Raw genomic sequence first — 288358 nt, 5'->3', positions numbered from 1 at the left:
GGCTTGGGTGACTGTGTGGAGTTTGCACTTTCTCCCCATGTCTCTGTGGATTTCCTCCGGGTGCTCCGGTTTCCTGCCACAGTCCAAAAAACATGCTGGTTAGGTGCATTGGCCATGCTAAATTCTCCCTCAGTGTACCCAAACAGGCGCCGGAGTGTGATGACTAGGGCATTTTCACAGTAACTTCACTGCAGTGTTACTGTAAGCCTACTTGTGACACTAATGTGGGCGGCACGGTAGCACAGTGGTTAGCACTGCTGCTTCACAGCTCCAGGGTGCTGGGTTTGATTCCCGGCTTGGGTCACTGTCTGTGTGGAGTTCGCACATTCTCCTCGTGTCTGCGAGGGTTTCCTCCGGGTGCTCCGGTTTCCTCCCACAGTCCAAAGATGTGCGGGTCAGGTTGATTGGCCATGCTAAGAAATTGCCCCTTAGTGTCCAGGGAAGTGTAGGTTAGAGGGATTAGTGGGTATAATTATGTAGGGATATGGGAGTAGGGCCTGGGTGGGATTGTGTTTGGTGCAGACTCGATGTGCCAAAGGGCTTCTTCCTGCATTGTAGGGTTCTATGATTCTAATAAATAAAACTTTAGTTGCCCGAGGGCAGTTGACAGCCAACCACATTGCCTAGGCTCTGGAGTCACATGTAGACCAGACAGGGTAAGGACGGCAGATTTCCTTCCCTAAAGGGCATTAGTGAACCAGATGGGCTTTCCTGACAATCGCCAATGGCTTCATGGTCATCAGTAGATTCTGAATTCAGCATTTTTCTTTTGAATTCAAATTCCACCAAATTCGAGCACCAGAACGTTAGCTGAGTTTCTGGATTAATAGTCTAGCGGTAATACCACGAGGCCATCGCATCCCCTTTCGTGGCACGTTGGACAGGGCACTAATTGAGGCACTGGGGGAAAACCAGCCTCTGTCTCTTTTCTCAGCCATGTGCTGTGGTTCTCAAAATAGTTTCCAGAAATTATAGCCCGGAACATTCAAAGATCAATTCTTTTTTTTCCTGCCGCAAAATGAAAATGATATTTTCATCTGTACGAAATTATATCTTGCCAATGACTAAATTGGCAACAGTCCTCGATGGGTCTGCTGTAAACCTCAGCCCACTGATAGTGAATAATAAGTGCCGTCTTTTCTGATCTCTTGAGATCACTCTGCTTTGATCTCCTGCAGCTGTAAAGCCCCTTATTACAATATTTTTAGTCATCCATTGAATGGTGGCCTACCCAGCTAACCCAATCTGACTACAGAAAGGGTTCATTGACTCAGGGGAACAAAACCACAGGAATAGATCCATGGTTTTATTAAATCTTGCGGGAAACAGCGAACATATATTATTTTAAGGCTTAATGAATTGTAAGAATACTTCTTGTTGCAATATTCATAGCGTCATGGAATGCCTACAGTGCAGAAAGAGGCCATTTGGTCCATCAGATCTGCACTGACACCAATCCCACCCTGGCCCGTAACCCTACATATTTACCCCGCTAGACCCCCTGACACTAAGGGGTTACTTAACACGGCCAATCTGTCTAACCCGCACATTTTTGGACTGTGGGAGGAAACCAGAGCACTCAGAGGAAACCCACACAGGCACAGGGAGAATGTGCAAACTCTGCGCAGACAGCGACCCGAAGCTGGCAATTTAACCTGGATCCTTGGCACTGTGAGGCAGCAGTGCTAACCACTGTGCCACTCTGACGCCAAATGTTAAACCAGGATAAGGATGTTACTGGGATGCAATATATGGTGAGATTATGTAAAGTTTACATAGCACAGAAACAAGCTGTTTGGGTAAACATGTCTACGCTGGTGGGTAGGTTCCTCCTAATTGATTCCATCTCCCTCTGTCCACACATCCTCCTGTTTCTCTCTCCCTCAGGGACGACATCATTTACATTTAACTGTAGATATTTTCCTGTAAACACAACTATTTTGCCTATGTGATTTGCCTCAGAAATGTCGATGTTAATGAGCTCCACCTTCTAACCACACTCTGGGTCATAATTTCACTTGATTTTTGGTGACGATCTCACATTCATAGCCCCTGTTAGAAACATCGGGGACGATTCTCCCAAGGCGCTGAATCGTTGGGAAAACTGTTCTAGATCCTGACTGTTCTGTTCAGTTCAGCGTCTCACCTGAATCTCCGCACTCTGTGCACTGCAGAGGTCCCAGTCGGGAATCTCATTAAAAACCCAGGGGGGAACCTATTTGCGCTGGAGTTTGACAGTTCTGGAATTCTGTGCAGTGGCCCTGATCTGTCAGACTCCCCAGTTGCTGGCAACTTGATCACCGGCCAGCCCGGGACCCCTGCAGCACTGTCCCTCCAGCAACCCCCCAAAGCCCAATCGCGACCCCCACGATTCCTGACCCCTCCTGCCCCAGAGCGCCCCAATGCCCAGACCCCAGAGTGGCAATCCCCTTGCCCCCCCCCCTCACTCTGGTAGACACCACCCCCCCACTGCTGACCACCCCCTTGGATCAGACCCCCCCCCCTCCCCCACCAACCACCGCAGACCACCCCTCCCCCCAATCGCTGTCCTTCCTCCATCCCAGATCAACAGCCATGCAGAGTGGCAACGGGATCTCCCCCCCAACCCCCACCCCCACCACCGTTTGCACCAATGCCCTGTCCACAATAGGCCCCTCCCACTTGGCATTGCCTGATGGGCAGTGCCAAGGTGCCCCCTGGGCATGGACATATGGCAACACCAGGGGAACCACCTCCCACTGCCCAACCCCCTGGGGGCCCCCAGTTGCCCACCCCTTCATTCCGGCGGGATCCCCGATCGTGGGGAGGTAGTGTAAATCCCATCGGAATTAAGTACTCCGAGCAGGGTGGGAGATAATAATTTGCCGGGTGTTAGTGATGGAAAGGTGGTAGGACTGGAGGGTCTTAATGACATTACTGTTACTAGAGAGGCGGTGCTCGACAGACTGGAGGGGCTGATTGTGGACAAGTCCCCAGGACCGGATGGAATGCATCCGAGGGTTCTGAAAGAAATGGTGGAGGTGATAGTGGATGCATTGGTGGTTATTTTCCAGACGTCGCTGGATTCCGGGGAAGTGCCGGAAGATTGGAAAACGGCTAATGTTACGCCGTTGTTTAAGAAGGGTGCCAGGCAAAAGGCGGGGAATTATAGGCCAGTTAGTTTAACGTCTGTGGTAGGTAAAATGCTAGAATCCGTCATTAAGGAGGAAATTGCGAGGCATCTTGAAGGGAATTGCTTGATAGAGCAGACGCAGCACGGTTTCATTAAAGGGAAGTCGTGTCTGACAAATTTACTGGAGTTCTATGAGGATGTGTCTCGGGCGGTGGATAGAGGAGAGCCGGTGGATGTGGTCTTTCTGGATTTTCAGAAGGCGTTTGACAAAGTACCTCATAAGAGGTTATTGCAGAAGGTCAGGGGACATGGAGTTGGGGGTAGGGTGTTAGCGTGGATAGAGGATTGGTTGTCAAATAGGAGGCAGAGAGTGGGGGTCAACGGGTGCTATTCGGATTGGCGGATGGTGACTAGTGGAGTGCCCCAGGGGTCGGTGCTGGGGCCTCAGCTTTTTACCATTTACATAGATGATCTGGAGGAGGGAACCTAGTGTAGGGTGTCGAAATTTGTGGATGACACCAAGATTGGGGGAACGGCAAATTGTGCGGAGGGTGTGGAGAGTCTGCAGAAGGATCTAGATAGGCTGGGCGAATGGGCCAGGAAATGGCAAATGGAATTTAATGTTGGCAAGTGTGAGGTGGTCCACTTTGGTAGGAAGAATGGTAGGAAGGACTATTACTTACGTGGCGAAAAACTGCAGCAGGCGACGGTGCAGAGGGACCTCGGGGTCCTTGTGCATGAGTCGCAAAAATCCAGCTTGCAGGTGCAGCAGGTGGTCAGGAAGGCGAATGGGATGCTGGCCTTCATAGCGAGGGGGATTGAATATAAAAGTAGGGAGGTCTTGCTGCAGCTGTATAGGGCATTGGTGAGGCCGCAGCTGGAGTACTGTGTGCAGTTTTGGGCGCCGCACCTGCGCAAAGATATTTTGGCCTTGGAGGGAGTGCAGAGGAGGTTTACTAGGCTGATACCGGAGTTGAGGGGGTTGAACTATGAGGAGAGGCTGAATAAACTAGGCTTGTACTCGTTAGAGTTTAGAAGAATGAGGGGAGATGTCATTGAGACGTATAAGATGATGAATGGGATGGATGGGATAGAGGTGGAGAGACTCTTCCCACTGAAAAAAGACAGTAGGACTAGGGGGCACAGCCTCAAGATAAAGGGGGGGCGTTTTAGAACGGAGTTGAGGAGGAACTTCTTCACTCAAAGGGTGGTGAATCTCTGGAATTCTCTGCCCGTTGAAGTGGTGGAGGCTGCCTCGCTAAATATTTTCAAGAAGCGGGTTGATGGGTTTTTGATAAGAGAGGGGATTAGGGGTTATGGGGAGAGGGCGGGAAAGTGGAACTGAGCCACGACAGATCAGCCATGATCTTATTGAATGGCGGGGCAGGCTCGAAGGGCCAGATGGCCTACTCCTGCTCCTATTTCTTATGTTCTCATGTTCTTATGTTCTTATGAGATTCAATTGAGACTGGTAAGTTCCTGATAGTGAAATGTAAAACATATTTAAAATACATTTAAAAAAGATTCAAATGACTTACCTTCCTTCCCACCAGTTTCCAGCACGGTCTGACCAGAGACTGTCCGCTGGCCCTGGGAGATGCGCAAGCGTTCCCGGAACGTGCGCAAATCTCGGAACAAGGCCGGTGACGTGCGTCTCCCACCGCGACCCACCAGAAAAGTTGTGGGTCACGCTGGGAGAATCGCCCCCGTCCTCTCTATATCTATCCTATCAAACAGAGCTGTTATGCTAAAGGCCTGCTTTAGTTGCTAAGTTAAAGTTTAATCACAAGTGGGCTTACATTAACACTGTAATGAAGTTACTGTTAAAGTCCCCTAGTCACTACACTCCAGCGCCTGTTCGGGTTACACTGAGGGAGAATTTAGCACAGTCAGTATACTCTAACCAACACGTCTTTCAGACTGTGGGAGGAAACTGGAGCGCCCAGAGGAAACCCACGCAGACACGGGGAAAATGTGCAAACTCCACACAGACAGTGTCATGAACCAGGAATTGAACCCAGGGACTGGCACTGTGAGGCAGCAATGCTAACCACTGTGCCACCATGCCCCCCCCAGCATGATGCAGCCCAGATGAGATTCATAGAATCCCGACAGAAAGAAGAGGCCATTCAGCCCATCAAGTCTGAACAGACTCTCTCATAGGGAATCTTACCCCCGCCCTCTCCCCCACCCCATCCCTATAACCCCACACATGCACCATGGGTAATTCATCTAAGTAAGAAGTCTCCGCATCATAATTCATCTCAACCACACATCTTTGGACACTCACATGACTAATCCACTGAACCTGTACTTCTTTGGAGTGTGGGAGGAAACCAGAGCACCCAGCGGAAACTCACACAGACACGGGGAGTTTGTGCAGACTCCAGACAGATAGACAGTGGCCCAAGCCAGAATTGAACCCGGGTCCCTGGAGCTGTGAGGCAGCAGTGCTAACCACTGTGCCATCATGCCGCACCAAACATTGTTGATCTGGGCGAGGACTCAGTGCCCGGCTGGGATATCCCCTAAATTCTTACAAACCTGGGTGAGGAGGGATGACTGACTTTATTCAACTCATCCTCTGCTGGTAGCAACATGGTTCAATCTAACAAGGTTCCCTTTTCCATGGGTAATTGACCTGATAGTTATGTTTAAAAACGTGCCAGTCTAACCCAGCTTTCTTGAGTTGCAGCCGAATGAGTTTATTAACTACTGAAAAGGAAAGGAGAAATAGTAAAACACAGGCATCTACATTCATACAGGAGTAAAAATTGAGTCCAACAGTAAGTAAATAGGAGGAAAGCATTACACAGAAGGGTCCTTGATTTGCGAGCAGTCGATGATGAAGCCTTGCTGCCGATACAAAATGATTCCAGTCTCGTTGCTTTCCGCTGGTGAGTAGTTGATTCTCTGGATCAGATGTTCTATGTTCTGGCAGAGATACAACAGTTGTTTGTACCAGCTGCAATTCCTTTTTGCTGGTTGATTTGATTTGATTTATTGTCACATGTGTTGGGTGACAGTGAAAAGTATTGTTTCTTGTAGAGACAAAGCATGCCATTCATGGAGAAAGAAGGGAGAGAGAGCAGGATGTAGTGTCACAGCTGTAGCTAGGGTGTAGAGAAAGATCAACTTAATGCAAGGTAAGTCCATTCAAAAGCCTGACAGCAGCAGGGAAGAAGCTGTTCTTGAGTCAGTTGATATGTGACCTCAGATGTTTGTATCTTTTTCCTAACGGAAGAAGGTGGAAGAGAGAATGTCTGGGGCCCTTAATTATGCTGGCTGCTTTGCTGACACAGCAGGAAGTGTAGACAGAGTCAATGAATGTGAGGCTGGTTTGCGTGATGGATTGGGCTACTTTCATGGCTTTTTCTTGCAGTCTTGGGCAGAGCAGGAGCCATACCAAGCTGTGATACAACCAGAAAGAATGCTTTCTGTGGTGCATCTGTAAAAGTTAGTGAGAGTCGTAGCTGACATGCCAAATTTCCTTACTCATCTGAGAAAGTAGAGGCATTGGTGGCTTTCTTAACAATAGTTGTCAGCATGGGGCACACCAGGATAGGTTGTTGGTGATCTGGACACCTAAAAACTTGAAGCTCGCGACCATTTCTACTTCGTCCCCGTTGGTGTAGACAGGGACATGTCCTCCACTACGTTTCCTGAAGCGGATTACTATCTCCTTCGTTTTACTGACATTGCGGGACAGATTATTGTTGTGGCATTATTTCACCAGAAATCTGTTCACCAGGTTCTCCATCTCATCCCTATACTCCATCTCATCATTGTTTGAGATCTGTCCCATTACACTGGTGCCATCAGCAAAGTTAAAAATTGAGTTTTTTGCTGGTTGGTTTACTTTTTAGGTATTCCTGCAGAAGTTGGTTATTTCCTTTTTGCAAGGGCACTGCTTCTAGTACAGTATCATACATATTAGTGTGCAAAGCGACATGCACACACCCACGCACACACGCACACACACACTCAGACACATACATACACAGCAGGTTGTTCACCAACATTTTTTTATATTTCAAGAGATAACCGGAATACACTGGTTAGTTTAGGCAAATACGCCCAAAGTCTTTGAGATGAGATATTTACTATGTTCCTTTGTCTTTATTGGAGGTGGTAATCAGTCTTTGGGTGGTTTTAGAAGTGCCTTGTCTGGAAGCACAGAGGAGGGTCCCATTGTCCCTTAGAGAAACACCTCTGCCCATTCCACTCAGCAGTTAGCTATACATTCTCAGCATCACTGGGGCATGTGTCTGTTTTAAATATAAAACTCAGGGCATTTTAAAGTCCAAGATTTCTGTGTATAATGTCATAGGTTTTTTTTCTCCATCATTGTAACATGGGGCAAATGTTAAGCCCTTTTAGGATTTCCCTTTCTTTTGAGTAACAATCTCAGCCTGTATAGTCTACCCTGATAAGCATACCCTCTCAGTTCTGGCACCATCTTTGAACTCTTTCGCACTGTCTCCAGTGATCGTGTATGCAGTTTGTCCATGTTGCAGCCAGGGTTATTGGGTCAGCATCTTGATGTAGATTAAGCAATTTGCTGCCAATAAGCATTGGACACCTGGTTCAGGCCAGTATCTGAGAAACAATATCGTGGGAGGGGGTAGGTAGGCGATGGGCAGTTTGAATGGAAATAATGTACTCTCCGAGTATTCATTTTATAATATTTCAATTTTTTCCCCTCATTTTCCCCTTTCTCCCAAAGGTTTGCTGCTGGTTTTAAAATGTTTGCCATAGACCCTTCATAAACTAGCTACAGGGTAGGGCAGGTGAATGAGACTGACTGGTGTGATAACCCCCATGATCTGCATGGGGAATCACTGATTGACTTCCCTGTAGGACTCATTGGATATGAGATCCCTGGTGATTGGTCATTAACTAGCCAGGTGGAGCTCATATATTGAGCCCTGTATAAAGCAGGCCCCTGAGTGGGTCCATTATTCCATTGTCCCAGTTGGGACCTGCTTGTATTCACCACAGGCTTGTGGTTTTTGCTTTGCTTTACTCTACTTTATTTTGTTAATAAAGGACTGATCCTTTACAGCCTGGAGTTATTATAACTGGATTGCTCTATGACTTGCCAGGATGGACTTGACAGGCTGAATGGTCTCATTCTGGCCATAAATGACTCTACGAATCTAAGTCTCCAGACAGCCAGTGTGAAATGTGCATCCCAATCAGCATTGTTGACCAATATCTAGAGTCAACACCACCAATGTCAGAAATTTCCCTGATAAGTTTAATCGCTGTCAGGGTTGATCTTTGGTTCCTCTCCAGTTGGAAGGGTAAGGAACATACAGAGAAAGTTACTTTGCATATAGAACAAATTCTGCTGCTGATTTACAAGCTGTGTGCCCTTCATGTACTGCTTTTGTGGTGATAACCTTACTAAGAACAGTTCCATTATGGTTCTCTCCTTATCCTTATCTTTCAAAACACTGCACTTCCTACACGCAACATATAAAGTCTCACAACACCAGGTTAAAGTCCAACAGGTTTATTTGGAATCACAAGCGCTGTTCTACTCGCCTGATGAAGAAGCAGCACTCTGAAAGTTTGTGATTCCAAATAAACCTGTTGGATTTTAACCTGGTGTTGTCAGACTTCTTATTATGCCCACCCCAGTCCAACACTGGCATCTCCATATCATGGCTACCATCAACACCGCAAACCGCCAGCTCAGAGTGGAGAAGATTTCCAAGAAGATCGTGCATATCGACACTTACCTCATGAAGGAGCAGCGCTCCGAAAGCTCATGATTCCAAACAAACCTGTTGGACTTTAACCTGGTGTTGTGAGACTTCAGGTGAGGGGGGAGAGGTATAACACAGATATTAGAGGGAGGTTTTTCACACAGAGGGTAGTGGGGGTATGGAATGCTCTGCCAAGTAAGGTGGTGGAGGCAAACACGCTAGAGTTGTTTAAGAGTAACTTAGACAGGCACATGAGTGGGTTGGGGATGGGTGGATACAGGAGATTGTTTTAAATAAGGGTCATTAGCATTGGGGCGTCCCTGGTAAGGTAAATGGATATGGTACAATAATAATGTTTTTTTTCTCTTTTTCATTCACAGGTTTTAAGTCGGTCCGCCTTGTGTCCAACGAGGGGTATACACGCGATGGGTCGTACTTGGGCTGCTCTTGGTTGTTCGAGATTGGCCTAGTGCTTCATGTCGTTAGTGTGTGCTTAAACTGGACCAGATACTGGGCAAGACGACAGCTCAGTGACTATCACTGATTGCTGTGCAGACACATGGATTTGGGCCGGTGTCTGTGGGAGTTTGCGCATTCTCCCCGTGCTTGCGTGGGTTTTCTCCGGGTGCTCCGGTTTCCTCCCACACCCCAAAGATGTGCTATTAGGCTGATTGGCAGTAATAAATTGTCCCTAAATTAGTTTCCCTCAATGTGGATGGCCATAAAACATTAGACAAGGGTCATGGGTGGAGGGGCGTACTGGTGGTGTTAAGATGGCGGCGTGGGCTCGTTGGGCCGAAGGGCCTGTTTCCCAGGCTGTTTTTGTTCTTTGTTCTTTGTTCTTACTGTGCCACCCCAGTCCAACACCAGCATATCCTTGTCATGACAACACATAAAGCCACACAATAATTATAGATCTATTGTTAATTGGGTTGCCCAGTTGACCCCTGGTGAGGACAGATTCGGGCCTGCTCTGATAACATCTGCCTCCCCATTCCAATTGTTAAATAGTCTGTTAACGCTCAATGGTTTGATTCACATCTTAAAACATAAGCAAAGGACTAGGAGCCCATTAAAGTTTTTTCTTTCAGTATCCTATCCTCTAAGGAAGATCGTTTCTCTAGTATTTTAACTTCCTTGGTCAAATATAATATCTTTTCTACCTCAACTCTACAATTGAGTCAGCAAATCCAGTATTCTAACTCTTCAGTTGAAGTTGGCAATTCTAGAACCCTAACCTCCCATTGAAGCTAATTCCTCTTGTACACCAACTCTTCATTGAAGATAGAAACTCCAGTCCTCCACCTCTTCAATTGGTTCCTACATTACAACAATGACTACACTTCAAAAAGTGGTTGTAGATCACTTAGGGACATCCTAAGGTAGTCCCTAGTACTCAAATCCTTCCTTGGAGCTAATTCAAGTGCCCTAACTCCTCATTCAGCTAACAACTCCGGGACCCTAGCCTTGCATTGAAGCTAGGGGGCTGTAGTACCCTGACTCTTCATCGAAACTAGAAACTCTACTTTAACACTCTAGTATTGCCTAACTGACTTTTAGATATCCCCAAAACCTTCACCTGTCCCTGACAGATTATTCCAAACAATTGGGGTGGGATTCTCTGGCCAGGCTTGTCCCAAGACCAGAAAAACCTGCCCAAGGTCAACAGATCTTTGTATGGTCTGTGTCCCACCCGCTATGATTCCTGTGGCGGGCAAAACAGGAAAATTCCACCCATCCTTTGTGTATCCCATTTAAGGTTATTTTTTAACATGTACATATATCACCCCACCTTCTGCTTTGTCTTCTGGTTTTAAAGTAAAACACATCAACAGTATGCTGTTGGGTAGGTTATTGGGAAACTGTTGCTAATGAAACATACGACAATCAGGACAGGTAGTCTGGTATTCTAAAATATCTGCCCAGTGACGAGGTTAAGGTAGCAATTACATCTTAAGGTTTTGCTGATGTTTATAAACCTCTGAAGCTCCATAACTGTACAATTTAATTACAGCCTGATAGCTCGCTGCACGTATTATTATCCTATGTATGCTTATGATGATTCTCCACCCCAATTTAATTGGTTTTAAAATCCATTGCTACATTCAGAGAGTACATCAAAGCAATAGCAAAGCTTAAACTGTTTAATTAAAGGGGGATGTTGCCATAGAGGAAGTTCTTTAAATAGAAATAGCTGTTTTCCTGCAGCTACAGAGGGAAGGAATGCTGTGAGATTTATTGGTTGATGTTTGTTTTCACCCTCTTGGCGCTGCTCAGAGACCAATCACATTAACCAAAAGAGAACTATTCGACAGAAATAAAGTAAAAACTGGCGTCTATATTGCATCTTTCACAACCTTAGAATGCCCCAAAGTGATTTACAGCCAGTGAAGTGTATCTTCAAGTGGGGCAGCATGGTGGCACAGTGGTCAGCACAGCTGCCTCACAGCACTAGAGACCCAGGTTCAATTCCTGGCCTCGAGTGATATTCTGTGCCGAGTCTGCACGTTCTCTCCGTGTCTGTGTGGGTTTCCTCCGGGTGCTCCGGTTTCCTCCCATAGTCTGAAAGATGTGTGGGTTAGGTGGATTGGCCACGCTAAATTGATCAGGGGGATTAGCAGGGTAAATATGTGGGGTTACAGGCACAGGGCCTGGGGTGGGGTTATTGTTGGAGCAGACTCGATGGCCCGAATGACTCTATTGCACCGTAGGGATGCTATGATTCTAAGTGCAGTTGCGGTATAGTTAGTATTCCAAGCTATAACAGTTTATTTACAAACAGTTAATACACAGAGTACTTTCACAATCTTAATACTTCCAGCATTAGGATATACCCTGACTACAATAGCCCACGCGTTGCATCAGTATCCCCATACTTGGTCCCAAGTGGGCAATCCCTCCATGGCCGATGGAGAAATTTGAAGTTAGCCATATCTGGAAAGAAAAGTCCAACGATGACCACAAAACCATTGTCGTAAAAACCCATCTGGTTCACTAATGTCCTTCAGGGAAGGGAATCTGCCGTCCTTACCCAGTCTGGCCCAAACATGACTCCAGATGCACAGCAATGTGGTTGACTCTCAAATGCCCTCTTTGAAATGGAGGGCAAGCAGGGATGGGCAACAAATGCTGGGTCCAGCCAGCGACACCCAAATCCTGTAAAATGAATAAATGATTCTGGGTATATCTTGGCAGAACAATATCACAAAGACAGCTGTCCTCCCAGGTTTGTTAGCATTTGCCAATCAGAGTTGGTTTTGTTGGTACCTGCAAATCTTTCCAAACGTGCCAATGGTTGGCAGTAAGAGTGGGAGAGACTCCTGGTCAGCCATGATTGATGTGGATGGCGCCCCTCAAGCTACAAGCCCGCTGGTGACGGACTAGTGAGCTATTCCGAGAATTACCAGCTATTGAATGTCTGCCTTAGTGCACCACTTGTTGCGGGAAGACAATTGGAGATTGGAATCCCAGGTGATGGTGACTTCTTTGTCAGCCAGCACAGACATGATGGGCTGAATGGCTTCCATCAGTGCCGGAAATTTTCCATGTTTCTGATTATATTTACAACCCTGGTGAGAGTGCGGTTATGTTAGCAGGTTGCTATTGATCCTGGCCAATTAGGTATCAGTGTTCATTCCATCAGATTATACAGGGCCCTGGTGAGGCCACACCTAGAGTATTGTGTGCAGTTTTGGTCTCCTTTTCTGAAGAAGGATGTTCTTGCTCTCAAGGGAGTGCAGCAAAGGTTTACCAGGCTGATTCTGGTGACAGTGGCTCCGATGAATGAGGAGGAATTGACTAGGAGTGTTTTCAATGGAGTTCAGACAAATGAGGGGGGAACTTATAGAGACTCATAAAGTTCTAACAGGATTAGACAGGGGAGATGTTCCCGATGGTGGGGGAACCAGGGGTCACAGTCTGAGGATTCAGGGTAGACCTTTTAGTACAGAGATAAGGAGACATTTCTTCACCCAAAGAGCCTGTGGAATTCATTACTAGAGAAAGTAGTTGATGCCAAACATTGAATGTATTCAAGAGGCAGCTGGATATCGCACTTGGGGCGAATGGGATCAAAGGTTATGGGGAGAAAGCAGGATTAGGCTATTGAGTTGGACGATCAGCCATGATCATGATGAATGGTGGAGCAGGCTGGAAAGGTCAAATGGTCTCCTCCTCCTATCTTCTTAGTTTTTATTATTTATGGTGCCAGATGAAGGCATTGGAAGGGCAGCATTGGTCCTCTACAGTGGCCAGGCACAGCATGCTGGAAGATCTGCTGGTTCCTGTGTCGATATGGGCTGTGGCAGATGTGCTTGGGGCAAGGAAAGAAATGCAAAAGTTACAAAACAAATGGTAGACGGCAGCTGATGAAACAAAACATGAGTATTGCTCCAGTTCTCTGGATGACGCAGACCGTTGCTCCAGGCCTACTGATTATATGCTAAGTTACCAATTCATCTGCAAACGACCCGCACCAGTTGCAAAGGTTGCTTTTGTCTTGGGTATATCTCCCTACATTTCTCCATGACGAAGTGAGGCCAGGTTAATTACACCTGAGGTGGGCCCTTTGAATGTTGATCACACGTTTGTGGTAGGTGTTTTTTGCTATTGCAGCATATCCCTTCATAGCTCTTTCCAAGTCAATTCATCACTAAGGAATTCAATCTATGCAATCCTCCAATAAACCAACATTAAATCTAAATTGAAGGGCTTGTTCCCATTTGATGTAACATGACCATCGCCTTGTTGTGCTGGAAAAGGGGGTTGAGAGCCACCTCCATGCGCTGTTGCATCAGTTCCAGGATTCATAGTATCATAGAGTCCCTACAGTGCAGAAGGAGGCTACTCTGCCCATTGACAACAATCCTACCCCCAGACCTTAACTCTGTAACCCCACATATTTACCCCGCTAGTCCCCCTGATACTAAGGAGTTTGAAGTTTTGCAGTTTATTTATTAGTATCACAAGTTGGTTTACATTAACACTGCAATGAAGTTACTGTGAAGATCGTCTAGTCACCACACTCCCGCGCCTGTTCGGGTAAACTGAGGGAGAGTTTGGCATGGCCAATGCATCTAATCAGCATGTCTTTCGGACTATGGAAGGAAATTGAAGCACCCGGTGGAAACCCACGCAGACACGGGGAGAACATGCAGACTCCGCACAGACGGTGAGCCAAGCCAGGAGGCAGCAGCGCGAAACACTATGCCACCATGCTGGCCCGAGTTAGCATGGCCAATCCACCTAACCGGCACATCTTTGGACTGTGGGAGGAAACCGGAGCACCCGGAGGAAACCCACATAGGTACGGGGAGAACATGCAAACTCCACACAGACAAATTCCACCCAGGGATGGAATTGAACCTGGGTCCCCAGTGCTGGGCAGCCACTGTGCCACCCAGTTGAACCAACTCTTTTGGGTGACCGTTTTCAAGTTTAATAAATGTTTTATTCTTTTGTTAAAAGACAATTGCAATCACATGACTGTTCACCTATGTCTCTAAATAAAAAAATGAAAGTTATGGTCTATCGAGCTGGGCGGCATGGTGGCATAGTCTTTAGCACTGCTGCCTCACAGTGCCAGGGACCCGGGTTCAATTCTGGCCTCAGGTCACTGTCTGTGTGGAGTCTGCACATTCTCCCCGTGTCTGCATCAGTTTCCTCCGGGTGCTCTGGTTTCTTCCCTCAGTCAAAAAAATATGCGGGTTAGGTGGATTGGCCATGCTAAATTAACCCTAGTGAGAGGGGAATTAGCAGGGTAAATGCATGGGGTTACGGGAATAGGGCCTGTGTGGGATTGTGGTCAGTACAAATCCAACGGGCCAAATGACCTTTTGTATTTTAGGGATTCTAAGATTCTATGGTTCCACAAATGCCACAAGCTTTCAGAGCACTGCTCCTTCATCAGGTGAGAGCGCTCCAAAAGCTAGTGGTGTTTACTACCAAATAAACCTGTTGGACTTTAACCTGGTGTTGTGAGACTTCGACCTGTAAAAGAGCAGGGGAATTCCACCAACCAACATTGCTGAAGCGGATCATCTGGTCACTACTGTTTGTGGAAGTTTGTTTCTTGCAAATGGGCTGTCTACATGACAGTGTTCGATTCCCGGCTTGGGTCACTGTCTGTGCGGAGTTAGCACATTCGCCCCGTGTCTGCGTGGGTTTCCTCCAGGAGCTCGGGTTTCCCCCGACAATCCGAAGGACGTGCTGGTTAGGTACATTGGCCGTACTAAATTCTACCTCAGATTACCCGAATAGGCACCGGACTGTGGCAACAATGAGTTGTTCACAGTAACTTCATTGCAGTGTTAACATGTCACAATAATAAATAAAACTTAAAAAAGAGTAACTACACCGCGATGAAGTCACACACCAAATGACTCAAGAACAGCTTCTTCCCTGCTGCCATCAGACTTTTGAATGGACCTACCCCGCATTAAGCTGATCTTTCTCTGCACCCTAGCTATGACTGTAACACTACATTCTGCATTCTCTCATTTCCTTCTCCCCTATGTACTCTATGAATAGCATGCTTTGTCTGTGTAGCGCAAGAAACAATTCTTTTCACTGTAAATCTATCCATCTGACGATAATAAATCAAATCAAAGAGAGTGCTGAGATCATGATGAGTGCTACATAAATGCAAATTCCTATTTGCTAAAAGACTTCACTCTGCAACCACATCTGTCTGTTCGCACATCCACAGTAAGAGGAGCCGTTTGCAAATGGGCTGTCTACACTGCGGGGTTCGATTCCTGGCTGGGATCACTGCCTGTGTGGAGTTTGCACGTTCTCCCCAGCGACTGCGTGGGTTTCCTCCGGGCGCTCCGGTTTCCTCCCACAGTCCGGAAAGACGTGCTGGTTTAGCGCATTGGCCGTGCAGAAACTCTCCCTCGGCGCACCTGAACGGGTGCTGCAGCAGCACAGCATGGTAGGGAATCTACCTCGCAGAGTGCTGTGCTCCTAAAGGGTTAAGGCGGTGCGTGATCTGTCCTAAACTCTCCGTGACCTTACTAATGGATGCTGACTTGGTGCAAGGCTTTGACGAAAGACCGTACGCAAAGTGTCTTCTTCTGGATGGCAGCCAGCACCATCCCCCCCACAGCATCGCCCCCCCCCCCCCACTCCCCACCACCCCTCACATCCATCAATATGTCTCCCGCTCTCCGTCTCTCGAGCTATTTTTAATCTCCTGATATACTGGAAGTGCCATCCATAAGCAGACAGGCAGACAGTGAGTTTGGAGAGAGGGCGCATTTAAAAAACTAGCAGCGCCTGGGGCCCGACCACAAGAGACACACACGGGGTTCTGTTTTTATTTTGATCCAATCGTAATACCGTGTTCAATTGTGCGGTGGGGGGGTTGGGGGGGTTTGCGGCAGGGGGGTGCCGGGGGCAGGGGAGGGGGGGGTGGTGGTGCACGGATTACATTTTATATTCTTCTCCAAGTCACAGCCTCCGCACGTGGCAGACCCGTGGCCCTTTTATCCGCGAGCAATGGGAGAGGGTATTAGATTTGGCATCAGCGCTCGCATTAATAAGCGCTGTAAACGTTTTCCCAGCAGACTGGAACCATGTGGACTTTTCCTCTTCATCATGCACCAGTAACTGGCCGGTTGCCATAGCAATTCGCTGGCGTATTCAGATTACAGCCACGGCCCGGATCAAAGCACAGCATCATAAAAGGAGCAGTGTTAATGTAGTGCCGCACTCGGCGAGAATCCCTGAAGGCAGTGGGGTGCGGAGAAGGGAGGGAGGAGGAGGGAGTCACGTGGTGCAGAGAGTGCCATATTGTTGCCTGTTCTCTGACCCCAGTCATGTAAACAAGTCCACACTTCTGCAGCGCGCTGAATGGATTCGATTATAAGGAGATCCGGGAGTGCTGCCAAGGGAAAGACCCTGGGCATGCGGCTTCCTCTGGCACGCTGCCAGCCCAGGATTGACACGTGTACACACACATAGGCTCACACACACACATAGACACACGCACAGACACACACATTCACAGGCACACACATACACAGGCACACACACACATACACACACACACATACACACACACACAGGCACATGAGCGCTCACACACATAAGTGCACACATATACGTATAGACACAGGCACACACACACACATAGGCACACACACACATAGGCGCACACATACACACACACACATATGGGTGCATGCATATACACACGCACACATATAGGCAGGCGCACACACACACACACACACACATAGGTGCACATGTACACACACACACACACACACACACACACACAGATGCATGAATATACACACAGACACACACATAGGCACATGCATATACACACACCGATGCACACACACACAAATAGGCACGCAAACACACACATATAAGTGCACATACACACACATGCACACATAGGTGCCCACATTTACATGCGCACAAATACACGATACATAAATATACACCACACACATACATAAAGTGGTGAAAAAATGTAAGTTGTGAATGTAAAACCGTATGTTATGCTTGACTTCCATAAAGCACCCAATCAACTCACGTCTTCCAATTATATTATTAAATGGTTCTTTAATATAATGGTCGCTTACTGCTGTGCTTAATTTGCCTCACTTATATCTCATTATTAAGTCAGGGGCACAGCACCGGTGCTGAAAGTTTGCGTCTGTAGCTTTCCTGTGAAGTTTTCCCAAAGCAGCGTTCCAGACTTCCCCTCTCAGCTAAAATCCCTTCCCTAATTCAGAAAAGATTTGTATTTATGAGTCCCTGGCATGACCTCAAGATGTCCCAAAACCCTTTATGGCCAGCAAAGGATGTTTGAAGTCTGTAATGTGTGAGGGGAAACACAGACCTGAGGAGTACATAAACTGCACCTCACCCTGAGACAGACAGGCTGGGGGAAATCAGCACATCCGCAATCAGAAAGGTCTGTCTGGCCCAGCAGTGTCTGCACGGTTTCAGTTCCAGACAGCCCGAACACCAGCTCCCGAGGGTTACCTCTGCTATAAGCTCAACCGGTAGAATAGCAGCCTCACTATTCAGGAGGAAATGGGTCCATGTCTCTCTGTAGGGAGGGGGGGTGCGGTAGTGGTGAGGCGGCATAGTGACACAGTGTTCACAGCGCAATGGACCTGGGTTTCATTCTGGTCTTGAGTCACTGCCTGTGTGGAGTTTGCACATTCTCCCGGTGTCTGTGTGCGTTTCCTCCAGGTGCTCCAGTTCCCCCCCACAGCCCATAGATATGTGGGTCCATATAATTGGCCAAGTTGGAAAATTGGCCCTTAGTGTCAGGGGGATTAACAGGGTAAAATATGAGGTTACAGAGATAGGGCCAGGGTGGGATTGTTGTCAGTGAACCCTCGATGGCTCCCTTCTGCGCTATCGGGATTCAATGCTTCTATGAGGGGTGCATAGAAAGCTGGGTGGACATTTCTGGTGCAGAACTGCAAGTGAGAGTGCTGACCTGTCAAAAGTGTTAACTTTCAAATTAGACGTCAAAATGAAACCGTTTCTGAGGTGGGTTCAGAAGCTCCCACGGCACTGTTTCGTTGAGCCATTGTCCTGGCCAACATTCATCCCTCAACTAACATCAACAAAACGGATCTCTTGGTTATCATCACATTGCTGTGTGTGGGAGCTTGCTGTGCACAAATTAATTGCTGCCTTTTCCACACCGCAACAGTCACTGCATCCCAAAAGTACAGAATTGGCTGTAAAGTGCTCTGGGAGGTCCTAAGGTTGCGGTCTGCCTTGTTGTCCAACGAGGGGCGTACACGCGATGGGTCATACTAGGGCTGCTCTTGAATGTTCGAGAATAGCCTAGTGCTTCATGTCGTTAGTGTGTGCTTAAACTGGACCAGATACTGGGCAACACAACAGCTCAGTGACTATCACTGTTTGCTGTGCAGACACATGGATTTGGGCCAGTGTCTGTGGGAGTTTGCGCATTCTCCCCGTGCTTGCGTGGGTTTTCTCTGGGTGCTCCGGTTTCCTCCCACACCCCAAAGATGTGCTATTAGGCTGATTGGAGGTAATAAATTGTCCCTAAATTAGTTTCCCTCAATGTGGAATGCCATAAGCAATAGATAAGGGTCATGGGTGGAGGGGGAGACTGGTAATGTTAAAATGGCGGCGCGGGCTCGTTGGGCCGAAGGGCCTGTTTTCCGGGCTGTTTTTGTTCTTTGTTCTTTGAAAGGCGCTAAATAAATGTAGGTTCTCCCTCTGTCTCTCTTCACCATTCACAAAGCTTGGATTGTATTCTGAAGTTCGGACTGTAATGGCCGTAGGAAAGGACATTGACACATTGGCGTCAAACATGTTCCTGTGTTTATTATGGGCAGCTCATTGGCACATCACGGTGAGTGCACACACTTCCACTCAACATCACTCGAGCTGTTATACCTTCAGTCGAGTTTCCCAAGCCATCCTGCTGTGCTAAGATGTGTTTTTCATCCTCATTTAACGCACAGCTAGTTCTCTAGTTAGCTCTTAAGTGGCATCACATAAGAAAACCCTTCCACCCACACACAAAAAAAAAACAAGGGCTTCATCCTGGCTTTTTACAGAAAAAAAAGTGCAGAATGAGTGGCCCACTCACTCTGCTAATAAAAGCTAATAAATTTGAAAACCAGCGCTCAGATAGGCACCATCCCTGCCCTGCCCCCGGAGAAATCACCTACCTCCCATTCCCCTTCTCGTAAAACAAACAATCCGGTCAGGAGAGTGTTGGAATTATACTTCCACTTTGGAATTTATGGGCAGCACGGGGGCACAGTGGTTCGCACTGCTGCCTCACAGCACCAGGGATCTGGGTTCGATTCCCAGCTTGGGGGTCACTGTCTGTGTGGAGTCTGCACGTTCTCCCCATCTCCCCGTGAGTTTCCTCCAGCTGTTCCGGTTTCCTCCCACAGTCCGAAAGGTTGGCCGTTTAGGTGCATTTTATGGAAATCAAATCCTCCGGTGCAGAAGGAGGCCACTTGGCCCATCGAGTCTGAACCGACCACAATCCCGTCCAGCCCATGACCCCATACACTTACCCCAGCTAGTCCCCCCTGACACTAAGGGGCAGTTTAGCATGGCCAATCCACCTAAACCACACATCTTTGGACTGTGAGAGGGAACCGGAGCGCCCGGTGGAAACCTGCGCAGACGTGGAGAGAACGTGTAAACTCCACACAGACCTAAGCCGGGAATTGAACCTGGATCCCAGGCGCTGTGAGGCAGCAGTGCTCACCACCCCCATGGTATTGGCCATGTTAAATTCTCCCTCGGTGCATCCAATCGGGCGCCGGAGTGTGGTAGGGGATTTTCACAGTAACTTCATTGCAGTGTTAATGTAAGCCTACTTGAGACACTAATAAGTAAACTTAAATTGCTGTGTTTTCAACCTAAAAATGTGTTTGATGTCAGTTCTGTTGCTTGCACTAAAACAGATGCAGTGATAGCCCACATGTACTAGCCTCCCTGAAGCTGCCAGTTTCCAGCCCCTTTGTGTTTGTCAATGCAGAATATTAATCATATCTGGGCCACGCAGTTTTATTCATGAGAGGCGAGGTTGATTTGTACAGGGGACGGGGAGAATGGTCATTCACAAGCGTGCAGGGATTACAGACTCCTCTTCTAGTCGCTGGTATTAATACGCTGGTTGCCTTGGAAACCAAGAGCAGGATTTCTAAAGGAAGTGCTCAAGCCTGCAGTTGAGGGTTTAACCCTTCAAAGGACGCAGGAGGAATTGGTCAGGAGCAGAGGTGGACGGTGCCCGGAACGACCGCGCTCTCCGTCTCGAACGGCGTGGTTTACAGGTCTGAACGTGAGGGAAGTTCTAGAAGTTAAAGAAATGTCTTTTTTATGGATGTAATTCTCAGCACTGGAGGTGAGGGTAGGTGCAAAGGAAGGCCTTGTATCTGTACTCACAACCGCAGGAGGCCCCTCGAAGTACTTTCAGCCAATGAGCACCTCTGAAGTGTCGGTCACTGTTGCAATGTGGGGAGTGTGGCAAACAATTTGTGCACAGCAAGCTCCCACAAACTGCAATAAACCAGGCCTAAGTGAATAAACCCATGAATGTTCACACAACCTCACATAATCAAATAAACCCCACTACACATAACCAGACACTACAGAATCAACCCCCCCCATACCCTCCCCCACCACACACAAACACAAACTCAAGCACAATCACACGTTTTTAAAGTTTATTTATTAATGTCACAAATAGGCTTGCATTAACACTGCAATGAAGTTACTGTGAAAATCCCCAAGGTGCCTGTTCGGGTACACTGAGGGAGAATTTAGCATGGTCAATGCACCTAGCCAGCACATCTTTCGGACTGTGGGAGGAAACCGGAGCACTGGGAGAAAACCCACGTAGACACGGGGAGAACATGCAGACTCCGCACAGACAGTGACCCAAGCTCGCTGTATTTTTCCAATTGTATTTGGCAAAGACATCGGCCATTGATTCATTCACACCTTGTAAACCCAGATCCCTGGTGCTGTGATGCAGCAGAGCTAACCACTTGTCACCCTTGCCACCGTGCCGCCAAGCTCTCACACATACACCCACTGACACACACACACACACACCCACAAACTCACACAGACACAAACACACAGATCCACACAGACAGACAGACAGACACACACACACAAACTCACACACACACCCACAAACTCACACAGAGCCACACACGCAAACTCACCCACACACACACACATGCACCCAGGTCTGAGTTTTAATTGAGTTTTTTTACTCCAATGGGGAATCAGTGTGGAGACCAGGCAGTAAAATAAGATCCAGGAGCAGGTCGATGGGCCAAAAGGCTGACTCCAGCTCCTCTTTCATATGCTGTTGTGTACCCCCACATACATGAACCAAGACACACACCCACAACCGTGTACATGAATAAACATAGACGTACGCAAACTTAAATAAATGTGCATTGAAATAAGTGTGCCACACAGACATTCACAGATAAATAAACGTGTACAAATATATCACACACACGGTGCAGAGAACTCCTGAGGAATATATTGTCAGCTGTAACACTCCTTCCCTATCGAGTATTCGCCTGACCCGAACAGCCTGTTCTGTCATCACGTGACATCTGTGTAAAGTCTGTCCCTCGGGGATTCCATGTGTGCTCCATATTGAACACCACTTCCTGGATGTCTGATAGAGATAATGTCCCCATTGACCTACATAGACTGGATTTAAGAAGCATTAGCGGACAGTTAATAAAGGATCGACTGATCGGATTGGGCGGGGAGCGGGCTCAAATCCCGGGTAGACTCTCGCATTCTCAAAGAGGGGCGATTTAAATATTGGGGAGGGGTCGGGGGGGTGGGGGAAATAAAAGAAATAGCCACACGGCTGGGATTAGACCAGTTGTTAGGCTGTAAGTGGACTGATCACCGGGCTGTACTCTAGAAGAGAGTGAATGGAAAGAGCACCCCCCCCCCCCCCCCCCACCTCTCCGACTCCCTCACCAAACCTCCGTCCCTGGACAGCTGGATCAGTTAAGCCCACAGTGTCCATGTTAATCAGGATGGAACATACGCTGCAATCACTTTCATACATTTACAGGCTTCCAGCTCAATTTGCTTCCTCGATGAATTCAGGCAGCCAGCGTGAAAGGCATTTATTATTTAGTTGCAAATTCATCGCTTACCTTTTAAGAGCTGGTTTCTCCGGTGATATTGTATTGATTTTTTTTTATTAGGGTTTGACTGCAAGATAAAATGCCAGCCACCTTTAGGTTTTACAAGGTAGGGGCTATAAATACAGGGTGGCAGGACAGCTGGGGAAGGCGATGGGGATTGGGGGGACAGGGGTGGGGGGGGGGGGTTTGAGGGAAGGGGGGGTGAGGGATTTGGGGGGAAGGGGGGATTTGGGGGGGAAAGGGGGTGTTGGGGATAGAGGGGGTAGGGAGGGCTTGGGAGATGGTTATAATTGATTAATCACTTCACAGCTGGTGTTCAGTTTTTGGTTTTAATTGACTTGTATTTTCTTTTTCTCTCCTGGAAGTGTAAATTTGTGCAGGACCGTGCTGCAGTTCCTTGTGAATTAACTGGCCATCATTTTAATGCCTTAGTTTAGCAAGTGCATGGCAGCTGGATTCGACTATCGCCTCTTTGCATTTCCCCTCCAGAATGACCATCCACTCTCTGCCCAGAGCAGCAATATAGCTCAGTGGGCAGCATCCTCAGCTCAGAGGCAGAAGGTTCTGGGTTCAACTCTTACTCCAGAGAGATGAAGGCACAACCCAGGCTGACAGTCACTTTGGTCCAAGGTAGCCGAAGGAAGAACATAAATGGTGCAATGACGAGAATCAGTGATCCATAGAATCCCTACATGGCAGAAGGCATTTACCCCGACCAATCAAACTAATCTGCACATCTTTGGACACTAAGGAGCAAATTAGCTTAGCCAATCCACCTATCTTACACATCTTGGGACACTAAGGACCAATTTACCACAGCCAACCCACCTACCCTGCACATCTTTGGACATTAAGGGACAATTTACCACGGCCAATCCACTTAACTTGCACATCTTTGGACAGTAAACGACAATTTAGTGTGATCTATCCACCTATCTTGCACACCTTTGGACATTAAGGAGTAATTTAGCATGGCCAATCCCCTAACCTGCAAACACAGGGAGGACGTATGAACTCCACAGGTTCAGTGCCCCGAGGCCGGAATTGAACCTAGGTCCCTGGCCCTGTGAGGCAGCAGCGCTAACCACTTTGCCACCGTGCTGCTGGAAGTGGAGGAACGCAGATACCTCAGAGGGTCTTAGGACTGGAAGCGGTCACGGTGACAGGGAAGGGGTTGAGTCCAGAGGACAGTCACAGTTTAACGGTGATTCCCACCGAGGGGTTTGCGAAAGCTGGATTAAATGCAAGGCAAACACCCATTGAGGTTCACTTTATGTTGATCAAGGATTGGCTCGGGATTAGGAAAACATTCCGAAACTGCTTGGCAACAAGGGTGAGGAAGATAAAACACATCGGCGGGCGAGATATTTGCTTAGTTGCTGTGGGGTCAGCACCCTGCTTGTTCATGACTTGTACTTTTCCCCATTCATTTAAATCACATAAAGGCTGAATTCATTCCTCTGCGCACATGATACAACATTGCCAGATGAGGAATTACTTTCAAAACATAATGACTGACAAGCAGACCACTTAATGGGATTAAAGGGCAATTATACTTCATATGTAAGTGCTTTAAATGTAGTGCGTGCATACCAGAAAGTCAGAGCTGAAACTGATAAACTTGAGGGGTCAAACTGTAATTAGACGGATAGGAAAAAGCTGTGTGACTCGGATACATATAATTTTCAGCAGGGATTTTGCTCACCAAATAAATTCACCGCTTTTGCATCTCTTCCATTTGCCACCCACCATACTGTCTCCGCCCCACCTACCCCACCCCACCCCTCCCTTCACACTGGCGGCATGTTTGCTCAGGGATTGCTACTCCTGCACCTATTTTCTATGTTTCTATGTACGCTCTTTTCATAAATCAAAAATATATATTCTAACAGAGACGCTTGGTGGTTTAAAAATGCCGAGATAGATAGGTTCTTGATTAATAAGGAGATCAGAGGTTGTGGGGACAATTGACCATGCTAAATTGTCCCTTAGTGTCAGGGGGACAAGCTAGGGTAAATGCATGGGGTTATGGGGATAGGGCCTGAGTGGGATTGTTGCCGGTGCTGACTCAATGGGCTGAATGGCCTCCTCCTGTACTCTAGGGATTTTATGGTTCTATGATTGCGTGGGCAAAGCCCACAGCCATTTAGCAGTAAGAACATAAGAAATAGGAGCAGGAGTAGGCCATCCAGCCCTTCGAGCCTGCCCTGCCATTCAATAAGATCATGGCTGATCTGAAGTGGATCAGTTCCACTTTCCTGCTTTCTCCCCATAACCCTTAATTCCCCTGTCTATCAGAAACCTATCTACCCGTGACTTAAATATATTTAGCGAGGTAGCCTCCACCACTTCAATGGGCAGAGAATTCCAGAGATTCACCACCCTTTGAGTGAAGAAGTTCCTCCTCAACTCCAATTTAAACCACCCCCCCTTATCTTGAGGCTATGTCCTCTAGTCCTGCTGTCCTTTCTGAGCAGGAAGAATCTCTCTACCTCTACCCTATCCAACCCCTTCATTATCTTATATGTCTCTATAAGATCCTCCCTCAGCCTTCCAAACTCCAACGAGTACAGATCCAGTCTATTCAGTCTCTCTTCATAGTCCAACCCCCTCATCTCCGGTATCAGCCTAGTGAACCTCTTCTGCACTCCCTCCAAGGCCAATATATCCTTGCGCAAGTGCGGCGACCAAAACTGCACACACTACTCCAGCTGCGGCCTCACCAGTGCCCTGTACAGCAATGGACACATTTGGAACATGGAATTGAGAGTAGCTAATTCAGCCCTTCAATCCTGTTGGCGGAGCAGACTCGATGGGCCAACTGGCCTAATTCTGCTCCTATGTCTTATAGTCTTATGATCTCAGTCTTTAAGAACATAAGAACATAAGAAATAGGAGCAGGAGTAGGCTATCCAGCCCTTCGAGCCTGCCCCGCCATTCAATAAGATCATGGCTGCTTTGTCATGGCTCAGTTCCACATTCCCGCCCTCTCCCCATAACCCTTAATCCCCTCGCTTATCAAAAACCCATCAACCCGCATCTTAAAAATATTTAGCGAGGCAGCTTCCACCACCTCAACAGGCAGAGAATTCCAGAGATTCACCACCCTTTGAGTGAAGAAGTTCCTCCTCAACTCCGTTCTAAACCACCCCCCCTTTATCTTCAGGCTGTGCCCCCTAGTCCTATTATCCTTTCTGAGCGGGAAGAGTCTCTCCACCTCTATCCTATCCATCCCATTCATCATCTTATACGTCTCAATGAGATCTCCCCTCATTCTTCTAAACTCTAACGAGTACAAGCCTAGTTTATTCAGCCTCTCCTCATAGCTCAACCCCCTCAACTCCGGTATCAGCCTAGTAAACCTTCTCTGCACTCCCTCCAAGGCCAAAATATCCTTGCGTAAGTGTGGCGACCAAAACTGTACACAGTACTCCAGCTGCGGCCTCACCAATGCCCTATACAGCTGCAGCAAGACCTCCCTACTTTTATATTCAATCCCCCTCGCTATGAAGGCCAGCATCCCATTCGCCTTCCTGACCACCTGCTGCACCTGCAAGCTGGGTTTTTGCGACTCATGCACAAAGACCCCGAGGTTCCTCTGCACTGTCGACTGCTGCAGTTTTTCGCCCCATAAATAATAGTCTTTCCTACCATTATTCTGAGGCAATTTATGTTAAACAGATTCTTCAAGAAAAACCAGTTGTTAATCCTCTGCCTCTGACCGGTTTTTAAGCACCTGCCCGATATCTTTTACAACATAAGCAGAAAAAGCCGGAAAATCCCAGCAGGTCTGACAGCATCTGCACAGAGAGACTCGAGCCAATGTTTCGAAGTCTGGATGACCCTTTGTCAGAGTTAAGATCTTCGTGGTTCGGCATCTAATTTTGTCTGTACTCATTGGAATTCAGAAGAATGAGGAGAGATCTTATAGAAACATATAAGATGTGAAGCGAATAGGTAAGATAGAAGCAATGGAGGTTGACGTCACTGGCAGGTGAAACTAGAACTAGGGGGCAAGGCCTCAAAATAAGGGGGAGCTGATTTACAACTGAGTTGAGGAGGAACTTCTTCACACAAAGGGTTGTGAATCTGTGGAATTCCCTGCCCAGTGAAGCGGTTGAGGCTACCTCATTGAATGTTTTTGAGGCAAAGATAGATTTTTGAACAGTAAAGGGATTAAGGGTTGTGGTGAGCGGGTGGGTGAGTGGAGCTGAGTCCACGTAGAGATCAGCCGTGATCTTATTGAATGGCGGAGCAGGCTCGAGGGGCCAGAAGGCCTACTCCTGCTCCTAGTTCTTACGTTTGGCCGTACCATGGAACACCTTGGCACATTCTGCTGCACGGATGGTACTATATCAATGCCAGTTGTTGCTGGTGTGGTGCAACTGCGTGCAATCAGCTGGCTTGGCACAGAGTAGAATGAGATGTGGGATTTCCCTGCAGGGTGTGACTCCGTTACTCACTACCTTAATCAGCTGAAGCATCAGGAGTCATTGTGACAGACGCAGATTGCGGTTCGCTGCATTTAAACTTGGATCAATTCATCCGCTCCTTGTTTAGAAATGAATGGACATGATGCCAGAAGAACTTGGCAAAGTCCTTTTCTTGCCTAGTTTTAGATATATATGAAAGCAATGTTGTTCTTTGTTCTTTGTTCAACGTCACTCAACAGATACTGCCGAATTCAGCAAACTCCAGCATTTTCTGCATACAATATTTGCAACCATGTTCCACATCCATCAAGTATTGAATGTGTTTTATCAGAAGTTGATCTGTCCAAGTCCATGAGTAGGTGTTTCAAATTCGCGACCTTCTCCAATCTCATCAACCTGTCAGAATTCTCTGCATTATCAAAATGCATGTTTCTCTTCATTTATAAACCTTATTTGAAGCTTTGGAAAAGGCAAAACAACGTTACTTTGGCAACAGCTGTTAATTCTCCTCACTCCTCCGAGTTCAGCTGAAAGACTATTCACCTGGAAGCTTTGCCTGGATGATTTACGGGGAGGTGGGCAGGTCATACTTGCAGGGTGCGGGGAAATCCCAGGGAGGAGGAGATCACGGCGAATTTAGCCGCAGGAGCATATTGTACAATTCCTTTACCTGCATTACTCCCTTCGCCAGTCGACCGGATTAACATGATGGACTGGGATTGCGTTATGCAATTTTTCATTTTTCACCCCACTCTCCTCCAACTCACCAGCACTCTCCCCCTGTCATAACGGGGATTAATGATCATAGAATCCCTACAGTGCAGAAGGAGGCCACTTGGCCCATCGGGTCTGTACCAATTATCTGACAAAGCGTCATACCCAAGTGCACCATTCCTCACCCAACTCCCATAACCCCGTGCAATTACTCCGCTAATCCACCTAACCTGCACATCTTTGGACACTAAGGGCAATTTAGCATGGCCAATCCACCTAACCTGCACATCTTTGGACACTAAGGGGCAATTTAGCATGGCCAATCCACCTAACCTGCACATCTTTGGACACTAAGGGGCAATTTAGCATGGCCAATCCACCTAACCTGCACATCTTTGGACACTAAGGGCAATTTAGCATGGCCAATCCACCTAACCTGCACATCTTTGGACACTAAGGGGCAATTTAGCATGGCCAATCCACCTAACCTGCACATCTTTGGACACTAAGGGGCAATTTAGCATGGCCAATCCACCTAACCTGCGCATCTTTGGACACTAAGGGCAATTTAGCATGGCCAATCCACCTAACCTGCGCATCTTTGGACACTAAGGGGCAATTTAGCATGGCCAATCCACCTAACCTATACATCTTTGGACACTAAGGGGCAATTTAGCATGGCCAATCCACCTAACCTGCACGTCTTTGGACACTAAGGGGCAATTTACGATGGCCAATCCACCTAACCTGCACACCTTTTGATATTAAGAGGCAATTTAGCATGGCCAATCCACCTAACCTTCACAGCTTTGGACACTAAGCAACAATTTAGCATGGCCATTCCATCTAACCTGCACATCTTTGGATACTAAGGGGCAATTTAGCATGGCTAATCCCCCTAACCTACACATCTTGGGACACTAAGGGGCAGTTTATCATGGCCAATCCACCTAACCTGCACGTCTTTGGATTGTGGAGTGCCCCCTGAAATTAATTCTGCTTTTCACACTTTTCCCACAGATGCTGCCTGACCTGCTGAGCGCTTTCAGCATTTTCCATCTTAATTTCAGATTTCCAGCATCCACGGGAGCTTTTATTCGCGTTTAGATGACTTGACCCTGACATGGGTCCGTATTATGTTAGCCTGCCATTTATTGCGTACATTGGAAAGGTTATAGACCTGTTGCAACTTGAGGGATAGCCTCGTAAATAGTTCTTACAGAGTGAAGTATAGGCTCGATATGGTCCCATTTTTAGGGCAAATCAAAACTACAGACCATAAATATGAGACAGTTAGTAATAAACCCAATGGAAAAATTCAGGAGCAATCCCTTTACTGAAGAGTGTTGAGAATGTGGAACTCACAATGACAGGAGTAGTTTAAACAAATAACATGATTGCATGTAGAGAATTGTGAGATAAGCATGTGAGTGAGGAAGGATTAGAAGGTGATGGCATTTGCTGTTTTGATTGTGGTTGTAGTGGTCTCCCATCAACAGCATCCCCCCCTGCCCCTCCCCCACCCTCCCACTCACCGCCCCATTTTGCTATGGCCATTTCTGGTCAACAAAACACATTCAGACTCCAGAGAGGTTCAGGGAACAGAAGGAACAGGAGGAGGCCCGAGTACAGCATGCACTTGTGGACCCAATCAGATTACCGGCAGCTCATCAGACTCAGTAGTGCCACCGGCTGTGGTGGTCACTGCTGGAATTGCAGGAAGCCCAGGATGAGGCGACGTGGTGGACCAGTGGAGAGTGCCGAGCCAATCGGGTGGGCCCCAGTGAGGTCAAGAGGTGGGGTGAGCACAGTCAGTCAGAGTGGAGGGGAAGAGGTATCTTCCTGTCTGGGGGTGGCACGGTGGCACAGTGGTTAGCACTGCTGCCTCACAGCACTGGGGACCAGGGTTCAATTCCGACCTCGGGTCACTGTCTGTGTGGAGTTTGCACATTCTCCCCGTGTCTGTGTGGGTTTCCTCTGGGTGCTCAGGTTTCCTCCCATAGTCCAAAGGTATGCAGGTTAGGTTGATTGACCATGCTAAATTGACCCTATGTCAGAGGGTTTAGCAGGGTAAATGAGGGTAACGGGAATAGGGCCTAGGTGGGATTCTGGTTGGTGTAGACTTGATGGGCTGAATGGTCTCCTTCTGCACTGGAGGGAGTCTATGATTCAAACATGCCCTCTCTGGGGTATAAGATGCCCAAAAGAAACATCCCCCCCATCTCCCACCACACACACACACACACACACACACACACACACACACACAAAACTCTTCCAGGAAGATAGACACCAGCTTTTACTGGGTGGCCTCCCTGTGTGACACAGGGTTCTGTCTGTCACTGATAGAATATCAATGGTATCTTTAGTGGATTCTAGATGGGAAGCCTGATTTGGACCTTCCACCCTTCACTTCCCAAGCTCTCTACTCAGCACCCTTGCATCGATCAAACCCCCCACCCCTCCCACACCTCAACCAACCTCCCAGGCCAATCCTGGGAGAGGCATTAAACTCTGCCCACATCTCTACACAACTCCCTCGACGTATTTCTAATAACCCTCAGCCCTATTTGTTTACGACAACCTGCTTATTTCCTACTTGAAACCCATTAAAGTTTCCTGTTTCTGCCAATAATCTGTTCCGCACGCTCACCACACTTTGAGTCAAAGAAAGTTCCTCCTCCCCTTCCTACTTTCTTTTGATGGTAAATGTGGCCTCGCTCGTCCTGAAACCATAAAGTCCTGCCTGAGGTCAATGGCCCTTTCCATGGTCCGCCCCTAGCCAATTCCCGTGGCGGGCGGCGTAGTAAAATTCTGGCCATCATCTTTTGTGCTTAAATCTAGGTCATAACATAAAAATTCACTTGGGTTCAATTTACCCAAACATAAATAAACTGTTCTATCGTACCTGCTTCATGTATTAGGACGGCAGTGCTTTCTTAGTACTTTTTGGGGAGAGGTTTTATCGACCTGATCTAAGATGGCAGCCTTCGGTGAGTCACATGATTACAACACGCCATATTGGACATGTAGAACTCTGTGTTTCACACCCCAAACATCCCCTATTCATATCAAACAAAAGATACAAACGATATCCACACTCTTTAAGTTTATTTATTAGTGTCGCAGGTGGGCTTACACTAACACTGTGATGAAATTACTGTGAAAATCCCTGAACAGCCACACTCCGGCACCTGTTCAGCTACACTGAGGGAGGATTGAGCATGCCAACGCACCTAACTAGCGCGTCTTTCGAACTGTGGGAGGAACCGCAGCACCCAGAGGAAACCCACACAGACACTGGGAGAATGTGCAAACTCCGCACTGACAGTGGCCCAAACCAAAAATCGAACACAAGTCCCTAGTGAGGCAGCAGTGCTAACCACTATGCCACAGTGCCACCCTTGATCTGCACTTCAAAAGAAACTAGACACAGGGTAGTCAATATACCCAGGGAAGACATTTCACTAAGTTAAGACATTAAGTTGCAGCCCTCCCTGCAGCAACTGAATAAAAGCATTGTTTATTCATATTATACAGTACCATATAAATGCAAGTACTGTTCTACGTTTGAACATATATCTTTCGATTATCTTTGAGTGGACATCCAGATGGAGCAAATGCACTGAAGTGAATGTTTCCTTGGTTTGATTTTAAATGTTACCAACAAGAAGTTTGTAATAATAATGAGAAATAATGGATGAAAGTAGGGCTGATGATCACTGATCCTCACCTTTGACACCAACATGAAAAATATCCCAATGCAGCCAGCAGAAATAGTGCTTATCACCAGCAGAAAGGATCACGAGGACAATATAATGTCACAATAGTGAGACATGCCTGTGTGATCGACAGTGGAGCTTGCTTTGGTTTGCTAATTGTTGCAAAATTATAAATGCATTTTTTATAAACAGACTTCCTAAATGCACTCTTCATAGCACAGTGACTAGCACTGCTGCCTCACAGCACCAGGGATCTGAGCTTCGATTCCCAGCTTGTCTGCGCTGAGTTTGCACATTCTCCCCGCCCCTGCATGCGTTTCCTCTGGGTGCTCTGGTTTCCTCTCACACTCCGAAAGACGTGCTGGTTAGGGTGCATTGGCCACGCTAAATTATCCCTCAGTGTAACCCGAACAGGCGCAGGAGGGTGACAACTGGGAGATTTTCGCAGTAATTTCATTGCAGTTTAATGTAAGCCTACCTGTGACACTAATGAATAAAGTTAAAAGAAAACATTAAAAGTGCTTCCCATAAATTTGTTTAATATGGAAGCTTAATTTATAAGTGCATTGCTCATAAATGCATTCATTATATGTGTTCTCATTAGAAACACATTGATAGACATAATCTTTATAAACACATTCTTTATCAACACAATTTTTATGTGTGTGCTCTTTCTAAATGCATGCAAAATATTTTTTTACCAACACAATCTTTCTTAAGGCCTCCTTTATAAATGTCTCCTTTGTAAATGCACTGTCTATTAATGTGCTTTTCGGAGCAGCTTTTTATGAACGCACTCATTGAGACATTTTCCTTATAATTTTGAAGGGGTGCCACACTGTTAGAGATGCCAGTTTGATCCCCTTATTGATAAAGAACCTATCTATCTCTGTCGTAAGAACACTCAATGTCCTGGCCTCCACAGCCTTCTGTGGCAAAGAGTTCCACAGCTTCACCATCTGATGAAATTCTTCCGCATCTCAGTTTTAAAGGAGCATCCCTTCACTCTGAGGTTGTGCCCTCGAGTTCTAGTCTCACCCACTAATGGAAACATCCTTTCCACGTCCACTCTATCTAGGCCTTTCAGTTCTCAGATGGGACATTAAACCGAGGTCCACACTCTGCTCTCTCAGGGGGACGTGAACGGTTCCTTGGCACTGTTTCTATGAAGAGGAGTTTCCCCATGGCAGGGCACCAATATTCATCCAAACAATTAACATTCACAGAAACAGCTTATTTGACCATTACCTCAATGTTGTTTGTGTAGGTCCTTGCTATTGGCAAACTGGTTGCGGCATTTCCTATGTTACAATAGTGACCACACTACCTTATTGGTTGTAAAGTAGTTGGGGCACCCTGAAGGTACTAAACAAATGTGAACCTTTCTATTTTTTCTCCAAAGTCAGTGTTTGTGTCTGGAAAGAGATGCAAATTCAGGCACTGATTCTCAGGAACACGGCTGAAAGCATGATATCATATCACACGTCTTCAGCGTGTTAGTTCTCTGACACTGTTTCCATGGCGATGTTGTTCATCACTATGACTACATCATCAGGAAATGTCCTAACGTAACACACAGTACCAAGTCCAAAATCAGTTGCGTTGCCTTTATGTTATTGGTGGAATTCGTTCCGGATCAGATTGGAAATCAATTTGATCTAACTCTGCCTTATTCACGGGGAGATGGGCACAGAACAGGAGTTACAATGGCCACTGAAAAATGATTAATATACATTGGGTGGCACGGTAGCACAGTGGTTAGCACTGCTGCCTCACAGCCCCAGGGATCCGGGTTCAATTCCCAGCTTGGGTCACTGTCTGCATGTTCTCCCCATGTCTGCATGGGTTTCTTCCAGCTTCCTCTCACAGTCTGAAAGAGGCGCTGGTTAGGTGCATTGGCCATGCTAAATTCTCCCTCAGGTTCCCCAAACAGGCACCAGAGCAGGGGATTTGCGCAGTAACTTCATTGCAGTGTTAATGTAAGCGTGCTTGTGACACTAATAAATAAGCATTAAAAACTGTCTTGCGTTGTGCTAAGATGACTGAAGCAAGCTTACGTAAGCAGCCTGGTTTTATTTCCGTGATCCTAACATTTGTCAAAGAGGTGCCCTCGTTGGGTAGGGGTAAGCTCTGAACCAATTGATGTGGCACTTCGGTTCTGAACACCTGCAAATTGAAAACAGAAAGTTGATTTGCATCTATTGTACAAACAGGAAATCTTCCCCTCCCGTGGCCCCAACACACCAGAAGCAAAGCAAACCTTACACCATCGGCTGATGCCTTTTTTCTAGAAAGTTTGCTTCCTGTTGAGTAGCTCAGGGACAATTATGGTTTTGGCATTCGAAGCAGAACCAAACTGGACTCCAGCGAGGGTTTATAGAGGATTCACCTTCGGGTTTCCATTGCCTACGGGCCTATTAGGCCCCCCGAACCACCTACAGATCTGACCACACCCATGATGACTTGCCAATCACGATAAAAAGTGACACTGCTTTGCAAGAGGCACCAGTGTGGTGATATTTGGTTGCAAGCTGGACAGTTTCAGGCTTTCTGCTCAGCCAGTGCCCCTAAGTTGTTTGCAACCTCACAACTGTTGAAAGATGTGCGCTCGCGACGTCAAGGCATACAAGTAAAAAGTCTCACCAGGTTAATGTCCAACAGGTTTATTTGGAATCGCGAGCTTTGGGAGCATCACTCGTTCTTCACCCAATGAAGGAGCAGTGCGCCAAAAGCTCGTAATACCAAATAAACCTGTTGGACTTTAACCTGGTGCTGTGAGATCTCTTACTGTGCTCACCCCAGTCCGACGCCAGCATCTCCACCTCAAGACATACAAGACCAAGTGCTGAAAAATAAGATCTGAGTAGTTCAGTGGTTGTTTTTGACTGACCCAGACACGATGAGCCAAAAGGCCTTCTCTGCGCTGTTGACCTCTATGACTCTAGGGGTGGAATTTTCCTATTCCTTGCAGGCGGGGGCAGACCATAGAAAGGTCTGTTGACCTTAGGCAGGATTTTCTGATCTTGGGGCAAGTGTGGCCAGCAAATCCAGCTGTCTGGTTCCAATCTCTGGACTCACAATAATGTAGCTAACTGTTGACTCTTTTCTGAAGTGTTTTAGTAAGCCTATCAGTTCAAGACAATTAGAGATGGGCAACAAATGCTGGTCCTGTCCACATCCCATGAGAGAATAAAAGGAAACACAGTTAGGAACAGGAGTAGGCCATTCAGCCCCTCAAGCCTGTTCTGCCATCCACTTGTTTCTTGGCTGATCTGTATTTTAACTTCACCTATCTGTCTTGGCTCCATAACCCTTAATTCCCTTGTCCGACACAAATCTTTTCAGTATCACTATTGAAGTTTTGAGTTTTAAACGTCTAAAGTTTATTTATTAGTCACAAGTAGGCATACATTAACACTGCAATGAAGTTACTGCGAAAATCCCCTCGTTGCCACACTCTGGTGCTTGTTCGGGTATACTGTGGGAGAATTTAGCGTGGCCAATGCACCCTAACCAGCACATCTTTCCAGAGCACACAGAGGAGACCCATGCAGACATGGGGAGAATGTGCAAATTCTGCACAGACAGTGACCCAAGCCAGGAACTGAACCCAGATCTCTGACGCTGTGTGATAACCACTGTGCTAGCTGTCCCACCCTATTCTAAAGCGCAATTTTGGCAGCGTTTTATGGAAGAGTTCCAGATTCCCACGACCATGTGTATGAAGAAGTATTTCCTGACATCACCTTTAAAAGTTTGCCCTACACGTTGACACCAAAGTTGTGGTGTGAATATGATGTGACCAGAATCCCCATCACATTTGGAATTGAAAAGCGAATGCACTGGGGTGAAGGGAGGAATGGGGGCAGAGAGGGAAGGAGGCTTGGGTGTTATGGTTGAGGGGGTGGAGAGGGGAGGGGGGGTGGGAAGGGGGATGTACAATTTAAAAGAGGAACCACAGAGCTGGGACTACAGAGTAAACAGAGATCATCAGAAACTGGTGGTCCCAAGATCTGCTCAAGATCTAATGAAGAGTAGCCACCACAGCTTCCAATCTAACTGAATTATTTGTGGGAGAGAGTAGACCAGGGAAATGTAGTAGATATAATATATCTGGCTTTTCTGAAAAAATCTTTGATAAGGTGCCAAGTAGCATATTCAAGTTTAAACTTGAAGCATGATGAGTTTGGGACAAGTGGCAGAGTGAATAAGAAGCTAGGAAAATAGAAAGGGAAGGGTTGATGGTGCGGCCAAATGGACCACCAAAAATGGCAATTATGATGGGATAGGATGGCCAAGCATGTGTAAAGACAGGGACAAGCGGGCTGAAGCCATAGACATCAGGAATAACAGGAAATAGGCCATCCTGAAAACAATGGACGCTCTCTGGTCAAACATACCGGGGTTTATCAGACAAAAGGGAGCCTTAAACCCTTATTTGGGAAGGAGGTTTGTGACCTATGTGCCTCCAGCACCCACAGGCATGGCCACTTGGTACGCACCCCAAAATCGGTGTGGTAGCACCTGATTGGATTCCATCTATCAGAGTGATCGAGCTCTGATTGACTGATTGGTTGTGATTGAGGGTCCGCCCTAAATAATCCAAAGATAAAGGTGCTACGCAACACACTACCAGCAGCGGTGACTCTAGAGACCAACAACCATGAAGGACAACCCTGGACCATCCAGAGGAGAAGAAAGAAGAATAGAGCAGACTCAGAAGAAGAGGATCAGAGCAGACCAAAGACCAGACCAAGGAGACTGCAGAGACTGGCATGTGGATATAGGCCAGTTTGGGTATTTGTCAGTCACTCAAGTCCAGCGTTGACTTTGAATCTTAATTGTTCGGTAAAAGTAACTACCGTAACTGATATTAATTGTGTGGATGAATAAATGTTATTGTATTAATAAGAAGTTGACTCTCAGTTCTTTATCCATCGTATAACAGACTGTGTAGCAAGGCACAACAATGGTATTTACTGAGACCGGTGTAAAGTAGGAGGTGGTGTTAGAATGCAGTGTGTTCCACAGGGTATCGGTGCCGGCATTAATCATCTTCACCATTAACAAAAATCATTTGGACGTGGGAATCAGAAACACAATTGCAAAATTTGCCATCTAATTACGGGGTGGACTTAATAATATCGAGAATAACAAGGTAAGTTTCAGAATGACAGGTAAGTTACAAATAGCTTTCAAGATTGGTAAATGTGAAGTGATATATTTTGAAAAAATGAATAAGGTGAGGCATGCCAGAATCATAGAATCCTTACAGTGTAGATGGAGGCCATTCTGCCCATCAAGCCTGCACCAACTGCCTGACAAAGCATCATACCCAAGCCCTAGCTCCATAACACCACATATTTACCCGACTAATTCCCCTTGATACTAATGTGAATTCTTTTTTATTCATTTGTGGGACACGGGCATCGCTGGCTGGCTAGCATTTATTGCCCACCCCTAGTTGTCCCTTGAAGGCTAGTTGAGAGTCAACCACATCATTGTGCCTCTGAAGTAACATGTAGGCCAGACCAGGAAAGGATGGCAGATTTCCTTCCTTAAAAGACAATAGTGAACCAGCTGGGTTTTTCTGACAACTGGCAATGGTTTCATGGTCACCAGTAGATTCACATTTACCCATGGCCAATCAATCTAACCCGCACATCTTTCAAGTGTGGGAGAAAATCAAAGCATCCAGAGGAAACCCACACAGGCACAGGGAGGATGTGCAAACTCTATACAGACAGCGACCCAAGCCAGGAGTCGAACCCTGTGAGGCAGCTGTGCTAACCACTGTGCCACCGTGCTGCCTAAGTCCCAGGAAGTTGGATCCGTTCTCACTGACGGTTGGCCTGAGGTCCTGGTGTCAGGGCCTGAGAGAGGGAAGATCCTGGGCTGACAACAATCCCACCCTGTAGCCCCACGTATTTAGCCTGCTGATGCCCCTGACTGAGGAGCAATTTAGCATGGCTGATCCACCTAACTCACACATCTCTGAACCGTGGGAGGAAACCGGAGCACCCAGAGGAAACCCACGCATACACGGGGAGAACATGCAAAATCCACACAGGCAGTGACCCAAACAGGGAATCAAACAGGGAACTGGAGGAGGGCAAGGCAAGGGAGACAATGGAGGGTGATAGGCTTTTGAAATTGGAGACATTGAGGGACTGGGAACCAAAATAGATCAATGAGGCTGGGGATGACAAAGACAAACAATCTGGCCAACAGAGTTTTGGATGGCCTGGTTATTACAGGGCAGAGGATGGGAGCGGGGGTAGTTGGAGTGGAGAACCTTGGAATAATCATGGATGGAAGAGCTAAAAGCACAGATTAAGCTTTTGACAAGAAACAGGCCAAGACAGGGCAAAGGTGAAAATATCTTTGTTTGGGAGAGGGATGCAGGCTGGGAAATTCCTCTGGAGGTTGGCAGTCGGGCTGAGTTTGCCGTCTCAGATTGTCTGGCCGTTTTCCGCCTTCCCGAACTCAGTCACGGCGGAGCCACTGTGAAACATCTTTGCTGCTAATCGAGACGACGCTAACAAACTCAACACAGACGTGGCCACAAAATGGTATAGCGGGTTCTCGAATCAATACAGTGCACCACAAAGTGGCAGCATGTGGGTTGCCACCCACATGCCCCACACAGTGAGTTCCTGTTTCCAGTCTCTGCCATCAGGGCCCTCAGCGAGAAGCAGCCACCAATCACTTCCCTCCGGGCGACAGTGACTCTCTTACACCTCCTAGTGGCGAGTAGCCTAAGAGCACAAGAAAATAAAGAAATAGGAGTAGGCCATTCGGCCCTCCACCATTCTATATGATCACAATTGATCTTCTACCTCAAACCCATCTTCCTGCGTTATGCTCATATCCCTTTACTCTCTTAATATCAAGAAAATCTATCAATCTCTGTCTTTAATATGTCCAAAGATTGAGACTGTCAATCATGAATGAAGGAGTGTCACCTCATTTCAGCCCTCAAATGACCACTCACTTATCCTGAGGCAATTATTCTGAGTTCTAAACTCCCAGCCATGTCCTCCCTACGTCTACCCTGTTACTTCCCGACTACCCAAAGCCAGTCCCTCATCTACAAGACACAAGTCAGGAAAGTGAGATGGAATGCTCCCCCCTTGCCTGGATGGGTACCGGCTCCAACAACACTCGGAAAGCTTGACACCGTCCAGGACAAAGCACCCCATCCACAAACATTCACTCCCTCCACCACCAACGCACAGCAACAGCCTTGTGTACCATCTGAATTGCAGCAAATTGCCAAGTCTCCAAAGAACGAAGAAAATTACAGCACAGGAACAGGCCCTTCGGCCCTCCAAACCTGCACCAACCATGCTGCCCAAATGAATCCTATTCATATATTTATCCAGATGCCCCTTACAACTCACTATCGTATCTGCTTCCACTACTTCCCCCGGCAGATAGTTCCAGGCACCCACCCCTCTCTGTGTAAAAACCTTGCCTCATACATCTCCTTTAAACCTTGCCCCTCGCATCTTAAACCCGTGCCCCCCCTAGTAATTGACTCTTCCACCCTGGGAAAAAGCTTCTGATCATCCATTCTGTCCACGCTCCTCATAATCATAATCTCCATTAACAGCACCTTCCAAACTGATGCCTTCTACCATTCAGAAGGACAAGAGCAGCAGATACATGGTAACACCACCACCTGCAAGTTCCTCTCCAAGCTACTCACCATCCTGACTTGGAAATATATCACCATTCCTTCACTGGGTTAAAATCCTGAAACTCCCTCCTTAACAGCGCAGTGCCTACACCACAGTGACTGGAGAGGTTCAAAAAGTGGCCAACTACCACCTTCTCCATTCCCAAAGGGTGGGGGGGGTGTCTAAAACTAGAGGGCATAGGTTTAAGGTGAGAGGAGAGAGTACAAAAGGGTCCAGAGGGGCAATTTTTTTTCATACAGAGGGTGGTGAGTGTCTGGAACGAGCTGCCAGAGGTAGTAGTAGAGGCGGGTACAATTTTCACTTTTAAAAACCCATCTAGACAGTTACATGCGTAGGATGGGTATAGAGGGATAGGGGCCAAATGCGGGCAGTTGGGAACTAGCTTAGTGGTTTACAAAAAAAGGGGGGGCATGGACAAGATGGGCCAAAGGGCCTCTTTCCATGCTGTAAACCTCTATGACCCTCAAGGGCAATTAGGGACGGACAATAAACGTGGGGCCTAGCCTTAAGCCCACATCCTTTGAACACGCAAAAAACACAAGGCACGGCAACAACACTGTGCTACGAGAGGCGAAGAGTTAATTAGTTAACAGGCTGAATCTGGTTTTCTCGCTCTAGTTCAGTTCAGCGTAAATTTTGGGTTCTTTGGTACAGCTAACAGTAAACCAGGGAGGGGGGGGGGCAGTCGATAAAGAGGCGGAAGGAGGTGTGTTTGTTTCTTTTTGTTTTAGTGATTAGCTGTTCATCTACAACAGAGAAAGGAGCTAGCTGTTGATGAGTATCTGGTAAGTGGTTAAGGTCTATTCCAGCCCTGAGGTTTAAAATACTACAGGGACTAACTAGTGATGAAGCTAATAAGCTATTTGAAAAAGGAAAATAAAGAACAAAGAACAACACAGCACGGGAAACAGGCCCTTCGGCCCAACGAGCCCGCGCCGCCATTTCAACATTGTGAGTCCCCTCTTCCACCCATGACCCTTGTCTGCACTTATGGTACTCCACATTGGAAACCAGATTGAGGGGAGACTAATTTAGGGACAATTTGTTGCACCAATCAGCCTAAGAGCACATCTTTGGGGAGGAAACCGGAGCACTCGGAGAAAACCCACGCAACCACGGGGAGAATGCGCAAACTCCCACAGACACTGGCCCAAATCCATGTATCTGCACAGCTAGCAGTGATAGTCACTGAGCTGTCATGTTGCCCATCAGCTGGTCCAGTTTAAGCGTACACTAATGACGTGAAGCACTAGGCTACTCTCGAAACATCCAAGAGCAGCCCTCGCATGACCCACCGCGTGTATGCCCCTCGTTGGACAACAAGGCGGACCGAGTGATAATATAATTAATTAATTGACGAAAACACATCAAGGATGGCAGGTCGATAGAAGTATCAAAGCTGCAGCATGTGTGAGCTCTTGGCTGCCATCCACGGCAAACACATCTGCAGTGAAGCGTTTGCCAATTGAGGAACTTTGGCTCAGAGTCATCGAGCTGGAGGCTGAGTTGCAGACACTGTGACGCATGAGGGAAAGGTTCCCTGGAGGCTAAGTTCCAGGAGGCAGTCACACCACTTAGAATAGGGTCTTGTGATTTGATCAGTGTTCAGGGAAAGGATGGTGTGATGTGAGTGAGGCAGGTCAGGGAACCCTGAGGTCAAGAGTGCAGGAATATCAGCCTTCAAAATTGTCCAAGAGGTTTGAGGTTTTCTCCGCTTGTTTGGATGAGAGTGGGTGCGGCAGGGTGAATGAGCAGACTGACCACGGCACTGTGGTACAGGGAGACATTCTAATGGGAGGAGAGCTAAAAGGGATGTAGTGGTAGCAGGAGGGACAGTACGGTGAGGAGGATTGATACTGTTCTCTGCAGCAAAGAGCAAGAGTTCAGACAGCCATGTTTCCTGCCCGGTGCCAGGGTTCAAGACATCTGTTCCGGAGAGGAACCTGCAGTGGTCAACTTGTCATGGTGTGGTACCAACCACACAGGATGAACTAGGAAAGAGGTCTGTCGAACGTATGTGGAGCTAGACACGAAATTATTCATCCGTTTTATCATCCTTCTTTCTCACCTCCATTTTTCCACTTTCCATTCCAGCCCTCCTTCTTCTCCACTCCCCCCATCCTCAGGACAACTGCCACATTCCTCAGGCAGTCCTTTACAGCCTGCACCTCTGCTCCACTATTCACACTTTCTCATCGTTTTATGGACACTTTTTAGCACCTTCTCAGCTTTCCGTACCCTCATTTTACATTGCCTTTATCCCATTCCACCCATTCCCACTCCCGACCACCTGACCCCTCATCCCCATAGTATAAATTTCCGCAGATTCTCTTTGCTCTCAGATCTGACGATAGGTCATCCAGACTCAAAACTTTTCCGTTCCCTCCCCACAGATGCTGTTAGACCTGCTGAGATTTTCCAGCATTTGCTGTTTAATGCAGACTAGTTTCTGATTGCGTGACAGGTTTATTTACAACCACACTAGGAGTATCAGCTCACGAAGGCAGCTCACCACCAACTTCTCAAGGGGAGTTAAGGATGGGCAGCAAATGCTGGCCTAGCCAGTGATGCTTAAATCCTATGTTTTTTTTTCCAGTAGTGAGAGTTTTAAAATATCTCTGCAATCACAAAGCTGACAGCACCTTCAGTGACGTCTGCTTACTTTGCTCTGAGTCCACAACCAGGCTTAACTAATCAAGCACTGTGAGCATAGATCAGTTACCAGACTCATAATCAAACACAGAAAAATTGAATGGTACAGCGAGCATGGGAAGGAAAAGGAGGATTAAGGATAAGGAGAAAACAAAAGTGGGGAATCAAACCCTTCTTAATACTGCCCTTATCTTGAGTAGTGGTCTTTGCTGATTCAAAAGTCACATGGAAATAGGGCTATTGACAGGAGCAGCACTTACAGAGGTCAAAGAACAAGAGTCTACAAAGTGACCAGCATGACTCTATTGGAACTAGACAGAGTAGATGCAGGGAGGATGTTCCCGATGGCGGAGGGGTGGGGGGGAGTGCAGAACCAGGGGTCACAGTCTGAGGATTCAGGGTAGATCATTTAGGACAGAGGCGAGGGGGCATTTCTTCACCCAGAGAGTGGTGAGGCTGTGGAATTCATTACCACGGGAAGTTGCTGATGCCAAAACATTGAGTGTATTCAAGAGGAAGCTGGATATAGCACTTGGGGCAAATGGGATCAAAGGTTATGGGGAAAAAGCAGGATTAGGCTGTTGAGTTGGACAATCAGCCATGGTTGTAATGAATGGCGGAGCAAGCTTGTGGGGCCGAATGGCCTCCTCCTGCTCCTATCATGCTTTTCTCCTCTCTCTGAATAGCAAGTTGCTGCAGCAGTCACATTCTGTGTGATTATATTTCATTGCAAAGGAATGAGAGTAAAATGGGTGCATGAGCAGCTACAGTGGGTCTGTGACACCCTCAGATCTGCTTCTTGCTTGTTTGACCATTGCTGTCAATCCATCAGCTAAACTAAACCAGATACTAACAGCCATTGAGCAAGACTCATTACCTAAATAGACTTAGATGCAGTCAATTAAAAATGAACGTATTTAATTAAAGTGAATATGTACGAGGCACACATCCTGTCCGCAAAATCTTATTTTCTGTTGTTATAACATTTATAACATTGTAAATTGCTATGTCAACTGTCACAAGTTAGCTTCAGGGTCTGGCCACTAGATGGTACTATGTACTAAGTTCCTGAACCTCTTGCTCAACTTTATGGCCATTTGTTTAACATTTATTTATTAGTCACAAGTAGGCTTACATTAAGACTGCAATGAAGTTACTGTGAAAATCCCCTAGTCGCCATATTCCGGTGCCTGTTCGCCCACACTGAAGGAGAATTTAGCATGGCCATGCACCTAACCAGCACATCTTTCGGACTGTGGGAGGAAACCGGAGCAGCTGGAGGAAACCCACACAGACATGGGGAGAATGTGCAGACTCCACACAGACAGTGACCCAAGTCAGGAATCAAACCCAGGTCCCTGACGCTGTGAGGCCATGATGTGGAGATGCCGGTGTTAGACTGGGGTAAGCACACTAAGAAGTCTCACAACACCAGGTTAAAGTCCAACAGGTTTATTTGGTAGCACGAGCTTTCAGAGTGTTGTTCCTTCATCAGGTCACTCACCTGAAGAAGGAGTGACGCTCCAAAAGCTTGTGCTACCAAATAAACCTGTTGGACTTTAACCTAGTGTTGCGAGACTGCTCATTGTGCTGTGAGGCAGCAGTGCTAACCACCGTGCAGCCCCATCTGGTCAAAGCATTACATTCATCAGGTAAGCAGGGGATAACATCACAGACTGTGCCCTGATATAAAATGTGACACACCCAGGGAACTCTCTGTGACAGACACGGGGTTGTTGTGGAGTTCTGCAGAATTCCTCTAAGCAGGAAATGGTTTGAAATACAGAGTAACTGGGAGTAGAATCATAGAGTCATAGAATCCCTACAGTGCAGAAGAGGCTATTTGGCGTATCAAGTCTGCACTTATACAGTATCTTACCCAGGACATCTTCCCCACCCTATCCCTATAACCCATTTAGCACGGGGCATCACTGATCCATTGAATACAAGCTCCCTGGGGATTGGTAATTAACTAACCAGTTAGAGATTGTATACAGATTGTATAACGCAGGCCCCATTAGGAAAGACGCTTTGTGATTGCAGAGACTACTAAAAAAACATCATAGGATGTGCACATCACTGGCCAGTCAGCATTTATTGTCCATCCTTAACTGTCCTTGAGAAGGTGGTGGCGAGCTGCCTTCATGAGCTGATGCTCTCAGTGTGGTTTTGAATAAACCTGTCGCACAAACAGAAACTAGTCTGCGTTAAAAAGAAAATACTAGAAAATCTCAGAAAGTCTGACAGCATCGGTCGACGGAGAATAGAGCCAATGTTTAGATGACCCTTCATCAGAGCTGAGAGCAAGGAGAACAGGGTCCGTTACCCCATTGTCCTGGTTCCCACAGGGACCCGGGTTCGATTTCCGGCGTGGAGATCTGTCTTTGTGGTGTCTGCACTTTCTCCTCGTGTCTGCGTGGGTTTCCTCCCACAGTCCGAAAGACATACTGGATAGGGTGCATTGACCAGGCTAACTTCTCCCTCAGTGTACCCAAACAGGCCCTGAGCTGTGACGACTAGGGGGTTTTCACAGTAACTTCATTGCAGTGTTAATGTAAGCCTACTTGTGACACCGATAAATAAACTTTAAACAAATGGCCATAAAGTTGGACAAGAGGCTTCAGGAACTCAGTACATAGTACCACCTAGTGGCCAGGCTGTGCAACTAACTTGTGACAGTTGACATAGCAATTCACAATGTTTGTGTTCACCATAGGCTTGTGGTTTAAGAATTATAGAATCCTACAGTCAGAAGGAGGCCCTTCAGCCCATCAAGTCTGCACTGACCATAATCCCACTGAAGCCCTATTCCCACAATCCCACTACTTGCCCTGCTAATCCCCCTGATACTAGGGTCAATTTATCACGGCCAATCAACCTAACTTGCAAATCCTTTGACTGAGGGAGGGAATAGAGGAAACCCATGCAGATACAAGGAGAATGTGCAAACTCCACGCAGACAGTGACCCAAGGCTTGGAATTGAACCCAGGTCCCTGGCACTATGAGGCATCAGTGCTAACCACTGTGCCACCGTGCTGCCCAACTTGTTTTACTTTATTTTGTGTAATAAAGCACTGTTCCTTTTCAGCCTACTCCTGGAGTTATTATAACAGGAATCTTTAAGAAACAGCATTTTTTAGCATTATATCAAACTCCATGGAATTAGCTGACACAACATTAATTCTCTCTCTTTCTCTCTGCAAAAATACATAATTAATTCCACGGAGAAAGAGGCCAAGACAAGGTGGAGATAAAGATCAGAGAGATTGCGCTGTCTGTATTGAGATCTTTCGACTCTACAAATATTCCTGAACCAATGGCAGGAAGCCATCTGGCACACTACATATTCCAAAGACATCAAATGAAGGAGATGGTGGTGTGGTGGTATTATCACTGGGTTAGTAATCCAGCAACCCAGAACAGGGCCCAGGTTCAAATCCCACCACAGCAGATTTGAATCCAATAAAAAAAAATCTGGAATGTTAATTGTCACAAAAACCCATCTGGTTCACACATGTCCCTCAGGGTAGGAAATCTGTCGTTGTGGCCTGGTCTGGCCTACACGTGACTCCAGGTCCACAGCAATGTGGTTGACTGTCAAATGCCCTCTGAAATGGAGGGATGGGCAATCTATACCCACATCCTGTGAGTTAATTTTTGGAGGGGGAGGTGCCCCCCAAACCCCCGACATTTTGGGTACCTGTCCAGTATCAAAAGGATTTGAATAGGTGACTGACGTTGGGTGAACTATCAGCCCCCAATTAACAATTATTGGGAGACGGGGGCAGTTCTTGTTAAGACACTATAGCTCACTGTTCCAGAAATCCTACTTCCATTCCATGTAAAATAGTGAAACTAATCACCCGGAATAAATGCATTAGCAATCCACTAATAATCACCCATCCTGATGGACTCTGGAGACCCCATCTAATAAATGTACTCAATTTCTTTGAGGCAGTGACAACTTGAGTAGACTGTGAAAGGTTATATGATGTGGTGTACCTCAACTTTCAAAAGGCTCCTACATTGCATTTCTCTGCATTAAATTTCACCCGTTGTTATTTTTTTCCTCTTACTCGTGTTGTCCAGCTCAAACTCTAGTTCCTGAGCTAATTTTTTTGCTTTCACCCTCCCTTCTGGATCATCTGTAAACATAAACCACTGCGATAAGCTTTGTCTATTGAGATCAGTCCCAGCGCTGAGCCCCGAGATACCTATCTGAGCTCTTCTCCTCACTGAAGCAACTCCTGAAACAACTGCTCACCATTCCCTAGCCCACATCCAGTTTTTTTTTATCTATTCTGGGGATTACCCCACCCACAGCCTTTCCAATTAACAGCCAAAAGAATCCTACAGTGCAGGAGGAGGCCATTCAGCCCATCAAGTCTGCACTGACCACAATCCTACCCTATCCTCACACATTTACCCCACAGGTGCTCCGGTTTCCTCCCACACCCCAAAGATGTGCTCTTAGGCTGATAGGTGTAACAAATTGTCCCTAAATTAGTCTCCCCTCAATCCAGATTCCAATGTGGAGTGCCATAGGCGTAGACAAGGGTCATGGGTGGGAGAGGGGACTCACAGCGTTGAAATGGCGGCGCAGGCTCGTTGGGCCGAAGGGCCTGTTTCCTGTGCTGTGTTGTTCTTTGTAATCTACGCATCCCGGGACACTAAGGGGCAATTTAGCATGGCCAATCAACCTAACCCGCACATCTTCCCATTGTGAGAGGAAACCGGAGCACCCGGAGGGGGCCCACGTAGACACGGGGAGAACCTGCAAACTCCACACAGACAGTGACCCGAGCCAGGAATCGAACCCAGGTCCCTGGCGCTGTGAGGCACCATGCCGTCCAAGAAGTTCCACATGAAAGGCTCTTAATTGAAGAATTAATGGGCTTTCTTCTTGAAGGAGTTCCACATAAAAGGCTGTTAATTGGAAAGGCTGTAGGCAGGGTAATCCCCAGCATAGATAAAAAAAAAACTGGATGTGGGCTAGGGAATAATGAATAGTTGTTCGAAGAGTTACTTCAGTGAGGAGAGGAGCCCAGATAGGTGTCACGGGGCTCAGCGCTGGGACAGCGGCTGCTCCTGATCTCAATGGACAAAGCTTATCGCAGCGGTTTAAGTTTACAGATGATCCAGGAGGGAGAGCGAAATCAGAAAAATCAGCTCAGAAACTAGAGTTTGAGCTGGACAACACGAGAAAGTGGGAAAAATAACAACCGGTGAAATTTAATGCAAAGAGCAATGCAAAGTTCTATACAGGGGAAGGATCACAGAATTGGCACAGTGAAGAAGGAGGCCATTCAGCCCGTCGTCTCTGCGCCAGCTCTCCGAATGAGCAATTTAGCCAATGCCAATCTTCCCCATGACCGTGCACATTCTTCCTTTTCAGGAAACAGTCTCATTCTCTTTTGGGTGCCATGTTTGAACCTGCCTCCACCACAATCTCAGATAGAACATTCTAGATCTCGCTGCCTGAGAAAGCTTTTTCTCAGGTTGTTGTTGGTTCTTTTACCAGCGACTTTAAACCTGCCCTCTCGTTTTTGCTCCTTTTACATGTAAGAAGTGTTTCTTCCTGTCTGCTCCGTCCAGACACCTCTTCATTTTGAACTCTTCCCAGATCTCCTTTTGGTCTTAACCTTATTCGAGGAGAACAGTCCTTAACCTCTCCAATCTAAAAGTTTATTTATTTATTAGCGTCACAAGTAGGCTTACATTAACACTGCAATGAAGTTACTGTGAAAACCTCCAAGTAGCCATACTCCAGTGCCTGTTCGGGTACACTGAGGGAGAATTTAGAATGGTCAATGCACACCGTCAGCACCTCTTTCAGACTGTAGGAAACCAGAGCACCCAAAGGAAACCCATGTAGACACGGGGAGACTCTGCACAGACAGTGACCCAAGCCAGGAATCGAACCCAGATCCCTGGTGCTATGAGGCAGCTGTGCTAACTACTACGTCAGCGTATTTCCATTTACTAGCACTTGACCCAAGTAACCGAGCGCTGGATAGCCGCATTAGGCCACATTTGGAGTACTGCATGTAGTTCTGGTCACCACACTACCAGAAGGACATGGAAGCTTTGGAGAGAGTGAGAAGAAGGTTCGCCAGGATGTTGCCTGGTCTCGAGGGTGTTGGCTACGAGGAGAGGTTGAGTAACTACGATTGCTTTCACTGGAAAGACGGAGGCTCAGGGGAGACGTAAGCGAGGTCTACAAAATTATGAGAGGTATAGACAGGATGGATGGTCAGGGTCTTTCCCCAAGGGTGGAAGTGTCAATTACAAAGGGGGCGCAGGTTCAGGGCGAGTGGGGGGAAAGTTTAAGGGAGATGTGCAGGGGGAAGTTTCTCACGCAGAGAGTGGTGGGTGCCCGGAATGCACTACCAGAGGAGGTGGTGGTAGCAGGTACATTAGCAACATTTAAGAGACAGCTGGATGGATACATGAATAGGGAGGGAATAGAGGGATACGGACCAAGTTAAGGGCAGAACATTTTTTTGAGTTTAGTTAGGGCATCATGATCAGCAGGGGCTGGAGGGTCAAGGGTTCTGTTCCTGTGCTGTTACTTTTCTTTGTTCTTTGATAATCAATGTTGGTCCCACCATCATGACCATTCCCTGATAATTAATTTTAAAATTGTTGATGAAGACTTATTTAAAAGGCTTATTTTGTGATTGGATTACAAGCACTGTGATGTTAGCCCCCATTTTGAACTAACATCTTGCTTGGATAGTTAATACCATGAATTTGAAAAGGCAGTGGAAATTTTTGGATAGATCGATCAACGGTTGATCTTTTAACATCCGACAGAAGGATTCAAAAACAGAAAATCAGCTTACAAACCATTCAGATACCAATAATATGAAGCTGTTAGGAGTAGTAACACTAGACTCCTCAGTATAGAAGCCCTTATTCCAAAGATAGCCTGTTTCTGTGCACAGGTCAAATTGCCATTGATCTAAAATGGGAGGAAGGTCAGGTGTCAATATCCAAAGACCGCAGGGGTACATTTCATAGAAAGAAATCCACGACAAATCGGCAAGTTACTAAGAATAAACGCTTCCAGATATAGAAGGAACAGTAAATGTAAATTTTGCCATTCTATTTGAAGGTGCCAAAACACTAGACATTGTCACATTGTCACACTGAATTTACATCGCTGTTTACTTTCCCTGATAACAGATTCATAGAGTCATAGATGATTACAGCATGGAAAAAGGCCCTTCGGCCCAACTTGTCCATGCCGTCCAATTTTTACCACTAAGCAAGTCAGAATTCTCTATCTGCCTCTATTACTACTTCTGGCAGCTTGTTCCAGACACTCACCACCCTCTTTGCAAAAAAATTGCCTTTCTGGACACTTTTCTATCTCTCCCCGCTCACCTTAAATCTATGTCTTCTAGTGTTAGACTCCCCTACCTTTAGGAAAAGACCTTGGCCTTATCTATGCCCCTTATTATTTTATGGACCTCTATAAGATCACTCCTGAGCCTCCAACGCTCCAGGGGAAAAAAATCCCAGTCTCTCCAGCCTGTCCTCATAACTCAAACTATTAAGTTCTGGTAGCATTCTAGCAAATCTCTTCTGCACGCTTTCTAGTTTTATAATATTCTTTCTATAATAGGGTGACCAGAACTGTACACAGTATTCCAAGCGTGGCCTTACCAATGTCTTGTACAACTTCAACAAGACATTCCAACTCCTGTATTCAATGTTCTGACCAATGAATCAAAGCATGCCGAATGCCTTCTTCACCACCCTGTCCATCTGTGACTCCACTTTCAAGGAGCTATGAACCTGTACCCCAAGGTCTCTTTGTTCTGTATCTCTCCCCAACATCCTACCATTAACTGAGTAAGTCCTGCCCTGGTTCAATCTACCAAAATGCATACCTTGTGTTTAAATTATACTCCATTGCACATCACAGGGGCAGCATGTTGGCACAGTGCTTAGCACTGCTGCCTCACAGCGACAGGGACCCTGTTTCAATTCTGGTCTCAGGTCACTGTCTGTATGGAGTCTGCACATTCTCCTCGTGTCTGTGCGGGTTTCCTCCGGATGCTCCGGTTTCCTCCCACCGTCCAAAGAATTGCGGGTTGGGTTGATTGGCCATGCTAAATTGATCCTAGTGCTAGGGGAGACGAGCAGGGTAAATACATGAGGTTACGGGATTAGGGCCTGAGTGGGATTGTGTTTGATGTAGACTCGATAGGCCAATTTGCCTTCTTCTGCACAGTAAGGATTCTATGATTCTATGATCTTTGGATTGTGGAAGGAAACCAGAGCACCCGAGGAAACCCGCGCAGACATGGGGAGAACATGCAAACTCCACACAGACAGTGACCCAAGCCTGGAATCAAACTCAGGTCCCTGGAGCTGTGGGGCAGCAGTGCTAACCGCTGTGTTTCTTTGAACACAATACGGTGATGGCATCATCAGGTACAGGGGACATGCTGTAAATACTTGAATGATTCTTTGAATTAACTATTAATTGAACAATGTGTTCAGCATGCAAGGTTATATTTTGCAGAGCTTGTTCCACAACCTTGCCCCCTCCCACCACTCTTCAATCCAAAACCCCCAGCATCCCCCCTACCCCCTGCCCCGCTACCCCCTGCCCCAGCCCCCACACTACACACAATTTCTTGATTTTAAGTGCGTCTTAAATCATTGATGTTGAGGTTGAAGTGATGCATCCTGACTGCTTCTCCACTGCTCAGGTTCCGTCTGCACTGTAATTAAATGTAAAGTAGCGGAGAGGGGGAGCGGGAGGGGGAGAGGACATTCCCTGGGGATCTCACAAGACACCCGAGATGTTTAACGGAGAGCATTCATCCTTCAAAAAGAGAGAAATGGTTTCCTGACTCTGATGGGATGTTAAGTGTGACTGAGTGGGCAGCACAAGCACTCAGTCAGCAGGCTGTGGGTACGAGGCCTAGCTCAGGGGCCTGGTCACAAAATCCAGACTGATATAATTCAGGGGAATGCTGCAATGTCAGAGCCGTCATACCTACAGGATGGGAGGATGTCAAAGATCCCATGGCACTCTTTCAAAGCAGAGCAGGGAAACGTATTCCTGGACCAGTATTTATCCCTCAGCCAATGTCATCAGGAGGTAATGGCCTAGTGGCATTATCGCTAGACTATTAATCCAGAAACTCAGCCAATGTTCTGGGGATCCAGGTTCAAATCCCACCACAGCAGATGGTGGAATTTGAATTCAATAAAAAATATCTGGAATTAAGAATCAATTGATGACTGTGAAATATTGTGGATTGTCGAAAAAATCTATCTGGTTCATTAATGTCCTTTAGGGAAGGAAATCTGCCATCCTTACCTGGCCTGGCCTACAGGTGACTCCAGAACCATAGCAATGTGGTTGACTCTCAACTGCCCTCTGAAAGCCCACCACTGCATTCTCATGGGCAACTAGGGATGGGCGATGAACGTTGGCCAACCAGCGATGCCCATGTCTCACAAATAAATGAAAAAAAATCCAAGTAATAACAGATTAATTTGTCATCATGACCCTATTGTTTGTAGGATTTTGCTGTTTACAATTAGTTGCCGGGTTACCGACATTACAACAGTTCTAAAGATTTAGGCATTCGGAGAGCAGGAAAGGTGCTACATAAACGCAGGTCTTTCTCATTTGTTCACTCAAGTTAAGAAGATGCCCCCATTGTCCATGTGTCCAAGCAGAAAAGAACTAGTGAATCTGGTAGCAATAATGGAGGAACTCACTCTTCCTCAACACCAGCACTATCGGCACTACATGGTCAACATCCTGGCCAGACTCTGGCTGGGGTCACAACAGGGGTTGAGCAACCACTGAGGTGGTGTTCACTATGAGACAGCTCCAGGAGAAATGCCTGGAACAGAAAATGCACCCCACATTTGATTTGATTGGATTTGATTTATTATTGTCGCATGTATTAACATACAATGAAAAGTATTGTTCCTTGCACGCTATACAGACAAAGCATACTGTACATAGAGAAGGAAAGGAGAGAGTGCAGAATGTAATGTTACTGTCATAGCTTGGGTGGAGAGAAAGATCAAGTTAATGCAATGTAAGTCCATTCAAAAGTCTGGTGGCAGCAGGGAAGAAGCTGTTCTTGAGTCGGATGGTACGTGGCTTCAGACTTCTGTATCTTTTTCCCCAATGGAAAAAGGTGGAAGAGAGAGTGTCCGGGGTGCCAGGGATCCTTGATTATGCTGGTGCTTTGCCAAGGCAGCGGGAAGTGTAGACAGAGTCAATGGATGGGAGATCGGTTTGCGTGATGGATTGGGCTACAGTCACAACCTTTTGTAATTTTTTGTGGTCTTGGGCAGAGCAGGAGCCATATCAAGCTGTGATACAACCAGAAAGAATTCTTTCTATCGTGCATCTGTCATGTTGACCTGAATAGGGCCTTTGACACAGTCAGCCGTGAGGACTTTTGGAAGCTAATGGAGAAATGTGACGGCCCTGTGAAGTACTTCCAAATGTTTCCACAGTCCCCTTCTTGCATGTGTCCTGGATGATGTGCACCATCTGGCCCACTCCCAGTTATTAATGGAGTCAAACTGCAAGAACCAACTGCTCTTCAGTATGTGTTTCTCTGCCAGACTCTCTGACGTCTTCAATGACTGTAATCCTGGCGTTGAAATCAGATATCGTATGTCCAATCTGAGACAACTCCTGGCAAAGACCAAGATCCCCAAGGACATACTTCACGAGTTTCTATTTCCAATTTTCACACCAGCTGCCAGTCCAGGGCTGGACAGGGAATGTGGGACAGCCTTGTTCCTAGGATCATAGAATCCCTACAGTGCAGGAGGAGGCCATTTGGCCCATTGCCCCTGACCATATACCAGCATCATGTCTCAACCACTCACACTCCACCTGCCTTCTGAAGTTGAAAGTCAGGACAAAATATTAGACACCAAGATGCCCTGCCAAGTGGGCACTGCCAAGTACCCACACCGTACTGAGGCGGTCAAAACTGAGATGGGCTGATCAGCTATCAGAATGCCTGACATTCACTTCCCAGGATGAGCCTGGGCTGCACTCTCATGGAAGTCAAAGGAAGTACTACAAGAGCACGCGGAAAACTTCACTTCGGAGTTTTGCTCATGGCCAGAATTCTCCGACCTCAGCTGGGATTCTCCTGTCTCGTAGAATCCATCAAATTCCTACAGTGCAGAAGGAGGACATTCAGCCCATCAAGTGTGCACCAACCACAATCCCACCCACGTTCTATCCCCATAACCCCTTATATTTACCCTGCTCATCCCCCAGACACTAGGGCTAATTTAGGATGACCAATCAACCTAACCCACACATCTTTGGACCATGGGAGGAATGATGTGGATGTGCCGGCGTTGGACTGGGGTAAACACAGTAAAAAGTCTGACAACACCAGGTTTTAGTCCAACCGATTTATTTGATAGTAAACGCACAAGCTTTCGAAAGCTTGTGCTTTTACTATCAAATAAATCGGTTGGACTAAAACCTGGTGTTGTCAGACTTTTTACCATGGGAGGAAACCAGAGCACCCGGAAGAAACCCACGCAGACACAGGGAGAACGTGCAAACTTCACACAGACAGTGACCCGAGGCCAGAATTGAACCCGGGTCCCTGGCGCAGTGAGACACCAGTGCTAACCACTGTGTCACCGTGCTGTCCTCGTTGCTGTGAATGAAGATTTGGCCGATCTCACTGGAAGCGGCAGTGGGGCGAGAGTGGCCAGAGAATTCCGACTATTGACTTTCTGCCCTGGATTGCCACATCTGACACAACTGAGTGATAATCGGTACGGCCTCCATCGAAAGCAAATGGGTCTCAGAGGCAGAGAGGAAACACAAGGAGAGGAAAACACAACCCTGTAACTCATCCAAAGTTCAGCTGCCTACAGTGCCCTGTCTTATTTCCAGTAAAACCTTCCAGATGCAGACAACAAAGAACAAAATCAGCCTGGGAAACAGGCCCTTTGGCCCAACAAGCCCATGCTGCCATCTCAACACCACCTCTCTACTCATGACCCCGATCTAATGCTTTATGGCCATCCAGATTGAGGGAAAACTGATTTAGGGGCAATTTATTCCTGCCAATCAGCCTAACAGCACATCTTTGGGGTGTGGGAGGAAACCGGAGCACCCGGAGAAAACCCACGCAAGCACAGGGAGAATGTGCAAACTCCCACAGACACTGGCCCAAATCCATGTGTTTGCACAGCAATCAGCGATAGTCACTGAGCTGTCGTCTTGCCCAGTATCTGGTCCAGTTTAGGCACACACTAACGACATGAAGCACTAGGCGGACTTAACAGTCACCTGCAATTCCATCGCAACCAAACCAAACACCACATTCGGCCAATTTCACCTCGGACAACATTTCCAATCTGCTGGGGGTATGTAAGATCTTCGAACTACAGCCCAACACCTCGGGGCACTGTTCATTTTGCACACATTTGTATCTCAAATTAGCGGCGGCTCTAGTTAAACAAGCACGCATAAAATTCCACTTATTCCTTCCAAACAGTTCTATCCAGTGGACATCATTACCCAGAGACCCAGGGTTCTAGCTCCAGCCTGGAATTTCCTCCCCAAAACTCTCCATCACTCTCTACCTCTCACTGTCTCCTTTAGGATGACCCTTAAAACCAAACACTTTGACCAAGCTTTTGTCCTAATATCTTTCCATGTAACTCAGTGAGATCTGGATTTGTGCAGGACCATGGGACATTATGTGACATGAAAGGTGCTGTTTAAATACAAGTTGTTTCTATTGTTACTAAAAACCTGAGATAAAACATCCAGTTTACAGAAACATCCAAAATATAATTCATTGCCACAGAAAGTAGTGGAGACCAAAACATTGTCTGATTTCAAGAAGAAATTAGTTATAGCTCTTGGGGCTAAAGAGATCAAGGGATATGGGGCAAGTGGGGGGAATCAGGATATTGAATTTGATGATCAGACGTGATCAAAATGAATGGGGGAGCAGGCTCGAAGGGCTGGATAGCCTACTCCTGCTTCTAGTTTCTAAATCCTCTCTTTGGATTTATCTAACTTCTCCCTTTAAAAGTTCTGTACTATTTGTCTCATCTTCTCCCCATGATAGTAAGTTTCATATTCTTATCATTCCCTATCTTGGGAAGTCTCTTCAGAATCATCTATTGGATTTCTTAGTGGCTAAATTTTATTCATGGCTCTAGTAGTGGTCTCACCCACAAGGAGAAATATCTCTTCACCTACACTAACGAACATTATTGTTATTTTAAAGTCATTGACCCCTCGCTTTTCTAGAGGAAAGGGTGCCGACCTGTTCAACCTTTCCTGACAGTATTGCCTCGGGATCATTCATCTTTAGTGTATTTTCTCCAGTGCGCCCATCTCCTCTTCATAGCATGGAGATCAGAGCTGTGCACATCACTCCAAGATAAATAAACAAAACGGGAGAATTGAATAACTGTGTGAAAAATGCAAGAAAGCATGCTAAATAGTTATTTGTGTAGCACCTTTCATAACCTCAGGACATCCCAAAGTGCCTTACAGCCAATGCAAGATCTTTCAACTGCACTCACTTCGTAACGTAGGAACTGCGGTCCTCAGCTTAACATCTCAGCTGTCAGGTGACACATTCAACAGTGCAGCACTCCCTCAGTACTGCAATGGATTGTCATTTCTGGATTTTTCTGCTGAAGTCCTGGAGTGCTGGAATGTGTACGTACAACCTTCTCACTCAGAGGGGAGATTGCTACCTATTGAACAACATTATATCATCGCAGAATGCCACATGTCTTAGTTTTAATTGTTGCATGAACATGATTCTGAACAAAGAACAGCACAGGGACAAATCCCCAAGCCCGTGCTGGCCACGATGCCCTAAATAAACTCAAAAAAACTTTTTGCCCTTACTCGGTCCGTATCTCTCTATTCCCTCCCTATTCATGTACCCATACAGATGCCTCTTAAATGTTACTAATATGCCAGCTTCCACCACCTCCTCTGGCAGCGTGTTCTAAGCACCCACCATTCTCTACGTGAAATACTTCCTCCGCACCTCTCTCTTAAACTTTCCCCCTCTCACCTTGAACCTGTGCCCCTTGTAATTAACACTTTCACCCTGGGGAAAAAACCTCTGACTATCCACCCTGTCTATGCCACTCATAATTTTGTAGACCTCTATCAGATCTCGTCTCAGCCTCCATCTTTCCAGTGAAAACAATCCTCGTTTATTTAATCTTTTCTCATAGCCAACACCCTCGAGACCAGGTAACCACCTGGTGAACCTTCTTATCACTCTCTCCATAGCTTCCACTTCCTTCTAGAAGCGTGGTGACCAGAACCGCACACAATACTCCAAATGTAGCCTAACCAAGGTTTTATATAGCTGTTTTGCTTTGTAAAGGACCACAAAGCTTACTTTAGGTTGGAGTTCCCAACAGTGTTAGTCCATCATGAGTCACAGATGAGGGAATCAACCCTGCAAATAATCCTGACACAAAGCCTTGCTGCTCCGTAAGGAAAGATCCAGTTGTGTTTGACAACCTGTTCACAATCCAATCCACCCCAGTATCTCCAAACTGGCTGGTGTTTATCAGTCTCGGAACACAGGCAGCTGGTGTCGTATCCGGGTCTGTAAAGGATAAAGTGTGGGGCTGTGTAAATAACACCTCCATCGGAATGATGTCCAGTGACTGGGAGAAGGGAGGGAAATCCCTCACGCATTCAGAAGTGTAACACCTCGCCATGGATAGCTGCACAGAGTTCAGTTGTACGGGTGGCACGGGGACAGGTGGTTAGAAACATAGAAGGGAGGGGCAGGAGGAGGCCATTTGGCCCTCCGAGCCTGCTCCGCTAGTCATTACGATCATGACTGATCATCCAAATCAGTAACCTAATCCTGCTTTCTCCCCATAACCTTTGATCCCATTCACCCCACGTTCTATATCCAGCTGCCTCTTGAATACATTCAATATTTTGGCATCAACTACTTCCTGTGGTAATGAATTCCACAGGCTCACCACTCTCTGGGTGAAGAAATGTCTCCTCATCTTGGTCCTTAATGGTTTTCCTGAACCCTCAGATTGTCTCCCAACGCCAGGGACCCCGGTTCAATTCCAGCCTTGGATCACTGTCTGTGCGCAGTCTGCACATTCTCCCCGTGTCTGCATGGGTTTCCTCCAGGTCCTCTGGTTTCATCCCACACTTCAAAGGTGTGCGGTTTAGAACATAAAGAACATAAGAAATAGGAGCAGGAGTAGGCCAACTAGCCCTTCGAGCCTGCCCCGCCATTCAATAAGATCATGGCTGATCTGTCGTGGCTCAGTTCCACATTCCCGCCCTCTCCCCATAACCCTTAATCCCCTCTCTTAACAGAAACCCATCAACCCACGTCTTAAAAATATTTAGCGAGGCAGCCTCCACCACTTCAATGGGCAGAGAATTCCAGAGATTCACCACCCTTTGAGTGAAGAAGTTCCTCCTCAACTCCGTTCTAAACCGCTCCCCCCTTTATCTTGAGGCTGTGCCCCCTAGTCCTACTATCCTTTCTGAGCGGGAAGATTCTCTCCACCTCTATCCTATCCATCCCATTCATCATCTTATACGTCTCAATGAGATCGCCCCTCATTCTTCTAAACTCTAACGAGTACAAGCCTAATTTATTCAGCCTCTCCTCATAGCTCAACCCCCTCAACTCCTGTATCAGCCTAGTAAACCTCCTCTGCACTCCCTCCAAGGCCAAAATATCCTTGCGTAAGTACGGCGCCCAAAACTGCACACAGTACTCCAGCTGTGGCCTCACCAATGCCCTATACAGCCGCAGCAAGACCTCCCTACTTTTATATTCAATCCCCCTCGCTATGAAGGCCAGCATCCCATTTGCCTTCCTGGCCACCTGCTGCACCTGCAAGCTGGGTTTTTGCGACTCATGCACAAGGACCCCGAGGTCCCTCTGCACCATCGCCTGCTGCAGTTTTTCTCCACGTAAGTAATAATCCTTCCTACCATTATTCCTACCAAAGTGGACCACCTCGCACTTGCCAACATTAAATTCCATTTGCCATTTCCTGGCCCATTCGCCCAGCCTATCTAGAACCTTCTGTAGACTCTCACCACCCTCCGCACAATTTGTCTTTCCACCAATTTTGGTGTCATCAGCAAATTTCGACACCCTACACTCGGTTCCCTCCTCCAGATCAGGTGCAGATCAGGCAACGACAACACTCCCACCCAGGCCCTGTTGTCATTGCAGGCTCGATGGGTCAAATGGCCTCCTTCTGCTCTGTAGGGATTCTATGATTCTATAAGATGAACCAATATTTGCACACAGACCCCAGTGCTGTCTGGGAGTCTGTGTTGCTTGTCAGCTGAGTAAGGTAAAGGGTCAATGCCACCCTATTTTTGGGACCTCACCATCTGGTATACGGACTGTGAAGATTTTAAGATATTAAATCAGACATCACAGTGTCAGGCTTGAAATCAATCCACCGCAAACACATGGAAAAAATGTGAGAGAAGGTAAACTTGGTGGGTTCTATCCGAAGGAGATTCATCCTGCTAATCCCTGGGATGAGAGGGTTGTCCTATTGAGAGAGACTAAATAGTCTGGCTCTGTATTCCTTGGAGTTTTGAAGAGAGTTGACCTTATTCAAACAAATGAGATCCTGAGGGGGTAGAGGGTGAGATGTTGTCACTAGAGGGAGAGTCTGGAACAAGGGGACATCGCTACAAGACAAAGAGCCAGTTATTTAAAACTTCTTTAAAACTTCTTCTCGCAGAGGGTGGAGAATCTCTGGAATTCTCTGACCCAAAAGGGTGAGTGTATTTAAAGCGGAGGTGGATAAATATTTGACAGATCGAGGAATAGAGGGGTACGGGGAAATGGCACAGAAAAGGAGCTGAGACTGGCATAGCTCAGCCACAATTCTATTGAAGCAATGATATTAGGGGATGTAGGAGTCACGTTTTTTAAATGGGTGCCTGGAACTCGCTGCAGGGGGAAGCAGATACGATAGTGACTTTCAAGGGACGTGTTGACAAATACATGAACAGGATGGGAATAGATATGGTCCCCGGAAGAGTAGAGGGTTTTAGTTCAGTCGGGCTGCATGGCCGGTGCAAGCTTGGAGGGCCAAAGGGCCTGTTCCTGTGCTGTAATTCTCTTTGCTCTTGTTCTGTGGATGGCGGGGCAGGCTCACAGGGCCTGGTGGCTTCCTATTTCTTGAGTTCAAGGATAAGTTGCAAAAGGAAATTGAATCAATGCTTGAAAAAAGATTACAGGGCAGTGTGGAAAGAGCATTGCAGGGGGCTCGTGGACAGCTCTTCTAAAAAGCTGGCACGGGCCCAATGGGCTGGATGGCCTCCTCTGCTGTCAGGTTCTCTGACTGAGTGAGTCACTGGCAGAATGATTTCCCATGGTAGAACAAGTCCCCACGTGTTGTCTATGTACATAATATTCACTGTGCTGCATTGTGCTAACTGCATTAGACCCTCCCAGCCTCAAGGGGATTGGAGTCAAATTGCCCAGACACAATTATTAATGAGGAACAAACCTAGAACCTTCTGATATACAAGGCTCAGCGCCACACCAGCTAGTCTGTTTACGAATTAAGCCAGTTTTGACTCTCAATAGCTAACCTTGGTCTATTCAATTGGTATTTCTTAATTTACCTCATTAGATGACTACCACAACTTCATGGATGTTTCATGTTTAAGGACGTTAATGTCTTCTCAATCAGAAGCGTTATTAAGATGTCTGCTTATGGAGAGACTGCGTCTTGGCAGAGTCACATGACTATGGAAAGCTAGATGCAATTTCCAACCGATTACATTTCTGAATGCAAACACCCCCCTTTTCAAACTGAACAAAATACACAAACTTTCCCCTTTTCCGAGCGAAATGAAGACACATTTACATTTATGATCCTATGTGACTGTGAGTTACCCAAGTTACCCACTGTTCTCATGCAATAAGACTTGTTTGTTCTATTGGTCAGTCACTACACATGCATTGCACATGGTGGGTGGAATTATCCGGCCACGCTCACCCCAAAACCTGCCCGAGGGCAATGGACTTTTCCGCGGTTTGCCGCTTGCCCGCTACGATTCCCATGGTGGGGGAGGCGGAATGGGAAAATTTGCCTCACAGTCTTCAAACCGAGCGTTGACATTGGCTGATCCTTTGTCTGGAGAGTGTTGTCCCCATGGCCCTTGTTGCCATGGTGATTGTTGTTATCCATTGCAGTTGTTGGGAACTTGTGGATCTCTGAGATTGATGGCATTTCTATACCCAGTACAACTGGTGAGATCCAATCCCCTCGATCCCCTGATTTCTCTGAAGGAACAGCTTTGCTGGTTGTTTGGATGAGTTTGTGGAAGTGCTGGTACATTCGGCCTTCATTTCCATCGTGTACGGTCAAGAGTGTCCCACGTTTACATCTGGGCTGACTCCTGTTCAGAGTGTTTAACCCTGACTGGCTCCTCATCTTTCTTCCATGGCTACATGTTAATTCTTCAAGGAGCCTTTCGAGGTCACAATTTCTTGCTTCTTCCTGCTTTCTTGTTGGGTTTGATCTGATTTGATTTGATTTATTATTGTCACATGTATACAGTGAAAAGTATTGTTTTTTGTGCGCTATAAGGTTAAAAGATTAAGCATCTTTAAGCACCAATAATCGCTGAGCAGAAACTGATAGACAAGTTCTGCACACTTAAGGATGGCCTCAACCAGGACTTTGGGTTCATGTCACACTATCTGTAACCCCCATGACTCGCCTGGGCTTGCAAAATCTCACTAACTGTCCCAACTGGAGACAATACACATCTCTCTACCCTATGCTTAACCCTCTGTCCACTCACATTGCCTGTACCTTTAAGACTTGATTACCTATCAAGATGCGCATTCCAACCATCATTTTGTAAATTGAGTTTGTGTCTTTATATACCCTGTTTGTGAACACAATTCCCACTCACCCGATGAAAGAGCAGTGCTCTGATCCTCAAGATAAAAGGGGGACGGTTTAGAACGGAGTTGAGGAGGAACTTCTTCACTCAAAGAGTGGTGAATCTCTGGAATTCTCTGCCCGTTGAAGTGGTGGAGGCTGCCTCGCTAAATATATTTAAGTCACGGGTAGATAGGTTTTTGATAGACAGGGGAATTAAGGGTTATGGGGAGAGGGCGGGAAAGTGGAACTGATCCACTTCAGATCAGCCATGATCTTATTGAATGGCAGGGCGGGCTCGAAGGGCTGGATGGCCTACTCCTGCTCCTATTTCTTATGTTCTTATGTCCTCTGAAAGCTAGTGGCTTGTGCTACCAAATAAACCTGTTGGACTTTAACCTGGTGTCATGAGACTTCTTGCTGAGGCAGACCAGGCAAACATTTTGTGTGGAACATCCGTGCATGTAACATCGTAAATGGGAAAGGTGGACTATGTGACAAGATGTCTGCCTTATTTCTGGTTGACGTTTCAGCTGCATTGTAGCAGCAGCGCGAAGGTGAGTGTGGGACTTGGATAGAACAAAGAACAAAGAACAAAGAACAACACAGCACGGGAAACAGGCCCTTCGGCCCAACGAGCCCGCGCCGCCGTCCTACTATCTCAGTGACCTATTCATGATTTTAGTCTACGTCTAACGTGCGAGGATCAGGGAGGTCCAATTTAGGGACAATTTTAGTACCCAATCAATCAGCCTAAAAGCACATCTTTGGGGGATGTGGGAGGAAACCGGAGCACCCGGAGGAAACCCACGCAACCACGGGGAGAACGTGCAAACTCCCACAGACACAGGCCCAAATCCATGTGTCCGCACAGCAACAGAGATAGTCTCTGAGCTGTCATGTTGCCCTCGAGATGGTCCAGTTTAAGCACACTAACGACATGAAGCAATAGGCAACTCGCTAAATATATATAAGTCACGGGTGGATAGGTTTTTGGTAGACAGGGGGATTAAACGTTATGGGGAGAAAGCGGGAAAGTGGAACTGATCCACTTCAGATCAGCCATGATCTTATTGAATGGCGGAGCAGGCTCGAAGGGCTAGATGGCCTACTCCTGCTCCTATTTCTTATGTTCTTATAAGAACTAGGAGCAGGAGTAGGTCATCTGGCCCCTCGAGCCTGCTCCGCCATTCAATAAGATCATGGCTGATCCTTTCATCAGCTCCACTTACCTGCCCGCTCACCATAACCCTTAATCCCTTTACTGTTCAAAAATTTATCTATCCTTGCCTGAAAAACATTCAACTTAAACACTCACTCTGCGATTATAAAACAAAAAACCTTTTTTTTCACATTAAAAGCGCACACCTTTAGAAAATTGGTGTTGGAGGGAGTTGCTTATACATCCAGCTAAACGGTTAAACAAATCCTACAATGACAGAATTAGAGATTTCAGGACTTGAGTACAAAATACAAACATAACGGTATCATTGTCTTCACTTCAAAAAAAACATCTAAACCATTGATTGGTTTAGTCAATAAGGAAACAGAATCTTCCAGTGTAATTACCGTTTCAGATCTAATCTACTTGTTTACTGATGAATCATTTAATAATGTCCCGGCCAATGTCTATCCCTCGAACAAAGCCTGGGTTGTTATCAAACTACTCCTAATGGGATCTTGCTGTGCCAAGTATTAAAGTGCTTCAGGACACCCTGAGAATACAAAAGGGTTGCTATAAATGTGTCATTCAAAATTTGCCTTGGTTAATTAAACAGTACTCATCATCCAAAGCACGGTGGCACTGTGGTTAGCGCTACTGCCTCACAGGGACCTGAGTTCAATTCTGACCTGTCTGTGTGGAGTTTGCATGTTCTCCTTGTGTCTGTGTGGGTTTCCTCCTGGTTGCCTTCTGCGACTGGCTGGTTAGCTCAGTTGGTTAGAGCGTGGTGCTAATCATGCTAAGGTCATGGGTTCAATTCCCCATCTGGGTCATTCATGAGCTGGCTAGATGGGTACAGAACTGGCTTGGTTACAGAAGACAGGGAGTAGTGGTGGAAGGGTGTCCATCAGAATGGAGATCTTTAGCTAGTGGTGTCCTACAAGGATCAGTGTCAGGGCCTCTGTTGTTTGTAGTGTATATAATCTGGAGGAAAATGTAGAGGATCTGATTAGTAAGTTTGTGGATGACATGAAGATTGATGGATTTGCTAATAGTGATTGTCAAAGGATACAATGGGATATCGATAGATTGGAAACTTGGGCACAGAAATAGCAGACAGAGTTTAATCCAGATAAATGTGAGCTGCTGCATTTTGAAGGATCAAATTTAGGTGTGAATTACACTGTAAATGGCAGAACCCTTAGGAACATTAATATACAGAGGGATCTGGGCGTGCAGGTTCACAGTTCCCTAAAAGTGGCAAAGGTAGCCAAGGAAATCAAGAAGGCATATGCCATGCTTGCCTTCATCAGTCGAGGCACTGAGTACAGGAGTTGGCAAATCATGTTGCAGCTACATAAAACTTTGGTTAGCCTGCATTTGGAGTATTGCGTGCAGTTCTGGCCACCACACTACCAGAAGGATGTGGAAGCTGTGGAGAGAGTTCAAAGAAGGTTGACCAGGGTGTTGCCTGGCCTCGAGGGTGTTGGCTATGAGGAGAGGTTGAATAAACTGGGATCGTTTTCACTGGAAAGACAGAGGCTGAGGGGAGACCTGATAGAGGTCTACAAAATGAGAGGCATAGGCAGGGTGGAGAGTCAGAGGCTCTTTCCCAGGGTGGAAGTGTCAATTACACGGGGGGACACATGTTCAAGGTCAGAGGGGGAAAGTTTAAGAGAGATGTGCAGAGAGTAGTTGGCGCCTGGAACGTGCTGCCAGAGGAGGAGGTGGAAGCAGGCACATTAGCAATATTTAAGAGGCATTTGGATGGGTACATGAAGAGGGAGGGAATAGAGAGATATGGACCGAATAAGGACAGGAGGCTTTTTTAAGCTTAGTTAGGGCATCATGATGGACTTGGTGAGCCAAAGGGCCTGTTCTGTGCTGTACTTGTCTTTGTTCTTTGGTTTTTGTCCACAGTCTCAAATATGTGCAGGTTGGGTGGATTGGCCAGGATAAATTGCCCTTGGCGTCCCAAGATATATAGGTTAGGGAGATTAGCAAAATAAATACGTGGGGTTACGGGAATAGAGCAGGGGTAAGATTCTCTGTCAGAGGGTTGGTACACACTCAATGGGCCGAATGGCCACCTTCTGCACATTAGGAATCCTATAATATGGATTCTATGAAATGCTCGCTATTGTCACAAAGGAGCAGAGGCTTGCTTTGGCAACTTGGGGTGGGGGGTGCGGGGTGGGTAGCCACCACTCTAACCTCAGAGCAAGTGGCCTCCCCATAAATAACCATAGCTGGCACCGGGATTGAACCTGGCTCCATTACTCTACAGCCAACTGGGCTAACCAGCCATCAACTCCCATCACTCTCCCGCTCCCACCCCAGCTAGTGCTAATGCTTTTAATTATGTAAATATAAAAAGGAAATTATTAAATTCCTGAGTTCATGCTGTGAGTTGAAGTGCCCTGCAGAGCCTGATGCGACTCGCTGAGATTGGTCAGAGACTGCGATAGAACATTGTAAATTCTTCAAGCTTTCTCTGGGTAAACTCTCAAACAGCGCCATCTCCAGGCGTCTTTAATATTGACTGGAGACAGTAGAGTCTGGGCCAGTAAACAGCATCAATGACTAGCAATATAGTTTAAAATGCACAGTCTTTGGTTATATACAACATGCAATTTAATCTGTTTGATCTGTGCATCTTTACATTTATAGAGAATGCTGACGACACGGTGGCACAGTGATTAGCGCTGCTGCCTCCCAGGGACACGGGTTCAATTCCAGCCTCGGGTCACTGTCTGTGTGGAGTCTACACATTCTCCCCGTGTCTGTGTGGGTTTCCTCCGGGTGCTCCAGTTTCCACCCACAGTTCAGAAGGCATGCTGGCAAGGCTGATTGGCCATGGTAAATTGACCCTAGGGGAATAGCAGGGTAAATATGTGGGGAAGAGTGTCTGGGTGGGATTGTGGTCAGTGTAGCCTCAATGGGCTGAATGGCCTCCTTCTGCACTGTAGAGATTGTATGACAAACTCCAACAGGTCTGGGTGCATCTGTTGGGATGTTGGCAAAAATGCTGAACTTTGTAACATTCCCTGTTCTTGTTTTGGATTCCAGCATCCACATTATTTTGCTTATTTTAATATTTAAATTTATGCCTGATTTCCATTGTGTTCTTATCCTATATCAGACCATAGGGTCTTACAGCATCACATGAGGCCATTCAGCCCATTGAGCTTCTGCATGTTTGTTGAGTTTGTAAAAATACCTCAAGTCAAAACCCTTGACTATGATTGAAAGTGTTGGTGAAGATATGGAACGTAATGTGTGAATATGTGAAATTGGAGCAGGAACAGGTTACATAGCCCCTAGAACCAGCTAAACCTTTCAATAAGAACAATCTTGCCCATCAGATTCGCTTTCCCACCCTGTTTCCCTAAACTCATTCCTTTAGAATCCAAAAGTCTCTCAAACTTAATTGCGAAGGAGAGCACTGGCCTCATGGTATTATTGCTATGCTATTAATCCAGAAACTCAGCTCATGTTCTGGGGACTTGGGTTCAAATCCCACCACGGCAGATGGAGGAATCTGAATTCAGTTAAAAAAAATCTGGAATGAACAATCTACTGGTGACCATGAAACCAGAGTTATTGTCGGAAAAACCCGTCTCATTCACTAACGTCCTTTAGAGAAGGCAATCTGCCATCCTTACCAGGTCTGGCCTACATGTGACTCCAGAGCCATAGCGATGTGGTTCACTCTTAATTGCCCTCAGGCAATTAGGGATGGGCAGTAAATGCTGGCCAACCAATGACGTCCATGTCCCACAAGGGCCTTTTGGCTAAGATGAAGCTGAGATCCAGCCCAGGAGGGGGCGCAATGCCTCATTCTGTCAGCTTGGATCTTGTTTGATTGAGCTCAGGATGGGATGTACGTCCTATCTTGTCAAGGTTGGATCTGTTTTGTCTCTCACGTGGACACTGTCTGATTGGACCAAATTGGATTTTTGATTGGGAATAAGTGACCAAAAGGTACAAAAAATATATTAAAAAAAGAACATTAGGCTTCTGGGGGAAGGGATTCCAAACCTTCACAACCCTCTGAGTAAGTATCAAAGAGACTGTGTCCCCGTCTTCCAGTCTCTTCAATGTGGCGGAATGTTCTCTCAGCATCCGTTCTGCCCAGCCCTCTCACACATTTCAATAAGATTATCTTTCATTCTTCTACACATTTACTTTTGCAAAATTATGCTTTATTCGTAAAATATTGGAAAGAACTTTACAAACATTTCAAAATGACCACCACAAAATGTGTAACTGGTTCAAAACAAATTACTGCGGATGCTGGAATCTGAAACCAAAAGAGAAAATGCTGGAAAATCTCGGCAGGTCTGGCAACACCTGTACGGAGAGAAAAAGAGTTGATGTTTCGAGTCCAGAAGACCCTTTGGCAAAGCTAAAAGGCACAGAAAGTGGGAGATATTTATACTGCAGGGGGAGGGAATGAAGGATGAGTCATAGCCACAGAAACCAGGGGAAAAGGCTGCTAATGGCAGCTCATAGAGAGAATAGATGGTGTGAATGGCCAAAGGGCAGAGAAGTTAAAATGAGAGGGTAAACTGTGACAGATGAAGATGTTGGGGGAGGGGAGGGGAAAATGGATGGGATAGAGGTAAAATTTAGAAGGGGAGGCGGCAGAGAGAAAAGGTAAGGGAAGGAAGATAAAGTAGGGGGAAAGAGTGGGGGGGAGAAGAAAAATTAAGAAAGACAATAAATAAAAGATAGAAAACAGTAAAAAAATTAAACAAAATAGGAAGAAAACAAAGGGCTGGAGGTGGAGTGGGGCTAATCATCTGAAGTTGTTGAGACCAGAAGGCTGTAAAGTGCCGAGCTGGAAGATGAGATGCTGTTCCTCCAGTTTGTGTTGAGCTTCACTGGAACATTGCAGCAGGCCAAGGGCAGACATGTGGGCACGGGAGCAGGATGGTGTGTTAAAGTGGCAAGGAACTGGAAGGTCAGGGTCCTGATTGTACAGAGACCAAAGGTACTCAGCAAAGCAATCACCCAATCTACATTTGGTTTCACTGATATAGAGGAGACCACATTGGGAGCAGCATAATGCAATAGACCAAATTGAAAGAGGTACAAGTGAAACACTGCTTAACCTGGAATGAGTGTTTTGGACATTGGACAGTGAGCATGGAAGAGGTAACGGGACAGGCGTTACACCTTCTGCCATTGCATAGGAAGGTGCCATGAGTGATGGGAGAGGTGTTGGGTATAGTAGGGGAGTGGACTAGGTTATCCCAGAGGGAATGGTCTCTGTGGAATGCTGACAGAGGGAGTGAAGAGATATTTGGTGGTGGAATCACGCTGGAGTTGGTGAAAATGGCAGAGGATTATGCTTTGCTGGTGGGGTGAAATGTGAGAACAAGGGGGACTCTATCCTTGTTCTGGGAGGGAAGGGAGGAGGTGAGGGTCATGGCATGGGTGATATACGGCACGCTGTCAGGGCCCTGTCAACAACTGCAGATGGGAATCTATGGTTGAGGAAGAAGGAGAACATATCAGAAGCAACACTTTGGAAAGTGGCATCATTGGAACAAATGCGACAGAGGCAAAGGAGCTGAGACAAAGGGATGGGATCCTTACAGGATGTAGGGTGTGAAGAGCTGCAGTCCAGATAGCTGTGGGTGTCAGTGGGCTTGTAATGAATATTGGTAGATAGTCGATTGCCAGAAATGGAGATGGGAAGGTCAAGGAAGGGAAGGGAAGGGAAGTATGTGAGATGGACCAGGTGAAGATGATGGAGGGGTGGAATGGAAGTGAAGTTTATGAACTTTTCAAGGTCTGGAAAAGAGAATGAAGCAACACCAAAATTGTCATCAATCAACAGGAGTTGTGGGAGGGGACCTGGGTAGGCCTCGAACAAGGAAAGTCCCACATACTCCATAAACAGACAAGCATAGCTCGGACCCATACAGGTAGCCATTGATTTGGAGAAAGTGGGATGAGTTAAAGGAGAAGATGTTGAGCGATAGAATGAGTTCAACCAGGCGGAGAAGAGCAATGGTGGATGGGAATTGTTCAGGCTTCTTTTCAAGAAAGAAGCTCTCAGGCCATCCTGGTGTGGGATGTAGAGAGGTTGCACATTCATGGTGAATAGGAGGAGGTTAGGGCCAATGAACCGGAAGCTGTCAATATGATGCAGGGCATCAGAGGAATCCCGGATGTAGGTGGGGAGGGAATGGACCAGGGCAGTGAGGATGGAGTCAAGGGAAGAGAAAGTAAGTTCAGTGGGGCAGGAGCATGCTATGGGCCTACCAGGATAGTCCTATTTGCGGATTTTGGGAAGTAGGTAGAAGTGGGCTGTCCGGGGTTGGGACATTCTGAGGTTGGAAGCTGTGGGGGGAAGGCATTCGGAGGAATTGAGATTAGTGACGGTGTTGGAGATAATGGCTTGATGTTCAGTGGTGTGGTCATGGTCCATGGGGAGGTAGGAGGGTATCTGAGAGTTGGTGCTCAGCCTCTGTGAGGTAGAGGTCAGTGCACCAGACAACAGCGCCCCCCTTTGTCGGCAGGTTCGGTGACAATGTCAGGGTTGGACCTGAGGCAGCGAAGGAGCGGAAAGCCAGAAGGAGGGAGGTTGGAATGGGTGAGGGGGGGCAGAAAAATTGAGATGGACAATGTCCCGTCGACAGTTTCCAATGAAAAGATCATGTCGATGGGATTTTCAATGGCTGTTTCAAGCTTGGATCTTGCTTGACCGAGCCCAAGATGGGATGTACGTCCTGCCTTGACAGGTTGGATCTCATTTGAGAGTCAGCCACTTTGCTGTGGGTCTGGAATCACATGTAGGCCAGACCGGGTAAGGACGGTAGATTTCCTTCCCTAAAGGACATTAGTGAACCAGATGGGCTTTTCCGACTATCGACAATGGTTTAATGGTCATCAGTAGATTTTTATCTAATTCAAATTTCACCATCTGTCATGATCTGGGTCCCCTTGGGTCTCTGGATTACAAATCCGGTGATAATTCCACTCCTCCCTTTCTGCAGAGATTTCATTTTTCTAAACTACAGGGAGATAGGGCCCCTTTGACACAATCTCACCTCACAGGACCACACAAGGATCAATCTCGTGACCCTTCACTGGATCCCCTCGATAGTAAGTACATCTGATTTATTTTCATGGAAAGTAAGCCTGTCCCAGGCCTGCCTGGGAGGGAGATGGGGAACCCAAACCCCAGGTTCATCTGCAGATGATCTAAAATATAACACAAAACTGATAATACATGAAACGGACAGGGAAGTAGGGTGGTGGAGATATATACACCAACACTCACAATGCACCAGTGAGTGACCCCAAATACAAAAGCAAAATATGCGGATGCTGAAATCTGAAACAAGAACAAAAAATGCTGGAAAATCTCGGCAGGTCTGACAGCAGCTGTGGAAAGAAAAAATAGAACCAACATTTTGAGTCTTGGATGACGCTTCATCAGACCTCTGACTGCAGATTAAAAATGTTGGCCGTGTTCTCTCTCCACAGATGCTATCAGACCTGCTGGGATTTTCCAGCATCTTCCGTTCTTGTTTCCGTGACCTCAAAGAGATTGGTGATAAGGGATTGTGCAGGAGAGAAATGTAATGACTTCAATCAGGCCAATGAGGTTGGTCTATTGGAGTATGAGCTCCCTGATTAAGAATCCAATTGATGGGCCAATCAGGGAGTTTTTGCCTTCTACTTAACGGGGAGTGTCAGTTCCTCTGACACCCCCTGGGGTAGACTGTTAACTGCTGTTAGAGTTTGTAAATAAAGGGATTTTGGTGAAGGGACATCTGCTTCTGTAGACTTAATGCAAGAAATAAGATCCAACAGTCCAAAGATGTGTGGGTTAGGTTGATTGGCCATGCTAGATTGACCCTGGTATCAGGGGATTAGCAGGGTAAATATGTTAAAGTTATGGTAATAGTGAGATTGTGGTTGGTGCAGACTTGATGGGCCAAATGGCCTCCTTCTGCACTGTAGGAATTCCATGATTCTATGATGCTAAGAAATGCATTGAGAATGCAGCAATTTATTGATACAGCACCCCTTATCAAATACCAAATCCCAGATCGGTTTGTTGGTTCCTGTGTAGTTTGAGATCGGGACAAGTGATAACAGTTGACTCCAAGGGAAAAAGACATGGAATTTCCCCCACCTTGTCCCCCAGTGGGATTCCCCACGCATGCGCGTCTCGGGTGAATTAGTGTTTTATTCCGGTTTGTGGCTCGTGTAAACAAACTGTCAAGTTGAGTTTAGGAAAATGCCCAAGTGAAGTTGCCTGCCATTGGCTTAAATCAGAGCTGGCCTGTTGAGGGATTTTAATTAGGAGGGCTGTTAATGAGAAATCAAATTTAATGATCCCCACTTAACTGACTTGTCAGGTAGAATTACTTCTTGTCATTTTATATCTGTTTATACATATATATCTGGTCAGTAGAAGCTTTAAGGAGTTGAATTCTTTAAATTTCTTCATGGAATGTGAGAATCCTGGCAAGAGTAGCATTTATTGCCTTTCCAAAGTGAGCTGCTCCTTCGTAGAATCTCTGCAGTGCAGAAGGAGATCATTCGGCCCATCAAGCCTGCACCAGCAACTATCCCACCCAGGCCCTATTCCCATAACCCCACGTATTTACCCTGCTAGTCCCTCTGACATTGAGGCGTAATTTTAACACGGCCACTCCAACTAACCTGCTCATCCTTGGACACAGAGGTTGATACGTGGGGTCATGTACCAACTGACTCAAGAACAGCTTCTTCCCTGCTGCCATCAGACTTTTGAATGGACCTACCTCGCATTAAGCAGACCTTTCTCTACACCCTAGCTATGACTGTAACACTACATTCTGTGTTCTTTCCTTTCCTTCTCAATGAACAGTATGCTTTGTCTGTATAGAGCGCAAGAAACAATATTTTTCACTGTATACGTGACGATAATAAACCAAATCAAATCAAACAACTCAAACCACTAAAGTCCACATGGTGTAGGTACACCTACTGTGATGTTGGGAAAGGAATTCCATGATTTTAACCCAGCAAGTGAAGGAATGGCGATATTTTTCCAAGTTAGAATGTTGTGTGACATGTGATGACTATCTAGTTCATGTTAAATATCTTCAAGGTAATTTTTAGTTCTGAGAAGATTAAAGTTTAACTGTAGCAAATGGAATAAATGCAACTAAAGCAATTTGGGAGTCTATTACACCTAAAAATGTTGGCACCATTAAAGGGGTTGAGAGCCAGAAAGGTAAGAAGTAAATGGTGCTGAACATTGTGCAATCATCAGCAAAGCCATCCTCACTTCTGACCTTATGAAGCAACAGAGGTTGGCTGGGCCTAGGAGCAACTCTTGCAGTAATGTCCTCCACATTTCCCTCATGTTCCTGTCACTTCTTTGAAATTGTTTTAAATCGCTGTGCATCCTTTGAACACCAACAACCATAACCATGGTTTCTTAACGCTGCGTATTAAATTAATCTGGTCAATACGGTAAAGCTTTAAATGTAACAAAAAAGTAAAGAACAAAGAACAGTACAGCAAGGAACAGGCCCTTTGGCCCACTAACACTGCGTCAACCATGATGCCTGCCTAAGCTAAAACTGTACGCACTTACGGAGTCCATATCCTTCCATTCCCGTCCTATTCATGTATTCATCTAGTTACCCCTTAAATGCTGCTTAAAGTTTATTTATTAGTTATAACTAGGCTTACATTAACACTGCAAATGAAGTTACTGTGAAAATCCCCTAGTCGTCACACTCCGGTGCCTGTTCGGGTACACTGAGGGAGAATTTAGCACAGCCAACGCACCCTAACCAGGACATCTTTCAGACTGTGGGAGCAAACCTGGGCACCCAGAGGAATCCCACGCAGGGATGGGGAGAATGTGCAGCCTCCGCACAGACAGTGACCCAAGCCAGGAAGTGAACCCGGGTCCCTGGCGCTGTGAGGCAGCAGTGCTAATCACTGTGCCACTGTGCCGCACATTGTTTTAGAATCAGATACAAATGCACTAAATGCCATAATATGTCATTAGGCTGCAAATAGCTCCATTTAGGTGTAATATTGGGAGAATTTGAAAGGCTGAACATTACAGAGCAGAATGAGAGAAATCAACAAGCTTTCATGTGCCCTGATTACAATTGTTAATAATCATCTTTAAGATTCCAGCATGCTCCGAGTACAGAAACACTTCGTCAGTACTCAGAGCGAGAAGTGGATTTTGGTCTTTGAACATTCCATGAGATGAACACAGAATGGTTATAACACCAGGCACCATTCAGCCCATCATGTCTGTGCTGGCTCTCTACAGAAACAATTTACCTGGTGCCAATCCCTAGGCTTCTCACTATAGTCCTGCACATTGTCCATGTCCAGATAATTATCCAGTTCCCTTCCAAAAGACTCCATTGAATATTCCTCCAGCACTCTCTCAGACAGAGCATTACAGATCCCAAACACTCGCTGAGTGAAAAGGTTTTCCTCATGTTCCTACTGCTTCTTTTGCCAATTACTTTAAATCTGCGTCCTCTTGTTCTCCATACTTTCACAAGTCATAGAATCCCTACCGTGCAGAAGGAGGCCATTCAGTCTATCGAGGCTGCAGCAACAACAATCCCACCCAGGTCCTATCCCCACAACCCCATATATTCACTCTGCTAATCCCCCTGACACTAAAGGGCAACTTAGCATGGCCAATCCACCCAACCTGCACCTCCACAGTGGCTAGCACTACTGCCTCACAGTGCCAGGGACCCGGGGCCACTTCCCAGTTTGGGTCACTGTCTGTGTGGAGTTTGCACGTTCTCCCTGTGTCTGCATGGGTTTCCTCCCACCATCCAAAGACGTATTGGTTAGGTTGAGTGGCTACATGAAGTTGCGCCTTAATGTCAGAGGGACTAGCTTGGCTTAAATGCATGGGGTTATGAGGATAGTGGCCGGGTGGGATTGTGATCAGTGCAGACTCGATGGGCTGAATGGCCTCCTTCTGCATTGTAGGGATTCTATGATCTTTGGAGTGTGGGAGGAAATCGGAGCACTTGGTGGAAACCCACACAGACACGGGGAGAATGTGCAAGCTCCACACAGACAGTGACCCAAGGCCAGAATCGAACCTGGATCCCTGATGCTACCATGCAGCAGTGCTAAGCACTGTGCCACCCTCTGTGGGAACAGATTCTACCTTTCCAGACTCCTGATGATTTTGAATACCTCCATCAAATCTTCTCTCAGTCTTATTTGAGCACAGTCCCTATTTTTCCAATCTATCGATGTAACTGAGTTTCCTCACACCTGGAGCTATTCACCTGAATCTAAACAGTTTGAATAAATTACCTACTGAGTCATGAACATAGCCAGGTGTACATGGTTCACTGAGGAATACACTCATTTCTGACTCCAGCCTCACCCATAGACTTGAGCATGCAACCTGAGCTGATACATGATAAAACATGAATAAAACTGGATTCCCAAACAAATGTCAACTTTTGCATGTCATCTTTAGCATTGAATCGCTCCTGCTCTCTATTCTATACCATATCTTCCCTTTTGTTCTTCCTCCCTCTCCCCCCACTTCAATAACACAAAACCCATCACAAGTGCCAGGCATTGACCATCTCCAACAAGACAGAACCTCACCATTATCCTTGGCATTACAATTGCTGAATCTCCAACTATCAACATCCTGGGTGTGACCATTGTCCAGAAACTGAACTGGGCCAGACATATAAATACTGTAGCTACGAGAGCAGTCATGATATGGAGATGCTACAAGAGTAGGTCAGAGGCCTGGAATCCTGTGGTGCGTAACTCATCTCCTGATATATCAAATCTTGTCCCACATCTACAGGGCACAAGCCAGGAGCGTGATGGAATACTTCCCACTTGTCTAGATGAGTGCAGCTCCAACATTCAAGAAGCCCAATACCATCCAGGACAAAGCAGCCCACTCGATAGATCCCACCCATATTCACTCCCTTGTACCAGCTGCAAGATGCAAGCAGGAACTTATCAAGGCTCCTTAGCTGAGACCTTCCAAACCCACAAACCCATCTAGAAGGGCAAATGAAGCAGATACCTGGGAACGCTCCAGAAGCACCTAGGGGATCTTATTGAAATTTACAGGGTACTGCAAGGTCTGGATAGAGTGGACGTGGAGAGGGTGTTCCAACAAATAGGAAAGACTAGAACTACAGGGCACAACCTCAGGCTAAGGGGACGATCCTTTAAAACAGAGATGAGGAGGAATTTCTTCAGCCAGAGAGTGGTGAATCTGTGGAACTCTTTGCCACAGAAGGCTGTGGAGGCCAGGTCATTGAGTGTCTTTTAGACAGAGATAGATAGATTTTTGATTAATAAGATCAGGGGTTACGGGGAAAAGGCAGGAGAATGGATATGAGAAAAGTATCAGCCATGATATGGTGGGCTGAGCGGTCAAATTCTGCTCTTATGATTATTGGTCTTATCACCTATCACTCTTTCCCCTCCAAGTCACTCACCATCCTGTTCAGGAAATATATTACTGGGTCAATATCATGGAACTCCCTTTCTAATAGCACTGTGGGTGTACTTACACATTAGGGGTTGTAGCAGTTCAAGAAGCAGCTCACCACTACCTTCTCGAGGGCAATTAGAGATAGACAATAAAAGCTGGCCCAGCCAGTGCATTCCATTAATTAATTTAAAAACATTTTTACCTCCCTTTGATTCTGAAAAAGAGTTTAGAGGTTTACGAAAACAGGCCCTTTGGCCCACTTGTCCATGCCGCCCAGTTTTTGCCACTAAGCTAGTCCCAATTGCCCCCATTTGGCCCATATCCCTTTATACTCATCTTACCCAAAGACAAAATTGTACTTGCCACTACTACTGCCTCTGGCAGCTCATTCCAGACACTCACCACCATGTGCGAAAAAGTTGCCCTCTGGTCCTTTTTCTATCCTCTCACCTGAAACCTATGGCCCTCTAGTTTTTGACTCACCTACCTTTAAGAAAAGATGTTGACTATCTATAGCATATTTGAATGCTAACCCTGTTTCTCTCTTGACTTGCTGTATACATTGTTGAGACAGCTTGAAATACGGCATTCTTGCATTTGTCCTGATGACAGTGAGTCGAAAAGCTTCAGTAAAATGTCTTTCTATTCAGCAATGGAGATTACACAGGTAACTACCTGAGCTTGCCATGTAGCCAAGTCAGTCTTGCCTGTAGTAGCATATATAGGAAATCCAAGTCTCTGCCAGATTCACTGACTATTGGTGGTTAAATTCACAAACAGCAGCCTGTGTTCCTCACCCACAGGACAATGAGAATTCCTCCAGAGCAACCTCTGACCTGCTGTTGCAACCACAGTATTCACATGGCAAGCCCAGGTCAGTTTTTGGTCAATGGTTACTCCCTAACGACATGCAATTGCAATAATGCAAATGTGGTCACATAGGTGTAGCTAAGCTAGCATGGGTTTAGGGTGTGATTATCAGGCACAGTGACTTGTACCATTGCAGAGGGTGCAACCTGTGAATGTCAGAGTTTCATTGAGATCGGTTGACTCACAGTGTGACAAGCGTCTGGGGAACTTGATGAAAGCTCCACAAAAGTTGTTTTGGGTGGCATCTGTCACTTAGTTTCAGACTGCGAGGTGTCTGACCACATTTTTGCCGATTGGTTTACATGGATTGTGTACTTACTGAGAACATTAGAGTGTAAATTTATGGGTGGCAAGTGGTTAGCATTGCTGCCTCACAGCGCCAGGGACCCAGGTCCAATTCCAGCCTCGGGTTACTGTCTGTGTGTAGTTTGCACATTCTCCCTGTGTCTGCATGGGTTTCCTCCAAGTGCTCCAGTTTCCTTCCACATTCCAAAGGTGTGCTGGTTAGGTGGATTAGCTATGCTAAATTCTCTCTTATTTACCAAAGATGTGTTGGTTAGGGGGACTAGCTATGCTAAATTCTCTCTTATTTACCAAAGATGCGTTGGTTAGGGGGATTAGTGGGGTAAATAAAGTTTATTTGTTTATTAGTCACAAGTAGGCTTACATAACACTGCAATGAAGTTACTGTGCAAATCCCCTAGTTGCCACATTCAGGTGCCCGTTTGGCCATACTGAGGGAGAAGTTAGCATTGCCAATGCAATTAAGCAGCACATCGTTCGCACTGTGGGAGGAACCAGAGCACCCGGAGGAAACCCACGCAGGCACAAGGAGAAGGTGCAGATTCGGCAGACAGTGACCCAAGCCAGGAAACGAACCTGGGTCCCTGGCACTGTGAGGCAGCAGTGCTAACCACTGTGCCACCAAGCTGCCCATGACCTGTCCTGTGACTTTGCCCATCCAGTTTGGATCTGTTGAGCTGGGTTCTGCCCTGGGATCGGACTGTCAGTGGTAAGTCCCCATAGCTGGGAGTTAACACGAGTAAATATAGAGACCCCCAGCCTCAAACAAACTTTTAAGGAAAACATTCCAAAATTTTACCTTTTCTATGATTGGAAAGTTATTAAATGTCAGTGTAAATTACATAATTAATTATTTTTAAAGACTAGATAAAAGCAAGTTACTGCGGATGCTGGAATCTGAAACCAAAAGAGAAAATGTTGGAAAATCTCAGCAAGTTTGGCAGCATCTATAAGGAAAGAAAGTGTCGTCTGGACTCGAAACATCAGCTCGTTCCTCTCCGTGCAAATGCTGCCAGACCTGCTGAGATTTTCCAGCATTTTCTCTTTTGGTTTCATAAATAATTATTTGTTGCTTGCTCTGACTCAAATAAATAAATAAATAAACTGACTCAGAGCAAGCAATCAGCTACTTTTGGTAAATATTAGCACATGCAAAGCTCTGATAGCGTCAGGGAAAACCTGTTCTAATAAATATTAAGTTGGCATAAAAGCTTTAATGATTGCGTTTTAAGCTTTAGTTGGCTGATGGGACTCATTATTGACACTTTTTCAGAGAACACAGGTCGATTATGTTATTACAGCAAAGCTCATAATTAGGACAATAGGCGTTGAAGAGCATGACAAAGGGGAAGGTGACTCATTAGAGAACTAGACCATGGTAATTATGTCTCCTGATCGTGTCTGAACAATTATGTGAAACCTCTGCTTCTTCTTCTGGGAGAATCAACACAGTTCTTTACCCTCCAGCTACGATCGACTGCAACTGAACAGTTTTGACAGATACACGCCTCCAGCTCTCTTCGCATCTCTGCCCCATCCCCACTTTGCTTTCTCCCCCCATCCGCACGCAAGTCGGGCTCGAAACCAGGATCTGTCTCCGTACCTGATCAAGGGAGTAAAAAGCAAAAGATCCATTTCAAGATCACTATCTCTTTTTGATGTAGCGTGCCAACAGAATCAAAAATAAAAGCAGTTTAACAAGAAAACTGCAATCCTGGAATGAATGCTTTTCAAACCTGGGTTTAACTCTTCAGGTTCAAACGCAACTAAATTGAGCTCTTGTGATAGGAAGTTGATGGTTCAATTGATTTGTGCTTCTCTGCAATGCAGGTTCCTAGCAAAGGCTGGGATCAGGTAATCACAAAATATTATGGTAGTCTTTTCGAAAGAGATTCATTGAGTAAAGTTTAAGGTTTATTTATTTGTCACAAATAAGGCTTACATTAACGTTGCAATGACGTTACTGTGAAATTTTCCTTGTCGCCTGTTCCAGTCAATGCACCTAACCAGCATGTCTTTCCAACTGTGGGAGGAAACCAGAGCACCCAGAGGAAACCCATGCAGACACAGGGAGAATGTGCAAACATTTCCCCAAAGCCCTGGAGGTTGCTCCTTTCCAGAGATCCAACTCCTTTTTGGAAATTCTAAGCGTTCTGTTTGCGCGCCATGCATTCCACAGCATAACTTGCTGAGTAACTAAAATGATCCTCATACCCCACCCCTTTGGTTTTTTAACCGATTGCTGGTATGTTAAACTGACTCACTGTCCTCTCTGGAAAAGGGCCACAAACTGAAGGCATCACGCAACACCAAACCAATTCAACTACTTTATTCACATTATAGATTTAACATATCTGTATAGCACATTTACATACACTACAGAAAAATAATATCTCCACATACAACTTTAACATTTCAATTTCATCATCCTAACATCACAGACAAAACACAAATAGTGCAATTAATGCTTCAGCTATGATTTGACACATATTCTATGTTCTCTAATCGCAAAGAGTGATTGAATATCCTTTTTGTAACAAGTGATTGTTGTGAGGTCCCCAAAGTACAGTTTAAGATACAGCCGTTAAAGACAGCTAACACAAACTGAGGCTAAAAAGTGCAAGAATTATACAGTAGTGATAACAGCATGGACACACTTTCTTATCTTCAGGAAGCAACAGGGGAGGTTCAAGTTCGTCATCAGTAAGGGATCTGGTTCTGGTAGTACTGAATCATGTCGTATGTCTTACTCCTGAAAAGTAATTGACAACATTTCAGTCAATGCACGTTTTGCCTTCTTTACAGATATCTTGCATCTATTTTTCCTTCATCATAGAATCCTTACAGTGCAAGCGGACACCACATGGCCCATCGGCTCTGCACTGACTTTCCCAAAGAACAGCCCACCCCAGCCCTGTAACCCCATGTATTTGCCCCCGTTAATCCGCCTAACCTACAAATTTTGGGACACTAAGGGGAAATTTAGTACGGCCAATCCACCTAACGGGCACAGCTTTGGACTGTGGGAGGAAACCGGAGCACCCGGATGGAACTCACGCAGACATGGGGAGAATGTGCAGATGCCACACAGACAGTCACTGAAGGCTGGAATCGAACCTGGGTCCCTGGCACTGTGAGGCAGCAGTGCTAACCATTGTGCTACCGTGTTGTCCAGGATTACCGATTCCAATCCAGAAGCCTGCTGAATACAGCTCAAGGCAACTTATTCACTTTCCCTTATCCTGGAGGAAGGGTATGGCATACTCCATGATTAATAGTGAATGTACAGAGCCACGTGCTTCTCCCACTGAAAGATTGTGGGAGGAATCAAGCAAACCAGACCCAGACGTAACCGGCCCAATACTGCACAAGAGAGAAAAGAATCTCAGGAATGGGAAACAAAAATCGCCTACCTGTTGCTCAGGAAGCAGTTCTGAATGACTTTCATGATGAAGTTTGCTGCCTCTCTCTCGCTAACATTCGGGTTGAACCTTTGCCTGAATCACAGGAGGAAAACGCAAATAAAAATCTCAAAACTTCCATTCTGGGCACTGGAACAGCTGGCACCTCGAATTACGACAAAGTGTTAAATGTGTAACTTAAAAATAGTGTGAGCCAAACATAGACTGAATGCACAGATTCAAATGGACTGTTTTCTCACTGAAGTTATACAATAGGATTAATATCTTTTTGACAAAGGTTAAGGGAATTTTAAAGATACTTGCAAGCTCCAAAATCTGATAGGTTTAAATTATATCAAACACGTACAACCAAAATTTGAAGCTCTTACTTCAGAAGCTTGATAGTCTGTCCTCGGAAACAAGGAAGTCCAGTATCCAACATGAGTGTGACAAGTGATACCACTGCATCCATGTAAGGCCTTAAGAATGAGAACATTAATAGTCACCAGAGGCCCAAGTGGTTCACACATTAAACATCAACAAAATAAACCAAGTGGGAACACAAGTCCTGTTTCACAGCTTTCTTCCTAATTAAATGGTTTCCTAAACTAAATCGATTTCAGCATTAACTGGGACTGACAGCAGGTTAATTCCTCCATATATCATTTACCATCTAATTTCCTCTTCCTTTTTCAAATGCTTTGGCTTCTTAAATGTTACATTGAAATTATCAATGCAGAAACAGGCCATTCAACCCATCTGATCCATGTGGATGTTTACACTCCATCTGAGCAGATTGGGCCGAAACACATTGGAGTTTAGAAGGATGAGAGGTGACCTTTTTGAAACACAGGATTTTGGGGAACTGGATATGGTAGAGATGTTGAGATGATGTTTCCCTTGTGGGAAATCTAGAACTAAGGGAGGGCAAAGCTTCAAAATAAGGGGCCTCCCAGTTAAGATGGGAGTGAGGAGGAATGTCTTCTCTCAGAGGGCCATTAGTGTTTGGAATTCTCTTCCCCAGACAGCAGTGAAGGTTGGGTCATTGAATATATGATGTGGAGATGCCGGCGTTGGACTGGGGTAAAACCAGTAAGAAGTCTCACAACACCAGGTTAAAGTCAAACAGGTTTATTTGGTAGCACAAGCCACTAGCTTTTGGAGCGCTGCTCCTTCATCAGATGAGTGGGATTTCAGTTCACAAACGGAGCATATAAAGACACAAACTCAATTTACAAAATAATGGTTGGAATGCGAGTCTTTACAGGTAATCAAGTCTTAAAGGTACAGACAATGTGAGTGGAGAGAGGTTAAGTGCAGGCTAAAGAGATGTGTATTGTCTCCAGCCAAGACAGTTAGTGAGACTTTGCAAGCCCAGGCAAGTCGTGGGGGTTACAGGTAGTGTGACATGAATCCAAGATCCCGGTTGAGACTGCACACGTGCTGAACTTGGCCATCAGTTTCTGTTCAGCAACTTTGCATTGTCGTGTGGCATGGGAGCTGCCTTGGGGAACTCTTACCCAAAGGTCAGAGGCTGAATGCCCATGACCACTGAAGAGTTCTCTAACAGGAAGAAAATATACTTGCCTGGTGACTGTTGAGTGGTGTTCATTCATCCATTCTCGTAGCGTCTGCATGGTCTCCCAATGTACCAAGCTCATCGAATATATTCAAGACTGTGGTGGATTTTTGATCGACAAGGCAGTTGAGGGTTATGGGGAGCAGGCAGGAATGTGGCAGGCGAGTTCTAGAGGCTAATTTGGTTCCTTTTTCTTTTGTTTGAATAAGCCTCCTCATATTCTACTTCACCTAACCCTATCTGCATATCCTATTCCGTTCTCCCTCATGTATTTCACTTTGAAGACACCAATGCTACCTGCTTCAATTGTTGCATGTGGCAGAGAGAATTCTACATTCTAAGCACTCTCTGATTATAGAAACTTCTCCACGTTTCCTAATTGGATTGATCAGTGACCACTGCATGTGAGTTTCCACCCACTGTCCAAAGATGTGCAGGTTAGGTGGATTGACCACGGTAAATGTGCGGGGTTACAAGGATAAGACAGGGTGGTGGGCCTGAGTAAGATGCTCTGTTGGACAGCCAGTGTAGGCTCGAGTGGCCTCCTTCTGCAGTGCAGCGATTCTATTCTACGATTCGATCTTGTATTTCTGGCTCCTAGTTGTAGACTCTCCCCATAAATGGGAACATCTCTGTTTCTACCTGACAATGAAGACACCTCTTGGGCATAATTCCCTGGGCGTCAGGATTAACTCTTCATTCGTGAAGTGGTAACTCAAACAGTTTTGCCCATCAGGCGCCTGAGGCAACGAGTGAATGAGATCACCCTCGCCAGCTCTTCAGCTGAGACTGATTAATCCACAGTGCAAGGAACTGCTTCTAATCCGTAAAGGTTAGCTGTACCTTGTCCAAACATGCTGCGCTATCAGGCAAACACCCAGTAATCCTAGAAGGGTGACACAGTTCAGCTTGAAACCGCAAAGATATATATACACCAAGGCATTCACATGTTAGAACAAGAAAGTTTCCTAACATAGAATAGAGATTTATAATTCACACCCAGTTCATTTATGAATCACAAGCAGTGTGTCACCAGGTGGCAGAACCTTTATCAGTAGAATCAGAATCTTACAGCGCAGAGAGAAGCTCTTCAGCCCACTGTCCCCGTGGCCTCTCATTGAAAGCATTGCTCACTCACTCGCTCAGTCCATTCCACAGACCTATCCCTCTGCCCGTTACATTTACTTATTTTTAAAATTTGGCGATTAGTGCTGCTGCTTCAGTGCCAACCTGGGTTCGATTCCAGCCTTGGGTAGCAATCTGCGTGGAGTTTACACATTTTCCCCGTGTCTGATTGGGCATCCTCTGGGTGCTCCGGTTTCCTCCCACAGACCAAAGATGTGCAGATTAGGTTGATTGGCTATGATAAATTGCCCCTAAGTGTCAGGGGGATTAGCAGCGTAAATACATTGGGTTGCAGGGTTGGCCTTGGGTGGAATTGTTGTTGACGGGCCGAATGGCATCCTTCTGCACTGTAGAGATTTTGTGACTTATGAAAGTGTGGAGATTGAAAGGACACAGATTTAAAGTAATTGGCAAAATAATCAGTGGGGACATGAAACGATATAATCCCTACAGTGCAGAAGGAGGCCATTCAGCCCATTGAGCCTGCACCAACCACAATCCCATCCAGGCCCCATCCCTGAAATCCCACATCTTTACCCCACTAACCTATCTGATTTACACATCCTGGGACACTATGCGGTAATTTGGTATGGCCAATGCACCCAACCCGCACATCTTTGGAGTGTGGGAGGAAACTGGAGCACCCGGAGGAAACCCACACAGGCACAGGGAGAATGTGCAAACTCTACACAGTGACCCAAGCCAAGAATATAATCCAGGCTCCAGCAGCTGCAAGGCAGCACTGCTAACCCCTGTGCCACCATGAGGAAAATCTTTTCATGCAGCGAGTGTTTGGGATCTGTAATGCTCTGCCTGAGAGAGTGCTGGAGGAATATTCATAGAACATAGAATCCCTACAGTGCAGAAACAGGCCCTTTGGCCCATCGAGTCTGCACCCACCACAATCCCACCCAGGCCCTATCTCCTTACCCCTCTAACCTACACATCCCAGGACACGAAGGGACAATTTTAACATGGCCAATCAACCTAACCCGCACATCTTTGGACTGTGAGAGGAAACCACAGCACCCGGAGGAGAATGTGCAAACTCCACACAGACAGTGACCCGAGCCGGGAATTGGACCCAGGTCCCTGGAACTGTGAAGCAGCAGTGCTAACCACGGTGCTACCACGCTGCCTAATGGAGACTTTTGGAATGGAACTGGATTATTATGTGAACATGGACAATGTGTAGGACTATATTGAGAAGCCCAAGGATTACCACCAGGTAAATTGTTCCTGTAGAGAGCCAGTGCAGATATGATGGGCTGAATGGTGTCTGGTGTTACAGTCATTCTGTGATTCTGTGTTCATCTCACGGGACACTCACAGATGGCTTGGCCATGCTAAATGCACAGAGTTACAGGGAAAGGGCAGGGGAGGATGCTCTTTCAAAGATTCGAGGCATATTCGATCAGCCGGATGACCTCTTTCCGCACTTCAGGGATTCTACTAAATATTTATCCGCTTTCTTTTTAAACGCTACTCTGAATTCAACTTCTCCCATTGATTCTGGTGGGACAGGAAAAATAATTCTCCTAACCGCTCCACCGACTCTTCAATTCATTTTTTCTAGTTTCCAACTCTCTAACCAAATTGGCAACTTGCAGACATGTACACGTCTGGATATCTGCATCAGCATCATATTGCAGAGGCCAATCCTGTTAAATTGATCTGGCTTATCTGCAATGCAGTACACAAGAATGGCTAATGTCTTTGTAATGGAGGGGATTTTTCTTTTGAATATTGCCAACTATTTAAATGGAACCATGGTTCTCGAAAATCTAAAAACTCTCCTCACAAAACATGAACTCAAGCAATGTGGGCTTTGCTGTCAAGGCCAGCATTTATTGCCCATCCCTAATTGCCCTTAAGGAGGGGTGGGCCACCTTCTTGAACCGCTGCAGTCCATGTGGTGTAGATGCAACTCAGTATTTGTTAGGGATGGAGTTCCAGGATTTTGACCCAGTGACAGTGAAGGAACGGCCGATATACACAAGTTAGGATGGTCAGGTTTGGAGAGGAACATCCAGGTGGTGGTGTTCCAATGTATCCAGCGTAAACCAGGTAATATTAAGTGTATGTATAGGGTTTCTTACCTGACTGCTAAGTATCCCTTCACACACATCTCCATGAACCATTTAAAGGGCGTGGCCTCCATCTTCCCTCCCATGATCATCACCATCTCATCGGTTAGCTTGATGTCAGGCTCCCAGCCAAGATTGCCACCAGGCGAGCTCTCAAACATAAAACCAAAATCTGCAAAAACCAGCACGGCTCAATTATCTCAACAGTCATCAGGACTCCCTCCAAGATAAATATCAGCTCATTACAGTAAATCAGTTTTAGCTACCCAGGTATCAGAATAATATTGAAATCTGTTATCATTAAGGATGTTCCAGACCAGGCTAAATCCACAAGAGCTCAGCTGTTATTTACCTGACATAGCTGTGTACTCTCAACCCAAGGAAGACATGTATAATGTACCGACCTTCTGAGAGAAACATGTTTTAGTGACGAGCTGAAGGAAATCAGCATTACTAAAGAAATGGTTTTGGGAAAATTGATGGGATTGAAGGTGGATAAATCTCCAGGCCTGATTATTTTCAGCCCAGAGTACTTAAGGAAGTGGCCCTGGAAATCGTAGATCCACTGGTGGTCACTTTTCAAAATTGTTTGTATTCTGGACTGGTTCCTACAGATTGAAGGGTAGCTAATGTAAGCCCACTATTCAAAAAGGAAGCTAAGAGAAAACAGGGAACTATAGACCAATCAGCCTGATGTCAGTACTAGGGTCCATTATCAAGGATTTCATAGTTCAACATTTGGAAAGCAGAGGTATAATCAGACAAAGTCAACGTGGGGAAATCATGCTTGACAAATCTATTGGAGTTCTTTTGAGGATGTAATTAGTAGAGTTGAACCTAAGAACATAAGAACTAGAAGGAGGAGTAGGCCATCTGGTCCCTCAAGCCTGCTCTGTCATTAAATAAGATCATGGCTAATCTTTTTGTGGACTCAGCTCCACTTACCTGCCAGCTCACCATAACCCTTAATTCCTTTATTGTTCAAAAATTTACCTATCCTTGCCCTAAAAACATTCAATGGGGTAGCCTCAACTGCTTCACTGGACAGGGAATTCCACTGATTCACAACCCTTTGTGTGAAGAAGTTTCTCCTCAACTCAGTCCTAAATCTACTCCTCCCTATTTTGAGGCCATGCCTCCTAATTCTAGTTTCACCTGCCAGTGGAAACAACCTCTCTGCTTCACATTTTCTATTCCCTTCATAATTTTATATGTTCCTATAAGATCTCCCCTTATTCTTCTGAATTCCAAAGAGTATAGCCCCAGTCTACTCAGTCTTTCCTCTTGAGCCAACCCGCTCACCTCCAGAATCAACCAAGTGAATCTCCTCTGCACTCCCTCCAGTGCCAGTATATCCTTCCTCAAATAAGGAGACCAAAACTGTACACAGTGCTCCAGGTGTGGCCTCACCAGCACCTTATACACAGCTGCAAAATAACCTCACTGTTTTTAAACTCTATCCCTCTAGCAATGAAGGACAACATTCCGTTTGCCTGCTTAATTACCTGATGCACCTGCAAACCAACTCCTTGAGATTCCTGCACAAGGAGAATTGAGCAAGGCGAACCGGTGGATGTGCTTAATTTAGGCTTTCAGAAGGCTTTTGACAAGGTCTCGCATAGCAGACTACTATGTAAAATTAAAGCGCATGGGATTGTAGATAATGTCTTGAGATGGATAGAAAGCTGGTTAGCAGATAGGGAGCAAGGAGTTGGCATAAATGGCTCTTTTTTTGATTGACAGGCAGTGATTACAGGGGTATGGCAGGGATCTGCCCTGGGATCCCAACTGTTCACATTATATATTAATGTGTCAGGCTCAGATTTATGGCTGTGAGGCAAAGGATGACTCATGACACTGCTCCATAACGTCATTAATTCCCTCACACACACCCCTTCCCCTGGAGAATTATCATTGCTGAGGAATTCAGCACAAATACTGTTCACAACCACTGCTCAACCACTGGCTGGGAGTAGCCAGAAGTGGCTTTTCAATGGACTGATTATACCAGTACGGCAATAGAAAGCAAATAAAGACAACTACCAATGTTACAATTAAAGCATTCCTGCAGCTTTAAAACTATGGATTTAATAATGACTATGATGGTCCTGTGATTTGGCGTCCCAGCATGGACACATCTTCTCACAGCATCAGGGACGTGGGTTCAATTCCTGGCTTGGGTTACCCTCTGTGTGCAGTTTGCACATTCTCCCCATGTCTGCGTGGGTTTCCTCCGGTTGCTCCGGTTTCCTCCCACAGTCCAAAGATTAGGTGAATTGGCCATGTAATTTATGCCCCATTGTGTCAGGCAGATTAGCAGGATAAATAGCTAGATGGGATTGTGGTCGGTGCAGATTCGATGGGCCAAATGGCCTCCTCCTGCACTGTAGGATTCTATTATTCTCCAAGTGTATTATTTTAGTATTTTTAAAGGCCTCTATCAGGTCACTGCTCAGTCTCATCTTTCCTGGGGTAAATACCTCCAAGCCTGATCAATTTTTTTTCTCATTATTATAACTTGTCAGGTGTAATATATAAGAACATAAGAACATTAGAAATAGGAGCAGGAGTAGGCCATCTAGCCCTTCGAGCCTGCCCCGCCATTCAATAAGATCATGGCTGATCTGTCGTGGTTCAGTTCCACTTTCCCGCCCTCTCCCCATAACCCTTAATCCCCTCTCTTATCAAAAACCCATCAACCCGCGTCTTAAAAATATTTAGCGAGGTAGCCTCCACCACTTCTTATTAATCTTCTTCTGAACCTTCCTCTCACAGATTAGTCTCTTTCGCCATTGCAAAAGTGCATAATATGAATCATATAAAATATCAACAGTGTAAGAGTCCATTCAGCCCATCGAATCTGCACTGACCCACCTTTTTATGTTACCTAGGTCCTATCCCCGTAACCCTATGTATTTTCCCTGCTAATCCCACTAGCCTATACATTTTGAGACTAAGAAGTAATTTTTAACATGGCCAATCCACCTAACTGGCACATCTTTGGAGTGTGGGAGGAAACCGGAGCACCCAGAGGAAACTCACGCAGACACGGGGGAGAACGAACAGACTCCACACAGTCACCCAAGGCTGGAATTGAACCAGGTCGTTGGTGCTGAGAGGCAGCAGTGCTAACCATCATCCATAAGCCATCCCCATTCTCAATGGATTTGATTTGCTCCATCTTCGTAGATGTAAGAATACTAAGGACAATCACTGGCCCTATGCAGTAATAAGAACATAAGAACATAAGAAATAGGAGCAGGAGTAGGCCATCTAGCCCTTCGAGCCTGCCCCGCCATTCAATAAGATCATGGCTGATCTGTCGTGGCTCAGTTCCACATTCCCGCCCTCTCCCCATAACCCTTAATCTCCTCTCTTATCAAAAACCCACCAACCCGCGTCTTAAAAATATTTAGCGAGGCAGCCTCCACCACTTCAACGGGCAGAGAATTCCAGAGATTCACCACCCTTTGAGTGAAGAAGTTCTTCCTCAACTCCGTTCTAAACCACCCCCCCTTTATCTTGAGGCTGTGCCCCCTAGTCCTACTGTCCTTTCTGAGCGGGAAGATTCTCTCCACCTCTATCCTATCCATCCCATTCATCATCTTATACGTCTCAATGAGATCTCCCCTCATTCTTCTAAACTCTAACGAGTACAAGCCTAGTTTATTCAGCCTCTCCTCATAGCTCAAACCCCTCAACTCCAGCATCAGCCTAGTAAACCTCCTCTGCACTCCCTCCAAGGCCAAAATATCCTTGCGTAAGTACGGCGCCCAAAACTGCACACAGTACTCCAGCTGCGGCCTCACCAATGCCCTATACAGCTGCAGCAAGACCTCCCTACTTTTATATTCAATCCCCCTCGCTATGAAGGCCAGCATCCCATTCGCCTTCCTGACCACCTGCTGCACCTGCAAGCTGGGTTTTTGCGACTCATGCACAAGGACCCCGAGGTCCCTCTGCACCGTCGCCTGCTGCAGTTTTTCGCCACGTAAGTAATAATCCTTCCTACCATTATTCCTACCAAAGTGGACCACCTCGCACTTGCCAACATTAAATTCCATTTGCCAGTTCCTGGCCCATTCGCCCAGCCTATCTAGATCCTTCTGCAGACTCTCCACACCCTCCGCGCAATTTGCCGTTCCACCAATGTTGGTGTCATCAGCAAATTTCGACACCATACACTCGGTTCCCTCCTCCAGATCATCTATATAAATGGTAAATAGCTGAGGCTCCAGCACCGACCCCTGGGGCACTCCAATAGTCACCAACCGCCAATCCGAATAGCACCCATTGACCCCCCCTCTCTGCCTCCTATTTGACAACCGATCCTCTATCCACGCTAACACCCTACCCCCAACTCCATGTCCCCTAACCTTCTGCAATAACCTCTTGTGAGGTACCTTGTCAAAGTAATCATAGTGGGTGAGACCAGAAAATCCCCACTCTGTAAAATGGGGACAAATACAGTGCAGAGTATTTAAATTGTAGCTTAACCTCAGCTCTGGACATCAAAGGCTGACAATGGTTACTAAGGATAAATGCTCCATTTGTATGTTCTGCATTTGTGTCCCTAAAATGTAACCCCACTCAACCCAGAAACAAACACTAAATTGAATTTAACAAGTGACAAACTTGCTGATCATCAATTTAGTCTTCGTGTGGTAAGATGCAAGTTCTTAAGAAAACCGAGGCGTACGTTTGGTGCTTTTGTATATTACTTGCCTCTTTTCATCCCCAATTATTACAGGGCATTGTTAGGGCACTTGTCTGTGAGTATCAATGACATTTTTTTTTCTCTCCAGGGATTTCCCATTTGCTTTTACATTCAGTTTCAGATTTTGTTAGCAGCAACTGAGTGAAAATTGGCTTAAAAAAATCCAGCACACAGAAAGACTGTAGACTCCAAATGGAAAGTGGCACATCGGCCCAATGGTTAGCACTGCTGTCTCACAGCGCCAGGGATCGTGGGTTTGATTTTCAGCTTGGGTTACCATCTAAGCAGAGTCTGCATGTTCTCCCTGTGTTTGTGTGGGTTTCCCCCAGGTGCTCTGGTTTCCTGCCACAGTCCAAAAGCTTTGCTGATTAGGGTGCATTGGCCATGCTAAATTCCCCCTCGATGTGCCCAAACAGGCGCGGAGTGTGGCGACTAGGGAATTTTCACAGTAACTTTATTGTAGTGTTAATGTAAGCTTTCTTGTAACATTAATAAACTTACGTAGAAATATGTGCAACAGCACCAATGGAATCAGATGGAAATGAAACTGGCTTTGGTGATTTGATAGCGACACAAGAAAAAAAAATCAACCATCTTGTCATTTGATGCTGAAGAGATTTTCTTCATGATGAGCACTGACCTATGTGGATGAGATGACCTTTCTTGTCCAGCATGATGTTCCCGTTGTGTCGGTCTTTGATTTGCAGCAAGAAGAGAAGGAGACTGTATGCAGCCATGCTGCGGATAAAATTATACCGTGCCTTCAAGAAAGACAAAAAACAGGTGATCAATGAACATAGTCCTAGTTTATTAATAAGACTAGCCTTCCTTCCCTATAAAAGATCACCTTGACTACGGTTCTTGGTAAATATAACAACTCTTTCGCTTATAATATTCACTGAGCACCTGGTTAAGCTGGGTGCACCAAGACTGAAATTCTTGAGAGCAGGGATGTGCATTTTTGGCTTTTGCGGGGGGGGGGGGGGGGGGGGGGGGGGGGGGTGTGTGTGTGTGTGTGTGTGTGTGTGTGTGTGTGTGTGAATGTTAGCAGACAGAAAACCTCAGTTGCAGGACTAAGTTTGCCCCCTCCAGCAGTCTATCCAGCAGTCAATTTTCATTGACTTGCAATGCTCCACAGAGTGTAGAGTGAGGTCCAAGAACTAATCACACCAGACTTATTCAACTTTTATTGAATGTACCCCAGGGCTTTCGAAATATAGCTCCATCCATTTTCTGTACCTGACTTATAAATTAATTCTATTGACTTTGAACATTACTGGAACATTTTGCCATATCAGGTTTTCCTTCTGTGTCTAATTATCAAAATATGCATTAAATTAGATATATCTACACCCAAAATTCAATCTTTCTCTTCTTCTCCCCTCCAATTCATTTTTGAATCTCTTATTTTCCCAATGCAGGTGACTCTGTTGATGTTTTATTTGTTGATGGGATGTGGGTGTCACCAGCTTGGTCAGCATTCATTGCCAACTCCCAATCACTCTTGAGAAGGTGGTGGTGAGCTGCCTCATTGAACTGCCGCTGCCCCTGAGGTGTAGATACACTGAGAGGGTCGTTGGGAAAGGAGTTCCAGGATTTTGCTCCAGTGATACTGAAGGAACAGTGATATAGTTCCAAGTTAGACTGGTGAGTGGCTTACAGGAAACGTGCAGGTTATGATGTTCTCAAATATGCATGACCTTTGTCCTTCTAGGTGGTAGAGAGCAGAGGGTTTGGAAGGCATTGCCAAATTGTACAGGGTTTTGGTAAGAACGCATCTGGAGTATTGTGTGCAGTTTGGTCTCCATATTTAAGACAAAATATACTTGCGTTGGGGAGGTCTTGTGGCATACAGGATAGTGTTCCTATCTCTGAGCCACAAGCTTGATTCGAGTCCCACCCCAGGACTTGATGGCCAAGGAAGGTGTGCATCAACCTGCACAATCCTTCCTACATGCCAGCGGCAGGTGGGAAGAACAAGGAGGATTCTAGGTTGTCAATGCTTGATGCAGAATGGCACTCCTCAACCTATAAGGCTCTAGTGACAGTTAGCAGCCTATTCCAGGAAAACTCACTAACAGATGAAAATCTACCTTTGTGCACCACTAGGTGTGGGAAAAGAGGGAGATGATGTAGAGATGCTGGGAGTTGGACTGGGGTGGGCACAGTAAGAAGTCTTGCAACGCCAGGTTAAAATCCAACAAGTTTATTTGGAATCACGAGCTTTCGGAGTGCTGCTCCTTCATCAGGAAAGCATATCAAGTCTGCACTGACTCTCCAAGTAGCTTCTTATCGAGACTCAGTCACCTGAGACTGGAATTGAACCCAGGTCCCTACTGCTGTGAGGCAGCACTGCTAACCATTTTGCTGCCCACACAGATCCTTTACAGAGAGCTATGAACTCTCAGTGTCGTCATATTGAAAGAATTTACAGTAGATACAGGCCATTTGGTTCAACAGGTCCATGTCAGTGTTTATACTCCACTCAAGTCCCCTCTGACCCTACTTCATCAAGCTTCCCATCAAATGCATATTACTCACTACGACTAAATTTTATGGTAGCAAGTTTCACCTTCTCATCATTCTCTGAGTAAAGAAGTTTTTCCCTGAATTCCTTATTGGGTTTGTTAATCAATACCTTATATTTGTGTGTCCCAACATTAGACTCTCCCACAAATGGAAGCATCTCTACATCTATCCTATTGAGCCCGTTCATATGTTTACAGAACTCTATTATGTCACTCCCTTGACCTTCTCCTTAGAGAAAAGAACATATGTTTCTGTGCAACAATCAATCGTAATAGTTTCCTCCTCCCAATTTACAACCAACATATTTACCTTCTGGAATGCTAAAGTTGATTCGTCTCCATACTGGTTCCTGAAGTAATCATACATCCCAAAATCCGTCTGCCGGCCCAGCTGATCACGTGACTTGCAGTCAGGGATGCATTCAATAACTCCACACTGAAAAATTAAACCGCCATCAAACTTAAAATCTGCTTCCAATGAACACCCACCTAAGAACTCCATTCCTGTATGGTCATTTATACAAGTTGATAGTAATCTCAACGGTAAACGCTTCCACTTCCGATTAGGCACATTATAGCTTTCTGAACACAACAATGCGTTCGACTACTTAAGACAGGTAACTTTCCTCTCCCTCTTAATCTCTATGTTTTTTCTCTCCATGCTTTGTCTCAATGTAAACACCCCTCAACGCCGCCCCCTTTCCCCACAGGGTTATCTGCCACTTGTCCTTCAATTTTGTTTGCACACAGCGCTGACCTTTGTTCTTATTAACACATTTTGCTATCTTACCTTTATGCCACTATCAGCACCTTCTTTATTCCACAATGCTACCATTAATACTCCCTTGGTCTTGTGACCATGAAATCTTTGTCAACCGCTCCTCAGCTCCGACCTAAGCCTGACCTTCTATTTTGTTGCCCCATCTCTTCCACCCCACTCTCCAACTCTATAATCTATCACCTTCTTCAATGCTGCGTTGAAACATTCTCTCCCCACAGTTGCTGACAGATCTGCCGAGTTGATCCAGTGTTTTCTGTTTCTATTATAATAAATACTATGGGGTTGGCTTTTACAAATACTTGTTATCAGCAGCCAGTCTCATTCACCTGCCTAATATATCGGGAATCAAACAATGGCTGTGTGACAGACATGACTGTCCATTATTGTTGCACACTCTAGGACCACAGGGATCCTAACTTCCATTGTGAATCACAATACATTGGTGCAAGCAAATTGTTGAAAAGGAAGTATGCTTGCAAAAAAAAGCTAAACTATTTTAAGCACAGGTTCTAATGTTGAAAAGAACTCCCAATTTGGTGAAATTTAGGCTAGATTTAAGAGATAACCTAGGGGTGGCACATTGGTGAGCACTGCTGCTTCACAGCAAAAAGTCTGACAACACCAGGTTTAAGTCCAACCGATTTATTTGATAGTAAACTCACTAGCTTTCGAGGTTTCCCTCTTCCTCAGGTGAATGGGACCTGAGGATTGAGGAAGAGGGAAACCTCAAAAGCTAGTGAGTTTACTATCAAATAAATCGGTTGGACTTAAACCTGGTGTTGTTTTTACTGTGTTTACCCCAGTCCAACGCCGGCATATCCACATCATGACTACTAGCTTCACAGCGCCAGGGACCTGGATTCGATTCCCGGCTTGAATCACTGTCTGTGCAGAGTTTGCACATTCTCCCCATGTCTACCTGGGTTTCCTCCGGGTGCTCCGATTTCCTCCCACAGTCTGAAAGACATGCTGGTTAGGTGTATTAACCTGAACAGGCTCAGGGCTGTGGCAACTAGAGTAATTTCACAGTAGCTGCAGTGCAGTGTTAACATAAACCTTAATTGTGACTAATAAATAAACTTTACTACTGAGGTATGATTGTTTCTTGATTTTATGCTTTATCAAATCCACGATTATGTAACTTTATGATCATAGAATCCTTATGGTGTAGAAAGAGGCCATTCGGCCCATTAGGCCTGCAGAGACAACAATCCTACCCAGGCCCTATCCCCATAACTTCGTGTATTTATCCTGATTATCTCCCTGACATTAAGGAGCAATTCAGCATGGCCAATCCTCCTAACTTGCACATCTTTGGCCTGTGGGAGGAAACCGGAACACCTGAAGGAAACCCATGCAGACACGGAGAGAACATGCAAACTCCACCCAGTTACCAAGGCTGGAATTGAAGCCAGGTCGCTGGCTCTGTGAGGCAGCAGGGCTAACCACCGCGTCACCATGCTGCCCAATGCGCCAATGTTTCAAAGTTAGCTTTTCACACAATAACAGTATAGTTGTCTTCTACTTTGAGCTTTTATTAACGTAACTGGATTATTGAATAACCATATTGAATATGGCTACATAAGTTTATTATCATGGGAATTAAACAGTAACATTTTCAGTATCATTCTATCACGTAGGACATACCCCTGGGGCTGTCGCCACCACTCTATAGGGAAAGACAAAGAGATCCAGACCAACTAGCTGAATAATGTTCTTGAAAAGACCAATAATCTGTAACGCCAGCATATCCTGTGGACACACACACATACACACGTGAGTACATTCTGAAAGCCAGACAACACCAAAAATTAAAACTGTTAGAAACTAACCTAACAAAGCATTTCAGATAAAACAGTATTGAATTGCTACAATTATGCACAATGAAAACTTGATCTACTTTTTTCTAGTGAAAGTTAATACTAAAAGATGCAGGGAGGGTTTAGAAAAATCATACTTCTAAACGTAGCTTCTGTGCAAAAAATAATACTGTTGATACTTGACTCAGTTTGTATGTCTGTATTCTTAGTCACCAAAATGGATTGTGCATTGTTGGTTATTGTGGTCACTGGCCATTATCTCATTCAGTTAGGTTTTATTCTATTTGGACAATATGCTGGCCTTCCCATCAACAGGGTGGTGAAACATGTAGCTGACCCGTGTTTGGCAGTGTTTTGCTTTAACACAGCACCCATGTACACAAAGAGAACAAAATTACTCTCTAATGGTTGATAATTCCAAAATGTTTAAGGCAGATGGAAAAAACTCTTAACTACAAATCGCTGAGTTTAAATGTCACTTTCTAAAGAATATTACGTGACCAGGCTTGGATTTGTGCTATGCCTTATTCTATACTCTGGATGTGCAAAGGTCCTTCATGAGAATTACTTCAGGCAACATCTCGATTTTAAAATTCTCATCTTTGCTTTCAAAACCTTCCATCGCCTCATCCTTCTAATATCTCCTTACTTGGGGTGGTGGGTGGCATAGTGGTTAGCACTGCTGCTTCACAGTGCCAGGGACCTGGGTGCAATTCCCAGCTCGGGTCACTGTATGTGTGGACTCTGAACGTTCTCCCTGTGTCTGTGTGAGTTTCAACTGGGTGCTTCGGTTTCCTTCCACAGTCCGAAAGACATGCTGGTTGGATGGACTGGCCGTGCTAAATTCTCCCTCAGTGTACCCGAACAGGCACTGGAGTGTGGCGACTAGGGAATTTTCTCAGTAACTTCATTGCAGTTTTAATGTAAGCCTGCTTGTGCCAATAATAAATAAACTTTAAATTTTGTTTGTTAAACGTTTGTCTAATAAGCTCTTTGGAACATCTATGTTAAAGGTGCTTTAGTTCTCGATAAGAATTATTTTTACTCCAAAGTCAGCAGATTCTCACCAAATGTTCACTGGTTCTTGTTTGGATGACTTCAGCCTTGTTAAGTTGACATTATAATTTATGTGCTGCAATGTAACTACTGAAATTAAATGAAGTGTGAATAAGTTTACCTGTCTGCAGTCATCACCAACTTTGAAGATGGCAGCCTGCCAACAAATCCTTTCCGAGTCATCTCTCTCCGCACTGTCATCAGTGCAGCCAGGACACGAACGAAGACCTGGAAATCATATTCATTATTCCTCATTGCATTAACATGCTGCTTCAATCTTTAAGTCTGCCTGTTAGGTTTTAGATCACATGGCCAAAGCATAGTAATTATACACAAGGTTGGTATGGTGCAGAATCAATTAACTATTTATTTTGGCATTCAAATTGAGAGATATTTGGAGCACACATGCACAAATGTTTGACTGTTGTTGGAAGATGCTGCCTTTGGATGGGGTGTTGGTCTCACTGTCACTGGCAGCTCAGTTACCTCACCTGCTCGGTCAGCCTTTAGGCTAAGTGTGTGCTGGCCAATCGATTGCAACTGAGGTCACTGGGCCAAAATTCTGGAATTCCCTCCCTAACGGCATTGTGGGTCAACCCACAGCACATGGACTGTAGCGGTTCAAGGAGACAACTCACCACCACTTTCTCAAGGGCAGCTAGGGATGGGCAATAAATGCTTTAAGAAGTCTCACAATACCAAGTTCAAGTCCAACAGGTTTATCTGGTAGCAGAAGCCACTAGCTTTTGGAACGTTGCTCCTTCGTCAGGTAAGTGGACGTCCAACGCCCGCACCTCCACATCAATAAGTGCTGGCCTGCCAGTGACGCCCATATCCGATGAATGAATAAAAAAAGAATGGCTGAGTGGCCACCTTTAGTGTCGTATCTTTGATAGAAAACCATTTCTAAAATATTAATGGTAAAGAAAATACAACAGTCTTTCCCTTCCGTTATCTCATGATCACCTGGACATAGTAAGTAGGGTGCATTAAGAAATTTTTACAGTAAGCAGACGTTATAATGAGTGAAAAGGGAAATGCCCAGAGAACAAATGGTTTTACTGACCTTCCCTTTCCAGCTCAGAGACTCCACATCGTTTCACTTTAAACTTTGCCAAGTAGGGAGCTTTTGCAGCACTGTGTGACAAGAAGCAAATACAGATACGTTTAAATACATACACACACGGTTACACAAAAGATTTAAACATCATGGAATTGGAATTTTAAAAGTAAAGGTTATAGTGCAGCACTCTTAGGGAGAAATGACAAAATTAAAATAAAGTGCATTTTCACAAAGTATCAAATATGCAACACAAAAAAAAGTCAGCCACAGCGTTTAAGTGGGGTAGCTGACTGGTGTCCTAAGGGTCAAATCAAATGTACCTTTGCATGGGTGTTCCTGACTTGTAGTCAATGTCCAAGACAATAGCTTCTGGATTGCTAGGAAGGTAACAACCTGAAACCAAAAGAGAACAGTAAAATGATTCGGTGGTCTCCTTTTAATTACTACAGCTTTATTTTAATAAATGAGGAACACGATTGAGTCCACTACAGTAAAAGACTCCCAAATCTCCAACGACCAATCTTAAAGAGGGGGAAACAGTTACAAAACGAGTCCTGATTCTGCACAGCTCTTTTGAGATGCTTGAACAAACATGAGGAAAGGTTAGTTTCTCTTACCAGGCTGGACTTTAACCTCGGATAAGGCCTTCAGACAAGCCTTCTTCCTCTCGTCACCTTTAGGATATGGCCTAAAGAAATAAGAAACAGTGTTCTCAGTATTTCTGCTGTTTTTTTGGTTAATTCCTCTTTCTGATAAGGACCTGGTGAATATCATTTATCTGTAATCAGATCTCTACTGATCCATGCTTTCTGCAATAGACAGTCCAGTGTATAACATGTTGGGATCTGGGACAACAGGTAATTTTTAAGAGGTCTGTTTGGGCAGGCTCTGCGCTTGTCAATATTTTCTTGGAGAACTCTCCTTTGAAGCTGCACCACTGCTGCTGCTCAAGTTGCAGCGACAGAATATCTCACGCTGCACTCACACAACTAGTTTCAGCATATTTGGCACCGCATTCCTGCACAACTGCAGTGCAAATCAGGCGCCAAGGCTAAAACAAACTGTAAAGCAGAGTGAGACAATTTCTTTTAGGTACACTCATTGCCCTCCCTCTGCCGTCAGTAAAAGTCTACGTCCCAATGTCTCCCCCCATTATTCTGCACTCTGTCCTTTCCTTATCTATGAACAGTAAGTGGTCTTTCAACACCAGGTTATTTATCTATGAAAGGTATGCTTTGTCTGTATAATACTTATCACTGTACAATACTTTTCACTGTATACCAATACATGTGACAATAATAAATCATATCAAGTCAATATGAAGCACAGTGGGCCAGTGGAACTTTAGGCAAATTTTCCCAGTCCTTAACACCAATGAATTCACAAAGAGGGTCAGCTGGAACATGCTGAAAGGTCAAATATGATGCCTGGAATCACAGAATCCCTACAGTGCAGAAGAGGCCATTTGGGCCATCAAGTCCACACAAACTCTCTTGATGGAACCTCTTACCCAGGGCCTCTCCTCCAGCCTATCCCTGTAACTCCACATATTTCCCATGGCTAATCCACCTAACCTAGACATCTTGGACACTAAGCAGCAATTTAGCATGGCCAATCCATCAAACCTAGTAAATGCATTAACTTCCAATTACAGAATTAGACAAGAATGCTTTTGGAAACATCAACACTGCCTCCCATAATGAGGCCACGCTAATCATAATGAGGTAACTGGGAATTATTTTGGAAGTAAACAAGATGAACGGATTACTTTGCTTCAATAAACCCAGCCGCATGAACTCGTAAATATCAGTTTCCTATCACCGTCCCAATTTATCTGCTTTCAGAAAGAGTTCCAAAACATCTTTTAAAGTCTGCAATATGTTTAGCAAGAAATCTATTTTCTAAGTTCAAGTTTCCTTCTTGTGTTGTGGATTTTACTGCAAAAACGTGGTCGTAACCACTTTATTGCAGAGTTTAGTTTCTAATCAAGATCGAATTGTTCCAGCAGGTGATTACAATGAAAGTCGGACAATTAAAAAACTACATTCTAATAGTTTCAAAGTCACAAATATTTATATTTTAAATGTCATAGTTAATTAAATGTAGCATTATTTAATACGCTGTCACATTGAACTAGACTGTATTTATTAAGTGCTAGAAGGAAGAATTTAACTGATAGACCATTTAATATGAGGTATGTCCAATCAAAGGTCTGATTGCAGCAGGGAAGGAGCTGTTCTTGAGTCACTTGATATGTGACCTCAGACTTTTGTATCTTTTTCTGATGGAAGAAAGGGAAGATAGAATGTCCGGGGTGAATGGGATCCTTGATTATGTTGGCTGCTTTTCCGAGGCAATGGGAAGTGTAGACAGAGTCAATGAATGGGAGGCTGGTTTGTATGACGGACCGGGCTTCATTCACGATCCTTTGTAGTTTCTTGCAGTCTTGGACAGAGCAGGAGCCACAACAAGCTGTGATACAACTAGAAAGGATGCTTTCTACGGTGTATTTGTAAAATTTGGTGAGATTTACCTACTAGGCTTTCTACCTGGTAGGCTTTCTTAACTATAGCATTGGCATGGAGAGACCTGGACAGGTTGTTGGTGATCTGAACACTTCGAAACGTGAAGCTCTTGACCATTTCTACTTCATTCCCATTGATATAGACAGAAGCTACTCCTCCACTATACTTCCTGAAGTCAATGACCATCTCCTTCATTTTGTTGACATTGAGGGAGAGATTATTGTTATCGCACCAGTTCACCAGATTCTATCTCTTTCCTGTACTCCGCCTTATCATTGTTTGAGATCCGATCCGTTACGGTGGTGTCGTCAGCAAACTTGAAAATCAAGTTGGAGGAGAATTTGGCCATGTAGTCATCAGCGTATAAGGACTATATTAAGAGGCTGAGGACACAGCCTTATGGGGACCGATGTTGAGCATGATCGTGGAGGAGATGTTGTTGCCTATCCTTACTGATTATGGTCTGTGGGTTAGAAACTAAAGGATCCAGTCATAGAGGGAGGAGCCAGGCCCCAGGCCATAGAATTTGGAGGTGAGTTTTGCAGGAATAATGGTGTTGAAATCTGACCTGTAGTCAATAAACAGGAGTCTGACATAAGTGTCCTCATTATCTAGGTGTTCCAGGGTTGAGTGCAGGGCCAGGGAAATGATGTCTGCTGTGGACCTGTTGTGGCAATAGGCAAACTATAGTGGATCCAGGCAATCTGGGAGGCCGGAATTGATTTGTGTTTTGACCTTTCAAAGCCCTTCATAATGATGGATGTCAGAGCCAGATGATAGTCATTAAGGCACACTGCCTGGCTCTTTTTTGGTACAGGGATGACAGTCATCTTCTTGAAACAGATAGGGACCTCAGATTGGTGTAAAGAAAGGTTAAAGATGTTTGCAAATACCCCCGCCAACTGGTCTGTGCAGAATCTGAGTGCTTGTTCAGGAACCCCATCCAGGCCCGTTGTTTTCCATGGGTTGACTTTCGAGAACACTGATCTGACATGTGCGATGGTAACTTCGGACACCGGTTCAGCCGAAGTTTCTGTGGTGGGAGGCGTGCTCTCGCTGACCTCTTGCTCAAAACGGGCATAGGATGCATTGAACTCATCAGAAAAAGGTGCACTGGTGCCGGCGATTCTACACGCCTTCATCTTGTAGCCTGTTCTGTCTTGTAGACACGAATGTTGGATTAAAATCAGGGATTGGGTAACAGACCAGAACTGGAGGAGCGCGGAGATCTCAGAGGGTTGCAGAAGTTACAGGGATAGTGAGGCGCAAGTCCACGGAGGGATTGTAAAACAAGGATGAGAATTTTAAAATGGAGATAGACCAGGAGCCAATGTAGATCAGCAAGCACAGGGGTGATAGGTGGACAAACTTGTGAGTTAGAGCTCAAGTATTTATGAAAATGGAACAGTTATGAGACATGGGGATGAGTTTCAGTGAAGGTCCTGATTGAAATGGCTCACCTACTCACTGAATAAACCTGCTGAGCTATCGGGTCTTCGTGTTCAGCCTGCAGCTTAGGAAAATGCCTTGCTATGGTTTTATATTATTTGCTGGCTCAAGTGCAAGTTTAAAAAGCTCATTAGGCTCATGGCAAATATTCAGGTCACCAAAAATTACAACCAACAAAAAAAGTAGCAAAACCTGATGGAATGATTGTGGATGTGGACTCAGGGAAACTTACTAATTATTTAAACTGTTAGTGCAGCATCAGTGGCAGGTACCTGGCACTCCATTCAGCAACTGTACCTGATGCTTTCAGTAGCAGCATGGATCATAAGGGCTGAGGTTAGAGGTGTGGAGGACATTGACCTCTCTCTACAGCTTGTCCATGAATCAAACAGAGAATCCTTTTTCAAACTGCATTACATAAAATGCAAAGCACGGATACAGGCCACTCAGCCCATCTGCTCTGTGTTGATCTTAATGCTCCACATGACCTTCCTCTCACTCTACTTCATTAGTAAGAGTTTACAACTGTTGCTTCTTTGTCCATTTTCTTTGCGCAGTTTTAAGTGCACCCTAAAGCAAGTTCCTTCACCCTGCCTGACTAGTGTACACAAAGTGATATGAATAGTTCCACAAAGATGTTTGGAACTGAAATGCTCTCTGTTTACAGGCATTACAACATTCGAGGCATCAATTTCAAGCTCTGAACATGAGGGTTTATGAGAGGATGCCGTCTTACTTGATGATAGCTGAAACATTGGTGATCTTGTTGAAGAAGTCATACTCTCGCTGGTAGAAGTCCTTCGCTGGGCCTGACAGTGAACCCGTAATCTCTTCGATCAGTTGCTCCAGTAATTCACCAATATCAGCTGTCAACAAAACATACAAGAATCATCCAGTTATTTGCAAGTTGAGGGATCTGTCAATTCAACTTTCAAATGGAGCCTGAAGCTAGGACAGATTTACCAGAGTTAAGAGCAAAAGAAAGTGCAGCACAGGAACAGGCCCTTCAGCCCTCCAAGCCTGCACCGATCATGATGCCTGCCTAAACTAAAACCGTACGCACTTAGAGTCCATATCCTTCCATTCCCTTGCCACTTATGTCTAGTTGCCCCTTAAATGCAGCTATTGTACCTGCTCCCACCACCTCCCGGGCAGTGCGTTCCAGACATTCACTACCCCCCCGTGCAAAAAACTTGCCTCGCACATGTCCTCTAAAACATTTCCCCATGTACCTTTAAACCTAAGTCCCCCAGTACTTGACTTTTCTACCCTCGGAAAGAACATCTGACTACCCACTCTGTCCATGCACTCAATTTTGTAGACCTTTACCAGATCACCCCTCAACCTCCGTCATTTCAGTGAGAACAAACTGAGTTGATCCAACCTCTCTGCATAGTTACTAAGGTAGCAGGCAGGTAAAGCATACTGCACCAACATAAAACCATTCCCATTGTTCCTTTATTCTTGATCTCTGCGCTCCCTTGGATCTGCTGACATCATAAACTCATTCGCACATTTCAAAAAAAAACAGCCAACAATTTTTGCTAAACCACTAACAAACACCATTTTTTAACCTGCCTGGAGGCTGAGAGAGCGGTCTGTGTAGAGCACACCCTCTCATTTTCAAATGCTATTAGGAGCAAAGTGTTTTTGTCCTCGTTTTATGACCACAGCCAGACAGTTTAATTGACAACAGAAAGTTAGCATGCAGCTCTTTGTGCATGGAACCCCATATGCTATCATTTTACTCTCAACAAACTGGTCCAGCCAACAGCCTACCCCAGTTGAACTAACTGAATGGTGGAAACAATCTGTATATTTTCCACAGACTGAAATCATTCACATTACTTTGCTTCTTTGTGTCCAAAATAGGCATCAAGTCAATGGTCTAAATCTACAGCACAGAAGGCAGCCATTCGGCCCATCGAGTCTGCACCAACCACAATCCCACTCAGCCCTATCTCTGTAGCCCCATGTATTTACCTTGCTACTCCGCCTGTCACTAAGGGGCAATTTGCCATGGCCAAGCAACCAAGCCCACACATCTTTGGACCATGGGAGGAAACCGGAGCACCCAGAAGAAACCCATGCAGATGCAGGGAGAACGTGCAGACTTCACACAGACAGTGACCTAAGCCGGGAATCAAACCCAGGGCCCTGGCGCCATGAAGCAGCAGTGCTAACCACGGTGCCACCATGACATCAACTAACATTATGTCCTTGAAGAATGGGTGGCAAAGTGGCACAACAGTTAGCACTACTGCCTTACAGGGACCCGGGTTCGATTCCCAGCTTGGGTCACTATCTGGGCAGAATCTGCCTGTTCTCCCCGTGTCTGTGAGCACTTCCTCTGGGTACTCTGGTTTCCTCCCACACTTGGAAGGACATGCTGGTTTAGGTGCATTAGCCATGCTAAATTCTCCCTCAGTGTACCAAACAGACATTGGAGTGTGACGACTAGGGAATTTTCACAGTAACTTCACAGGTGCATTAATGTAAGCCTACTTGTGACACTAATACAACAGCTCTTTATATTCACATTAGACAAGAAGCCGTTTTTTTTTAGTGCTTTTGCGTAATCATTAATCCTGTCTTCTTTGGTCAACAGTCTGTGCAGTGTATTTGAGATATTAAATAAGTGCAAATGCGTCACCATTTTCACACTATTGTGGATTAACAAACCCTTACTGAAAGGGCTTAACATAATAGATACTTTAATTATATAAGATCAGGACCTTTACCATCAAGATGATAAAACAGCAGTTCAACTTTTGACTGATGTGGCAGCGTATCAATGTCTAGGTATTTGAAGCAACACACTACAGGGCATGAAGTATGTTAGTTGCTGCTTCCCCTCTGGCCTTTACTCCAGGGGCCTGTTTTATTAAGCAGCACTAAGGGATTTGAACCCTTTAATGAATAATGACTATAAAAAGGTGTTACAAATATGTTGGGGAACACTTCAGCAGTCAAGGGCATTCAGCCTCTGATCTTCGGGTAAGCATTCTCCAAGGCGGCCTTCAAGACACATGACAATGTAGAATCGCTGAGTAGAAACTGATAGCCAAGTTCCACACACGAGGATGGCCTCAACCAGGATCTTGGGTTCATGTCGCCCCCACGAGCTTGCAAAATCTCACTGGCTGGAGACAATTCACACCTCTTTAGCCTGTGCTTAACCTTCTCTCTACTAGGATTGTCTGCCTTGATTACCTGTTAAGACTTGCATTCCAACCATTATCTTGAAATTGAGTTTGTGTCTGTATCCGCCCTGTTTATGAAGCAAATCCTGCATTCACTTGAAGGAGCAGCGCTGCGAAAGCTCATGCTACCAAATAAACCAATTGGATTTTAACTTACTGTGCCTACCCCAATCCAATGCCAGCATCTCCACATCACTAATATGAAATTTATAACATTGTTATGAGCTGGGGCCTTGTCTTTGATTTGGGGTAAAATGGAGGGATAAAAAGAGTTCATTGAATCATAGAATCCTTACAGTGCAGGAGGAGGCCATTTGGCCCATCTTTCTGCACCAAGAACATTCCCACCTTGGCCCTATTCCTGTAACCCCACATATTTACCCCGCTAATCCCTCTAACCTATGCATCTTTTGGTGTGCGGGAAGAAACCTGAGCACCCGGAGGAAACCCACACAGACACAGGGAGAATGTGCAAAAACCCACATAGACAGTAACCCAAGCCAGAGTCGAATCTAGGTCCCTAGCACTGTGAGGCAGCAGTGCTAACCACTGCGCCATCGTTATGGTTATGTGAACCATTCTGAATTTTGCCTGGCAACAAGCTTGGGTAGTTTGGTTGTTAAAGGGAAGTCCAGGCTGTTTTACTGTCGAGAAGGTGCCAGATTTTCACACCTGTAAGCAACGACCAGGCAGCTGTGTTGACAGTAGATAGACCTTAAGAGGCTTTAAGAATGTCAAGTTTTGCTTATATTTTACTTGTAAGTTAAACTGTCTATTTAATTCTAAGATAGAATGGCGTGGGGGGTCCAGAGGTCAGCAAATTAGCATTTCTACCTAGATACAAGGCTCATGTGATTCATGTTGCCATGACTTTGAGAGTGGAAGAGTCCATAGTTGGACCCGGTTGCCGGTTTTCCTGAAGTGTCACTAAGCCTCTCAGTTGGCAAGTAACTGTGGGAACGGGGCAAACAGAAAGCGAGAGACCAGCGTGCAGCTTGTCGGCTGCACAGCTAGCTTTTCTTGCCAGGTAATACTATGTGCAGAAAGATGTACAGGTGTGGCCCACACTGTCATACTGGCAGGTCAGGTCAGGGCAGGGCTGGAAAAAGCCAGCAGCCAAAAATCCCAAGATCAGGGTGCCCTTTAAAAAGAGGAACCTGTCCCGTCCATAGACATGGAGAATCTTCCATGAGCACAGGGGAAATTTCCACGTGCACAAGGCAAATACCAACCCCCGCTTCCTCCCAAGGAATCATGCCACCCCCGACCCTCCTCCCAGTGGAGCTCCCAAGAGGGCCCCTGCACTCCCCCTGGCACTGCCTCCTAGGACTACAGTGCCAGGGTGCCTGGGTATTACCTGGGCATGTCTCCCCATCCCCACCAGGGGCCATACTTACTGGTGTGCCCCCAGTGGGTTCCCTTCAACTGGTTCCAGTTTTTAAAAGACAGTCGTAAACCTCACTTACATGACGTCACATCAGCGAGGGCGGAAGTCCGAATGTGGCGAATAATATGGCAAGGAATTATATACAACTGTATTGAAATGAGGTGTCCGACGTTCCTGACAAGGGAGAACCGATAACAAGGTTGTTAACGGTTCTCACTTTCCGACCTCGCAATATTCTGCACGCATGTCACCATTTGAGCCCATGGCATATGTGGGAGCAAAATCGCAGCGAGAGAGGGGGAAAAGAGGGCAGAGAAAGATAAAGGTGGCAAGCTCCGCACCTTAAAGAGATAATGCTGGCCTTGTAAGTTACCACGTGAAATGCTGTTGGAAGCTGGTGCACTGGTTGTAAAGAATGTGTTTGTCAGGATTTAAATGAGATTGGGAGATTTACTTAGGTTTAGCAAGAAGGAAGGATCTTCAATTCATCTGATGCATTATAAGTTGGTTCTTAGGAATTAGGAGTTTCCTGGCTGGGAAAACAAAAGAAAGGAAGCAAACTTTTGGGAGCCAAGAATCACCTTGGACTAATTCCTGCAGAACGGGGTATCCAGTTAAGGGACAAAGTATAACTATGGAGGGTGACTTTCAGTTATTTTAGAAGTTAGCAGTTAATTTAGAGTCTGAATTATCTACTGAAAGGCTGGAACAGTGTTTGGTTACATTGTTTTTAGTTCATTTGTTACAGTAGAAGTCTTAAAACTTCAAATCTTGTTGTGTGATCCTTTCAGCCACTAGAAATTTGAATTTCTTTTTAACAAGTTATCGGTCTTTATGAAGTTTACAACAAAGGTCCCTGCCAGTCTCTCATTAAGTCAAACATTTCCACAGAATCACTACAGTGCAGAAGGCGGCCACTTGGCCCATTGAGCCTGCACCAACAACAATCCCACCCAGGGCCTATCCCCGTAACCCCACATATTTACCCTCTAATGTCCCCGGCTGTAAGGGGCAATTTAGCACAGCCAATCAACCTAACCCGCACACCTTTGGAGTGTGGGAGGAAACCGGAGCACCTGGAGGAAACCCACACAGACATTGGGAGGAAGTACAAACTCTGCACAGACAGCATGTCAGCAGTCTTGATTTTAATATGGGCTTCCACATGTGTGTAACAGTTCAATCAAGAAAGTTCATTACCACCTTCTGAAGAGAAATTAGGGAATAAATACTGGCCACAAATCCAGAATATTATTTTCAACAAACAAGCGCAGGGAGAAGCTGTGGCTGTGAAAAGTTTTGTTTAGTCATTTCTGCGAACATTGTATTTTCAAAGAATGCAGCCAATTTCTAAGCTCATCCCAGAATTCCCAGCTGAGTTTTAAAATGTGGCCAAGTTAACTTTACAGCTTTGCATAATTAGTTACACAAGCAGAAATATCTTAAAAATGAAGTTTTTTAACTGAAGCAAACCATACAAAAGATCCCACAGTAGGATAAGGAATGGTGAAATGAGTAGATGATTTCTATCTTTTATAAGATACTGTCAGTCTAAATACTTACGGTCCTTATGACTGCCTTCTTCATCTGTGAATATATTGGTTTTCATATTCCAAATGAATTGGTGACCTAAAAGCTGTGACTTGGCTGCTGCACAAAGGATATACTCTCTCACATATCCCATCTGGAATATATTGAAAAACAAATGGTAGGTTAATAGGGCTAACAAACGGAGAGAAAATATTATAGGGGTGAGTACTATTCATAGTTCTGCAAAGGAGGTTTGTGGCATTCCTACCAATGGACCAGAAGCTCTGGGTTCGAGTCCAATGCCAGGACTTGTTGGCCATGGAAAGAGTGTTCAACGTGGCTCAGCGGGCTGGTAATCAGCTCGTGAATCCTTCCACGATTTCCTCCATTGGGTAAAAATCAGCGTGGATGTGATTTTTACAGAAAAATAGTTCTGCAACTGGCAAATGATGCAAAAAAAAACTTATAGCAGGGAGAATAATTTTTAAAAATATATACATAAAACTGAAGGTCAGTGCTCATTGAAAAGAAATGGTTTAATGGGCCGGTTGTTTGTGGTGATATTTTGAATATGTCTGTGACTTGAAAAGTAGCTGCAGCTGGAATTCCCCAATTCCAACCCTCCCCACCCTGCCCCTCCTGGCAAGGCTCCATGAATTCTACAGTGAGCCCCTGCAGGCCAACTTCCACAGCAAGTACAAACGAGAATGCATCTTCTGTGGTAAGTCTCCCCAGAACTTGGGGGACAGCTCGATTTAATTATTTCTTAGGTGTTGAATAAAAATACTGAATATCTGCAGAAAGAAATATAGGCGTCCGAGGAGAAAAAATAGGTGTCTGAGGGAGTTCACCATGGCAGCCAGAGTTGTCCCAGTAGCAGAAGCCACCTTCCCTAACTATACACCTAGCCAGGTGAGGCAGCTCAGTGCCCCATTAGAAAAGACATAACCAAAAAAAATACAGGGTCAATACATCAAGTTGCAACAAACTGTAGTTATAATGAGAGACATGAGATACTAGAATTATTTTAAGTGGAGCACACAGGACTAAGAGGAAATTGAAAGGAGGTTCTTAAAATTATAAAGGGTTTTGATAGAGCGAATAAAGTTTAGTTATTAGCGTCACAAGTAGGCTTAAATGAAGTTCTGTGAAAGTCCCATAGTTGCTACATTCTGGCGCCTGATGGAGGATTTAGCATGGTCATTGCACCCTAACCAGCATGCCTTTTGGACTGTGGGAGGAAACTGGAAGGAAACCCACGCAGACACGGGGAGAACATGCAGGCTCTGCACAGACAGTGACGCAGGCCAGGGATCGAACATGGGTCCCTGGCGCTGTGAGGCAGCAGTGCTAACCACTGTGTCACCATGTACTTGGGAAGTCAGAGACAAAAGTCATACATTTAAAACAGTAAGAGATTGAAGAGAGTTGCCGAATCATAGATTATTTGCTACATGGAGTGGATGAGGCAGCAGAACCATGGAACCCTAGAAAGCAGCCATTGTATCTTTTAAGGGTAAAGCAGGTAAACATTCAAAGGTTAGATGCAGATCAAATAAAAGACAGCAGGGCAAAATTGTAATAGGTTTCAACTGTTCTGGCAACGTGTTAGACAAACTGGCCTCCGATTGCGCCATAAACCTCGATAACTTTAAGTTGCAGGCAGCCAGTAAAAGGTGCATCAAAACCAAACAATGACATTAAATTTCAACAGGTAACACAAATCTTCCATTTATCACAACACAAATTTTATTCAATTGCTACTTGTGGGATCTTGCTGAACGCAAATGAATACAATGTTTATGTTCTAAACAATGACTGCAATTCAAAGTAACTTACTGCAAGTCAAGTAATTTGGGACATTTCTGAGAGATTGCAGGTTTGTTTCTTTTTGGCGAAGTGTGTGAAAAACAATGTACTAAGGTATTCTTAGGCTGGTATCAAAAGGGATATAATGCATGCTGTACAACCTCACGTGTTTGAGCACGACACACAGACAAAAAAAGTGGATCTATGTTGAAAATGTGTAGCCCATCCTAGTAAGAGGGAAATCACAAAAAGATTGAAATCTGTAGAAGACAATATAATCAATAGTGACATATGGAGATCTTGTATTATCTGAAGGATTCAACACAGCCTGTCCACTGCGACCATGGATTCAATGTTTGACAAGGTTCCCAGATATTTCCGGGATATAGACATAATAAAGCAGTGATGGAAAATCTAGCAGAGGAAACATAAGAACAGGAGTAGACCACTCAGTCCATCAAGTCTGCTCCAACATTGAACCCTATCATGGCTGATCATTTATCTCAAAATCACTTTCTTGTTCTATTTTCAAATCCCTGGATGTCATTAGTACCCAGGAATCTATCAATTTTTGTCTTTACACGCTGAATGGTTAAACTTCCATAGCCATCTAAGAGTGGAGAATTCCATGTGTACATTAGTCTGTGATGTGTTAAGTATGCTTTGTTAGATAAAAGCTCCCTAGTGGGTCTTTTGAATCATACCCGAAGTGAAACATCTCATGCTTATCCTGGCCAAATTCAAAATGCAGGTTTCAGAAAACATTTTGGACATTCTAACCTGAACCATAACACACTTTCAAAAGGAAAATACCAGGCATTTCCATGAATTTTTGACACCTTTAAGCTCAATAAGGAGCAAACCAGACACCATTATGAATGAGCAAAATCCTTCCTTTTTTTTAACCAAATTAAGCGAGTGTATTCCTTACCTTATCATATCTGAGAGCTTGAACAATTTGTGGAATGTAGAATAGAATTGCATCCTGTTTGGGGAAAATATGTGGGCTGTGATTAGCAGGACAGCCAAAGTACACAAAGGTAGGATTTCGTTCAAATTCTCCAAATAAAACTCTCACATCCTCCATAACTCATTTCTAATTTTTAAAAAATTCATTAGTGGGATGTGGGTATCATGGAGAGGCCAACATTAATTGCCCTTCCTTGACTTGAGTGACTAACTAACTAGGCCATTTCAGAGGGAATTTAATAGTGAACGACATTGCTGTGAATCAAGAGATTTTAAAATTAACATTTTTTAATTAAAATTTTAATTTAATTAACATTTGTAATGAATTTATTTATTAGTCACAAGTCAGCTTACATTAACCCTGCAATGAAGTTACTGTGAAAATTCCCGTGTCGCCACACTCTGGTGCCTGTTCGGGTACACTGAGGGAGAATTTAGCACGGCCAATGCATCTAACTAGTGTGCCTTTCGCACTGTGGCAGGAAACTGGAGCGCTCGGAGGAGAACGTGCAAATTCCACACAGACAGTGACCCAAGCCGGGAATCAAACCCAGAACCCTGGAGCTGTGACGCACCAGTGCTGTCCACTGTGCCACCCCATTTGGGCCAGACCAAGTAAGAATGGCAGATTTTCTTCCCCAAAGGGGCACCAGATGGGTTTTTATGTAAATTGACAATGGTTTCATGGTCATTACTGGATCTTTAATCCCAGATCTTTACTGAATTCGAATTTCACTATCTACCAAGGGAAATTTGAACCCAGGTTCCCAGATCATTATGCTGGGTCTCAGGATTCCTAGCCCAGTGGCAATACCACGACACCACTGTCTTCCCATACTGCACATCATTCCAGCTAAGTAAAAAGAAAAGGATTTTAAAATACGCAGCAAGATCAGTCAACATCTATATCAAGAAAAGGTTCAGGAATATGATATAATTGTTGGACTAGCAGCTGGTTTAGGAGAATTGCAGTCTCCTCAAAGACAGTCACTGTTTCAATTTTCTACTCATAGTTTACACTACAAACGAATGTAGAAATTGATAGTCATAGGATGGGACAGCTTTATTATTATATTAGGAAAATAGGTTTGAAACAAAAATTTTAGATGCGGATGGAGAAAGCTAGCACGAGGGGGCATGGCTTTAAATTAAGGGGGGGTAGCTACAGGACGGATGTCAGGGGTAGGTTCTTTACCCAGCGGGTGGTGAGGGATTGGAATGCCCTGCCTGCTGCGGTTGTAAATGCGTCTAGTTTGGGGGCGTTTAAGAGATCTCTGGATAGGTTTATGGACGAAAAGGGATTGGTATAGGCTAGTGGGTCATTGTTTTTGTAACTGGTCGGCGCAACATCGTGGGCCGAAGGGCCTGTTCTGCGCTGTAATGTTCTATGTTCTATGTTCTATATATCTGTATAAGTAAAATAGACTGGTATTTAAAATGCAACTATCATACTTAAATATCACACTTGCTGATTGACTCATTCATAAAAAAAGCAATACATTTCTGTCGCTAGAATGGTGCCAATTGCCTAAAATATTACCAGTTTACCTCCCATGGGAAGGTGCAAGCTGAGCAGAGAACACACACTGTTTTCCAACAATTCGAATGTTATCGATAAAGTGTGACATGGAAACTATGGCAGGAAAAGGTATTACAAGGCACAAGTGTGACACTTCCTGGGAGTATGTGCAACGTGCAAGGCTTTCAATACATTATATAAAAGCAAATTACTGCGGATGCTGGAATCTGAAACCAAGAGAGAAAACGCTGGAAAATCCCAGCAGGTCCAGCAGCATCTGTAAGGAGAGAAAAGAGCTGACATTTCGAGTCCAGATGACCCTTTGTTTTCTCTTTTGCTTTCAATACATTAATTTTTCAACTTAATACTACATTGGCAAAGCAATTAACTTACGAAGTATTTCAACCCCCCACCCCATCGTATTGCTCCTTACCGGTGGAAACGAACGCAGCACTTTGACAGCGTACTGGGCAGTCAGTGGATGTGGCGGATATAAACTTGAAAAGTAAGAGAGGGCAGTTGGTGGATCGGTAGGTGCCCAACACAGAATATGGCTCAGCTCCGGGGCATCGGCATCAATTGTGTGCCATGTAACCAGATGCTACAAATAAAAACAAAGGCAGACAAAACAGTTAGCATACAAACAGGAAACCAAGGGCGGGAATTTTCTGACCCTTCCTAATGGTGGGATCTTCCAGACCTGCCACCCCCTCCCAGCAGAAGATTCCCCCGGTGACAGGGTGGGCAAGTTGTGCAAAACAATATAAACTTTGGCGGGACTGGAAGATCCCACCAGCAGCCAATGACTAGCCCCCTCCACATGACCCGGGGTGGGGGGGGGAATTCCTGGTCCACATCATAGAATCCCTATGGTGCAGAAGGAAGCCATTTGATCCGTCAGGTTTGCACTGACTCTCTAACAGAGCATCTTTACTAGGCACCAATAATCATACAAAAAGATCAGTTAACCCCCTGACAAGTCACAGATATAAAGCTTCTGTTATTTATATACATTCTTCCGTCAAAACAGTTTAAAAGTACGATATCACCTACAGATCTCCACTTGTCTTTCATATTATTTTGATCCTTACGCTGGTTTTCACATCCACCCATGGCCTTGCTGCATTTTATTTCTGCTTTTTTTTTTAAGAAAGAGATGTATGGCCCCATATGCACACTTTGTCGTTCCAACACCACTTACCATCTTATTTCTCACTCCTCCCACTCAACCCTTGCCCTCACAATTTCCTCCATCTGACCACACTTTCTCGCCTGTCAAAGACCTAATGACCTCTGTTTGACCGGGTTTCCCCTCCACTCCAGCAACTTCATGTTTTTCTGTGTTTGCCTCCTTTGATATCGTTGTACGTGAAGAGCTCAATAGAAATGCAATGGGCTTGCTGTAGGTTTTTAAATTCTGACATAGTTAAGTTGCTGTAGGCATCAGCTGATAACGTCACAGCGATGGGACAGGAAAGCAACAGGGCAAGTGACTGTCCTTTAATCCTTTCATCAGTCAGGGTGAAAGAAATTAACATTCTTTTTTTTACTCTTTTCAATGAGTGAATTCAATATCAAATCAGATGCAGCAAGAGAAATAAAGTAAGTGAAAGAATGGTCTGACAGCGAAAACATAACTAAGAAAACAAGCTTTAAAATTCTACATTTATAAAATGATTAAAATCTGTAGAAATGAGATTCCCTATTTGAATTATATATAATTTTCAGTACCAGGAAGGTAGCTGGCAATAATTACAGCATCCCTACGGTACAGGAAGAGGCCATTCGGCCCACTGAGTCTGCACTGACCACAATCCCACCCAACCTCTATCCCTGTATCTCCACTTATTTATCTTGCTAGCCCCCTGATACTAAGGGGCAATTTAGTACAGCCAATCAACCTAACCTGCACATCTTGGACTGTGGGAGGAAGCCATTGCACCCGGAGGAGACCCACTAATTAACACATCACATCGTTAAAAGGATATTTAGATTGAAATAGAAGATACTTACCTGTCTGTGGTGAGTTTAGTTTGCACCTACTGCACAAACACAGTAAATCTGCAACAATCAATGCCTGTCAATGGCAAGGCAGACAGTAAGGTGCTGATTTTGCAAGAATAATGATGAGCCATATTCTGACCAGAAACTTCTCTATATTTGCGCTTAATCATGTATCTGCCCTTGCCTGAAGTTGCTGTGCCATTTACATGTAAAGAAAGTTTGAGCACTGTTTGCTATTAAAAGTAACGGTGAAGCTAATTAGAGACAGCACAGTTGCACAGTGGTTAGCACTGCTGCCTCACAGTGCCAGGGGCCTGGGTTCAATTCCCAGCTTGGGTCACTGTCCATGTCAGCGTGGGTTTCCTTCGGATGCTCTGGTTTCCTCCAACAGTCTGAAATTCATGCTGGTTAGGTGCATTTCCCATGCTAAAGTCCATAAGATACAGAAGCAGAATCCCTCAGAGAACTTAAACAGATGCCAGAGTGTGGCAATTAGTGGATTTTCACAGTAACTTCATTGCAGTGTTAATATAAGCCTACTTGTGGCACTATCATAGAATCCCTACAGTGCAAAAGGCAGCCATTTGGTCCATGAAGCCTGCACCGACAACAATTCCATCCAGGCCCTATCCCCATAACCCCACAACCCCACATATTTACCTACTAATCTCCCTGACATCCCCCTAACACTAAGGATCAATTTAGCACGGTTAATCAACCTAAGCCACATATCTTTGGACTGGAGGAGGAGACCGAAGCATCCAGAGAAAACCCACACAGACATGGGGAGAATGTGCAAACTCCACAGAGACGGTGACCCGGGTCCCTGGCGCTGTGAGGCAGCAGTACTAACCACCGTGCCAGTTAATGAATCAACTTTTTTTTGCCTCTGGGTGCTCCGGTTTCCTCCCACAATCGAAAGATGAGTGGGCCAGATTTACTGGCCATGCTAAATTGCCCCATACTGTCAGGGGGATTAGCAAGGTAAATACATGGGGTTAGGCAAAGGGGTGGGATTGTCGTCAGAACAGGCTTGATGGGCTGAATGGCCTCCTTCTGCACTGTAAGGATTCTATGATTCTAATTAGACCAATGCCAGCAAAGAGGTATTTTGAAAGTTCTTCCACCTAATGGTTGATAGTTTTAAGTTTTACCATAAATATTGTAAATATAGTAAGAAGTCTCACAACACCAGGTTAAAGTCCAACAGGTTTATTTGGTAGCAAACACCACTAGCTTTGCTACCAAGTAAGCCTGTTGAACTTTAACCTGGTGTTGTGAGATTTCTTACTGTGTTTACCCCAGTCCAACGCCAGCATCTCCACATCTCTGTAAATATGCCAGCTGTCTGCCAGAGCAATCCAAAACTAATCCTCTTGACCTGTTCTCTCACCATACCCTGTATCTTTATATGCTTCCAATGCTTCAAATATCTGTCCAATTTTGCCAAAAGGTAGAATAGCCTCTATATTAGTCACCCACTGAGGAAAAACATTCCACGCAAAGTTAAAAAAAATTCTCCTAAAACCTCTACTTCCTCACTTTCTTCAATAACAATTTACAACTGGCTTACTAATATAGAGGTCAGGTTTGAAAGGCCACTGTTTAAGTTTAAAGCTTATTCATTCGCGTCACAAATAGGCTTACATTAACACTGCAATGAAGTTGCTGTGAAAATCCCCTAGTCGTCACACTCATGTGCCTGTTCAGGTACACTGAGGGACAACTTAGCAACCAGCATGACTTTCGGACTGTGGGAAGAAACCAGAGCACCCGGAGGAAACCCACGCTGACATAGGAGAACATGCAGACTCCACACAGACACTGACTGGCAATCAAAGCCTATTCTCTCCCCACAGATATTGTCAGACCTGCCGAGATTTTCCAGCATTTTGTGTTTTTGTTTCAGATTTTAGCATCTGCAGTAATTTGCATTTCTTTAAACTGACAGACCACTTAATGTTCTTCTAACCGTCACTCTAACCTGACAAAACAGCCTTTTCCCATTCATCAAACCTTTTCATAACTAAAAAGAAAGCTGCTAATAAATCTTCTTTTCACTTTCTCTGCTCCAAAGTTACCCAGAATCAGCTTTTGATGTACTTACATTCATTTAAGTGACAGCTTTGAAGGTGAAGGATAACAAGACACCACTGCCCCCCACCCCCTCAGCCCCCAGCAATGGATAATCTTTCTTTATTACATTGCTTTCACACATGCCGACATAAGGGTGGGTTGATCATCCCTGTGGCATCTCAAACTTAGTTTGACAGCCAATCTTTCTAATTGCGTGGATGCTTGTTGGAGATTGCTCATGCTAGGAGTTGCACTTTTTGCCAAAGGCAAAGGTGTCCAAGCTTTTACATCTTTGTGTGTTGATGCGATGCACGTCGCTTTACATAGGTTAGGTTACATAGTACAACGATGGGCCATTCGGCCCAACAGTCTGTGCCAGTGTGTATGCTCTACTTGGGTCTCCTCCTGTCCGTTCTCATCTAAATAGACGAACATAAGCCTCCATTCCCTTCTCTGTTCTTAAACACATCTATTCCATTCACTTTAGCCAGTCCCTGTGTCAACTAGTTCCACATTTGCACTATTCTTTGACAGAATAAGTTTCTTCCAAATCCCTATCTGATTTCTGAATCGCTGTCTTGTGTTGATGGGCTGCAGTTATATTCAAGTGGAGACTCTCTCTTATCTGCTTTACCAAAACCTTTCCAGCGCTCTATTAGGCCTCCCCTTTCCTCCCCGCGATAAAAGATACTCAAGCCTGTTCATCGTTTCCTAATGATGTACATCTTTATAGTTCCGGTATCATCCTTCTAAACATTCTTTGCAACCTCTCCAGCAATTCTGTATCCTTTTTAAAAGCCAGGACTATCCACGCCCAATTGGGGTGGGCATATTCGGTGGTATAATAGGAAATTATCGTGAAAAGGCCCAAGGCATGTTTTTGGGCATCGTAAATGCGGGATGCAATCATCCCTTCCCCCCATCAATGGCACGCCACATGTCTCGCTGTTGAACATAGGAAATGTAATTATAATAAATTTGCATATTACTATAGTGGCCACACATAGGAATCATTCCCTGCACGTCACACTTAAATCTCATATCAGTGTGGTTTCAGAACAGCACAATTTACACCTGGTTTTAAAAGATGTGCAACTGGCGAACGTGACCTTCAAGAGGAACACAGCTTAGTGTAGTGCTGGCAAGGGTCCCAATTCAAGGGAGCAGCTATGTCAGTTCGCGGGGGAGGGGAGGGAAGGGGGGCTTGTGGTGCCATGCAGGAGCCTTGCGATGCTGTGGCATGGGCAACAGTACATGAGAGAAGGAAGAGAACCTCGCATCAGGGCACAGGCAGGGAAAAGGGAACCTGGCCTTGGACATGGGCAATAGCTCACAGGAAGGGGAACTATGCCTTGGCGCATGGGCAACAGCACATGGAAAACCTGTCAAAGTTGAGCATTCTTTTGCAGTTGTGATAGCTTCACTCGAGCTCAATTTAACACGTTTGGAGTCAGGCTAATCAAGCAATTATGCCCACTTAAACAGCATTCACTTGATTTGATTTATTATTGTCATATATATTAGCATTGAGTGCAGAATGTAGTGTTACAGTCATAGCTAAGGTAGAGAGGAAGATTAACTCAATGCAAGGTAGGTCCATTCAAAAGTCTGATGGCAACAGAGAAGAAGTTATTCTTGAATCGTTTGGTTCTTGACTTCAAACTTTTGTATCTTTTTCCTATTGGAAGAAGGTGGAAGAGAGAATGTTCGGAGTGCACGGGGTTCTTAATTATGCTGGCTGCCTTGCTGAGACAGCAGGAAGTGTAGACAGAGTCAATGGATGGGAGGCTGGTTTTGAGAGCGCCAATGATTGCTGTTCTACATTTAACCCTTCGCCTGCAGAAATCCAAATCCAATGATTGCCATGATTTGACAGAACCACTGAGCAAGTTGGAAGCTCCCCTTAGAAGGATGAGCAAGGAGCAGGAATCGGAGGTGATGCCCTTCTAATCCCTTAATTTATGTTAAAGTACACATTGACATGCGCCCCTGATGGTCCAAGCAAAGTGCAAGACCTTGGAGTGCAGGTTAGGACAATGTCTGCACCTGAGATGAGAGGTCAGGATGCAATCCAGTGGTTATTGCTCCGCTGCTCGATCATGTGCTGTGGGGCAGTACTTGGGGGCTGCTACCATTATTCTGATTGAATTGTTGTTCTTGCTTGTTGGTCTTTGCCCAGAGTGGGGGATAGAGGACATCATGACAGGCCTCCATGATGCTTGGTAGGTTCTCAAGGGAGACAACACTGAATTTCGGGCAGCATGCTTCCAGGCTTTGGTAGCCAACAGTTTCCAGCAGCTTCGTTTCCTTTGAAGAGTTCTGTGTAGGGGCAGCCTTTGAAGATAGCGCCCGGATTACTGAAACTCTGAGGCTAAGCTGTGATCCAATGTGAAATCCGTGTTTGCACAATACAGCGAAGAAATTCACCAGTAGCATCGGCGGGTCAAATGCCGCATGCCCTTTCCAAAATCAGTGATGTCTGATTTCTGGGATGATTCCACCCAAAATACACAAACAAAATTGCACACTTTGCTCAAAAAGTGTGTCTTACCAACATTCCATACAAGTTTGGCATAACCTCTTACGACACTTCAACTCCGTCTCTCTAAAGCTAAAACCCTGTGTTTGGCTTCTATTTTTACTAACCTGTGATACAACCTTAAGAGAATGCTGTATTTGTATTCCAAGATCCCTTTGTTCAACCATCCCCACCAAGCCCTCTCCCCCATCACCACCACCTCCGCGCAGTGGGATGGGGGAGCCATGCAAAGCATTATAGACATCGGCAGGGCCGGAAGATCCCACTGGCGGCCAATGGTGTGTCACCTCCAGAAAATATGCCACGAGGGGGGTCTAGAAAATTCCAGCCATTATCTACTCCTAGTGTTGCCTCCTCAAAAAATTCAATAAAGTTGTTCAAGAAAGGTTTTCCTTTTCGAAATCCATGTTGATTATTCATTTTTATATTTCTCATTTCCAGACCTCCTCCTATCCTCTCCTTTAGGACAGATTCCATTATTTTTTGCTACCACCGATATTAAGCTTATCTTCAATTTCCTGTAAATGTCCTTGTTCCCCTGTTGAATGTAGAATCACTAACACTGCACCTTTTTTGAATTAAATATTAAATAAGTCGCTATTTCTTTCCTGGATTCCTTTAAAATGTTTGGATGCAATCCATCCAGACTACAGGCTCTATCGTCTTTTGAGTTTACTTACAGCTTATTCAATGCATCCCCTTTTCACTTTAAATGCACTTCTCTCATTACTCTTCTGATCATCAAATATCATGTCCACCTGGTCTGACAGCAGCTTTGGAGAGATAGTACAGCCAATGTTTCGAGTCTGGATGATCCTTCGTCAGCTGATGAAGGGTCATCCAGACTCAAAACGTTGGCTCTATTCTCTCACCGCAGATGCTGTCAGACCTGCTGAGATTTTCCAGCATTTTCAGTGTTTTGAATTCCAGCATCCGCAGTACTTTGCTTTTAGCTTAGACCGCACGGTGGCACAGTGGTTGGCACTGCTGCCTCACAGCATCAGGGACCCGGGTTCGATCCCTGGCATGGGTCACCGTGCAGAGTCTACTCATCCTCCCCGTGTCTGTGTGGGTTTCCTCCAGATGGTCCGGTTTCTCCCCACTGTCTGAAAGACGTGATAGTTGGATGCATTAGCAATGCTAAATTCTCCCTCAGTGTACCCGAACGGGCACGCGAGCGTGGCAACTAGGAGATTTTCACAGTAACTTCATTGCAATGCCTACCTGTGACAATAATAAATAGGCTGTATTTTACTATGTTAGCTTGTTCTATCCCCTTGGTAAATACTAAGTGAAATCATCATTTAATCTCCATCCTTACCTGTCGTATTACCCTGCCCATCTCAGAGCTTGGGGGGAACCAATTATAAAGACAGTATTTCAGATCCCATTAATTTATTTGTATCGCAAATTGCAGATACTAGTGGATGTTGGTGTTCTGATTTGCATTGATCTGGGGTTCTCAGGACCTTAGGACGCCCCAAAGTGCTTTAGAACCATTGAAGTACCCAGTGTTTTTGAGGCGGGGTCACTGTTGTACTGTAAGGAAATGGGAGCAACCAATTTGCAAACAATCTCTCACCATTAGCAATGTAATGATGGCCAATTGACTTGTTTTAGTTGCGTTGTTGGAGAATAAATACTGGTCAAGACACAGGGGAAAACTAACTTTTAAGGTACACAAATGGTTAGATAACAGAGACGCTGGTTAAATTCTTATTTACCTTATTCCTGCTGTGAATTCTGACCTGTGCAATCAGATTAATGTGGCCTAAATGGAAGAGAAGTTCAGCTATTGCACCGCAGGGATGCTGACATCCCATGGGCTGACAACATCAACAAGATTCCTTGCAGACAAACTCCTTTATTAACAGCAGAAACAGTAGTAAATAACTTGGGAAATTCTAATGATGGTGTTCAATGATCTGGCATTATTGTGGATGACAGGACAGTGGTAATGAACAAGTCTTTGTTCATTACAAAATACTTCCAAGGCTTATCCAGAATCATTAACTCACTGCATGACAGAGCCCAAAAGGAGGCCACTCAGCCCATCACATCTATGCCAGATTAATGGTAGGGTTATCCAATTATTCGCAGTCTCCTACACTTTTTCCACAGCTCTGTAAATTGTTTTACCTTCAAGTGTTTAGCCAATTGGCCTTTTGAAATCCTCTTAGGCAGTGCATTCCAGATCATAACAATGTGCTGTCTAAAAGAATGGGTTCCTCATGCCACCTTCTGTCACTGGAAAGAGTTCTTTTCTTTAATTTTGCTTCGTTAAAACTTTCCATGATTTTGAATACCAAGATTAGGCACTTGATTGGGCCAAGAAGGCGCCAGAGCGAGGAGACTTCTTGCAAGTTATGCCCAGCATACCCTCCAACTCTATCTTTTACTTACGTTCTATGCTTTTAAAACTTTATTCTAACTCTTTTAAGCTCTGTAACAATGCTTTAATTTAATCTCTTGCAGATTTGGTGATCCTTAGCTCATCCTAGCTACGACTGTAACACTATACCTGCACCACCTTCTTTTCTTCTCCATGTCCAGTATGCTTTGTCTATATAACACGCAAGGAACAATACTTTTCATTATATACTAATATATTAAGAAGTCTCAATACCAAGTTAAAGTCCAACAGATTTATTTGGGAGCACGAGCTTTCGGAGCGCGGCCCCTTCATCAGGTGAGACATATTATGAAAAAGATTAAACATTTGCCTGACTAATGCATGTGACAATAATAAATCAAATCAAATCACCTCTTATCAAATCTCTTCTTAACCTTCTCCGCTCTAAGATGAACAAGCCTAGCTTCTCCATTCTCTTCATTTTAATTGAAGCTCATCTTCGCTGGAACCATTCTCATAAATTTCTTTTGCACCTTCTTTAAGGTCTTGACATCTTTCACAAACTATGGTCCTCAAAATCTAACACAACACTCCAGCTGAGGTCTAACCATTTATTTTCAATAACACCATGGGTATAATTTCTATGCTTTTGTATTCAATTCCTTTAACACTCTCCTCAACCTGTCCTGATATCTCCTAAGATTTGTGTATATATACCTAGGTCTGTGCCCCTGCACCCACTCTGAATAAAGAGACACATCATGAAAAAGGTCAAACATTTCCCTGATAAGCCTATTATGGACAATAAACCAAGATGCAAAGTGAAGTACATAAAGCAGAACATTAGCAGGACTGAAAATAATAAAAGAAGCAAAAAAGGAAGTAGCAATTAGATGGTACCAAATTGAATTGCAGAAGTGTGAAGGTTGTAGGAAGGAAAGGAAATGGAAAGAATGAAGGTTAGAGTTCAGAGGTCCTCAGAAAATAAGGGTGGGTGCAATTAACTTCCTCTCAAAACTCTTAAAAGGAATGGTACAAAGCCTGAAATGCTGGCTGTAAATCACTATAATCCGAGCAGCAGCTGAGAAGCAGCAATAGACCCCATCAATGAGGTGATTTATGGCATTAAGTAAGCTTGTTTGATTGACAAGTTCTGAACTGATACAAAGATTTGTCAAAAAGGCAGTTATTTGTTGGAAGTGGCTAACTGGTGATCAAACACATATAAAGATTGGACTAGATGTAGGAAATGAACTTATCAAGGTATTGTTCACCTGGATAGAACAGAATAGAACGGAGTCCCTACACTCCAGAGAGAGGCCATTCAGCCCATCGAGTTTGCACCGACTTTCTGAAAGACCAACCCACCCAGGCCCTTTCCCTTTACTCTATCCCCATAAACTCTGCACATTCTACCATGACTAATCAAACTAACTTTTGGATACTAAGGGTCAATTTAGCATGGCCAGCCTACCTATTCAGCACATCTTTTGACTGTGGGAAGAAGCCAGAGCATCAGGAGGAAACCCACACAGACATGGGGAAAACGTGCAAACTCCACTTAGACAGTCACCCAAGACTGGAATTGAACTGGGGTCCCTGGCAGCGTGAGGTAGCAGTGCTATCCACTGTGACACCATGCAGACAGATTGCTGAATTCTTCAACATATCAGGTAGATGAGAAAATATATTACTAGGTATAATCGAAAATGCTCCAGTTGGGCTTTCTGTCCTTGGCTGAGGAGAGGGGTTCAAAAATAGCTCAGCCAGCCTAGAAAGCGTCTTTCTTCAGAAAATGTGTGCATGTATACCAGGTGGTACAAGGTCTGTTGTAAGCCCACCAAAACACATTTGCATTCATACATGAACAATGACAACCTGGGTTATGTATCAAAGGATTACTAGCGACTGAGGGAGTAAAAAAGTCCTTTAGCAAAAAAAAATCACTGTTGCCTTCATCATCATGCCAATATCTTAAAAAATTCCCAGAACCAAATAAAATGTCAAAAATGAACCGAATTCAAGTCCTAACAGATTGTTCAATGTTTTCTTTCTGGACTATTTGTTAGATATGTAAAAATCATGAATGCATTGCAAAGCAAAAATTATACGCAAGGGAAAATATGTGAACAACTTTGCCAACAGTTGTTTAGCTCAAGGCATTTTACAACAGCCCATACTTGCCAGACATATTATCCCTAATTTACTGTCATTTTTCCCATTGTAAATAAAATGTGTATTTTTAAGTAGCACTTATCAAAATGTTAGAGTTCTTTTCATTGAATTTCAAGCCAGTCAGCAAAAAAAGGAACAAGTTTCCTTTTAACTTTCCAAATGTCAAATTGGGATTGCAGATTTTATTAATTACCTTACCCTCTGATGTCCAGAATTTCACTGAACCCCTACAGTGCAGTCCATCGAGCCTGCAGTGACAACAAATCTCACCAAGGCCCTATCCCCATAACCCCACACATTTACCCTGCTGATCCCCTGGCAATAAAGTTTAAAGTTAAAGTTTTATCCGTCAGTCACAAGTAAGACTTACATTAACACTGCAATGAAGTTACTGTGAAATTCCCTGTGAAAGGTCAATTTAGCATGGCCAATCAACCTAACCCGCACATCTTTGGACTGAAATGAAAGTGTATAATTGAATGTGCTGCTCAGTGCGTTAATTCTCCCGTTTTATCCTTTTCATCACACCTGCACCAAATAGCCATGCACGATCATATTTTGCTTGCTGTATTCCATTAGATATTGAGGGGGGCATTCTAATATTTTCATTTCCAGAAAGGATACTTTAGCTTTAAACATTTGTCACTCTTTGTGGAGAACAGTCTTGCTGCTCATCTTAATTTATTTGGCCTGAAAGACTGGTCAGAATTTGCTGGTTGCTCGTGCTGGTGGCACTTCTGGTCCTGCTGATGGGCACACACCCATCGTGGGTTTCCCAGCAGCATCGGGTGCAGTCAATGGGAAACCCCATTGGCCGTGGTGGGATCAGTGGTGCCACTGCCTAATAACATGTGGCCTCCCCCTGTATCAATGGTGTCTCCATCCATTCTGGGGAATGAATGGAACCTACAAAGAGTTATCAACTTTAGAGCTGAATGAAGAAATACTCGCAATCATTTTACTAATGAGTACACCGGTTTCCATTATTTAGTTGAAAACAATATTCTGGATTTTCTTTTTCTACCTTGACAAGATCATCTTTAAGATCCTTTCTTCCTGGGCTGAATTTCTAAATTATGCCAAATTTTCACAATAGCTCAATCCATCACCAGCCTCTGTCTACACTTCCTGCTGACAGCATAACCAACAACCCCACGCACCCCCAACATTCTCTCTTGCATCTTCTTTCTTCGGGAAAAAGATGCAAAAGTCTGAGGTCACATAACAACTGACTCAAGAACAGCTCCTTCCCTGCTGCTATCTGACTTTTGAATGGACTTACCTTGCATTAAGTTGATTTTTCTCTACACCCTAGCTATGACTGCGACACTACATTCTGCACTCTCTCCTTTCCTTCTCTATGAATGCTATGTTTTGTCTGTATAGCATGAAAGAAACAATACTTTTCACTGTATGTTAATACATGTGACAATAATGAATCAAATCAAATCTGCCTTTTCTCCATACTGTTTTCAGCATATTAATGTTTCTTTTGCTTCTTAACAAGCAGGACTGAACACAGTCCTCAAGGTGTGGTCCAGCCAGAACACGGTCAAATCTGAGGGTTCAAGCTCCACCTCGGTGCATTAGTGAGGGAATGAAGCACAATGGGAAATGCCACCTTTTATTCAAGATATTAAACTAAGAGCTCAGGGTGTTTCCCCTGAGGTAATGTTAAATATCAGTTGGCACTATTTGAAGAGACGCAGAGTCCTCCTGATGTTCTGGTCAACATTTATCCCTTGACCAACATTATTTAAAAAAATCAAGGGGCAGGATTTTATGACCTCGCTCAAGCAAGACCAGAAATTCCTGCCCAAAAACAAAGCACATTGGCATTGCCGCCCCTTGACCGCCCCTATTCCGTGGCGGGCAAGGCAGAAGAATTCTGCAAGGGTTTGAGACTTTTTTGAGTAATGACTGTTGTTCTCTCAGTTACAACAGTGACTGCAGTTCAACAGTTGGCTGTTCAGGTACATTGAGACAATCTTAGAAGATGAAAATCATAATAAAAATGCAAGTAAATGCAAGGAGTGAAGTAAATCTCAACTGTAATTGGTCTGGCCACACTGTACATCTGCAATTCCAGAACTGCCCCCCTTGCAACTCACTGCAATGAAGTTACTGTGAAAATCCCCCAGTCGCCACATCCCGACACACTGAGGGAGAATTTAGCATGACCAATGCAGCTAACCAGCACGTCTCTTGGACTGTGGGAGGAAACTGGAGCACCAGGAGGAAACGCAGACACAGGGAGAAATCCACACAGTGACCCAAGCCGGGAATCGAACCCAGGACCCTGGCGTTGTGAGGCAGCAATGCTAACCACTGTGCCATTGTTAATTTAACTAACTTGCATTGACTTTCTGATTCTAGGTCACTGATGTAAATTAGAGGCATTAGTACGCCCAACACAGCATTGGTATCCTGCTCAGAATTCCCCCCAACCCTATCAGAACTCCTCAAATAAATACTTTGCCAGCAAGAATGAGAGAAGTTCTAATTGAGGTATATAAGATGCTAAAAGGGATTGACAAGGTAGATGTAGAGCAGGCGTTTTCCCTTGTTGGGCATTCTGGAATGAGAAGCCAAAGTTTTAGACTAAGGGCTGGTAGACTTAAAACAGAAATGAAGAGGAATTAGTTCAATAAATGGCTGCAAATGTGTAGAATTCACTACCCCAGAGTGCAGTGGATGCCAGAACATTAAACAAATCTGAGGAGATAGACATGTTTTTAATTAGTATAGAGATGAAGGGTTATGGGGAGTGGGCAGAAATCTGAGAAGATAGACATGTTTTTAATTAGTATAGGGATGAAGGGTTATGGGGAGTGGGCAGGAAGGTGGACATGAAGACAAGATACAATCAGCCACAGAAACATAGAAAATAGGAACAGGAGGAGGCCATTCGGCCCTTCAAGCCTGATCTGCCTGCCATTCATTATGATCATGGCTGATCATCCAACTCAATAGCCTGATTCCCCCATATCTTTTGATCCCCTACACCCCCAGTGCTATATCTAACTACTTCTTGAAAACAGACAATTTTTGTGATAGTGAATTCCATAGGTTGACCATTCTCTAGCCATAAATGTATTTAATAGCACAGCAGACTCAAGTGGCTGAATTGTCTACTCCTACTCCGAGTTCTTATGCAAGGTTCAAGGGATTCCTCCCAATCTCCCTCTGTAACATTCTTGGGATATCAACGGAAAGCCCTCGAGAAACAACTTAGCCACCAGGTTTTCTGTCAGTCTCTAACCTGAATCGAGGTGGGATTCAGGAACCCCAGGAAATTCTATCTCTTGCAATAACAAAACAAAATACTACAAATGGTGGAAACCTGAAATAAAAACACAGAAAACACTGGAAATACTCAGCAGGTCAGGCAGCAAGCAGTAACAGTTAACGTTCAGGGCACTTCACATGACCTGAGCGAGGTGTTTACTCTGTTTCCCTCTCTGCAGACGCTGCCTGGCATTTTCTGATGTTTATTTCAAATTTGACCACCTGTACTTTTCCACCTTTGCTGCCAGTTTCTTACCCATTCCCAAGGTTGAACCTGAATCCTTACAGCTTTGAGGTTAACTAACATAATACAATATATTCTGATTCATCTTCTGAAAGGAATGATCTCCAACTTAATCCTCAAAGATTGTGCTCTTGCCCCCACTATCAAAAAGCGTGTTCAGTCTCGCTATGCAGCTCCCTCAGGGTAATGTGCCTATGGTCCATCACTGAAATCCACGGTTTCTTTATATGGGTTAGCTTCTCGGATAAAACATGACTAGATGACCACATTCAGCCAGCTGCTAAATCCTTCTGAGCATTCTCGCAAGGCTGAATGTAAAGCTTGATCAGAGTTATAAGAAGTGTTGAAACATGCTGGGCAAGCAACTCTACTTCACAAAATATCCTGTTTGACTTGGCATTGTATCTCAAGTGTTGTAACCAGGTTTCGAGATAGTGGATTCTGATCAAGAGATCGTGGTTACGATCAAGAGGTAATGTCAGGATTTTCTGGCTGTTCATGCCTCGCCATGCTGAGGATAGGGAATTTGGCGCGACTGGACCAGAAAATCCCACCGGCGTGAAAGGCTGGAAAATCCCACCCAATAGTTACAACCAAGAGTACAAAAGAATGGAAAGAAACGCTTTGACTTTACAGAAAAATGTCAAAAGGCAAGTAAAATGACACCACGTTTGATACTGAAATATGCCTGGCAATAAACATGTGCAAATTTTGCTGCATCTTTTAATCATGAAACAATCACTAAGAATTTACTAATTTTCAAATGAAACATTGCCTCATTTTCTATTGCTCACATTTTTAAAGTTTGCATACAAAAGGCAAAAAAGTAGTTATCTAGAGGACACTTATTTACTGTCCATAAACTTACCCGGATGGCTTCAGGGACATCACTAACGGCACCGGGATCCAGCCTCACCAAACGAGTTACTTCTGCTCCAATGGCTTCAGTGTTCTTAAATCTGACAGATGCAAAATGTTGAATAAGTGGGCATAAGTTACGAAGAAATCTAAGACACCGTTTAATTCAGTTATCAATGCGATAGTCCTCATCCTTCAAACGTCTCTAGTGACACCGATCACAGGCATCCCAGGATGGCACAGTGGTTAGCACTGCTGCCTCACACCGCCAGGGACCCGGGTTCAATTCTGGCCTCGGATGACTGTCGTGTCTGTGTGAAGTTTGCACCTTCTCCCTGTGTCTGCGTGGGTTTCCTCCTGTTTCCTCCCACAGTCCAAAGATGTGCAGGTTAGGTGCATTGGCCATGCTAAATCGCCCCTTAGTACTCCAAGATATGCAGGTTAAAAGGATTAGTGTGGTAAATATACAGGGTTATGAGGATAGGGCCTGGATAGGATGCTCTGTCAGTGAGTCACTGCTTTGCAAAACACGCTTAGGATTTGTTTGCTTCTTGCCACCCCATCAAACTCTGCACAAGACCTCTTACTTTCCAGTAAATATTTGGCCTTTGGCTCGATGTCCCCTGTCTGGAAATGTTACAATTCTAAAAATAATGATGAAATATATTATTTTCCTTTGTTTCCCACCCCAAATGAATTGATGGTTTTTACATAAGGTGTAGGGGAACTGTAATGCTGCCCAAAACATTATTCTGATGTAGAGCTGCAAACATTAGAAGAAACTGTACGGATAGTGCTGCCAGTTTCAAAATCACTTGATCAAATTACCCTGCATCTCGTGTGACTTCGCCTTCTTTACAAATCTCCCATGTGGTACCACGTCAAAGGCTTTGCTGAAATCCATATAAACTACATCAACTGCACTACCCTTGTCAACACACCTAGCCACCTCCTCACAAAATTCAATCAAATTTGTTAGGCACGACCTCCAGGTCATTCGCCATCCTGACTTCAACATGTGTTGTTATTATTTCTTTCATCATTGGATCAATGTTCTGCAACCCCCTGACTAGCATCTTTTGGCAGCATAAGCACCAGAAGGAATGCAGCATTCCGAGAAGATACAGCACTAGTTCCCGAGAGTAATTTGGAGTGAGCAACCAATGATGACCTTGACTATACCCCCCACACCCTGAGGACAAATAAATTTCTACTAAGCAGATTTCCATCCAGCACATATGATTCCCCAAAGAGTTATTCCCTACATAATCTATAACATGTTGTGTTCAAAACCAAGCATGAAAAGAAGAATATTGTAACAAGAAATAACAAAGTAGAAAGGACTATTTCTAGAATTGGTCCGAAAAATCCATTGAATTTATCACATTGGTTTTAGACTCATGCGGGATTTTACTTCCTTGCTCACATGAGTGTGGAAATTCTCGCCCGAAGTCAATGGAGATTTACTTTGTTGGACCCTCATCCATTTGGTTCAGTGGCGCGAGATGGTCGCGATCCAGCCACTGTCAGTCTTGTAGTAGCGTATTTAATCTCTTCTCCTTCCAATTGCTCTTGCTAAAGGCACCCACTCCGCGCTGAGATATGATCCCGGAAGTTTCCCATCAGTTTCTCACTCAAGTTGCTACACCTCACACACAAGTCTTGGCATCAACAGCGAGCAGCCATTTGATTGTAAGGGGGTAGGGGTGGAAATGTCACAGCTCATTCCAGTTTTGACCTCATACAATACCTTTACAGCAAGAGATTGCTTAACAATGTTAAAAAATGGGAGCGATGGCCAAATTCTCCACTCGTTAACCAGGCAACACTGAGGACAATTCTAACATACCTACTCAAAAGAGATCAGTGAATACTGTGCTAGAAATGGACGTTTCTGCCCTGCAAGGTTTGTCTTCCAGCGGATCAAATTGTCCATTCACTGAGGGAAATTATTTAATTTAATTTCTCTGTTGTTTGCACCAAGTAGATTTAGATCCATGCAAACAAAATACTGCTTCCAATTAACACCCACAATGTAAAAAGTTTTAACCAATGTGACTCCATTACCTGGTAGGTAGCTCTATTGCCAAGTAAGGTGAGATGCTCCAGGCCAGATTTACATTATCCTTCCACTGCTTTTCGTTCAGGCTGATGTACTTTGACCGCCAATTTGCCACACTGAGCTCTCCTGCTTGGTCCATTGCCAACTCAGGGGATGAGAGAGGGTTATACCACGTGGTGAGACGTTCAATTTCGCTTGCCTAAATATTGGAAACAAAAGTATGTATGCTAACCATGGTTCAGTGGCTAGAACACTCGATTCAGAGTCAGAATACTGGGGGTTCAAGTCTTACTGCAGAGTCTAAGCTGACACTCAAGCCCAGTACCAAGGGAATGTTGTATTATCAGATGAAACAATTAAACCAAAGTCCCATCTGCTTTCTCAGGTGGACTGAAGCTATCCCTTACCACTATCTTAAAGAAGAGTTATTTCCAGTTTCTAGGCCAGTTATTGTCCCTGAATTGACATCACAAAACCAGATTATCTGGTTGCTATCACATGGTTATGGGACCTTGCTGGGTTCAATATGGCTGCTACATTATAGCAGTGACTGTACTTCAAAAGAATGTCATTGGCTGTAAAGTGTTTTGAAATGTCCTGAGGTCACGAAAGATGCTCCATAAAGGCATGTCTTTCTTTCAATAATATGATACATTATGCTCAGATGCTTTTTTTAAAAGTTTACTCAGAATGCTACTTTAGCACTGAATAATAGACATAACAGCACATTCAGCCACTTGTACCAATTCTTTGTTAGACCTATTCAATTAATCCCAAACCTCAATTCTTTACTCATATCTTTGGACCTTTTTAACCTTTCGACAATTTATTCAATTCTCTTTGGAATGCTACTATTGAATTTGCTTTTAGCACCCCGTTACAGCAACTTGCTGCATGAAAAATCGTTTCCCATGTTTGCTTTTTGTCAATCACCTCAAATCTGGGTCCTCCCATTATCAACCACTCTACCACTAGAAGGTTTTTGTTCATTTTTTCTTATTTGCTACAAAAAATGTATCACCCCGATAATTTAGCTATGGTTGGCATGGTGGCACAGTGATTAGCACTGCTGCCTCACAATGCCGGGGACCAGGTTCAATTTCAGCCTTAGGTGACTGTGGAGTTTGCACATTTGCTCCATGTCTGCGTGGGTTTCCCCCAAGTGCTCTGGTTTCCACCCACAGTCCAAAGAAATGCGGATTAGGTTGATTGACCATGTTAAAAATTGCCCCCTAGGTTCAGGGGGATTAGCAGGGGATAAATACATGCGGTTATGGGTATAGACCTGGGTGAGCTTATTGTCGCTGCAGACTCGATGGGCTGAATGGCCTCCTTTGGCACTATAGGGATTCTATAATTATTAATCCTAAAATAAATTGAAACATCCAACAACTGGAATGAAGCAGTTAGGAATTGAGAGGAGACTGCATTACATGAAATAGGTTTGCATGCATGTATATGGATGAGTACTGTCAAATTTTATATGTATATTAGACTAATTAGACAATTATCCTCCTCTATAACTCAGTGTAGAAAGTCAGATAGGTTTGATATCACATTGACATTGAAATCACATTGATGTCACACTATATAACTGTGTAGCCTGGACAAATGGCTCACCACACATGTTCAATGAACTGCTCATGACATACTGGTTCTTTCCAGTGATCCGAGGCTGTGGGCAGAGCTGTGTTACACCAGCTACATGTACTGATTCCTCAACAATTCACAACATGGAAGGGCAACTATGTTGGCAGAGCAAAGCAAACTACTTTGTGGAACAATATATGGTGTGTATTATACATTCAACGGTTTTATATACAAGAATAATTATATGTTATATCTTATTAAAATGCAGAAGGTTTTTGATGAGTCTTACAAGTGAGGTTCAAGTCAATGCTCTTCTGAAACGCCTTGGGCCATTCCTACATTAAAGGCACTATACAAATGTAAATGATTGCTTTCATGTCAGCACAGGGATGACTACTTTGCAGCACATTCTTATCCATATGTTACCTTCCCCACACAAACCTATTGACTAATCTTTGAGTTCTGTGAAGAGAGAACTGATAGTTGAAGTTTTATTGGAAATAGAATATTAATGATGAAGCACTCTATGGTACGGTTTGAGGTAATGCTGTCCTGTCATATAAATGAACTGGTGGACTAGTGTGGAGCACACCAATAATTATATCAAGCTCATAAACATAGTATGTGTCATTTCAGTTATTTATGAAAGTGTGTAAGAGTGCTGTCTAATATCACTGCTTCACCAGTCCTATCCTTGGTTTAAGTTATTACTCGGTAAGAATGGCAACGTAAAACCTGAAAAATGAATGTCAGGTGTCAGGGAGGTGATATTATAGAATATTATATGGTAGCACAGTGATTAGCACTGCTGCCTCACAGCACCAGAGACCCGGGTTCAATTCCAGCCACAGGTGAGTGTGTGTGGAGTTTGCACTTTTTCCCCCCCGAGTCTGCGTTTGTTTCCTACGGGTGCTCCTGTTTCCTCCCGCAGTCCAAAGATGTGTGGGTTAGGTGGATTGGCCGTGTTAAATTGACCCTTAGTGTCGGGAGATTATTAGGGTAAATGTGTGAGATTACGGGAATAGAGCCTGGGTGGGATTGTGGGCTGTACAGACTCGATGGGCCAAATGGCCTCCTTCAGTACTGTAGGGATTCTATGATGCCATAGGACAGCGTGGTCGCACAGTCGTTAGTGCTGCTGCCTCACAGCTCCAGGGACTCAGGTTTGATTCCCGGCTTGGGTCACTGTCTGTGTGGAGTTTGCAAATTCTCCCCGTGTCTGCGTGAGTTTCCTCCAATTTCCTCCCGCAGTCCGAAAGATGCGCTGGTTAGGTGCATTGGCCATGCTAAATTCTCTCTCAGCGTACCCGAACAGGCATCGGAATGTGTCAACTTGGGGATTTTCATTGCAGTGTTAATGTAAACCTTCTTGTGACACTAATAAATGAGCTTAAAAAAGTATACTAACTAGATTGTTCACGAGACAGAAAAGTTAAATTTGGAAAAATAGTTAAATTGAATTACAGCAGTGGGACAAAAGCCAAAAGGTTGATACTCGTTAAAAAAAAACAAATTTAGGGCCAATATCAGAGAACTAAAGCGTGATCAAGAAGTGGAGTAGATGGAGAAGATTCCTGAATATAGTAGGGGAGGTAATCATCCAGAAATGCTTTAAGAACCAACAGAAGATTGTGAAGGAAGTTATTTTTGAAAAGCAGGTCATATGGTCGTCCTTATCCATACTTGCCAATGTGAACAGGCAATGTTTTTAGATGTTCTGTCAGTGAAATGTTATTACTCTGCATTATTATTATTTGTAAAACGGCAATTAGCCATTAAAATGGATTTTTTTTTATTCATTGGTGGGTCATGGGCATCGCTGGTTGTCCAGCATTTATTGTCCATCCCTAGTTGCCCTTGTTCAGAGGGCAGTTGAGAGTCAACCACATGGCTGTGGCTCTGGAGTCACATGTAGCCAGACCAGGTAAGCACAGCAGATTTCCTTTCCTAAAGGACATCAGTGAACCAAATGGGTTTTTCCGACAGTTGACAGCGGTTTCATGGTCATCAGTAGATTCTTAGTTCCAGATATTTTTTATTGAATTCAAATACCACCATCTGCGGGATTCAAACCTGGGTCCCCAGAACGTTAGCTGAGTGTCTGAATTAATAGTTTAGCGATAACATCACTAGGCCATCATCTCCCTGCAATGAAGCAGAATGCATGAAGCACAGTTTTCTCTCAACTACTTTGGTAACCAACTCACCATTAAAGATAACAGAAGTGTGCGCCGTTTCATGTAATACTTGTGCAACTGAGTACCGCGGTTAGTCTTCTTTGACATGCCTGATTGGAAGTAATGAAACATTTCAATTAGGTAATGTGAAATAACTCAACAATATGTTGTACAACTCTGGACACCAACAGCATTTCAGATCAGCAAAAGTATGTTAATGCCTATCTGGTGCACACCAAGATTTCCCACATGCATGTTGCTTCTTTTAAGATACCACTGGATACCTTGGCGTGAGCTAAATTTGATACTAAATTAATAGTTCGCTTAATTTTTAAAAATCGTCAAGATGCAGAAGTCCTTTGCATAAATTATATGATCAAAATGCAAAAGGAACAGCGAAAGAATAATCAAATAGCAGGCACTAAGAAACAAAAAAATAACACCACAGCTACAGCACAGGAAGCCTTTTCATGCTCTGAAAGATAATTAGGTGACATGCACTGCCAATGTAGTTTAAAAGGTTTCCATTGCAAACATCACCTGATTTTTTGGAGATAGTTGACATTCCACTGGATAGTGGGTAGGTATTGATCCAGCCTTGTGCGGGTTGCTGCCGTGTCCCAACAGCAACATCAAGATTGTTCCGCGAATCGGCCACAGTTATAACAGACAGGTTATTCACAGAGGGATCCTGGTTGTCTGAAGAATAGTTTTCCATTTATAAGCTTTATGCCCAACAGTTTGCTTTGTACCACAATAAAACCACAATAACGCTTTTCAAACAGAACTGCACACAAGGGAGTACAAACAAAAGGAAAGCTTTATTATACGGCAGCTGAGCTTTAGCTGTTAAATAGAACTTTCTTCAGGTCTTCGCTGCACAATTGTTTTCTGTAAAACCTGATACGCAGCAAGAGGAAATATTGACTCCTGCTCCCTTTCAGTTTAATGGGACTGATTTATTGGGAAAGGAACATAGGAATTAGGACCAGAAATAGATGAATTCAGCCCTTCGAGCCTGCTCTGCCATTCAATCAGAACATGGCTAATCTCTGACAAAGGGTTATCTGGACTTGTAATGTTCAGCTCTTTTCTCACCTTACAGACGCTGCCAGATCTGCTGAGATTTTCCAGCATTTTCTCTTTTGGATCTAGACTCGAAACACTGCCTCTATTCTCTCTCAGTAAGAAGTCTGACAAGACAAGGTTAAAGTCCAACAGGCTTATTTGGGAGCATAAGCCACTAGCTTTTGGAGCATTGCCCCCTTCACCAGGTAAGTGGGAGCTCGTGGGCAGTGGGGAGGCTGTCACAGATTGGCTCATTGGAAGATGGCCGCCAGCGGTGAGTGATTGGGCGCAGATGGAAGCCGGGCCCCCGGTGCAGAAAGAGGCCATTCAGCCCATCACATCGGCAGCAGCTTGGGAAATAAAAACTAGCCACCCATTCTAATCCCATTCTAACCTCGGGTCAGTAGTTTTAGCTGGGGGAAGGGTAATTATGAGGCCATTAGGAGAGAATTAGGAAGCATTGGTTGGACTAGGAGATTACAGGGACTAGGAACGTCTGAAATGTGGAGTTTGTTCAAGGAGCAGCTACTGTGGGTCTGTGATAGGTATGTCCCTGTCAGGCAAGGAGGAATTGGTAGGGCTAGGGAACCGTGGTGCACAAAAAAAGTTGATTTGTTGGTTAGGAAGAAGAAGGAGGCTTATGTTCGGATGAGGCTTGAGGGCTCGGGTAGTGCAGTAGAAAGCTTTAGATTGGCTAGGAGGGAGTTGAAGAGGGAGTTAAGAAGGGCTAGAAGAGGGCATGAGATGACTTTGGCTGATAGGATTAAGGAGAATCCTAAGGCGTTCTATAGGTATGTCAAGAATAGAAGGTTGGTCAGGGCAAGATTAGGGCCAGTTACAGACAGTAGGGGGAAGTTGTGTGTGGAACCGGAAGAGATTGGAGAGGCATTGAACCATTATTTCTCTTCGGTGTTCACGCAGGACGATATGAATGTAGCTGAGGAGGTCACTGGGGTGAAGGGGTGTAAAATAGAAAGTATTGTAGTTGATACAGAGGATGTGTTGGATATTCTAGATGGGTTGAAAATAGATAAGTCCCCTGGTCCAGACGGGATTTACCCTAGGATTCTATGGGAGGCAAGAGAGGTGATTGCAGAGCCACTGGCTCTGATCTTCAGGTTGTCGTTGGTCTCTGGTATAGTACCGGAAGATTGGAGGACAGCGAATGTTGTCCCATTGTTTAAGAAGGGGAGCAGAGACTTCCCTGGGAATTATAGACCAGTGAGTCTTACTTCTGTAGTGGGCAAGGTTTTAGAAAGAATTATTAGGGATAGGATTTATAGTTATTTGGAGAGTAATGAATTGATTAGAGATAGTCAGCATGGTTTTGTAGCGGGAAGGTCGTGCCTTACTAACCTTATTGAGTTCTTTGAGAAGGTGACCAAAGAGGTGGATAGGGGTAAGGCAGTAGATGTGGTATATATGGATTTTAGTAAGGCGTTTGATAAGGTTCACCATGGTATGCTTCTGCAGAAAATGCAGATGTATGGGATTGGTGGTAAGTTAGGTACTTGGATCAGGAATTGGTTAGCAGATAGGAGACAGAGGGTGGTGGTTGATGGTAATTATTCATCATGGAGTTCGGTTACGAGTGGTGTGCCTCAGGGATCTGTTTTGGGGCCACTGCTGTTCGTAATCTTTATTAATGATCTGGATGAGGGTATAGTTGGGTGGATTAGTAAGTTTGCTGATGACACCAAAGTCGGAGATGTGGTAGATTGTGAGGAAGGGTGTCGAAGTTTGCAGGGTGACTTGGACAGGTTGCAGAGCTGGGCCGCGAGGTGGCGGATGGAGTTTAATGCGGAGAAGTGTGAGGTAATCCATTTCGGTAGGAATAACAGATGTGTTGAGTATAGGGCTAACGGGAGGACTTTGAATAGAGTGGAGGAGCAGAGGGATCTAGGTGTATGTGTACATAGATCCCTGAAAGTTGGGAATCAAGTAGATAAGGTTGTTAAGAAGGCGTACGGTGTCTTGGCGTTTATTGGTAGGGGGATTGAATTTAGGAGTCGCAGCGTCATGTTGCAACTGTACACAACTCTGGTGCGGCCGCACTTGGAGTACTGTGTGCAGTTCTGGTCCCCACATTACAGGAAGGATGTGGAGGCTTTGGAGAGGGTGCAGAGGAGGTTTACCAGGATGTTGCCTGGTATGCAGGGGAGGTCCTATGAGGAGAGACTGAGGGATTTGGGGTTGTTTTCACTGGAAAGAAGGCGGCTAAGAGGGGATCTTATAGAAACATATAAGATGATTAGAGGTTTAGATAGGGTGGATGGTGATAGCCTGTTTCCTCGGATGGAGAAATCTAGCACGAGGGGGCATGGCTTTAAATTAAGGGGGGGTAGTTATAGGACGGATGTCAGGGGCAGGTTCTTTACCCAGAGGGTGGTGAGGGACTGGAATGCCCTGCCTGCTGCAGTTGTAAATGCGCCTAGTTTGGGGGCGTTTAAGAGATTGGTGGATAGGTTTATGGACGAAAAGGGATTGGTTTAGATTAGTGGGTCAATGTTTTTTTTTTAAAAATAAGACTGGTCGGCGCAACATTGTGGGCCGAAGGGCCTGTTCCGCGCTGTAATGTTCTATGTTCTATGTTAACTTCCAGTAAGCCAGCCCCCTTTTTACAGCTGACAGCATTTCAGCTCCAGATGGGGGTGCTGATGGAGTGAGCCTAGGGTGTTGTGTCTGAAGCTCCAGTTTAGACAGCGAATTGCAGACAGGCAGCAGTCTCTGAATGAAAAGCTTCTTCCTAATGTCCCCTCTAATCCTCCAATCCCTTCAATCTGTGGCAGCCCCACCACTGTCCCCGAACTCCCACTTATCTGATGAAGGAGCAGTGCTCCAAAAGCTAGTGGCTTGTGTTACCAAATAAACCCGATGGACTTTAACCTGGTGTTGTGAGACTTCTTATTGTGGTTATCCCAATCCAACACCGGCATCTCCACATCTATTCTCTCTGCATAGATGGTGTCAGACTGGCTGAGATTTCCCAGCATTTTTCTGTTTTTGTGTCATTGCTGATCTCTCCCTGATCCCAAATCCATCTCCCCATCTGTCCCCTACATCCCTCTTTCCCTTTATCAAAAAATGAGAGATACATCTATCTCCCTCCTGATTCAGATTCCACCGTGCTATGGGGCAGCAAGTTCCACAAATTCATCACCCTCTGCGAGAAGTAGCTCCTCCTCATCTCAGCTTTAAATCTACCACCTCTCAACCTATACCTGTGATCTCTTGTACGAGATTGCCCCATAAGAGGAAACATTTGGTCCACATTTACTTTATCAATCCCTTTTAAAATTTTATATACCCCAAAGTTCTCAGATACTGAACATATACCACCACTGTGCCCAAGTTGTTGTGCTTTATACATGGGTCCAAACAACAAGTGTCAATAAGCAAATTGTTTATGAATGCAAATAGGAAACATAGTGCCCTGCCCTCCCCTGACTGCCACACATACATGTGTGCTTTCCTGCACTGTAGTGTCAGGAGGGGAAATCCTTTCCGTCCTCCTCTTCACTATGGACATCCAATCTTTCTACACCTCCATCTCCCCGACCAGGATAGTCTGTGGGCTCTCCGTTACTTGGTCGAGTGGAGGCCCAAACATTCCCTGTCCACCAACCACTCTCCTCCGCTCAGCAAACTTGCTTCCTCACTCAACAATTTCTCCTTTAACTCATCTCACCTTCCGCAAATGGGTATGACTATAAGTAACCACATGGGTACTTTTTGTGGGGTATGTAAAACCCTACTTGTTCCAGTCCTACTCAAGCCCATTCCCGCAACTCTTTTTCCATTAAATCAACAGTATTGGTGCTGCTTTATGCCTCTTGTCTGGACTTAGAAAAATTTATTGATTTTGCTTCTAATTTACACTTCTCTGTCACCTTCAAATGGTCCATCTCCAACACTTCCCTTCCCTTCCTTCATGTCTCTGGCTCTATTTCCACCAATCCGACCACCAATAGTCACTACAAGTTTAATGAGTTAGCTCCACAGCTACCTTGACTGCAGCTCCTCATGCCCGACTTCCTGTAAGCATGCCATCCCATTATCCCAGTTTCTCCACTTCTGTTGCATCTGTTCCAATGATGCCACCTCCCAAAATGGCACTTCTGGCATGTCTGTCTTTTTCCTGAATGGAGAGATTACCCCACCCCCAATCTTCCCCTCTCTCCCAGAATCATGATAGGGTCCCCCTTGTCTTCACTTTTCACTCCACTAGCCTCCACATTCAAAGGATCATTCTCTGCCATTTCTGCAGCTCCAGCATGATGCCATCACCAAAAGTATCATCTCCTCACCCCCTGTCAGCATTCTGCAGGGACCACTCCCTCCATGACACCTTAGTCCACCCCTCCATCACCCCCAATTCCCCATCCACTTCCCACGGTACTTTCCCATGCAATTGCAGAAGGTGCAACATCCGTTCCTTTAACCTCCGCAAAGTCCAAGATCCCAAACACTCCTTTCAGGTTAAGCAATGTTTCACTTGCATCTCTTTCAATCTGGTCCATTTTATTTGCTGCTCCAAATGCGGTGTCCTCTATATTGGGAAAAGTATACACAGACTGGGTGACTACTTTGTGGAGCACCTTTGCTCAATCTGGAAGCATGACCCCAACCTTCCTGTTGCTTTCCATTTCAACTCACTATCTTGCTCTCATGCTCACATGTCCATCCTTGTCCTGCTGTCATGTCCTAGTGAAGCCCGGCTCAACAGAAGAAACAGCACCTCACTCTCTGACTGGGCACTCTATAGTCTTCTGGACTCAACATGGGTTCAACAACTTCAGACTGTGAACTCTCTCCTCCATCTTGACCCCTTTTCAAAATCCAAATCTTTTTTACAATTCGCCATCTCCCTCCCCCACAATGTCATTTGTTCCTAAGTTTTGCTTTCACAAAGCGCGAACCTCTGTTTTGCTATCAACGCATTTTGCTATCTTAACTTTATGCCACCATTAGTACTTTCTTTAGTCCTTAACATGACCATTAACACTTAATTTATCTTGCGCCCAAAACATCTCTGTCCAATCTCTTCTGGCTCTCACCTATCCCGGATGTTCCACTTTGCTCTACCTCCTCCACCCCCACTTATATAGCATAAAATCCACCATATTTCTCCACATCGTTAGCTCTGAAAAGTCAAACAGATTTAAAACATTAATTCTCTCCACAGATGCTGCCAGACCTGCTGCTTTTACCAAGCATTTTCTGCTTTTATATTGGATTTTCAGCTTTCTCAGTATTTTGCAATTATTTTGGTGGGACTTGAACGCAACCTCAGGTTGCCGATCTATTACCATGAACACCACATTAAAATTAAAGTTTATTTATTAGTCTCAAGCAGGCTTACATTAACCTGCAACGAAGTTACTGTGAAAATCCCCTACACACCACACTCCAGTGCCTGTTATGGTACACTGAAAGAGTATTTAGCATGGCCAATGCACCTAACTAGTCCATCATTCAGACTGTGGGAGGAAACCGGAGCACGTGGAGGAAACCCACACAGACATGGGAGAATGTGCAGAATCTGCAAAGATAGTGACCCAAGCCAGGAATCGAACCCAGGTCCCTGGCGCTGTGAGGCAGCTGTGCTAACCATTGTGCCAACATGCCACCCCTTACAAACAATTAATGTGAAAGTGGGTGGACAGTAATGCTCGCTGACCCAAATGGAGACTACACTGACAGCAGACTTGGGCTGAGAAAGCAAAATCACTCTGAAACAAAAACATGAAGGGCCTGCTGCAGTTTGAGCAATATTTTGCTTGTGCTGAACCAAATGAGAGCTTACTGGAATTTTCTTCAACCACTTCAATGTACACCAGGATTTGGAGAACACGGTCATCGTACATGCTTCAAATAAAATATTCACCAAACTCCGAGAACTTAACCCAGCAAGGCAATCATGACCAGAATTGAAAGGTCGTACAATCAGAGTTTGTGTTGGAAGGGTGCGGAGAGAGTTTGACATTCACATTTGAATGGGAAGCTGTTGATTCTGACCCTGGGACTGGCATTCGTTCTCTTGCACCACACTGGTTGAATTGCAATCAGTAGGCACCATGGGTACTGTCATAATCGTAGAATCTCTACAGTGCAGAAGGAGGCCATTTGACCCATCAGATCCATACCAACTCTCCGATAGAATCATACCCAGACCCTGTAAACCTATGTATTTACTCCAGTAATCCCCCTAATCTACACATCTTGCCACACTAAGGGGCAATTTAACATGGGCAATCCACCTAACCTGCACATCTTTGGACTGTGGGAGGAAACCCAGGCAAACATGGGGAGAACGTGCAAACTCCATACAGACAACAACCCCCAAGACCAGAATTCAGCCCAGGTCCTGGCGCTGTGAGGAGTAACCACTGTGCCACTGTGCACATAATGATCTGCACTAAGCTGCTTTGGGTTAAAATGGCTATTTAGCTTCTCCTGGTACATCCCCCATTCATCCTCTGCCAACCAGACCTTGCCAAGGGGAGAATTTCATCTTCAAATTGTCATGGAGGAAAGTTTCTAATCTTTCTCCTTCTGTTCACAAGAACAATAGAGAAAACATGTGTCTGTGCTGGCCAAGGAATAATGATCATCACACAGAGCACCGGGTATGGAGCCCACATCAAAATCTCCCTTTGGCTTTACAGAGATACCGTTTTCTTATGTGTATATAAAAGTAGCATCAAAATGGATGAAGAAGTATGAAATATGTGCATTTATTGTTTGATGAAAAATAGACACAAGATATGGGGGGCAGAGAAGAATATCACTGGAATGCGCCTTTTTTCTTTGAAGCCTGTTGTTATGAACTAAATGTAGAAAGTCTGCCAACACCAGGTTTTAGTCCAACCGATTTATTTGATAGTAAACTCACTCAAAAGCTAGTGAGTTTACTATCAAATAAATCAGTTGGACTAAAACCTGGTGTTGTCAGACTTTTTACTGTGTTTACCCCAGTCCAACGTCGGCATATCCACGTTATGAACTAATGGCAGGAAAATGGGGATGAGGAGCATATCAGCCAGGATCGAATGGTGGAATGGAGTTGATGGGCCGAATGGCCTTGATCTGCTCCTATATCTTATAACCTACTAGGTTATTGGAGGAAGAAAGAAAATTAGGATCAAATCTCAACACTCCAGTTAATAAGTTTCTTAATGAAAGGTTTGATATGCTGGTTAAATGCTGAGCTTGTTTAGCTTGAACAGAAGAGGGTAAAGCCAACTGTGGCACAACAGTGCAGACTACACAGTCTAATCTCTCTCACTTCCACTCCTTCCTTCCCTCCTCTTCTGTTTCTTAGCTTTCCTCATACATCTCCTAAATTTCTGTCTTCTCATTTTCTCTGAGCTTTCAGGTTCTATTTACTCATCACTTCTTCTCATCTCTTTGATCCATGCACCAGAAGAAAGCAGCCTACAGATAGTTTAACATGAGAGGGTAACGCAGGAATCTGTACCAAAGGAATTATACCAAGGCCCATTTCCCCATGATGCTGCTTTAACGAAATGAAGCAGAGAAATAATAAATGGTAGAATATAACTAAAAGTAAAATTAGGCATAGATAGGGAGAGTGAACGCAAGTCAGGAGGGGTGGGGGAAAGACAAGAGAGAGAGGTGAGGAAGAGAGAAAGAGGGAGGGAGTGAGAGAGGAGAGTCAGGGAAGAGAAATGAGGAAGGGGGGGGAAGAGAGAACATAGAGAGGGGAGGAAGGGGTAGAGGTGGCTGGGGGGGGAGAGAGGGGCAGGCAAGGGGGACGGGGGTGAGATGAGCGGCCGAGGAGGGGGGGGGGAGGGGCGGCAGACGCGGGGAGAGAGGGGCGAGGGAGGGTGGAAGAGAGGGGCGAGGGAAGGTGGGGGCAAGGGAGAGTGGGAGAGAAGGATGGCCGAAGGAGAAAGGGGTGAGCAAAGGGTAAGGGAGGGGGAGGGATGAGTGAGAGAGACTAGGAGGGACAGCGGAGATGAAGGGAATAAGGCAGAGGAGCCCCAGGGAGGCAGAGGGGTGCCAGTTTTCATCAATCTTTCATCAGTGTTAATAACATTTCCTATATAACCTGCAGGTTAGCCACATTTTCAACTCTTCATTCCTTGGCCCCACTCCAAACTTCGTCTGCAAATTTAGCAACTGTGCCAGATTTGTCCTTTCCAGTTGCCATTTTAACATATTGTAAAATAAACTCACACCATCTCTTTTCATTCATTTAGAACAGATTTTAACAAGGAAGAAGCAACAACTTTACCAGGTGGAACAAGCTGGCTTGCATTGAGGTATTTCTTATCAGAGAACATGGCTGTCCAAAACTTGATCATAATGCTGATATCTTCCCGTAGCCTCTTCTCCTCTTGCGTTGGATACTTAGGGGCAACGCTGAAATAATTGAAGAAATGTAAATTGAGATACTTTGGTATGACTACATAGTAAATAAATATGATAATGCACTGTAACGATATGATAATATTTACCTGAAATAGTCAAAAGCTGTGGAATAGACCTTCTCCCTCAACACATTGCGAATTGTGGCATTGGAAACGACATCAGCGTGCAGCAATGCGAGGCCCAGTGTCAATAGCCTAGAGGGACAAAAACAGAAGGTGTTATTTCAGCCAGAGCGTAGAGTATGCCCACTGCACAAAGTGCATTAATGTCAGAGCAAATTTACAGAACTTCTCATCCACTTATTCTTCCCAGGTACGAACCCCGGATTAAAAAGCTGCTACAGAAAATACCAAGCAGAGACTGGTAGCTCCTCCACAAAGGCAGGGAGGGAAATAAAATATAATGCAGTCACACAATGCTGTAATCATCTGCTACGTAGCAGCAGGGCTCAGCACAATACGAGCAGAATCCTGGGAACAGATCTATCAATTTCAATGAGAAAGTCTTTCCTCCTCGGGCAGGAGGGTGGTTAGCACTGCTGCCTCACAGTGCCAGGAACCTGGGTTCATTTCCAATCTTGGAGTTTGCACGTTCTCCCTGTATCTGTGTAGGTTTCCTCTGGGTGCTCTGGTTTCCTGCGGGTGCTCTGGTTTCCTTGCACAGTCCAAAGATGTGCAGGTTAGGGGGATAGGACCTGGATGAGATTGTTGTAGGCACAGGCTTGATGAGCTGAATGGCCTCCTCCTGCACTGTAGGGATTCTATTCTATGATTCTTACTCAAAAATAAATCTGAAGTGTCTCACATGATGGCATTATGATTAATAAATTATCGTTACTGCAATTTCATACTGCACGTACTTGAACCTTGGTCCAATGGCAGCTACGTGTCTGTTCAAACTTCCTGCTGGGCCTCCAACATTAAGGGAGAGAGAGCGTTGCAAAAGACTACCAAAGATCTCCACCTGGTCAGCGCTGCAGTACTTGGCAATCTCAAATCTTTGCACCAGGAACTGAAAGAAGGAAAAAAAAACTATGTAATAACTATATGTGCAGTAATTATGAGGTAAAGGCTAGATCAATTAACTGGATACAAGGCATGATACACATTTCACTGTAATGGTTTCCCTCTCAGGTGTGAGGTACAAAAGTGGACTTCTTTGGAAAAATATGGATGTGCTGCTCAAAAGGATGCAGTGGGATTGACATTAAAAATATATATAAATTCAACCTGTTCAGCAAATGCTTGGAAGTTACAGCTTCCATAGCACTATGGAAATTTATAGCATCGGCGGAGGCCAGCCAGTTCATCAAGTCTGTTTTGTTTAGTTGAATTTATTTATTAGTGTCACAAGTGGGCTTGTATTAACGCCGCAATGAAGTTACTGTGAAAATCCCCTAGTCGCCACACTCCAGCGCCTGTTCAGGTACACCGAGAAAGATTTTAGCATGGCCAATCCACCGAACTAGCATGTCTTTTACACTGTGGAAGGAAACCAGAGCACCCAGAGGAAACCCACGCACACATGGGGAGAACATGCAGGCTCCACACAGACAGTGACCCAAGCTGGGAATTGGACCCAGGTCCCAGGTGCTGTGAGGCAGCAGTGCTAATCACTGTGCCACCATGTCACCCACACTGGGCTACAAGTCTGGGTTGTAACTTCGATAAGTTTTCAAAGCGGAAATAGATTAAGGTTTTGCAGTGTCTTGTCATCCAAATTGAGAGGAACTATCTTTTGAACAGACCCAGTATTTAATTTTAGTTTGATTATTGCCTTGATTTTTCCTTATAGGGCAAACAAGTAGATTGGATAACTGACTAAGAAGCTCAAGTTAGCCACTGGTCTCTTGCTTATAAGACGTTGCACCTCAAAAGATAATTCATCATAGCAAGTCATACTGAGATGTTTCAGAGTGACAAGTTGTTGTGTAAATGCAGCTTGTCATTTTTAGATATTACAGAATGATATTAATTTATGGAAAAAAAAAGCCTTTACATCATTCTCGAAGTATTTTAAGTTCTCATTGGAACGATGGAGGTTGAGGGGGCGACCTGATAGAGATTTACAAGATGATGAGTAGCATGGACAGAGTGGATAGTCAGATGCACTTGCCTAGAATAGTAAAGTCAAGTACTAGGGGGACATAGATTCAAGATGTGTAGAGAAAAGTTTAGAGGAAATGTGCGAAGCAAATTTTTTTTAACCCAAAGTGTGGTGAACATCTGGAATGCGCTACCTGGGGAGGTAGTGGGAGCTGGTGTGATAGCAGCATTTAAGGGACAACTAGACAAAGACATGAATAGGACAGGAATGGAAGGATACGGACTCTGTAAGTGCATAGGTTTTAGCTGAGGCAGGCATCATGATCGGCGCAGGCTTGGAGAGCCGAAGGGCCTGTTCCTGTGCTGCACTTTTCTGTGTTCTTTGTTCTAAACTTTGACAACTTTGAACATTAGTACTAAATACTGAAGAATCAGAGAGGGCTGTTGCACCAGAGTCACCATATTAGTCAAAATCAATGACAAGTCTCATCACATAGTCATAAAGTCAGAGAATATCATGCACTTGCCTCTATCCAGATGTGGTGGGGTGTAACCTCTGGTGGACAGGGCTCAGGCTGGCTTTCCTCTGAAGCTGCCAGAGGATCAGCTTCTTTCTTCTCTTCGGAGAAAAGGCCAAACTTCTGTTGTACCGTCATCTGCCAGGCTCCAACCATTTCCCGCATAAACTGCGAAAGGTAACAAGCGGAATAGTAAAAGCTTCTCTTGTCACCAATAACTTGGCCATGAGCAGAACGGGATCAAAACGTTATTGCATTTAAGATCAGAGAAAACTTTTCACTTTGCTGCAAAGTGAATTATGGCAGTTATTTGCAATCTATGGAACAGCTGCAGTGAAGAGGATGCCCCCCTGTTGCCAAATCTGACCCCTGAAACAGATGCTTACAAAGCACTGTCAGAGAGATGGATCCTAAGAATTAAAGGAAACAAAGTTTATTCCTTTTTTCGCTTCTTCTCCAAAATTGTTGAGTCACGCTGCTGCGACATCACAGGTGATTCTGATTCTGGCCTCACTACAGTCTGCAGTTACATGATCATAGAATCCCTACAGTGCAGAAGGAGGCCATTCAGCCCATTAAGTCTGCACCGACCACAATCCCACCCAGGCCCTATTCCCATATCCCCACATACTTACCCTGCTAGTCCCCTGACTCTAGGGTCAATTTAGCATGGCCAACCTAACCCACACATCCCTGGATGATTAGCTTTTCCCCTTCCCTAGCCCAGGCTACCAAGTTCAACTGCAACAACCTCAAGTTCAGTCAAACCTTCTGGTTTACAATGGCTATTGACTGTACCTTTATTTTATTTACCAAGTCATGAGAGGGCCAGAACATCAGAAATAGAAGCAGGAGTAGGCCATCTAGCCCTTCAAGCCTGCCCCGCCATTCAATAAGATCATGGCTGATCTGAAGTGGCTCAGTTCCACTTTCCCGCTTTCTCCCCATAACATGTTTTTCAAATAAATTATCAAAAGTATATCAATTCTAAGTCTTCCTGTCGCAAACTTTTTCCTACAACCTATTCTTTGATTCAGTGAACCTAAATGAATTCTACAGTGTAGAAGGAGGCCATTCAATCCATCGAATTAGTACCAACCACAATCCAACCTGGCCCCTATCCCCATAACCCCACGTATTTACCCTAGCTAAACCTCCTGACACTAAGGGGCAATTTAGCATGGACAATCCACTTAATCTGCACATCTTTGGGCTGTGGGAGGAAACCGGAGTACCCGGGGGAAACCCACGCTGACATGGGGAGAACGTGAAAACTCCACATAGACAGTGACGCAAGCCAGGAATCGAACACAGGTCCCTGGCACTGCGAGGCAGCAGTGCTAACCACTGTGCCATCGTGTCGGCCTTAAATAAAAATAATTGGTCGCAAAATATGATTTTTTTTTAAAAAACGGCATTTCAGTATAAATTTTGTAGCAAATAAAATAGCTTTCTGAGTCTTATTGCTGGCATTGAAAACATTCTATACATAGTTATATCTTATATGTATAAAGACAGACAAAGATAAAATGATTTTAAAAGTTAATTTAAACTGAGAATTTTGAAAGATTAAAAAAGAAATATTACAATGACTAAAGGCAACTCACTAAATCCTCCTCTCTACCTTGTGAATTAGCTACACCGTCAGTAACATCAATAGATTATTTTCTGCACACTGTTAAATCATCTCGATTTGTACAGTCTCAAAGATAAATCTTGCCCAATAAACACATGGATATTAAAGTAGTAAGGAGCTACTACTTCTTGCAATTTTTTTTAAAACAAAATTCTTACAGGAAGACAGAGATGCATGTTCACTGTTGAGAAGATGGTAATGATGTGAAGTTGCCGGCATTGGACTGGGGTAGGCACAGTAAGTCATCTCACAACACCAGTTTAAAGTCCAACAGATTTGTTTGGTAGCACTTAGTGTTGTGAGACTACTTACTAGAAGATGGTGAGTAGCACTAACCCAATGAAGGATTAATTTTTGTAACTTGTTATGAGAAAAGACATTAATTGAAGGCCTAATACTTACTGGAACCTCTATGCCATTCTTTGCAGCCAGCAGCCATTCCCAACAAGCTACAGCAGTTTCCATGCCCAATGCTGTGAACATGCGTAAAGGGGCCCAGCATAAATGGTGAAGGAGTTGTGGATCACAAACTGTAGCATGACAGAAAAAAAAACCCTTTAAAATGAACTTGCAACCAAATTATTCATTCCAACATGAGTTAAATGATCAGAAATGTTAGTGACAAATAATAGGGTTTTATAGCCGATGAGGCACATTCAGGCACAATTATTGATCAGATACCTTCATCCAGACTTACTTTCTTAATGAAACAGCTACACAGTAATAACAAGCCCTATTAAGTATCAACATTTGCTTCAGAGTGAACCTCGGAGACTTCAGTAGATCATTATTGCAACATCATCTGTTGTGCTGATACACTATTAAATAATGGAAGTAGTTAGCTCAAAACATCCTGCTGATTTACACAGGGGAAAAGTTAGCATTCCTGTATGGTTCTTTCTCTGTCCCAACACTGCAAGAAACTACAAATGGTCGTGAAAGAAGCCCAGTCAATCACGTAAACCAGTCTCCCATCCATTGACCCTGTCGACATTCCCATTGCCTCAGCAAAGCTGCCAGCATAATCAAGGGCTCCATGCACCCCGGACATTCTCTCTCTTCCACCTTCTTCCATCGGGAAAAAGATACCAAAGTCTAAGGTCACATACCAACTGACTCAAGAACAGTTTCTTCTTTGCTGCCATCAGACTTTTGAATGAACTAATCTGCACTTTCTCTGCACCCTAGCTATAACTGTAACACTACATTCAGCACCTTCTGCCTTTCTTCTTTATGAACAGTATGCCTTGTCTGTATAGCATCCAAGAAACAATAGTCTTCACTGAATACTAATACATGTGACAATAATAAATCAAATCAAAATCTTATTCACTGTGATAAAATATAACCACTGCCAATTCCTCTCGCACACATATAAAAATATCAAATTACCCAAGTTAACCCTTTTTTATTTCATCCCGTATTTCCAAGTTTCAGAGGTTATTGGTTGCGAACAATAGCAGATACTTTCTGTACCCTGTAACAGAACAGTTGAGGCAGAAAGATGAGCACATTTAACTAGTGAAGTTTTATGCTGTTGATTTTGTCTTTCAGGTGCCACAAGACACTCCAAGGAATAGCTTGATTTAAGAATAAATGAGTTGATGTCAGCTACAGAAGTAAAAAACATGAGCATTTTGGTCGAGTGCTTTGAAATATTCAATAAATTCACTCTAATTTCTTCGCTATTCAATTACAAAGCACCCAGTTAGTGTAAAATATAGCACCCATTTCTTATCAGTGTGTAAGTAATATCCAACATCACATATAAAAGCACTAATTAGACATTACACAGTTCTTCGGGAGTTGATCTTATGTAACACAGACTATAATTTTCCTAAGTTAACATTAATTTCAATTTGAGGTTGTAGCACCTGAAGCCCTCACCTTTGCTGCTGATGAGCAGAGCTGTAAGGTTGAACATGGATTGGGTGTAAGCCTCACTCTCAACTGATTCCAGTGCATCATTAAGCTTCTTAATCATGACTTTGCTCAGGTCCGACTGCCGGCCAGTTGCTTCGGAGAAATGAATCATGCCTGCAACCTACAGAGAAAAAATATACTGAAATATCCCAAAGTATTGGGCAGGTGGCAGCTGTATATTCCTTATGACAGGCAAAAGAATCATTGCTCAGCTTCTATGGAATATTCTGAACCATGTGAAGTTTAAAGTGATACAATTTCAGCAAAGCAATACACTAAAACATAATATTTTTCACCTTATCTTTTTTAAAACTAATTATTTTATGTCTTTTATTCAGCACACACCAAATCAGAATGCTTTAGGATTCAACTCTGCACTCCAGGACTTGAGCACATAACCAAGGTTTGAAACAGTGCAGTGCTGACGGCAGCGCCACGCTTTTAGAGATGCCGTCTTTCTAATGGCTTCTTCAGTGGAAAATCCATCTGGCCGCTCAGATGGGTGCAAACATTTCCCTGGCATTTTTAAAGGAATGCAGAAAATTCTACCGGTATCTTGGCCAATACAATCAGAGAATCCCTACAGTGCAGATAGAGGCCATTTGACCCATCGATTCTGCACCAACTCTCTCTGACAGAGTATTTTACCCAAGCCCTTTCCCCTACCCTATCTTCTTAGCCCATCCATTTAACCCACCATTCCCTCTAACCTGCACATCCTGGGACATTAAGGGCAATTTAGCATGGGCAATCCACCTAACCTGCAATGGACTGTGGGAGGAAACCCACACAGACATGGAGAGAACGTGCAAACTTCACACAGTCACCCGAAGCCGGAATTGAACCCGGGTCCCTGGCTCTGTGAGCAGCAATGCTAACCATTGTGCCACTGTGCCGTCCCTATTCAGCACTCAACTAGCCCAAAACAGATTAATCTCCCATTAATCTCATTCCTTGGACGTGAATAGGAGCAATAACAAAATGATTAGCAGGAAAAGATCATCTAGTGATTCAAACCTCCCTATCCATGATCATGATGCAGGATCCTATCCCAAAGCAACATAACCCTTAGCAAAGAACATAAGAAATAGGAGCAGGATTAGGCCATCTAGCCCTTCGAGCCTGCCCCGCCATTCAATAAGATCATGGCTGATCTGAAGTGGCTCAGTTCCACTTTCCCGCCTTCTCCCCATAACCCTTAATCCCCTTGCCTACCGAAAACCTATCTACTCGTGAGGCAGCCTCCACCACCTCAACGGGCAGAGAATTCCAGAGATTCACCACCCTTTGAGTGAAGAAGTTCCTCCTCAACTCTGTTCTAAACTGCCCCCCCCTTATCTTGAGGCTGTGCCCTCTAGTCCTGCTGTCCTTTCTGAGCGGGAAGAACCACTCCACCTCTACCCTATCCATCCCTTTCATCATCTTGTACGTCTCAGTGAGATCTCCCCTCATCCTTCTAAACTCTAACGAGTAGAAGCCCACTTTATTCAGCCTCTCCTCATAGCTCAACCCCCTCAACTCCGGTATCAGCCTAGTGAACCTCCTCTGCACTCCCTCCAAGGCCAAAACATCCTTGCTCAAGTGCGGCGACCAAAACTGCACACACTACTCCAGCTGCGGCCTCACCAGTGCCCTGTACAGTTGCAGCAAGACCTCCCTACTTTTATATTCAATCCCCCTCACTATGAAGGCCAGCATCCCATTCGCCTTCCTGACCACCTGCTGCACCTGCAGGCTGGGTTTTTGCGACTCATGCACAAGGACCCCCAGGTCCCTCTGCACCGTAGCATGCTGCAGCTTTTCGCCATGTAAGTAGCAGTCCTTCCTACCATTATTCCTACCAAAGTGGACAACCTCACACTTGCCAACATTATATTCCATCTGCCAGGTCCTCGCCCATTCGCCCAGCCTATCTAGATCCCTCTGCAGACTTTCCACACCCTCCGCACAATTTGCCGTTCGACCAATCTTTGTGTCATCAGCAAATTTCGACACCTGACACTCGGTTCCCTCCTCTAGATCATCTATATAAATGGTAAATAGCTGAGGCCTCAGCACCGATCCCTGGGGCACTCCACTAGTCACCATCCGCCAATCTGAACAGCACCCATTGACACCCACTCTCTGCCTCCCAGAGAGTGACACAAGCACAAATTTAAACTTCATTGTCAATGAAAAGGGGAAATCTGGAAGATTCCCCTCCTATAAAAGTAGCCCAAGAAGTTACACTGCTCAAGCTTATATTATCTGATCTGCTACCTACTTTTATAAAGATGTGATCTACACCCTAGTCAACAGGGTGCCCTGAGTGTCTTTACATAGCAACATTTTAAAATGCATTTCATTGGATGCAAACCACTTTAGGCTATCCTGAGACCAATGTTAAATCCACACTACTTCTTTCCCACAGGTTTCAGTGCAACATTGGCAGTGGGCAGGAAACATCAATTAGAAACACAGAAACATTGAAGAAAGGAGCAGCAGGAGGCCATTTGGCCCTTTGAGCCTGTTCCACCATTCATCACAATCATGGCTGATCGTCCAATTCAGTAGCCTAATTCTGCTTTCTCCCCATAACCTTTGATCCTATTCGTCCCAAGTGCTATATCCAACCACCTCTTGAATACATTCAATGTTTTGACATCAACTACTTCCTGTGGTAATGAATTCTACAGGCTCACCACTCTATGGGTGAAGAAATGTCTCCTCATCTCCGTCCTACATGGTTCACCCCGAATCCTTAGACTGTAAGGATTCAGGATAAACTATGGTTCTGGACTCCCCCACCACTGGGAACATCCTTCCTGCATCTACTCTGTCTAGTTCTTAATGCACTTTAGCTCTGGATTTTGGAAGGCTCAAAACAAACAAAAACAAAAGGTGAAGAAATACTTTTTTAAAAATCTGCATTTACCTCTCCTGCAGAACGATTGCGTAGATTGAGGGAAGACATAAAGTTGGAATAGTCCTTTTTCACACAAGCAGGCCTTTCAGTTAGCTGAGTAGCCTGCAGAATAACACATGAACATGTAAAACATTCCTTGTGTAAAACACAATTTTCTCAATCGGGAGATGGGAAATATAAGCAATTAGTGACAAAAAAACGAGATAAATTTGAAGTTTTAGCCTTCTGCAACAATTCTACATGACAAACATAATTCTGATTTTTAATCCAATTTTGAGATTGTAGAGAACATATCTACTATTAAAGCTATAAATTACAGTAGGTTTCTTTAAAATCTCTGACTTTCATTCAACATCAGTACTTAGAATGAGATAATACCTGGTGCCATTTCTTAACATGAAATTATTAAAATTTTGTCACCAGATCCTTATCCAATTAGTTCAGCACAGCCAGTCTTGTAAAATGCATCAACCATCACAGAGAAGGAAATTTGTATAGAGAAAATAACTTTTCCTTTAGTTTCAGTCACTGTGACAACTATGCAAAAAAAAAGTTTTGGTATTTAAATCACAGTTCCTGGGGTTGCAACTTCCTTGTCCGCTGTTAATCAGAACCAAAATAAATGTTATTCTGTGATCAGGTAATTGGAACCACAACTTATAGTGGAGAGTACAGGAAAAAGATAGAGAATCTGGTGAACTGATGCAATGACAGTAATCTCTCCTCAATGTCAACAAGACGATGGAGATAGTCATCAACTTCAGAAAGAGTGTAGAGGGCATGCCCCTGTCTACATCACCGGGGACAAAGTGGAAATAGTCGACAGCCTCAAGTCTCTAGATGTTCAGATCACCAACCACCTGTCCTAGACTCTCCATGCCTATGTGATAGTTAAGAAAGTCCACCAACGCTTCTATTTTCTCAGAAGATTAAAGAAATTTGACATGTCAGCTACGACTCTCACCAACTTTTACAGATGCACCAAAGAAAGCATTCTTTCCAGTTGTATCACAGCTTGGTATGGCTCTGGCTCTGTCCAGGACCGCAAGGAACAACAAAGGGTCGTGAACAGGGCCCTGTCCATTACACAAACCAGCCTTCCATCCAGTGACTCTGCCTACACTTCCCGCTGCCTCGGAAAAGCAGCCTGCATAATCAAGGACCACACAGATGCCAGGCATTCTCTCTTCCACCTTCTTCCGTTGGGAAAAACATATAAGAGTCTGAGGTCACATACCAACCGACTCAAGAATAGCTTCTTCCCAGCTGCCATCAGACTTTTGAATGAACCTACCCTGCATTTACTTGATCTTTCTCTACACCCTGGCTATGATTGTAACACTACATTCTGCGCCCTCCTTTCCTTTTCTATATACGGTATGCTTTGTCTGTGTAGCACGCAAGAAACAATAGTTTTCATTGTATAAATGTAACAATAATAAATCAAATCAAAAAGAGGGCTTAGCCAGATGTTAGCTATCTTTGAATACAGTGATCACAATTCCCAGCATGAAAAACCTTCAGCCCTGCCACTAGTGAATGTAAATGACTCAACTAAGCTAAGCAAATTGAAGTAACAAATAAATCTGGGACCCTAGTTAGGAGACAACAGCTCAGACCAAACAATCCAAAGCAACGCTCACTAAGCTTGAATATTTGGAGATCATAGCCATGTATCTTCCACGGATGCATATGCCATTTTGTCTGGATCAATAATAAGCAGACATTTCTAACTATTCACAAACAGGCCGCTTGGCCCAATAGGTCCACCATGCCAGATACCCAACATTATAATCTTGCAAATGAGTGATGCAGTGTGGCACTACCAGGGGACCCAAGGATCAAATGCAGCCCAAGAAGATGACAGTTTCTAATTACTGACTGATTTTAAAAACTGGGACTGTCGTCTATTTAACAGTTTCAATCAAATCCACAGGCAGGAAAGCTGGTACTAAACAGTATCAAAATGCAAACAGCCCATTGTTACAAAATTAAACAGATTAACAGGGTGAACTCATTTAAAATAACTATCAATGCATTTATCTAAAAAAATCTACCTAATGCAGAAACTATTTCACAGAATTAAAAAAGTTACAAAATTTTGCATGTCCTGATTTTAATTAGTTGACAAAGTAAATAGTGACAGTAAATTCAGTTAATATTTTCAAGCTCATCGATAAATAATGAAGTTAAACTATGTTACAAGGTATAAGAGCTAAAATTACCTAATGCAAACCTGTCCAGCCTTGGCACTATAAAGAGCCGCTTTGTTCATTTCATACGGAGAGTATTCCCCTTCCCATTCTAATTTCCTTCATTCCCCAGCTGAAAATATCTGTGCTCAACCGAGAGGCTAGTCTTCACAGGTAAACCTGGAGGTGTATTTAAGCCACAGGATGGGATTTCTTTCCCAAAGGCACCAGCTCACACCAGCCAGAAGTACAAGACACAATGTGCAATGGATCTGCAGAGCTCCAAGCTCACAGGAAATGCTACTCCAGTTTACTCAAATGGCTTGAAACAAACCCAGGCATGAAGGACGCTATGTAAATGCAAGTTCTTTCTGTTGACATTTTACAAATAACCTACAATTACTATATCATTTTAAAAATCTGCAATATTAATATGGTTTATAGTATCAATATTTTATGAATCAGTGACAGTACATTTGCAGCATCAACATTTAATAAAACTAATATAGGCAGTTTATAAGCATTTACAGTATCATTTTATAAGCTTTTACAGACAATATTGGTCTTGTAAACCACCCTATTTATATTTTATAAATGTTTTAGAAATGCCTTAGAATTAATATTTTTAAAATACCTATAATTATTTATACTTCATAATAATCTCCAGTACTGATAGCTTTAAGTTTTTTTAAAGTTTTTATTTATTAGTGTCACAAGCAGGCTTACATAGGTGTATAAGATAATGAAGAGTATAGATAGAGTAAACAGTGGCAGGCTTTTTCCTAGATTGGAGACAAATATCACGAGGGGCCACAGGCTTAAGGTGAGGGGGGAGAGGTATAATTTGGATGCTAGAGGGAGGTTTTTCACACAGAGGGTCGAGGGGCTATGGAATGCTCTGCCAAGTAAGGTGGTGGAGGCAGGCATGCTGGACTTGTTTAAGGTTTACTTAGATAGACACGAGCGAAATAGGGATGGAGGGTTATAGGAGACTGTTTTAAATAAGGATCAGAGCCTCGGGACGTTCCTGGAAATCAACTGTTACATGTGTTGATGTTTTTCTCTTTTACTCCACAGGTGCACCTTGTTGTCTAACAAGGGGCATTCACGCGGTGGGTCGTGCGTGGGCTGCTCTTGGATGTTTTGAGAGTAGCCTAGTACTTCACGTCATTTGTGTACACTTAAACTGGACCAACAGATGGGCAACACGACAGCTCAGTGACTGTCACTGTTTGCTGTGCAGATTTGGGCCAGTGTCTGTGCGAGTTTGTGCATTCTCCCTGTGGTTGCATGGGTTTCCTCCGGGTGCTCCGGTTTCCTCCCACATCCCAAAGATGTGCTCTTAGGCTGATTCGTGTAACAAATTGTCCCTAAATTATTCTCCCCTTAATCTGGTTTCCAATGGGGATACCATAAGCATAGACATGGGTCAAGGGTGGAGGAGAAAAAACACATTGTTAAAATGGCGGCACAGGCTCGTTGGGCTGAAGGGCCTGTTTCCCGTGCTGTGTTGTTCTTTGTTCTTCTTTGCTTATTATCACTACAGTGAAGTTACTGTAAAAATCCCCTAGTCGCCACACTCTGGCGCCTGTTTGGGTACACTGAGGGAGAATTTAGCACGGCCAATGCACCCTAACCAGCACGTCTTCAAGACTTTGGGAGGAAACCGGAGCACTTGGAAGAAACCCACACAGACACAGGGAGAATGTGCAGACTTCTGCAGGAATCAAACCCGGGTTCCTGGCGCTGTGAGGCAGCAGCGCTAACCACTGTGCCACCGTGCCTTAGCTTGTTTAGTTCCTTATAATTAACAAAAGCAAATAATGTAAAATGCAGCTGGACAACTGCCCGGAATCCAGGACCAGATTGTCTTACATGGCACATCCCATCTTTACAGGTAATTCTTTATCATTTCAACAATGCTGGCCTTCAGAACGAAACACTGATGACACAGAAAAGCACATTCAAAGATAAGACTTCAAGCTTATACTTCAAATACTTCAAATCACATTCCATCCCACCACCTGTTAAGTGTCAAGCACTTTAAGAAAACACGATAAGCAATTTATAACACACCTCATTTGGCAAAATGTATTAAAAATGAAACAGCAATCACTTTTAAGGGGCATTTATTATATTCGCTAGCTCCACAATCTATTGAAAAATCAGTTAGGAGAGCTGTGTATAATTCTCCGCCTTGTGATTTAGAGTGTGCCAATTCATTCGCCACACAACATTTCCTGTGCTAATAGTTAAATACGGCCTCCCTAAGCATATCCTTCCATTTGTATTTAAGTTTGTAGAGAAGAAAGCAAACAAAAGCAGCGTGCAATGCATTCTTTTCTCCTCCATCCCCATCAAATGAAGGTGTTAACTCTTGTTCAGAAAGATTTCTTCTGATTCTTCCTCATTCAAGTGGCCATTCCCAGAGGACAGTGTAAACAGGGTATGACAGCAGGATATGTAGCTGTGGGGAGCTTCAGGGTCCCCAATGCCTGATTGTGTACTCGATCCAAATGTTACACAAGCAGTTTGTACACAGCTTTCAGCAGCAATCTCAGGTTAGGGGATTGCTAAAGACAAAAGCTGTGCCCTCACCATCTGCTGGAATCCGCTAACTCAGTACACACCGATGAAGGCGCACGACCATCATCAAACGTTAGGATGTCAAGCAGTGTTCTTTCTGTGCCTTCCCAACATGCAAGCCTGTCCACATATTTTAAGTTCAGAAAGGAGAATTCTACAGGGTACAGTAAGCAGTCTGAACAACGAACAAACTAGTTTTTCTTGTCACTTGTTTAAAGTTTATTTATTAGTGACACAAGTAGGCAATGAAATCACTGTGAAAATCTCCTAGTCGTCACACTCCAGTACTTGTTTGGGTACACTGAGGGAGAATTTAGCACGGCCAATGCCTTAACCAACACATCTTTCTGAATGTGGGAGGAAACCGGAGCACTCGGGGGAAACCCACGCAGACATGGGGAGAATGTACAGACTCCGCACAGTGACTCAATCCGGGAATCAAACCCAGGTCCCTAGCACTGTGAGGCAGCAGTGCTAACCATTGTGCTGCTAGACCTTATTATTCTTTACTTTTGAAGTAAATTAAATTTTGTGAATAGCAATGCTACTACCATTCTTCATAGATCACTCAAAAGATGTGTTATAAAAGGCTTCATTGGAATCTTGATTTAACTCAGAGAATGAGCAGGAATCATCAGGAAGTTATCAAATCCAATCAAGAAATGTTCTCCATGGGTGATTTACACACACCAGCCACGAGATCATGAACAAGCATGGCATTTCACCCCAAGATCACAGTTAAAGATCTACAATCAGAAATCCACTCTGACATACTGAGATTGCACGCACTAACGTTATAACTTCCAAAATCCATGTTTTAGCTTCCATTTGAGTCACGCCATTAGTGGATAAAAATGCCACATAATGTGTTAACTTCATAAAAGAATTTTCCCCTTTCCGAATCAATTAAATTAGGAGTTTGGTTCAGCAGGAGACAGATGTCTATTTTAAACATTATAATCGCTTTAAGGCTACTGCATTAATATTGTAGAATGAGAACCTTTGCTTACAACTGTGTCCAAATCGCTTAGCGTAGTGTTTACTGGTAGATAATTTTGTTTCAGTGAAAGAAATGAGAAGCTAAAACTCCCACAAAACAAGTCTAAGATGCTGGTTATTGCTGTAACAAACCTGGGTATCAAAGGAAGATGGCAGCTGTGGAGGGTACACACAGTGCAGGATTATCAATGAACATAAAAAAACAGGAATAACCACATCACAAGGCTAATTCATGGAGGAAATAAAACATATAATAGAAACCAAAAGAACATATTTCACTGAAAGATTGAAATAAAACTAAAGGGCTCCACTGTGGAGAGTGAGAGTGGCAGGATGGTCCAGTTGTGTAGAGCTTTGATTAGAGAGTCTGTGCAGACATGATGGACTGAATGGCCTCCTTCAGGGCAGTAACCATTCACTGATTCTATTCTAAGTGTTTCACATTAAGTGGAAAGAGCTCAATCTGTGATGGCAACAAGAGAATGGAGGAGGAACAAATACTTTGACACATGCAGTGAGGTGATGTATCTGTAATTAAATTTTTCCACCAACTCTGTTTAATGGTTGCTGGGGTAACAATTCTCACTCACCCAAGTGACGTCCTTCATCTGAGCTCATGACAGCGATATGTTAAGACGCACTTGATCACAAGGGATCACATTGCAGCCCTGCTCAATGTTGGTTTTCATTCATCATTGCTGCCCAACAGAATGTGGACAGGAATGGAAAACAGACAATCTTCCAAAGCCATGTATTTTTAGCTTGGAGAGTTGTTTTCTGTTTATATTTCAAATTTCCAGAATCTGCAGTATTCTGCTTTTGAAGTTAAACCAGCTGTTTTTTTTGACCTATTCTCCAATGCCAAGTGCCACATATTTGATTAATTGAGAGATTAAGACAACAAACTACACCCAGATATTTGTCAGCAGAAAGTACTCAATCGCAGACTGCAGTGCCTGAGTTGTTGGCTTTGCTGTGGCAGATGTTGCTCTTTTGAGTAGAAACAATTTAAGAATTTCCCTGGAATGGCAAGAGCAGAATTCTAATCTGTGCCTCACCTTCATGATATTAAATTTCATAGAATCCCTACAGTGCAGATTTGGCCCATCGAGTCTGCACCAACCACAATCCCACCCTGGCCCTGTCCCCATAACCCCATGTATTTACCCTAGTTAGTCCCCCTGATACTAAGGGGCAATTTGGCATGGCCAATCCACCTAACCAACTCATCTTCGCACTGCGGGTGGAAACCGGGGCACCTGGAGGAAACCCATGCAGACACAGGGAGAATGTGCAAACTCCACACAGACAGTAACCCAAGCCCGGAATTGAACCCGGGTCCCTGGCGCTGTGAGGCAGCAGTGCTAACCACTGTGCCACTGCGCTACCCTCATTAAATTCACGTCGGAGCAGGATGGATGTCCAAAGGAATCCATGTCTCCATTATTCAGCAGTTGGCTTTTTAGTACAGTGGGGTCACCTCATTTAATTAACAGAGAACAGAGAAATCAGGAATAGGAGAGGGGTTAGAACAAGAAAAAAATGTAATACTATTGTACAGCTCATCCACATCAGGAGCAACTCGATATGTTTCAGTACCAGTTCTGCTGTACGTACCCCGAGTGTGGTGTTCTGTCGGTTGTAACAAGCAAAGTTCAAGATGCTTTCAGTTGCCATCGCGAGGCCAGTGTGCTGAGACAAACCAGATACCCAGTTCTGATGTTTATTCAAATATTCCTAGAAAAAAGTACAGAAGGCCACTCTTTACATAACTCTGCATTCAAACTGTTTGCACAATCAAAAAACAGATCAGAAGATTAATTTTAGCTGCATAGCATAATTCCAGAAACACTCATCATACTGATACTAAACAGCCTAAAATTCTAGTCTTTAAACTTAGAAGTGCCCCTAAATTCTCCAATATTTGGATTCGTAATTAGAAAAAAATGCCAACATTTCTCTTTACTCCATGAGATAGCAACATACTCCTGATGAATCATTCAGTCCCTCAAATGACATTCAATTAGATCAAGGTTGAAATATACCTGAATTGCGTTTACTTGCCTTTGATTTATATTCATCAATGCTTTTAACTGAGAAAAATCTATTCATCTCAAACCTTGGAAAGCTTCAACCTACCCTCAGTGTCCAGTTGTTTAGGGAAATGAAGTTTTGGATTGATACTGTCCTTTGTGTGAAGAAGTGCTTCCCAATTTAACTCCAGAATGGTCGAGCTCTAATCTTATTTCTTTATATTCTTTTCCCAGCAGGGGAAATAGATTTTCCCCTCCCCAATTAAATCCTTTCATCATTTTAAGCACCTCAATGAGTTCATCTCTCAATTCTTTGTACTTCAAGGCAAACTTATGCAACTTATCCTCATAATTTAACCTGTTTACCATTCTGGTAAATCTGAACTGCACCCCTTACTCTTCCTGTGATGCACTGCCCAGCTGAATGCAGTACTCCCGAGATGTCTATACAACTTTCACATTCCAGTCCTTTTGGGATAACAGCCTATATTCTCACAGCATCATAGAACCTACAGTGCAGGAGGAGGCCATTTGGCCCATTGAGCCAGCACCGACAACAACCCCATCCAGGTCCTATCCCCACAACCCCAGATTGTTACCCTCCTGGTCCCCCTGACACTGAGAGGCAATTTATCATGGCCAATCAACCTAACCTGCACATCTTTGGAGTGTGGGAGGAAACCGGAGCACCCAAAGGAAAGTCATGCAGATACAGGGAGAACATGCAAACTCCATACAGACAGTGGCCCAAGCAAGGAATCAAACCTGGGTCCCTGGCGCTATGAGGCAACAGAGCCACCAGGCTAATGTCCTATTAGCCTTTTTATGATCACTTCCTGCACCTGTCCACTAGCTTTTTGTGATGTGCACATAAGAACATAAGACACTCAAATCTCCCTGCTCCTTCCCAGTTTTGAGTTTTCATCATTTAGAGAATTGTCTGCTTTGCTTGTCTTGGATTTATAACAGGTGGTCTCATGCTTCCTCATTCTGAGCTCGACTTGCCACACAGTTTTGTTCTCTCATTTAATCTGTCTACATCCTCTTGTTACTTTCTGCTCCACTCTGCAGCACTGACTGCACCTTACAACTTAGTGTGGTCAGCAAAGCTGGATAAAACACTCTTGATTCCTTCATCCAAGTCACTGATAAAATAGTGAAAAGGTAGTGGATGCCATTAGTCACATCCTTCTGATTAGAATAAAAAGTCATCCCTCTTATCCAGGCTTTTGGTTATCTGTCCAAATATTTTCTTGAGGCTTGGTGTCAAATTTTGTTTGATAATGCATCATTGAAGTACTTTGGGACATTGTACTACATAGAAAAATAGAAAGATACAAGATAGGAGCAGACCCTCCAAGCTTGCTCCACCATTTGTCACGATCAGGGCTGATCGTCCAACTCAGTAGCATGAACCTACTTTCTCCCCATAACCTTTGATCCCATTTGCTCCAAGTGCTACATCTAGCTGCCCTTTGAATACATTCAATGTTTTGGCAATAGAATCATAGAATCCCTACAGTGCAGAGAGAGACCATTTGGCCCATTGAGTCTGCACTGACCACAGGTCCTATTCCTGTAACATCACATACCGACCCTGCTAACCCCCTGACACTAAGCGACAATTCAGCATGGCCAATCCACCTATCCTGCATATCTTTGGACTGTGAAGGAAACTCATGCAGACAAGGGGAGAATGTGCAAACTCCACTCAGACCCATGGCCAGAATTGAACCCGGGTCCCTGGCGCTGTGAGGCAGCAGTGCTAACCAGTGTGCCACCATGCCACCCGCTACATATAGTAAAGGCACTATATAAATGCAAGCTGCCATCTCCTAAGTACCAGCCAATTTTCATTCAATTTGTCTCCAATTCCATGTGCTTTGCAAGACATGAGCTTGCAGCTTACCTGAAGATGGGATTTGGTGACAGATGGGGCCCATTTCATCGCCTCCTGCAGAATCCCACCACAGCGAGCAGCAAAATCTCGGACAATACTCTGAGGGGAGGCGAAAGAAAATCAATGATCCATTAGGCTTAACCAAGGCGAATTATTTTGCAACTGCTTGAGATCTGGAACATCTTAATTACAAAATAAATTTAAAAGGAATTAGGCGGAAGCTTAAGGATGAGGAATGGATAGGGTTACCAGCAAAGAAAAAGTAGGGATGCGGGATTATGCAAGACTTCTCTTTCAAAGAGCCAGCACAGGCAGGGCAGGCTAAATGGCCTCCTGTTGTGCTGATTCTATAATACTACTCTCACACAATTTCTAAAAACTAATGTTATTAATGCACTAAACAGCTTTAAAATATCTTCTATAAAAGATATGTATATGGAAACGCTTATGCACAAACAAAGCATTCCCTTGCACATTATTTCTCACATTCATACAGCTGCTTCGGAAATGAGTCAATTATTGATTTGCTAATGTGTCCTATGAAACGTAAATAAAAACAACTCATATTTCTTAAAATTGATCATAAAAAGATGCAAAAATAAAGGCATGGCAACTTCAGTTTAGCTGCAAATAAGGCTGGATAATACCAACGTATTGCAGCAGGGACACTTTTCACTATGCAGTAAGCCATATTATGAGTCACAGTTGTATTTGGCGGTTAGCCTGTCTTGTGCTGCTGGTATCATCAGTATTGGGGGCCAAATGTAGGTGGCGAAAGATGTATTTTGCTGGAATTAACATTGTACATCCAAGGTTGGAATTAATGGATTTTGGCACTGACTGAATCAGGGGAAATGGAGATAAGTTGGGAAAGTGAAGTTGATATAGAAGATCAACCATGGCCATATGGAATGGCAGAACAGGGTTGAATGGCTGTATTGCTAGCTCTTACTCCTATTTTTTATGTTCTCACATGTTGTTATTCATGACTTTGGGCTTTTCAAATGCCCTGGAACGAAGACATTTCATTTATGTTTAAAGTTTATTAGTCACAAGTAACGCTTAGATTAGCACTGCAATGAAGTTACTCTGAAATTCCCCTAGTCGCCATACTCCGGCACCTGTTCGGGTCAATGCAACCTAACCAGCACATCATTTGGACTGTGGGAGGAAACCGAAGCAAACCCACGCAGACATGGTGAGAACATGCAAACTCCAAGCCTGGAATTGAAACCGTATCCCCTGGCACTGTGAGGCAGTAGTGCTAACCACTGTGCCACCCATCATTGTCATTTGCAGTGTGCTGTAAGGGCAAACAGCATTATAAATATTAGTGAATTGTTGGAGAAACCTGGGCAAAGCAAGTCCTTCTCAGAACAGATTAGCAATGCTGTAGGTATAAACAAGCTGTTCTGCCACTTTGGGACCTTACAAATTTGCCGCCAAGTGGTGAACATGCAAAGCTGCAGGTGTGTCTGTATTAGGTCACTACACTGAGAAAGTCCTATTGACAAACCCCCTAGAGGCATGGCAGAATCATGACTGCTCAAATAAGGAGTGTTAGGTATAAAAGAGCATTAGTTGAGCTAATTACATGTAGCTTCACAGGTTGCATATAAATTAACTAATTCTAGAAACACAAAGTGGGTTGTCTCGAGCAGACTGTGCGAGAGGAGCCACCTGGTGGAAGTAGGACAACAACATCAAAAGTTTTTATTCTTGCAGGTTGTTAATGTGCACAAATTCCAACTTTGTGGATCTTCTGTCAAGTTTAAGACATTGTTTCAATTAACTTGCATAATGCATACAGTTTACATTGCATACACAATGTTCCTTGGTGTTAGGAGGTAGGGTTCACCCATCAAGCTCTTCCCAAAAGTCCATGCCCACAATATTCAACCAGGGCAAAACAGCAAATAGGAAATATAAGAATAGAATCAAAGTGCCCAACCTTTGACAACCACACTGGGCAGCATTTACTTCACGGTCAATACTTTGCAAGACAAGCATACTGAGGGTTTGACATTTGGTAATCTACAATGATTTCTGGTCCAGCAACAACACCACTTTCAAATTCTCATCCTCGTGTGCTTAAATCTCTCTACTGCCTTACCCTTCTCTATCTGTAGTCTCCTCCAGTCCAAAAAGCTTCCAAGAAGTCAGTCTTCCTCCAATTCTGAACTCTTGCACATTCCTAATTTCCTTCACCTCATTATTGTCATCAGCTGTCTAGGCCCTAATCTCTGGAATTCCCTGTCTAAACTTCCACACCTCTCGCCTCCTTTAAGACATCCCGTAAATTTTTTTTTACTTCTAATGGTCGCATCCTCATATCACTTCATGAATGTCAGTGTTAAGTGTGGCCTGAATACATTTTTGTACAGTTCCTTGCGATGTTTTTGTGTTGAATCAGCTATATAAAGGCTAGTTGATGTTGACGAATTCATAATCTTTGACAGGGCTGCAAGGTAGATCTAAGCTAAGGCAACGCCTTCTCTAGTAGTGGGAAGGACAAAGTGAGAGTGATTTAGGTGTTTGGGGTGGGGGGCAGGGGGGAGGAGAGAGGTGGGGGGGGAGGAGAGAGGTGGGGGGGGAGGAGAGAGGTGGGGGGGGAGGAGAGAGGTGGGGGGGGAGGAGAGAGGTGGGGGGGGAGGAGAGAGGTGGGGGGGGAGGAGAGAGGTGGGGGGGGAGGAGAGAGGTGGGGGGGGAGGAGAGAGGTGGGGGGGGAGGAGAGAGGTGGGGTGCAGAAAATGGTTTACTCCATCACACTTGCTTCCCCTGAGCAGTTACTGTTTGGTAAAGGAATTATTACAACAGGTTACAAGCTGCCCGGCAGAGGAAAGCAAATCATTAAAGCATGGCAAAAAAAGAGCTTTCAAACATTCCACCGGATTCTGTTTCCATATTCCCCACGCACGGGATCAGCAAAGTGCAGACAAAATCCCATGCGACTCAAAACGTGCGGTTCACTTAATTAATTAAGTAGACCCCTCGCCAAATTATTCACCCTGATGGTGTATTCATACTTTGCCAAAGCGACTTTGACGAGTTTTTAAAAACTTAAGCCTGACAAGGGGATCCCTCTGGGGCGCAATAAGTATAGCCCCCCAGGGGAGAGGGGCATCGCTAGGCACTGCCCCCTGGCACAGGTTAGCCTGACACTTCAATGGTGGGGAGATTATCTTTTGCTCTAATGTTTTGTGCCCCTTATAAATGGCTGCCCGATGTCTGTGCAGCTGGTTCTGCTGGCCTACGAGCCCCCTCCCCGCCAGTGACAGCGTAAGCCACATCCTCCCATTTTGTTTAAAACTAAGAGGCACAAAGTCTGGTGGGAAAACTGGTCTATGGAGCTGGAGAGCTTCACACTAGTCTTCTGTCTGAGCCAGGCACTGTGAAGAATTTGGTAAGATTCCACTCAATGTATCATTTTTATTTTGACCTCAGATAAACACTGATGTTTCTGGAAATGAAAGATGACATTACCTCCCTGGCTTCATAGGTATCGGGAACAGTGATTCTGTAAGGGGTATCCAGTATGTCATAGTAAGGCTGATCCTTGTGGATATCCTGCAAAGGAAAAAATATCTCATTATCGGTGATCGAGAGAACATTCTTCCACCAAATCAGCTTCATTGGCTGTGGTTCTTACCGCACTGAGTGAAAGAGAAAGCGTCTGAAGAATATCCAGCATGGTCTTTAGGACAGTACCGCTCCATAACAAATGTGGGAATCTGAAATCACAAACAACAACAACTAAATACAACTTGTAACTTTGAAAAGACAAGACAACTCAGAATTTGTGCTATCCCTTTTTGCTACTTGTCCAGAAGGTTCCCAATCTGATTTTTATTTCAAAAATAAACTTTATGTCCTGAAGTTACTTAACACGCCACCAGGAGAAAGGATGGTTGATTTTGTTCCGATCGTACAACTTCCTCCAACTTCTGGGATTACTAGCCTCAACAAATTATACACTATTCTTGTCAAATCTAATCTTATCATTAATTGCATCTGGCTCACATCCAGTGTAAACGATGGAAAACTGGCAGATATCAGTAGGCCTGGTTGGTGGACTTGACACATGAACTGCAGTGATTCAAGAAGGCAGCTCACAACCACCTTCTTAAGGGCAACTAAGGAAGGGCAATAAATGCTGGCCAGCCAGTGACACCCATGTCTCAAGAATGAAGTTAAAAAACTTGGAGTGGCAGAAAAGGCTCAAGGGGTTGGATGGCTAGGAACACCCTGTTCCTAGTTTCACACTTCCAAACTTGCCCCATTTTCACTCGTGACCTGAGTAAATGTTGTTTTCAACCCATGTCCTTCACTACACCAGGGGAGATCTATAGTCATAAACTGTTGTCAACAAACTTGAAGTCGCACAATTCTTGCTCCAAAACAGGACACTGATGCATTTAAAAAGTATCGCATACTGCATGGAATTACACAGGAAGTACAACATAGAGACAGGCCACACAGCTCAACATGGTGCACAGTGGCGCAAGCCTATCTTATCCTACCAGCAAATTCTTCTATTTCTTTCTCCCTTATGTACTTATCTGTTTACCCCTTAAATGCATCTAATCCATTTACCTGAACTGCTCCTTGTGGTAATTAAAACCATTTTCTGGGTAAAGAATCCTGAATTCTCTATTGGATTTATCAGTGACCATGATATTTAAAGACCTCAAATTCTGATTTGACCCACAGAGTCTGCATTTCCAAAATTGTAGTGCGCCCAGTTTCAAAACTTAAAATCTAACAAATTAATTTCAAAGATCTTACTTATCTACCAAGCCCGACAAGAACTTATCAGCAACCCTTCGAATCCTCTTGTGAATATGGTTGAAGTTCACCAACAGAAACTGGGCGTGTTTCTCCAGCTCTTCCTCATTTTCTTTCGTTTTAGGCTGAAGCGGGTAAAACCAAGGTGTTTCTTTACAAAGGTTTCATATAGATTCTTGAAAAAATGTTTCAGACAGAGTTAACTGAAAGACTATTGGTTAAATTAAAAGTACGTGGTACCTTGTCTGCCATGACGGACAGGAAAACATCAAACACTTTATCAGCTACTGCAACCACACACTGCATCATACCTGTGAGAAAGGAACAGGACAAATATACTTTCTAAAACGGAAGTTCGAAGAGGACTAAATGGCAGAGTTACAAACAAAAGGTCAGGATGTGGGATTATATTGAACAGTTCTTTCAAGAAACCAGCACAGCCATGCAAGGTCGAGTTGACCCCTTTCCTTGCTATGAGATTCTATGAAACAAACATTTGTATGCATCCTTTATGTCCTCGGGACATCACAAAGCACTTCTTAGCCACTGAAGTATCTGCACCCTCTCCTTTCCTTCCTCCCGTGTACTCTATGAACGGTATATTTGGGGAGGCGATGGCCTAGTGGTATTATTGCTAGACTATTAATCCAGAAACTCAACTAATATTCTGAGGACCTGGGTTCAAATCCCGCCACAGCAGATGGTGGAATTGGAATTCAATAAAAAATATCTGGAATTAAGAATCTACTGATGACCATGAAACCATTGTCAATTGTTGGAAAAATCCAATTGGTTCACTAATGCCCTTTAGGGAAGGAAATCTGTCATCTTTACCTGGTCTGGCCTACAGTAATTTACTCTTAACTGTCCTCTGAACAAGGGCAATTAGGGATAGGCAATAAATGCTGGCCAGGCAGTGAGGCCCATGTTCCACGAATGAATAAAACAAAAATGGTTTGCCTATATAGAGCACAAGAAAAATACTTTTCACTGTATTCCAATACATGTGACAAGAAGAAATCAAATCAAATGTAACCGCTACTACAATGTATCATAGAATCACAGAATCACTACAGTGCAGAAAGAGGTCATTCAGCCCATCAAGGCTACACAAACAATAATGCCACCCAGGACCTATCCAATAACCAAAAGAGAAAATGCTGGAAAATATCAGCAGGTCTGGCATCCATAAGGAGAGAAAAGAGCTAACATTTCAAGTGCAGATGACCTTTTGTCAAAGCCTCACAGTACCAGAGTTCTGGATTTGAATCCCGGCTTGAGTGACTGTGTCTGTGCAGAGTCTGCATGCTCTCCCCGTGTCTGCACAGGTTTCCTCCAGCTGCTCCGGCTTTCTTCCACAGTCTAAAAGATGTGCTGGTTAGGTGCAGTGATCATGCTAAATTCTCCCTCAGTGTACCTGAACAGGCACCGGAGTGTGGTGACTGGCGGATTTTCACAGTAGCTTCATTGCAGTGTTAATGTAAGCCTACTTGTGACACTAATAAATAAACTTTACACTTAAACTCTATGAGTCAGAGAAATACGCTTTTAGAAGTCAGGCATCAAAAAAGAGAGGCAGCAACTAGCTATAAAGGGTGGATTCTGATCAACAGACAAAGTGTCTATCTCTATATGCCTATTCTTTATTTATTTTTGCAGTAGTAGGCAACCAAATGTTCATTGGACCTTAGCTGGTTAGGTGGATTGGCCATGCTAAATTCCCCCTCAGTGTACCCGAACAGGCGGAGTGTGGTGACCAGGGGATTTTCACAGTACCTTCATTACAGTGTAAATGTAAGCCTACTTGTTACCCTAATAAATAAGCAAGCAACATTCAAGTGAGGAATACCGGTATTGGGAGATTGGAATGCTTTAACGTTGACCATCAGCATTATGTCTAGCTATGATACAGCTGCAGTTTTAGCAAGTTTGTGTTCTGCTTTATATTTCACTGCAACCTTCTAGCACCTCTCTAACTACATATTTGGGGAGGTGGTGGTCTAGTGATATTATTGCTCGACTATTAATCTCATTGTAGTGACAAAAATTACAGTTTTGTCAACTGTGGAATAAAGAATCATATTACAAGAGACTTTCATTGTTGCACTCTTAGGTGCAAGTATCACGCTAATGGATATGGGGCTGTGGGAGTTAACTTCTGTAAGAATTGAAAGCTAAAGGGGTGACTGGCAATGTTGAGCTGAAGGATGTGGCAGATCTGAGTTTGTAATTATGACCCCCTCATTAAGTACTTACCCGCTTTATCTTTCTGAATAGCTTTGTCTTCTAAATATCGAAACATAACTTGAAAACGATCCTGGTCTGTAGAGCGTGACACTCTGTAAACAACATGTAGTTTATTAGCAGCTACACTGTACAGTCTAACGGCAGAAAGGGGCGCTTGCATTTTTTAAGTTAGAAAGTTTCTCAGACCTCATATACTCCAGACGGTACACAGACAGTAGATAGGTAGACATTGCAAAATCCAGCTTGTTAATGAGGGCAGAGACTTCTGGAGGAGGATCCAGGAGATTTATGATGGTGCTTCTCAATTCATTCAATTCAGCCTAAGGATGGTAAATATCAAGGAAGAAAATAGTCACCATGCACTTTATAATATTAATTAAATAAGTAAGTTAGAGAGATGCTAGAAGTTTGCAGTAAAATATAAAGCAGAATACAAACTTGCTAAAACCGCAGCTGCATCACATCTAGATATACTCAATGCTGACGCTCAATGTTAAAGCATTCCGATCTCCCAGTACTGATATTCCTCACTTGAATGTTGCTTGCTTATTTATTAGTGTAACAAGTAGGTTTATATTACACTGCAATGAAGTTATTGTGAAAATCCCCTGGTCGCCACACTCCGGCACCTGTTCGGGTACCCTCAGAGGGAATTTAGCACGGCCAATCCACCTAACCAGCATGTCTTTCAGACTGTGGGAGGAAACCCACTCAGAGACAGGGAGAACGTGCAGCCTCCACACAGACAGTGACCCGAGCCAGGAATTAAACCCAATAAGCCCAAAGAAAAAAATTCAAAGAGTTTTACACATTATAGCATTCATGCATTTAATTTTTTTTTAATTTTATTCCTGCGGCATGTGCTACTTGGTTGCACCATCACCTCTTTCAGTTCCTTCGGTAGATTTGGGCAGGCAGAAAATAGATCGCGGATTCAAATACTCCTATAATTTGAATGATGTCCTTGTTCTTATTTTTATCAGATACAAGGAATTATACATAAGAAATAGGAGCAGGAGTAGGCCATCTAGCCCCTTGAGCCTGCTTCGCCATTCAATAAGATCATGGCTGATCTGATAGTGGGTTCAGTTCCACTTACCCTCCCCATAATCCTTAATTCTCTTATTGGTTAAAAATCTATCTATCTGTGACTTAAACACATTTAACGAGGTAGCCGCTACTGCTTCATTGGGCAGAGAATTCCAAAGATTCACTACCCTCCGGGAGAAGAAGTTCCTCCTCAACTCTGTTCTAAATCGACTCCCCCATATTTTGAAGCTATGCCCCCTAGTTCTTGTTTCTATTGTAAGTGGAAATAACCTCGCTGCTTCTACCCTGTCTAGCCCCTTCATTATCTTATATGCCTCTCCAAGACCTCCCCTCAACCTTCTAACCTCCAATGAGTACAGGCCCAGTCTACTCAATCTCTCCTCATAAGCTAACCTCCTCATCTCTGGAATCAACCTGGTGAACCACCTCCAAAGCTAATAGATCCTTTCTTAAATAAGGAGACCAAAACTGTGCACAGTACTCTAGGCGCGGCCTCACCAGTACCTTGTAGAGTTGCAGCACAACCTCCTTGCTTTTATACTCCCTCCCTCTCACGATAAAGGCCAACATTCCATTTGCCTTCTTGATTACAGTCCAAAGATGTGCAGGTTAGGTTGATTGGCCATGCTAAGAAATTGCCCCTTAGTGTCCAGGGATGCGTAGGTTAGAGGGATTAGTGGGTATAATGTGTAAGGATATAGGGGTAGGGCCTGGGTGGGATTGTGTTCGGTGCAGACTCGATGGGCTGAAGGGCCTCTTTCTGTATTGTTGGGTTCTATGGTTCTATGGTACCTGCTGCACCTGCATACTGAGTTTTGAGATTCAAAATATCCAATAGCATGCTCGTCTCTCTCAAAAAGTCAGTTTTCTGTTCTACCCGAACAGACCATAACCAATACAGAGACCATTTCCTTTGTGGCATGCCTGTGAAAAATGTCTGGCCATTAAGAATGTCAACACAGATAGATTGGTTTGAGACTCTGATATCAGAGGGGAAAGCAAGCAGTCTAATACAATAGGGAAAACTACAAAAATCTGTTGTTTAAAAACAGAAAATGCTGGAAAAACACAGACCATCATTAACATTTGTTAAGCCGTTCTTTTTCGGTTGCATCTTTTCCTTAATATTTTCCCAAGTGATATGCAGGCATTTAGGTAAATGCTTTCTAGCCAAATGACAGAATCTGTACAACTTGCTCCAAGAGCAGATGGTACGGGACTGTTAAAGGCCAGATATAGAGGGCATTCTTGACATTTTTAAGACTTGTATCAGTGACTGTCTGAAATATCTTCCGAATGTTTACCAGCCTTGTTAGTTTCCCTTTTCGTACATACAAAAATATATACGTACGAATTATGAGCAGAAGTAGGCCATTCTGACCCTTGAATCTGCTGTGCCATTCAATATGATCATGGCAATCTGATTGTGGCCTCAATTCCACATTTTGCCTACCCCCGATAACCGCTGACTTCCTTGTTAATCAAGGATCTATCTATCTCTGCCTTAATAGCATTCAATGACCCTGCCTGCGTCGCTCTCTGGGAAGACAGTACCAAAGACTCATGATCCGCAGAAAAAAATTCTCCTCATCTCCCTCTTAAATGGAAAACTTTATCATAAGATAGAACTTCATCACAGAATCCCTATAGTACAGAAGGAGGCCATTCAGCCCATCGATCCTGCACGAATCACAATCCCACCCAGGGCCTATTCCTGTAACCCCACACATTTACAGTAGCTAATCCCCCGACACTAGGGTCAATTTAGCACAGCCAATCCACCTAACCCCCACATCTTTGGAGTGTGGGAGGAAACTGGAGCACCCGGAGAAAGCCCACGCAGACATGGGGAGAATGTGCAAATTCCATACAGACAATGATCCAATCGAACCCAGGTCCCAGGTGCTGTGAGGTATCAGTGTCAACACTGTGCCAACATGCCAACTCATTTTTAAACTATGTCTCCCTCCCACTAGTTCTAGTCTCTCCTATAAGGGGAAACATCCTTTCAGTATCCACCCTGTCACGTCCCCTCAGGATCTGTTTTAATATCATTTCTCATTTTTGTAAATTTCAATATATAGGGCCAGCCTGTCCCTCATGAGTTAGCTTCCCTATCCCACATATCAATCAAGTGAACCTTCTCTGAACTGCTTCTAACACATTCATGTCCTTTCTCAAATAAGGCGGCCAAAGCTATATACAGTACTTTACAACTACAGCAAAACATCTCTATTTTTATATTCCATTCTCCTTGCCTTCCTAAACACTTGATGTACCTGCATACTAACTTTTTGTGATTCATGCACCAGAAGGCCCAGATCCCTCTGCAACCTCTTTCAATTTAAACAACACACTGTTTCTCTATTTTGCTGCCAAAGTGGATGAGAACACATATTCCAACATATTCCATTTTGCCCATGCATTTTACCTATCTATATCACTTTACAGATTCCTTGTGTCCTTCTCACAACTTACTTTCCTACCTATCTTTAAGTCATTGATAAATAAAGCAACCATAGCTTTGATCCCTTCATCCAAATCATTGATATATATTGTAAATAGTTATGGTCCCAGTACATTCCACTTGTCAAATCTTACCAAGCGAAAAATTGCCCATTTTTGCCAACTCTTTCTTTCCTGTTAGCTAACCACCCCCCTATCCATGTTAATATATTATAACCGACACCATGTAGGCTTTGATATGGCACTTTATCAAATGCCTTCTGGAAATCCAAGTACACCACACCCACAAGTTCCCCATTATCCATGTGTTTATTGCTCTCTCAAAAACCTCCATTTTTAAAGTGTGTGGCGAAGGAGTTATGGATTTATCCATGTTATCAGATGAAGGATTAGTGCTTGGTGTGTGCTTACAAAGTCATACAGTGCAGGAAGTGATTATTTACCAAACTTCGCTGGATTCCGGGGAAGTGCCAGAAGATCGGAAAACGGCTAATGTTACGCCGCTGTTTAAAAAAGGTAGCAGGCAAAAGGCAGGGAATTATAGGCCGGTTGTTGGAAAAATGCTTGAATCCGTCATCAAAGAAATAGCAAGGCACCTAGAAAAGAATGGTTTGATAGAGCAGACGCAGCACAGATTCGTTAAAGGGAAGTCGTGTTTGATAAATTTATTGGATTTCTATGGGGATGTGACTAGTGCGGTAGACAGAGGGGAACCGGTGGATGTGGTGTTTCTTAATTTTCAAAAGGCGTTTGATAAGGTGCCGCACAAAAGGTTGCTTCAGAAGGTTAGGGGGCATGGAGTTGGGGGTAATGTGTTAGTGTGGATAGAGGATTGGTTGTCTAATAGGAGGCTATTCTGATTGGCAGTTGGTGACTAGTGGAGTGCTGCAGGAATCGGTGCTGGGGCCTCAACTATTTACCATTTATATAGATGATCTGGAGGAGGGGGCTGAGTGTAGAGTGAGAAATTTGCTGATGACACGAAGATGACTGGAAAAGCAAATTGTGCGGAGGGTGTGGAAAGTCTGTAGAGGGATCTGGATAGGCTGAGCGAGTGGGTGAGGACCTGGCAGATGGAGTACAATGTTAGCAAGTGTGAAGTTATCCACTTTGGCAGAAATAATAGTAGGAGGGATTACTATTTAAAGGACGAAAAGCTGCAGCATGCTACGGTGCAGGAGGGACCTGGGGGTCCTTGTGCATGAGTCGCAAAACCCCAGTCTGCAGGTGCAGCAGGTGATCAAGAAGGCGAATGGGATGCTGGCTTTATAGCGAGGGGGATAGCATATAAAAGCAGGGAGGTCTTGCTGCAACTGTACAGGGCACTGGTGGGGCCGCAGCTGGAGTACTGTGTGCAGTTTTGGTTGCCACACTTGCGCAAGGATATTTTGGCCTTGGAGAGAGTGCAGAGGAGGTTCGCTGGGCTGATGCCGGAGATGACGGGGTTAGACTATGAAGAGAGACTAAATAGACTGGGTCTGTACTCAGAGTTTAGAACGATGAGGGAGGTCTTATAGAGCTATATAAGATAATGAAAGGGATGGATAGGGTAGAAGTAGAGAGATTCTTCCTGCTCAGAAAGGACAGCAGGACTAGGAGGCACAGCCTCAAGATAAGGCGGGGGGGGCAGTTTAGATCAGAGTTGAGGAGGAACTTCTTCACTCAAAGGGTGGTGAATCTCTGGAATTCTCTGCCCGTTGAAGTGGTGGAGGCTACCTCGCTAAATATATTTAAGACACGGGTAGATAGGTTTTTGACAGACAGGGGAATTAAGTGTTATGGGGAGAAAGCGGGAAAGTGGAACTGAGCCACTTCAGATCAGCCATGATTTTATTGAATGGCGGGGCAGGCTCGAAGGGCTAGATGGCCTACTCCTGCTCCTATTTCTTATGTTGTTATGTTCTTATATGTGGCCATTTGGCCCATCAAATCTATGTCAACTCTTTGAAAAGGTTAGTCAATTAGTCCCACATCCCTGCACTTTCCTCATGGCTCTGTGAATCCCTCCTTTTCAAGTCTATATCCAATTTCTCTGTGAAGATTTGCACTGAATCTGTTTCTGTCACCTCTTCAGACAACACACTCCAGATTATAACTTATTTATTAATTCGTTGTTTGAAAAAAGTAATCTTCAGCTCACCAAATTGCTACGGCAGATCAGCAATTAGTAGCCTCATTAGAATGAGAGGCCTGAAAACATATTTGAGTCATGTACTCGGGCAGAGTGGGATCAAATTTCAAAATCATTCAAACAGCCTTTGTTTATCATCTGTGGCTCAGTGGACATGAGGCTCAAGCCCCAATCCTGAGACTTGGGTACAAAAGTGTAGCCTGACACACTAGTGCAGAACTGAGAGAGTGCTGCACTGGCAGAAGCACCATCACTCAGATGAGACTTCAAACTGTAGCCTTGCCTATTCTCTCAGGTGGGGCTTGCTGCGCACAAATTAGCTGTGCATTTCCTTCACTACAACAGTGCCAAACTACAAAAGTAGCTGACCATAAAGCTCTTTGGAACACCTCAGGCTCATGGAAGCATTATCAAAACACAAGTCTTCCTTTTTTTAAATGAGTTTCTGCTATTTTTGCTGCATTTTTCTCAGGTGTTCATTCGTCATAGTCAAACATCAGTTTTCCCACACAGAACGTTAAACTAAGACCTTAGTCTTTTAAAACGCTTCTGCCCTACTATATGTCATGCGCCATCCTAGACTGGCTGGTGCTCTTCCCAGAGGCCTTAACATGCAGTCACTAGAAGGCATGCCTACTTGTTTGCCAAATATTCATCTCCTCCCTTGTGGGATTTACAGGTACGATTCACTTGAATCATATGCACCGCAGCCCAGCCAAGAATGAATAGTTAGGAGAGTGAGCCTTCATGCTACATTGCCATCAAGTACACTTGACTGGATTGCTTTGATTACTGGAATAAAGTGGATGTTCTTACTGCAGAAACTGTGTCGTTCTTCAAGGCAGAGTTATACTGCAACTCTGAACGCAAAGGCTCTCCTCCAGGAAAGGTTAGCAATGGAGACTTGGTAGCTATTTCACACACTCCCTCATACCACTCCTCTGGCCACAGGCCTACAGAAATGCAGAAAGGAAACACGTTATTGGAAAATAGCTCATGGTAGTGCCACTGAAGCCCAAATGGAGGTTTCTAAAAAAAAGTGATCGCAATCAAACTAGACAAGGAAAAGCATGAAGTTCTGATCAGGCACAATTATTTATAATTACAGCGTATGCTTTTGAAAGGAATGACTTAATTCCTCCCTCATTAAATTCACTTGTGCTCCTGTCTATTCTAAGCCTCTGTGAGCAAGATTTGCAGACATGCAGACAAATAGCTGGCCAATGGATAAGGTTTATTTACATATTATTTTAAAATGTTTCAATGATTTGTAGAAGGGTAATGCTTTGAATTATCAGAACATATCTAGTGAATGCAAGATAAAAGCTCTGACAAAATGGCCCTTCTCTCAAGACATCTCTTTCTACCTCTAGGTTAGATAGATTATCCATGGTAATGTGTGAGGTTACAGAGATGGGATGGGGGAGGGCCTGAGTAAGACACTCCGTCAAAGAGTCGATGCAGACTCGATGGGCTGAATGGCCGTGTAGCAATGGATACAAAAATCCTGCTATTTGACAATTATTAAAACAAGTAGATTAGTTTAGAATAGGGACCGCAGTGAGTCTTACATATACCAAAGGTATCATAATGTGCCTCACTTATATTTCATATAAAGGTATTGCCTGCATAGATACACATGCCAGTGTTAACAAATTTTGGACAAATATTGAAGTTTTGATTGTTATGTAAACTTTGGCCAAGGGCAACCTGCCCTAAAGAATAATGGGAAAAAGCAGAACCAGGCAGGCTACATCTCTGGAAAAAATAAGGTATAGAAATATCAGTGAAAGGCCTTGCAGCTGGAAGCTACCAAGATTATAAATGAAGGGTTCAGCATTAATTGCAATTAATCGATATATTCAGCTTCCATTGATAAGGGAATAGCTAGCAAACATAGGGAGTAACTCCCTTCTCATTCCCATGGCTTGCAGGTGGTGAGGTGACCCTCAAACCTACCGAATATGCGTAGGTGAGGTTGCCAGGCAATGGAGGGAAAGACTTTTGGGGCTAGTTGACCAATGAATTCCTAATTCTGTTAAAGGGTAGTGTGTCATTGGATTAATGTCATTGGATCATCCAGTTTGGATGACAGACTGGGCAGGAGAAACAAATCTTTGAAAATGTTTATCTGTTTTGCTCATGGGATGTAATGTCAGAGAGAAGATGGAATCCTTCAGCTGTCTCTCTCCCAATGCATATTAGTCAAGTAAAGAATGTCTTTAACTGCATACTATCTTTCACAATTCTTTGTGTTAGCTGAAACCAAAAGAGAAAACGCTGGAAAATCTCAGCAGGTTTGGCAGCATCTGTAAGGAGAGAAAAGAGCTGACATTTCAAAGTCCAGATGACCTCTTGTCAAAGCTTTGTGTTAGCTGAGATCGGCTGAATGCAAGATCCCTCAGACGAGGCCCGGGGGAAATCCCCTTAGATGCCTCTTCTGCATTGAATTCTATGATTCTGTGTCGGCGGGGACCAAATTCCAGGTGATTGTTTTTGATACACTACCCAAATAGAAACCTCGATAGCACAGCCAAGTAATTTAGCATTCTCTCAGTACCTGAACCTTCCACGGCAAAACCCATCACAACCGAATACAGCCAGAAGTCACGGAACAACTTCTGAAGCCTGGGTTTAGCATCTTTGATTGGAGGCAATCGTCGCGTCAGCTGCAAAAACAGAAATCACACAATTAGCAGCTCCATTAAAAGCCTTAACGTGCAGCTCGTTGTGAAAGTCTTCATTCAGGGAGCTTTGAAGAACTAGCTCGGAGAGTAAGGCAATTGCCAAGTTGTAAAGCAGATTTTTTTTAATGCATCACAAGTCAATTTTTACCCAACTTGCTTTGCACTCAGACGCTGGGGAGGTATCAATTTTGATGATGCTCAATTAATTTCCACTGGCAAGGAGGCAAAGATCAAAGTTCAAGCCACATCTCCAAGACTATTGCTCACCTGCTGCCTCATTTCAAATTTAGAGTAAGGTTAAAGCCCAATTCAAATCAACATTGTCCAAAAGGAGCACCTTTTTTTTGGGGTGGGGGGGAGGGGAGGGGAGGGGGGGGGGGGTGGTGTGTGTGTGTGTGTGTGTGTGTGTGTGTGTGTGTAAGTCGTTATCACAAAATGCATTTATTACTCAGAAATTCTAGCACAACTATAAGCCATTTAGTTATTTTCCGCTGTCCCTCTGTGTTTATCTGGCTTCCTCGTAAATGCATCTATAGTATTTGGACATCCCATATTCTAACCACTCACTGGTTATAGAAGTTTCTGCCAAGTTCTTGGATTTATTGGGAACGATCTTATATTTGTCACCCCTAATTTTGAATTCCCAACAAGTGGAAACACTTTTTCTATGTTTCCCTGGACAGCACAGTGGTTAGCACTGCTGCCTCGCAGCAACAGGGATTCAGGTTCGATTCCCAGTTTGGGTCATTGTCTGTGCTGAGTTTGCATGTTCTCCTCGTGTCTACGGGGTTTCCTATGGGTGCTTGGGTTTCCTCTCACAGTCCAAAAGACGTGCTGGTTAGGTGCATTGGCCATGCTAAATTCTCCCTCAGTGTACCCAAACAGGTGCCGGAATGTGGCGACCAGGAAATTTTCACAGTAAATTCACTGCAGTGTTAATGTAAGCCTACTTGTGACACTAATAAATAAACTTTAAACCCATCAAAGCCTTTCAGAATTTTGAAAATATCTATTAGTTCCCTCAAAAGCCTCTTTACTGGAGAAAATACATGCTTTACAAAACGAGTATTGGCAATTTTTGCTTCCGACTACATGATCAAGGGTGTGCAGCGATGAAGGGCTTCTGCTGTGGGAGCTGGGGCAACAGGAACAAACTCAGTGCCAATAGCATTGTCCAGTAAGCAGTGATCAGAATTTGATTTATCATGCCTTTGCCTCCCATGAGCAAGCAGGAGATCACATTGGGTGCACTGATAACAAAGCTGGCTAAACAGACTGGATCATGTATGTGGCAAGTCAAAAATAACCTTTGATACAATCATCTTTTCTATCAACCAGCCCACTTATCAATGTGACAGTTCAGCCTTCTTGCAGGTGCCTGGGACTGGCACAAAGACACGCTTTGTGTTAGTGTTTAATTCACTGCTACTTCTCCTCAAGGGGCATCCATCTTGAAGAAAGTATGCTCTCCTCTTCAAAGGAATTTTTGTTTGTCTTTTCTATGTCATTTATCTTCATTGCTTTCTATTTCCTTCTTGTGTTTGAACGTGGATCTACCAAACCTTACATGATTCTGCTGTATCTCCTTTAGACACATCATATGAATCACAATTTGTCCCCGTCAGCATCTTTTTTAAAAGATCATAAGACATAGGAGCAGAATTAGGCCACTCGGCCCATCGAGTCTGCTCCGCCATTCAATCATGGCTGATATTTTTCTCATCCCCATTCTCCTGCCTTTTCCCATAACCCCTGATCCCCTTATTAATCAAGAACCTATCTATCTCTGACTTAAAGACTCTCAATGACCTGGCTTCCACAGCCTTCTGCAGCAAAGAGTTCCACAGATTCACCCCTCTATAGCTGAAGAAATTCCTCCTCATCTCTGTTTTAAAGGATCATCTCTTTAGCCTGAGGTTGTACCCTCTGGTTCTAGTCTTTCCTACTGGTGGAGCAATCCTCTCCACGTCCACTCTATCCAGGCCTTTTCAATAAGGACCCCCTCATCCTTCTAAACTCCAACGAGTACAGACCCAAAGTCCTGAACTGTTCCTCATACGACAAGCTCTTCATTCCAGGGATCATTCTTGCAAACTTCCTCTGGACCTTTCCAAGGCCAGCACATCCTTCCTTAGACATGGGACCCAAAACTGCTCACAATACTCCAAATGTGATCTGATCAGAGCCTTATACAGCGTGCTCTTGTATTCTGGCCCTCTCATATTGAATGCTAACATTGCATTTGCCTTCCTAACTGCCGACTAAGCCTGCATGTTAAACTTAAGATAATCTTGCTGTGCACCGTTAACCCTTTCATTATTTAATCTTTCCTGTCTTCCACCCGATCAATAGATCTTCCATTTTGTTCTTCTCCTCCCTTCACCCTGCCTCTGCACTTGCTTAAAACCTGTTTAATCGCCAACTTTGTCAAGTTTGGATGAAATGTTGACTCCTTAGGAACAAAGAAAGGAATTTGGCATTTTAAAATCACTGCTGTATATTACTCTAAAAACACATATGCAACATCTAAAAAAGACAGGTCCAATCATCTTAAGCTATTTGATCTAGATTGCAAAAGCACAGCATTAGTCTTGAGGATTTATTCCTTGGGGATGTACAATCTAATCCAAATATTATTAGGAGGAGAATGTAAAGGGTAAAGAGAAGTTTATTGTTTCTCCAAGATTAAGACTCAACCAATTTGCAACGTAACTTGGGTTCTCTCCTCCAGCACAGATGCTGCCAAACTCGGGTGGCACGGTGGCACAGTGGATTAGCACTGCTATCTCACAGCACAGGGATCCGGATTCAATCTCGGCACTGACAGACTGCGTGGAGTTTTCACATTCTCCCTGTGTCTGCGTGGGTTTCCCCTGGGTGCTCCGGCTTTCTTCCACACTGCAGAGATGTGCCGGTTAGCTGGGCTGGCAATGCATGGGATAACGGAGTTAGGATGGGGGGCGGGGGGGGGCACTGGGCTTCGGTAAGGGTGCTTCTTCGGAAGGTCGGTGCAGACTCAATGGGCCGAAGGGCCTTTTCTGCACTGTAGGGATTCTATGCTGAATGTTTCCAACATTCTCTGCTTTTCGATCAGATTAAGGGCTTATTCATTGTCTCAGGATTCTACTGTAAACTTTAACCAAGATATAGTTGGACGATGTTCCTGTTGCTACCATTTCTGAGTCAGTCCATCTGCTTTCAATCTAATGAGGTCTTCGCTCTACAGCCCAGACAGTCACCTTATTACATAAATAATACAATGACATTTTTCCAATTGAATTTCACTGTGCAATGTTTGAAGTGCACGTACCCCAGGTGTAGAATGTTACAGTAGTACTTCACATTGCTTACTTCTACCAACTAACTGCAGTGACTTAATGCAGATCGCATAAATACATCTTTTAGTGGGCACACTCTGGAGTAAAGTCAGTGTATCCACTAATGTAAACATAGCAGCAGTCGCTTTTAGGCTGCTTTGCAGACAAAGTTAATGAAAAACATTTGATAAACGATAACCTTGAAACCAGGGCTGAGCAATTAACCATGTAAGTGAATTAAAACACCATTGTGAAGTTACACGTCTGTAATCATTTTATTTTCAGGACAGCGTTCTCACCATCTATCCTGATGCTATCTGTCCACTCGTGGTTTACCCAAGTGGCCAAGGACAGTGAGTGCTGGCAAGCTGTTCAACTGCAGGACACATCACTCCTGTCCTCACCCGACATCCCAATGGATTCCTGCAGGAGTGGCTGAATCAGAGCAGGAGCAAGAACTGGGCTGGAATCTCCAAGCTCCAGATTAGGGCAGATGGTGACATAGTGCAAAATCACTGGACTAGCAATCCTGACACCCAGGTTAATGCTATGAGGACATGGGTTCAAATCCCACCATGGCAGCTGGTGGAATTTAAATTCAATTAATAAATATGGAATTCAAAGCAAGTCTAAGGAATGGTAACGATGACAGCCAGCATCAATTAGTATAAAAACTCCTCCAGTTCACTAATGTCCTTGAAAGAAGGAAATCTGCCACACTTACCCAATTTGACCTATATGCAACTCTAGACCCACAGCAACATGGTTGACTCTTAACTGCCCTCTGCCACAGCCTGGCACGCCACTCAGTTCAAGGATAATTAGGAATGGGCAATAAATGCTGACCTTGTTGCATCTCATGAAAGAATTTTTATGGTTGGCACGGTGGTTAGCACTGCTGCCTCACAGCGCCAGGGACCCTGGTTCGATTCCCGGCTTGGGTCAGTGTGTGTGTGGAGTTTGCACATTCTCCCAGCATCTGCGTGGGTTTCCTCCAGGTGTTCCTGTGGTTTCCTCCCACAGTCCAAAGATATGTGGGTTAGGTGGATTGGCCATGCTAAATTGCCCCTTAGTGTCAAGGGGAGTAGTTAAGGTAAATGCATGCAGTTATGGGGTTAGGGCCTGGGTGGGATTGTTGTCGGTGCAGACTTGATGGGCAGAATGGCCTCCTTCTGCATGGTAGGGATTCTATGATAAGCGGTCTGGAGGCCAACACTTGGCCAAGCCACTCTGCATAAATGTGCTCAAGTAAAAAATGTACCTCAGTACAACCACACACTGACTGGAAATGATTGATTGGAATAGTCTTATCTGTGAATAGGATTACATGTCCTGAAGTATTTGATTTCGGCTTGTTTACCTTTTCGTGAATCAATGCAAGGGGACATTGGGTCAGATCTTTAACAGCAGAGTCTTTGAAAAACACACAAGCAGTTGATTTCATCAGTGCAAGATTGTTTTTCTTCGTAGTGCCTGCAGGTAAGCCCACTGAAACTTTTAAATCAAGACCAATTTATTTCAGATTACAAGTGAAAATGTAAACAGCAATGATACTTAATTGAGGGGCCTGGGCACTTTGCCGAAACCAGTATTTGCATTTTACTGCAAGAATTAATTCTGAAAAGTATGTGATTGGAATTTCAAATTCTTTTAATATTTGTGAGCAGAATTAGATTCTCAAACTCTCGCGCATCACATTTGAATTACAAGAAGCATTATACAAAAGATTTTTTAAAAAATCTTAACATGATTTCCATTTTATTTTGGGAGGTGGATCGAGTGGAGCAGAAATGGCATGTTTTAATGCAATACATTCTATGTAACTACAGTCTTCAGGATTGTTCACTTATCATTCTCTAATTTTTGATTTGATTTATTATTGTAACATGTATTAGCATACAGTGAAAAGTATTGCTTCTTGCATGCTATACAGGCAAAGCATACTGTTCATAGAGAAGGAAAGGAGAGAGTGAAGAATGTAGTGTTACAGTCATAGCTAGGCTGTAGGGAAAGACCAACTTAGTGCAAAGTAGTTCCATTCAAAAGTCTGACGGCAGCCCAGCTGCAAGAGTTTTTTAAAAGATCAGAAAAGACTCAACTCGTAAGTGAATGAGAACAAAACGGTTTTTGAAATTGTGAAAAATTCTTTCATTTTTCGCTGTTTATATACCACACACAAGCCAAGGTAGCACAGCCAGGTAATGCATCCCAAAGCACTGCCATCCTCCAACTATGCCAAGCTATATTCAACTAGGCTGTGTCTTTAAGGTTAGAAAGGATAACTGCAGTGGATATGCTTGCTTGGAGCACAAAGAGGCATCCTGGAAACTAAAACTTCCAGGATAAACTTTGCCTCTAAAATAAAAATCGTGTGAAAACGTCCTGCTCTTCCCTTTGACAGAAACAGCATGAGAAGAGACCAAAAGGAAATTAGTAACTTGCTTTAGTACAGTCTTGAATATATAAAAGATGACATGCTGCAACTGTACAGGGTACTGGTGAGGCTGCAGCTGGAGTACTGTGTGCAGTTTGGGTCGCCACACTTGCGCAAGAATATTTTGGCCTTGGAGGGAGTGCAGAGGAGGTTCACGAGGCTGATACCAGAGATGAGGGGGTTGGGCTATGAAGAGAGACTAAATAGACTGGGTCTGTACTCGTTGGAGTTTAGAAGGATGAAGGAGGATCTTATAGAGACATGTAAGATAATGAAGAGGGTGGATAGGGTAGAGGTAGAGAGATTCTTCCCGCTCAGAAAGGACAGCAGGACTAGAGGACACAGCCTCAAGATAAGGAGGGGGGACAGTTTAGATCAGAGTTGAGGAGGAACTTCTTCACTCAAAAGGTGGTGAATTTCTGGAATTCTCTGCCCGTTGAAGTGGTGGAGGCTACCTCGCTAAATATATTTAAGTCACGGGTAGATAGGTTTCTGATAGACAGGGGAATTAAGGGTTATGGGGAGAAAGTGGGAAAGTGGAACTGATCCACTTCAGATCAGCCATGATCTTACTGAATGGCGGGGCAGGCTTGAAGGGCTAGATGGCCTACTCCTGCTCCTATTTCTTATGTTCTTATGACATTTGTTTATTCATGGTTCCTTATTTGTTCCGTTTCAATTAGTTACTGGTTTACAAATATATTTGAGATAAGTGGATAAAAAGTGTGACACAAATGTCACATGAGATGCGCATCTATTTTACGTATCTGTTGTCAACAGGAGTTGTAGTGCATTCAACTCTGAGTCAGAAGGTTGTCCCCTACTGCAGGACTCCAGCATAAAAATCAAGGCCATCATTTCAGTGTAACACTAAGGGTGTGGCGCACACTATTGTTCAGATGAGATGTTAAACTGAAGTCCAGTCTGTTTCCTCAGGTTGATATTTAAGGTGCACTGGCGCCATTTTGAAGAAAAGCCAGGGAGAAAAGAGCAGGGCAGTGGCACAGTGGTTAGCATTGCTGCTTCACAGTGCCAGAGACCCAGGTTCAATTCTGGCCTCGGGTGACTGTATGGATTTTGCATGTTGTCCCCGTGTCTGCATGGGGTTTTCTCCAGGTGCTCCAATTTCCTCCAAAGATGTGCTGGTTAGCTGGACTGACCATAGTAAAATAAAAATTGCTCCTTAGCGTCCAAGGTGTGCCCATTAAATGGATTAGCCACGGGAAATGTGTGGGATTAGGGGGAGTGGGCCTGAGTAAGATGCTCTGTCAGAAAATGAATTAGAGGTCTCATTTTGATTCCAATGATTTTTAACTCAAGTTTGTACATTTGTCCTTTTTGTCCCCATCATACAGAAGTAATTGGTTACCACCCCTGCTATTAGGTTGCATTCTCACAAAAAGGTGAAATAGTTAGATGATTTAGCTTCAGTATGTGTGTGTGTGTGTGTGTGTGTGTGTGTGTGTGTGTGTGTGAGTGAGAGAGAGAGAGAGAGAGAGAGAGAGAGAGAGAGAGTGAGAGAGAGCACACCATTCTCTGGGAGTGGGGGGGAGTGAGGCTACATTGTTGTGGGGGGAAGGGGGCCCAATCGCTCACTGGTCGGGGGGTGAGGGGCAGTGATGTGTGTGGGTAGTGGGGGATGGATAAAGGGGGCAATGACGTATGTGGATAGTGGGGGGTTGGATGAGGGGGACAGTGATGTGTGTGTGCACCATCGCTCCTGCGTTTTGCTCTCGAGCCGCTTTCTGTGGCTTGGGAGCGATCTGATACAGATGCACTTTACCAAATTTTTTTCCAACTGCACGTGCGCAGCTCAGAGCTCTGATTGTTTCGGCCGTGCTAAGCCCCGCCTAAAAGCGCGAATGGGACTGGAGATGGCTGAGTGCGTATGGGAGCGCCTGAAAGCAGATTTCTAAGTTGGATCTGCATTATGCCCAGATTCGGCACTTAGAATGAAAATGGTAAAATCGGTCCCATTGTTTTGCTCACTCTTTCTCTCACTGAACTCAATACACTATGAAATTTGTAGATGAAAACAAAAACTCCAACATGCATGTCACTGGTATGTGAGCATCTCTGTCAAGGCCAGTATTTATTGCCCACTGCTATTTGCCTCTGAACAGAGTGGCTTGCTCTGATTTCAGAGGGCATTTAAGAGTCAACCACACTACTGTGGAATCACATGTAGGCCAGACTAGGTAGGGATGGCAGATTTCCTCCCCTAAAGGAATTTTTATGACAATTGACAATGGTCATCATTTTTACTGAATTCAAATTTCACCATCAGCCATGGTGAGTTTCAAACCCTGAGCAATACTCTGGATCTCTGAATGACTGGCCCAGCGACAATACCACCAATGTCACCGCCTCCCCTTAATGATTTTTATATTTTCCTCACGTCATTGTACAGACAGCTACACTATATAAACTTTAGCAAAATAACAAGAGTTTCTTCAAATAATTTTGCACAACAGATGGACGGATAGCTCAGATAAAGGAAAATATTCATTCAGTTGGGCTGGCACACTGGCAATGAATCAATTCTGGGAAATTAAGTGCCATGCAAGTGCGCAAACTGCAAAAAAAAATCACAATTCTGGACAAAAATGTTCAATCCCAGCACAGGTTTCTCTGGCGGATTGAGGCCAACAAGTAGTAATTTGAACAAAACACAAAAACACACAATGAGCAGCAAACTGGTGATAAACATAAACATGCAATTGTGAAACAGGCAAGAGACAATTTTTTTTTCTGCAAAACATTTGGCATGAATGAGCAGGGGGTATGGATAACAATGACACACCAGATTGTGGTGTGATGGGAGCACGACAGAAGGATTTGTGAACAGGGAATGCACTCAGAGTAAAAGTGTTTACGGCATGTATTTTGCTGGCTGTGATTTCTTAGTCAGAAGTCTCACAAGTCCCAGGTTAAAGTCCAATTTTAACCTGATGTTGTGAGACTTCTTACTGTGTTTACCCCAGTCCAATGCCAGCATCTCCACATCATGTGATTTCTTAGGCGGTCCCTCAGGATTGAGGATGTCTTCTACCCCATTTCAATTGGGATTCTCGCTGCAACTGCCCAGATTACTCACAACTGTGTTTGTAACCAGTTAATAAAGTACATTACAAATGACAATTTTAAATGCGGCATTAATAGCTGTTTAAGAGAATAAAAAACCCTGATGACCATTCACAATTCAAAGATAAAGATCAGAATACAACTTTCAAAAGCAACAAGTTATTTTAAGAATTTTGATGTAGGATCATAGAATCCCCACAGTGCAGACAGAAGCCATTCGGCTCATTGAGTCTGCACCAAACACTATCCCACCCTATTCCTGTAACCCCACATTGTACCCTGATAATCCCCATGACACTAGAGTCAATTTACCATGGTCAATCCACCTAACCCGCACATCTTATACACTGTGGGAGGAAACCAGAGCACCCGAAGAAAACCCATGCAGTAACAGGGACAATGTACAAACTCCACACAGACAGCGATCCAAGCTGGGAATCGAATCCGGGTCCCTGGCACTGTGAGGTAGCAGTGCTAACCACTGTGCCATTGTGCCACTGCTTCACATTATCTACAGATAAATCACTGCAAGTGAATTTATGCTTTCAGTAACAGGTGAAACACAAGTGTTAAATACAAGACATTGTTTGCAGTCATTTTCATTATTTTACTAAAAGATTAATCTCTTCCATTTGGCACCAACAGAAGCAAAATGAGATTCCTACTCTTCATTCTGATTGCCTACCTAGTTCCAGTGCCTACACTATGCGGAGTAAAGCCCTTAGATGAACATTTCAACACGGTGGCAACAGGCAAATCACCAATGCCTCAAGCCGGTTTGCTCGAGGACCTTGAAACTGAAAGTGCCCAAATACAATTCCATAAAGATAACACCTTAACACAAGATCTCCTGCCAGAAGGAGAGGAGGAGGAGGAGGACTACCTGGATTTTGATAAACTGTTGGCAGAGGAGGATGATGATTACATTGATGAAATTGATGAGATAGAACTAGAGGAGGATGTGGATACAGAGCTTGAACCTGCAGATCCAGCGGCCAAAAGAGCCAGACTACTTAAACTATTCCGTGGCAAAACCAGGATTCAACGCTTGAACATTGTCAACGCCAACTTTGCCTTTGGTCTTTATAGAAGCATCAGGAATGTTGCTGACCCGTCTGATAACATACTACTAGCTCCGGTCGGCATTTCAATAACCCTGGGCATGGTTTCTTTAGGTGCAGAGCATGAAACCCATCAGCAGCTATTCCACGCACTTGGCTTTGCCGATTTTGTAAACGCCAGTGTGAAATACGACATAATGACCGTTCATAACCTCTTCCGCAGGCTCACCCATCGTCTCTTTCGCCATAACTTTGGTTACACTCTCCGGGCTGTCAACAGCCTGTTTGTACGGCACGAGGCAGAGATTCTGAACAACTTCACGCAGAATATGAAAACCTATTACTTTGTCGAGCCTCAGTCAGCCAACTTTTCTGATCCCATTTTGATCAGGAAAATAAATGACCGTATTTTGAAACTCACCAAAGGACTGATTAAGGAAGCCCTAGAAACAGTAGATCCACAAACGCTAATCATGATTTTGAACTGCTTATACTTTAAAGGTAAATTTATTTAATTACAAATTTGGCTGATACAATGTTTCTCCGAGCATAATTGTGCTTGGTTGCACAACAGATTCCATTCATTTTAATGTCATATTTATTAAACCTAGTTTTTCCAATGATGAACAGACACTAATCAAATCAAATTTTTTATTTGTTAAAGCTCAACCTGTCAATTCCAAATTACACAATTTTAAGTCATAACTAAGTATACTGTGTCCATAATAAATCCACCTAATTCTAATTTTACTTTGATAAAACTAATTTTCTTAGAATCCAAGTGGGGATAGAGGAGCTATCATGCATCACTATTTTATTCTTTGCAGTGCTAAACTACAGGGCACCTGAAAGAATTACAGAAAATTAGCGTAGTATTATCATTGTCATCAAGTTCCCTTTGGTAAAGATTAAAGTTTTAAAGTTTATTTATTCGTGTCACAAGTAGGCTTACATTAACACTGCAATGAAGTTACTGTGAAAATCCCCTAGTTGCCACACTCTGGCATTTGTTCAGGTACACCAAGGGGGAATTTGGCACGGCCAATGCACCTAACCAGCACATCTTTCATAAAAACATAAGAACTCCTGTGGGATGCAGGAGTACAATATCAAGGGTAGGAGTCTTAGCTGGGTTGAACAGAAGGGTCTTGGGGTCTGGGTCCATAGGACTCTTAAATCGGCCTCACAGGTGGAGGATGTGGTCAAGAAGGCGTATGGTGTACTGGCCTTCATTAATCGAGGGATTGAGTTTAGGAGTCAGGAGGTAATACTGCAACTTTATAGGACCGTTGTCAGACCCCACTTGGAGTACTGTGTGCAGTTCTGGTCGCCTCACTACAGGAAGGATGTGGAAGCTATTTATAGGGTGCAGAGGAGATTTACAAGGATGTTGCCTGGATTGGGAGGCATGCCTTATGAAGATAGGTTGAGGGAGCTAGGTCTCTTCTCCTTGGAGAGACGAAGGTTGAGAGGCAACCTGATAGAGGTTTATAAAATGTTGAAAAGAATAGATAGGATGGATTCTCGGAGGCTATTTCCCAGGGCTGAAATGGTCGCTACAAGAGGACACAGGTTTAAGGTGCTGGGAAGCAAGTACAGAGGAGATGTTAGGGGTAAGTTTTTCACTCAGAGGGTGGTGAGTGAGTGGAATCGGCTGCCGTCGGTGGTGGTAGAGGCGAACTCGCTGGGGTCTTTTAAAAGACTTCTGGATGAGTATATGGGATCTAATGGCATTGGAAGTTACAGATAGTTCTATGGCTTGGTAGGTATAGATGTGATCGGCGCAACGTGTGGGCTGAAGGGCCTGTTTGTGCTGTAGTGTTCTATGTTCTATGTAACTAGGAGCAGGAGTAGGCTATCTGGCCCCTCCACCATTCAATAAGATCATGGCTGATCTTTTTTGTGGACTCAGCTCCACTTACCCACCGCTGACCATAACACTTAATTCCTTTCGGACTGTGGGAGGAAACCACAGCGCCAGGAGGAAACCCATACAGACATGGGGAGAACGTGCAGACTCTGTACAAAAAGCGACCCAAGCTGGGAATCGAACCCGGGTCCTTGGCATTGTGAAGTAACAGTGCTAACCACTGTGCCACTTATTTTTATTATTCTAATAGTGGCAGTAATATGCAGTAGATAAAAGGATTGCATACAATATATAAAGTGAAATGAGCATTTCAATCAGTCAGAGTAAAAGGCGGACAACTCCGATATTCACTAGACTTCAAAGAGGCAAAACAAACTCTGAAATTGAGCGATTAGCAAATTGAATTTTATAGAGGGATCATTTTAAACTCTTTAAGTGTGCCACCATTAATGATCGTTTTTCAATTATTTAGCATTTAATTGCCGTAAAATGCTCATCATGCCCCTCAGGCATCTCTTTAAAAACATTACTTGTCAAGAAAGTATATGAAAAAGTTCAGGCTGTATAATATTCAGTTTGAGAGAACTCACTTCCTTGCAGGCAATATGGAAACTCATGATGTGGAGTTGCCTGCATTGGACTGGGGTAGGCACAGTAAGTAGTCGCACAACACGAGGTTAAAGTCCCAACAAGTTTATTTGGAATCATGAGCTTTCGGAGCACCTGATGAAGGAGCAGTGCTCCGAAAGCTCGTGCTAGCAAATAAACATGTTGGACTTTAACCTGGTGTTGATACATTACTTAATATGGGAAGTGCACTGGGAGTCTAAAATCTGGAATCCTGAGCTTTATTAATTGCTGTTGTGATATTTTTGCCCTCCGGTTGAACAGGATCTTGGGAGACTAAATTTCCAATCGAAAAGACGTACACAGGCTCGTTCTGGCTGAATGAAAAGAACATGGTGAAAGTGACCATGATGCAAACCAAGGGGAATTTCCTGGCAGCAACGGATCGCGAGCTGGAATGCGACATTCTCATGCTGCCATACGTGGGAAACATCAGCATGCTGATTGTGGTACCCCAGAGGTTCTCTGGCATGAGGGCTGTTGAAAAGCAGCTGATGTCTGAAGTGGTGGTGAAGTGGTTTAACAGCATGACTAACAGGTACATTTTGTACACAAACAGTGACACAGCCCTCAGCAAAATAAAGCAAACTGTGCGCCGGCTCAGAAGGCTGGATTAAAATTGGTATGGTTATAGCAGTGATCTGCATCACATGCTCCTCCACAAAGACCTCCTTTTAGAACATAAGAACATAAGAACATAAGAAATAGGAGCAGGAGTAGGCCATCTAGCCCTTCGAGCCTGCCCCGCCATTCAATAAGATCATGGCTGATCTGTCGTGGCTCAGTTCCACTTTCCCGCCCTCTCCCCATAACCCTTAATCCCCTCTCTTATCAAGAACCCATCAACCCGCTTCTTAAAAATATTTAGCGAGGCAGCCTCCACCACTTCAACGGGCAGAGAATTCCAGAGATTCACCACCCTTTGAGTGAAGAAGTTCCTCCTCAACTCCGTTCTAAACCGCCTCCCCTTTATCTTGAGGCTGTGCCCCCTAGTCCTACTGTCTTTTTTGAGCGGGAAGAGTCTCTCCACCTCTATCCTATCCATCCCATTCATCATCTTATACGTCTCAATGAGATCTCCCCTCATTCTTCTAAACTCTAACGAGTACAAGCCTAGTTTATTCAGCCTCTCCTCATAGCTCAATCCCCTCAACTCCGGTATCAGCCTAGTAAACCTCCTCTGCACTCCCTCCAGGGCCAAAATATCCTTGCGCAGATGCGGCGCCCAAAACTGCACACAGTACTCCAGCTGCGGCCTCACCAATGCCCTATACAGCTGCAGCAAGACCTCCCTACTTTTATATTCAATCCCCCTCGCTATGAAGGCCAGCATCCCATTCGCCTTCCTGACCACCTGCTGCACCTGCAAGCTGGGTTTTTGCGACTCATGCACAAGGACCCCGAGGTCCCTCTGCACCGTCGCCTGCTGCAGTTTTTCGCCACGTAAGTAATAGTCCTTCCTACCATTATTCCTACCAAAGTGGACCACCTCACACTTGCCAACATTAAATTCCATCTGCCATTTCCTGGCCCATTCGCCCAGCCTATCTAGATCCCTCTGCAGACTCTCCACACCCTCCGCACAATTTGCCTTTCCCCCAATCTTGGTGTCATCAGCAAATTTCGACACCCTGCACTCGGTTCCCTCCTCCAGATCATCTATATAAATGGTAAATAGCTGAGGCCCCAGCACCGACCCCTGGGGCACCCCACTAGTCACCAACCGCCAATCCGAATAGCACCCATTGACCCCCACTCTCTGCCTCCTATTTGACAACCAATCCTCTATCCACGCTAACACCCTACCCCCAACTCCATGTCCCCTGACCTTCTGCAATAACCTCTTTTATTAAGTGATTAGAAGCATCCAAATGTAAAACTTCTTTATAGGTTTACAGAAACTGATGAAATAAGAGCCAGTTCTGATACTTTCAGTGAAGTTTTTTTTAAGTTTAAATTTATTTATTAATGTCACCAGTAGACTTACATTAACACTACAATGAAGTTTTTGTGAAAATCCCTTTCTTGCCGCACTCTGGCGCCTGCTCGGGAACACTGATGGAGAATTTAGCATGGCCAATACACCGAACCAACACGTCTTCCAGAGTGTGGGCGGAAACCGGAGCATCAGAGGAAACCCATGCAGACACAGGGAGAATGTGCAGACTCCACACAGCCCAGTCATGCAAGACAGGAATCGAACCAGGGTCCCTGGCGCTGTGAGGCAGCAGTGCTAACTGCTGTGCCACCACAAATTCAATATAACAGGAAGAATGATGAGGTCCTAAGTCACAAGCTAACTATTCTGTGAATCACAACGAGCGGGATCAAAACTCCAGGCCATATGCGGCCCATAAATCTTGGCAATATTGCCCACAGGGCCAAAACATCCTGTGCAATGTATCTTTTGATGGTTTTTGGAGTGCCCAGGCGGTTTGTACAATCGCAGGGATTCCTTTACTTTTTATTGGTGTGGCTGACTTAACAGCTGTACAGAGGAACATTTGGTTATTCTGCTTAGCACAAACACTGATTCTGGAACATTTTGCCCTTGTATTTCCGACTCATTGCCTTGTAATGTTGGAACATCAAGGGCTGTTTTTAAGCAATTGATACATTTTGGAGAGATGTAGAGGAGATTTACCAGAATAGCACCATGTTTGACAGACTCCAGTAAAAGGAAGAGACCAGAGAAGCTGGGATTGCTTTCTATGGCGCAGTGCAAGTTACAGCAAGATTTAACAAAGTTGTTCAACTATTTGGGGGTTTGATGGAGTTGATTGGGAGTAACTGTTTCTATTGGCAGGAGGACCAGTCACCCAGAGGAGACGTAAGAGAGAATTCAGAGTGAGAATGCAAAATAAGGGGTATAATTCTTAAAGGAATGCAGGAGCAGAGGGATCAGAGGGTGGCACAGTGGTTAGCACTGCTGCCTCACAGCGCCAGGGACCTGAATTTGATTTCCGGCTTGGGTCACTGTCTGTGCAGAGTTTGCACATTCCCATCATGTCTGTGTAAGTTTGCTTTGGGGGCTTCGATTTCCTCCCACACTCCAAAGGTGTGCAGGTTAGGTGAATTGGTCATGGTAAACACATGGGGTTATGGGGATACAGCCTGGGTAAGATGCTCTCTCGGAGAGTCGGTGCAGCTTCGATGGGCCAAATGGCCTCTTTCTGTATTGTAGGGATTCAACCAAGAAATGACCTTGGTATGTATGTGTATGGACCTTTGAAGGTGGCAAGATTGGTGGCCTGAACAGTTAATAAAACATATAGTATCAAAGGCTTTATGAAAAGAAACATGGAGTACATGAGGAAGGCAGTAAAGCTAAACCTATACAAGACACTAGGTGGACTTCAGCTGGAGTATTGTGTACATTTCTGGGTGTCACACTATAGGAAGGATGTGAACGCATTGGAGAAAGTGCAGAAGAGGTTCACAAGAATGGTTCTAGGGATGAGAAGCTTCAGTTATGAGGACATTTTGTTCTCAAAGACTGAGAGATTTGATAGAGGTGATCAAAATCACAAGGAGGCTGCACATAAATAGATAGGGAGAAACTGTTCCTGCTTGTAAAAGGATTGAGAATGAGGGGGCACAGGTTTCAAGTGGTTTGCAAATGAAACAAATGTGATGTGAGGAAAAAAAACTTTTTCACAACACATGTTTGGATCTGGAATACACTGTCTGGAAGTGTAGTGGAGGCAGGTTCAATCAAGGCATTCACGAGGGTGTCATTTGATTATATGAATCGGAACAATGTGCAAGGGTACAGGGAAAAGGCAGGGGAATGGCACTAAATCCTAATGCTCATTTGGAGAGCCAGTGCAGACACGATGGGCCAAATAGCCTCTTTCTGCACTGTAAGAATTCTGTGATAATTGTATAAAAAATCATTTGGGAAAAAATGCTTACACTACCAAGTGTTATGAATGATCTGCAATGCACCACCTGAAAAAGGTGGTGGAAGGGGATTCAGTGATAACTTTTGATAGGGAATTGGATAAATACATAAAAACAAAAAAAAAATTGTGTGACTATCAGGGAAAAGCAGAGGAGTGAGAGTGGCTTGGTCAAAGAGTCAGCATAGGCATGATAGGCAGAATAGCCTCTTCTGTACTGTACCATTCTATGATTCTTGCTTGGGAAACAGAAGCTTTATTAATTGAAGAAGGGTAGCCTTCAGGGTAACATGAATTAACATTCTAGCAATTAAAGTACTATAAAAATCAGAGGAAGGAAACTTTCTGTACAAACTATGTGTTGTTTCTAATTTTATTTAAATTAATTTGGAAAAATTAATTCTGCATTTTTTTTTACAAGAACAAGAAAAGTTTTGCTCCCCCGATTCAATCTGGTGAAGCACTATGACCTGGTGCCATACCTGAAGACTTTGGGATTGACATTACCTTTCCAAGCGGAAGCAGACTTCACTGGAATATCAACTGAGGAGAACCTAGGCATTAACCTGGTAGGAATTTCCTTGTGCACATATACAAAATATATAGACTAAATGAAAGGGGCACACAAGTTTAAAAGTTTATTTTTTTTTTGAGTGTCACAAGTCGGCTTACTTACACTGCAATTAAGTTACTGTGAAAACTCCTACTCACCACACTCCAACACCTGTTCGGGTACACCGAGGGAGAATTTAGCATGGCCAATGCACTCAACCAGCACCTTTCAGACTATAGGAGGAAACCAGAGCACCCAGAGGAAACCCACGCAGAAACGGGGAGAACGTGCAGACTCTGCACAGATAGTGACCGAAGCCAGGAATTGAACCCAGCTTCCTGGTGCTGTGAGGCAGCAGTGCTAAGCACTGTGCCATCATGCTGCCACAACAGCAGGAAGCTACAATTCTGGCAGGACCCCTTGGAAGAATTAGGTCACAATATTTGTCAACTTAGGCTAACCACAGTCAACAGGGAGAGAAGTTACATTGAGGGAAAAGATTAAACTGGCTAAAAGTGATTTTGTTAGGGCCTACAATAGACTAACACCAACTCCCCGAGGGTAAAAGTGAGCCATGCAGATGAAGGAAAATGTTTGCTTTTATGCCATTTGCAATTTCAGAATAAATTATGTTCTTAGCTGAAAGGCACCCAAGTTTTAAATAGGTGAAGCAATTTACAAATTTAAGAAGGTTCTTGGTAGCTCCTATTTACACATTCTCAAAATCCACAATTGGAAGGACTGAAGTACATCTTAGTCATCAGACCCTCAAGTGAAGTCAAGAGATTATAGTGAAATGGGCAAAACTGCATCCAGTTTTCACAGAGCTAAACACTGAAAACCATTCCAATAAAGCCTTTGTTTTCTTCCCCTTGTCATTAGTAAAACTAGCCCGAACTTCTCTGCTTCTTTCTCCTTCTTCAAGATGCTCCTATAACTTGCTTCATCTGTCGTTAGAGATGTTTTGTGTAGTTCACGTCAAATCTTGTTTGTTTAGGATTACATCAAACGTGCAGCACAGAAACAGGCCATTCGACCCAACTTGGCTATACTGATATTTACACTCCACAAGTATTCACCCCACCCTCCACCCCATCTAAATCATCACAGATTTTCAGCAGACTTTTCTATTGGTTTTTTCTTTCTCATCTAGTTTCCTTTCAAAACCAACTAAGTCATTTGCCCCAACCATTTTTCCTGTGGTAAGAGGGTGGGGTTCTCCGACTTTGCCCACGGCCACCCCGCTGCAAGTGAGAATGGAGAACATCACGTTCCAGCCAAAACTCTGTTCACTTTCAGCAAAACCCCAGCCCCGAGCGAGGATGGGAGATTTTCAGTGGGCAATCTCCACAAGCTAAGCATTCTGAGTAAAGAAATTTCTTATTTCCCTGCTGGACTCATTAGTCACCATTTCATATTTATTGCCCCCCCAATTTTAGATTCTCCCACAGGTGGAAATATTCTCTTCACATCTAACCTGCCCAAACCATTCATAAAATGCACGTTTTTCTCGTGGCCAACGAAAGATTTTAGCAGCTGTTATGTTCAGAGCCACGAGGCTCCCTAAACCACATAAGCCTTTCATTCATTTAAATGTTCGGCTGATTTTATTTCTGTATTATCCAAACAAAGAAATAAAACCATCTACTGGTTTAGAATGTTCTCCAGTTAAGAACGACATTGTTTCACAAATTAAAAATGCAATTACTGGAGTCGAAAATTTATAGTAAGTCCATCAATGCACTAGGTAGAATGGTGAAGCATTTAAATTATATTTTCCAATTCTAAATGCAATGGAGGGTTTATACATTTAACAAGGGGCAGCACGGTGGCACAGTGGTTAGTACTGCTGCCTCACAGCGCCAGGGACCCAAGTTCAATTTTGGGTCACTGTCAGTGTGGAGTTTACACTTTCTCCCCGTGTCTGTGTGGGTTTCCTCCTGGTGCTCCAGTTTCCTCCCACAATCCAAAGATGTGCAGGTTAGGTTGATTGGCCACACTAAATTGACCCTGGTGTCAGGGGATTAGTAAAGGAGGGTTACAGCAATAGGGTTTGGGTGGGATTATGATCGGTACAGACTCGATGGGCCGAATGGCCTCCTCCTGTACTGTAGGAATTCTATGATTCTAAGGTAATTTAAAATAGGCAATAATTAAATTGTTAGACTCTTAAACAGACAGGTCGATGTTAAGGGACTATATGTACCACATATATTTGAAATTCTGAAATAGAGTTCAAATTCATTGTAAAAGAATTGGGGCGAATAAGTAAAAGTTTCATTTATTTTAAAGTTTATTTATTAGTCGCAAGTAAGGCTTACATTAACACTGCAATGAAGTTACTGTGAAAACCCCCTAGTCGCCACACTTCGGCGCCTGTTCGGGTCAATGCACCTACCTAACCAGCATGTTGTCCAGACTGTGGGAGGAAACCGGAGCACCCAGGGGAAACCCATGCAGACACAGGGAGAACTTGCAAACTCCACACAGACAGTGACCCAAGCTGGGAATTGAACCCGGATCCCTGGCACTGAGGTAGCAATGCTAACTGCCATGCCACCCATGTGCTACCATGCTGCCAATGGATTAAATATTTTCCAGGAGCTATAGCAAAGTGGGTATATTTTCATCCAAGCGTACCTTTCTATTCCACCCGCCACCCCCACCCCCCCGCCAGAGATGAAGAAGGTGTGAATAAAGAAACAAATTGATATGTAGCCAAAATGGTTCTAAAATATTCTAAAATATGACTGTAAACACTGCTTTTGTCTGTTAGTTGCAGATTTTCCCCCTCAATACGGCAAGATTCTTCTCAGTCCATTTGCAAAATTTGCCATTTAAAGTAACCAAATAAAAAACAAGAATCTAGAATGCCTTTTCCCAGTTCTAACAATGACAGAACGCAGCCTGTTTGGATTTTGAATACATGTTTGTTCTTATTAGAGCTTATTCCACAGAGTAAAATGATCACTTATGTTTCAAATCTTTCAGTTCAAACACCAAGGATCGATAACGGTGAATGAAGAAGGGACAACAGCAGCATCTGTGACAACAGTTGGCTTCATGCCCCTTTCCTCGCAGAATGAGTTTTCCGTCAACAGACCCTTTATATTTCTCATATATGAGCACCGCACCGAGTGTCTGCTGTACATGGGACGGGTGACAAACCCCCTGAACAATTAATGGCCAACGCAAGGAAATGATATAGCTGCCAATACATAGCCTAAGTTTTTCAGATAAAAATTATTTTAAAATAAAACTTTGCATCACAATGTATGAAAAGGTAACTGTAAGTAAATGAGAACCATTCCATGGCAAAAGATGTTGAAACATTTTGTTTTAAATCCTGTCCATCAAAATTTTCCTCACAAAACTACACTGACAGCTGATCTGTTTGCCCATTAGACACAAGGCTTGAATTTGGCAGCTCGAACTATTGCCTCTCCCTAACATCTTTTTAGGTTTAATCTCAATACTAGGGTTTCAGTGTAAAACCTGTGTCAACAAACCCCCGTGAGGAGGCATTGGATATTTGAATGTGTCGTCCTCTGAATAGGGGAATTCCTCCGGCTGTTGGAGTGGATGCAAAAGATCCCATCATGCTACTTTAAACAGGGGTTGTCCAGGTAGTCTACCTAACATTCCTCTCCCAATCAATAACAAATTAGTTTGTCAACCACAGAATTGCTACTTGCAAAAAGGCCACTCCATTGATCTCCATAAATGAAGCCTGAATCTGAAGTCAGAGCCCAACCCAACACCAGGAAGGTGCCCTTGTCCTTTGAGATGGTAGTAGTCGTGGGTTTGGTAGATACTACTTAAGGAGCCTTGGTGAGTTGGTAGACGCCGCCAGGGGTGTGGAGCTTATTCCATCACACGCCTGACCTGTGCCTTCTTGTGGTGGCGGTGAGTTACTTGCCGCAAGATTCCCCTGCCTGCCCTGGTAGCCACAGTATTTATATGGTTGTCCAGTTCAGTTTCTGGTTAATGGTACTCCCCAGGGATGTTTCACTTTGGAATCAGTTTAGGCTTTCAGAGCACATTTAAACTGCACATGTTTCAGCATCAATGCAAAGCTCAATCTGCTTTGCACAGAAGCTAATCTTGAAATGAAAATGAACCATTTCCAAGAGATGTGAATTCTGGTTCATTCAAGTTCTTCTAATGTTGGAAGTCTAAAAGTTTATTTATTAGTCACAGGTAGGCTTACATTCACACTGCAATGACATTATTGTGAAAAACCCCCCAACTGCCACAGCCTGGCGCCTGTTCAGGTACACAGAGAGAATTTAGCCTGGTCAATGCACCTAACCAGCACGTCTTTCAGACTATGGAAGGAAACCGGAGCACCAGGAGGAAACCCACGCAGATACGGGGAGAACGTGCAAACGCCACACAGACAGTGACACAAAAGGGGAAGCGAACCTGGGTCCCTGGTGCTGAGGCAGCAGTACTAACCACTGTGCCATCATGCCTCACTGAACAGATTTATAAAAGCAGAAGCATGATTAGAAACTGTTCAATCATCATCTTATGCTGCAGCTACAGCTGTCAATGACTGGCAAAATTGCAAAAAAGAAATGGTAATGTGTGCTATTTATTTGTATTGCAACAGTAAACATTTACTTTCCATGTAAAATCTAACCCAGCAAGTCCGCAAATACCCAAACAATCCAGGCAGAATTTACAGAATAGACAAATATTACTGCAACTGTTCTGGTAGAAAGCATTTTTTTTTTAAAATTGAGATTTGGATCATTATCTGAAAAGGAAATGAATGCTGGGCTGCAGGGGAAGGTGAGGATCTGCAGTAGGTGAACTACTCCTACAGGGAGTCAGTACAGGCCAAGTGGCCTCCGTCTGTGCTGTAACCATTCAACGATTCTAAAAATGATGAAAAAGTTGTTCTCCAGTTTCATGCAACATCCACTGCACTTAGTGTTCATCCTGATGCAAAAGCAAACCATGCTGACAGACACATGCTTATGAATGCTGTGTTTATTGCCACTCTTAAGTATTTCTTGATCACACTGCATAAACCTAGTGATGCTGAGACAGTGCTCCAGCTAGGCAGACCAGCATTTATTGCCCATTCCTAGTTCCCTTCAAAAGGTGGTGATGAGCTGCCTTCCTGAACCACTGCAGTCCCAGAGTGTACTCGTACACATGCACAAACACACGCGCGCACCTCTTAGGGAGGGAATTTCACTATTTTGATTCAACCACAGTGAAGGAACAGCGATATATTTCCAAGCCAGGATGGTGAATGACTTGGTGGGGAATCTCCAGGCGGTGGTTTTCCTGGGCATCTGCTGCCCTTACCTTTCTAAATTGTAGTGATCATGAGTCTGGAAGGTGCTAAGCAGACTTGGTGACTTCCTTCAGTGCACCTTGGTTTTTTCAAAATTAGTGTCATAAGTAGGCGTACATTAACACTGCAATGAAGTTACTGTGAAAATCCCCTAGTTGCCACACTCCAGCGCCTGTTCGGATACACTGAGGGAGAATTTAGCATGGCCAATGCATCTATCCAGCATGCCTTTTGGACTGCGGGAGGAAACCGGAGCAGCCGGTGGAAGCCCACGCAGACACAGGGAGAACATGCAAACGCGACACAGCGACCCAAGTGGGAATCGAACGCAGGTACATGCTGTAAGGCAGCAGTGCTAACCATTGTGCCGCCTCTTGTAGATAGTACACACAGCTGTAACTGTTTGTCAGTAGTGGAGGGATTGAAAGTTTGTGGAAGGGGTAGCAATCAAATGGGTTGCTTTGTCCTGGATGGTGTCGAGTTTCTTGAGTGTTGCTGGAGCTGCACTCCAATAAGTGGGGAGTATTCCATCTCACTCTTGACTTGTGTCTTGTAGATGATGGACAGGCTTTTGGGGGCACAGTATTTTTATGGCTAGTCCAGTTCAGTTTCTGATCAAAGGTAACCCCCAAGATGTTGATCTCAAACCCAAACTCTGAAGCTAATTTCCTATTTTAACAGCACTGCTGTTATCCCTATAACTAAGATACTGCTTTCCTGTGCAAATTTGTATTGATATTTGTTTCTCAATTACTCAAAGCAAAGCAAAAGTGGTTGCTTTCCACAAAGCAAATACTATGTGGAATTTTTATTCTGAGCATGGTTATATAATTATTTCACGTACTTTAATTTATGTAGTAATTAAAAATGAATATAGCTTTCGTAAATTGAATCTAAATCTGGTTCCTATTCGTTGGTGTGTGGTTTCTATCAAGTCAATACCTCCTAACAAAGTAACTCTGCATAGTTTTGGATAAGATCTTGAAAAGAAAAGGTACTCACCACTGCAATGACTGGAATAAGAACCCCCAAATTACCCGCACTACTTGAAGCCTGAAACAGAGGAACAAACGTATTATTCAAGAATACCTCTTTACTCTTCAACATGCGTATCACCAATTTTAGCATCAGCGTGAAATGCATTTGCCTTAAGTACATGTTACCACAAGTATACTGCCGAGGCTTTGTTGAAGTTTCGTTAAAGCCTCGAAAAAAAGAGTTGAAAAATCAAAAATGATTAATCTCTGCAACAACTGACTTTGAAAATCTCTATGCATTTTGAACAGGGATATATAATTTACAAACATATCAAAGAAAATAATCTTTTAACAGTGATTAATTTCACCAACCTGTAAAATAAGCAATGGTCTGTGTTTATAAAAAGTGCAAAAAGGTCTGTTCGAAACAGGTTTGATTTGGAGATGATGTCGAAGATGATGAGACTCAGCAATAGAAGCGCATTTACAAGATCAGCTAACAATAAACATTAAGTTTGCAGAGATATAATTAATGGAGTCTTAATTCTGACAACATGGTGGTGACGTAAGTGTAGTAATTGCACTGGTAGCATTGTTTTAGAGGTTATGAAATAAACTTAGGCACTCAAATGATGTAGAAAAAAGATTAAAACACTGGGTCATCCACAGTGCTATTTTAACAGCACTGCTGTTATCCCTATAACTAAGATACTGCTTTCCTGTGCAAATTTGTATTGATATTTGTTTCTCAATTACTCAAAGCAAAGCAAAAGTGGTTGCTTTCCACAAAGCAAATACTATGTGGAATTTTTATTCTGAGCATGGTTATATAATTATTTCACGTACTTTAATTTATGTAGTAATTAAAAATGAATATAGCTAAAGCTTTGAACACAACTCAATGATGGTGCTTCCAGCATTTCCTTGCGCCTAGCCAGAATATCTGGCACTTAATGCCCAACGTTATTTCATTCCGTGAAAGACCATCCTAAAGTGAGTGTGAATGTTCGATATGGTTTATGAGGAGAGACTGACTAGATTAGTATTAGGATTTTAGGATTGTTTTTGATGGAGTTCAGATGAATGAGGGGAGATCTCATAGAGACTTATAAAATTCTAACAGGACTAGACAGGGCAGATGCAGGAAGGATGTTCTCAATGGTGGGGGTGTCCAGAAACAGGTGTCACAGTCTGACGATTCAGGGTAGACCATTTAGGACAGAGATGAGGAGACACTTCTTCACCCAAAGAGCGGTGAGCCTGTGGAATTCATTACCACAGAAAGCAGTTGATGCCAAAACATTGAATGTATTCAAGAGGTGACTAGATATAGCACTTGGGACGAATAGAATCAAAGGTTATGGGGAGAAAGCAGGATTAGGATATTGAGTTGGACAATCAGCCATGATTGTGATGAATGGCAGAGCAGACTCAAAGGGCCAAATAGCCTCCTCCTGCTCCATCTTCTATGTTTCTATGTATGTTTCAATACCGCGTTATGCAGTTCTGTGAAGCAATGTCTTAATTATCTCAAATTTCATGGGACGCCCAAAGGTGGAATCACAATACTATATATATTTAATCAAATATTATACTTAATCATTATACTCGAGCTATACAAGGCAAATGATAGCATCTTATTAGATTGCTTCATACTGTAATTTACTTTGTCAATTTAAAATCATAGAATCCCTACAGTGTAGGAGGCGACCATTTGCCCCATTGAGCCTGCACCGACAACAATCCCATCCAAGCTCTATTCCCGTAATCCTACGTATTTACCCTGCTAAACCAGCTATCCCTGACATGAAGGGTGAATTTACCATGGCCAACTCACCTAATTCACAAATCTTTGGAATGCTTTTACATTGAGAGTATTTTTACATTGCACTGACAATATCGGTTGTTGTAAGGGAAACTCTTATTTTGTGGACTGAATAACAGATGCAAGTGTAAACAGATACTTGAAAATATCAACGTGCCTGGAAGAAAATGGAGCTCTTAATCTGGTATAACTGGTGCTCTTGTAACTAGCATTAATAGGAATAGCTGATTAGCCAGTCTGAACGGTTGCCCATAATAACTAAAGCTGGAATTTTCTGGTCATGCAGTGGGGGATGCACCGCAGGAGACTCGGTAAGCCAGCCAGGAGCAGACAACCTGGCAGGGCCAGGAAATCCCGCATTATCCAGGCCACTGAAAGAATGATTTCATGTCAGAAAAATAATTTGCACAAGGTCAATGCAGGGATCATGAGAGTTCATGCAAGAAAGTTTTTTGCAGAAACAGGACAACTGTAGCTGGGGGTTTAAGCAACATGGAGAGTCCATATTATTGAGATGTCAGCCTTATAGGTTGAGAGTTCAGGCTCCAGGCCACAGACATGACCACGTACTCCAAGCTCACACATCAGTGCAGTACTGGTGGAGGTGCTGTCTTTCAAACTTGCTCTCTCAAGTGACTGTATTCAAGGACATGCAGGGTGCTTTCCCAGTGCACTGACCAATATCTAATGTTCAGTCAATATCAATAAAATAGATTTGTTCAAAATGTCAAACCACTGAATAGATTCTTAATTCCAGATATTTACTGAATTCAAATTTCACCATCTGCCATGGTCAGATTCAAACCCATCTCCCCAAAGCATTACCCTGGGTGAATGGATCCAGTACCACTACTCCACTGCCTTCCCTCGCGAGTGTGGCGACTAGGGGATTTTCACAGTAACTTCACTGCAGTGTTACTGTAGGCCTATTTATAAATAAGCTTAAAAACATGAATCCTGCAATTATTTTAGATGCTGGCAGTCCAACAATATTTGATTTAATTTCAGATTTTCAACATTTTGTGAACTCAACTTGCAAATTTTTTTGACGTGAAAACAAAAATTCTTGTGAAATTGGGCAAAAATCATTGCAAACCTAAAAAAAAAACAACCCACTATGGATGAACTTACTGTTATGATGCTAATTATTAACCTGCAAACTTAAACTTTGAACACAGTCATTTCATTCACTGTTTAAAGAAAGTATGCTAATATTTATTTTTATTGTGACATAAACAACCTAGTTTGCTGTCAACTTAATATGGCCGTGTCACATTCCAAATGTGCATTAATACAATGAGCAGATAAGGACACGATTATCACTGTACTGCAGTAATAGTCATATTATGAAACATAACTTTCTGACTTCCCACCACTGGATTTGGGGAATAGCCAAAGGATGCACTGTGAAATCCCTCCTGGAAGTTCCCATATAAGGGTTTATCTGGCAATCGTCAAGAGGATTTAAATCACTAACTTCGGATAGTTCTGATATTTTACTGTCACAGCTATTCTGAAAGAGTCAGGATGGCAAAAAGCACCCCTAACTATTTTAAACACCCAGACCGAGTCCCGCACGGTACGCTCAACAATACCTCTGACTCATCAGTATGAGTGACTTACCCCCACACCCCCACCTCCATATTTTTGCCCACAACACCCTAACTTCCCTCCACCCCAATTTTCAAATCCGCACCCATGCTGTCCAATGCCTGGAAGTTCCCCAACAATGTCTGGATCTCCACCTACGAGCAACACCAACCCCCCCACCACCCACACACACACAAACACACACTCACACACACACACTATCCACACAAGATCCACCACCCAGTGTCCCAGTGGTTAGCACTGCTGTTTCACAGCATCAGGGGCCTGGGTTCAATTCCCAGCTTGGGTCACTGTCTGTGCAGAGTTTGCACGTTCTCCCTGTGTCTGTGCGGGGTTTCCTCTGGGTGCTCCGGTTTCCTCCCACAGTCCGAAAGACGTGCTGGTTAGGTGTCACTGGCTATGCTAAATTCTCCCTCAGTGTACTCAAACAGTGTGGCAACTAGGGGTTTTCACAATAACTTCATTGCAATGTAAACATAAGTCTACTTGTGAAACTAAGTAAGTAAGTAAGTAAACTTTAAAATAAATAAAATTATGTCTGCATCCCCCTCTCACCCATCCCCATTATCCGGATTTCCCCGTATCCAAACACCCACATCTACATTTCATTCATTTACCTTAGAAATTTAATTCCTCCCTTGCAATGGGACCTTTACTATCACCTGCTTTACAACTGCCCGTGCTGTAAAAAGGGGGCATGTCCTCCTTCGCTCCACTCCTTTTGCTGCTAGAACCACTGACCTGCTTCACTTCCTCAGTTTCACCCAGCCTGAATCAGGAAGGTCTTACAAGACAGGAAGCGCTTTCCATTTTAATTGTAGGTGAGTCATTAATCGATGGTAATTGACTGCTGATTGGCACGCCGGGAAAGTTAGGGGTCACTGAATGTCTCCACAACTCCCAGCCCCTCAAGTATTTCTGTGATGGGACTTGATCCTGGATTTCCATTGTGTATTCGCCATTCAATAATCTCAATCAAGTTGTCAGTTTAGCTCAGTTGATAGCTTTGTGAGTCAGATCAATTTCGATAATCCCATTAATATTTAGGTGCAGCACCGGGGAAGTGTTAACATTTTTAGACGTGCCATCTAATAAATTAGATGCTAAACAGAGAGATTGGTTAATGCAGCTGCCTACCTAAAAAGCATTTAATTTCAGAGCAATTTGTTGTGTACAAACATTACAGCACAGTTCTGAAAACTGTGACAAGAGCAAAGACATCTTTTAATTTGACTATTAAGGAAAGCAGCAACATTTAAGGAACAAAGACATGAATCTTGTCACTGATCTAGTGTAGAGATCGGTATTGCATCTGTTGGAATAATACCTCAGGTTATCAACATGGGATATAGAATATTGGATCAGCTTAGATTATAACGAATAACAAAAATATTCTGACGCCATTTAAATCTCAGTTCTTCCATTCTATTTTATGAAGTGGAACTCAAAAGAGAATTATAAAAGAATCTGAGCACAATGGTGTTTGCTACTCAGCTACACAGAAAAGTAAGAATCAAAAACCTAAATCCAGACAGTGGCATAGTGGCAATGTCACTGAACTAGTAATCTAGAGGACTAAACTAATGGTCTAGGGACATGTGTTCAAATCCCACTATGGCAGCTGGTGGAATTTAAATTCAATTCATAAAATTTGGAATTAAAAGCTAACCTCAGAGATAGTGACGATGAAACCATTGTCGATTTAAAATCCATCTGGTTCCTTTAAGGAAGGAAATCTGCCATCCTTACCTGGTCTGGCATAAATGTGACTCCAGGTCCACAACAATGTGGTTGATTCTTACCTGCCCTCTGAAATAGCCTAACAAGCCACTCAGTTCAAGGACAATTGGGGTTGGGCAACACCACGCCAGCAATGCCCACATCCCAAAGTAATACATAAAAATTCAAGAGTTTCCAGCTTCGAGAGCTCTCCTGTTTGACACTCTTCCTAAATTAAGCTACTTCTGCTCAGGTAGCTGCTCACCTTTAATGCAGGGCCTTTCTCGCTCGCTCTTTCACTGGCTCGTTTCCCCTCTAAACCCAGCTGCACAAAAAGCTCCAGCAAATTGACAAGAAGTTCATCCACCAACTGCTCCCCCTGCAGGTTAGCTGCAATGTTAGCGAGGGCATTGATAACTGCCAGGGAACAGTGCCTAAAACAGAGAGATCCGGAGTGGTTAACATAAAAACTTCACATTCATTTGCAATAAATACCCATTTTCTAAAGAGGTTTTTTAAAAACAATTTGCTTCTCATAGCAAGTTATACATTGAAATTTGGAGAGATGGCATGTAAAGAACCTTCCTCTGCACTGAAATTACTATGATCCTATTCGATAGTCTGTACCTCTCCAGTTACAGCAAGTAGTCTCACAAACCCGGGTTAAAGTCCAACAGGTTTATTTGGTAGCACGAGCTTTCAGGGTGCTGATCCTTCTGAAAGCTCATGCTACCAAATAAACCTGTTGGACTTTACCCTGGTGTTGTGAGACCACTTACTGTGCCTACGCCAGTCCTATGCCGGCAATTCCACATCCTCTCCAGTTAGCAAATTTATTGCTCAGAAACCTATTGCCTGGAATTTTGAGGAGATCCAAGTATTCCTGCAACATCATTGCCATCATTTTAGGGTGACTTTAGCCAGAGGCCTCTGCAACTGGATGCATGACCACAGTTGCTGGACCAATTAAAATTGGGGATACGCAAGATGACAAAATTAGGGGACAGCAGATATCTCAGAGGGTTGTGATACTAGAGAAGATTACAGAGATATAAAGAGGGGTGAGGCTATGGAGGGCTCTGAAATAAGGATGAGGATACTATCCTCAAGACATTGCCTGACCAGGAGCCAAAGCAGGTCAGCAGGCACAGAGGCAATGAGCAAACAGGTCTTGGTTTCTGGTCAATGATAACCCCAAGGATGTTGACAGTGGGGGATTCAGTGATGGCAACACCACAGAATGTCAAGGGGCAGTGGTTAGATTGTCTCTTATTGGTGATGGTCATTGTCTGGCATTTGTGTGGCGCAAATGTTACTTGCCACTTGTTAGCCCGAACCTGGATATTGTCTAGATCTTGTTGCATTTGAACATTATCTGAGGAGTCAAATAGTTACAGATTTTGTTCTTTTTTAAATGTAATTAAAATTTATCCAACAATGAGCCAATAGCACCATGGACAGTCTTTTACCAAACCACAAAACCCACAACATTCAAACACAACAGAAATTAAGACGTACAAGATGCATATAGAACACAGTGCCAGGGTAGAACCAAGGTCACTTTGACTAATACCACTGAGAAAAGTAATAACAGCAACATTATGGGAGCTCCATGTTCTCCTGGCTCAGATCCTTCATCAACAGTGGTTAATATATTTGAATTCCCAACTAAAACATTGTTGTTGCAGCACTATCACCACAAGGACTACAGAAGTTCAAAGGAAAACAACAGTCACCATCTTTACAGAGTAATCAGAGGTGGGTGATGAATGTGGACTTGCCGGGGTCACCTACATCCTGAGATAAGAAGAATTGTTTTTAATGTCATGAGCTTTGATGATCTGAAAGGACAGTGGAAAAAGATTTTATATTAATCTGAGGAAAAGGAATTGAATGAATACTTTGAAGGGGGAGCATTGAAGGGCCATGTGGAAAGAGCAGGAGAGGAGGACTGGCTGGGTAGCTCTTTCTAAGACCCAGAATAGGCACAATGACCAAGTAGTCTCTTCTGTGCTCTGTGACTTTGAGGACAGGTGAAATCACTGGCTAACAACACAGGCTGTTTAGGTTACTGTCTAAGTTTTGATGTAAGTGACTAAAAATGAAGACACTCAGATTTAACAGTGTGTTTCTACATTTTATCATTGACTTCCCGTTAAGTTTAAGCTTAATGAGACAAGAGAAACGAAATGGAAGGAAAGTTTACACTTGGTATGCAGCAATACTTCAAACCCTACCTGTAGCCATGATCTTTGTGGTCTTTAGTTGCTGAATAAACAACTGAACTGGCTTTCACACTAATTTGTTGAAAAAGATTCCACACTTCTTGGTAAATATATTGCTGTTGAAAAAAATACAAGAATCGGTCAACACACTTCATCACTCCTAAACTAAAATATGGACTAGCTAGGGAACTTCAGGTACATTACTGAAAGCTCTCAGGTTAAGAATGGGACAGGTAAACACTATCATTTTGGTTCTTTTTGACTAGCCACATGCAATTTACACTGCTCATCGATTCTCCCCAAATCATTCTCTGATCAGAAGTCAATACACAAGTAAATTTAGGTTCAGGAATAACGAACAAGCAATAAATGATCTTAAAGCCTTCGTACATATGAAGTAAAATCAGCAACAATCTCTCTCAACTGACAACCATAATGCCCTATGTTAGAAGCTGTTGGTTTAAACTAAAAAAGAAAGGTATGTGCACATAGATTCAAACTAACACAATACCAGATTTATTGAAGGAATTTTTGCCTGTGCAGAGGCCAGATTGAAAGTAAAACAACAGCCTTTGCAACATTGTAATGGCATCATCTTGTGATCAGCTCTTAAAGCAATCTGCAAGCACTTAAATATATAATACCTCAACCCTTTTTACTTCTGTGGCCATAAAAACAAAGTACTATAATGTTATACATAGGATAAATAATAATCTAGACATAGGCCCTGATTTTACCGGCCACCTGAGGCTCATAAATTGTGCTTGGGACCAACGGGGAATGTCGTTCTGCAAGCCTTGCCCACTCCAATTTTAGGACAGCCTTGCCAGTAAAATCAGGGCCACAATCTTTCTGGAGGTAGTAACAGATCAAAGTAGTTACCAACCTACTCTTTAAGAGGAGTAATGCAGTTGAATATTGAGTTGTTGCAGGAGTAGTGTTTTCCATAAGATTCCAAAAAGCTACTTACGTGACGTGATAATAAACCTTGCTCTTTTGAAGCTTTTAAATAATGTTTCAAGGATTGTATCACTCTTTCAGCTAATTCATTGGTTGGCAGATGATAAGGTGCAGATTTTATATGCTGAATACCATTAACTTTGAGATAATCCTCAAACTTTTGTGAAGCAAACCGTGAACCATTATTGCCAACAATCTGTTTGGGTTTACTAAATCTTGTAAACATTTTGCCAAGTTTTTCAATGGTTTGTTCAGTTGTAGTAGATCTCATGATAATAGCTTCTGGTCACTTCGAGTGTGTATCAATTATGACAAAGAACATGTAACTCTCAAACGGATCAGTACAGTCCAAATGCAATAACTGCCATAACATTTTAGGCCACTCCTAAGGGTGTAAAGGAGACAACAGTGGTATATTTTTTATTCGTGCACAGGATGGAGACCGTCCCACATTTTCTTCAATCTGAGCATCCAGGCCCGGCCACCAAAAATAACTACATGCTGATTCCTTCATTCGGATTATACCAGAATGTTCTTCATGTAGTTGGTGAAGATCTGGTCCACGCTGACTAGGAAGGATAATCACTCGGATTCCCCACAATAGACATTCATCTTGGAAGGTCAACTCAAGCTTTCGAATCAGGATGCATCCAATATGTTCCAACTATTAGTCCTTTCAATAGCTGTAATGTCCCAACTGTGCTTGGGGTTGTGGGTTTTAATAAAAAGGAAATAACATGGTTTGCACACGGAGATTCAAACCAACAACAACAGATTTATTCCAAGAGGTCTAACCAGTACACTGTACAAACTGAAAGTAAAAGCAGGAGCTTGTGAAACATTCCAACAACATCACCATCAAATCATGTGATCAGCTCTGAAAGCAACCAATATAAAACATTTTCCCCGTTCATGTGATCACCACAAGAATGCTATACATAATATTAATAATACTCTCGAAACAGTACTATGCATCATTACTCGTTACACACAGACAATAATAATGTCGATCAAGATTTTTGTTCCTCTCTGATTATACACAACATTCTGGAATTTCGTTTTCATTGACCCAAGATGTATGATTTGGAACTTCAGTTCTCTTGGAACTAATTTTGCATCATTCTCATGTGGTATAGTAGCAAAGCCACAATCATTAGGCAACTCGGATCCAAATAAGTCTTCTGTAGCAGTATTCACAACACTAGGGACTAAAGAAGTTCATACTCCTGGAGATGACTCTGAGAAATCATTTCAAGATGACAACAATTGGTTAGCATGGTGTCATCAACCTAGCTCATCTTCGGTTTGAACCATGTAAGAAATTGACTTGTTTTTACTAAAACTATGGCTGGTTCCCATTTCTGACTCGTGCTATAATTAAATGCTAACTTTATTCTCATTTAGCAACTTGAGATTGTTGTTATCTCTGAAGTTTATGGAAGTAGTTACAAATTAAACTTAGTTCTCAACTTTATCTTTAAAAGTAGTGACGTAGGTGAACTTTGAGCAGTCACATGAGTGGTGTTTCTATAAGATGCAAAAAGAGCTATTCACATGACGTGATAATGAAACATGCTCTGTTGAAGCTTTTAAAGAAGTTTCAAGGATTGTATGACTTTTTCAGTTAACCCATTGTTCAATGGATGATTAGGTGCGAATTTTAAATGCTAAATACCAGTTACATTGAGATCATCCTCAAATACATGACGTACAATGTTATTGCTAACAATCTGTTGCAGTTTATCAAATCTTGAAAAAATAATTGTCAAGTTTTTCAATGGTCTCCTCAGTTGTGGTAGATCTCATGATAACTTCTGGCAACTTTTTGTATGCATCAATTATGACTAAGAACAGGTAATCAAAAAGACCAACAAACTCTGTATGCAATCATTGCCATGGCATTTTAGGCCACTTGCATGGGTGTAAAGGAGGCAACAGTGGTGTATTTCTCATCTGTGCACAGAAATGACACTGAGCAGTTAGACCGAGCTCCAAAAATAACTATGTTCTGATCCCTTCATCCAGACTATACCAGGATGTCCTTTGTGTAGTTGGTCAACTTTTGCATTGATTATCCTTGCTCCAGCATTCACTCCCCAAATGACCACTTTGGCAGATCTGTGTTATGCTTGTTGCTTATTGACTTCATTGGTAGTTTCCAACTTCTGGATCTTCATTCCTGCACCAAATTGTGAAGCTGCTTTAACAGCCATCTACAGGACAATTCCTACTGCTGTCTTCAAAGTCAAAGAATGTTCAGTAATTAACCTTCTCTGGATATTCTGGAGACCACAAACTGGACGATCTTGAAGAGCATCTTCTAATGACTCACCAAACTCTCAATGTCATGCCAGCCATTTTAAGGTTGCCACAAACTGAGCAATGCTTTTGCTTTTCACTTGATTCCTTCAGTGGAACCTGAACTATTCCACGATGATCCTTGTCAAGACATATGTTTGGTTCCTAGCTTTACTGGATGAACGAAGTTCCGGAACAAATTGTAGGTTTTACTTCCTATTGCACTGGTACAAGCAACTCGCTCACAATTTTATTCCCTTGTACAAAGATTATAAACACTTGGCATAGGAACTCCATTTTTTTCACTGAAAGAGCCCATGGATTCTACATGACCTACCACTTAATTATCCAACAAAAACTGCCTCTTCTGACTACAGTAAAGTACTGGCCGCTGCAGAGGTTATCAGATAATCCAATGGGTTTAAGTTTGCACAGCTGAGAAGTCAACAGTCTCCATAGCCATCATCTCATAACTACAAAATCTTTGTGGGAGCAGAAAAAGTTAAATATTGGAAAAGCAACAGGAAAATGAAATAAAACTAAACAGTTTTCATTTGCTATTCAAAATATTTTTGGAACAGTACTTTAATAATTCATTCCTTAGTTATGGAGAATAAAAATTACAAAATCGCATATGGCTAACTGACCAATCAGAAGACAAGCCAACACTGTTGTCATAAAATCCCTAGCGTGCAGAAGGGGCCATTTGGCCCATCGAGTCTGCACTGACCACAATCCCACCCAGACCTTATCCACATAATCCCACGCATTTATCCTAGCTAGTCTCCCTGACACTAATGGGCAATTTTTGCATAGCCAATCCACACATCTTTGGAGTATGGGTGGAAATCGGACCACCCAGAGGAAACCCAAGAATTGAACCCAGGTCCCTGGTGCTGTGAGTCAGCAGTGCTAACCACTGTGCCAATGCACCATCCCATCTTAGCTGCTTATCTTTAGCTGCTGGGATCAGTTTGCACAAGAGGAAGCTTGAAAAAGTGATTCAATTTCTAGCAGTAATTGATGCGCTGTGAATTGCATTAGGACAAGTAGGTGTGAAAGACGTTACATAAATTCAAAATACTGGAAATACTCCACAAGTCAGGCAGAACTATTCTGATGAAAGGTCATTGAGCTGAAACTTTAACTGTTAACTCAGTGCCACTCTCCCAAGTAGCTGAATACTTCCAGCATTTCCTGTCCGTGTTTCGGGTTTCCAGCACCCGCAATTTTCTGCTTTTAAATAAGTCCAAATGCTTTCTTCCTACTTTCAAATAACAGACAGGTTGGATCATGAAAATATGTCTGGTTTTCGCAACATCTCTAGTCAGATTGATAGGGAGCTGGATAGGTACATTGTTTTTACAGATAGGTTTTGGTTATTCCCAATCTTCCCAAATGCTAGCATTATTACAAGCTAATTGAGGATAGTTATGTGCAGCAGTCTCAGGCTCACAGAGAGGTGACTGGATTTATTTTTTGGAACAGAGTAAGTCATTTTTTTTAAAAAGAGGACTTGACATAAGGGGCTTAATTTTCAACTTCATTGCCTGGACAGTACAGTCCATTGTTTTAAAGTGGATTACCCACTCGCTGAAGAACAAACCCACTTCATTTCCATTGATTCACTCTGCCAGGTTACTGCCAAGGCGGGGATGAAGTTGAAGTTACCCACTTTAGAGTCTGCAGGGTTCAATGTTAAGAGGTTTCAATTAGTGCCGTAGCTATTTTACTAACTCCCTGCCCTGGTTATCTGACCTCAAGTCACATTGCAAAAATCGCTCCATCTCACTTACATTCCCGGTGATGACCATGCAGCCCAGCTGATCGATAATAAGAACATCCAGCTGGGACGGAGGTTGACAGAATTTCTGCTGCAGGATTTGCAGAATCGGTTCCATCACCTTTGGTGTGTCTCTTAATGCCACAGCGATGTGACCAAGTGCACGAATCGTGTGATCAGGAATCAGGTGGGCATCCCTGGATGGAAAAAACAAAATAAATCCAACAGGAATAAACTGAAGATGACCAACTCCTTATCTTGAGGCTGTAACAACCCAGTTCAGACTCTCCGGTCAGGAAAAATGTTATACATTTCTATGAGATTATCTCACATTCTTCTAAACTTCAGAGTATAGGTATGTTCCAATCAATTTCTCCTCGTAGCACAAACACCTCCCGCCAGGAACCAATTTCATGAACTTGTTTTGCGCAAGTATGCCCTTCCTTAGATATGGAAATCAAAACAGTCTCATAAAAGCTCTGTACAATTTCATCAAGACTCACTGTTTTTTGTACATTTTGTAGTCGATAAAGACAGCATTAATTGTCTATTCCTAATTATCTTTGAGAATTGTCCTTAGATAATGAGATGCCTTCTTAAACATACCATGGCATTGACCAGTGAGATAGCCAATATCTTTTCCCAAAGATAGGGGAGTCTAAAATTAGAGGGCATAGGTTTAAGGTGACAGGTGAGTGATACAAAAGGGTCCAGAAGGGCAATTTTTTTCACAGAGGGTGGTGAGTATTTAGAACAAGCTGCCTGAAGTAGTAGTAGAGGCGGATACAATTTTGTCTTTTAAAAAGCATTTAGACAGTTACACGGGTAAAATGGGTATAGACGGATATGGGACGAGCTTAGGTGTTAAAAAAAGAACAAATTGAGCCAAAGGGTATATGACTCTATACCAGATTAGTCTGTTAGGTCATTTCAGAGGGCAAATGAAATTCACCCACAAAGATGTGGCTCGGGAGTCGTATACAAGTCAGACTAGGTGAATTCATTAGATGTCCTTTCCTGAAGGACAGGCATGAAGCAGTTGGATTTTTACAACAAAAACCATTTTTGATTGCACGGGATCATTATGGATTGTTGTTGGTGTTTCTTTTCATGCACCAAATAGTGAGAAAGGCAGACTTTCACCTGATTTCACTTTCCAAGAATGCTATGTCTCCAGAGGATTATACCTTGAGGGGCATCACTCCACACTAAACATGGCTCTCTAGGCCTCTCTCTCACTCTTACCGCCTGCCATTGTTGTGTTGGAAGGATTTTGTGGGTCGAAACTCAGCGTGCTGGCCGTGTTATGAATGTACCTTCCTTGGTCATCAAGTCCTGGAGTAGTAGTTGAGCCCACAGCTCAAAGGCATGTTTATCCACAGCAACACATAATTTCCTACCATTACTGAAACTAGCTTTTAATTCCAGATTTATTTAATTAACTGAAAACGCGTGTTTCCAGATCATTAATCTAGGAAAGAGTCCAACCTGATAACAAGAAGAGCTGATTTTAAAAATTTAGTCAAAAAACCCTGCATATCAAATGCAATGATGTTGTTTGGTTCAAAAGCCAAAAATTGTGATAAAGAGACATATTTCAGCAACATTTTAAATGTTTTTGCAGAAATGTTGTTAATTGAATGATACTTTCTCACAAGTACAATATCAATAGAAGTTTTTAAAAATCACAAATGGAAATTGGGGCAAGCAAGGCTCGCAGAATGACATTCTCATTGGCCTCAAGTGCAATCTTACGAGTCTCGGGCAGACATGCCAGTAAAATTTCGGCCAATAAGCCAATTAGTGCAGTCAAAATAGGTTCAGTCAATCATGGCCCAGAGTTGGACGATTGCGTGAGCCACACACTGCAGGTACATGGTCTAGGGCACCGAGATTACTGGTCCTGTAACATTAGCTCTTATGTTATTGTTCCTGCTCTTGTTTCTTATGTTCTGGTCGCCACATTATCAGAAGGATGTGATTGAACTGGAGGAAGTGCAGAGGAGATTTATCAGGACGCTGCCTGGGATGGAACATTTAAGTTAAGAAGAGAGGTTGAACAGGCTTGGGTTGTTTTTGTTGGAGCAGAGAAGACTGAGCAAGCGAGCTGATCGAGGTGTACAAGATTATGAGAGACATGGGCAGAGTGGATATGGAGCAACTATTCCCCTTAATTGAAGGGTCAGTCACGATGGGACATAGGTTCAACGTGAGGGGCAGAAGGTTTAGGTGGGCTGTGAGGAAAAATCTTTTTACCCAGACTGGGTGACGGTCAGGAATGAGATGCCTGGGAGGGTGTTGGAGGCAGGTTGTCTCACATCCTTTAAAAAGTATCTGGATGAGCATCTGGCACGCCATAACATTCAGGGCTATGTGGCAGGTGCTGGTAGATGGGAGTAGGTGGGAGTTCAGATGCTTCTAATGTGATGGTATGGACCCAATGGGCTGAAGAGCCTCTTCTGCCCTGTCTGATTCTATGATTCTTCCGCCTGAGTCAACGCTCTCCCTAAACTGGATGTGTGCATGTTCTGCATCAATATGGAAGTTACCATGCAAGCCACTCAATTTGACCCCTTTAGGATACCTCGCATATACAACAGTGTAAAGACATTTAGAGGGGACCTTGGATTATTAATAGTAACTCATTTCAAATAGAATGCTTGAATTCACTTGGATAACTGAATGGAACAAAGAAAACACACCTTATACTCAAATTGCTAGATATTTGCAGCAAAGGTCAACACAAATTAACTTATGTTGTTAATGCTGTAGGAAACAGCAGGAAAAGCCTTAAACATAAAAGAAAGAGATTTTTGTCACAGGGTATTATTTTTCCATACTGATTCTCTTTAATTACCATATTTTCCTGTGTATAAGATTCTTCTTTCTCCAGAAGATCAAGCCTTCTCTTATCTACCATTGAAATGGATTTTATACGTTGATGCCTTATAAATAAATCCAAGAAAATCCAGTGCCTCATACCAAAGTGCCTTCAGTCAAAAATCACATCAATCCTATCTGGCAGTTTTCAAGCTGGAAGCTGTGAAATATGCAGAAGGAAATGGTAGGAACATGGCTGCTCACAGTAAATACGGCGTCAGTGAACCAGATTTGGATTTATAAAAGAAAAATGTGTTGTATGATTTTCCTTCTTCATTGACAAATGTACCAATAAAAGTGGCTTTTACTGAACCAGGGTTCCCTCCGGTCTCATCTTAAACATCCCTTTGACTTGTAAGTGAACGCAGTTCAGAAAAATCAGTAACCTAATCAATTTGACTTGTAATCACATCGACTTCAACACCAGAAAACACAGTACACGTAAACGTTCACACCAGTTCCAGAAACAGAAGGAGGGTCACAAGATAAAAATCTATTCTAAAAGGAACCATACGACTGTTTACAATCACATTCAGGTCAAACAATTTAACTAAGGAACCAGATAAGTTTGCAAATGTGATTTGGCTGTTGGATCACAAGCTGAAAATTAACATTCACTTCAAATCTACCAAGAAGATAATCAACAACTATTTTCTGTGAAATTCCACTAGCGTACGAGGGAGGAGACACCAGAGACAGCACGAGGAATAAATATTCAAACAAACCTGTAATCTATGTCTGGTTGTGTGACAAGCATACTCACAGAATGGAGAGGTCATTGTACAATATTTGAATTCTAAACAGAAGCACCATCACCACAAGAACTGCATTGTTTGGAGGCAACTTCTCAAAGTCAAGCAAGAAGAGCAACAAATACAATGTTGTCAGTGCTGTCCACACCTTGTGAACAATTGGAAAATATTTACTCCCTACCCGAATGATTTTGGTGTCATAATCCAAATCACTGACAATCAGGATTTCAGATCAGGTCAAACCTTTTAACTGTTGGGTTGCAAGTACCTGTTCAGGTTGGCAGGGTTGACAAATTCAGTTCTGAAGAAACTGCGTCTTTTAGCTGTTGGTTTGCCACTTTTTGGGTTGCACCTTTTAGGTACAGTTCATTTCAACGCCTGCACACGGGTGCTGCAACAGCTAGGGAAGGAGATTTAGTTCAACTATTCAGTTCATAGTCAGTACAACTACAGATTGAGGGGGATAGGGCAGTCAAAAGTAAAGGGGAACAGGCAGGAAAGTGCAGTTGCAGTCAAGATCAGGTCAGCCAGTAACTTAGCGAATGGTGGAGCTGGCTCAAGGGACTGAATAGCCTCGTCCTATCCCTTGGAGTATTCATGAAACTGATTAACAAGGGTGACATGTGTCTCAGTTATCTGCCAATCTGAATGAATTCACAGGCCTGGAGTGGTTCTCTCTGCTATAATATGACAATCATGGCTGTCCTACTGATCCATGCGTACGAAGGGGAAAAAAAATAGAAGTATGTTTTGCAGTTGGTCCCAGAGTTCTTTTAATCTCAGTGAGAATGAAATCTTCTCCAGTTAAAGGCTGGATTTTACAAATCAATACCAAAACATTCCGTCACACAACATTCTTATTCTTGAACAAAAAATTCAAGCTGGCATGAGTTATTTTAAAATAGCATGGAAAAATATCATGGAAAGAATGTTGTGACGAACACTTGAAAATCTTGATTAATTTCCCAAGTTAAAGAAAAACATTTATAGAGATTTTCTTCACTGGACATTTTTTTTTCAGCAGATAGTATTCATAAAATGGACTATTATTTAAACAAAAAAGGCATAGCGTTGTTAAAAGTAGATTAAATCTGTACCTTCTATGCAGATTTTGAGCTAGATGTATATGGAAAAAGGCATATCTAATAGGCTAGCCCAAAACTAGAATAACTAATTTGAACCTCGTTATTGTTACTCACTTGTCATTCTCTTGAGATATGTACAGACGATTGGATAGACTGGCCAAGAATGCTTCCACAATTACTGGGTCTGCAACTGAACCCGCCTTAAGGCACCTATGCAGCAAAACAAAAACACGGTATGAGCATCACACGTTTTTAAAAATCTGGCCACCAAGATTAAACCTACCACACAACTAATCTCACGGTGAATTTATCCAAATAATCACCCAAGACTCATGTCCATCAGAACTGGGTGCTTCAGACAGTCACACTGTTGGAAGTGTTGTTTTCTGGAAGATGTCAGGGGTAGGAAAGTTGTTGGAAAAAATTCTTAGGGATAGGGTGTATAAGCATTTGGAGCGTTGCGATCTGATGAGGGATACGCAGCATGGCTTCGTTCAGGGGAGGTCTTGCCTTATGAATCTGATAGAATTTTTTGAGGAGGTGACAAAAACGGTTGACAAAGAACGAGCCGTTGATGTCGTCTATATAGATTTCAGTAAGGCGTTTGACAAAGTCCCTCACAGTAGGCTGGTAGAAAAGGTTAAGGCTCATGGGATACAGGGACAGGTATCCAGATGGATTGAAAACTGGCTAGGCAACAGGAGACAGAGAGTAGTGGTGGAAGGGTCCTTTTCTAGCTGGAGGTCTGTCACCAGTGGTGTGCCGCAGGGCTCTTCTATTCGTAATATATATAAATGACTTGGAAGAGGGCGAACGTGGTGTGATCAGCAAGTTTGCAGATGACACAAAGATGGCAGGATTGGTGGATAGTGAGGAGGAGTGTCAGGTGACACAGCAGGATATAGACAGGCTGGTATATTGGGCAGATAAATGGCAGATGGAATTTAATCCAGATAAATGCGAGGTGATGTATTTTGGAAGGAATAATGCAGGGAGGAGTTACATGATAAAGGGTAGACCTATTAAGAGTATAGAAATGCAGAGGGGCCTGGGAGTGCAGGTGCACAAGTCTCTGAAGGTGGCAACTCAGGTGGAGAAGGTTGCGAAGAAAGCTTATGGTATGCTAGCCTTAATAGGAAGGGGTATAGAGTATAAGAACTGGCGTCTAATGCTTCAGTTGTACAGAACGTTGGTTAGACTGCATTTGGAGTACTGCGTCCAGTTCTGGTCACCTTACTACCGGAAGGACGTGGAGACCTTGGAGAGAGTGCAGAGGAGGTTTACCAGGATGCTGCCTGGTACGGAGGGACTGGGTGATGAGGAAAGATTGGGTAAACTGGGGCTCTTTTCCTTAGAAAGACGGAGATTAAGGGGGGATCTGATAGGGGTGTATAAAATAATGAAGGATATAGATATAGTAAACAGTGGCAGGCTTTTTCCTAGATTGGATACAAATATCACAACGGGTCACGAGCTTAGGATGAGGGGGGAGAAGTATAATTTGGATGCTAGAGGGAGGTTTTTCACACAGAGGATCGTGGGGGTATGGAATGCACTACCAAGTAAGGTGGTGGATGCAGGCACGCTGGACTTATTCAAGGTTTACTTAGATAGACACATGAGCGAAATAAGGATGGAGGGTTATAGGAGGCGGTTTTAAATAAGGGTCAGAGCCTCAGGATGTCCCTGGAAATTCAGGAGCAGTGGAGGATCTTTAAGGAGATCTTTCTTGGTGCTCAGCAGAAATTTATTCCGATGGTCAAAAAGGATAGTAGGAGGAGAGGTAATAAGCCGTGGATAATGAAGGAGGTGAAGGAAAGTGTTAAATTAAAAGCGGAGGAATTTAGAGTAGCTAAGAGTAGTGGGCGAGAAGAGGATTGGGAGAGGTTTAAATGTCAACAAAGATTGACAAAGAAGTTGATAAAGAAGGGTAGGAGAAACTATGAAGCTGGGCCAGCGCTTAATATAAAAAAGGATAGCAAGAATTTTTATAAATATATAAAAAGGAAGAGGCTGGCTAGGGTGAATGTTGGTCCTTTAGAGGATGAGAAAGGGGACCTAGTGGTAGGGGATGGGGATATGGCTAAGGTATTGAATAACTTTTTTGTTTCTGTCTTCACGGAGGAGGACGTGAATAATTTGCCGGGTGTTAGCGATGGAAAGGTGGTAGCACTGGAGGGTCTTAATGACATTACTGTTACTAGAGAGGTGGTGCTCGACAGACTGGAGGGGCTGATTGTGGACAAGTCCCCAGGACCGGATGGAATGCATCCGAGGGTTCTGAAAGAAATGGCGGAGGTGATAGTGGATGCCTTGGTGGTTATTTTCCAGACGTCGCTGGATTCCGGGGAAGTGCCGGATGATTGGAAAACGGTTAATGTTACGCCGTTGTTTAAGAAGGGTGCCAGGCAAAAGGCGGGGAATTATAGGCCGGTTAGTTTAACGTCTGTGGTAGGTAAAATAGGAGGAAATTAAGGAGGAAATTGCGAGGCATCTTGAAGGGAATTGCTTGATAGAGCAGATGCAGCACGGTTTCATTAAAGGGAAGTCGTGTCTGACAAATTTACTGGAATTCTATGAGGATGTGTCTAGGGCGGTGGATAGAGGAGAGCCGGTGGATGTGGTCTTTCTGGATTTTCAGAAGGCGTTTGACAAAGTACCTCACAAGAGGTTATTGCAGAAGGTCGAGGGACATGGAGTTGGGGGTAGGGTGTTAGCGTGGATAGAGGATTGGTTGTCAAATAGGAGGCAGAGAGTGGGGGTCAACGGGTGCTATTCGGATTGGCGGGTGGTGACTAGTGGAGTGCCCCAGGGGTCGGTGCTGGGGCCTCAGCTTTTTACCATTTATAAAGATGATCTGGAGGAGGGAACCGAGTGTAGGGTGTCGAAATTTGCTGATGACACCAAGATTGGGGGAACGGCAAATTGTGCGGAGGGTGTGGAGAGTCTGCAGAAGGATCTAGATAGGCTGGGCAAATGGGCCAGGAAATGGCAAATGGAATTTAATGTTGGCAAGTGTGAGGTGGTCCACTTTGGCAGGAAGAATGGTAGGAAGGACTATTACTTACGGGGCGAAAAACTGCAGCAGGCGACGGTGCAGAGGGACCTCGGGGTCCTTGTGCATGAGTCGCAAAAACCCAGCTTGCAGGTGCAGCAGGTGGTCAGGAAGGCGAATGGGATGCTGGCCTTCATAGCGAGGGGGATTGAATATAAAAGTAGGGAGGTCTTGCTGCAGCTGTATAGGGCATTGGTGAGGCCGCAGCTGGAGTACTGTGTGCAGTTTTGGGCGCCGCACCTGCGCAAAGATATTTTGGCCTTGGAGGGAGTGCAGAGGAGGTTTACTAGGCTGATACCGGAGTTGAGGGGGTTGAGCTATGAGGAGAGGCTGAATAAACTGGGCTTGTACTCGTTAGAGTTTAGAAGAATGAGGGGAGATCTCATTGAGACATATAAGATGGTGAATGGGATGGATAGGATAGAGGTGGAGAGACTCTTCCCGCTCAAAAAAGACAGTAGGACTAGGGGGCACAGCCTCAAGATAAAAGGGGGGGCGGTTTAGAACGGAGTTGAGGAGGAACTTCTTCACTCAAAGGGTGGTGAATCTCTGGAATTCTCTGCCCGTTGAAGTGGTGGAGGCTGCCTCGCTAAATATCTTTAAGACGCAGGTTGATGGGTTTTTGATAAGAGAGGGGATTAAGGGTTATGGGGAGAGGGCGGGAAAGTGGAACTGAGCAGCGACAGATCAGCCATGATCTTATTGAATGGCGGGGCAGGCTCGAAGGGCTAGATGGCCTACTCCTGCTCCTATTTCTTATGTTCTTACATGTGTTGATGTTTTGTCTCTTTTACTCCGCAGGTGCGTCGGTCCACCTTGTTGTCTAACGAGGGGCATGCACACGGTGGGTCGTGCGTGGGCCGCTCTTGAATGTTTCGAGAGTGGCCTAGTACTTCGTGTCATTTGTGTATGCTTAAAATGGACCAGCAGATGGGCACCACAACAGCTCAGTGACTATCACTGCTAGCTGTGCAGATACATGGATTTGGGCAAGTGTCTGTGGGAGTTTGCGCATTCTCCCTGTGGTTGCGTGGGTTTCCTCCGGGTGCTCTGGTTTCCTCCCACACCCCAAAGATGTGCTCTTAGGCTGATTGGTGTAACAAATTGTCCCTAAATTATTCTCCCCTGAATCTGGTTTCCAATGGGGGTACCATAAGCATAGACATGGGTCAAGGGAGGTGTGGGAAAAATACATTGCTAAGATGGCGGCGCGGGCTTGTTGGGCCGAAGGGCCCATTTCCTGTGCTGTCTTGTTCTTTGTTCTGTGATATCAAGCAGATGTCTGCCTTCTCACCCCATTGCACCATTCGAAATAGAGCAGGGGAGCTTGCCTCATGGCCAAACATTTACCTAGCAATCAGCATGATTAGAAGAAAGGACAGATTAACTTTACAGTAAGCTTGGTGATGATTATGGGGCCAAAAGATAAAATGCTGGAAAACGTCAGCAGGTTTGGCAGCATCTGTAAGGAGAAAAAAAGAGCTGACATTTCGAGTCCAGATGACTGTTTGTCAAAGCTAAAAGCCACAGAAAGGCAATAAAGAAGTAAAAGATACAGAACAGTTAAAAATGTGATGAAATTAAAACAAAGGAAGGGTGGAGTAATCATCTGAAGTTGTTGAATTCGATGTTGAGACTGGAAAGCTTTGAAGTGCCTAGCCAGAAGACGAGATGCTGTTCTTCCAGTTTGCATTGAGCTTCACTGGAACATTGCAGCAAACCAAGGACAGACACATAGGCATGGGAGCAGGACCATGTACTAAAATGGCAAGCAAGCGGAAGGTCAGGGTCCTGATTGCTGAGCACCTTCGGTCTGTGCACAAAGTGATCACCCAGGCTACGTTTGGTCTCTCCGATATAGAGGAGACCACATTGGGAGCAGTAAATGCCATACACCAAATTCAAAGAGGTGCAAGTGAAACGCTGCTTAACCTCGAATGAATGTTTTGGACCTTGGATGATGAGCGTAGATGGGGGAAGGTACCATGAGTGATAGGAGAAGTGTTGGGTATAGTGGGTGAATGGACTAGGTTATCCCAGAAGGAATGGTCTCTGCGGAATTCTGATGGAGGGAGTGAAGGGAAGATGTATTTGGTGGTGGCATCTCGCTGGAGTTGGTGAAAATGGCAGATGATTATGCTTTGCATGCGGACGCTGGTGGGGTGAAATGTGAGAACAAGGGGGACTTTATCCTTGTTCTGGGAGGCAGGGGAGGTGAGAGGGTGAGAGTTGTGACGCAGGAAGTGGACCGCACACTGTTGAGGCCCTGTTGACAACTGTAGATGGGAATCCATAGTTGAGGAAGAGGGAGCACATATTAGAAGCACCACCTTGGAAACTGGCATCATCAGAACAAATACGACGGAGGCAAAGGAACTGAAAGGGATGGAATCCTTACAGGAAGTAGGGTGTGAATAGCTGTAGTCCAGATCGCTGTGGGAGTCGGGGGGTTGTAATGGATATTGGTAGATAGTCTATTGTTGATTATGGGGCTGTGTGTGTAGATTAGCTGCTGAAAAACTTTCCATCTGAACATTGATTAACATTTTTGCTGGCTGTGAAATACTTCAGGATGTTTCTGTGGTTGTAATAGAATCCCTACAGTACAGAAGGCGGCCATTAGGCCCATCGAGTCTGCACCAACTCTCTGACAGAGTATCTTACCCTACCCCTTTCCCCAGCCTTATCCCTGTACCCCACACATTCACCATTGTTAATCCACCTAACCTAATCATTTTTGGATAGTAAGAGACTTTTTTTTTGACTATGGCCAATCCACCTAATCTGCAGATCTTTGGACTGTGGGAAGAAACAATCACCCAAAGAAAACCCACCCAGAAACAGAGATAATGTTCAAACTCCACACAGAGTGTGTTAAATACACTGTGTAAATGCAAGGAAAATGGCTGTTGTGCTTGCCCATATAATAGTGACCATGTTTCAAATATAAATCCCTAATTCTAATGCACTTTGGGATGTATAATGGATAGAACAGGTGAATAGAATGATAGAATCCCCACTGTGCAGAAGACCATTCCGCCCATCAAATTTGCACCGACAACAATCCCATCCAGGTCCTATCCTTGTAACCCCACATAATCGCCCTGACATTAATGGGAAATCCCACTCAGACCTGTTCCCTGTAACCCCAAGTATTTGCCCCACTAATCCTCCTAACCTACTCATCTTGGGACACTAAATTGAAATTTAGCTTGGCCAATCCACCTAACCTGCACATCTTTGGAACATGGAGGAAACTAGAGCACCTGGAGGAAACCCACGCAGACACGAGGAGAATGTGCAAACTCCACACAGACAGTTACCCAAGGCCAGAATTAAACCCGGGTCCCTGGCATAATGAGGATGTTCTTTATTTATTTATATCGCAATGCCCCAGCTTACATGGCTTCAGCTTTTCTTACCTGCAAATGTTATCGATAGCAATGTCCCTCAGCTGTTCATACATGGATGGCTGGTTTTTCTTCGAGGATAGCACAGTCGCCTCTGAATGCTCATTTGTTACGCTTATTTTAATATCAGTACCTCCTTTAACAAAAAACAAAATTGCACTGTTATGGGAATATTAATGGTTTATAAGTCTCCTAGGAAACTACAAATGAGGCCACATATCTGGTTTAACAAAACCTTTTCCCCTGTTATTACCTCCACCATGAAAGAGAGACAGAGGTAGTTTTTTGCCCACCTCCCAGGTTGTTATATTGTTTAACAGGCAACAAAATGCTTCAAAAACTAACAGACGACATCAACAGAATTTGGTAGATAGATAGGGTGTAGTACAAGGAAAAACTAACATTTGCAAAGATGGAGATTCACTCTTAATGATTTATCTTGGAGGAACCGTGATCTAATTGAAGCAGATTTGGATCCTGGATTTTTAAACCATCTGTTAACGCTAGGAAATAGGACAATTTGACTTGTTTTTAAAATGCTGTGGAGTGTTCGATTCAAAATGTTGCTCATTATTTTAGAGTGTTGTGGATTGTCTCAGCCACGGTCCTGGAATTTGTCAGAGCTGTCAAAATGAGAACAAAGTTTTCACAGCAGGTTCTTGGTTGTGAATAGGGACCTGAAGTTTCTTCCGTGAGGCAGAAGCTCTAAGAAGAAAAATTCTCAGTAGTTTTATTACAGGACAGGGGCAGTGGTAGCCTCCTAACTCTGGGCCAGAAACTCTGGATTGAAGTCCCACTTCAGGACTTGATGGCCACAGAAGGTGCATTTGTAATGTGCCAAACAGGCTGACCATCAGCCTGCAAATCCTTTCAATTTGTCTGAAGGCAGATAGTAAGAGTTTCCTGGCCTGGTCAGCCTTCCTAATGACGGTAATGGCAAACCAACGCAGTACTTTGCCAAGCACAATCATGGACCAATCTAATGATAGTCCATGGTCACCAATGCCCTCTTAGGGCATGGTACCTGAAGGGGGAATTACTGAACATCAACCAAGCAGGGAAAAGCTACAAGGAAGAGCTGCGTAATTGTGGAGTTAACACAGCATGGTATGTACTCAACTGAGCGTTTTCTTCATTTGCAGTAATTCTGTATTCTTGCAACAAAGACTTGTTTAACCTTCATCTTAAATTACACAGAATATAACCAAATGAGGAATCTGTTGCCACAATTTCACCACTATGTATTGTATTTGCTTAGAATGTTCTAGGCTGATCCTTCTCCTCTATGCCTTTGCCAATAAAAATAGGTGGTTAGGTTCATTGATCCAAGCAGGCGCTAAACTGTGGCAACTAGTGGAATTTCACAGTAACTTCATTGCAGTGTTACTGTAAGCCTACTTGTGACGCTGATAAATAAACTTCAATTTCCTTGTAACAAAAATTCCTCAGAGTGTGTTTTTTGGTCCACAATGTTTTTTGTTTAAAACGTAGACCGTTCACAAATTCGCAATTGACTGTAGCTGCATTATGAGTTAAGCATCCAGTTACCTGAATTGTACTGACTGTGGTATTTGTACACCTTGACAAGTACTGGCGAAGGGATCACCAAAAAATCCCTTAGCGACGTTGTGACAGAATGAACTGCGACAGGGAATCGTTCACACAAATGTCCCAGACCCTGGTCGGATAAAAGAAAATATTTTGAAATGATAAGTGCAAGCAACACCCAAAATTGGGTGATTGATACCAGCAAGCAAATTAATTGCAAAGAAAAAGAAAACCACCAAAAAAAGATGGATTGACAATCAAGCTTTTGCATTTAGAATCAATACAATGGTAGGTTGACACTACTTCCCTCAAAAATGGTTGCACCCTGTTAAAGCGGTTCTGACACTAATCTGAGCGTCAATTCATGAAACATGTTAAAACAGCAAAAATGTTGTCACTTTGGCAGTTCCTAGGCATATTGAGTAACATCTCCTACAGTAAAGGTCTTGCAGCTACACACACTTCCTGTTCAGAGACATTTACTTCCTCCTGCTGTTATACTTGTATATCCATATTTTCCAGCGCACAGCACTAACCAAACAACAAAAGTTCCCGTGGTTGATTCATGGTTGGTTGAGTTTAACTGATCCTAGTCTGGACAGAAAGTGAAACACTGCAATTGGTCCCTGGGCTAAAATGCAGAAACAACAGACAGGGTTTCAATTGTTGATTGGAATAGCGAAGTAATTATCAATTTTACACTGGACAAAAGCAATTTACTGCAGATGCTGGAATCTGAAACCAAACTGAATGCCCTGGGGGAAGTGGTGGTGAGCCACCGTCTTGAACTGCTGCAGTCCCTGTGCTATAGGTACACCCACAGTGCTATTAGGAAGGGAGGATAAAATTGTGCAAAAATTGTGTTTCATGAATTGATGCTCAGATTAGTGTCAGAACCGCTTATCTTTAACAGGGTGCAACCATTTTTGAGGGAAGTAGTGTCAACCTACCATTGTATTGATTCTAAATGCAAAAGCTTGATTGTCAATCGAGGGATTGCGTTTAGGAGTCGGGAGATAATTCTGCAACTTTATAAGACCCTTATCAGACCCACTTGGAGTACTGTGCGCAGTTCTGGCTGCCTCACTACAAGAAGGATGTGGAAGCTATTGAAAGGGTGCAGAGGAGATTTACAAGGATGTTGCCTGGATTGGGTGGCATGCCTTATGAGGATAGGTTGAGGGAGCTAGGTCTTTTCTCCCTGGAGAGGTGAAGGATGAGAGGCGATCTGATAAAGGTTTATAAGATGTTGAGAGGTATAGATCGGGTGGATTCTCAGAGGCTATTTCCCAAGACTGAAATGGTCGCTACGAGAGGACACAGGTTTAAGGTGCTGGGGAGTAGGTACAGAGGAGATGTCAGGGGTAAGTTTTTCACTCAGGGTGGTGAGTGAGTGGAATCAGCTGCCGTCAGTGGTGGTGGAGGCGAACTCGTTGGGGTCTTTTAAGAGACTTCTGGATGAGTACATGGGATTTAATAGGATTGAGGGTTATAGATAGGCCTGGTAGGTAGGAATATGATCGGCGCAACTTGTGGGCCAAAGGGCCTGTTTGTGCTGCAGTGTTCTATGTTCTATAAAAAAGAAAATGCTGAAAAATCTCAGCAGGTCTAGCAGCATCCATAAGGAGAGAAAACAGTTGACATTTCAAGTCCAGATGCTTTGACAAAGGTTCATCTGAACTCAAATCATCAGCTGTTTTCTCTCCTTACAGATGCTGCCAGACCTGCTGAGATTTTCCAGCATTTTCTCTTTTGCACAATTTTACACTCCCTTCCTAACAGCACTGTGGGTGTACCTATAGCACAGGGACTGCAGCAGTTCCAAGGTGGTGGCTCACCACCACCTCCCTAAGGGCATCCAGGCCAGCAGCCAGTGAAGCCTACATACCTTGAATGAATTAAACAAAAACAATACACACAACAACCTCCCATTGCCCTGTAGTGGAGACAAATTTGGAGCATCACATTGTACTGAAAAACGCCCTATGCCCTAAGATCATAGCTGATCTTTTTGTGGACTCAGCTCCATTTACCCACTCACTCACCGTAACTCTTAATTCCTTTACTGTTCAAAGATTTATCTATCCTTGTCTTAAAAATATTCAATGAGGCAGCCTCAACTGCTTCACTGGGCAGGGAATTCCACAGATTCACAATCCTTCGTGTGAAGAAGTTCCTCCTCAACTCAGCCTCAAAATAGAGGAAGCAGATTTAGGACTATGTCCCCTAGTTCTAGTTTCACCTGCCAATGAAAACAACCTCCCTGCTTCTATCTTATTCATTCCCTTCATAATCTGATATGTTTCTTTAAGAACAGGCCCTTCGGCCCTTCAAGCCTTTGCGAATCATTATGCCCTAACTGATGCAATTAGTGTTGTTTTTGTTGGGAAATTCAGAGCTGGCCAGGGTACCAGAACTTTCTTAGGAAAGTGCTACATGATTTTTTTATTTACATCCATGATAACAGGCACCAGTTAAACATTTCCTCCAAAAGATGACTTCTCTAATGATCGCCTCTCTCTCATTAATGCCATGTCAACCTAGATGAGGTGATCAAATCCTCGCCATAGAGCTTGAACCCACTACCTACCTATGTCAATGCAAGGGTGTCACCAAACAAGCCTGACGCTTTGTAGAAAACACAGGGAATAACATCGTGGGTGGCACAGTGATTAGCACTGCTGCCTCACAGCGCCAGGGACCCAGGTTCAATTCCTGGATTTATGTCACATCTGTACTGACTTTGCACATTCTCCACATGTCTGTGTGGGTTTCCCCTGGGTACTCCACAGTCCGAAAGATGCGCTGGTTAGGTTCATTGGCCATGCTAAATTCTTCCTCAGTGTATCCGAACCTGCGCCAGAGTATGGTAACTAGGGGTTTTTCACAGCAACTTCAGTACATTGCGTAAGCCTACTTGTGACAATAATAAATAAACTTAAACATCATTCCTTCATATTCATTATTTAAATATACCTGCAAACAACAAATCAGCAGGGGCATGTGCGACAGAATTATTTTGCTGGAAGTCTTCGACTGCAGTTTCTCCGAAAGTTTTGAGCAAAGATTTTCAGCACCTTTGTTAAAAGAATGCCACAAGTTAAATCTCTGAAAAAATAGAACTTACTCTTATGTAACCATAAATGTAGGCTGTACTTCATGTTACCATCATCTGTTTTACTCATTACTCTCAAGTATTTCTGTATCCATAAAATGTATTGAAAAATTGCTATCATTAAAAGACCAATAAGTAAACAACTTATTGCACATGTTCACATATATCCCTGTTAAAGCTGTGGATATCAGTAAATTGTGGGGGCTCGGGGACAGGTATCAGAACGGGAGACTCCATGCCTCATTGTCAGGGTCCCTGTCAACAAGCATGGGGTCAGGATCTCCATCTGGCCCTGGTGTTGGAAGACCTGAAGTCTGAATGAATATCCAGTGTCGGGAAACACAGGTGCTAAAGCAGCCAAATCAGTGAGGGGAATGAAGAGTCACCCTCATGGAAACGTATCTTAGTAAAGGGAGTCCTTTAAGGGTAGGAAGTTACTGATACATTAAAAAGGGACCCATAAAAATATTTAGCCTTCTGTGGCCACAACACAAAACTTGCCCAATATTTTCAACTTCATTGGGCCACTCAAAAGAAAAAAGTACTGTACAGTAAATCATAGAATCCCGACAGTGCAGAAGGAGGCCATTTGGGCCACAATCCCATCCAGGCCCTATTCTCACATATTTACTCTGCTAATCCCTCGAACCTACGCATCCAGGGACCAGGGGCCTAAGGGGCAATTTAGCATGGCCATCTTTGGACTGTGGGAAGAAACTGGAACACCTGGAGGAAACCACGCAGACACGAGGTGAACGTGCAAACTTCACACAGAGAGTGACCCAAGGCCAGAATCAAACCCGGGTCCCTAGCGCTGTGAGACAACAGTGCTAACCACTGTCCCGTCCAAATAAACAGAAAATATGAGATTTCTGAATTCTTTCAAATATTCTCTACCTTGTTCATCTTTGACGGCCCACACCATTAAATCCACACACGCCGCATTTGCTTGACACCTGAGTTTCAGAGGGTTAAACTCATGATGGATATAGTCCATATCATGCAGGATCTTCTGCAGTTCTGACTGGCTGCTGTTAAACTGCTCGAGCACAAAATCGTGAACCTCCTTCACAAACGCTGTCTGGAGATCTATGAGGGCCAAAGTAATGAATGCTGAAAGTACAGCAAAGCGATTTCGGCAACTGAACTTAACCGAGCTCTCAAAAACACCGATGCATCCATTAACAGCATCACACTATTGTCAGGCAGGAACATACAAATGGCACTGATACCCCGTGTGGGTTGCTTAGAAGATATGCTGATTCACAAACTTACACTTTCCAGAATCTTTACGGTGCAGAAGGAGGCCACTTGGCCCATCGAGTCTACACCAACTTTCTGACACAGCGTCTTACCCAGGCCCCATTCTCGTAACTCCACATATTTACCCTGCTAATTCCCCCAATCTATACATCTTGGGACACCAAAGGGGCAATGTAGCATAGCTAATCCACCTAACCTGCACATCTTTGGACTGCAGGAAGAAACCAGAGCACCTAGAGGAAACCCACACAGACGCAGAGGATAACGTGTGAACTCCACACAGTCACCCAAGGCTGGAATTGAACTCGGGTCCCTGGCGCTGCGAGGCAGCAGTACTAACCACTGTGCCACCGCGCCACCCCACCTGTGGAAGAAATATTTTTTGCTGACATTCCTTTAATGCTGGATAGAAATGGTGACCTGCCTCTAAGTCTATACCCTTTACCTTAACCTCAGGTGGGACCCAATCAGCCCATTCACTGGAGTGAAGCAAATTCCCGCATATATTGGAATAAAACAAGAAGCCACAGCAAATATTGAACAGAAGTTGCAGGAAGTATTCCAAGGACATTCAATTCCTAGGTTTCAAACAATTTAATGAATAATACTACTGCTGACAGCTCACCTTTCATGTGATACAAAGTGTCTCTCAGCATCTTAAACACCACCACGTAAAGAGGATCACTGAAGTTTCGATAGTACAGATCCAAATTGGCATTTGCCTAAATAGCAAAACAGACCTAACAATTATTGTGACGCTCATTTCAGAAAATCAAGCATGTTTTGACTCTATTCAGATAAAACCCTTGGAAATCAGTGTTTCCAACTCAGCTTCTTTCCAGAAAATAGCCAACCGCAGAGTTTACATCCTCAGATAGGCTGTAGATACTGCACATTATCCGACCAGAGAGATCTGGGACATTTCTATACTTAGGATCTTGACAGAACAAGCAAAGGCTATTTGCCCATGATACCGGCTCTTTGAAAGAACTATCCAATTAGTCCCAAATCCGCAATATCTCCATGGTCTTGCAATCCATTCCTTTTCAAGTAGAGATCGGACTTCCTTTTGAAAGTTAGCGTGTAATCTGTTTTCAGATCTCCTTTCAGGATGTGAACTCCAGGTCATAGAATCCCTACAGTGCAGGAGGAAGACATTCGGCCCATCGAGTCTGCACCGACTCTCCGAGGAAGCACCTTACCCACACCGCCCCCAATCACTACCACTGTAGCCCCACATACTTACACCACCAGTCCCCCTAACCAACACATCTCCGGATGCTAAGGGACAATTTTGCACGGCCAATCCACCTAACCTGCACATCTTTGGAATGTGGTAGGAAATATTAACCATTTCTGGGGAACAGAGGATTTCCAATTCGAGCAAGCATTCCCAGATCTGATACAGCCACAGCCATAATACTGCGCAACGGGCTTTCTTCCCAGAGGCTTTTTATGCCTTGTTGTTGTAGTTAGGTACTGTGACTGGGATAGTGTCTCACTGCCGCTTACCTATAAATGCAACTGGAACAGGCAGCAATGGTAATAAGACATAGGAGCAGAATTAGGCCACTCAGCCCACTGAATGGCTGAGCAGACTCAATCATGGCTGATATTTTCTCATCCCCATTCTCCTGCCTTTTTCCCATAACCCCTGATCCCCTTATCAAGAACCTATCTATCTCTGTCTTAAAGACACTGAACTACCTGGCCTCCAAACCCTTCTGCAGCTAAGCATTCCACAGATTCACTACTCTCTGGCTAAAGAAATGCCTCCTCATCTCTGTTTTAAAGGATCATCCCCTTAGTCTGAAGTTGTCTCCTCTAGTTCTAGTTTTTCTTACTAGTGGAAACATCCTCTCCATGTCCACTCTATCCGGGCCTCGCAGTATCCTGTGAGTTTTAAAAAGATCCCCTCTCATCCTTCTAAACTCCAACGAGTACAGACCCAGAATCCTCAACCGTTCTTCATACGACAAGTTCTTCATTCCAGTGTTCAATCTCGTGAACCTTCTTCTGGACCCTTTCCAACACATCCTTCCTTAGACATGGAGCCAAAAACTGCTCACAATATTCCAAATGGGGTTTGACCAGAGCCATATATATCCCTGCTATTGTGTTCGAGGCCTCTCAACATGAATGCTAACATTGCATTTGCCTTCCTAACTGCCGGTAATGAGCTACCAGCAATGACATGCAAAACACACAAAAATCCCTCTGTGAACAAACTGATCTGCCTCCATCTTGTTCAGCTGACAAATCATGGAGCAGATGCTGAAAACAGTGGTATAACATGTTAGGGGATATGGGGAGGTTGCAGTCTCCAGCGCACAGTGTGTGCCATGTTTTAAGCACTTGATGTGACTTTCTTGATTGATAACATATATAATGATGACATCTGCAGAGTCTTCACCTCCTCTGTACCCCTGGCAGCCACAAGCAGAATATAGATGAGTCTATGGCAGAAACTGGGCTCAAGATATTACAGTATAATTCTGCTCCAGCACTTTGCCTCAACCTTCCTTTCCGAACGGTTCTCTGAAATGCACCAGTGTGATTGTTACTTTAATTCCAGCCATCCAGTGAGCCTCTTTAGTGAAGGCTAATCTCAGGCTGGACTTTGAGCCACTGATCTTGAAGCAGCCTGAAAACTGGTACTTTGTGCCAATAAGCAAACTGAGTGATGACGTGAACATCGAACTGGAGTTTGTCCCTTCATTCTGGTTTGGATTTGAATCCACTTGCTAGGAATGAGATGACAGTGAGTAATCCACTGTGTTGTCTGGGCCCCGAACCAATCATTTCATTTTAGACCATTTTAATCTGGATTAATAAAGCAGCAGCAAACCGTGTAATTCCAAAGCAAGGAGTGATTCTTCACCTCAGTAACCTCTGCCAATATTGCATCCAGTGTTTTCAAGACTGACTCAGCTACGATCCGTTTAACCTATGGGGAGAAACAGAGAAACATTTTTCAGTCATATGATGAATTAGGCAACCCGAAGAAGAGAACTCTAACAAGCTGGGGTTACACAGTCATCCGTGGAGGACACCATTGTTCGGTATTAGAAAAACCGAAATCAAGCATTTAGGGTCCGAGGCAAGCTCACCTCAATCTTGCCCACCAATAAAACCAAAACTAAAATGAGAAGATAGAATTAAAGGACATCTGAAACTATTCTGTGCTCCTAAGAACCACAGGGTTAATTTTGTGGAAGTGTTATAATACTTTTTCCAAAATCATACACAAATAATGAACCTCAATGAGCAGATACAGGATCCTGGCTTAATATTAACAGAAATGAAGGCTGGAATTTTACCATCCCACCTGCCAGAGGAATCACAGTGGGTGAGGGACGGACCGTGGAAAGGTCAATTGATCTCGGGCGGGATTTTACGGTTTCGGGCAAGCGAGGCCGTAAAATCCCCGCTGTAAACTTTAGAGTCCACCTTTTTCTTAATCGCTTGTTAAATCAGGGCCTCTCCTGAACCAGGGTGGCACGGTGGTTAACACTGCTGTCTCACAGCTCCAGGGACCAGGGCTCAATTCCCGACTTGGGTCACTGTCTGTGTGGATTTTGCATGTTCTCCCCGTGTCGTCTCCTCCACCAGCCCCGCACCCCCGCCCAGGTTTCCTCCGGGTGCTACAGTTTCTTCTCTCAGTCCAAGGATATGCATGTAGGTTGATTGGCCATGCTAAATTGACCCCTAATGTCAGGGGATCAGCAGAGTAAATACATGGGGTTACGGGGATAGGGCCTGGGTGGGATTGCTGTCGGCGCAGACTCGATAGGCCGAATGGCCTCCTTCTGCACTGTAGGGATTCTATAATTCTATGATCCTGTGAATCCACACCCTTGTTTTCTGGTGCTTGAAGTGAACTGCTATCGCAAATGGACAAACTGAACAAAAAGCAGATGAAGCAGTGTTAGAAGTCAGGAGATAATTTGGCTTGGGTACGCAAACATAATTCATCCCCACTTCAAAGACATAAATCCTGTACTTGCATTTATAAATTCTTATCCCCATACTCCTACAAGAAATTTGCCACATTGCAATTACTAATGCTGATGCTCCAGCTACCTATGTGCACTTACAGCATGCCATGCGTACGTTGGTCAGGAACTTATAACAGAAAGTTTAACAGTAAATGTACACAAAAGATAAGGTTTCACAATATATTATAATGAATACAGCTAAGATGTGTGCATTCGTACAGCTCAAAAACACTTGAGTTACTATTCCTTTCACATAAAATTTAAATTTTTTTAAAGCCTGAAGTTAATTTATTAGTGTCACAAGCAGGCATAAACTAACACTGCAATGAAGTTACTGTGAAAATCCCCTAGTGCCTGTTTGGGTACACCGAGGGAGAATTTAGCATGGCCAACGCAGCTAACCAACACGGCTTTCAGACTATGGGGAGGAAACCGGAGCAGCAGGAGGAAACCCATGCAGACACAGGGAGAATGTGCGGACTCCGCACAGACAGCGACCCAAGCCAGAATTGAGCCTGGGTCACACTGGTGAGACAGCAGTGCAAACCACTATACCGCCAACGCCAATATTTCACAACCAGAAAAAGATAAGGGAGCAGACAGCACACAAGTGGGAGGGATGTGTGAAAGTTTGATCAAAGGTTGGGTTTCAAGAACGTACATACCATTTGAAGTAGCTGGCGGAGGTATTCTAGTGGAATATGAAACTCTTTTGTACTGCAGCCAGTAAACAGTGGAGAGACCGAGAAACTTGAGCTAATGGTGGAGAAGTAATAATGAGGATCCACAGCACTGCCGTCAGGGAGGTAAGAACCTATAGCACAGAAAGCCAAAATTCAGGAGTACTCACATTAGAACATAACCCAACTTCTTCCAAGAACAATAAAAATACAGCACAGAAAGAGGCATCTCTGCTGTCCTTTGTTAATTAGGATTAAGCCCCCCCCGACTCCCCTCCTCTCCCCGAAACAGAGGAAACAAACATCAGACATTCGTCTATTTGTCTAACATGAAAATTTGTGTTGACATTCCTCAGTTAACTAGGTGCGTTTTGAAATATTGTCATCCTATTTTGATATAAACTAACTGTATGCGTTCTCGTTCATTTTACAACATAAGTCAGCGCATTTAAACAGCTACGGTTTTGTTAAAAATGAAACCACTGAATCAATCTTTGTAACATTAAAGATGCAGCACTTTACCTTCGAAATAGTGCAAATTGGTTGCTCCAGGTGAACTAGGAGCAGCAGTAGAGCGTTCAGGGCTTGCCTGCAGATTTATGAAAAAAAGAATGACAATGTGCAAAAAAACAGCAAAACTGACTTGAAGCAACTACATCAAAAACATGATAACAGCTGATTCAACACATACAGGGTATTAAACTTAAAGGATAAAAGTGAATGCTTTAGGGTGAATCAATGCACGTCCTAATGAAGTCAGTACTAAAACGATTTCTTATACTTCCCAAGTTAAATGCTAATTTAGTTTATCAGTATTTTTACTTTCTTCTAAAACACAGAGCTTTTTTTTGCAGAAAACAGTAAAGAAAACTTAAAATTTACTTTTGCAACTAAATTTTTGAAGTTTGCGATAAGACCACTCCGCTTAAAATTTATTTGTGATAAGAGAGAAGGGCAGCATGGTGGCCCAGTAGTTAGTACTGCTGCCTCACAGCGCCAGGGACCCGGATTTGATTCCCGGCTTGGTGTCTGTGCGGGGTCTGCACATTCTCCTTGTGTCTGCATGGGTTGCCTCTGGGTGCTCCGGTTTCCTCCCACAGTCCAAAGATATGCAGGTTAGGTGGATGAGCTATGCCACATTGCCCCTTAGTGTCAAGGGAATGAGCTAGGGTAAATGCATGGGGTTATGGGGATAGGTGAATTGGCTGTGCTAAATTCTCTCTCAGTGTATCTGAACAGGCGGCGGAGTGTGGCGACTAGGGAATTTTCACAGCAACTTCATTGCAGTGTTAATGTAAACCTACTTGTGACTAATAAAAATAAACTTTAAACTTTAAAAAGACATCTTTTAGAAACTTAATGCACATGGTGAATACTAAAATTGAATGTTGTCTTTAACCTGGGAGACATTGGTTACACTGCTGGCTTTGTGCCGTAAGCTGTCACATGACTGGCAGGCTGTCAGAAGGGAGCTGGGCAGGATTGATCGAAAATCATTGAAGGAGCGCCGCCTCAGTCCATCCATCTCATGAGGCGCTTTGAGTGATTGTGGGGTTATTTTGGGAAACAGCTTTGAAAGAAGAGATTCGTCCGTGTTACTGTAACGTCCAAACGCTCTGCCAATTCCAATCAAGCAAGGCACGGCATATCTGCACAGGGTTTCTGCAAAGAGGCAAAACTTGTTGATAATAAAGAGCAAGCCAACGGAATACTGATACTGAACTTGATATTTACACTAAGAAGTCTCACAACTTGATATTAACAGTAAGAAGTCTCACAATGCCAGGTTAAAGTCCAACAGGCTTATTTGGTATCAAGAGCTTTCGGAGCACTGCTCCTTTATCAGGTGAGTGGAGAGGTAGGCTTCACAAACATGGCATATATAGACAGAGACTCAATTGCAAGATAATGGTTGGAATGTGAGTCTTTACAGGTAATCAAATCTTTACAGGTACAGAGAATGCAAGTGGAGGCTACATGCTGTTGGGGATTCCATGTAGTCACACTATGTCTAACCCCCACCATTTGGCCTGGGCTCACAACACCCTACTAACTGTCCTGGCTTGAGACAATCCACATCTCTGTAACCTGTGATTATCCCTCCCTCCACTCGCACTGTCTGTACCTGTAAAGACTTGATTACCTGAAAAGACTCACATTCCAACCGTTATCTTGCAATTGAGTCTTTGTCTGCACTCACCTGATGAAGAAGCAGCATTCTGAAATCTCGTGAAACCAAATAAACCTACTGGACTTTAACCTGGAGTTGTGAGACTGTTTACTATGCCCGCCCCAGTCCAATGCTGGCATTCCCACATCACTGATACTTACAATTAATATTTTAGCCATAGCTCAATAAAAATATAGATATTTTAGTGAAGTCTTGTTACATTATCTCCAACATGTGGAAACTGAAACTGGTGGATGCAATACAAATGTAGAGCTTCTTAGGGTTTTAACCTCTTAAAATGTGCTCCTCAGTAAACATGCCCACAGCTAAGATGCAGCAAATTGGTGCAGGAATCAAACAACAGCTTCTGATCTTTTAACCAAAATATCCGTGACCCACAAGCAGTAACCATGATCTGAACACAAACAGTTTGCAGTTTAATCAGTAACTCTTCCCTCTAATCTACTATTTCAAACCACTTACATTTCCCTCATCATGATACCACCAGCATAATTAAGGACCTCGTGCACCCCAGACATACACTCTTCCACCTTCTTCCATCAGGAAAAAGATACAAAAGCCGGAGGTCACATACCAACTAATTCAAGAACAGCTTCTTCCCTGTGACCATCAAACTTTTGAAAGGACCTGCCTCGCCTTAAGTTGATTTTTCTCTACACCCTAGCTACGACAGTAACATTTTGCACTCTCTCCCTTCCTTCTCTATGACCGGTATGCTTTGTCTGTATAGCACGCAGGAAACAATACTTTTCACAGTACACTAATATATTTCTGGGAATAAATATCCCTGCATCAACTTTTCAAACAGAAAATGTGCTCAGGTTTCTAGATGCACTAATGGTAATGTTTGATGTTCCATCACCCTCTTACTAAAAATATCTAAAAGTATTTTTTTTAACCCCCCCTCTTAACTGGGACCCTATCAGTGAATCTACATCTGACATCTTTCCTGGATCCAAGTTTACATCAGAACTTCACTACTCCATGATATCAAAGCTTGGTAGTTTCTTCACAAGTGTCTCAAGCATCATCTTGCAAGTCTGGTGTTTCAGGGCATTCTATCAATACCTTTATCCTGAGTCTGAGGTGCCAAACACATTCCCAGCAGCACTTCCATGACATCCAGTATTGCCTCCAGAATCTGTGAAATAAAACAAAATTGACAAAAGTCATTATATAGTTCATCAGACACAGGAGCAGAATTAGGCCATTCGGCCCATCAAGTCTACTCTGCCCCACATCCCCATTTTCCTGCCTTCTCCCCATAACCCTTCAACACATTAACAATTAAAAATACATCCAACTCCTCCTTAAATTTACTCACTGTCACAGCATCCAGCAAATAATTTCTCCTCAACTCTGTTTTAAATTTGCTGCCCCTTATTTGAAGACCATGACCTCTCATTCTAGAATGCTCCACCAGCGGAAGCATCTGCTCCATGTCTACTTTATCCATATCTTTTATCATCTTGATCGCAATTTGATCTCCCCTCATCCTTCTGAATTCCAGAAAGTATAGGCCTAAACTGTTCAATCTCTCTTCATACGACAAACCCTTCATCTCTGGAATCAATCTAGTGAACTTCCTCTGAACTGCCTCCAATGCCACTACATCTTTCCCCAAATAAGGGGATCAAAACTGTGCACAATACTCCAGGTGCAGCCTCACCAATGTCCTATATAGTTGCAACAGTACTTCCAGTACTTCCTTACTTTTATATTCTATTCCTTTAGCTTTAAATGCCAAGATTCCATTTGCTTTCTTTATTACCTTCTGTACCTGCAAGCTAGATTTCTGTGACTCATTTTCTGAAGTGTCTACCAAACTCTCTTAATTCTTTCATTTAAAAATGAGTTTTGAATGCAAGAGAGTTGCACAGAGCAGCAACTTGACAGGCAGTCCTACAAATGTGATGAGGAATGTAAAGTGCCTCTACCACTTAATAAAGTAAGTAATATAGTAGTCTTCTTCTGTCAAAGGGCAGCACAGTGGTCAGGACTACTGCCTCACAGCGTCAGGGACCCAGGTTTGAGTCCCAGCTTGGGTCACTGTCTGTGTGGAGTTTGCACACATTCTCCATGTGTCTGCATGGGTTTCCTCTCGGTGCTCCCGTTTCCTCCCACAGTCCAAAGATGTGTGGGTTAGGTAGACTGGCCATGTTAAATTGCCCCTTAGTGTCAGGGAGACTAGCAGGGTAAATACGTGGGGTTACGGTGATAAGGGCTGGTGGGATTGTGGTTAGTACAGATTTGATGGATCAAAAGGCCCCCTTCTGCACTGTAGGGATTTTATGATTCTAAGTCAAACAGTACATGTCAATTGAATTGTTTTAACAATAATGGCCATCAGTTTAAATTGGAACTCTTGTAAAATATGCACAATCACATAATCTAATTGATATGATCTGGAGGAGGGAACCAAGTGTATGGTGTCGAAATTTGCTGATGACACCAAGATCGGGGGAACGGCAAATTGCGCGGAGAGTGTGGAGAGTCTGCAGAAGGATCTAGATAGACTGGGCAAATGGGCCAGGAAATGGCAAATGGAATTTAATGTTGGCAAGTGCGAGGTGGTCCACTTTGGTAGGAAGAATGGTAGGAAGGACTATTTCTTACGTGGCGAAAAACTGCAGCAGGCGACGGTGCAGAGGGACCTCGGGGTCCTTGTGCATGAGTCGCAAAAACCCAGCCTGCAGGTGCAACAGGTGGTCAGGAAGGTGAATGGGATGCTGGCCTTCATAGCGAGGGGGACTGAATATAAAAGTAGGGAGGTCTTGCTGTGGCTGTACAGGGCATTGGTGAGGCCGCAGCTGGAGTACTGTGTGCAGTTTTGGGCGCTGTACTTACGCAAGGATATTTTGGCCTTGGAGGGAGTGCAGAGGAGGTTTACTAGGCTGATACCAGAGTTGAGGGGGTTGAGCTATGAGGAGAGGCTGAATAAACTAGGCTTGTACGCGTTAGAGTTTAGAAGAATGAGGGGAGATCTCATTGAGACGTGTAAGATGATGAATGGGATGGATAGGATAGAGGTGGAGAGACTCTTCCCGCTCAGAAAGGACAGTAGGACTAGGGGGCACAGCCTCAAGATAAAGGGGGGGCGGTTTAGAACGGAGTTGAGGAGGAACTTCTTCACTCAAAGGGTGGTGAATCTCTGGAATTCTCTGCCCGTTGAGGTGGTGGAGGCTGCCTCGCTAAATATTTTTAAGACGCTGGTTGATGGGTTTTTGATAAGAGAGGGGATTAAGGGTTATGGGGAGAGGGCGGGAACGTGGAACTGAGCCATGACAGATCAGCCATGATCTTATTGAATGGCGGGGCAGGCTCGAAGGGCTGGATGGCCTACTCCTGCCCCTATTTCTTATGTCTTATGTTCTTATTACTGATTATCAAGATTTTAGATATTTCTAACAAAAGTAATTTTTCAGAGCTATCAAAATAATGCCTCACCTGTACCCTTAATGTAGGTTCTCTTTGGGCTACATCGAAAAGTAGAGTCACCAGACAGAAGCTGAAGTTTTCGGCAACTGGAAGCTTTCCTGCAAGATAGGAAAATGAACAAATTCCTAGTAATTCTATCCTTGCACACTCACTATCCTCCTCGCTCAGTCAACCTAACTATAATATCTAAGCTGTGTCTTCAGCAACTTTCCATTCCTAAGCAAGCTTACCCCGACATATGGGGGCAATGTAAAAAAATCGTTCACTGACGTTAAAAATCTTGAACTTCAGTCAATACCATATGCTGTTACGAGTTACAGACACACAGTTCATGCTGGTACAGTGGTTAGCACTGCTGCCTCACAGTGCTAGAGACCTGGACTCGATTCCCTGCTTGGGTCACTGTCTGTGTGAAGTTTGCACGTTCTCCCCATGTCTGCATGTGTTTCCTCCAGTTTCCCCCCACAGTCTGAAAGGCGTGCTGGTTAGGTGCATTAACCTGAACAGGCGCCGGAGTGTGGCGACTAGGGGAATTTCACAGTGACTTCATTGCAGTGTCTAGATTCATAACACTAACATTATCCAGCCAAAGATTGAGAAATTCTGTTACATTCAGCACATACAGATACATGCAATTTGAAATAGTAGTAGGATAACACCTTCTATCGACCCACTCCAATATAAATCACGTAGTTACAACACAAACAGACCATCTAGTCCAGCAAATCCATACTGGTATTACAGTACAGGAGGAGGGCATTCGACCCATTGAATCTGCACTCTGCAAGAGAATCCCACCCTATTCCCGTAACTCCTCGTATTTACCCCACTAATTCCCCTAACCCGTACATATTGGGACACTAAGGGGCTACTTAGCATGGCCAATCCATCCAACCTGCAATCTTTGTACTGTGGGAGGAAACGGGGCAAACGGTTGGTAAAGAGTTGAGCCAGGATAAGATGATCTTTCAGAGCATCGATGCAGACATGATCTTATTGAATGATAGAACAGGCTTGAGGGGCCAGATGGCACACTCCTGCTCCTAGCTCTTATCCTCTTAAGTTCAGACTCAAGGGGCCCAACAACCTCCTTCTGCATTTAGGGATTCTATGAACAAAAGAAATGCTTTAAAAATGGATACTTCAGCACAAAAGGCAAATTAGTGAAGGTTGATGAGACTCTTCCCTACTTCAGAATGAGGGCTATTTCCCACCTCTCTTAATCAGAGGAGATAGTTCTAAACATGTGATTAATACTCAAGAATTACAAGTACTTCGTCACTCAGTCCTATGTTACAGCATTCCTCCACTGTAGGGCAGCTCAGAAATAAACTCCAACTAACCTTTCTACTTCTCCAGTAGAACATAAGAACATAAGAAATAGCAGCAGGAGTAGGCCATCTAGCCCTTCGAGCCTGCCCCGCCATTCAATAAGATCATGGCTGATCTGTTGTGGCTCAGTTCCACTTTCCCGCCCTCTCCCCATAACCCTTAATCCCCTCTCTTATCAAGAACCCATCAACCCGCTTCTTAAAAATATTTAGCGAGGCAGCCTCCACCACTTCAACGGGCAGAGAATTCCAGAGATTCACCACCCTTTGAGTGAAGAAGTTCCTCCCCAACTCCGTTCTAAACCGCCTCCCCTTTATCTTGAGGCTGTGCCCCCTAGTCCTACTGTCTTTTTTGAGCAGGAAGAGTCTCTCCACCTCTATCCTATCCATCCCATTCATCATCTTATACGTCTCAATGAGATCTCCCCTCATTCTTCTAAACTCTAACGAGTACAAGCCTAGTTTATTCAGCCTCTCCTCATAGCTCAATCCCCTCAACTCCGGTATCAGCCTAGTAAACCTCCTCTGCACTCCCTCCAGGGCCAAAATATCCTTGCGCAGGTGCGGCGCCCAAAACTGCACACACTACTCCAGCTGCGGCCTCACCAATGCCCTATACAGCTGCAGCAAGACCTCCCTACTTTTATATTCAATCCCCCTCGCTATGAAGGCCAGCATCCCATTCGCCTTCCTGACCACCTGCTGCACCTGCAAGCTGGGTTTTTGCGACTCATGCACAAGGACCCCGAGGTCCCTCTGCACCGTCGCCTGCTGCAGTTTTTCGCCACGTAAGTAATAGTCCTTCCTACCATTCTTCCTACCAAAGTGGACCACCTCACACTTGCCAACATTAAATTCCATTTGCCATTTCCTGGCCCATTCGCCCAGCCTATCTAGATCCTTCTGCAGACTCTCCACACCCTCCGCACAATTTGCCTTTCCCCCAATCTTGGTGTCATCAGCAAATTTCGACACCCTGCACTCGGTTCCCTCCTCCAGATCATCTATATAAATGGTAAATAGCTGAGGCCCCAGCACCGACCCCTGGGGCACCCCACTAGTCACCAACCGCCAATCCGAATAGCACCCATTGACCCCCACTCTCTGCCTCCTATTTGACAACCAATCCTCTATCCACGCTAACACCCTACCCCCAACTCCATGTCCCCTGACCTTGGGGGAGAGTAAAACTAAGGAACACTGATAACCATGTAAAACTAGAGAAATGCACACCTCTTCTGACATTTGTAGCAAGTTACCAATCCAGTAAAGTACAGATCTAAGTGACCTTTTGTTCTAGACTATAACAAAGCAATTACAAAAGCATAAGGGATCCTGGGCTTAGAAAGAGAGACATGAAATATAATTTTCCTGTGGATTTTGGACCCCAATGGGGATCCCAAGCCCACACCTGTCAACAGCTAGGGCAGCGTCAATATCACTGCCGCCTCCTGACAGACAGCCTCCAAGCTTGGCTCTCAACACTGCCAGCCCACTCAAAGACCATCAGCCCTGAAGCCTCAGCAGCTCCACTGGGACAGCTGGGTGCAGCACCGCAGGTCAGGGAACACAGCCTCCCTTACAGGCCCGCACATTAACAACTTAACAACTGGGAATAGAACGATAGATGAATCAAGGTGATTGGAGCGGAAATCCCCTCTGCTGCGTCACAACTGTATTCCCCTCATTGTAATGTAGAACACTCGCCTCCCACCATCCTAAACTAGCAAGAAACTTCAAAGGTTTTGAATGTAGCCCAGTCCATCATGCAAATCAACCTCCCATCCATTGACTCTGTCTACACTTCCCACTGCTTTGGAAAAGCAGCCAGCAAAACCAGGGACCCCATGCACCTGGACATTCTCTCTTCCACCTTCTTCTGTCAGGAAAAAGATACAAAAGTCTGAGATCACGTATCAACAGACTCAAGGACAGCTTCTTCCCATCAGACTTTTGAATAGACCTACCTTGCACCATCTTTCTCCATACCTAGCTATGTCTGTAACGTTATATTCTGCCCTCTCTCCTTTCCTTCTCTATGAACGGTAAGCGTTGTCTATATAGCATGCAAAAAACAATACTTTTCACTGTATCCTAATATATGTGACAACAATAAATCAAACCAAATCAAAAGTCTGCCACATGAGGTCTCAGCAATAGAAATTGGCTGCACATCTCTGTGGAGCGGGCAACTGCTCCACTGCCCAGACATCCCAGCGGATATGCCACAAGGGAGCTATCCCGACCCTACTTTCCTGCCTCTCTCTGCCCTCCTAGCCAACCCAAGGGGCTGAGATAATTCAGCTCACAGCATATGAAGTCAGGAAATTCTGCTCAACCTCGGAAAAAATTCAGCTCCAGCAGAAGAATTGTTTACAATTCTGGGCAAGACATTTTATAACCAGGACATGAAAGCTTTGGACACGTTACAGAATACGTTTACTTGAAAGGTTCCAGGGATGAATCATTACAGTTAGACAAAAGAAGCTGGAGATGTTCGACAAAGAGCAGAGAAGATGGAGAGATTTGAAAGGATAGTTTAAAATCATGATGAGTTCACAAAAAGCAAATAAAAACTGTTTCCAATGGCTGAAGTATCATAGAATTCTACAGTGCAGAAGGAGGCCATTCAGGCCATCGAGTCTGCACTGACCACAATCCCACCCAGGCTCTATCCCCATAAGCCCATGCATTTACCTTAGCTCATCCCCCTGACACTAAAGGGCAATTTAGCATGGCCAATCCACCTAACCGGGCACATCTTTGGACTGTGGGTGGAAACCAGAGCATCCGGAGGAAACCCACGCAGACACAGGGAGAACATGCAAACTCCACACTGACAGTGGCCTGAAGCCGGAATTGAACCTGGGTAGTTGGCACTGTGAGGCAGCATTGTGCCATCTTGCCACCCACAACTTTCAATATTGGGAGGGCAAGATTTAAGGTGATGGGCAGAGGTGGTATGAGGAAACCTTTTATGCAACATGTGATTAGGATTTGGAATGCACTGATTGACAGGCTGGTCAACACAAATTCACAAACAGCCTTTAAAAGGGAACTAGATAAATATATAAAGGAGGAAGAAAAGCAGAGTTACAGGGTGTGGTGCATACTGAACTAAGCATCAGAAGAGCAAATGGTTAATATGCAAGTACAGTGAACAATTAGAAAAGCTAATTAAATGCTGCCATTTATTGTGAGGGGAATTGAATACAAAAGTAGGGAGGTTATGCTTCAGTTGTACAGAGCACTGGTGAGAACACATTGAGAAGGTTCACCAGACTAATAAATGGAATGGATGGGTCGTCTTATGAAGAAAGGTTGGACAGAGTAGAGTTGTATTGCTGGAGTTTAGAAGGACAAGAGGCAACTTGACTGAAATGTACAAGATCCTGAGGAGTCTTGAGAAGGTGGACGTGGAGAGGATGTTTCCTCTCGTAGGAAAAGCTAGAACTAGGGACCACTGTTTAACAACAAGGAGCTGTTCATTTCAGACCGAGGTGATGAAAAATCATTCCTTTCAAGGGAAGGTGAGTCTCTGGAACTCTCCCCAAAAGGCAGTGGAAGTAAATTCTTTAAACATTTTGAAGGCAGAGCTAGATGGATCCTTGATAAGATTGTCAGGAGGTAGGCAGGAATGTGGAGTTGGCAATCACAATCACATCAGCCTGAAGTTATTTGAATGGCAGAGCAGACTCGAGGGCTTGCTCCAAATTTGCATGTTGGTACAGTAAGAAATCTCATAACACCAGATTAAAGTCCAACAGGTTTATTTGGTATCACAAGCTTTTCGAGTCCACTCACCAGATGAAAGAGCAGCTCTCCAAAGGCTTGTGAAATTAAATAAAGCTGTTGGACTTTAACCTGGTGTTATGAGACTTTTTATAGTGCCCACCCCAATCCAACACCAGCATCTCCACATCATGCATGTTTGTATGACATTTGGCCCCATCTGCAGTCCCTAGATTGTATTTATACCCATGATCTTCTCCCTCCGAGGCAGCATTGAGCTACGATCACAGAATCATAGAATCCTACAGTGCAGAAGGAGACTACTTCTCCCACTCCAACTTGTAGACACTAAACGTTAATTTATACAATTAACAACTAACACCAACTTGTTAAAGCAAAGGATTCTCCTCTTTCACTCCATTTCCATTTTTGGGAAAGCTGAAATTCCACCCTGTGTTTCACCACATGCTGTGCAACCTCCATTACAAAATAAGCAAACAGCTTTGACCAACCAAGGCTGTCTATTTCCAGTACAACAGTGAGCAAGTGCCACAGGAATCCACCTCTCTCAGGACAGCATTCCCAGACAGCACTGCTGCCTCACAACGTCAGGGACCCGGGTTTGATTCCCGGCTTGGGGCACTGTCTGTGCAGAGTCTACACGCTCTCCCTGTGTGTGCATGGGTTTCCTCCGGGTGCTCCGATTTCTTCCCACTATTCGCAAGATGTACTGGTTAGGTGCATTGGTCATGCTAAATTCTCCCTCAGTGAACCCAAACAGGTGCCGGCGTGTGGCAACTAGGGGATTTTCACAGTAACTTCATTACAGTGTTAATGTAAGCCAACTTGTGACACTAATAAAGATTTTAAACAAAAAGGGCTGAAATCTCACAGGCCCCACAGAACAGAACCAGGGACAATACTGTGTTTCTTTCATTCAAGCAAAGCTCCACCAGGCAGATTTCCTGTCAATTTTTAACATAAACCAGAATATCTACTTCCACCGAAAGTGTGCAGACGGCAAAATTAGAATATTCTAAAATATCTGGCACTTGCACATGCATTTTCTCAATCTATTTTCACTATAAATTCCAGAAGAATAAGGTAATTCTTTAACGCTAGTGGAGTATCAGCCCGTAGAGCATGTGTTCAAGTGCTCGCATGGCAAATTGTGAAAAACAAACTCAATAAACCCTGTGATTTGTGGGCTGCTACTAATCAATGACCAAGATTGTCAGGGAAAACCCAAAGGCACTGCACTGCCTTCACTGTCAGCGGGGAAGGAGTAATTACAAATTTACGGAAGCATTTTCCATTGTGAATAGTGACGCAGGAGCTATTTATAATGGAAATAAAAACACGGAGACTGTATGACCTTCAACTTGGGGATCCAATTACATCCACACATCCTGGCCCAATTTCTCAATCACTTACCCTATTTCGACTGAAAACTTGACGCTCCACGCACAGCTCCATGGAGATTAATTTGTACTTAATTAATGAAAAAGATACCACTATCAAGAAGTATTGCCAATATTTAGAATTATTCTGAAACCTTCACCTCATTATCTATAACATTTCAACAACAACACTGTGAAAAAAGGAACGCGAGTTCACCCTCCTATTTCAAGGTTGTTTTGAAAACAGATTCACGGCAGAGCTGACAATACATAGCAAGCAAAATACAAAATGAAAGATTTCACTGAAATTTGACAATTGCAATAGACAACACAAGGTCTTGTGGTACAGCGGGTAGCGTTCTTGCCTCTGAGCCAGAAACTCTAGGTTTGAGTCCCACTCTGGGACTTCACAGAATGGAATCCCTACAGTACAGAAGTTTCGGCCCATCGAGCACCGACAACATTCCCACCCTATTCCAGTAACACCACATAGTCATCCTGCTAATCCCCCTGAAACCGGGGTCAAGTTAGCATGACCGATCAACCTAACCAGCACATCTTTGGACTGTGGGAGGAAACCCACGTAGACACAGGGAGAATGTGTACATTCCACACAGACAGTGACACAAGCCGGGAATCGTATCTGAGCCCCTGGCACTGTGAGGCAGCAGTGCTAACCACTGTGCTGCCCCTTGATGGGACTTAATGGCCAAAGAAGGTGCATTTTAAGCCTGTAAATCCTTCCAGTGCATCTACGGCAAGCAGTGCCTGGTCAACCATGCTTGATGTGCAGTGGCGCCCCTCAAGCTACAACCACTGGTAATAGACTAACGATCCTTTATCAGATAAAAATAGCAACAGAAACAGACACTTAAGCATGTGCTTCCCCTGCTTCATGCACCTCCCAGTGCGAGAAACAAATCAAGCAGAACAGAGAACACAAGTGATATGCCATTACCTCGACTTTTCTTCCCTGAGCTGTCTTCAATCCATTGCACTTTGGGTAATCCCTTAAGAAGTCGCAGCAGGTAAGGAACTACCGTTTCTTTATGCTTTGAAAAATTAACAAATTGGTTACATTCATCTAAAACAAATCACTTTGAGTTTGATTTGACTTATTATTGTCACATGTATTAACATACAGTGAAAAGTATTGTTTCTTGTGTGCTATACAGGCAAAACTTATCATTCATACAGAAGGAAACGAGAGGATGCAGAACGTAGTGTCATAGTCATTGCTAGGGCGTAGAGAAAGATCAACTTAATGCAAGGTAAGTCCATTCAAAAGTCTAACAGCAGCAGGGAAGAAGCTGTTCTTGAGTCGGTTGGTACGTGTCCTCAGACTTTTTATCTTTTTCCCGAAGGAAGAAGGTGGAAGAGAGAACATCCGGGGTGCTTGGGGTCCTTAATTATGCTGGCTGCTTTGCCAAGGCAGCAGGAAGTGTAGACAGAGTCAATGGATGGGAAGCTGGTTTGCATGATGGATTGGGCTACATTTACAATCCTTTGTAGTTTCTTGTAGTTCTGGGCAGAGCAGGAGCTGTACCAAGCCGCGATACACCATAGAAAGCCTTCTTTGTGGGTGTATCTATAAAAGTTGGTGAGAATCGTAGCTAACATGCCAAATTTCTTTAATCTTCTGAGAAAGTCAACATGGGGGGACCAGGATAGGTTGTTGGTGATCCAGACACCTAAAAACTTGAAGCTCTTGACCCTTTCTACTTCATCCCCATTGACGTAGACAGGGACATGTTCTCCTTTAGTTCACCATAGTTTAGTTCACCTTACCAGAGTGGAAGGTCTAGCAAGGACTAAAGGCAACAGTGAAAGGCTTCAGGTTGGTCAGTGGAATGGGGAGGCAATTTAATTGGGCAAAGGTGAGAACCTATTCTGATGCAGCTATGCTTTCATTAGAAATATATTGAAAGGTGTTGTAACAGTTTTTGGCATCTTCTTCTAAAGCCATAGAAGGATTCAAATGAATGATATCTGGGACGAGAAACAACAGAATTGCAGCAATTAAACTATTTCCAATGAATCATGGAATCATAGGATCTCTATATGCAGAAAGAGGCATTCAGCCCATCGGGTGTGCACCGACTCGCCGACAGAACATCTCACACAGACCAAACACCCACTCCAACCCTGTAACCCGCTGCTAATCCCCCTAACCTAGACATCCTGGGACACTAAAGGGCAATTGAGCATGGCCAATCCACCGAACCCATCCACCTCTGGACTGTGGGAGAAAACCGGAGCACCCCAAGGAAACTCACTCAGACAACGGGAACGTGCAAATTCCACAGACAGTGACCGAAGGCTGGAATTGAAGCTGGGCCCATGGTGTTGTGAGACAGCAGTGCTAAGAAGGCAAAGAGTAAATAATGGACAAACGTTTTTAATTTTTTTGAAAAGTTTTAATGAAAGGAGGAAGGAAGGCTGGTGACTCTGGTTTCAGAATCAGTCCCAAAAGGTTACAACACTGAAACTGTCACCAGAGCGATAAAAAACATTAGTGAACATTTATTTATGTTGATTGTCACTGGAGAATGGAACGGTTTGCCACAGTGGTTGAAGCAGATACTCGAAAGAAAAAATTGGGTAAATATCGGGCGGCACAGTGGTTAGCACTGCTGCCTCACAACTCCAGGGACCTGGGTTCGATTCCCAGCTTGGGTCACCATCTGTATGAAGTTTGCATGTTCTCCCAGTGTCCTCCAGGTGCACCAGTTTCCTCCCACAGTCCAAAGATGTGTGGGATGGATTGATTGGCTATGCTGAATTGCCCCCAAGTGACCCAGGACGCATAGGTTAGAGAGATTAGTAGAGTAAATATATGGGTTTTACGGGGATAGGGCGTGGGTGGGATTGTGGTCAGTGCAGACTCGATGGGCCAAATGGCCTCCTTCTGCACTGTAGCATTTCTATGATGAAATATATTTACATTGGAGGAAGACACAAGACTATGAAGAGGGAACAGATTTTTACTTTGATACAGTTGGGAAAAATGGCCCCTTCTTTTGTGTGTTGTATAGTTCTAATATAGAAATATAATTTTCAGGCAACAAAATATTTTCATATAAATTAGTAAGCCACATTTTCTTTCAGTAAAGCATAACAAATTTAAATCTTACATTTTTAAGTTACACAAATGCAAGATGAATACCAAAATCCAACTGCTTAAAAATAGCTGACTTCCTTAATAGGAAATATGGAAAGTTTGAACTCTGTTCTGACAAAGCGTAAACATACCAAAGACAGAAAGATAAGATCAATCAGTTTGGAAGCCAAGGGATAAGCTGACTTTTGTTCGATATCATGCAATATGCATGAGGGATGGAAAACTTTAGCTTTAGACAAAAAACACAAGGTCAGGGTGAATGACAGAATTGCACGCAATTCTGAGTTACCTAGGTCTATCAAGCACAACTGGCAACATGAATCATGCACACTCGGCCATTATACAAAATGAAATGAAAGGAGCGACACTAACTGCACAGCTGCAATAATGGCTTGTACAGACGAAAACATTAGGTGCGAAGTTCACAATAAATGTCACATGCTCAAACACAAGATTCAGCATTGTTGAGAGCCTTGCTCAGCATACAACTTCCTGCTTTTACTGTTATTGGTCACTCGTTCCAAGTTAATATTTACCATTACAAAACTGCTATTTCAACCTTTCTAAATCAATTCTTAGCACATCATTCCTTTGAGGGGGGTAGCACGGTGGCACAGCGGTTAGCACTGCTGCCTCACAGCGCCAGGGATCCGGGATTTGATTCCCAGCTTGGGCCATTGTCTGTGTGGAGTTTGCACATTCTCCCCATGTCTGAGTGAGTTCCCTCCGGGTGCTCCAATTTCCTCCCGCAGCCCAAAGATGTGTAGGACATAGAACAGTACAGCACAGTACAGGCCCTTTGGCCCTCGATGTTGTGCTGAGCTATGTCCAAACCCAAAATCAAGCTATCCCACTCCCTATCACTCTGGTGTGCTCCATGTGCCTATCCAAAAACCGCTTGAAAGCTCCTAAAGTGTCTGACTCCACTATCACAGCAGGCAGTGCATTCCACACCCCAACCACTCTGAGTAAAGAATCTGGTTGATTGGCCATGCTAAATAGCCCCTTAGTCTGAGGGGAAGGACGGGGGGGCAAATATGTGGGGTTGCGGTGATAGAGCCGGGATGGGACTCTATGAACTGTCACAATGCAATTACAGATCTGTCCAATTGTCTTCCCTATCTTCCCTTCTACACATAAATAGTTCATAAGAATCATAGAAATCATAGAATAGAAATCATAGAAACCCTACAGTGCAGAAAGAGGCCATTCGGCCCATCAACTATGCACCAATCACAATCCCACCCAGACCTTACCACTATATCTCTACATTTTTTACCTGCTAATCCCTCTAACCTACACATCCCAGGACATTAAGGGGCAATTTTTTTTAGCAGAGCCAATCAACCTAACCCGCACATCTTTGGACTGTGGGAGGAAACCGGAGTACCCGGAGGAAACCCACGTACACACGAGGAGAATGTGCAAACTCCACACAGACAGTGACCCAAGCCGGGAGTCGCACCCAGGTCCCTGGAGCTGTGAAGCAGCAGTGCCAACCACTGTGCTACTGTGCCGCCCATATATGTCCATATCATCTTTCTTGGACAAATAATTTGTCTACAATGCCTTGCACTAAACGAGTGTTCAATAAATGTGTAAAGGCGATCCCGTTTGATTTTAAAGTACTATTTTAATGCAACATATAGAATTTCGATGAATTTTAGTTTGCCTTAAACTAAAGAATATAGCAGCGATGTTTGGTCACATACTGCTAAAGGTTTAAAAATAGCTACTTTTTTCCCCTAAAGCTTTAAAAGTACAAATATAGAATCTAAGTATTGTAAAGTAAGAGACTGCGCTATTCCATCGTATCATTATGATGTGCAACTTGGCTCCCACAATCATGGGCTAGCTAGTATTCTTGTGAGTTTTTGTAGACTGGTGTGAGATTCTGTATTCGTTTCAGGATAAAACCAAACTTAAGGCATGAATAGCCCTAAGAAATGTCAATGACAGTTTGCAACTATTTTAAAATTTATTTTGAAATGTTTTTCAGGGAGAAACCAACTTGTCCACAAAATAATGGAGACATTTCTATGGAACTGACACAAAAACAAATTTTCAAAAAATTTTTGTTGATTGACAAATACAAACAATTATTCAAAAATGAGAGGAGTTGCCTTGTGTCAAAGGCTTTTAAGATAGAATTAAGGATAAGTCATAGAATCCTGTGGCACATAAAGAGGCCATTTGGCCCATCAAGTCTGCATCGACCACAATCCCACCCATAACCCCATGCATTCACCCTACCTATTCCCCAACACTAAGGGTAAACTTAGAATGGCCAATCCATCTAACCCACACATCTTTACAGCGTAGGAAGAAACCACACAGGAAACCCACAGACACAGGGCGTGCAAAGTTCACACAAACAGTGACCCAAGCTGGTTATCGAACCTAGGTCCCTGGCACTGAAGTGTCAAGTGACAACAAAAGTGAAACAAGTTCCAGTTAGAAGATTTATTCAAAGACTGGGGTCAAATTGATCCAATAAAACGCTTAGTTCCTTCAGCACTCATTATAAAGCACCAATTGATACCAGATATCAACAAACACATTCCAGAAGATTCCAGCCACACCAAGATTCTTGTAGCACAAAAGTTTCTTACCTGAAGATTTGACTCTGTCAGAAAAACTCCCAGAGCAATTACTGCATCTCTGCGTCGTTCATCCAGCTGAAAAATGCCATGGAAATCCACAGGAGACATACATAATAACTTTTCTACCTGCAAGTTAAAAAAAAGTAAAGTTTGTCTGTCTCAACAAGGAACAGAACATACTGAACACTCTCTTTGTCAAGATATCCCTGCATTTTCTCAAATCTGCAACAAAGATCTGGGAGATGAGGTGACACTTTATGCAGTATGTTAAGATGATCTGAAATGCAATGGCAGAAAGAGTGGCAGAAGCAAATTCAATACTACCTTTCTAAAGGGATTCGAAAAATACTTAGTGAGAGGATACCTTTTTTAAAGGGCTTGTGAAGAAAGAGCAGCAAGTGTAAGTGGGTCTTTCAAAGATCTGGCACAGACTCACTTGAGCAAATGGTCTCCTTTTGTACTATGATTCTATACGTTTATGATGCTTGTATAAGACGTGTCACACCTAGAGTTTTGTGTGCAGTTTTGGTCTCCTTTTCCGAGGAAGGATGTTCTTGCTCTCAGGGAAGTGCAGCGAAAGTTTACCAGGCTGATTCCGGGGATGGTAGGACAGATGTATGAGGAGAGATTGACTAGGTTAGGATTATTTTCACTGGAGTTCAGACGAATGAGGAGGGATCTCATAGAGACTTATAAAATTCTAACAGGACTAGACAGGGTAAATGCAGAGAGGATATTCCTGATGGAGGGGGAGTCCAGAACCAGGGGTCACAGTCTGAGGACTGAGGATAGACCATTCAGGAGGGGGGTGAGGAGACATTTCTTCACCCAAAGAGTGGTAAGCCCGTGGAATTGATTACCACAGGAAGTAGTTGATGCCAAAACATTGAATGTATTCACGAGGCGGCTAGATATAGCACTTGGGACAAATGGAATCCAAGGTTATGGGGAGAAAGCAGGATTAGGCTATTGAGTTGAATGATCAGCCATGACTGTAATGGACAGACTGGGAATAGAGGGATACAAATGGATGGTCCAGTTAGGAACACATGATTGGTGCAGGCTTGGAGGGCTGAAGGGCCTGTTCCTGTGCTGTATTGTTCTTTGTAATGAATGGCAGGGCAGGCTCAAGGGCCAAATGACGTCCTCCTATCTTCTATGTTTCGACGTCTACATTTCTATGTCATCAATTATCACTATTCCATAAAGAGTGGGGAATTTCCTCCTAACGCGCAATGATTGTTCCATTCACAGCCGCCAGAACAAGTTGACAGAGGGCAGAAAAGTAGGAGCTTGCAAAAGGACCTGGGAGACAAACTGCCACAGGTAATTCAAAAGGGGCAGGAAAATGAGAGGGGGCTGGAAGGAGTGAACATATTCTGAGATTAACATACAGTGCCAACCATAGCAGCATCTCATAGCACATGACCTTCCCCTTTATTTGTACTCTGCATTAGGCTTACACATGACTATGTTCAGTAATGCCACATATATCAGTGCCTCATTACAGTGGTTTCCAGTTTATTTTCATTGTTTTTATTTTATTTCTAGTTTATTTGCTATAATCTGACAAGGTTTTCAACAACATAGTAATACTACAGTAAAATTGGTTATTTACATTTGTGGCATTGTATCTTTATATATCAATACAGCTTTTGAATTCTATTGTCTTTTTGTTTGTGACAGAAACAAAACACATTGTTGCAGTTAGTCTTTGTTCAATTACAACCCTAACAGAATATTTATTGAATGTCAGATGCATAATACACCTGCCATTACACTATTTATATAGTAAACTATCACATCTGTCTATAGAATCATCATCCTACTTGATCTTTAGCTGTCAAATATTCTCTAATTATTCCAGCCTTCTGCTTTAAAGCTACTTGATGCCTATTGACCTGATTTAATGGCTATTAGGGAAATTAAATAGAAAATGGGAAATCTAATAACGTTAAGCTCTTTTAATTATGAGTAGCATTTCTTTAGTAAAAATGCGTAAATAATTCAGTTACTATCAGCTCATTTGGAGCGAAAACCGGTTTTCCATGCACTCATAACAGTTTTCTGGTATTGCAATTTGATTTTCCAAACGGAGTGATTGGCTGAAAAGATGGTTTTCTGTGGACAGCAATATTGCGGCCAAAGTTTAATTGGAGACAACATTAGAAAGCAAGGATACAGGAAGATCACTTTTGCTATCTGTCTACTTTGGGCCTTTTCACAATCACTTATTTCCTCTTCAAAATCATCATCTCCCCCTTCAGATACTCCAGTCACTACTGACTGCACTACATTGCAGGTAATCTGTAGATCAATCACTATGTGCAAAAGCATGAACCATTGCAAACAACATCTTGTGTATCTGAGGCATCTTTAATGCAGTAAAACATTCCAAGGTGCTTCAGAGGAGTAACCAAACATAAGCAAACACAAAGCCACTGAGGAGAGATAACAAAAAAATGTTGGTCTTAGAAGTAGGTTTTCAGGAACATCTTAAAGGAAACAGAGGCAGAGAAAGATCAACAAGAAATCTAATGTAAAATAGGGAAACATTTGCATTAACATTCTGTGAATCCTCTGCAATTCCTCTTTGTCTACAATATGCTTTTATTCTTTTATCTGTTTCTCGCCTACTTCCATTATAGAAAACTCCATTCTATTTTTACTACTGTCAATGCAAGAGTGTTAAAAGTCCAGTGGGAATTATTTTCATTACTACCATCAGATTACCAATGACAAATGTAGCTTCCTCATCATCCTGACTGAGGTTAGCTAACACCCTGCACAGCAAATTGAACAGGGAATCTTTCTATTTTCCATGCCGCAAAAGAGAACAATTTTAATTTACATATCCTAAGCAAATCTCAAAGTGCTTCACAGTCAGTGATCCACTTGTGAAGTAGAGGCACTGTTTTCATGCAGAAAAACAGAAACAAGTTTGCACAAGAACAAGAAAACAAGCTAACTTCTTGCAAGTTGTGCCCAGCATACCTTCTAATTCTATATTTTATTTTTGTTCTATGCTTCTAAAACTTCATTCTCTTTTAAACTCTCTAACAATGCTCACTAAGTTGATCTTTCTCTGCATCCTTGCCGTGACTGTAACACTACATTCTGCACTCTCTCCTTTCCCTCTCAATGAACTGTATGCTTTTTGTTTGTACGACACACAAGATACAGTACTTTTTTACTGCATACTAATATATGTGACAATAATAAATCAAACTTTAAGAAAAGAAACAGGATGGGGGGGGCTTAGTTAAACATATTTCTCACACATTGCTCCAATTCCTCAGCACTCCAATGAAGCATCAGCACTTGTTGTGCCCTCAAGTCTCAGAGTTTGAATTCACATTCTTCTGACTCAAAGATCATACTGAGTTCTGCTTTTAGCCATGGAGAAAACTAAAACCGAACGCTTCATGTTAGGACAATGGCCAGAGCCCTACCACCTTGCCTGCCACGGAATCAGTGTGGGCAAGGATCCAACAACAGAAATCTCTGTTGATCTCGGGTGGAATTTCTGGTTTCACCCTAGTAAGGCTGTAATATCCTGCCCAATATTTCATACAAACTTGGTCCAAAGATGTGAAGGTTAGGAGGATTAGCATTGATGAGGTTAAAAGGATGGAAATTGGGTGGGGGGGAATGTCATGGATATGTTGTTGTTTCTGAGAATCAGGGCAGATTTGATGGGCCTAATGGCCTTCTTCTACATTGTAGGAATTCTATGGTTCCATGGAATTAAGAAGAGTAGGCCACTCAGCCCCTCGGGTCTACTCCACCACAGAAACCGTACAGTGTAGAAGGAGAGCATTTGGCCTGAGTCTGCACAGACAACAATTCCACCCAAGCCCTAGCCCCGTCACCCCACATATTTACCCCAGTTATCCCTCTAAACTACACATTCCGGGATATGAAGGGGCAACTTAGCATGGCCAATGCTAAGGAGAGAACAGACAGTGACTCAAGCCAGGAATTGAACCCTATCCCTGGCGCTGTGGCACAGTAAAAAGTCTGACAACACCAGGTTTAAGTCCAACCGATTTATTTGATAGTAAACTCACTAGCTTTCGAGGTTTCCCTCTTCTTCAGGTGAATGGAGAGTTCAGTGCTAACCACTGTACCACACTGACGGGGGGGGGAAGGGGGGCGAAAGACGGTAGATTGGCCATGGTATGTTCTCCCTTGGTATCCAAAGGTGTGCAAGTTAGGTGGATTGGCCGTGCCGAATTGCTCCATAGATCTGCAGGTTAAGTGGATGAGCGGGGTAAATACTGGGGGTTACCGGATAGGGTGTTCCTGGGTATGATGCTCTGTCAGAGGGTGGGTGCAGGCTCAGACGGGCTGAATGGCCTCCTTCTGTAGGGATTCTATGCTGCGAGTGAGGAAGGGGCAGTGACAGGGGAGACCGGAGCTCCCCCCCCGGGGCTGAATGGATCGGGCAGCAGCAGAGCACCGAGCCGATGGCGGTGAGGAGGGCGGCAGCGACCGGGAGGCCCCGGCGGCGGGGATCGCGGATCGGAAGCTCGGTTCGGGGAGTGCCGGGCGCTCACCTTGTCGATGGAGGCGGCTCTGTGTGCGGCCAGGGAGCGCGCCAGGCTGAGCACGGTGTTGAAGTAGAAGCCGCGGCCGCCCCCCTTCCCCGTGTCCACCATGTTGGAGCGGCAGCGGGACGGAAAGCCGGAGAGAACAGACAGCATCGAGCATGCGCAGCGGAGTCAAAACCCTGGCAGCAGAGAGAGAGAGAGAGTCAGGCACAGACAGACTGACTGTCCCAGACACAGCACAGACTGTCCCAGACACAGCACAAACTGAGCCAGATACAGCACAAACCGACCCAGACACAGCACAGACTGACCCAGAAAGACACAGCACAGACTGACCTAGACGCAGCCCAGACTGACTGTCCCAGGTACAGCACAAACTGACCCAGACACATAGAAGAATCGTAGAATCCCTACACTGTTGAAACAGGCCATTCGGCCCATCGAGTCTGCACCGACCGCAATCTCACTCATTACCTCCCCCCATATCCCTACACATTTTACCTGCTAATCCCTCTAACCGAAGCATCCCAGGACACTAAAAGGCAATTTCAGCCAGTTTAGCAAATGGCCAATCAACCTAACCCACACATCTTTTTAACTGCGGGAGGAAACCAGTGCACCTGGAGGAAACCCACACAGACACGAGGAGGATGTGCAAATTTCACACAGACAGTGACCCAAGCCAGAAATAGAACCCAGGTCCCTGGAGCTGTGAAGCAGCAGTGCTAACCACTGTGCTACTGTACTGCCCACCCAACACAGACTGATCCAGACACAGCACAACCTCACTCAGACACTGCACAAACTGACCCAGGTGCGGCACAAACTAATTCAGGTGCAGCACAAAATGACCCAGACAGCACAAATCAAATATCACAGCCCAAACTGACCCAGACACTGCACAAACTCACCCAGGCAGTTCAAATCAACCCAGACAACTCAAACACATCCAGATACAACTCAAACTGACCCAGACAGCTCAAACTCACCCAAAGACAGCTCCAATTCACCTAGATACAGCTCCAACTCAGAGAGACAGCAGAGAACTTAGAAAGAAGTTCAAACTCACAGAGACAGCTGAGAAAGATAACTCATGATTTAGGGAGACAGCTCAAAATCAGAGAGACAACTTAGAGACACAGTTCAAACTGGCTGAGAGAGAGTTAGACAGCTTAAAACTGGAGACACAGAGAGACAATTCAAAGTTGCTGAGTGCAGCTCAGATAAACAGAGACAACTGAGAGAGAGCTCAAACTGACTGAGGGACAACTCAAAACCCTAAGAGCTGAGACTCATCCAGAGAGACAGCTCAGAAAGACGACTCAAACTGGTTCAGAGAGACAGGACACAAATGAACAGCTCAAACTCATAAAGACAGCTGAAACTGATTGAGAGAGACAGGACAGGGAGACAGCTCAATATCAAAGACAAACTCGCCTTCCGTGCCCATTGGGCACCGCAGGAGCTGAGGTGCCTTATAGACCCCGATAATCACATTTTGATTTGACTCGTCTTAAGCTTCCTTTGTACTTTTTGTTTCCGTTCAGGCCGTTCCCCCTCCTTTTGGGGAGCCACCCCCTTTTTCTATGTCCGAACGTAATTTAAGTTTGTTTACTTGGTTCGACCCGCAAGAACAAGACAAACTCAGACACAACTCAAACTGGCTCAGAACTGAGAGAGACAACTCAAAATCAGAGCTCAGAGAGACAGCTCTGAAAGACAGGGAAACAATCAGGCTCAGAACTCAGAGACAGTTCAGAGAGGTAGCTCAGAGAGACAACTCAAAATGAGACAGAGGTCAGAGCAGCTCAGGACTCAGAGAAACAGCTCAAACCAGAACTCAGAGACAGCTCAAACCAGAACTCAGACAGACAGCTCAAAGCAGATCAAAGTAGCTGATATCAGGGCAGGGGGGCTGGGGGCACATCTAGTTAAATATCTACCTTTATGAGTAATTATTCCTTTTATTAGATATTAGTTAGCACATGTTAATATTTTAAATGTAGCTGACATGTAGCAGGTAAAAGCAAATTACTGCGGATGCTGGAATCTGAAACAAAAACAAAAAATGCTGGAAAATCTCAGCAAGTCTAACAGCATTTGTGGAGAGAGAATAGAGCAATAGTAATCGAAATCAAAACATTAGTTCTATTCTCTCTCCACAGATGCTGTCAGACCTGCTGAGATTTTCCAACATTTTCTAACATGCAGCAGATGCACCCTAATAAGCAAAATGAATCAAGTTAATGTTTGGAGTCAGTGTGTGTTTTCATAGAATCCCTACAGAGCAGAAGGAAGCCATTCAGCCCATCACATCTGTACCAACTCTCTGTCAGAGCGTCCTACCCAGACCTACCCCCCACCCCATCCCTGCAACTCCATGCATTTACCCTGCTAATCCCCCTAACCTACACATATTGGGACACTCAGGGGCAATTCAGTATGGCCAATCCACCTAATCTGCTCATCTTTGGAGTGTGGGAGAAAACCGGAGAACCCAGAGAAAATCCACACAGACACAGCAAGAACAGGCAGACTCCGCACAGACAGTCACCCAAGGCCAGAATTAAACCCAGGACCCTTGGCGCTGTGAGGCAGCAGTGTTAACCACTTTGTCTTCTTTGAAATTCTTCATGTTGGACTCGAAATGTTAGCTGTGTGTCTATTTCTTCACCAACGTTGCCAGAGGCTGTGTTTTCCAAATTTTTCTGCTTCTATTTCAAATTACCAGCATATTTTTCTTTTATTAAGACAAATCATGATGCCTGATTGTATTTTAATTACCATAAACTCAGAGGTCAAGATGCATCTCTGTTTTTTTTTCTCTTTATTCTTTCATGGGATGTTGGTGTCACTGGCGTGGCAAGAATTTGTTGCTGATCCCTACTTGGCCTCGAACTGAGCGGCAATTCAGAGTCAATTACATTGCTGTGGGGTGGGGAGGGGTGTTACATGTAGGTTGGACCAGCTGCCGGTGGCAGATTTCCTTCCTTAAAGGACATTAGTGAGTCAGGTGGGTTTTTTCACCAATTGACAGTGTTTTCATGATCATCAATAGAGTTGGGGAGTGGTACGATAGCACAATGGTTAGTTACAGTGGTTGAAATCAGAAATAATAAGAGAAAGCAGATCTGTTAGCATACAGCTGAGGTTGTACATTGATTACAACAGCGGCTACATTTCAAAAGCACTTTAGTTGCGCTTTGCAGCTTTATAAATGGTTGTGAAATAGTGACTATAGGAATGTGTGATAACTTAGGATGCCTGACTGAAAAGGAACATAGTTTATTGCAGAATACAAAGTAAAACCAGCAGGCCAGGACCACAGTTCAGCAGGCACTTTATAAAACACTCAGGTATCGAGTTCCAGCTGAGCGGACTACTACCTGTTACCAGATGAACTTGTACTCCATGAGCCCCCATGGACCTTTTGGGGGTTGTCACATCAGTGGAAAACATTCTGTGAAAGGGTCACATATGGACTCAAAATGTTAACTCTGTTTCTCTTGTTTCTATTCTGCTGCCTGACATGCTGAGTATTTAAAGTTTATTTATTAGGGTCATAAGTCATAGGCTTACATTAATACCGCAATTAAATTACTGTGAAAATCCTCTAGTCCCCAAATTCCGCCACTTTTTCGGGTACACTAAGGGAGAATTTAGCACTTAATCGGTACGTCTTTCAAACTGAGAGGAAACCCACACAGACACAGGGAAAACTTGCCGATTCCACACAGTGACCCAAGCCAGGATCCAAACTCATCCAGGTCCCTGGCGCCCCATTGCCAGCATTTTCTGTTTCTAATTTCACTATAGCTTCATTGCAGTGTTAATGTAAGTCTACTTGTGACACTAATAAATAAACTAAAAAAAAGTCCTTTCTTCCTTTTCGACCTTCTAAAAAGCACAGGGATGGGTAGAGGTCACCTGATTGAAGCCGTCTGCCAGTCTCAAACATGGCTGCGTTCTGCTTTGCTTCAACGGGGTGGGAGCGCGATGACGTTAACGGGGCGGGGAAGGGGTGCGCGATGACGTTAGCGAGGCGGGGCCGCGGAGCGCGATGACGTTGACGGGGCGGGGGCCGCGGAGCGATGACGTTGAGGGGGTGGGGCCGCGGAGCGCGATGACGTTGTCGGGGCGGGGCCGGCCGGTTGTCAGGTGATTCGGGAGGCCGGCGGTGAAGTGGGGCTGACAATAACCCAACTCGGAGATAGTGGTGGCCCGGTGTGAGTGAGAGCGATGTCGGCCTACCCCAATCGCTACAACCCTTTCGCCGAGGATGATGATGAGGAAGAGCAGCGGCCAGCCGACCCGGGGCCTTGGGAGGACGGGCCGCCCAGCACGGCCGAGCGGCGACAGTGGGAGCTAAGGCAGCAAGTGCTGCAGAGCGCCGACCGGGCCGTGCAGAGCAGCGGCCGCAGTGTGGCCCTCATGTATGAGTCGGAACAAATAGGCACTGATGCAGCCAAGGTGAGGGCCTGGATCCGAGGGTAGTCTGCCGGGCACTGGGTGTAGGGGAGGGGGTGGGTCTGCCGGGCACTGGGTGTAGGGGAGGGGGTGGGTCTGCCGGGCACTGGGTGTAGGGGAGGGGGTGGGTCTGCGGGTACTGGGTGTAGGGGAGGGAAGAGGTCTGCTGGGTACTAGGTGGGGGTTGGGGGGGGGGGGGTGCCGGGCACTGGATGTCGGGGGAGGTGGGGAGGGATCTGTTTTGGGGCCACTGCTGTTTGTAATTTTTATAAATGATCTGGATGAGGGTATAGTTGGGTGGATTAGTAAATTTGCTGATGACACCAAAGTCGGAGGTGTGGTAGATAGTGAGGAAGGGTGTCTTAGTTTACAGGGGGACTTGGACAAGTTGCAGAGCTGGGCCAAGAGGTGGCGGATGGAGTTTAATGTGGAAAATTGTGAGGTAATTCACTTTGGCAGGAATAACAGATGTGGAGAGTATAGGGCTAACGGTAGAACTCTGAATAGTGTGGATGAACAGAGGGATCTAGGTGTATGTGTACATAGATCCCTGAAAGTTGGGAATCAAGTAGATAGGGTTGTTAGGAAGGCATATGGTGTCTTGGCGTTTATTGGTAGGGGGATTGAATTTAGGAGCCGCAGCGTTATGTTGCAACTGTACAAGACTCTGGTGCGGCCCCACTTGGAGTATTGTGTGCAGTTCTGGTCCCCACATTATAGGAAGGATGTGGAGGCTTTGGAGAGGGTGCAGAGGAGGTTTACCAGGATGTTGCCTGGTATGGAGGGAAGGTCCTATGAGGAGAGACTGAGGGATTTGAGGTTGTTTTTGTTGGAAAGAAGGCGGCTAAGAGGGGACCTTATTGAAACATAAGATGATCAGAGGTTTAGATAGGGTGGACAGTGATAGCCTTTTTCCTCGGATGGAGAAAGCTAGCACGAGGGGGCATAGCTTTAAATTAAGGGGTGTTAGTTATAGGACGGATGTCAGGGGTAGGTTCTTTACCCAGAGAGTGGTGAGGGATTGGAATGCCCTGCCTGCTGCAGTTGTAAATGCGCCTAGTTTGGGGACGTTTAAGAGATCCGTGGATAGGTTTATGGATGGAAAGGGTTTGGTTTAGGTCAGAGGGTCATTGCTTTTTAACTGGTTGGCGTGACATCGTGGGCCGAAGGGCCTGTTCTGCGCTGTAATGTTCTATGTTAAGCCTGACAGGACATTTAATTCATAAATTCTGGGAAGTTGTTTTACTCTTTACATCAGAGTCTCTTTTCAACCCATTGTTTGGAGGTGCCAGGACAAGTTAATGAAAGAAGTCTTCTTTCATTAACTTGTCCTGGCACCTCCAAACAATGGGTAGAAGACTTTAAAACAAGAAATAAAGTGCCCATCATCTTGTGTTAGTTAAGTATTTGGATCCTGAACGAGAGGAGAAGAACTAGGAAGATGTCAGTCACATTGAGCACTGGCTGGGTCCCAGCTCTGTTACAAGAGGAAGTAATTTGCCTCATTGGGTTTGTTTTGAGCCTTTTCAGCATAAACCAACCAGTCTCGTTTCATTGCTCTTCCCCTTTAGCACTGCAAGGTTATTTCCTTCAAGTGCCCATCCAGCTGTTGGAGGAGTTGTCCTTTGGGCTCATTGTTAACTATTTCTATCTGCTTTCAGACCTGTTGACTGTGTGGAGTTTGTATGTTCCCTGTGTCTGCGTGAGTTTCCTCCAGGTGCTCTGGTTTTCTCCCACAATCCAAAGATGTGTAGGTTAGGTGAATTGGCCATGCTAAATTGCCCCTTAGTGTCCCAAGATGTGTAGGTTAGATGGATTAGCCATGGTAAATTTGTGGGCTTACAGGCATAGGGTGTGGTGTGGAAGAGTGCCTGGATAAGATATGCTTGTCAGAGTCATTGTGGACTCGATAGTCTGCACTGTAGGAATTCTGATCCTGGGTGAGAGGAAGAATGGTAAGGAAAATTTTGTTGATGGTGTGAGTGAAAATAGTGTAGAGCATAAATGCTATTGTAGATCAGTTGAACCAATCGATTGTGTCTCAGCCTTGCAAGAGATACTGGAAAAGATACCCCCCAAAAAATTCAGAGGATGATTATTAGAACTGAAAGGTTATAACTGAGGTAAGTCTGAATTTACTGGGGCCCTTTCCTCAAAAGAGAGAAGGCTGAGTAAGTAGCAAGCTGATTAGAGTCTTTGGGAGTTTTGAAAGAATGAATGCAGGGAAGACATTTCCAATTGTGAGGGAATCCAATGATGAGTCAAAATGAGTCATCAAATAAATCCAACAAGAAACTTTGGAGGGGGGGGTGGTGGTTAATGGAACTTTCTACCACTTAGATTGGTTTAGGCAACTAGTGTGGATACATTTGAAAGAGAAACTAGATGCAGTAAGTGCATGAGATGGGAAGGAATAGAAGGATATATTGATAGGATTAGATAGGATGGGAGGAGACTGGTGTAGAGTATAATCACTGACACACACACACTTCAGACTGAATAGTCTGTTTCTAGCTAAGTATTTGGTCAAAAATGAGCAAAGCTGTTTGATTCAATAAGGCCCAAAAATATTGGGACAAACCACTATCTAAGGAAAGAAGTTCAACTCGATTTATTGGGGCTCTTAACTTTTCTGGGTTTCCAAGCTAGGTTTAACATGGTACTCTATAATTTGGTGATCTGCTGCTATGGAAAAAGCCTTGTTTAAGTTTTACAAATTGCCGTCTGTATTTCTTTCTGACTTCCTTAGATACATTTTGCTACTGTTTCTTTTCCAGGAATGCTCACCTAGGGGTTTGTGACTCTAACTCTGTTAACTTTCAGTAATTTCTTTTTCCCCTCATGTTTGCCCCTTTGTTCATTCCCTAGCTCTGTACCTGCTTAGAAACCAGTATTATCCAGTGGGACAAATTCAAGAGTTCTTTTAAAGAGTTAACATAGAGCATGATGGACCAAATGTGCCCGTTGAATCAATGTTCCATCTATACTTTATAGAAACAAAAGATAGGAGCAGGAGGTGGCCATTTGGCCCTTCCAGCTTGCTCGACCATTCCTTATGATTGTGGCTGCTCATCCAACTCAACCTGATCTCATCTCTCCCCCAACCCTGAACCCCCCTGCCCCCAATATCATTTGATCCCCTTTGCCTCAAGAACTATATCTAACTCTCTCTCAAAAACATTCAATATTTTGACCTTAACTACTACCTCTGGTAGCAAATTCTACAGTCTGGATGAAGAAATTTCTCCTCATCTCAGTCCTAAATGGTCTATCTTCAGACTGTGACGCTCTGGTTCTGGACAACCCCATAAAACTCAAATGGGGTGAGCCTCAAAATGTATCTCTGACTATGGTAGATCAGGGAAGCAGTGGAAACTTAGCTTTCACTTTAACTGTTTACTGAGTAAATGGTTCTGTTCAAGGGAATGAGTATTTTATATCCAAGTCTTTTATTAATATTGGTTGAATCATTTACTGCTGTTGAGTCTGGAATTTAAATCACATGGATAAAGATTTGTATACTGCTGTTTAGATACTGGGTGTAATATGTACAACCTGACATTTTCCTATTCCTGCCTCAGCAATGAGGAAATGGTTAATGCTTTAGTCACCCAAATCTTTACACCCACGGTAAATAGGCTAATTGCGCTTGTCTGCAAGTGTATTAATTAATAAATTAAATAGAAGTTGTAACTTGGAAGCATGTCACTCAGTTTAAAAATTGGGTTCTACCTGTCATCTGCTCAACCTATTCTCAAATGTTCACATGGTTTCTGCTTCAGTCACTAACTCAAGTGCTCTCTCAACCCTCTACTTAAAAACAAAACTCTCATCTCTTGCACTTAATCTATGTCTCCTCAATCATTCTAAAAGTCTTTTGCAATCTACCCTGCCCTACTGGAATCTCTCAATACTACAGTGTAGTAGAGACCCTTCAGCCCATTAAGTCTGCACCAACACATGCAAGATCCTGACTTGACCACTAGTCCCACTTGCCAGCACTTGGCCTTGAATGTTAACAGAAAACCTATTCCTTTATCATTTTGGCTTTTATCAAATTACCCCATAATTTTCTCTTTTCCCAATGAGAACACTCCACATTTTAGAAGTCTTTGTAGCTTTTTATTCCATGTATCAAATACCATGCTAAATCTCCTCTGTTGCCCCCACATCCTGGCAAAGATGGGACAACATATTCAGTGATCTGACTAAGGTTTATATCTGTTCACCTTTTTCTCACAGTGAACCCAAGCCATTTTTGTGGCCTTCATTCATTTGAGGTTCTGCATGTTAGGTCTTGCAAGCATGAAACCCCAATCTCTCCGCTGTCCACATCATCCAGTCTTCCCATATTCAAAGTGTAATTGCCATCTTTTAAGCGAAATGTATGGCCTTGCAATTACTGACATTGAATTCCATCTCAATCTATTCGTGGCCCTTCAGAATGATTCTATTATGTGATTATTTCCTTAATAGTTTTGTTTGGTTACAAAAGTTATAATATGACTCCAGATCCACAGCAATCTGGTTGATTCTCAGATGCCCTCTGGAGTGGAGGGCAGTTGGAGATGGGCAATTAATGCCGGACCCAGCCAGCAACTCGTCTTGAAAAATGTATAAAAAATGCTATAGTTTAGCCCTCTAATTGAACTGTTAATTCCAGAAGCAGTTCCTATTCACTTCCACCCAACCTGGCTAACTGCCTTTAACTGCTCTGCTTCTACTCTTAACTGTTTAATCAAATTTGCCACCTTTACACTCATTTTGTATACTCTTTGTGGTTATTTTAGCTCTAGCCATGGCATTATTGACTTTTTTAGAAACCACTATCTTAGTTTTAAGTTCACACAGGTTTAGTTTGAAATTGATACCACCCTGGGTGGCATTTCAAACCCCTTCTGAAGCATTGTAAAAGTTACTGTAGATTTGACTTGTTTGCTACACAGGAACTAATAAGGCAAGGTGAAGCTCTTAAGCGATCGGAGAATATGGTGGATAAAATGGACCAGGATTTGAAAGTTAGCCAAAAACATATCAACAGCATTAAGAGTATCTTTGGTGGCATTACAAATTACTTCAAATCGAAGAACCCAGAACCACAGCCCTGTCCAGTACCTGAAAAGCAAACTAACAGCAAGTGAGTATCTCTTCATTATCCCTTGCCTTCCTTCCTTCCTCCTTCCATCCCACCCTCATCCACCTGCTACTTCTCTTCCATCTCTCGCTTTCTCATCAATGTTGCGATTCTACTCTTGGCCTCTTTTCCACATTTCTCCTCAGTGGTGTTGTCTGTAAGGCGGAGGCTCACTTCTCTGCAAGTCAGTGGTCCCCTCTACCATCTCTCCTCAACTTTCTTCCTTTGCTTTTGGTCACCTCTCCTAACTGAGTTTGTTTTACTTTGCTCTTCTGTAAAGTGCCGTTGGACATGTTTCTCTCTTCGAATTATTTTTCTTAAGTATTGAATGTTCTGCAATGATTGTGCTGTTCTACCTTTATATAGCTAGCATGCAGTTTTGAAGGGGAGATAGGATCTCCTGAAGATTGTGTATATTGACAGGAGCTGCACATACACTACAAGTGTACATAATAGCTTTACAACATCCCAGACTCTTCCTATTTTAGCATAGGCTAAAAAGATGTTGTATAAATTATACTGAATGTCTTTAAATACAGTTGGAAGGTGATGGCCTAGTGGTATTACCACTGGACTATTAATCCAGAAACTCAGCCAATGTTCTGGGGACCCAGGTTTGAATCCCACTATGGCTGTTGGTGGAGATTGAATGCAATATAAAAGAAATCTGGAATAAGAATCGACTGATGACCATGAAACCATTATTGATTGTCAGAAAAACCCATCTGGTTCACAAATGTCCTTTAGGGAAGGAAATCTGTCATTCTTACCTTCTCTGGCCCACATGTGGCTCCAGAGCCACAGCAATGAGGTTGACTCTCAATGGCTTCCAAGGGCAACTAGGGATGGACAATAAATGTCCCATTAAAAAGAATCTTGGTTTTCAATAATTGCAATTTCTCTGAAAGCTAAATTGACATTGAATGCTATGTCCCACGTGTATTATGTAAAAACTTCCTCCAACATGAAAGCCTTTGAATCCTGTTGTGATATCGCCTAGAAGAATTTGCACTGTGATTAAAAGCATTCAACTGCAGTTCAATTTTATTTATCTGAATGTCTTGAAAGCACTCAGAAATATTGTATCGCTGAAGAGTCAATCATATTTAACTCTGCAGCCACATAGTTATCCCTGAGGCCTTGCATTAAGACTGGCATGGTCTGCTAATGTGAGGATGTTTACTTCATTTTGGTGACAGGAAAGGTTGGATAGGCTTGTATTCACTCTTAGAAAAGTTAAAGGTGACTCAATCAGAAGCTTTAAGACCCTGAGGGGGTCTTGACAAGGGTGGATATGGAGAGGGATGTTTCCTTTTGTGGGATAATCTAGAACTAAGATTCACCTTTTAAAATAAGGGATCACTCACTTGTGATAAAGATGAGGAGAATTTATTTTCTCGGGTTGGGAGTCTCTGGAGCTTCATTCTTCAAAAGGTAGTGGAAGCAGCGCCTTTGAATATTTAAGGCAGAGCTAAATAGATTAGTGATGAGCAAGGGGGTGAAAGATTGTTGGGAGTGGAGAGAATGTGGAGCTTGAAGTCACAATCGAATCAGTTGTGATCTTATTGAATGGCATATTAGGCTCGAGGGGTTAAGTGGCCTCCTCATAATTGTATGTCTGCAGAAAGCGACTTCGCTGCATATTCATACTGCACAAGCTTTTGTATTTAACTTCCCAAGTCCCCTATCTCTTTTCATCCCAACTCATAGATGTAATTAGACTGGCTGTAAGAATAATTGGTATGGGAATCTTGCACAGTATATTGGGGAGACAATGGCCTAATGGTATTATCGCTAGACTATTAATCCAGAAACTCAGCTAATGTCCTGGGGACCCAGATTTGAATCCTGCCATGCCAGATGATGGAATTTGAATTCAATATTCAAAAATATCTCCCACAAGTGCGGTGGGGGGAAACGCATCTGGTGCTCTTGAGATTAGAGTAGTGTAGAAGGAAGTTTACCTCTTCTAACCAGGGATTGTTTAACGCCAGTGAACAAAAACCTTGTAATTCCTGCCTCTTAAGACATTCACCTTGATGGGAAGAAAAATTGAGGGAATCTTTAATGATATTAAAAAAAAAGTTAACTTATCCTCCTCTTTCCTCCTGTTCCCCCACCTAGAAAGTTCAGATTGTTTTAGATACAGGGGATCTAATATTGTGTTTCAGAACTGCTGAAATCAGTATCTTACTGTCATCATTTTCTCTCAAGCCTCTAATTTTGTCACAGACAAACTGGAGTGTACCACAAATTTCTCTTACTGGACTTTCTGCATTAGCATGGGAGTGTTGGTGAACTCACCTCATCATTCGATCTAGCAGATTAGTTTATCCATCATCACTAGTAGTGATTGCTTCTGCTGGCAGGCAACATGATGACTGTTGTATGAAACAAAAACTGGACAGTCTCAGCAGGTCTGACAGCATCTGTGGAGAGAGAACAGAACCAATGTTTTGAGTCTGGATGACTTCTGAAATGTGCTATTAGAAGTTTTTAATTATGAGAATCTAATAGCTGAACAAACTAACTTTATACAAAATTCCCCAATGGGTCAGGTTTAATTCCTTTTTTCTATTAATTGTTTTATTTACATATGCAAATTATGCATTTTACTAGAAACACTTGGCAATTTGCTGAGTATTTGGTTTACAGATGCTGAATTTGCATTATGCAGCTACCAAGAGTTATTTCAGGCAGATGTACTGTTTATAGGTGGCTTTGTGTGAAAAAGGTTGCTGATCATCTGTGCCGGAAGATGACATTCTGCCCTCTTGTCAAATATGTCTCCATGTTGCTTTCCTCAGTCCAGTTCAACTGTGTTAAAGCTAGTATGTCTGAGAAAGTAATAAGAATCAAAACATAGACAGGAGCAGGAGGCGGCCATTCAGCCCTTCAATCCTGCTCCATCATTCATTACGATCATGGCTGATCATCCAACTCAATAGCCTAATCCTGCTTTTTCTCCATAACCTTTGATCCCATTTGCCCCAACTGTTACATCCAGCCACTTCTTGAATATATCTACACACTTTCTCTAGGGCTTTGTAGCGTCCACAGAGATGACTATTTCCCTTTGCTGCATTGATCAGCTGTTCACTATGAAAAGCCTGATTTTTTTTTTTGTGTGGTAGATTACAAGAAGCCCTGGATAGGAGTCTGCAGCAGGAAGATGCGTACCAGGCAAACCATCCAAACCTGAGGAAATTGGACACTTCGGGTAAGTTTCTTCTCACTGGGCACAGACCCAATGGGCCAAATGGAATTCCACATGTGCAAATTATGCATTTTACTAGAAACACTTGGCAATTTGCCGAGTATCTGGTTTACAGATGCTGAATTTGCACCATGCCACTACCAAGAGTTGGTGTTTCAGGCAGATGTATTGTTTATAGATGGCTCTTTGCATGAGGAAGGTTGCTGATCATGGAATTTCTAGCATGTTAATATCATTAATAGTCAACAGCAGTAGCATTGAACCCCCACCTTTTCCAGCATGATTTTAAAAAGGATCAATGTCAATGAACTGTGGTGTGAATTAATGAATACCAGCAAAACCTCTGATAAGAGCCAAGCTAACTGCAATGGTAGAAGTATAAATGAGTTGTGGGGGCAGGGGCATCTTCATCCATCTTCCTCTAACCATGTTTCCTCTCTCTCTCAATAATTCTACAGTTTATCTCTGCTATCTTGAAAAATCTGGGGTTTTTTTGTGTAAATAAATTCCTGGCATCAATCCTAAAATTGTCCCCTTGGCCTGCTCGTGGTTTAGTTCAAAGTAATTCGCTGGACTGACTTTTTCCACATGTTGTCTTCCGTGTCACTATCAGCTCAATTGTCTCCAAGGCAGAAAAGCCCACAGTCTTTTCAAACCCTTATTCTCTGGTTCCGGGAATTGTCTCTGCCTTTTGTCTGAACTGTTTCCAACTCCCCTTTATTTTGGGGAGCTGCCCCTTTTACTTTTGTCCTAATGTAATTTCTTTGTTTACTTGGCTTGACCGAAGAGAAACCCCTCTCGTGACTCAATGACAAGAATTAAAGCTAGATGTGAGACCGGAGCAGGGTGTCTTTCAGTTTGATTGCTTATCTGAAACCTTTCCTGCTGTTTTTGGCCATGTAGTTACATGTTCTGTTATACTTGCTTTTGCACTTAATTGTACACATTGAACCCTGAGTGTCTCGGTGCCGCCCTCGATCTTAGTTCCATACTTCATTTCAATGTCATTGAAGTACTTGGAGCCATATGTTTCTTTTCCCTTTGTCATGCTTTGGTCTTTGTTAAATGTGACGTCGTTCCTTTCATGTTTTAGCCAACTCCTGAGCAGTGTCCTCTGAAGCAACTGCCTCCTATTTCAGCAGCATGTGCAAATTTGGCAAACGTGCCTAGTATAACAAGTAACTGTTGCTTTTTAACCTCCAACCAATTTCTTGTTTTTTATTTCTGGATCCCTGCAGCATTTGAGCCTTAACCAGTTCCCCTTTCACAAGGAGCTTTGTCCAGTGCTTTTGAGTGTCACCACAGGACTTGGTCACCTTGGGCATTTGACTTAGATTTTTTCTTTCACAAACTATTGTCCTTCCTTGACCTGATTTACTACTGTCACGTGTATTAGCATGCAATGAAAAGTATTGTTTCTTGCATGCTATACAGACAAAGCATACCATACATAGAGAAGGGAAGGAGAGAATCCAGAATGTAGTGTTACAGTCATAGGGTGTAGAGAAAAGTCAACTTAGCGCAAGGTAGGTCCAATTCAAAAATCTGGCTGCAGGGAAGAAGCTGTTTGAGTCAGTTGGCATGTGACACTTATAAATGTCCTTGCATGCCTGACTGTACCCCTTTTTAATATTCCACTTTCCCTGAAATTCTATATCTGTCTGTGTTGCATTTACCTCCATCCCCAAGGGGGAGGCAATGACCCAGTGGAGTTATTGCTAGACTATTAATCCAGCTAACATTCTGGGGACCTGGGTTCAAAGCCCGCCATGGCACATGGTGGAATTAAGGATCTACCATGTAACCTTTGTCGATTGCCCGAAAAACCCATCTGATTCACCAATAGCCTTTTGGGTATGAAATCTTATGAGACCTTACCTGGTCTGGCCTACAGGTGCTTCCAGAGCCACAGCAATATGGTTGAACCTCAATTGCCCTCTGAAATGACCTAGCAAGCCACTCAGTTCAGGGGCAACTAGAGATGGGCAATAAATGCTGGCTCAGCCAGCAATGCCCATGAATGAAAAAAACAATTATAGTCAGACAACCACTTGCATTTCTCTAAGTTGTCTTGGCTTTTATCGTTGATGTCTGGCTCTTCTTACAAGTTAGAGTTTCTGCAGGCTTGTAGGCTGGTGTCCAATCTTTTGTTAGTCTTGCAGTCAATCCTTTTCCTCCCCCGCTGTTTGGTTACAATAGCTGCCTTTTATGTTGCTGCTTGTTGCACGGTTCTTGCAACGTATCATTTCCTTTATTTCAAAACAATGACCTTGGTTATGAAATAGCCAGTTGTTAATGCCATCTGTTTCCCTAATAAGCTCAATACATTTGTCAAACACCAAAAGTATCCCAGGACCCATCTGCTGTCTTGGATGGGTACGAGATCCCATGGCACTATTTCTAAGAAGAACAAGGGAGTTATTGCTGGTGCCCAGGCCAATATTTATTTCTAAATCAAAATCTCTCTCATTCCTGTTTGCGGGAGCTTGTGTAAGATTTAAGTATTTAAATATTCACTTGCATTGCCATAACCTCCAGGACTATGGACCAAGTGGTGGAAAATGGGATTCGTGTAAGTGACATGAACATTATGGGCCGAATGGCTGCCTCTTGTTCTGTAAACGTCCACAAATCTATGCAAGTTTATTTCTAAATTAATAGTGATCTCAATATTAGTTCCTTGGGCACCTCTCCCTTCTCCCACCCGCCACTGCTGACTGTAAAAGATATGTGGGTTGCCATCCCTGGCTATAACTTTGAGCAAAGGCCAGAAGGACCAATGTACACGTCTGAAACTCGAGTGTTTTGACTTTCTCATACATTTCTTTCCTTTGAAGTAGGTTTACTCCCTTGTTCCAACTCCAGCTGCTTTTTCATCACTTCCTTTGCACCAGAGACGGGGAGCTTTTGCTCTTGATTGCTTTTTATTTCTATTCCTATTTTTATTCGAGTTTTTGATATCCTTAAGCATTTAAATTTTTATTTCACTCAGAAATTGGTGATAATTGTCTCTCTCATCCATTCTAGTTGTTCTCCCTATGCCCTGTACTTTTTTGACATCATTAAGGTAAAAACTTGAGTCGACATTAACAAGGACAGGCTATACATGGACTTTTATCCTGATGGGGCCCTGAAAACAAACTATGACAATTGCTTAAAAAATGTCCCCAACTTCCCCATGTTGGGTGAAATCCTAGAAAATTTGCAGAATGCTTTTTGAGTGCTATTTGCAAACTATTCGAATAAGAATTGAGAACAGTGAAGGCCATGCAGCCCCCTCCAGCCTGGCCTAAGATAAGGGTTAAATGTCTACAATAACTGAGCATGCACAACCCTCCAGGGTAGAGAATTCCAACCTGCCATTTGAGGGCCGTACCTTGCACAAAGGAAGATGATCATGGTTCTTGCACCATCTCAGTTCCAAGCTATCACTGCCGGAGTTCCTCAGGCTAGTGTCCTAGGCCCAGCCATCTTTAGCTGCTTCATCAATGACTTTCTCTCCATTACAAGGTCAGAAGTGGGGATGTTTGCCCAATGTTCAGCATTTGAGACTTCAGATATAGAAGCAGTCCATGACCAAACACAGCAAGACCTGGGTAATGTCCAAGCTTAATTGAATGAGTGGCAAATAACATGTATGCAACATGTCCAGCACTGACCAGCTTTGAGAGAATAATAACCATGACACCATGACCTTGACATTCAGTGGTATTAGCGTCACAATCCCCCGCTATCAACATCCTGGAGGTTACCATTGCCTAGAAACTGAACTGGACCAGCCATATAAATACCATGGCTACAGGAGCTGGTCAAAGGCTAGGAATCCTGCAATGAATAACTCACCTTCTGACTGCCCAAAGCTTGTCTACCATTGACAAAACACAGGTCAGGAGTGTGTTGGAATATTCTCTGCTTGCCTGGACGAGTGCAGCTCCAACAATGCTCAAGAAGCCCTACACCATCCAGGACAAAGCAGCCCCACTTAATTGCTACCCCTTCCACCACAATGAAGCACCCATGTGTACCATCTACGAGGTGCACTGGGAAAACGCACCAAGGCTCCTTTGGCAGCACCTTCCAAACCCACAGACTGCTACCATCTGAAAGGACAAGGGCAGTATTTACATGGGAACCCCACCTGGAGATTCCCCTCCAAGCCCCCTCTATCCTGACATGGAAATATATTGCTGTTCCTTCACTGTCAGTGGGTCAAAATCCTGGAAACCCCTCTGAAGGCACCATGGGTGTACCTGCACCACGTGGATTGCAGCGGTTCAAGAAGATTGTCCTCCACCACTTTCTCCAGGACAGTTGGTCTAGTCTGTGGCACCCACGTTCCGTGAATGTTTTTTTTGTTTAAAAAGTATTCCATACCCAGATATCCAACTGTATGAAAAGACCTAAAAGTAACTTCAGCTTCAGAATCAAATTAAACCTGATAGCTATGCACACCACCTTAGAATGTTAATTTTGCTGTTGATTCAGAGATTCCTTGATTTCATTGATAAAATCCCTACAGTGCAGGAGGCAGCCATTCGACCCATCGAGTCTACACTGACCACAGTCCCAACTGACCCTATTCCTGTAACCCCACATATTTACATTGCTAATTCTCCTGATATTAGGGTCAATTTAGCATGGCCAATCAACCTAAATCGCACATAAGAACATAAGAAATAGGAGCAGGAGTAGGCCATCTAGCCCTTCGAGCCTGCCCCGCCATTCAATAAGATCATGGCTGATCTGTCGTGGCTCAGTTCCACATTCCCGCCCTCTCCCCATAACCCTTAATCCCCTCTCTTATCAAAAACCCATCAACTCGCGTCTTAAAAATATTTAGCGAGGCAGCCTCCACCACTTCAACGGGCAGAGAATTCCAGAGATTCACCACCCTTTGAGTGAAGAAGTTCCTCCTCAACTCTGTTCTAAACCACCCCACCCTTTATCTTGAGGCTGTGCCCCCTAGTCCTACTGTCCTTTCTGAGCACATCTTTGGACTGTGGGAGGAAACCCACAAAATTGAACCCAGGTTCCTGACGCTGAGGCAGCAGTTCTAAATTATGTGCCACCGTGCGCCCGATTTGTATGTTAGTCTTGAATTTACTCCTGGATTATTATATAATTTAACCAAACTTGAATAAATATGTGTAATTTGCTTTGCAGGAGTTAATGCTGCAATTTTATTTTGTGACACTAGATGGCACCAGTGTTATATCATATTGACGTTTGACACTTGTCAACCAAAAATAGTATGAATTAGACAAGTATTCCCTACATGTCCCATTGAGAATGTTGACTGTGCGTTCTTCATTAATTAGATATTGCACAGATATGATGATCTGAGTGATCCCTAAAACTCACAGTAGTTAATGAACTGCACCAAGGGATCCCTTCAATTTGAATTTTTAAAAACTTTCATGGGATTGGTTGGCAGTGGCTTGAGTAGCATTTATCGTTCATTTCTCGTTGCCATTAAGATTTGATTTATTATTGTCACATAGAATCCCTACAGTACAGGAGGAGGTCATTCAGTCTGCACCAATGACAATCCCAGCCAAGCCCTATCCCCATAACCCACATTTGTTCCACTAATCCCTCTAACCGAGCCATCTTGGGATACTAAGGGTAATTTAGCACGGCCAATACACCTAACCCACACATCTTTGGAGTGCGGAAGAAAACTGAAGCACCCAGAGGAAACCCACGCAGACATGGGGAGAATGTGCAAACTCCACACAGACAGTGACCCAAGCCAGGAATTGAGTCCATGTCTCTAGAATTGAGGCAGCAGTGCTAACCATTGTGCTACCATGCCACCCACGTGTACTGAGATGCAGTGAAAAGTATTGTTGAAAGACTGTCTTGAACTGCTGCCCTGAACCATTGCAGTCTACAGGAACACCCCCAGCCCTTTGAGGGAGGAAGTTCCAGGATTTTGACTCAGCGACAGTGAAGGAGTGGCAATACATTTCCAAATCAGGATGGCGAGTGAATCGGAGGGTGGGGGGGGGAACTTCCAAATGCTGATGTTCCCAAGTATCTGCTGCTCTCGTCCATCAAGATGGTCGCAGTCTTGAGTTTTGAAGGTGCTGTGTCAGCAGCATTGGTGAGTTGCTGTAGTGCATCGTGGTACACACTGCCACCACTGTGAACCAGTAGCGAAGGGAGTGAATGTTTGTGGAAGGGGTGTATCTGCACAGTTATCTCAGCACAAAGGATGCCACAGTTGGCTTCAGTTCCCCTGGTCTAGAGGGAGGAGGATCGGCCAACATGCCCTTCTTCTGATGTGCGATGCAGTGATCCATGAAAGGAAATGACTGGTTGCAGTGCAGATTCCCACCTGTCCCTGGTGTTTGGACAGCCTGCTGCCACATGCATGAAGACTGATTACTTGGTAGCAAAGCTACTGGAGGTCACTGGTGTTCAGGAGCCACATCCTCTCCCAGAATTCTTCTGAGATGTAAATTGCAGATGGGAGATCATTGCGAACATAGTTTACACATTATTTTGTGGAATGCAATTTTCTAACTGGAGCTTAACCCATATTGGGGTTAAGAGTTTATTTTTGTTCTGGTTAATTAAACAGTAAAATGCTGCAGTTCCAAAGAAAACTAATCATAAGCTGAACTTTAATGAGCCAAGGCTTTGTAAAGAAACAGTCAAATATCAATATAAGAAATGGACTCGCTGCTTTCATAGATTTTTACTTCGACAAGAAGCTTTATTCTTAATTGGACATTGCAGCCAGTGGCAGATATAGACATCCTTATGCATCAGTGTGACACACACGCTCACTTCGCACTCTTGTGCACACCTGGCACCCCTAAAAGTTTTAAAGTTTCTTCAATGTCACAAGTAGGCTTACGTTAATACTGCAGTGAAATTACTGTAAGAAGTCATAACACGTTAAAGTCCAACATGTTTATTTGGTAGTACAAGCTTTCAGAGCACTCCTTCATCAGGTGAACCTGATGTTGAGTCTTTCTGTGCCTACCCTAGTCCAATGCCGGCATCTCCACATCATGAAGTTACTGTGGAAATCCCCTGGCTGCCACACTTATTCGGGTAACACTGAGGGGAACTTAGCGTGGCCAGTGCATCCAAACAGCACGTCCTTCAGACTGTGGGAGAAAGCTGGAGCACCTGGAGGAAACCCACACAGGCACTGTGGAGTTTGCATGTTCTCACAGTGACCCAAGCCAGGAATCGAACTCAGGTCCCTGATGCTGTGAGGCAGCAGTGCTAACCACTGCCCCTGGTTGTGGGCAGTACAATTCTGAGCAATTTTTTTTGCCTGGTCTGCTTTGAACTGTTCCATCGCTGAACCGCCTCGCAAGTACTTCCAGATGTCTTTCAATTGCACTGCCACATATTAGCCTTCAATGGAAGAAGTGTGCGTTTACAGAATAATAATGCATACGGGACTAGTTGCTTCATCTATCAAATCTGGACAGTTATTTTTCTGCCAAGTCTCATCCATGCTCCTGTCTTTTTACCCCATACTTCATATTCTTCACTCTTTAAGTTTGATCCTGTCCTGGAATTTGAGCTGGCCTACATGACTGACCCTCATCCCTCATCACATCCTCATGAATCTACCTGATGACTTTTCCATGGCTTCACTACAACAGAGCACTTCAAACAAAGAAGGCTCATCAGTCTGTTCCCTGGCTACAGTTGTACAAGTTCAACATTATTTCAGTCTTTTTGCATTCTGTGCTTTTTTTAGAGTATTGAAACCAGGATTCTGTTTACTTCGTTGATCACCTGAAGCTGTTCATTGTGTTTCATTTCCCTATTTTGTAGCTGCTTCTCTATAATAAGTGGCACCTGATGCCTGTCATGTTGTCATTGAAGGAATATTGACATTTTACAATCTAGATTACTTACGTGTATGATGAGAGTAACCTAACACTGATCTTGATGAAATATCACTTCCCATACATTCCCTTTCCAAGAAACATCCCTTCACCTAAAACCTTGGCCTCTGCCTTCTGTAGATGATGGGGACTAGTATTGAATCTTTGTTTAATTAGAACAAGTCAGGCTTTGGGATTCTTGAAGTAGATAGGTTTAGGGTGGCTCAGTGGTTTGCACTGCTGCCTCTCAGTGCCAAGGTCCCAGGTTCAATTCCAGCCTCTGGTCACTGTCTGTGTGGAGGTTGCATGTTCTCCCCGTGTCTGTGGGATTCCTCCGGGTGCTCTGGTTTCCTCCCATAGTCTAAAGATATGCGGGTTAGATTGGCCATGCTAACTTGACCCTAGTGTTGGGAATTAGGGTAAAAGAGGGTTATGGGAGTAGGGTCTGGGTGGGATTGTGGTCAGTACAAACCTGATGGGCTGAATGGCCTCTACTGTAGGGATTCTATGATCTATGGATGCCCCAAAAGTCTTGAGCTAAGATTTGATGTGACAGACAAATTGGGCAAATTTGCAGGCTCCGTGGGTGGATTATATCAGTTTTGATTTTGGGCTATGAGGATTGGGGCAGTGGGGCTGGTTAAGTTCCTGCAGAGAGCTGATGTTAACTTGACAGATCCAAGTGGTCACCACCTGTGTAATAGCCATTCTGTTTCTATGATCTACATTATCTGAAATCTTTTACTTTGGCCTCTGCTCTCTGCATATCAACTCTGAATAGACAGAGGGACGAAGTCTGCAGAGATTAAACCATGCCAGATAAGTGAAAGAAGTGTTAATAACCCTTTCCTGCTCTTTTGTTCCCTCATTTCAGCCTTTAGATACAAGACAATCATAGTCATACATTTACAGCACGAAAACAGAGTCTTCGGCCCAACTTGTCCATGTCGCCCTTTTTTAAACCACTAAGCTAGTCCCAATTGCTTGCGTTTGCCCATATCCCTGTGTACTCATCTATGTAACTGCTTAATACTTTTTAAAAGACAAAATTGTGCCTGACTCTACCACCTCTGGCAGCTCGTCTGACACATGCAGCACCCTTTTGTCTCTCTCATCTTAAACCTATGCCCTCTAGTTTTAGACTCCCCAACCAAGATGTTGACAATCTGCCTCATCTTTGCCCCTCACTATTTTATAGACTTCTTTAAGATCATCTCTAAGTCTACACGATCCAGGAGAAAAAAAATCCCAGTCTCCTTTATAGCTCAAACTGTCAAGTTCCAGTAGCATCCTTGTAAATCTTTTCTGCATTCTTTTTAGCTTAATAATATCCTTTGCATAATCATTAGTCTTTAATTAACTGCAAAATTAGTTACAAGATACCTTAGTTTTTGTGCAAAAAATGAAGCAGCTGGAAAATTAGCTTAAGTTAAAGATTTTGATTACTGAAAATAAAATTCCTCCTGTTTTTGCTAGTTTATTGTTTCCTCTTTTATATTTAGGATTCGGGGCCAGTAGCAGTTCTGCTTCTGTTGAGAATAACATTTACTCCAGGAACAATGTTCTTCAAACTTATCATGCGAAGATTGATAGCAATCTAGGTAAGGTATTAAAAGACAGAGTGCGTGTGTTTGTGTGTACATATGCATTCCTTCATTCTGGAACTCTCCCACCCTATTCCAAAGACTGACACTGGAGATCCGTAAAATTTCAGAACAGCAAGGTTTCTGCCAGTAAAAGTTGCGGGACCACAGCAGGCACAATGTTGGTAAAAGTGAGGGCATCAATTTTGGTAGGAAAAACAGCAAAATGGACTATTATTTAAATAGTACACGTGCTGCTGTGCAGTGACCTGGGTGTCCTTATGCAAGGATCTCAAGGAGTTAGTTTGCAGGTGCAGTGGGTAATTAAGGCAAATGGAATTTTGTCCTTCATTGTTAGAGGGATGGAGTTTAAAAAGCAAGGTTATGTTGCAGCTGTATAAGGTGCTGGTGCGGCCACAGCTGGAATACTGTGTACAGTTTTGGCCTCCTTACTTGAGAAAGGATATACTGGCACTGGAGGAGGTACAGAGGCAAATTTACTAAGTTGGTTCCAGAGTTGAGAGGGTTGGCTTATGAGGAGACACTGGGGCTATACTCATCAGAATTCAGACGAACGAGGGGAGATCTTATAGAAACATACAAGATTATGAAAGGAATAGATAAGATAGAGCTGGAGAGTTGTTTCCACTGGTGGGTGAAGTTAGAACTAGGCAGCATGGCCTCAAAATAAGGGGGAGCAGATTTAGGACTGAGTTGAGGAGGAACTTCACACGCAGGTTGTGAATTTGGAATTCCATGCCCAGTGAAGCAGTTGAGGCTACCTCATTGAATGTTGTTAAGGCAGAGAGATAAATTTTTGAACAGGAAAGGAATTAAGGTAAGCGAGCAGGTAAGTGGAGCTGAGTCCATGAAAAGATCAGCCATGGTCTTATTGAATGGCGGAGCAGGCTCAAGGAGCCAGATGGCCTACTCCTGCACTTAGTTCTTGTGTTCTTCAGAGTTAACATACAAGATAGTTATGGTCTAATTCTGATCTCATGTTCACCCTACCTAGAGAATTTTTGTAGTTTCATTCTACTAGCTGAAAAGTCTATTTTTATAGTTTCTATTTTTAATGATAATTGCCTTTCTTCTCCCAAGTCCAAAGGTGAACATGCAGGTTGGGTTGATTGATCATGCTAAATTGCCCCTTAGTGACCCAGGATGTGTAAATTAGAGGAATTAGCAGGATAAATGTATGGGAATAGGGCATGGGGTTGGGATTGGTGTTGGTGCAACCTCGATGGGCCAAGTGGTGGCCTCCTGCGCTGTAGGGATTCCATGACTCTAAGTGACCTTCACTGCTGGCAACTGGTCTAGTCTGTATCTATCAGACTTCTGTATCATATCCTGATTTGCAAGCTATCTTTTTAATGATTAAGCATCCTTACCCCTCTAATGCAGTAAGAGATGGGGCACAAATTTTTGGCCCTCACACCAATGCTGCTCTGAAAACGGCTGCTTGGAATTGTGCATGCGTAGTCTGCAGTGAGCCTCCCATGTTTCACTGCCCAGTGAGCAAAGTGCAACCTCAGCAGCTGAGGTAACCTGCTGTATGAAGGCTTGTTAATGCACATGGGAGCCCATAGCCCCACAGTACCAGAAAATGCCACTGCAGTTTAAAGCTTCAGCGACTCTATCTATACATTTGTTCTTTACAAATTCTTTCAGCTCCCAGTCGCTACCATGCATTTATGGGAAAGCACTGAGGGGAGCACTTGCCAGCAATGGGTGTGTTGCCTCGTGGCTCCCTCCCAAGATGAAAGCAGCTTTAACATGCTGCTCGTTTAGCTCATAAGCAAATCTGCCTTGTTTCTCTACAGAAATCACTATGCTCAGTAGTAATGAATCAAATGATAAAATACTAAACAATTGCAGGCTTCTGATTTACATTAACTGTTCAGACATGCCCATGTAATTTCAAATGACTCTTTTGGATAATTAGTGCATCACTCTCACGTATTTACAACAGAGCCTTTATTTCTGCTCCATTCATGTTGCATTTTAATTGAATTTGGTGACGTGCACCCTCTTAAGGTTTTCATCACTGAAGAGAAAGGTGTAGATTTTGTTCCCTTTTGTGAATGATTTGTCCACAGCAGTTCAGTGGCTTGCACTCTTTTAAGTCAGAATTTTGAGAGTTCGAGCCTCACTCAGGAAACTTGAGCACAAAATTTTGTCTGGCATTGCAGTGCTTTGCGAGAGTGCTGCACTGCCAGAGGTACTGTCTTTCTGGGTGAGAAGTTAAATCAAGGTCCCCTTGGGCAGTAGTAAAATATTCTGTGGTGATGATATGAAGAGCAGCAAATAATCCTGGCTATTTTGGTCCATATTTACACTTCAACCAATACCAGAGTAATTGGCTGTTCACCCGCCTTGCAGTATGTAGGAGCTTGCTGCATGTAAATTGACTGCCAGGCTTCCTCCATTAAAATCATGGCTACACTTCAAAAGTTGTTTGTCTATACGATACTGAGATTGTGAAAGTTGCAGTGACGTACGCAAGTCTTTCTTACTGTGCAAACCTGACTCGTGGTTCTGTCTGTCCCCTCTAATCACAGATGAGTTGTCCTCTGGTCTTGGCCGTCTGAAGGGGTTGGCAATTGGTCTGCAGACAGAAATCGACGACCAGGATCAGATCATTGATCGTTTGACAAACAAGACCGAACGCCTGGATTCCAAGATCATTGCAACCGATCGACAGATTCGTAAACTTTAAAGTGCCGTGTAGGATTTCCAAATTTGTTGTCTAAATGCATCTTGAAAATAACTGACCTTCCAGAAATAACACCTTTTTTATTCAGGTTATTTGGTAAATGGGGTTTAAGAGAAAACCATTCACAAACCTCCCAAAGAAATTGACTCGATTTCTCACTGTGTTTCTGAATGTATTGCAGCAGGGCCTGATTTAATTTTTTATGCATTCTAGAAGTTCTGCGTTAAACAAATACCAATTAACGTGATGCAGGAATGCGCAGCATTGTCACTCTTGTTCAATCTGGTTTTCAATAACCAACGCCAGTTTGTATGGAAGACAAGAATTGAACATGATCCAAACTTGACTATCAATACACGTGCGAAACCTGGATGCATTTTGATGCATATGCTTTTGCTCTAACTGGTAGCTTTGATGGAAAGGGGCCAGGAACACGAATAAGCTCGTATGAGCTCACTGGAATATCTCATACTCAGTTACTGTGCGGAGAGTCAGATTTGGCTGGTTTGCACATTGTCTACTGTTGTTTCAACTCCAGTATACCCCCAGTCATTCTTGCCCAGTCTGTGATTAGCTTGTATTGTGAATATACTGTGCAAAATGTATTTGGTAATCTGTGACTTGTAGCATCAGTTATATACAAAAGCTTTTATAAAGATTAATATATCTAACAAAAATATTTCCACCAGTTAGTGCTAGTTATCCAGATCAAAATGTAGTCTTTAGATTTTTTAGATCAATGGAAAGTGTTTGTTTTATTTTTAAGGGATATTTTGATTGCCAAGTCATTTGTTCTCAGAATTCCAATCTGTCATGTAACAAAAGCTCACTTTGTAAGAAATAGATGTACTCTGGCACCACGGGGGAGGTATCTGTGGAGCAGGTTCACTAGAAGCTGTTAATTTTAGTCCTGTTTTTCCTGTAGTGTATTTCAGGATCATCTTTGAGGCAAAACCTTCATATTGACTTCAGTAAAATGAATGCAAGCAGATTTGCAGGTGATTGTCTCTGCAAAGTGTCTTAACAATGGAAGGAGAGGGAGAAATCTTAAACTGAATAGTCACAATCCTCAATGCTGAGTAGGGAAATGGATATGTCATGTCTGTGTTCACACACTGCTCACTATGCCATGCAGTGAAGATGAACTATGTACTCCTTTCTCACTTCTCTGTTTATGCTGTTTTCCATAGAGCACATTTAACCTCCAGACTGTTTTGTGTGCCTTCTTTCTCCTTTTTTTGTATTTCTGGTAAACAGTGGAATTGGCTGATTAACTAAAGTTGTGGACTATTATGCTGCCCCTTAAACATCAAGCAGGGTGGCTGAGGCACTCTGAAACGCCATGAATTAGCGCAGCTGCAGTTATTACCACCTGGCCACTCCTGTAGCTGCTTTCTCAAATGTGCCAAGTGCAGAGGAGTGAAAGGTAAGCCGTGTTTCTTATTGCAAGGCCATCTTAAGGTTGCTGTTTTGAATAAAGTACGAAGAGTGTGGTGTGCACAGGAAGGTGGTGAGTGAAAGCAGGAGAGTTGACTAAGGCAGCCACTGGAGGATCAAAATCTTTGTCCTTAAAGACTCCTCGGTTTGTCTGTCATCGCAACAAGTTTGTTTCCTGGCTTTCAAAGGAAACTTCTACAGACTCATTACACCTGCCTTTTTACCCATTGGATTTTGTAAATCTGATCAGGGTTGGGGTTAAGAAGTCAAAGCGCAACCTGCCTTGGAGCTGATGGATTTATTTCTCTTAGAGCTCAAAAGTCTGATTTGGGAGAATGCAGTAAATAGACACTTGCTAAAATATCTGAAACCCATGCAAAGCCCCTTCAGCAATTGAGTGCATTTCCTGCATAGTACTTGCTGAGAATTTGCAGTCAGAAAAAATGAGCAGTTGAGGCATCCAGTGTATTTTTCAAATTCGCTGGTTTTCTCTGTGACTGGATGTTGGATTAGGAGTATGTTTAACACATTCTCTTTACACTCAAAATGATTTTTGTTTTAAAAAGAATAAGTTAGCACAGCATGCGAATTGCACAAGGTGGGTGCAGTTTTTTTAACTATAGCAAACTTTGGCTGCAGTAACTAAACACAAGCTTAATTTCCTTTGAATACTTGGAAAATTAAACATCAAAAGAGCTGGGTATAATTTAATTGGGAAATTAAATGCACAAGCATTCATCTATAATTTTCTTGAATCAGTTCTAAATGTTTAATTAGCATTATTATTAATCATTTGTGAACATTTTATTTTACGGACGTAATTAACTATGTTCTAAATTAAATAGCTAAATTGTTAACATCGCTTTTCTAGTTTCTCCCAACATGCCATTGTTCGAGTTGAAATGGATTTGAGAAATTGATACATCCCAATTAAATTGCTTTCAGAAGCTTACTTCAAAAACCAATGAAACACAATTAGCTGTGAACTAGTATAGTGCGACGTGTGGTCTAGCACTGATACTGCATGATATATAATCAGCAGCCAACTCCCAAAAAGTATATTGTGCAGGTTTTACAAGTTTGGATTGCTGCTCAGTCCAAACTAAATATACATACATGATTGCACTCATGGAGAACTGGTTTAACTCAATTTTTGTTCACATTTATCTCCAGTCAGAGAAGCATGCTTGTGATACTAAAAGTATTTTGAAACCTTGCTGCTGTTTTAGTTTCTTTCACGTAGTAGAAGGATTTGCAGATATTTGATCTCTAAGCTTGATGGCGCTTTTGCTCCACATGGTGACTAATGCATTTGAACACATTGTTTAGATGGATAACAGTGAAGCATTTTGCAAAGCTGGGAAAGGTGCCATTCCCATACTCCTTAAGTGGACATGTGTTTAGATAGAAATGCTATACAACAGCTAATCGAGTGCCTTCTATAAAAAAAATTTAATAGGCAAAAAGTACAAACCTCTGTGGAATACATTGTACCAACGTTTACAAGGGCAATTCCTTGTCATACAAGTTATAGGGTTTCTAGTCAAACCTAATAATGTGATACTGTTTTAATTGTATAAATACTTTGAAGAACAAACTAATGAAATGTGTTTGATTCGTTACTGGACTGGAAACATTTGTATTTGGAGCCTTCAGAGTAAAAGCCTTTCCTAATTTTTGAACTTTGTTTGAAATGATCTGACTTTGTCTTGTGCAATAAAACCTTAAAACCTCTCATTTTTATACAGATGTAATTTGAGCAGAAACAAAACAAAATGAAATGCAATGTTGATTTTCTTTCACCTTGCTTGAGCAGTAGTTTGAATTTTTTATCATTCAAATACTATTTTGTCTAGACTGATCTGAGTAGCTGTGGTCCCATGGAAAAAAGTATCAGCCACTTACGTTTTGTGTGCACACTTTACTGTTCAAATTGGATCTAAAAACCTTTCGGACCTGACTAATGTCATTCTGTCTAAACGATTGATTCCCTCTGCGGGTGAAGTCCTAGAAGACTTTTTTAAAAAGTTTTTTCTTTTCCCCTTAGACAGCATGATTGTGTTTTTAATCACATTAAGGTTATCTGCTTTTCCAAATCTTGTGGTTGATTATTTACCTACAGACAATTATCATGCATTTTGGAGTTATTATTTTTGATTATTGGTTTTCTAGTTTTTTCTCCATCCTCCCCTGCTGACACTTGGGATCGTAGAATTCCTACAGTGTCGAAGGAGGCCATTTGCACCGACCACAATCCCACCTAGGCCCTGTCCCTACAATTACATATTTACCCTGCTAATCCCCTGACACTAAGGGGCAATTTAGTATGATCAATCAACCTAACCAGCATGCCTTTAGACGGGGGGAAACCAGAGCATTCGGAGGAAACCCATGCAGACACAGGGAGAATGTGCAAACTCCACACAGCCACCCAAAGCCAGAATTGAACCCAAGTCCCCCTGGTGTTGAGACAGCAGTGCTAATCTACTGTGCCACCTTGCTGCCCCTGTGCTGATTTATTTTACTTGTAGAATATGGATATTGCTAGCAAGGCTTATCTGTCTTTAACTGCCCTCGGTGGTGATCTGCTGCCTTAATACAACTGCCTGATTGTTGGGTCGTTTCAGTTGACCATGTTGTGGGTTCGGAGTCACATGCACATTTATATCATTGATGTGGAGAGCTACTTCCCTTTGTCTAAAATGCCATTAGCAAGCAGTAATCCAGTTGTTTCATGGTCAACATTACTGATACTTTTCATTCCAGATTGATTGATTTTGAAGCTGCTGTGATGGATCATGTTTCCAGCTCGTTTAGTCCCAGCCTTGGGATTATTAATCCATTTCCATAGCCACTTTGCTGCCTACCTACAGCACCTTTAACAACCTCAGGATTGTCCCTTGGGGCTTTACACCCAGTGAAGTTTTTAATGCAGTCGCTGTTGCAGGAAATGCAGCCAATTTACATGGGAAGATCCCACAGCTGTGAGCAAATGACCAGATAATCTAGTTGCAGTGATACTGATTGAAGCATAAGTATTAATTCAGACATCTGGGATAGTTCCCCCAGCTCCACTTTAGCCTTTTCCATCCATCTGAAAGGACAGTTTAATACTTCCTTTGCGAAATGGAATCTCGCACAGTGGAGCCCACTGTTAGTACAGCATGAGAATGTCAGCCTACTGTATCCGGAACAGTTCCATGGTATGAGCACTACTGTCGTTGGCACCCGAGGGGTGTGAAACCCGTCTAATATACTGTGGAAGACAATTCCAATGACTCTGATCTCTCTCTCTCTCACCTAACATCTGGAATATTGTTTAAGTTTATTATTGTCACAAGTAGGCTTATATTAACACTGCAATGAAGTTACTGTGAAAATCCCCTAGTTGCCATACCCTGGTGCCTGTTCGGGTATACGAGAGGAGAATTTAGCATAGTGAGTGCACCTAACCAGCACTCTTTGGACTGTGGGAGGAAACCCATGTAGACACGGAGAGAACGTGCAGATTCCACACAAATCACCCAAGCTGAGAATCAAACCCAGGTCCCTGATGCTGAGACTGCGATGCTAACCATCATGCCATATCTTCTCCATTGCCACCTCTATATTAATCAGTTCTTTCAGAAAGTGGAAGAATACAGTGGCATGCTAAATGATGCCTTGGTTCCAATTAGGGATCTGCTACCATTGGCTGTTCCTCAATTTGCGATGGTGTCTTACTCGGTCCTGTGTTCCTGCCATTGGTGGGCTTGTGATTCAGCAGGCCGATTCCTGACCCACTGATCTTTGAGCACAAGGTAGAGAGATCTGGCAGGCAAGGTTTTGATTTCTTTGCTGCCTTTGCCTCACTGAAACATTTGGATTCTAAACTGGATGCAGCTTGATGGACAAGTTGCAAACATTTTGAAGGGTTGGTAGTGAGCTCCTCCTAGCTGTTAGTGTCAAAATTCCTACACTTCAAGGAAAGCTTCAGCATCTTTGAAGCATTTTCTTTGTCTTCTGGTGGAACTGTGGTCCTTTGAGTTGAGAAATTGGGATCTGGTGGGAGGGGGTGCTATCCTCAGCGATCCAGACAGTATCCAACCCATTGAAGCTAATTTTTCAATTTAGTCTCAATGTTTGTGGAACTGGCTTCAATAAGTCCTCTGACAAAACCAATGAAGGAAGACTCCTGAATTCCTACACACATGGTTTGGGCCAATCTTTCTTTTTATAGAACAAGGAAAACTACACAAGAATGGGCCCTTTTGGCCTCCAAGCCTGTGCTGACCATGCTGCCTGTCTGAACTAAAACCCCCTACCCGTCCAGGGACCATATCCCTCCATTCCCATCCTATTCATGTATTTGTTCAGACGCCGCTTAAAAGTCACTATCATGTCTGCTTCCACTACCTCCCCCAGCAGAGAGTTCTAGGCACCCACCACCCTCTGTGTAAAAAGAAACTTACGCAGCTGTGTTTTTCTAATTATATTTTTAAACAATTTCTGAAGCAAGTATGTCATAAATGTTCAATGAATGCAGTCAGTATTAAATAAAAATCTTTGCAGCATTTGTCTCTGAATAGCAGAGCAAAGTAGATCTCCTGATTTAAGCAGATGTACTCAGCCTTTAGAAATATGTCTTCTAAACATATAAACTTACTATTTTTGGCCAGAGAGGACTAACCATTTAAAGCTTTATAAAACTGCATGTTTTATTTCTGCTTATCCAGCTTGAGACACTAAAGGAACTTGGCTTAAAAAGTCAGACCTCTTGTCGACATTAGCATTGCCACAAAAGCTACTGGGTCACAATTTGAATAAATCTTTTATTTATTAGGAATAGATTTTTGAACATCTGCCACATCCCATGTTTCTGCCAAAGTGCAGAGCTTCTGAAACAGGTGCCTGTTAAATCTAGGTTCAAACCCAAGTCAATCTGATATTGGTTTGAATGTTTGTATAGCTAGACCATGTGTGTGTGTGTGCATTAATACAAGTGAGTACTTGTGTGCTTTGCTATTATAAATCCAAAGAGGATGCAGTAACCCTTGCAGTTATGGCACTTTGACTGCTGACTACACTGGTTGTTTTATACAGAACATTTGCAGGTGTTCAGAACAGGATGTAAATGACTAAGCTATCATTATTCAGCTTTGTTTTTCATCTGATTGGAGAGGATTTTTAGAGAAAGCAGGAAATTCATTGTGTCCAAGTGTTACAATAACCATTGGGTCTTGTTAACAATCAACCAAATGTTTTCCTTTTAAACTTGTGGAAGTTACTAGCTGTGCAGAAATATACTGTTCTTGACGGGCTGATACGAGACTGGTCACTTTACTTCATGTAGAATCTGGTTGAATGACATAGTGTGTCACCCAAACTAATTTCAGAATGGAGTCGTAAAGGTTTACAGCATGGAAACGAGCCCTTCGGCCCAACTTGCCCATGTGTCCCTTTTTTTTTAACCACTAAGTTAGTCCCAATTGCCTGCATTTGGCCCATATCCCTTCCCATCTTACCCACTTAACTGTCTAAATGCTTTCTAAAAGTCAAAATTGAAACCGCCTCTACTACTACCTCTGGCAGCTTGTCCCAGACATTCAACAATCTGTGTGGGGGGGAAAAAATTGCCCCTCTGGACCCCTTTATGTATCTCACCTTAAATCTAAGCACTCTAGTTTTAGACTCCCCTACCTTTGGAAAAAGATGTTGACTAGCTGATCTATGCCTCTCATTTTATGGGCCTCTATAAGAACAGCCCCAAGTCGTCTTCACTCTCGGAAAAAGAGGAGCGGTCCTGAAATATTCCTGTTATGGGTTAAAATGTTCAAGGTACTCTGTTTTCCCTTGCAATTAGTTTTCTTTGTGAATGTGTCTGTGTGTCGTTCTTCCAAACCCCACCCCCCAGCAACCCCAAGTCATTTATCCAGTTCACTCCAGGAAGTCTGAAGGATGGTTGGTGTAGGAAGTTGATTCCACTCGATGAACCAGCAGTTATGCTTCTGAGACTGGGATTAAACCACATTGTCGGGGGGAGGAGGAATGGCCATTATTTGTTTGTCTTAACTAAGACCTCTGCTGTTGACACATAAATTCCATGCCCAAGTCCTTAGTCAAACTAAAATGGCCAGACTTTCTACTGGTCACCCGTGGCTCAGTGAGTGACACCTCCCCTCTCGAGTCTCAATATTGTGGGTTCAAGACAACAAGCAGAGATTTGAGCCCAAACTCCAGACTTCCATTGCAATGGGATACTGAGGGAGTGCTGTACTTTCAGAGCTGCAAAGGTTAGTCACAATTATCTACAATATATATACTACCTGTCGAACTTTGCTGGTTATAGTGAAGAAAACAAACTGATCCACCCTGGCTAAACATTGAAATGTGGCTAATGACCACACTTGTGTCAGTGCTGGTTGTTAATACCTCACCGTTGCTGCCTGAAAGAAGTTTTATCCCCCTTACCAGTTATGTTGCCTTATATTTGAGTGGCACGGTGGCACAATGGTTCGCATTGCTTCCTCACAGCAACAGAGAGACCTGGGTTTGATTCCCTGTTTGGTTCCTGTCTGTGCAGTGTCTGCACCTTCTCCCTGTGTCTGTGTGGGTTTCCTCCCACAGTCCAAAAAGACATACTGGTTTGGTGCATTAGCCATACTAAATTCTCCTTGACGTACCCCAACGGGCAATGGAGTGTGGCAACTAGGGGATTTTCATAGTAACTTGATTGCAGTGTTAATGTAAGCCAATTGTGACAATAAATAATCTTATATAAAGTCAAGACCAAAAGTAACTTTCAGGTGAAGCAAAGAGGTTGAGGAGCGAAGAATTAACATTGCCCCATTTGCGCACAGTTAATGACTTTTGTAATGAGAAGTTACTTGCTTTTAATTCCCATATCTGCATTGATGATACTATCCTGCCTATTGTGACGCTTAGAGCCTCACTATTACCACCTCAACTTCCTATTTGCTTTTAAACTTTTGATTTTGTGTATTTTGAATTTACATTCATTGTGAATGTGATTTGAAATCAAATTATCATCCAAATTCTTTGCTTCACCCTAAAATTACTTTTGTTCTTGACTCTACATAAGTTTAAGCTTATTTATCAGTGTCATAAGTCGGCTTATGTTAACACTGAAAATCACATTCAGTTTTGGTATGCCAAGGAGATTTCAGCATGATTTTAGATTTTATTGGCTGTGGGAAAATTTAAAAAGCTGGGAATCTAAATCTTGTTTTCACTTGAGTTAGTGTGTTCCAGTGATGGAACTATCAC

At 43.8% G+C, this 288358-nt stretch overlaps 3 protein-coding genes across 4 annotated transcripts; 2 read left to right on the top strand and 1 right to left on the bottom strand.

Annotated features, from left to right (window-relative positions):
- Window positions 1-77798: 77798 nt before the first annotated feature.
- pi4kab (phosphatidylinositol 4-kinase, catalytic, alpha b) lies at window positions 77799-254812 on the bottom strand. 2 transcript variants are annotated; one of them, XM_080208072.1, is made up of 56 exons: window positions 254686-254812; window positions 250136-250252; window positions 245361-245454; window positions 237949-238037; window positions 235570-235642; window positions 233710-233972; window positions 232833-232899; window positions 232296-232444; window positions 230514-230579; window positions 228258-228354; window positions 227267-227458; window positions 226231-226331; window positions 223255-223384; window positions 221719-221842; window positions 215356-215451; window positions 210538-210721; window positions 205496-205599; window positions 203524-203692; window positions 198129-198179; window positions 174841-174949; window positions 173097-173233; window positions 166820-166953; window positions 166643-166725; window positions 164627-164697; window positions 164387-164511; window positions 163251-163332; window positions 163085-163168; window positions 159611-159700; window positions 157286-157405; window positions 155801-155824; window positions 149901-149993; window positions 146951-147107; window positions 145466-145593; window positions 143437-143595; window positions 141724-141875; window positions 140951-141058; window positions 140728-140855; window positions 131940-132098; window positions 131430-131509; window positions 127638-127831; window positions 125581-125671; window positions 110467-110634; window positions 108477-108530; window positions 105770-105890; window positions 100353-100482; window positions 96260-96330; window positions 95963-96035; window positions 95646-95716; window positions 94701-94807; window positions 93351-93455; window positions 91233-91358; window positions 89035-89155; window positions 83690-83849; window positions 79276-79365; window positions 78899-78982; window positions 77799-78237 (listed from the first exon to the last, which is right to left on the bottom strand). In XM_080208072.1, exons 1-56 carry the CDS (start codon window positions 254785-254787, stop codon window positions 78186-78188), a joined length of 6309 nt encoding a protein of 2102 aa, XP_080064198.1. In that variant the 5' UTR covers window positions 254788-254812; the 3' UTR covers window positions 77799-78185. The 2 variants fall into 2 exon arrangements, with proteins under 2 accessions (XP_080064198.1, XP_080064199.1); XM_080208073.1 differs by lacking the exon at window positions 155801-155824.
- serpind1 (serpin peptidase inhibitor, clade D (heparin cofactor), member 1) lies at window positions 184455-194998 on the top strand. The gene is made up of 4 exons (XM_080208646.1): window positions 184455-185364; window positions 187625-187898; window positions 191684-191831; window positions 194807-194998. Exons 1-4 carry the CDS (start codon window positions 184455-184457, stop codon window positions 194996-194998), a joined length of 1524 nt encoding a protein of 507 aa, XP_080064772.1.
- A 4011-nt stretch (window positions 254813-258823) lies between the features above and the next one.
- snap29 (synaptosome associated protein 29) lies at window positions 258824-282829 on the top strand. The gene is made up of 5 exons (XM_080208070.1): window positions 258824-259149; window positions 264093-264283; window positions 267415-267500; window positions 276859-276957; window positions 279501-282829. The coding sequence occupies exons 1-5, from the start codon at window positions 258919-258921 to the stop codon at window positions 279656-279658; spliced, it is 765 nt and encodes a 254-aa protein (XP_080064196.1). The 5' UTR covers window positions 258824-258918; the 3' UTR covers window positions 279659-282829.
- Window positions 282830-288358: the final 5529 nt, after the last annotated feature.

Source organism: Carcharhinus amblyrhynchos, chromosome 20, assembly GCF_965287045.1.
Source record: "Carcharhinus amblyrhynchos chromosome 20, sCarAmb.v2.hapA, whole genome shotgun sequence".
Taxonomy (NCBI): domain Eukaryota; kingdom Metazoa; phylum Chordata; class Chondrichthyes; order Carcharhiniformes; family Carcharhinidae; genus Carcharhinus; species Carcharhinus amblyrhynchos.
The sequence above is the reverse complement of the archived record's forward strand: the minus strand, read 5'-3'. Positions and strand labels throughout refer to the sequence as shown.

Bases quoted from the DNA above. Each gene is read 5' to 3' on its own strand.
- serpind1 (XM_080208646.1), top strand. From the start codon at position 184,455: ATGAGATTCCTACTCTTCATTCTGATTGCCTACCTAGTTCCAGTGCCT. The intron at 185,365-187,624 runs GTAAATTTATTT...CCGGTTGAACAG, and splicing joins GAACTGCTTATACTTTAAAG to GATCTTGGGAGACTAAATTT. The intron at 191,832-194,806 runs GTAGGAATTTCC...CAAATCTTTCAG, and splicing joins AGAACCTAGGCATTAACCTG to TTCAAACACCAAGGATCGAT.
- pi4kab (XM_080208072.1), bottom strand. From the start codon at position 254,787: ATGGTGGACACGGGGAAGGGGGGCGGCCGCGGCTTCTACTTCAACACC. The intron at 235,643-237,948 runs GTGAGGCATTAT...TTTATTTCACAG, and splicing joins AACCTACATTAAGGGTACAG to ATTCTGGAGGCAATACTGGA. The intron at 228,355-230,513 runs GTGAAGAATCAC...TTTGCTATTTAG, and splicing joins TATTGGCAGAGGTTACTGAG to GCAAATGCCAATTTGGATCT.
- snap29 (XM_080208070.1), top strand. From the start codon at position 258,919: ATGTCGGCCTACCCCAATCGCTACAACCCTTTCGCCGAGGATGATGAT. The intron at 259,150-264,092 runs GTGAGGGCCTGG...TTTGCTACACAG, and splicing joins TAGGCACTGATGCAGCCAAG to GAACTAATAAGGCAAGGTGA. The intron at 264,284-267,414 runs GTGAGTATCTCT...TTTGTGTGGTAG, and splicing joins GAAAAGCAAACTAACAGCAA to ATTACAAGAAGCCCTGGATA.